Below are 228,073 nucleotides of genomic sequence, written 5' to 3'. Positions count from 1 at the left end.
ATGAGATTCGAAATTGAGCTCAGGTGCATCCTATGGTAAATTCAATTGATTAGACATGATTTGAAAAAGCACACACCAGTCTATACAAAGTCCCACAGTTGACAATGCATGTCAGAGCAAAAATCAAGCCATGAGGTTGCAGGAATTGACCGTAAAGCTCAGAGACAGGATGGTGTCGATGCACAGATCTGGGGAAGGGTACCAAAAAATGTCTGCAGCATTCAAGGTCCCCAAGAACACAGTGGCCTCCATCATTCTTAAATGGAAGAAGTTTGGAACGACCAAGAGTCTTCCTAGAGCTGGATGACTGGCCAAACTGAGAAATCAGGGGTGAAGGGCCTTGGTCAGGGAGGTGACCAAGATCTCGATGATCACTCTGACAGAGCTCTAGAGTTCCTCTGTGGAGATGGGAGAACCTTACAGAAGGACAACCACCTCTGCATCACTCCACCAATCAGGCCTTTATGGTAGAGTGGCCAGACAGAAGCCACTCCTCAGTAAAAAGCACATGACAGCCCGCTTGGAATTTGCCAAAAGGCACCAAAAGGACTCTCAGACCATGAGAAACAAGATTCTCTGGTCTGATGAAACCAAGATTGAACTCTTTGACCTGAGTGCCAAGGCTCACGTCTGAAGGAAACCTGACACCATTCTTACGGTGAAGCATGGTGGTGGCAGCATCATGCTGTGGGGATGTTTTTCAGCGGCAGGGACTGGGAGACTTGTAAGATCGAGGCAAAGATGAACGGAGCAAAGTACAGAAAGATCCTTGATGAAAACCTTCTCCAGACTGGGGCGAAGGTTCTCTTTCCAACAGGACAACGACCCTAAGCACATAGCCAAGAAAACGCAGGAGTGGCTTCTGGACAAGTCTCTGAATGTCCTTGAGTGGCCCAGCCAGAGCCCGGACTTGAACCAGATCGAACATCTCTGGAGAGACCTGAAAATAGATGTGTAGCAACGCTCCCCATCCAACCTGACAGAGCTTGAGAGGATATGCAGAGAAGAATGGGAGAAACTACTCAAATACAGTTGTGCCAAGCTTGTAGTGTCATACCCAAGAAGACTCGATGCTGTAATCTTTGCCAAAGGCGCTTCAACAAAGTACTGTGTAAAGGGTCTGAATACTTATGTAAATGTAATATTTAAAATATATATATTTGATAAATTAGCAAAAAATTCTAAAAACCTGTTTTTGCTTTGTGATTATGGGGTGTTGTGTGTAGATTGATGAGACATGTTTTTTAATACATTTTAGAATAAGGCTGTAACATAACAAAATGTGGAAAAAGTCAAGGGGTCTGAATACTTTCTGAACGCACTGTATATATACACTACTGTTCAAAAGTTTGCAGTCACATAGAAATGTCCTTGTTTTAGCTCCTTTTTTTTGTCCATTAAAATAACATCAAATTTATCAGAAATACAGTGTCGACATTGTTAATGTTGTAAATGACTATTGTAGCTAGAAACGGCAGATTTTTTGTGGAATATCTACATAGGTGTACAGAGGCCCATTATCAGCAACCATCACTCCTGTGTTCCAATGGCACATTGTGTTAGCTAATCCAAGTTTATAATTTTAAAAGGCTAATTGATCATTAGAAAACCCTTTTGCAATTATGTTAGTACAGCTGAAATCTCTTGTGTTGATTAAAGAAGCAATAAAACTGACCTTCTTTAGACTAGTTGAGTATCTGGAGAATCTGGAGCATCAGGATTTGTGGGTTCGATTACAGGCTCAAAATAACCAGAAACAAATAACTTTCTTCTGAAACTCATCAGTCTATTCTTGTTCTGAGAAATGAAGGCTATTCCATGCGAGAAATTGCCAGAAGACTGAAGATCACTTACAACGCTGTGTACTACTCCCTTCACAGAAGAGCGCAAACTGGCTCTAACCAGAATAGAAAGAGGAGTGGGAGGCCCTGGTGCACAACTGCGCAAGAGGACAAGTAAATTAGAGTGTCTAGTTTGAGAAACAGACACCTCACAAGTCCTCAACTCGCAGCTTCATTAAATAGTACCCGCAAAACACCGGAGTCGCCTCTTCACTGTTGACGTTGAGACTGGTGTTTTGCAGGTGCTAGCACTCGGCTGTCCCATTCTGTGAGCTTGTGTGGCCTACCACTTCACGGCTGAGCCGTTGTCATTCCTAGAAGTTTCCACTTAACAATAACAGCACTTACAGTTGTGCGGGGCAGAAATGTTATGAACTGACTTGTTGGAAAGGTGGCATCTTATGACAGTGCCACATTGAAAGTCACTGAGCTCTTCAGTAAGACCATTCTACTGCCAATGTTTGTCTATGGAGATTGCATGGCTGTGTGCTCAATTTTATACACCTGTCAGCATGAAATAGCCGAATCCACTAATTTGAAGTGGTGTCTACATACTTTTGTATATATAGTGTATCATATTAAAATATGTAATGTCCACAAATATTGAAGGAAATTTTAAATTTGCAGTGTACAAACTTAAAGGGCCCTTTATCTACCTCCCCAGAGTCAGATGAACTCGTTTTTATGTCTCTGTGTCCATTATAAAGGAAGTTAGATGTAGTTTCGCGAGCCAATGCTAACTAGCGTTAGCTTAATGACTGAAAGTCTATGGGTATCTGCTAGCATAATGAAGACTTACTTTCATGGGTGGGCAAAAATAACTATCTGAAAGCCATGCCTTCAATAGGCCATGCCTTTAGATTACCCAAACATGGGTTAATTTAACCCTCAGTTGGGTTTTTATTTACTTTCATGCTGGGTTAACACAGCAGATGGGTCTTTTTTAATTTAATACAGTACATAGGTTATTTTCAGGAGGCGAAGCCTATCGGGGCGTGGCTTTCAGATAGGTATTTTTGGTCACCCGTGAGAGTAAATGTCAATCCTGTTCATCATGTTGTGTTTCTACACCAGAAATTAAAATGTTGCTACCAAAGTGTCAGTGCGCATTTAACATATTTACCGGAATGATATTTACTCTCACGGGTGGTCAAAAATAATATCTGAAAGCTACACCTCTACTAAGCCACGCCTCCAGTCTTCTGATCCGAACTGGTGGATCATAGCTCAATAACCCAACTAAAAATAACCTTAAGTGTGTTCTGTCCATTATTTACCCAGCGCAGTGTTATTTTTAAACCAGCATTTCTTTGTGTGGTGACCTGAATAAATGAGGGAAGTTTATCAGTTCACAAAACAGCACTCCATCACACCTGATAAACTGCATGGTTCTGGGCAGCGTCTAGCATTCTATGGATGAGAGAGGTTACCTAAGTCCAAGTTGGATTGCAATCGTAGGTCTTCTTGGTTTATCCACTAAAGCCAATCCCAATGGCACCCTATTCCCTATATAGGGCATTACTTTTGACCATGACCCATACAGTACAGGAGTTGGATCACATTTCCAATATTATTCAGAATTTTTTTCAGTGTAAAGTAACAAAAAGGGGGAAACTTAGACCTCTCTACCACTCAAGCTTGGTTCCAAAAAAAGACGAGATGGAACATTCAAGTCACCATGGTAGTAAGCCATATAGAGACATATAAAGACATTATTACCCTAGTAAAATATATCAACAGCTGTCATTAGGTCATTAAATGTATTGGTATAGGCTACTGACTGCAGTATCCAACATCAGACAGACAGACACAGACAGACAGAATAGATGCATGCAGTTGCTGTCCAATGGCTTTTTTCTCTGTGTGGATGTGAGAGGTTATGTGGTTTGACCTTCTGTGGTTTGGCCTGCTGCTCTCTCCCTGTGTCCCTCCTTTAGTCTGATCCTCCCTCTCTCTCTCTGCTGCTGTATCCTCCCACATGTCTGATTTCAAATAATATTTGAACCTAGGTGTGCTGGGTCCACACTGCAATCTGGGCACAACTGCTACTGTAGCCCTCCTTAGCATGGCTGGAGAGTCTTCAGCACCACAATATACACAGCAGGCAAACCACTATTTGTTTATGTTTTTACGGAGGTCAAGAACCAACAGTATACTGCTAAAAATATGGGGTGCTTTGTAATTCTATAGGACCAGTTATTTTAGCAGTTAACAAAGAAGTGGGATATGAGAAAGGAGGTTTCCAACCTCAACTGTCTTTTCTGGTTTAATTAAGTTTAAATGAAATAAATACAATTAAATGTTACTATTTCTGTCGACTAAGAATTTATCCAATACTGAAGGATGTCATAATAGGAAGTTCAAGAGAGCCTGCATGCTTTTCCTCAGGCCAAAGCAAAACAACTTTGGGATTGTTTGGGAGCTCTCTCCAATGTTCCCAGTTTCCCGCACCATAAAACACCACTTAATTTACTCTCCCTCCTTGTGAACATCTCCCTATTGAAATTCCTGAGAGGAATGGATTATGAAGTTCATTCAGTTCAGGCACATTAATGGTGAGCACTTCCTTTCAGAAACATATAGGAATGTAGATTCTGTTCAAAGACATGAATCTTTGATGCTCAAAGTCACTGATGCATAACACAGCAGATAGAGCTAGAGAGCAGACTACTGTATTCCCTAGTGCTTGGCTCAGGTCCTTAGAGAAGGTAGCCGGGGTAGCTGTACAGTAGGCGTGTTATAAATGAGTGAGTGAGAGCATTTCGAAACATATATGCCACTGAGAGCAGAAAGATTGATGGCCAAATGCTAAGCAGCGTCAATGTAATGATTTGATAACCACTTGTATTTAATTTAAATTTGTACATATATTTAACTAGGCAAGTCAGTTAAGAACAAATTCTTATTTTCAATGACGGCCTAGGAACAGTGGGTGAGAGATTTTTCCCTTGTCGGCTCGGGGAATCGATCTTGCAACCTTTTGGTTACTAGTCCAACGCTCTAATCACTTGGCCACCTGCCAACCTAATGAGGCATACATTAAAATATAATATAATCAAATAATATAATAATTGTCCTCTGAGAAGAAAAAATTCACAGGCACACATACATTTTACACAAGTGTCCAAAACATCCTCTTAACGACGGCAGTTACAACGGCACCAAAAACGACCAACAACCTGACATCAATGAGACATGTTAACACCGATGATGTCATTATGAATGGAGGGGCACCTGTTTTAGCTTATAACCCCACTGACTGGTGTCTGAAATATTGCCTGCCTGAGAGACAGACAGTACTATGCCACAGATACTTGACCGGGACTGATCAGTATAGCTGGATGCACTATAACACACTTGGAGTGGCCCCAAGTAAAACATCATGGCACGGTTGGGACATATCGGACATTAAAGAAAGACCTAGCACTAAACCAGGTAGATTACTGTAGATACCGCTTTTATTACAGCCTAAGCCTACTCATGCGATTGGTTGATAATATAGCTTTTATCATAGCCTAAGCCCAGTCTTGTGTTTGAAATACACCCCTACTATGAATAGATAGGTGGTGTTTAGTGCTGTTGCAACACGTTATAAGAAGCCAAAAAGGGAAAATGGATTTAACTTGGCGATGGCAGCTGAGTGCAAGTTGTTTATGTTGGTACAGTAGCCATGATTTTCTGCAATTGTTTCTTTATAGCACCATGGCCCATCCCAAATGGCATCATATTCCCAATGTATTGCACTACTTTTGACCAGGGTTCTGGTCAAAATAGGTTGCCATTTGGGACGTAGCCCATGATAGATTCTGCCTCTAATTCCCCTCACAGTTGGGGGGATTCTTCCAACCAGGTCAAGGTCCAAGAGAGAGAAATTGGATCAATGACATTAAACCTGCTACTGTTTATTCAGTGGTCTAGCCATGTACGTAGCAGCCTACAATTTGAGGAGAGGAGCACATTGATGCTATGAGATTCAAACACATACACATGCACACGCACACACAAAGGTTAACTGATTCTTCCAACCAGGTCAAGGTCCAAGAGAGAGAAATTGGATCAATGACATTAAACCTACTACTGTTTATTCAGTGGTGGAGCCATGTACGTAGTTGAGGACAGGAGCATACTGATGCTATGAAATAAAACATACACACACACACACAGTCAGACACAGACACAATAATATTATTTTTGGAGTAAGTGAAGTCAATATTATTAAAGCTATAACTGTATAAACGTGCATATTTTCAATTTAGACTACACTACATCATCAGAAGAAAACGTTTTTATGTTAATTTTTGCAGCAGACACAGAGATGTAGACTAGTAGGGGCGAGGCTTGGTTTGGTTCCTGGCTGACAGGGATTCAAACAACAGCTCTCTGATTCCCCATAGCGATTAATCCGAGCACTGCAGTTGTCAGTAGCTACAGTACGTTTTCCCGGGTCCATGTTGAAGTTTGTCAACCCAGACTTTCTCGCATACTCGCTTCGTCAGGTCATTCCAGGGCACGCGTTGCATCCGTTTGACCCCGCTCGTCCCGCTCGCAGGTAGAAGAAAACCGACTACACCCGCGCGAACTCAGTTGGAGAGGAATGCACCAGTGGAGTGTTGGAAAATAACATTTCTGTTTGCCGACCTGCGTATGAGGTATGTTGCCCCATTTTTATGTTCATTTTTGAAACATCGATATTTCGGTGCAGGGGGAAAAAATGCTGTCGAAAAACGTCCGTTTGTAGACAGACATTCAATAAGTCGCTAGACTGTTCATTCGTCTCTCAATAAGAAACTCACTTTGCCTGACTATTGTAGACTTACTCAAATTGTTTTTTATAAACTCTCTTGAGTTGGTGTTTGTTGTTCAGGCTAATGGCGGTCCGATATAAAGGTTTGATAATGTGGCCGGATGTGAAATCATTTTGGGGCAGAATCGGAAGATGAATGTGTGCTTTTCGAACATCCGCTGTGTAGGCTACAGTTTGCATCAGAATTAGGCTACAACTGCTGCATGTCATTAGCCAGTCAACGAGTATTTATATATGGAGTACTGTTTGTTGCTCGTCTGTCTTCAGACACACAGACTAGGGTTTTGTTTAATTCACAAGCGCTGCCCGGAACATCTGGATAGTCTGCCCCAAATTTGAATACAATTTTGTCACGCAGGCTATTGTCTAAGTAGGCAAAATAAATGTATCGTGCGCTGTGCAGGTGGCCTAGCCTACTGAAAGCGTATCAGTCATATTTTGAAGTAGCCAATGTAACTTTAAGATTATTTTGGACTATAATTCTATAAACCTAAATAGGCTATAAAGTGCTGTAATGAGTTTTTATTTCATTGAGGAAAGCGAATTATGAATACACCTCTATAACACTGTGGGTAGTTACAATGTAACAACATTTCGATCGAATGGTTACAGTGTAACGACACGTCGATCTGATAAACATGTACCGCAACCACTTATCATAGTGCCTTTGAATTAAATTGTCCGTCCAGCGTTGCCGTAGATATAATTTCAGGACATGCAATGTATCTGAATTATCCGCTATCATGTATTCTCCCGTTCTAACTGGGGGTATTTCAGGTCAAACGACAGCTTTTGAAACGTTGCGGTGTGAAAATTGAAGTCAATTTGCGAACTGGTGAAGAAATCAGCAGCTGACCTGACGGTATGAGTAGACTTGCAACACCTACATCGAATAGAAATGCATTAGGATACTTTGTGACACGAGTTCGACCTAATGTAAATTAACCTGGCTGTAGCCATATTGAAAGCACCAAAGCACACCTGCAGTGGATGCCTGATAGCCACTGGATTACGTACATTTAATGTCCAATCGTTTCTGATCTGTCACGGTTCTGTATTCAGGCTATTGAAACTTCGAGTTTGTTAGTTTGACACGGCGTTATAGCAGCCTTTCGATTGTCCTCAGTTGGCCTGTACTATCAGTGGGCTTGCAGGATAACTTCTGATAATATTTTAGCATTATTATTCTATGAATCCTATTAACAACGATAGTTCCAAATGGCACCCTATGCCCTATTTAGTGCACTACTTAGACCAGTGTCCTCTATTTAGTGCACTACTTCTGAACAGACTATTCTCTATTTATGGCACCCTATTCCATATATGTTGCACTACTTTTGGTCAGAGCCCTATTGTTTGTTACATAATTACCTGTTGATTAACCAAATATACAGTACCAGTCAAAAGTTTGGACAAACCTACTCATTCAAGGGTTGTTCTTTATTTTTACTATTTTCTACATTGTAGGATAATAGTGAAGACGTAAAAACTATGAAATAACACATATGGAATCATGTAGTAACCAATAAAGTGTCAAACAAAACAAAATGTATTTTATATTTGAGATTCTTCAAAGTAGCCAACCTTTGCCTTGATAACAGCTTTGCACACTCTTGGCATTCTCTCAACCAGCTTCATGAGGAATGCTTTTCCAACAGTCTTGAAGGAGTTCCGACATATGCTGAGCACTTGTTGGCTGCTTTTCCTTCACTCTGCGATCCAACTCATCCCAAACCATCTCAATTGGGGTGAGGTTGGGTGATTGTGGAAGCCAAGTCATCTGATGCAGCACTCCATCACTCTCCTTCTTGGTAAAATAGCCCTTACACAGCCTGGAGGTGTGTTGGGTCATTGTCCTGTTGAAAAACAAACGATAGTCCCACTAAGTGCATTTGAATTCTAAATAAATCACAGATAGTGTCACCAGCAAAGCACCAGCACACCTCCTCCTCCATGCTTCACGGTGGGAACCACACATACAGAGATCATCCGTTCACCTACTCTCCATGTCACAAAGACACAGCGATTGGAACCAAAAATCTCTTAATGTCCATTGCTCGTGTTTCTTGCTCGTTTTCTCATGTTCTTATTGGTGTCCTTTAGTAGTGGTTTATTTGCACCAATTCAATGAAGGCCGGATTCACACAGTCTCCTCTGAACAGTTGATGTTGAGATCTGTCTTGAACTCTGTAAAGTATTTATTTGGGCTGCATTTTCTGAGGCTGGTAACTCTAATGAACTTATCCTCTGCAGCAGAGGTTACTCTGGGTCTTTCTTTCCTGTGGCGGTCCTCATGAGAGCCAGTTTTATCATAGCGCTTGATGATTTTGCGACTGCACTTGAAGAAACTTTCAACATTGACGGATTGACTGACCTTAATGTCTTAAAGTAATAATGGACTGTCGTTTTTCTTTGCGTATTTGAGCTGTTCTTGCCATAATATGGTCTTGGTTTTTTTACCAAATAGGACTATTTTCTGTATACCACCCCTACATTGTCACAACACAACTAATTGGCTCAAACGCATTAAGAAGGAAAGAAATTCCACAAATTAACTTTCAACAAGGCACACCTGTTAATTTAAATGCATTCCAGGTGACTAACTTATGAAGCTGGTTGAGAGAATTCCAAGAGTGCGCAAAGCTGTCATCAAGGCAAAGGGTGGCTACTTTGAAGAATCTAAAATATATTTTGATTTGTTTCCTTATGTGTTATTTCATAGTTTTGATGTCTTCACTATTAGTCTACAATGTAGAAAATAGTAAAAATAAAGAAAAACCCTTGAATGAGTAGGTGTGTCCAAACTTTTGACTGGTACTGTGTGTATCAGTGTAGGCTACTGTAGCCGAAATGTCAAGTGACATTCTGTCTGCTCAGCAAATGGCATCATATTCCCTATTGTGAACTGCTATTTTTGACCGGGCTCATTCCCGGCACACATGGAGCTACTGGATTTGACATAGAGCGAGTCATAACACAACTCATATACCTTTCAACATCATGCAAACAAAACCAGCATCATGCCATGCAGGGTACGTATCAGGTCAAGAATATAGTCCGAATGCCACCACATAACTATGCATTTATAGCATGCTCTTAAACCTTTAAGCAACAAACGCAACCCATCAAACATACTTTGTGGGGATAATAACACAATCTCTCCATTAGCATTTTGTTGTGAACATGTAGTGCAATGCTATGTAGCCAATATTTACCACAGTTTTACCAACGGTTCCCAAATGCCCCCAGGAGACCCAGTTAATATCTCTTCAGATGCTGGTTTTAAAGCCGACTGAGCTTTGATATGTCATGTTCTTTAACAGTTACCGACTTATTTTCCATGTTTGTGGAATGAATGAGCCGGTGGTTTCCTCATTGTGTGCAAGAGTGGAATCAAACAAAAATGAAGAATAATAGCAAAGTTAACATTTCTTGAAACAAAGCACATTGTCTGTTACCTTGTATCATGGTCTTGTGCGTCATGGTCCGGTCCTGTGTTTTAGTGCTTTTTTCTAAATGAGATGTACATTATTATTCTTTTTTTTACAGATTCTTTAGGGTTAACACACCAATTAACGTTCTAAAAATACTATTATGAGGAGTGTGCAGGGTTTTTTCCTCACTACCATTAGGTAGAGTAACATTCTTAACATCTCTTGGGTCTTCTGATATCTATAATTTGGACCCTTTCCCCATGACCCTCCCTAACCCCTATGCTCTTGTGAATGATGACTGGCATTATGAAGGCCTTATGCAGCCTATATCCCCTTCAACTAAAGGTTGACCTAACTGGTACTGTTACCTCTAGTCTTAAGATGTGCATCATGCTCTCCCTCTAAGATTATGGAGAAGGAAGATCCAATTAACAGAAATTCTGTGTTCTGTGCTTCTTAAATTTCAAATTCCTTTGAAAATGCTTCCTGAATCGGCTCTGATACAGTGGTTTCATTCATAATGTCTATATGGTTCAGATGGCGGGTAAATTCCAGAGTTAGAATCTCATTATGTGATGATGGGTCTTTTGGAGTAGTTGGTCTTCTGTTTCAGACCCTTTATTCATCTTGGTAGGGAATGTCTTTTGTACTTCTCTAGTAGTACAGGTTTTGACCTAAGCTTGAGTCTAAACTTGAACACAAACTAGACATTGAATCTGAATGCAGGGCTTGACATTAACTTTTTTAGCCACTTGGCCTCTGGACAAGTAGGACAGATTTTTTTACCCCTAAAGTTCAAGTCACTTGCCCCCCCCAGTGAAGTGGTCTGTTACATCATGGGCCAAAAAGGTGACTGAAAATTGTGTTGTATGATACAAGGAACGACTTCACAAAATAACATTCATTATTATCACTGGTATTGACAATGGAAAGCTGCTGGTCTCTGATCCCATGTATTATACAGTATCTCCTGCCGTTGTGGCCTTGAGCAAGGCACTTAACCCCCCACAAAGTAAAATACTGCACTGTGGTTCGTCAACCCTCCATCTGGAGAGCTACTGGGTGTTCTGATTTTTTACAACGTGGTGTGTTCCAGCAGGGCTGGAGAAAAAGCCTGCACACCCAGTAGCTCTCCTGGAATCTCCTGGAGGATGGTTGGCCACACTGCAACATTACAATTACAACCAAATACTTTTTATGTCTTTATAAAATAATTCCCTCATTCAATGAACCAGGGATCAAATGGCTAAGGTGTGCGAGGTAGATAACTAAGATGTTTATTTATTTGTAAGGTTAAAATATTCAGTGTTCAGGGGAGATGTTGACAGCATACAGTAGGAGTTAATTGTCAATTAGGCTATTCTAGGAATATTTTTGTAACAGAATTACATGGGCAGTCTTGAATAGAGATGAAGCCTAGCCAATTTTGAGCGCTTGAGAGACAGTTTTACAACCGGAGCATTGGTGCAGCATTGGTTAATTTCATCAACAGTGCACTCATATCAACTGCGTGTCGTCCATTTGTGGTTATACATGAGTGCTGGTGGAAAGTTAGGACAGGACAATGACATTAATACATGCTAATAGCTAAATAGTTAACTAGCGAGATAACCAGCCAAACATGTTTTGAATTGGCTCTCCAGTTAGTCTGTTGTATATCATTATTTTACCTGTTGCACAAATGTCTCTCTCTCTCTCCTCTGGCAATGGCCCACTGGCACACGCAGGTGCCTTTTGAGAGGCAGACATAGACTTCCATAGAAAGTAGGAAGAGGACTACTAATGTCACCACAAACCGAGTGTTTCTCAATGGTCCTCTGCTTCTACGGCTGACCTAAGGACAGAACCTGGTTCAATGATCTCTGTTCACATCCTCTTAGGCCTTGTGGTCAGGTCGTGCACTACTATTGACCAGGACTCAAAAGTAGTTAACTATATAGGGAATAAGGCCCCATTTGAGATGCAGACTCTGCCACACTCTTTTCCTTTGACTTAATGTGATAACTAACTTCGTAACCGTTATTGGATTTATACGGAGACTTGCATGGTATGCTACCAAGAGGTGTTTTTTTAAATGTCTGCCCTTTCGAACCCTGCATGCGTTGTGTCAGGAGCATTTTGACTGTAACACACCGCTTAGCCTAATCCTGTTTTATTGAAGGGAAAACCGAGATGGAACAAATTGGGTGCTACATGGTTGGTTGTTATTCCCGCTTTGACTACAAAATTCTGGTAACTTTGTCCAAATTCTCAAGCTTTCCAGAAACCCTGTTAGGAAGATTCCGTGAGTCCAGTAATTTCTTACTGTTCAATGCAAGAGCTTAAAAGAACAATATTAGAGCCTACCGAGTGGCGCAGCGGTCTAAGGCACTGCATTGCAGTGCTTGAGGCGTCACAACAGACTCGGGTTTGATCCCAGGACCGGGAGACCTATGAGATGGTGCACAATTGGTCCAGCGTCGTCCGGGTTACGGGAGGGTTTGGCTGGCCAGGATGTCCTTGTCCCATTGGACTCTAGCAACTCCTTGTGGTGGGCCGGGCGCCTGCACGCTGACTTAGGTCGCCAGTTGTACAGTGTTTCCTCCGACACATTGGTGCGGCTGGCTTCTGGGTTAAGCGAGCAGTGTGTCAAGAAGCAGTGCGGCTTGGCAGGGTCGTGTTTCGGAGGACGCATGGCTCTCGACCTTTGCCTCTCTCGTGTCCTTACAGGAGTTGCAGCGATGGGACAAGACTGTAACTATCAAGTGGATATCAGGAAAGTTTGGGGAAAAGTACAAAAAAAAAAAGATATATAAAAAAAAATATACAAAATAAAACAATATTAGTATTGAATCATGGTTGTGATGATTGATTGTGTAGATTTTAATGCATTAATGTTGCGGAAATTGCTTGATTTGATTGAGTATGTGTGGGGGTGATTGTTTTATTTGAAAGGTTGAGTAGACACTGTCAGCATGTAGATACAGCACTGTGTATAGGAAAGTTGTCAGTGTTGATCTTTCACTGTGCTAAATAGCTCAAGCTGAGTCCCAAATGGCACCCTATTCCCTATATAGTGCACTACTTTTGACAAGTCCTATGGGACACTGTGGTACCTTAAGTCACACACGTGGTACGCCGAAAGGGAGAAGGTTTACCAGACAAAATACCAGTTTTCTTATATCTTCCTGTCACACCCTGGCCTTAGTTATCTTTGTTTTCATTATTATTTTAGTTAGGTCAGGGTGTGACATGGTGAAGTATGTGTTTTTGTATTGTCTAGGGTGTTGTTTGGTTTAGGGGGTTAAGTAGAGTAGATGGTTTAGTGTTCAGTGTAGGTGTCTAGGAAAGTATATGGTTGCCTGAATTGGTTCTCAATTAGAGACAGCTGGTTATTGTTGTCTCTGATTGGGAGCCATATTTAAGGCAGCCATAGGCTTTAGCTGGTTGTGGGTAATTGTCTATGTGTAGTGTTTGTGTCAGCACTATTTGTCTGTATAGCTTCACGGTCGTCAGTTTGTTATTTTGTTAGTTTGTGTATAGTTGTTAGTTTCTTGTTTTTTCTCTCTTCTAAAATAAAAGAAGATGTATTTTGCAAACGCTGCGCCTTGGTCCACTTTCTCACAAGAAGACGATCGTGACACTTCCAGAGGTTTTTAAAAAGCACATATTTTAAAAGCTATGATTCATTTTAATGGCACAGCCAAGTTCAAACAATCAACTCCTGCACAGTTGAATAACTAAACTATTAGCACCCTTGTATTCCCATCCCATTAAAGCATACTGTGTCTGTGTCCCAAATGGCAGCCTATTACCTATGTAGTGCAATATATAGTATCTCTGTACAGTATGTCCTCAACTAATGATTGATAATGATTGTTATGTGTCTGTCTGTCCATGCATTCTCCATCCTGATCTATTCCATGTTAGACCAGTCACTCTTCATGAAAGTCTTAGTCACCAGTTTCTTTCTCTGACTTGTAGTCTTACCCTACACACACAAACATTTCATGGGCTATTACACGTCAGACAAGACTCAAATGTTTCACTCTGAGTCCCGAGGCCTGGGGCCTGAATTTTGCTTTCTCCATGTCAATAATCAGTGGATGGATATCATGCCTAGGGAAACACAGCGTTCCCAAATACACCCTGCTCCATGCCACCTCAGAGTTGTTGTAAGGGCTCAATGTCTTCCCTATAGATCTGCTCAGACCTGGGTTCAAATACTATTTGTTTTCTTTCAAATACTTAACGATCTTGCCTGGTGCTATAGAACCTATGGAATAGTCTGAAAAGTGCAGACCCACACAAACCCCCCATGGGCCCTGGTCAAAAAATGTAAAGTTATAAAAGACCTGTAGGGCTCTGGTCAAAAATAGTGCACTATATTGGGAATAGGATACCATTTGTGACGTATCCGTTACAGTACCATATCTGACTCACTCTCTTTGTTTTGGTCCTCGTCTGTGGCTTTGAGGCAAATAAAGAGAGGGATCGAAGTAGACAGAGAGGTGATCCTTAGCTGATTGACTGCCAGGGTGCTTTCATTTTAGCTCGCTAGCTCAGCGCCCTTGGTGTATGGGCAGAGTTTTCCAGAGGTGTGGACTCCAGTCACAAATTTGGTGACTAGAGACTCACTTGACTTCCTGGAAAAGAAACCAATGAAATGGTCTTAAATGTGCGAGCTAGGACTTGAAATTTTCTGGCCAGGTTTTGTAACTTTTTGTCACTCATTTTGTGACACAGGCTCCGTGGATATCACAGTATCATATTTGCAAAACAACAGATTGGCTAGTGAAACGCACACTTGGCCCTCTAAATGGACCAGGGAACTGTCAATCAACACAGGTCGGGTGAGCTAGCGCAGTGAGAAGGTTTTGGGGGATTGCAAATGTGAAACTGAATCGGGAAAATATTTTTTTTGCATACATATGTTAGTAGGCTACATATAGCCTACCGTTTGTATTTTATATTTATACCTTTGCTTATTCGATCTGATCACCACCATAGGCCTATGGCATTGTACCAAATTCTTGTGTCAATCTGTCTTTCAGAACCAAAAAGTTGCTCTTCTGATTTTTGACCAATGACCAGTCATCAGCATTGGCGCGCACATATCCAGATTAGTGACCAGAAAGCGCTTGTCTTATTTTGTCCGGTTTTGCCTGGCAAAGCCTATGGAATATGCCTATATCACGTTTTAGGGAAGACCCAGATGCAGACAGTGTCAAAGTAACAAAAGTGTATTACTATAACAGGGACAGGCAAAACAACAGGTCATGGGGGCATGCAGAGGTCAGTAATCCAGATCAGAGTCAAAGGCTACAGAACGGCAGGCAGGCTCAGGGTCAGGGCAGGCAGAATGGTCAAAACTGGGAAAACTAGAAAAAAGGAACTATAGAAAAAGACAGGAGCAAGGGGGAAAACGTTGGTAGGCTTGACGGACAAAACAAACTGGTAACAGACAAACAGAGAACACAGGTATAAATACACTGGGGTTAATGGGGAAGATGGGCGACACCTGGAGCGGAGCGGGGTGGAGACAAGCACAAAGACAGGTGAAACGGATCAGGGTGTGACAACCTACCTACATTAATATTATCCATATAAAGTAACGTTCAGCAATGTGTTACGGACTCATCTTTGTCACAACAATAGGCTACCTGGTGATTTCATTGATCATTTTCATATTTCAGATAGGCCTAGTTTGGGAAGGTAGGCCTTATGATCCTGCTTGGTCTGGTCTCCAAAGAAGTGACAATGTGACATGATATCCCTATTTGATATTGACTGCTAACATGAATGACTTTCAGCTCAAAATGCAGGTGTAAAATGCAGTTTATTTCTGTACCTTGCGTTCTGAAAATGCTGTAATGACAGGCTACATTTGCGCAGCAGTTGTGTGCACGTGCATGTGCGTGCGCAGGTGTCGCAAGCTTTGAACCACTCCTTTTTGAAAGTCGTGGGTGAAAAAGGTTGAAAACCACTGAGCTAGCGAACAGATTGCTGTACACCAATAGGATCGGGTGAAGCGCAAATGTCAAATTGTAGGGAGAGAGCAGTGGTGAAAAAAGTACTCAATCGTCATACTTGAGTAAAAGTAAAGATACCTTAATAGAAAATGACTCAAGTGAAAGTCACCCAGTAAAATACTACTTGTATAACGTCTAAAAGTATTTGGTTTTAAATATACTTAAGTATCAAAAGTAAAAGTATAAATCATTTTAAAAATCCTTATATTAAGCAAGCCAGACGGCACAATTTTTTATTTAATGTTTATTGGTGGATAGCCAGGGGTACACTCCAACACTCAGACATCATTTCCAAACCAAGCATTTGTGTTTAAATAGTCTGCTAGATCGGAGGCAGTAGGGTTGACCCGGGATGTTCTCTTGGTAAGTGTGTGAATTGGACAATTTTCCTGTCAAAATGTAACGAGTACTTTTGGGTGTCAGGGAAAATGTATGGAGTAAAAAGTACATTATTGTCTTTAGGAATGTAGTGAAGTAAAAGTAAAAGTTGGCAAAAATATAAATAGTAAAGTAAAGTACAGATACCCCAAAAAACTGCTTAAGTAGTACTGTAAAGTATTTTTACTTAAATACTATACACCACTGGGAAAGAGGATTGCCATAAATGAATATGTAACTCCAAAAATTGTTTGGTGATCAAGAATATGAACCGTTTACTTTGTAAGCTCACCAGCAATAGGGCATTAAGCAGCAATTACTAGCATAGGCCTAATGGTCTTTTGGTATGTAAAAATTGCTTGAAATTGATAATTTACTTGTGAAGCTTGCATTTGGAATTTAATGTTCAAATGAATTATTACATAATCAAAATGTGTGGTCGACAAAATAATAAAAAGGGCTGTCTGGTAGCCTCAATAAATAGACAAATATTTGTAGTTCAACAAGTCATTACCTGTCTAGATTTGATTTTTTACTTGACTTGAAAAAACGTTTGACTCGACTCGACTTGCTGTTAGAATGCACGACATGGACTTGACTCGAGACTCAACCCGTTCTACTTGGGAATCGACTTGAGACTTGGACCTTGAGACTTGCTTGTGACTCGAATAATAGGGCCAATGAGAGCTAAAATGAACTAACCACCTTCTACATCTCTCTCTCTCCTTCCATCACTGACCGGCTGGCTGGCTGCAAGCTGTGCCGTGTTCTAACTGTTTTGACTGTGTTCAGGCCAGCACGATAATGCCAACTTGGAATGGTATTGCACTTTAGCGAAATTTAACATAGATTTAACATAGATTCAAACAAACAGAGATAAGTTACCTGTGCTCTGCGTTTGACTTTTTAACCCCCTTCTTTTCTCCCCAATTTCGTCCATCGCTGCAACTCCCCTACGAACTCAGGAGAGGCGAGGGTCGAGAGCCATGCGTCTTCCAAAACACAACCCTGTCAAGTCGCACTGTTTCTTGACACAGTGCACCAATGTGTTGGAGGAAACACCGTCCAGCTGGCGACCGAAGTCAGCTTGCAGGCGCCCGGCCCCTCACAAGGAGTCGCTAGAGCGCGATGGGACAAGGAAATCCCAGCCGGCCAAACCCTCCCCTGGGCCAATTCTGCACCACCTCATGGGTCTCCTGGTCACGACCGGTTATGACACAGCCTGGGATCGAACCCGGGGCTGTAGTGACACCTCAAGACTGCTGCACCGCTCGGGAGGCCCTGCGTTTGACTTTTAAAGGTGATTTCTGCTCCAGCTGACATTGGCATCGTTTTCAGGAAACAGGAAATTGCCTTTAAAAGTCAATCGCTGTGTGCAGGTCGTTAAATCTGTGCTGGTTTGAATCCTGGCCTAAACTTTAACCTACCGTATGATGATCCTGCAATCAGAGCAGAGGTACTTGTTGGGCTATGGGTCCTGTTTAAAAGTAGTGCACTATATAGGGAATAGGGTGTCATTTGGGACGTTGCCACTAAATACAAACCACTCCTGGCTGCAAATCCTTTGTATGTGTTCCTGTGAGGTGAAGGAAGGGAATTGGACAGGTCAGGTAGATACAGGTTGTTTACTCCTGCTGATTCAGCACATCTCCACAGAGGCTGGTTGTTTTTTCCTAAACGTTCCTATAGGGGTGTTTATGAATGTTGCAGAAAATAGACATTGTGCAGATGGCAAACAGACAGGCAGGCAGGCAGGCAGGCAGGCAGGCCGCTACAGGTAGCATCAGGTTAGTATGTTAGGAAGGATGAGCCCCCAGAATGCTCCACAAGGAGTTGTACCTGATCTGTCTCCTCTCTGGGAGATGTCTCCTGATGTGCCACAGACCTGGGTTCAAATACTATTTGAAATATTTTATATGCTTTCAACGTTTGCACTAGTCTGGCTGTAGTGGCAGGTCTGCACTCTATTCTATCAGATCCATTGCACCAGGCAAGCTCAATCAAGCCTAGATAAAGTATTTAAAATGATTTAGAATAATATTTGAACCCATGTGGCTAGAGGCCCTGGGAGGGTTTGGATAGCATACAGCAGGGAAGGCAAGCCACACTTTGGCAGAGACAAGATGTTTTAAAGAATTAATGTTTGTCTGTTTTGACTGAACGGCATAGTTTAATGGCTGTCAGTTTCTGCACGGACAGAGCTGCCAACCGGTGACTGATGACGCAGCAAACAGCAAACCCATGCCTGGTGCTGTATAGAATAGAACACACACACACAGAGCAGAACACAGCTGTATGAGGAGAGGACTGTATGAGACTGTATGAGAATGACGACTTGTGAAATTATATGAAATTGTCTTGTGTTCCTGTGATGTGGTGTGTGTGTGGTGGTGGTGATGGGGGGAGGGGGGGGGGGGGGGGGTGTACAAGCCGTTACTTCTCGATCCAGGACATAATGGGCAGCTTGGCAGCAGTGTCTCTGGCCTCTTGACTACCAACATCAGCACCAAGTTTACGTCCCAAATGGCACCCTATTCCCAAATGGGCCCATAGGGCTACGTCAAAAGTAGTGCACTAAGTAGAGAATAGGGTGCTATTTGGGACACAACCCGAGCATCTGCAATGCATTAGCACAAGCTCAGATAGTCAGCCCAGCATGTGTTCAGGAACATCTTAATGATTCTTACGATTTATCAAGATCACAGAAAAATGCTAAAGAGAGAGATTTGCCCATACATTGACACAAATCAAGCATTTTTTTCCATCTTCTTTCTGCAAATCTGGTACATGGGGTGGGAGAGGTAGGATCTTAATTTGATGACCCTGTTGCAGGAAATGTAAAACTTGTAGTGTGAGGTTTAAAAAACCTTCTGATGTTTGTAATTTCCACTTTCAAATGTCTGAATTAAATTTTCCCTTACGAAAAATGTATCGGCCCCAACAAAAATTGTAATTAATTATAATCCACATAATGATTCACATTTCCTGTTGCTGCAAAAATATATATAATGCTGTAGCAAACTGGCTCAAATTAAGATCCTACATCTGTATTGAGGCGAGGCCTTGTTAAATGAACTGGTAAGACCTGTTTCGCACTTGAGAAAGTATTCACACCCCTGGACTTTTTCCACATTTTGTTGAGTTATAGCCTGAATTTAATTTAATTAATTAAATTGAGATGTTGTATCAATGGCCTATACTGTACACACAATACCCCATAATGTCAAAGTGGTATTGTGTTTTTACACATTTTACAAATTCATTAAAAATGAAAGCTGAAATGTCTTGAGTCAATAGGTATTCAACCCCTTTGTTATGGCAAGCCTAAATAAGTTAAGGGGTAAACATTTGCTTAACAAGTCATAAATACAGTTGAAGTCGGAAGTTTACATACACTTAGATTGGAGTCATTAAAACTCGTATTTCAACCACTGCACACATTTCTTGTTAACAAACTATAGTTTTGGCAAGTCGGTTAGGACATCTACTTTGTGCATGACACAAGTAACTTTTCCAACAATTGTTTACAGAGAGATTATTTCACTTATAATTCACTGTATCACAATTCCAGTGGGTCAGAAGTTTACATACATAAGTTGACTGTGCCTTTAAACAGCTTGGAAAATTCCAGAAAATGATGTCATGGCTTTAGAAGCTTCTGATAGGCTAATTGACATCATTTGAGTCAATTGCAGGTGTACCTGTGGATGTATTTCAAGGCCTACCTTCAAACTCAGTGCCTCTTTGCTTGACATCATGGGAAAATCAAAAGCAATCAGCCAAGACCTCAAAAAAACAATTGTAGACCCCCACAAGTCTGGTTCATCCTTGGGAGCAATTTCCAAACACCTGAAGGTACCACGTTCGTCTGTACAAACAATAGTACGCAAGTATAAACACCATGGGACCATGCACCCGTCATACTCAGGAAGGAGACACGTTCTGTCTCCTAGAGATGAACGGACTTTGGTGCGAAAAGTGCAAATAAATCCCAGAACAACAGCCAAGGACCTTGTGACGATGTTGGAGGAAACAGGTACAAAAGTATCTATATCCACAGTAAAACGAGTCCTATATTGGCATAACCTGAAAGGCCGCTCAGTAAGGAAGAAGCCACTGCTCCAAAACCACCATAAAAAAGCCAGACTACGGTTTGCAACTGCACATGGGGACAAAGATCGTACTTTTTGGAGAAATGTCCTCTGGTCTGATGAAACAAAAATAGAACTGTTTGGCCATAATGACCATCGTTATGTTTGGAGGAAGAAGGGGGAGGCTTGCAAGCCGAAGAACACCATCCCAACCGTGAAACATGGGGGTGGCAGCATCATGCTGTGGGGGTGCTTTGCTGCAGTAGGGACTGGTGCACTTCACAAAATAGATGGCATCATGAGGGAGGAAAATTATGTGGATATATTGAAGCAACATCTCAAGACATCAGTCAGGAAGTTCAATCTTGGTCGCAAATGGGTCTCCCAAATGGACAATGACCCCAATTATACATCCAAAGTTGTGGCAAAATGGCCTAAGGACAACAAAGTCAAGGTATTGGAGTGGTCATCACAAAGCCCTGACCTCAATCCAATAGAAGATTTGTGGGCAGAACTGAAAAAGCGTGTGCGAGCAAGGAGGCCTACAAACCTGACTCAGTTACACCAGCTCTGTCAGGAGGAATGGGCCAAAATTCACCCAACTTGTTGTTTGAAGCTTGTGGAAGGCTACCCGAAATGTTTGACCCAAGTTAAACAATTTAATGGCAATGCTACCAAATACTAATTGAGTGTATGTAAACTTCTGACCCTCTGGGAATGTGATGAAAGAAGTACAAGCTTAAATAAATCTTTCTCTCTACTACTATTCTGACATTTCACATTCTTAAAATAAAGTGGTGATCCTAACTGACCTAAGACAGGGAATTGTTACTAGATTAAATGTCAGGAATTGTGAAAAACTGAGTTTAAATGTAGTTGGCTAAGGTGTATGTAAACTTCCGACTTCAACTGTAAGTTGCATGGACTCACTTTGTGTGCAATAATAGTCTTTAAAATCATTTTTGAATGACTACCTCATCTCTGTACCGATCACATATAATTATCTGGAACGTCCTTCAGTCGAGCATTGAATTTCAAATACAGATTCAACCACAAAGACCAGGGAGGTTTTCTAATGCTTTCCCAAGAAGCTTCTGTAGATGGGTCAAATCTACCAATTTGGTAGATGGGTCAAATAAAAAAAGGCAGACATTGAATATCCCTTTGAGCATGGTGAAGTTATTAATTACACTTTGGGTGGTGCATCAATACACCCAGTCACTACAAAGATACCAGCGTCCTTCCTAATGAAGTAGCTGGAGAGGAAGGAAACTGCTCAGGGATTTCACTATGAGGCCAATGGTGACTTTAAAACAGTTACAGAGTTTAATGGCTGTGATAGGAAAAAACTGAGGATGTAGTTACTCCACAATACTAACCTAAATGACAGAGTGAATTGAAGGAAGCCGGTACATAATAAAAATATTCCAAATCATACATCCTGTTTGCAATAAGCCACTAATGTAAAACTGCAACAAATTTGGCAATAAATGACCTTTATGTCCTGAATGCAAAGCATTATGTTTGGGGCATATCCAGTTTAATTCTCCTTTCCAACGGACACTGGGAGACAAATTCACCTTTCAGCAGGACATTAACCTAAAACAGGCCAAATATACACTGGAGTTGCTTACCAATACAACATTGAACTCCATGGAGTGTATCACTCTCTTGAGGGTTAAGATAACTCCCAGTAAAGTCAATTTAACCCATTTTTTTTGTGTGATTTCAACTATTCTTGATTTACTGTGCACCCGTTTGCTATTATACAGCTCTAGAATTTTAGCTGTTCAGCAGTTTCTGTGGGTGTCCAAAAACACTTGGCTGAATCCCAAATGGCATCCTATTCCATATATAGTGTACTACTTTGTCCATAGGGAATAGTGTCCCATTTGGGATGCAGCTATGGACTCCATACTACATTACATTACATTTAAGTCATTTAGCAGAGCGACTTACAAATTGGTGCATTCACCTTATGATATCCAGTGGAACAACCACTTTACAATAGTGCATCTAAATCTTTTAAGGGGGGGGGGGGGTTAGAAGGATTACTTTATCCTATCCTAGGTATTCCTTAAAGAGGTGGGGTTTCAGGTGTCTCCGGAAGGTGGTGATTGACTCCGCTGACCTGGCGTCGTGAGGGAGTTTGTTCCACCATTGGGGTGCCAGAGCAGCGAACAGTTTTGACTGGGCTGAGCGGGAACTGTACTTCCTCAGAGGTAGGGAGGCGAGCAGGCCAGAGGTGGATGAACGCAGTGCCCTTGTTTGGGTGTAGGGCCTGATCAGAGCCTGAAGGTACGGAGGTGCCGTTCCCCTCACAGCTCCGTAGGCAAGCACCATGGTCTTGTAGCGGATGCGAGCTTCAACTGGAAGCCAGTGGAGAGAGCGGAGGAGCGGGGTGACGTGAGAGAACTTGGGAAGGTTGAACACCAGACGGGCTGCGGCGTTCTGGATGAGTTGTAGGGGTTTAATGGCACAGGCAGGGAGCCCAGCCAACAGCGAGTTGCAGTAATCCAGACGGGAGATGACAAGTGCCTGGATTAGGACCTGCGCCGCTTCCTGTGTGAGGCAGGGTCGTACTCTGCGAATGTTGTAGAGCATGAACCTACAGGAACGGGCCACCGCCTTGATGTTAGTTGAGAACGACAGGGTGTTGTCCAGGATCACGCCAAGGTTCTTAGCGCTCTGGGAGGAGGACACAATGGAGTTGTCAACCGTGATGGCGAGATCATGGAACGGGCAGTCCTTCCCCGGGAGGAAGAGCAGCTCCGTCTTGCCGAGGTTCAGCTTGAGGTGGTGATCCGTCATCCACACTGATATGTCTGCCAGACATGCAGAGATGCGATTCGCCACCTGGTTATCAGAAGGGGGAAAGGAGAAGATTAATTGTGTGTCGTCTGCATAGCAATGATAGGAGAGACCATGTGAGGATATGACAGAGCCAAGTGACTTGGTGTATAGCGAGAATAGGAGAGGGCCTAGAACAGAGCCCTGGGGGACACCAGTGGTGAGAGCACGTGGTGCGGAGACAGATTCTCGCCACGCCACCTGGTAGGAGCGACCTGTCAGGTAGGACGCAATCCAAGCGTGGGCCGCGCCGGAGATGCCCAACTCGGAGAGGGTGGAGAGGAGGATCTGATGGTTCACAGTATCAAAGGCAGCCGATAGGTCTAGAAGGATGAGAGCAGAGGAGAGAGAGTTAGCTTTAGCAGTGCGGAGCGCCTCCGTGACACAGAGAAGAGCAGTCTCAGTTGAATGACTAGTCTTGAAACCTGACTGATTTGGATCAAGAAGGTCATTCTGAGAGAGATAGCAGGAGAGCTGGCCAAGGACGGCACGTTCAAGAGTACAAAATGGAACTCTGAGCTTAATTCCATCTGCTCATTGGCTGGATGAACTGCAGGGTGAAGTAAACTGATTGGCTGACCGGGTTCTACTCGCTCTACTCGTTCTACTCGCAGCTGTCAGAAGCAACTGTTTTGCAACCAGAGAGTGTAGAGACAGTAAAGATCCTTGCAACAACAGTGGTCAATGCTGTCTGGAAAGCTCTCTTTCTGCAATGCTTGGCTACCTATTCTGCAAATTGAAGACCTGGGTTTGAATACTATTTTAACTAATTTAAAATTCTTAAGCTGTACTTGATGGAGTTTGCCTGGTACAAAGTAACACAAGTAGCACAATTAAGGGTGGCAGGTAGCCTGGTGGTTAAGAGCGTAGGGCCAGTAACCGAAAGGTCACTGGTTTGAATCCCTGAGCCGGCAAGGTGGAAAAATCTGCTGTATTGCCCTTGAGCAAGGCAGTTAACCCCAACAACAACTCCTCCCAGGGCACCGAGGATGTTGATTAAGGCAGTCCCCTACACCTCTCTGATTCAGAGGGGTTGGGTTAAATGCAAAAGACACATTTCAGTTGAATGCATTCAGTTGTGCAAATGACTAGGTATCCCTCCTTTCCCTTTCCCCAGTAGAATAGTCCAAAAATGGTAAGCACTGCCAATCTTGCAACCGAAAAAACAAACAAACGCTCAGTGTATTTGAAATATCTCAAATAAGGATTGAACCCAGGTCTGCTATGCACTTTGCACATACTGTACTCTGAGATGAATGCATTAAAATGTCCTGAGGGACACATACTGTACTCTGAGATTAATGTATTCAAATGTCCTGAGGGACACATACTGTACTCTGAGATTAATGTATTCAAATGTCCTGAGGGACACATACTGTACTCTGAGATTAATGCATTAAAATGTCCTGAGGGACACATACTGTACTCTGAAAATGAATGCATTAAAATGTCCTGAGGGCCACATACTGTACTCTGAGATGAATGCATTAAAATGTCCTGAGGGGGCCTCCCGGGTGGCGCAGTGGTCTAGGGCACTGCATCGCAGTGCTAACTGCGCCACCAGAGTCTCTGGGTTCGCGCCCAGGCTCTGTCGCAGCCGGCCGCGACCGGGAGGTCCGTGGGGCGACGCACAATTGGCATAGCGTCGTCCGGGTTAGGGAGGGTTTGGCCGGTAGGGATATCCTTGTCTCATCGCGCTCCAGCGACTCCTGTGGCGGGCCGGGCGCAGTGCGCGCTAACCAAGGGGGCCAGGTACACGGTGTTTCCTCCGACACATTGGTGCGGCTGGCTTCCGGGTTGGAGGCGCGCTGTGTTAAGAAGCAGTGCGGCTTGGTTGGGTTGTGCTTCGGAGGACGCATGGCTTTCGACCTTCGTCTCTCCCGAGCCCGTACGGGAGTTGTAGCGATGAGACAAGATAGTAATTACTAGCGATTGGATACCACGAAAATTGGGGAGAAAATGGGATAAAATTCAAAAAAAAAAAAAAAAAAAAAAAAAAAAATGTCCTGAGGGACATATATTTCAAGAGGAGTTCTGAAGTGAGAACCAAATGTCCCGCCCACTGTCTGAATCCTCCCACTCACGACTTTGGCTTCCCTTTCCTCCCCATTAGAGAAAGTGAGAAATCTATAGCCAAAACATCAACCACAGCTTGTTGTTAAACTATGTGATATCCAGTACCAGTCAAAAGTTTGGACACACCAACTCATTCAAGGGGTTTTCTTTATTTGTACTATTTTCTACATTGTAGAAAATTAGTGAAGACATCAAAACTATGAAATAACACATATGGAATCATGTAGTAACCAATAAAGTGTTAAACAAATCAAAATGTATTTTTTATTTTGCCTTGATGACAGCTTGGCATTCTCTAAACCAGTTTCACGAGGAATGCTTTTCCAACAGTTCTGAGCACTTGTTGGGTGCTTTTGCTTCAACTCATCCCAAAACATCTCAATTGGGTTGAGGCTGGGTGATTGTGGAGGTTAGTTAATCTGATGCAGCACTCCATCAATCTCCTTCTTGGTCAAATAGCCCTTACACAGCCTGGAGGTGTGTTTTGGGTCATTGTCCTGTTGAAAAACAAATGATAGTCCCACTAAGCGCAAACCAGATGGGATGGCGTATCGCTGCAGAATGCTGTGGTAGCCATGCTGGTTAAGTGTGCCTTGAATTCTAAATAAATCACTGACAGTGTCACCAGCAAAGCACCGCCACACCATCACACCTCCTCCTCCATGCTTCACGGTTAGAACCACACATGGTGAGATCATCCGTTCACTTACTCTGCATCTCACAAAGACACAGTGGTTGGAACCATAAATCTAAAATTTGGACTCATCAGACCAAAAGACAGATTTCCACCGGTCTAATGTCCATTGCTCGTGTTTCTTGGCCCAAGCAAGTCTCTTCTTATTGGTGTCCTTTTGTAGTGGTTTCTTTGCAGCAATTCGACCATGAAGGTCTGATTTACAGTCTCCTCTGAACAGTTGATGTTGAGATGTGTATTTTACTCTTGAAGCATTTATTTGGGCTGCAATTTCTGAGGCTGATAACTCTAATGAACTTATCCTCTGCAGCAGAGGTAACTCTGGGTCTTCCTTTCCTGTGGCGGTCATCATGAGGGCCAGTTTCATCATATGATGGTTTTTTTCGACTGCACTTGAAGAAACTTTAAAAGTTCTTGAAATGTTCCGCATTGACTAACCTTCATGTATTAAAGTAATGATGGATACTAACCGTAACTTGTCACAACACAACTGATTGGCACAAACGCATTAATAAGAAGGAAAGAAATTCCACAAATTAACTTTTAACAAGGCACACCTGTTAAGGTGTGAGGTGTAAGGTGACGACCTCATGAAGCTGGTTGAGAGAATGCCAAGCTGTCGTCTAGGCAAAGGGTGGCTACTTTGAAGAATCTCAAATATAAAATATACTTTGATTTGTTTAACACTTTTTTTGGTTACTACATGATTCCATATGTGTTATTTCATAGTTTTGATATCTTCACTATTATTCTACAATGTAGAAAATAGTAAAAACAAAGAAAAGCCCTTCAATGAGCAGGTGTGTCCAAACTTTGCTACTGTATGTTTTAAGGGAGATGGCGGTAAGGTAGCCTAGTGGTTAAGAGCATTGGGCCAGGAAAAGGAAGGTCGCTTGTTTGAATCCCAGAGCTGACTAGGTGAAAAATCTGGGCGTCAATGTAAGTAACGTAATTAAAAAATCCCCATCAATGTGTGTATGTACTGCATGGGTAGTCTTAGACGTACATGGAGATGTTTTAGAGTCCTGTGTTGAGAGAGAGAGAGATAGAGAGAGAGAGTGACAGAAAGAGAGAGAGAGGGAGAGTGTGAGTGATTGTGTGTGTTCAGCGCTAGCTGGTTGTTTGACATTCACTGATTGCGTCCATTATAGTCAGCAGTGATACTACTTCCACACACCCACACACAAACTCCCGTCCTGTACACTTGGCCAGCTTCCTGGTGGAGAAGAAAAGGGCGCCGTTCTGTTGTCTCTGTATCTCTCTCTGGCTCTCCCTCCCTCCTTTCTATCTGCTCAGGACATAAACACTTCATCGGAGTGGCAACAACCAACACATTGTGGAGACTGATAGTGTGCTTGAGAAAGAGTGAGCATCAAAGAAAGAGAGGGAGAGTAATAGAGAGAGGGAGATACATGGATAGAGAGAAAGAGAAGCAAAAAAAGCACTTCATCGTGAGAGAGCTACTTGTAATTGGCCGCTGCTCAACCCCCCACAGCCAGAAGCCGTTATGCCAAAGTACCTAGCCACTTCTTCACCACAATGACTACAGAGGACGTCACAGCTAGGCCAACACTTAGAATACAGACACTTATGATGCTTCATTTGAACGGGCCACTAGTCTAGAACTGATACACTTGGTTTGCATCCCAAATGGAAGCCTATTCCTTAAGTGCACTATGTAGAGAAAAGGGTGCCATTTGGGACTTGAAATGGTATCAGGCTTGGGCATCATGCATGCCAATTCAAGATTTATCCACTGGAAATATAAGCTGCTTGAAGATGTTGTTTCCTTTATGCATAATTCCCTCAAATAAATGACATTTGGCCATCAGTGTGCCCTCAAACAAATATAAGGTGCATGAGGCCTCTGGTACAAGGATATCATAATCTAGGATAAATCATGTGGGATTGATACTCCTTATTTACATATTTCACATTTCATAGTTAACATTTCTCAGCAGATGACAAATGAAAGAAAACAGTCAAGTGGAGATAGATTTAGAAGAGATGAATTTGTTTTGGAACAAACTAATTGACCTCAGTTGGGCCTTTCAGAGCAGTTGGCAAAGTGTTAGCATGCAGTGTTCTATGAAAAACTACGAAGCCTGTACGCTGGCAGAAAGATTGTCAAGCCTGTTATACCATTATGTCTTGTTATCAGTGTTCCTATTGACTAATACACTCGTACCTTTACTATTGATGGTTATTGGGCATACAGTGCATTCAGAAAGTATCCAGACCCTTTAACTTTTTCCACATTTTGTTACGTTACAGCCTTATTCTATAATTTATTAAATCGTTTTTTTCTCTCATCAATCTACACACCATACCCCATAATGACAAAGCAAAAACAACAACTGAAATGTCACATTTACATAAGTATTCAGTCTCTTTACTCAGTACTTTGTTGAAGTACCTTTGGAAGAGATTACAGCCTTGAGTCTTCTTGGATATTAAGCTACAAGCGTGGCACACCTGTATTTGGGGAGTTTCTCCCACTCTTCTCTGCAGATCCTCTCAAGCTCTGTCAGGTTGGATGGGGAGCGTCGCTTTCGCTTTACAGCTATTTCAAATCTCTCCAGAGATGGTCGATCGGGTTCAAGTCTGGGCTCTGGCTGGGCCACTCAAGGACATTCAGAGACTTGTCCCGAAGCCACTCCTGCGTTTTCTTGGCTGTGTGCTTAGGGTCGTTGTCCTGTTGGAAGGTGAACCTTCGCCCCAGTCTGAGGTCCTGAGCGCAGGTTTTCATCAAGGATCTTTCTGTACTTTGTTCTGTTCATCTTTCCCCCGATCCTGACTAGTCTCCCAATCCCTGCTGCTGAAAAACATCCCCACAGCATGATGCTGCCACCACCATGCTTCACCGTAGGGATGGTGTCAGGTTTCCTCCAGACATGACACTTGGCATTCAGGCCAAATAGTTCCATCTTGGTTTCATCAGAAGAGAGAATCTTGTTTCTCATGGTCTGAAAGTCCTTTAGGTGCCTTTTGGCAAACTCCAAGCGGGCTGTCATGTGCCTTTTACTGAGGAGTGGCTTCCATCTGGCCACTCTACCATAAAGGCCTGATTGTTTGAGGGCTGCAGAGATGGTTGTCCTTCTGGAAGGTTCTCCCATCTCCACAGAGGAACTCTGGTGCTCTGTCAGAGTGACCATCAGGTTGTTCCCGGCCACCTGTGAGTGACCATCGGGTTCTTGGTCACTTCGCTCACCAAGGCCCTTCTCCCCCGATTGCTTAGTTTGGCCGTGCGGCCAGCTCTATGAAGAGTCTTGGTGGTACCAAACTTCTTCCATTTAAGAATGATGGAGGACCTTCAATGCTTCAGACATCTTTTTGTACCCTTCCCCAGATCTGTGCCTCAACACAATCCTGTCTCTGAGCTCTACAGACAATTCATTCGACCTCATGGCTTGGTTTCTGCTCTGACATGCACTGTCAACTGTGGGACCTGATATAGACAGGTGTGTGCCTTTCCAAATCATGTCCAATCAATAGAATTTACCACAGGTGGACTCCAGTCAAGTTGTAGAAACATCTCAAGGATGATCAATGGAAACAGGATGCACCTGAGCTCAGTTTACGAGTCTTATAGCGAAGGGTCTGAATACTTACATTAAAAAATAAGGTATTTCTGTTTTTGTTTTTTTATAAATTTGCAAACATTTCTAAAAACCTATTTTTGCTTTGTCATTATAGGGTATTGTGTGTAGATTGATGAGGATTTTTATTTATTTAATACATTTTGGAATAAGGGAGTAACGTTACAAAATGTGCCAAAAGTCAAGGTGTCTGAAAACTTTCCGAAGGTGTTGTATATTGCACAATACTTTTGAACAGAGCCCCAGGGCCCATAAGTTATATCTTTGGCTATACAGTACACATAGATCCAGGTCCAGGAAGCTCAGGGACAGCAGAACCTAGCCTGGACATGTGAGAATAAATATTGCAGTTGGCAATAGTAATGAGAAGTTTGACTGTTTTTACTGACTCTGATCTGTTCAACTTATTCAGTCAAAATAACAAATCTTTTGACTAATTTCGTTCATTTAATTCAGAGCACGCAGGACCCCCTACCGGCGAACGATGAACTAAAAACGCGAAAGAATCATGTTTCTGCAAGCCTCTCGTTCACCATAGGGGGCTTATTGGAGGTGTCATTTGTGACTGAGACTTGTGCTTCAAGTGTGCTTCAAACAATGTACATTTGGGATTGCTAGGCATACAAATAAGATTATTTCTTGATACCTTTGAAACAAGGTCTATTTGTGGCAACAACTGGACTAGATTGTGAACAATTCTTGGTGGAATGCAATTGCTTGACTGCAGCGAGGGAGATTAGCACAATATCGTTTGCGAACTGCAGCAGCCCTCACAAAACGATTCGTTCTAGAGTTCGAGCTTGTTGAGCAGATGCTGGCTGTAGGCTATATGTTTTTAGTTGATCTATTTTCCTGCGTGCACGCGATAGACAGTTGGTGGTCGGAGCACATCTCTGGAGCCTCCTTAGCCGGAGGAGCATGTATTAATCCTGCTGTATTTATTGCGGCCAGCAGGTCAAATAAACGACTAAAATTAATGAGTCACTCGGCTCGAATGAACAATGACTCTCGAATCAGTAAAAATACTTGTTCTAAGTGATCTGCACATCACTAGTTGACAAGACAGCACAAAGAGATCTGGAACCAGGCTACGGAAACCCCTGTATACCTAACTGATTACTTGGGTCTCCAATGCAGAGAGAAAGGCTCTGTTTGTCTATGTCCTCAGAGAGAAGTTGTCAGACAGGTAGAATGAAAGACAGAAAGATTAGGCCATAATCAAGGTAATTAGATTTGAAGGGGGCATTTAACCAATCAAATGATGTGCCCTGATCTGAAGGAAGAAAATAAGTGACAGAGGAGAAGAAAACATGTTGTTGAGGCTGAGGGTCTGAATCACTGGAGGGTAACTGTTGATGTCCTCCAGTCTGCTATCTGTTATCCTAATGTGAACTCTCTGGATTCCCGGCTGCGTCTCAAATCGCACCATATTCCCTATATTCCCTTTTGACCAGGGCCCCAGGTGTACAATGTAGGGAATAGGGTGCTATTTCTTAAATCGCCCCCATTCCTTAAATCCGGACCTCCGCTTCAAGCAGAGGATTGAGAATAACATATTGGCCTTCATTATATGCATGTGATACTCTGTAGTGCCCTCCAATGTCCTGTCAACATTTCGTAGTGGCTGACGGATTGGTTTGGCATCCGATGTCCTGTCAACATTTCGTCGTGGCTGACGGATTGGTTTGGCATCCGATGTCCTGTCAACATTTCGTAGTGGCTGATGGATTGGTTTGGCATCCAATGTCCTTTCAACATTTCGTAGTGGCTGACGGATAGGTTTGTCATCCAATGTCTTGTCAACATTTCGTAGTGGCTGACGGATTGGTTTGGCATCCAATGTCCTGTCAACATTTCGTCGTGGCTGACGGATTGGTTTGGCATCCGATGTCCTATCAACATTTCGCAGTGGCTGACGGATTGGTTTGGCATCCAATGTCCTGTCAACATTTCGTAGTGGCTGACGGATTGGTTTGGCATCCAATGTCCTATCAACATTTCGTCGTGGCTGACGGATTGGTTTGGCATCCGATGTCCTGTCAACATTTCGTAGTGGCTGACGGATTGGTTTGGCATCCGATGTCCTGTCAACATTTCGTAGTGGCTGACGGATTGGTTTGGCATCCAATGTCCTGTCAACATTTCGTAGTGGCTGACGGATTGGTTTGGCATCCGATGTCCTGTCAACATTTCGTCGTGGCTGACGGATTGGTTTGGCATCCAATGTCCTGTCAACATTTCGTAGTGGCTGACGGATTGGTTTGGCATCCGATGTCCTGTCAACATTTTGTCGTGGCTGACGGATTGGTTTGGTATCCGATGTCCTGTCAACATTTCGTCGTGGCTGACGGATTGGTTTGGCATCCGATGTCCTGTCAACATTTCTTCGTGGCTGACGGATTGGTTTGGCATCCATGCACAGTTATTCCAGAGGAACAAAGCTGGTGCTGAGGCAGATGTTGGCTTGTTTGAAGTAAGTAAAAAAAAAAATGAAACCCCTGTGGATATTTAAAAAGGCTGGGTCTGCAGTTTGCACAAAAATTGTTTGTCATATTTTGATTGCTGTTGCCATGCCGTTTATGTTTACTGTTGTTCTCCCTGCACAGTTTTCACTCAGATTGGGAGTTCCCATTCTCTTGTAGTCTGTTCTGTTCTTTCACTTTCTAGTTAGAAACAGTGTCTGTTATGTGTCCTCTGGCTCTTTCCTCCTCTGTTGACAGACTCATGGGCTTTTTATGATTTAAGGCCAGCAAAATAAATTGAGATTAAAAGTGTTCTTTTGTTTCAGGCAGAGATTTGAAAAAAGAGAGAGAAATAATGAGGGATAGAGAGAGGAGAAGGAGAAGGGAAGATAGCTGGGTTGCGGCCATGTTTTAAAAATAGAGGCCCATTCTCATACTTCTTCCAACAAATACATGTCAATATATCAACTGACACTCATTCCATCCAACCTCACAGAGCTTTGCCCCCCCCCCATGTCTCTCTCTTGCTCTCTCTCTCTCCATCTCTCTTTCTCCCCCTCTCTCGCTATCTTTCTTTCTCCTTCTCGCTGGGTGTGTTTTTGATTATCAGAAGGGACCTCTCTCTTTTCACAGAATGAGTGTGTGGTCATGACATTGAGTCCCTTTGGTCTCTTTCACTTCATTCTGACCATGGCTCTCTCTGTCTTTCAAACACCACTATAGTACATTAATAGCTGACTGGTATGGTTAGCTTTTACCAAATGTTCTAAGTGGCTCTTTACACAAAAGGGTTTTAAAATACACTGAGTGTACAAAACATTATGAACACCTGCTCTTTCGATGGTAGACTGAACAGGTGAATACAGATGAAAGCTATGATCCCTTGTTAATGTTAAATCCACTTCAATGAGTGTAGATGAAGTGGAGGAGCCGGGTTAAATAAGGATTTCTAAGCCTTGAGACATTTGCGACATGGATTGTGTATGTGTGCCATTCAGAGGGTGAATGGGCATGATGGGTATGGTAGTAGGTGTCAGGCGCACCGGTTTGAGTGTGTCAAGAACTGCAGTGCTGCTGGGGTTTTCACACTGGGAATCAAGAATGGTCCACCACCCAAAGGACATCCAGCCAACTTCACACAACTGTGGGAAGCATTTTAGTCAACATGGGCCAGCATCCCTGTGGAACGCTTTCGACATCTTGTAGAGTCCATGTCCTGACAAATGGAGGCTGCTCTGATGGCAAAAGGGGTGGGGGGGGGGGGTGCAAGTCAATATTAGGAAGGTGTTCTTAATGTTTTGTACACTGTGTACATTAACTTAGAACATGTGTAGGCTAACATGCTGACCAAACCGGCTCCGCGCGTGCGTCTGCGTGTTCCATGTGCATGTGTTGATTTTGTCTGTCCCCACCAGACGCGTTCATGACACGCAGGTTAAAATACCATAACCAACTGTGAACCAACTGTATTCATTTGGGGACAGGTCTTGCAGCGCAGGACTCACAGGACTTGCAGCGCCTGGCTACGCAGACGCTCGTTGACGCGAGCAAACAGTTTGGATGAAATGATTGAATAACATGTAGTGTACATTTTGCAACGCCCTTTGGTCCCTGGTCAAAGTAAAGCTCCGGAGTGGCGCAGCTGTCTAAGGCACTGGTTCGAATCCAGGCTGCATCACATCCGGCCGTGATTGGGAGTGGTGCACAATTGTACTGTATGTACTGTAGGCAATAGGTTGCCATTTGGTCCCTGGTCAATGTAATGCAGTATGTAGACAATATGTTGCCATTTGGTCCCTGGTCAATGTAATGCAGTATGTAGACAATATGTTGCCATTTGGTCCCTGGTCAATGTAATGCAGTATGTAGACAATATGTTGCCATTTGGTCCCTGGTCAAAGTAATGCAGTATGTACTGTAGGCAATATGTTGCCATTTGGTCCCTGGTCAAAGTAATGCAGTATGTACTGTAGGCAATATGTTGCCATTTGGTCCCTGGTCAATGTAATGCAGTATGTACTGTAGGCAATATGTTGCCATTTGGTCCCTGGTCAAAGTAATGCAGTATGTACTGTAGGCAATAGGTTGCCATTTGGTCCCTGGTCAATGTAATGCACTATGTACTGTAGGCAATATGTTGCCATTTGGTCCCTGGTCAATGTAATGCACTATGTACTGTAGGCAATATGTTGCCATTTGGTCCCTGGTCAAAGTAATGCACTATGTACTGTAGACAATATGTTGCCATTTGGTCCCTGGTCAAAGTAATGCAGTATGTACTGTAGACAATAGGTTGCCCTTTGGGACTCAACCTTTGTCTTTGTGTACCCAGCTATTCTATCAGAGTTCAAAGTCCTTAGAAATAAATAATTGAGCTTGACGTTGCAAGTTATGACAGAACTCTGTCCCCCTGGCTTAGCCCCATTCTGAATTAGCGCCATGCTGTTAGCTACTTATTAAAACAGCTATGTAACATGTACAGTAGTAGATAGCAGATTGGCCTTGTAGTTGCATTGTTCCTAATATTATTTTTCTCTTTTTATGTGAATGGACCCCTCTTTTCCTCTCCTTTCCTCTCCTCTCCCTCTACTAACAGGTAAGTCCTTTCCCATAGTGAGCCATCTGAGTGTGTGGATATGACTGGGTCTGTGTCTACTTTCTTAGCTGAAGTGTGTGTTTGCATGTGTGTGTATGTGCATACGTTTATGCGCTTTGTGTGTGTGTGTGTGTCCAGACTAGTGGTCGACCAATTATGATTTTTCAACGCCGATACCGATTATTGGTGGACCAAAAAAATGCCTATACCGATTAATCGAACGATTTTTATATATATATTTGTAATAATGACAATTACAACAATACTGAATGAACACTTTTATTTTAACTTAATATAATACATAAATAAAATCAATTTAGTCTCAAATAAATAATGAAACATGTTCAATTTGGTTTAAATAATGCAAAAACACAGTGTTGGAGAAGAAAGTAAAAGTGCAATATGTGCCATGTAAGTAAGCTAACGTTTAAGTTCCTTGCTTAGAACATAAGAACATATGAAAGCTGGTGGTTCCTTTTAACATGAGTCTTCAATATTCCCAGTTAAGAAGTTTTAGGTTGTAGTTATTATAGGACTATTTCTCTCTATACCATTTGTATTTCATTTACCTTTGACTATTGGATGTTCTTATAGGCACTATAGTATTGCCAGCCTAATCTCGGGAGCTGATAGGCTTGAAGTCATAAACATCGCTGTGCTTCAAGCATTGCGAAGAGCTGCTGGCAAACGCAGGAAAGTGCTGTTTGAATGAATGTTTACGAGCCTGCTGCTGCCTACCACCACTCAGTCAGACTGCTCTATCAAATATCAAATCATAGACTTAATTATAATATAATAAACACACAGAAATACGAGCCTTAGCTCATTAATATGGTCAAATCCGGAAATGATCATTTCGAAAACAAAACGTGATCAGTGAAATACGGAACCGTTCCGTATTTTATCGAACGGGGGGCATCCCTAAGTGTCACGTTCCTGACCTGTTTTCTGTTGTTTTGTATGTGTTTAATTGGTCAGGGCGTGAGTTGGGGTGGGTAGTCTATGTTATGTGTTTTCTATGTTGGGTTAATGGTTTGCCTGGTATGGTTCTCAATTAGAGGCAGGTGTGTGTCGTTTCCTCTGATTGAGAGCCATATTAAGGTAGGTTGTTCTCACTGTTTGTTTGTGGGTGATTGTTCCTGTGTCTGTGTATACCACATGGGACTGTTTCGTTTGTTCGTTCATTTTAGGTAGTCTGTTCCTGTTCGTGCGTTCTTCGTCTATATGTAAGTTCGTTTGTTTCAGGTCTGTTGCCTTCGTTTATTGTTTTGTAGTTTGTTCTAGTGTTTTGTCAGTGTTTCGTCTGTTAAATAAATTCAGTATGTATTCATCACCCGCTGCGCCTTGGTCCGTTCAATCACCACAAGACGAACGTTACAGAATCACCCACCAAACCCGGATCAAGCAGCGGGTTAACGGGCAACAGCGACAGCAGTAGTGGTTCAAGGAGGAATGGACATGGGAGGAGATTCTGGACGGAGAAGGACCCTGGGCAGAGCCAGAGGAGTGTCGCCGCCCAAAAGCGGAGCTGGAGGCATCTAAAGCGGAGAGGCGGCATTATGAGGCGCTAGCAAGGCAGAGCGGCTGGAAGCCCGAGAGGCTCACCCAAAAATTTCTTGGGGGGGGGGGGGCTAAAGGGTAGTGTGGCGAGGGCAGGTAGGAAACCTGCGCCCACTTCCCATGCTTACCGTGGAGAGCGAGAGTACGGGCAGACACCGTGTTACGCAGTAGAGCGCATGGTGTCTCCTGTACGTGTTCATAGCCCGGTGCGGGTTATTCCACCTCCCCGTACTAGCCGGGCTAGATTGAGCATTGAGCCAAGTGCCATGAAGCCGGCTCTACATATCTGGCCTCCAGTATGTCTCCTCGGGCCGGTGTACATGGCACCAGCCTTACGCATGGTGTCCCCGGTTCGCCAACACAGCCCAGTGCGGGTTATTCCACCTCCCCGCACTGGACGGGCTACGGGGAGCATTCAACCAGGTAAGGTTGGGCAGGCTCAGTGCTCAAGGGAACCAGTACGCCTGCACGGTCCGGTATATCCGGCGCCACCTTCCCGCCCCAGCCCAGTACCTCCAGTTCCAGCACCACGCACCAGGCTTCCAGTGCGTCTCCAGAGCCCTGTTCCTCCTCCACGCACTCTCCCTGTGGTGCGTGTCTCCAGCCCAGTGCCTCCAGTTCCGGCACCACGCACCAAGCCTCCTGTGCGTCCTCAGAGCCCTGTACGCACTGTTCCTGCTCCCCGCACTAGCCTTGAGGTGCGTGTCTCCAGTCCGGTACCACCAGTTCCGGCACCACGCACCAGGCCTACTGTGCGCCTCAGCGGGTCAGAGTCGTCCGTCTGCCCAACGCCGCCTGCACTGCTCGTCTGTCCAGTGCCGTCTGAACTGCCTGCACTGCTCGTCTGCTCAACGCCGCCTGCACTGCTCGTCTGTCCAGCGCCGTCTGAGCTGCCTGCCTGCCCAGCGCCGTCTGAACTGCCTGCGCTGCTCGTCTGCTCAACGCCGCCTGCACTGCTCGTCTGCCCAGCGCCGTCTGAGCCATCCGTCTGCCCAGCGCCGTCTGAGCCATCCGTCTGCCCAGCGCCGTCTGAGCCATCCGTCTGCCCAGCGCCATCTGAGCCATCCGTCTGCCCAGCGCCGTCTGAGCCATCCGTCTGCCTAGCGCCATCTGAGCCATCCGTCTGCCTAGCGCCATCTGAGTCATCCGTCTGCCACGAGCCATTAGAGCCGCCCGTCTGTCCCGAGCCATTAGAGCCGTCCGTCAGTCAGGAGCCGCTAGAGCCGTCCGTCAGTCAGGAGCTGCCAGAGCCGCCAGCCAGTCAGGAGCTGCCAGAGCCGCCAGCCAGTCAGGAGCTGCCAGAGACGCCAGCCAGTCAGGAGCTGCCAGAGACGCCAGCCAGTCAGGAGCTGCCAGAGACGCCAGCCAGTCAGGAGCTGCCAGAGACGCCAGCCAGTCAGGAGCTGCCAGAGACGCCAGCCAGTCAGGAGCTGCCAGAGACGCCAGCCAGTCAGGAGCTGCCAGAGACGCCAGCCAGTCAGGAGCTGCCAGAGACGCCAGCCAGTCAGGAGCTGCCAGAGCCGCCAGCCAGTCAGGAGCTGCCAGAGCCGCCAGCCAGTCAGGAGCTGCCAGAGCCGCCAGCCAGTCAGGAGCTGCCAGAGCCGCCAGCCAGTCAGGAGCTGCCAGAGCCGCCAGCCAGTCAGGAGCTGCCAGAGCTGCCCTCCAGTCATGAGCTGCCCTCCAGTCATGAGCTGCCCTCCAGTCATGAGCTGCCCTCCAGTCATGAGCTGCCCTACAGTCATGAGCTGCCCTACAGTCATGAGCTGCCCTCCAGTCATGAGCTGCCATTCAGTCCGGAGCGGTCATTCAGTCCGGAGCTGCCACCCAGTCCGGAGCTGCCACTCAGTCCGGAGCTGCCACTCAGTCCGGAGCGGCCACTCAGTCCGGAGCTGCCATTCAGTCCGGAGCTGCCATTCAGTCCGGAGCTGCCATTCAGTCCGGAGCTGCCATTCAGTCCGGAGCTGCCATTCAGTCCGGAGCTGCCATTCAGTCCGGAGCTGCCATTCGTCCTGAGTTGTCCCTCTGTCCTGAGCTACCTCTTTGTCCTGAGCTACCTCTTTGTCCTGCGCTACCTCTTTGTCCTGAGCTACCTCTCTGTCCTGAGTTGTCTCCTCTATTTTAGAGGGGCGTTGGTGAAGGTTCCTGGACCATGGTCGGGGGCGAGGGTCGCCACTCAAAGGACGCTAAGGAGGGGGACAAAGACAGTAGTGGAGTGGTGTCCTCGTCCACCGCCGGAGCCGCCACCGCGGACAGATGCCCACCCAGACCCTCCCCTTGAGTTTTAGGGGTGCGCCCGGAGTTCGCACCTTGAGGGGGGGGTTCTGTCACGTTCCTGACCTGTTTTCTGTTGTTTTGTATGTGTTTAATTGGTCAGGGCGTGAGTTGGGGTGGGTAGTCTATGTTATGTGTTTTCTATGTTGGGTTAATGGTTTGCCTGGTATGGTTCTCAATTAGAGGCAGGTGTGTGTCGTTTCCTCTGATTGAGAGCCATATTAAGGTAGGTTGTTCTCACTGTTTGTTTGTGGGTGATTGTTCCTGTGTCTGTGTATACCACATGGGACTGTTTCGTTTGTTCGTTCATTTTAGGTAGTCTGTTCCTGTTCGTGCGTTCTTCGTCTATATGTAAGTTCGTTTGTTTCAGGTCTGTTGCCTTCGTTTATTGTTTTGTAGTTTGTTCTAGTGTTTTGTCAGTGTTTCGTCTGTTAAATAAATTCAGTATGTATTCATCACCCGCTGCGCCTTGGTCCGTTCAATCACCACAAGACGAACGTTACACTAAGTCTAAATATTGCTGTTACATTGCACAACCTTCAATGTTATGTCATAATTATGAACAATTCTGGCAAATTAATTACGGTCTTTGTTAGGAAGAAATGGTCTTCACGCAGTTCGCAACGAACTAAATAACTAAATATGCGGTTTAAAAAAATATACTTGTGTATTGATTTTAAGAACGGCATTGATGTTTATGGTTAAGTACATTGGTGCAACGACAGTGCTTTTTTCGCGAATGCGCTTGTTAAATCATCACCCGTTTGTCGAAGTAGGCTGGGATTTGATGATAAATTAACAGGCACTGCATCGATTATATGCAACGCAGGACAAGCTAGTTAAACTAGTAATATCATCAACCATGTGTAGTTAACTAGCAATTATGTTAAGATTCGTTGTTTTTTATAAGATAAGTTTAATGCTAGCTAGCAACTTACCTTGGCACCTTGCTGCACTCGCGTAACAGGTGGTGAGCCTGCCACGCAGTCGCCTCGTGGAGTGCAATGTAATCGGCCATAATCGGCGTCCAAAAATGCCGATTGTTATGTAAACTTGAAATCGGCCCTAATTAATCGTCCATTCCGATTAATCGGTCGACCTCTAGTCCAGACCTTACATGTATTGTTGTGTATTGATGTGAATACAGGGCTCATCGGGTGAAAGAGACTTATCCCACTGGGCACACACTTGTTGAATCAACGCAATTTCAAAGAAATTATGTTGAACCAATGTTGAATAGATGCTGAATTGACATGTGTGCCCAGTGGGCTTGGTCTCAGCGTGACTCCCAGTCGAAATAAAGGAAATAAATAAATAAACACTTACTACTTGTATAATACGGAGTGGACTGAAGCAGCCTCTGCAGTGAGGAGAGTCTGAAGTGACCCGCCTGGGATGCAGTGGGCTGCTCTGCTGCACACCTGGGCTCAAATAGTGTTTGTTTTCTTTCTAATGCTTTGAGCGTTTCATTGAGCTTGCCTTGAGTTCCAGATGGACACACCTGGGTGTGCACTTTTGGGATATATTCCGTTGGTTCCGTTGCGCCAGGCAAGCTCAATTAAGTGTGATTAAGTATCTGTAAGAAAAAGAATCCTAGATCTGACTCTGGCCTGCTGCAGTGCGTTTAAGTGCTTCAGGGAGCATGGGAGACACACACACACACACACACACACACACACACACACACACACACACACACACACACACACACACACACACACACACACACACACACACACACACACACACACACACACACACACACACACAGAGAGAGACACACACACACAGAGAGAGACACACAGACACACACACACACACACACACACACACACACACACACACACACACACACACACACACACACACACACACACACACACACAGAGAGAGAGAGACACACACAATCCACAAAATCACACACTTACATAGCCAGGTCAAGCTGGGAGAGGAGGGTTAGGGCGGCGTTACGAAACCAATAACTAGCCTACTAATATTTTTGCACTTGCTAAGTGTAGGGGTCCTAGGCTTAGTTACGTGATCTGTAACCTGAATGAATGTGTGCATTTATGTGTGAAATCCTCTTAAATCCTTTGGGTCGGCCAGCCCAAACGGATTATTAGGTTCAGATAGTGACGGAAACCATATATACAAAAATAAAATGCAAACAGGCATGCCTAACCTAAAGATTAAAAATCAAAACGAAAGGCCTCATGGACACCAAACCAACCAGCAGCCTCACGATTCTCCAAGCTCCCACTCTGCTTGATCACCCACTTAATTGGCAGCACCTAATGTGCTTATCAACCAGGCTCAGCATCTGGACACGGTTGGAGTGTGGAAGTGGTAGTGTGCTGCCTAAACTACCTAACCTATTCCCTAACAGAGTTTTGCACCAAAACAACCCGTCATAGCTAGTCTTGGCTGAAGTGTGTGTGTTTCCTCGGAGGAAAATATAAAAATGTCTGTATTTATGTTGCAATTTCAATGATTGGTTCTGATGAAGGCCATTGATGGCCGAAACATTAACCTTTTAACTTAAATAAATAAAACAGAGTTTTTAAAAGGATACTTTGGGATTTTGCCAATGATGGTGAGCTAGCGCTGCACCTTTTCCTTTTCAATGATGATCACGTCATTTTCATTTTCAAATGGCAACCTATTGCCTTCTTTTTTTGGTTGCACCTCGACTCACGTTGGTTGAGCGCCCTCCACTTATTACCATTTTAATTGTTCTCATAATATGCGGGTAACGGCCCTTGTACAGTAGGGGCGGCACCGCACAGTGAAACATCGCTTCCCATTAATTTTCAATGGAAGGAAAGCGGTGAGAAGCGGAGTCTGTGGGGGACTGTTGGGCGGCGCGAACTTTGAGTGGGAGGCGGTGGAAAAAGTTCAGCATTTCCCAACTTTATGCAAATCACCAGCAGCGAACCCTGTGCGATGACCAATCATATCGAGTGGTTTCCATGATGAATTTGATGCTGTGCAACCCAACGCTGGAGACTTTCTTCAGCAAAGATGGCTGACAAAAATACTAGGATGGAAGCAAATGTAAGTAATTATAACGAATCATGCAATTTACAAAAATTGCTATTTAGCAAGCAAGCTGACTAGCTAACATTAGCCAGCTAGCTAGCTAGCTTTATGGCCGTTTTGACATGAGTATGAAATTTGTATGAAATTGTTGTTTTAGGGACTCCTTAGAAAACCAGCAAACCAGGCTTGTGAAACAGTGGATGTAAAGAATCTAGCTAAAGCATTTACTGCAAATTGAATGTACAATTTTGTTAGCTTCCCTTCCTGATATTTGCCATGCAATGCAGCTGAAGTAACGTAGCTAACTAACTCTTTTCTTGTTTATTGTGTAGTGGAGGAAAAAAATCCTTGTATGCCTATAGATGTGTAGCTAGCTAGGTAGCCAATCTGTGTATGTCACGCCCTGACCTTAGAGAGCCTTTTTATGTCTCTATTTTGGTTTGGTCAGGGTGTAATTTGGGTGGGCATTCTATGTTCTTTATTTCTAGGTTTTGTATTTCTTTGTTTCTGGCCGAGTGTGGCTCCCAATCAGAGGCAGCTGTCTATCGTTGTCTCTGATTGGGGATCATACTTAGGCAGCCCTTTTCCCTCCTTCTGTGTGGGATCTTGTTCTTTGTTTATGTGCAGGTAGTTTGCACATCGAAGGTGTTCGGTCGTTGTATTCTTTATTGTTTTGTCCTTTCAAAGTTTCACTTCGTTATTAAATTATGTGGAACTCAAAGAACGCTGCGCCTTGGTCTCTTCCGACGACGACACCCGTTACAGAAGATCCCACCACAAAAATACCAAGCAGTGTTTCTTGGAGGAGTGAACATGGGAGGAGATAATGGAAGGCAAGGGACCCTGGGCACAGGCGGGAGAATATCGCCGTCCTAAGGAGGAGCTGGAAGCAGCTAAGGCGGAACGGCGACGCTACGAGGAGTTGGCTCAACGAGGCGTGTACGAGAGGCAGCCCCAGAATAATTTTTTTGGGAGGGCACACGGGGAGATTGGTGGAGTCAGGTTATAGACCTGAGCCAAATCCCCGTGCTTACCGTGGGGAGAGAGTGACCGGGCAGGCACCGTGTTATGCGGTAAAGCGCACGGTGTCTCCAGGGCGCACTCATAGCCCGGTGCGCTATATTCCAGCTCCCCGCATCGGCCGGGCTAGAGAGGGCATCCAGCCAGGACGGATGGTGCCGGCTCAGCGCTCCTGGCCTCCAGTGCGTCTCTTCGGCTTATCCAGGTTATCGTCTCCAGGTTATCGTCTCCAGGTTATCCCGCGCCAGCTCTAAGCACGGTGTCTCCGGTTCGCCAGCACAGCCCAGTGCGGCCTGTTCCAGCTCCCCGCACTTGCCGGGCTACAGGGGGTATCCAGCCAGGACGAGTTGTGCTAGCTCTGCGCTCCAGACCTCCGGTGCGCCTCCACGGTCCAGTGTATCCTGTGCCGGCTCTGCGCAAGGTGTCTCCAATGCACCTGCACAGCCCAGTGCGTTCCTGTGTCAGCACCTCGAACGTGCCGGGCTGAAGTGGGTATCCAGCCAGGACGGGTTGTGCCTGCTCCACGAACCAAGCCTCCAGTGATGATCCATGGCACGAAGCCTCCAGTGATGATCCATGGCACGAAGCCTCCAGTGATGATCCATGGCACGAAGCCATCAGTGATGATCCATGGCACGAAGCCTCTAGTGATGATCCATGGCACGAAGCCTCCAGTGATGAGTCATGGCACGAAGCCTCCAACGACGGCCTCCAGTCCGGAGCCTCCTACGATGGTCCCCAGTCCGGGGCCCGCAACGAGGGTCCCCAGTCCGGGGCCCGCGGCGAGGGTCCCCAGTCCGGGGCCTGCGGAGAGGGTCCCCAGTCCGGGGTCGGCGACGAGGGTCCCCGCACCAGAGGCGCCACCAAAGTGGGGTGAGCCAGAGGTGGAGCGGGGTTTCTGTCCCGCACCAGAGCCGCCACCGCGGATAGATGCCCACCCAGACCCTCCCCTATAGGTTCAGGTTTTGCGGGGGGGGGGCTACTGTCACGCCCTGACCTTGGAGAGCCTTTTTATGTCTCTATTTTGGTTTGGTCAGGGTGTGATTTGGGTGGGCATTCTATGTTCTTTATTTCTAGGTTTTGTATTTCTTTGTTTCTGGCCGAGTGTGGTTCCCAATCAGAGGCAGCTGTCTATCGTTGTCTCTGATTGGGGATCATACTTAGGCAGCCCTTTTCCCTCCTCCTGTGTGGGATCTTGTTCTTTGTTTGTGTGCAGGTAGTTTGCACATCGAAGCTGTTCGGTCGTTGTATTCTTTATTGTTTTGTCCTTTCAAAGTTTCACTTCGTTATTAAATTATGTGGAACTCAAAGAACGCTGCGCCTTGGTCTCTTCCGACGACGACACCCGTTACAGTGTATGGACCCTAAAAAGTTTGGTATTAGTTCAGAACTGGTTTTAATTGCTTCCATCAGTTAATCATTGGAGGCAGGGATTTCTCCTATAGAGCTACATGTTTATGGAATAGTTTGTTAATCCATGTGAGAGACGCAGACTCGGTCTCAACCTTTAAGTCTTTACTGAAGACTCATCTCTTCAGTAGGTCCTATGATTGAGTGTAGTCTGGCCCAGGGGTGTGAAGGTGAACGGAAAGGCACTGGAGCGATGAATCGCCCTTCCTGTCTCTGCCTGGCCGGTTGCCCTCTCTGACCCTATTATGGGGGCTGAGTCACTGGCTTACTTGTGCGACTTGTGCGTCACTTGAGTGGGTTGAGTCACTGACGTGATCTTCCTGTCCGGGTCGACGCATCCTCTGGCTTGTACAGTGGAGGTAATCTTCGTGGGCTATACTCAGCCTTGTCTCAGGGTAGTAAGTTGGTGGTCTGCGGATATCCCTCTAGCGGTGTGGGGGCTGTGCTTTGGCAAAGTGGGTGGGGTTATATCCTGCCTGGTTGGCCCTGTCCGGGGGTATTGTCGGATGGGGCCACAATGTCTCCAAACCCCTCCTGTCTCAATCTCCAGTATCTCTGCTGCAATAGTTTATGTGTCGGGGGGCTAGGGTCAGTCTGTTATATCTGGTGTTATTCTCCTGTCTTATCCGGTGTCCTGTGTGAATTTAAGTATGCTCCCTCTAATTCTCTCTCTCTCCCGCTCCCTCCCCTCCCGGAGGACCTGAGCCCTAGGACCATGCCTCAGGACTACCTGGCCTGATGACTCCTGGCTGTCCCCAGTCCACCTGGTCATGCTGCTGCTCCAGTTTCAACTGTTCTGCCTGCGGCTATGGAACCCTGACATGTTCACCGGACGTGCTACCTTGTCCCAGACCTGCTGCTTTCTACCCTCTCTCTCTCTACCGCACCTGCTGTCTCGAACTCTGAATGCTCGGCTATGAAAAGCCAACTGACATTAACATTAACCTGTTGCACCCCCTACAACCACTGTGATTATTATTATTTGACCCTGCTGGTCATCTATGAACGTTTGAACATCTTGGCCATGTACTGTTATAATCTCCACCCGGCTCAGCCAGAAGCGCACTGGCCACCCGTCAGAGCTTGGTTCCTATCTAGGTTTCTTCCTAGGTTCCTACCTTTCTAGGGAGTTTTTCCGAGCCACCATGCTTCTACATCTGCATTGCTTGGTGTTTGGGGTTTTAGGCTGGGTTTCTGTATAACACTTTGTGACATCTGCTGATGTAAAAAGGGCTTCATAAATACATTTGATTGATAGAAACATGAATCCTGAAGAAATTGCAGAAAATGACTGTTACACACATGACTGTTACATGTCAATATTATTGTGTCAATATTAGCTACCAAGCTATGAACCTCTCAGCTATCATAGCCGGTTGTATTGACTTCAAGACACTCTGAAAGGCATCAATGAAGCCTATGGATTGAGTAGAATATAATACAAATGAATTGTGCCAAGGATGCAAGTCGTATATACATGTAGTTATTTCCAAGCATGAGTTCCCCATATTGTAGCCTGTACATTGAAAATATTCACTGATCATGTACTCTACCTTGGCAAATACAGGTGCGGTTCAGGTGTGAATGTGTGTGAGACATTCTTTTTCAGTCATATCCAATATCAGGAGTATCAATGGTGCTGTGTCTGCTTGTATATATTACAATTACATACTTCAACAGTGTTTACCAATCCTGGGACATCAATGGTTACACATTGTAACTCTGCAGTAGAGTAGAACACATGATTTAACTAGTTAAAGGCTGATTTGTAATGAATATATACAGGACCAGAATTTAAAAAACAGAACACTGTTAATGAATTACAGTGCTATTACAGAGTGTCTCTAGTAGGGATGCACGATATATCGGTGAACATATCGGAATCGGCCGATATTAGCTAAAAATGCCAACATCGGTATCGGCCCGATGTCTAGTTTAACGCTGATGTTAAAAAACGATGTCAAAGCTACCGTGCATACCTATAAAACGTAGGTACATGACGTAATGACACCACGTAAAATGTTGCGCTACACGTACAACACAGCATTCCTGACCTAGCCCACAATGTCTGCTGTGTGGATCGAGCAGTCAACAAGTCGAGCATTCATTTGAAAGAGTAAGAAAATTTCAGCGAGACAACTCAAAGGCGAAATCCATTAAAGCCAAGATAATGGAATTCATTGCCCTTGACAATCAACCATTCTCTGTCGTGGGTGATGTTGGCTTTCGCCGACTGGTTGAGCACCGGTACACACTACCAAGTGTATTTTTCAGATGTTGCCCAACCGGAGTTCACAGCTTCACGATATACATACCATGGAACGTCGTTTGGGTCTTTGTGTGTCAAGGAAGATACAGTAGCACTGTCAAAGCTGTACAAAAATTATTTTCGTTTTGCTATATTTTTGGGGAAGAATATTGTTTGCATCCATCAGCTAGCTAGCTTTTTGTATGACCAGCACTGTAGGTGCGCGAAACAACTTTACCAGCATCATAGCATACGTATCGATGAATCGTTGTGACATGAAATACGAGTGATAGTGTAATCAATGTGTAATAACTACATAAAAAATGTATGAACGTGTTAAATTATTATGTGACGTGCAGTCATATTCAGGTCCTGATTGGTCAACAAGTTTATTTGACACGTCAAATAGTGTTATTTGACACGTCAAATAGTATATGTTATTTGACACGTCAAATAGTATATATTTTTTGACACACAAAGACCCAAACGGTGTTCCATAGAAATCCTGGTTGAGAATGAAACGATTGAACAAATGAACAACAAAACAGCACAGCAAGTAAGTGAAAGAAATAGGTTTTGATTATATTTTACTAGTAATGGGGACATACATAAATGCCAACAAAATAACTTTTTGGTCAGTGTGGTGTGGGTGTAACCTTTTTTTAACTAGGCAAGTCAGTTAATAACAAATTCTTATTTACAGTGACGGCCCGGACGACGCTGGGCCAATTGTGCGCTGCCCTATGGGACTCCCAATCACGGCCGGATGTGATACAGCCTGGATTCGAACCAGGGACTGTTGTTACACCTCTTACAATGAGATGCAGTGCCTTAGACCGCTGCGTCCATGTGTGTGTGTTAACTATTTAACTGTACTAGAATGCTTTTAAAGGCTTCTAAAATGTTAAATATCGGTTATCGGTATCGGTATCGTTTTTTTTGGCAAGTAAAACATTGGATATCATATCGGCCAAAAATGTCATATCGGTGCATCACTAGTCTCTAGCGGTGTCTTCCAACCAGCCTTGTGCCCCCAGTTGGCCCAATGTTTTTCTTAGAGCGTGTGAGTGATGATGGGACTGGGGTGTAATAACAGATCTGTGAGTCGGGAAGCAGGTGCAGGTGAAATGTGTAATAAAACAACAAAACCAAGAACGAGATAAATCCATGTAGCTAAACGCCGGTAAACAATGATAATCCCAACTGGTGAGAAAACATCAGAGAGTGACATATAAAGGGGAGGAAATGATGAAGGTAATGAAGTCCAGGTGTGAATCATAATGATTAACAGGTGCGTGTAATGATGAGTGCCAGGTGTGTGTAATGATGAATCCTAGGACCGGTGGTTAGTATTCTGGCGACGTCCTACGCCGGAGGGGAGGAGCAGGAGAAGATGTGACATGGGGGTTGGCATCCTCTCACATCAAAACATACCTGCAGACGAGAGACAGACAGAGAGAGAGATGGCATGATTAACCTGTTTGGGCTGCAAGCCCGACACCGCCCACAATATGACAACATCCAGCTCTATTGCAGGGCGCGAAATTCAAAATCTATTTTTTTAAAATATTTAACTTTCACACATTAACAAGTCCAATACAGCATTTGAAAGATAAACATCTTGCCAATCCAGCCAACATGTCCGATTTTTTAAATGTTTTACAGAGAAAACACCACATATATTTATGTTAGCTCACCACCAAATAAAAAAGAGGACAGACATTTTTCACAGCCCAAGTAGGATTCAAGTAGCATGCACAAGCCAACCTAACTAACCTAGAACCAACCTAAATAACCTAGAAAAAACTACCTCAGATGACAGTCCTATAACATGTTACACAATAAATCTATGTTTTGTTCAAAAAATGTGCATATTTTAGCTATAAATCAGTTTTACATTACTGCTACCATCATAGCTACAGTCTGAAATCGCACGGGAGTAGCCAGAGAAAATACAGACACCAACGTCAACTACTAATTACACCTCATAAAACATTTCAGAAAAATATATGGTGGATAGCTAATGAAAGACAAAGATCGTGTGAATAGAGCCAATATTTCCGATTTTTGAAGTGTTTTACAGCGAAAACACAATATATCGTTATATTAGCTTACTACATTAGCTAGCATACGGCAGCATTGATTCTAGTCAAACGTTAGCATAGCACAGTTCGACAGATATATGAAAAAGCATCCCAAATTGGGTCCTTATCTTTGTTGATATTCCATCAGAATGTTGTAAAGGGGTCCATTGTCCAGTACAGTCTTTGTTTGGGTTCCAGAACGAACTATTTCCCTCTTGTATTAGCAAGCACACTGGCCGTGCGGCGCTAATCTCTCTTTCTTCAAACAATTCTTGCGTCACATCACGTCTAAAGTCCAGAATAAATTTCAATAATATAATTAAAGTATATTGAAAAAACATACTTTAGGATGATTTTGTGACATGTATCAAATAATATCGTAGCCAGAGCTCATATTCACCTTTAACGAGCGTTTTCCATGAGCCGAGTCCATATTCTACTTCGCGCCCAGAAAAAAAAATAAAGTGCGCAAGTCTCACTCCAAGAGGTTGTGTTCAGCCCCTGGAAGAGATATTCAACTGCTTTCTTCTCTCACTTCCGCATTACACCCAGATGAAGGCGTATGACGTGTTTCTACGGTCCTAAGTGACATGACCTTTTATAGACACGCTCTTAAAGAGAGACATCGCATTTTGGAAATCTCAATTCCGGATAGGAAATGGGCTGTAAAAATAGTTCTGTTCCACTTAGAGAAATAATTCAAACGTTTTTAGAAACTAGAGACTGTTTTCTATCCAATAGTAGTAAATATATGCATATTGTAAAAGCAAAAATTGATTAAGAGGCCGTTTGAAAATGTGCGCATATTTTCCAGTTTTTCCAATATTCACCCTGCAGCCATAAGAAGTTAAGCTTTGTCTTTTTAATTATAACATTATCTATGTCAGTCATCATAATCATCAGGAGGAGAAATGCAAAAACTGTCCTTGTATCATTAACTCTGGGACTACTACATGTATCTGTATTTCAATGTAAAGCATTTCTTTAATAATACTTCCTGTTGACCCAACCAAGTGACCTCTGATCATGCTGTGCCCTCTGTCACGCAGTTCAGAAGCGGGAGGGGTTCACTGACACAGCTGATATAACCTAGAGGATTTAGGGAGAAGGGGAGAGAGGGATGAAGTTTAGGAGATGGACTGTTATTGAGAAAATAAGATGGTTAAAGAGACAGTGTTCAACAGGAATCTGTGTGTGTGGCCTCAACTGGTGTCCTCACTGAGTGGCTGCAGAGTACTTTATACTGAAAAGCATGCACATACAAACAAGGACAAACAATATAGCATAGTTACATAAATAATGGAGTGTCTTACTATTCTACATGGTTGGTCCTCTTACCTATTCTTTGACGGTGGAAGGAGCCACAGTTATACACCTGAGCCTGCTTACTGCACAACGCAACCCATCAATCAGAGTGATACAAGAGTCTGTTGCTGTGAGTTGTAGGGTTTCTAATTGTTGTACATTTTTTCAATATGGGTGACTCTTAAAATAACCTGTTTTGTTTATGTTCTGACATCACCCTTACCTGAACAGCACCCTCACCTGAAAAGTAGATATCAAAGGGAGAAAAACTGGGAATTTAATAACTGCAGTTGACATAGCTACAGTAAGTACAGTGCATTCAGAAAGTATTCAGACCCCTTGACTTTTTCCAAATTTTGTTACGTTACAGCCTTATTCTAAAATGGATTACATTTTTGTCCCCCTCATCAATCTACACACAATGCCCCATAATAACAAAGCAAAAACATGGATTTGCACATTTTTAAAACAATGTATTTACGTAGTTAAAGGTGCATGTCAGTGCAAAATCTAGGCCATGAAGTCGAAGGAATTGTCCGTAGAGTTCCGAGACAGGATTGTGTCGAGGCACAGATCTGGGGAAGGGTGCCAAAAAATGTCTATAGAATTGAAGGTCCCCAAGAAGTGGCCTCCATCATCCTTAAATAAAAGAAGTTTGGAACCACCAAGACTCTTCCTAGAGCTGGCTGCCCGGCCAAACTGAGCAATCTGGGGAGAAGGGCCTTGGAGTGGCGCAGCGGTCTAAGGCACTGCATCTCAGTGCTAGAGGTGTCACTACAGACCCTGGTTCGATTCTAGGCTGCATCACAACTGGCCGTGATTGGGAGTCCCATAGGGAGGCACACAATTGGTCCAGCATCGTCCGGGTTAGGGTTTGGCTGGGGTAGGCCGTCATTGTAAATAAGAATTTGTTCTTAACTGACTTGTGTCACGTGTGCTCCCTCTCCGGCCTCTAGGTCACCAGCCTGCTCATTATGGCGCACACCTGTCACCATTGTTACGTGCACCTGCGTGTCATCAGACTCACCTGGACTCCATCACTTCCCTGATTACCTTCCCTATATATGTCACTCCCTTTGGTTCCTTCCCCAGGCGTTATTGTTTCTGTTCTTATGTCATGTCTGTGCGTAGTCGTTTCTGTTCCTGTGTCATGTCTGTGCGTAGTCCGTGTTTCTTATTTTGTATTATGTTGTGTTTATTTATTAAAACACTCACTCCCTGAACTTTCTTTCCGAAACTCTCAGCGCACATCGTTACAACTTGCCTAGTTAAATAAAGGTTACATTTTTAAAAATGACAGTTCGCTTGGAGTTTGTCAAAAGGCACCTAAAGGACTAAGATTCTCTCTTCTGATGAAACCAAGATTGAACTCTTTGGCCTGAATACCAAACGTCACTTCTGGAGGAAACCTGACAACATCCCTACGGTGAAGCATGGCGGTGGCAGCGTCATGCTGTGGGGATGTTTTTCAGCAGCAGAGACTTGGAGACTAGTCACAATCGAGGGAAAGATGAACGGAACAAAGTACAGGGAGATCCTTGATGAAAACCTGCGCTCAGGACCTCAAGCTGGGGCGAAAGTTCACCTTCCAACAGGAGAACGACCCTAAGCACACAGCTAAGACAACACAGGATTGGCTTCGGGACAAGTCTCTGAATGTCCTTGAGTGGCCCAGTCAGAGCCCGGACTTGAACCAGATCAACCATCTCTGGAGAGACCTGAAAATAGCTGTGCAGCGACGCTCCCCATCCAATCTGACAGAGCTTGAGAGGATCTGTAGAAAAGAATGGGAGAAAATACAGATGTGCCAAGGTTGTAGCGTCATACCCAAGAAGTCTCGAGGCTGTAATCGCTGCCTTAGGTGCTTCAACAAAGTACTGAGAAAAGGGTCTGAATACTTATGTAAATGTAATATTGTATTTTATTTTGAATACATTTGCAAAAAAATCGAAAAAACTGTTTTTGCTTTGTCATTATGGGGTATTGTGTGTAGATTGATGAGGGGAAAGAAAACAAATTTAACCTCTCTAGGATAGGTGGGACGGTAGCGTCCCACTTGGCCAAAATCCAGAAAAAATGTAGCGCGCCAAATTCAAATATATTACTATAAAAATCTATCTTTCATGAAACCACACATGAAAGACACCAAATTGAACAAAGCTACACATGTTGTGAATCCATGTCTGATTTCAAAAAGGATTTACGGGGAAAGCACACCAAACAATTATGTTAGCTCAGTACATAGCCACAGAAAAACACAGCCATTTTCCCAGCAAAAGATAGTACTAACAAAAACCAGAAATAGAGATAAAATTAATCACTAACCTTTGAACATCTTCATCAGATGACACTCATATGACATCATGTTACACAATACATTTATGTTTTGTTCGATAATGTGCATATTTATATCCACAAATCTCGGTTTACATTGGCGCCATGTTCAGAAATGCCTCCAAAATATCCGGAGTAATTACAGAGAGCCACGTCAAATAACAGAAATACTCATCATAAACTTTGATGAAAGATACATGTTTTACATATAATTAAAGATACACTTGTTCCTAATGCAACCGCTGTGTCAGATTTAAAAAAAACTTTACGTAAAAAGCACACCATGCAATAATCTGAGACGGCGCTCAGATAGTAACAACATTTCTCCGCCATGTTGGAGTCAACAGAAATACGAAATTACATCATAAATATTTATGATGTAATTTCTTTGATTATCTTCATCAGAATGCAGTGCCAGGAATCCTAGTTCCACAATAAATCGTTGTTTTGTTCGATAATGTCCATTACTTATGTCCAATTAGCTAATTTTACTAGCATGTGTAGTGCACGTGTCCAAACTCTCGCGCAGATGCAGGCAAACGTCAGACGAAAACTTCAAAAAGTTATATTCCAGGTTGAATAAACTGGTCAAAGTAAGTAGAGAATCAATCTTCAGGATGTTGTTATCATTTATATCCAATAAGGTTCCAACCGGAGAATTCTTTTCAGTCTCTATAAGTAATGGAATGCAAGACGATATAATGAGGAAAGCGCACGACCAAGAATTGGCAATCTGCCAGACCACTGACTCATTCCCCTCCCATCCGGTCCCACAACACAGCATAAGCTTCATTCCACGTTCTACTGACTGTTGACATCTAGTGGAAGGCGTATGAAGTGCAAACAGATCCATATATTACAGGGAATTGAATAGGCGATGACTTTAACAACGACCACTCTCAGATTTTTCACTTCCTGTTTGGATTTTTTCTCAGGTTTTTGCCTGCCATATGAGTTTTGTTATACTCACAGACATCATTCAAACAGTTTTAGAAACTTCAGAGTGTTTTCTATCCAATAGTAATAATAATATGCATATATTTGCATGTAGGACAGAGTAGGAGGCAGTTCCCTATGGGCACAAAATTCATCCAAAAGTGAAAATGCTGCCCCCTATACCAAAGAAGTTAATCAATTTTAGAATAGGCTGTAACAACAAAATGTGGAAAATGTCAAGAGGTCTGAATACTTTCCGAATGCACTGTAAATGTAAGAATACTCTTATTGCAATGTGGGTGTCTCTTAAAAGAGCCTTTGGTTGTGCATAGTGTAGTCTATGGCATAAGGTGTTGCTAGGGAACAGCACCCTTTTCGAAGAAATGGTAGGTGTAGGTCTCCCGCACCCGGATTGCCTCCCATGCTGCATTGTTGGCCCCATCCGTGCAACATCCTACAGAGCAGCAGACCTCTCCTCTGGCTCACGGCGGCGAGCTGTAGGTCCCCTCATATTAGACAGCACTGCATATTATGTTGCTATAATCTCTGTCCTCAGTTTTTCTTTCTAGGGACAGGAACTACACAACAGTACCTACCCTATCCAGAATAGCCTACTCTCTCCGTTCTTTGACTGTTGGAGTTGCTATCCTTTCACCCTCTTCCATGGCTGTTACCTATAGCAACCTACAAATGTATTTGGTGTTTGTGTTTTTAATTTACAATTATAAATACATCCAAATAGCTAGCTAGTATAATTTAAGGTAGCTGTTGATATTTAATTTACTTAGCTAGCTAGCTAAACTATGTACAGTTGGCTAGATAGCCAGCTAGCTATGTTAACAGCTCATTTGAGAAAGCCTGCACTGTAGCTACATTATTTATTTTTTTACATTTTCTAAATGTATTTACCTAATTGAATAGGTTTTTCCAGCCATGTGGACGATTGGAAACTGTGCAACAAATTTTGTTTGTCACCAGAGTGATTTGGAGCGTATTACTATTTACCTGTGAATAACTTAATGAAACGGAGAATGGATGAAACTATTTACCCATTTAATAACCAGACCTTCATACAAACTTGCTATGCTGAATTATTGACGCACAACTGAACTGCTGCGATATGTTGCTAGCACGCCCACAAGTGAGCCACTCTGAGCGGCCAAAGCGGCTCGCGGCAATTTACCGCATGCTAGTGTACTAGGGCCATAAATGTAAAGGTGGATTAGCACTACATATTGAGCATGCACATGTGGGAATATGCATTTTCTTCTGAAAGTCCTGCTTACTTCTCATTCTTACAGTAGACTGGGGGAAACCTGGGAGTGATCTGTCAAAGAGAAGTGGGATTCCTGTGAATCAGTGACAGGATAGAACATAGCTTTAAGTGGCAGACAGTCAGACTTTGGGGACAGGGGCACACACATACACACATACACACACATACACACTGTGCCCTGGCCATGGTGACTACAGCGCTCTAACATAACAAGTATGGGGCGTTCCTCTCTTCTGTTCTCTCCTTCCTCTCCTTTCCTCTCTCCCCCTCCATTATATTCTCCTCTCTCACTCCTCTCCCCTCTCAGTGACTACCCCTCTCCTCTCTCTCCCCTCCCAATCACTACCCCTCTCCTCTCCCCTTTCTATTTTCTCTCCTCTGCCAGGGACCAGGGTGTACAGTACATTGCAGGCCTAGCTCCCAGGCCCAGCTAGCTCCATCCACAGTTTATTTAATCGAGGGGTTTAGGTTTCATCCCCTTGACACGTCCCACCACATCTCTCTCAAATCTCAGTCGCCCGATCCAACCCCGCTCCAACCGCACACCAGTAATAATGTAATCAAATACCACTTTGCACTTGTTGACCGTGTTCGTTGGGGAGAGGATTAGTTCCCAGCTAAACTCCTTAGGAAAATAAACACGTATCAATAAATAAGTCTCTTTAAACAGAGTTCGGGCCGCATGGCCCCCGGCAGTCCCTGGAAGTATTTGCCCTGCCTTGCCGAACCAGGCACACAGTCTTAGTGTTTCTTTACAGACTGAGTGTTGATACAGGGTTTAGATGGATTTCCTCAGATTTGGTTTGGGCCATGGTGTTCTGTACTGTCGTCCAGCAAAATAATGTAAGATTACATTAGGAGAAAATCATAAGTCTGACCACCATTTTCTCTCACTGATATGTCGCAATGAAAAACGCAGGGTGCACTCGCTCGCTTTTACAATTAGTTGTGAAATGGATGCACCATCTGCTATCTTCCTACAAATGCACTCTTAGAAAGGTGCAAAAACAATACATCCAGGATCACTGAAAAAGATGCATCTACTCTAGATCGGAACTATCTACAGAAAGGGCATGCAAAAATGGATCCATCCAATTTGGTGAATTTAGGCCACGCCACACAGAGCAGAGACCGATGCAAAGTGAACCCAACAGTCCTGAACAGACAGACAGGGGTTATGTTTTAATCTGGCAGTTGAGTTCCCTGACAGACAGGGGTTATGTTTTAATTTGGCCCAGTTGAGTTCCCAGACAGACAGACATAGGTTATGTTTTAATCTGGCCCAGTTGAGTTCCCAGACAGACAGAGATTATGTTTTAATCTGGCCCAGTTGAGTTCCCAGACAGACAGACAGACAGACAGGGGTTATGTTTTAATCTGACCCAGTAGAGTTCCCTGACAGACAGACAGACAGACAGACAGGGGTTATGTTTTAATCTGGCCCAGTTGAGTTCCCTGACAGACAGACAGGGGTTATGTTTTAATCTGGCCCAGTTGAGTTCCCTGACAGACAGACAGGGGTTATGTTTTAATCTGGCCCAGTTGAGTTCCCTGACAGACAGACAGACAGGGGTTATGTTTTAATCTGGCCCAGTTGAGTTCCCAGACAGACAGACAGGGGTTATGTTTTAATCTGGCCCAGTTGAGTTCCCAGACAGACAGACAGACAGAGGTTATGTTTTAATCTGGCCCAGTTGAGTTCCCAGACAGACAGAGGTTATGTTTTAATCTGGCCCAGTTGAGTTCCCAGACAGACAGACAGACAGGGGTTATGTTTTAATCTGACCCAGTAGAGTTCCCAGACAGACAGACCAAGGTTATGTTTTAATATGGCCCAGTTGAGTTTCCAGACAGACAGACAGACAGGGGTTATGTTTTAATCTGGCCCAGTTGAGTTCCCTGACAGACAGACAGGGGTTATGTTTTAATCTGACCCAGTTGAGTTCCCAGACTGACAGACAGAGGTTATGTTTTAATCTGGCCCAGTTGAGTTCCCAGACAGACAGAGGTTATGTTTTAATCTGGCCCAGTTGAGTTCCCAGACAGACAGACAGGGGTTATGTTTTAATCTGGCCCAGTTGAGTCCAGGACACACAGTGCTGTTATGCCACAGACTGTTTTGCCCACGGAAGTCCTGTCAAACCCACTCTCTCTCCTAGGTTCCCCGCGGTGTGTGTGTGTGTACTGTGGTCGGATTCAGCCAAAGCAGGGCAGCCCACGCAGAGCACTGAGGCCAGCTGAAGCCTCATGCACAGCTGGAGAACTAGAGAGATGTTATTGTGTGTGTGTGTGTGTGTGTGTGTGTGTGTGTGTGTGTGTGTGTGTGTGTGTGTGTGTGTGTGTGTGTGTGTGTGTGTGTGTGTGTGTGTGTGTGTGTGTGTGTGTGTGTGTGTGTGTGTGTGTGTGTGTGTGTGTGTGTGTGTGTGTGTGTACGTACAGTACAGTACAGACTCAGAGAGAACTGTTAGTTTCTCCATCCTTGACAACAACAGGAAACCAAACAAACATCAGGACTAGTAGTATACCTGCTCAAGGAAAACCACTGGTACTTCTAGTCTAGAGGCAGAGTTAGCATGGCTACTGCTATTTATGCTACACCATTAGCAGAAATTGGTTCTGCTATTGATAATAGGCCCAATCACATACAGTTGAAGACAGTTGAATGCATATGAGGTTGGTGGCACTTTAATTGGGGCATTCAAAAGGAGATTTAAGTGAGTCTTTATCATTGTTAACTCTATTACTGACTGGGTTTATAGTCATTCCTTGGCTGTTCTGCACACACAGTGGAAGTCGGAAGTTTACATACACTTAGGTTGGAGTCATTAAAACTTGTTTTTCAACCACTCCACACATTTCTTGTTAACTTCTTACGGCTGAGATCGGCTGAGATCCCGTTAACGGGATCGACTTGACAACAGCCAGTGAAAGTGCAGGGCGCCAAATTCAAACAACAGAAATCTCATAATTAAAATTCCTCAAACATACAAGTATTTTACACCATTTTAAAGATAAACTTGTTGTTAATCCCATCACAGTGTCCTATTTCAAAAAGGCTTTACGACGAAAGCACACTATCTGATTATATTAGGTCAGTACATAGTCACAGAAAAACACAGCCATTTTTCCAGCCAAAGAGAGGAGTCACAAAAAGCAGAAATAGAGATAAAATTCATCACTAACCTCTGATGATCTTCATCAGATGACACTCATAGGACTTCATGTTAGACAGTACATGTATGTTTTGTTCGATAAAGTTCATATTTATATCCAAAAATCTTAGTTTACATTGGCGCGTTATGTTCAGTTATGTTTTGCCTCCAAAACATCCGGTGATTTTGCAGAGAGCCACATCAATTTACAGAAATACTCATAATAAACATTGATAAAAGATACAAGTATTATACATGGAACTTTAGATAAACTTCTCCTTAATGCAACCGTTGTGTCAGATTTCAAAAAAACTTTATGGAAAAAGCACACCATGCTATAATCTTAGTACAGCGCTCAGAGACCAAAACAAGCCATACAGATATTCGCCATGTTGTGGAGTCAACAGAAGTCAGAAATAGCATTATAAATATTCACTTACCTTTGATGATCTTCATCAGAATGCACTCCCAGGAATCCCAGTTCCACAATAAATGTTTGTTTTGTTCGATAACGTCCATAATTTATGTCCAAATACCTCCGTTGTGTTCGCGCGTTTAGTTCCAAAATCCAAATTGATGACGCACAGGTCAGACGAAAAGTCCCAAAATTCCATTACAGTTCGTAGAAACATGTCAAACGATGTATAGAATCAATCTTTAGGATGTTTCTAACATAAATCTTCAATAATGTTTCAACCGGAGAAAGCCTTTGTCTGTAGAAATGCGATGGAACGCTGCTAACTCTCACGGGGGCGCGCCTGAGTGAGCTCGTGGCACTCTGCCAGAGCCCTGACTCAATCAGCTTTTATTCCCTCATCCTTCACAGTAGAAGCATCAAACAAGGTTCTAAAGACGTTTGACATAGTGGAAGCCTAAGGAAGTGCAATATGACCCCATAGACACTGTATTTTGGATAGGCAAACCTACAAACCTCAGATTTCCCACTTCCTGGTTGGATTTTTTCTCAGGTGTTTGCCTGCCATATGAGTTCTGTTATACTCACAGACATCATTCAAACAGTTTTAGAAACTTCAGAGTGTTTTCTATCCAATACTAATAATAATATGCATATATTAGCTTCTGGGACTGAGTAGCAGGCAGTTTACTCTGGGCACCTTATTCATCCAAGCTACTCAATACTGCCCCCAGCCATAAGAAGTTAACAAACTATAGTTTTGGCAAGATGGTTAGGACATCTACTTTGTGCATGACACATTTAATTTTTCCAACAATTGTTTACAGACAGATTATTTCACTTATAATTCACTGTATCACAATTCCAGTGGGTCAGAATTTTACATACATAAGCTGACTGTGCCTTTAAACAGCTTGGAAAATTCCAGAAAATTATGTCATGGCTTTAAAAGCTTCTGATAGGCTAATTGACATCATTTGAGTCAATTGGAGATGTACCTGTGGACGTATTTTAAGGCCAGCCTTCAAACTCAGTGTATCTTTGCTTGACATCATTGGAAAATCAAAAGAAATCCGCCAAGACCTCAGAAAAAAATGGTTGACCTCCACAAGTCTGGTTCATCCTTGGGAGCAATTTCCAAACGCCTGAAGGTACCACTTCCATCTGTACAAACAATAGTAGGCAAGTATAAACACCATGGGACCACGCAGCCGCTCAGTTCTGTCTCCTAGAGATGAATGTACTTTGGTGCGAAAAGTGCAAATCAATCCCAGAAGAACAGCTAAGGACCTTGTGACGTATTGGAGGAAACCGGTACAAAAGTATCTATATCCACAGTAAAACCAGTCCTATATCGACATAACCTGAAACGCCGCTCAGCAAGGAAGAAGCCACCGCTCCAAAACCGCCATAAAAAAGCCAGACTACAGTTTGCAACTGCACATGGGGACAAAGATCGTACTTTTTGGAGAAATGTCCTCTGTTCTGATAGAACTGTTTGGCCATAATGACCATTGTTATGTTTGGAGGAAAAGGGGGAGGCTTGCAAGCCGAAGAACACCATCCCAACCGTAAAGCACGGGGGTGGCAGCATCATTTTGTGGGGGTGCTTTTTTGCAGGAGGGACTGGTGCACTTCACAAAATAGATGGTATCATGAGGAAGGACAATTATGTGGATATATTGTTGCACCATCTCAAGACATCAGCCAGGAAGTTCAATCTTGGTCGCAAATGGGTCGTCCAAATGGACAATGACCCCATGCATACTTCCAAAGTTGTGGCAAAATGGCTTAAGGACAACAAAGTCAAGGTATTGGAGTGGCTATCACAAAGCCCTGACCTCAATCCCATAGAACATTTGTGGGCAGAACTGAAAAAGCGTGTGCGAGCAAGGAGGCCTACAAACCTGACTCAGTTACACCAGCTGTGTCAGGAGGAATGGGCCAAAATTCACTCAACTTATTGTGGGAAGCTTGTGGAAGGCTACCCGAAATGTTTGACACAAGTTAAACAATTTAAAGGCAATGCTACCAAATACTAATTGAGTGTATTTAAACTTCTGACCCTCTGGGATTGTGATGAAAGAAATAAAAGCTGAAATGAATCATTCTCTCTACTATTATTCTGACATTTCACATTCTTAAAATAAAGTGGTGATCCTAACTGACCTAAGACAGGGAATTTTTACTTGGATTAAATATCAGGAATTGTGAAAAACTGAGTTTAAATGTATTTGGCTAAGGTGTATGTAAACTTTCGACTTCAACTGTATGTAGTTCTCTCTTGACCAGGACCCATTAAGCTCTGGTAAAAATACTGCACTAATTGGGTACCATTTGGGACGCAGTCCAAGCCTCCACGGCCCTCGCTACCAGGCTAACAGCCTCGCTACCAGGCTAACAGCTTCGCTAACTGGCTAACAGCCTCGCTAACAGGCTAACAGCCTTGGATATACACACAGCCATTGTGAAATGTCCATGCCAAATTTCCTCTCTACGGTCTGAACTGTGAACTGGTGAACTCAAGGAGTGAACTAGCAGAGTGAGCCCAGAAGCAAATACCCCGGTGTCTTGACTGGTCCAACTGAATGGCCCGCGAGCCAATCAACAGCCTAAGAAACTACCGGTTCGAGCCAATCAAGAGCCTGAAAACCCCTGTGTGAAAACAACATGAGCCTGAATGGCTTTTTGTTATTTTTCCGGATTGGATTGAAGTAGCTGATGCCTTGAAACATTAGCACAGACTTTGTTGTTACTTAATAGAATAATGAGCTTAAGCACCGGAGGGGCCAAAACCCAGTCCATTTCTTACCCACACATAAACAAAACAGGCTATACAAAAATGTAAGTTCCAAAGAAGCTCTCTAGGCCTTAATGTTATGCTCTCCTGTTACATCCCCATGCCCCACATCTTTCTGCTTCAACTCATCTGACTTACTACTCAGGAAAGCAGGCCAGCATTTGATTTACAGTTGGAAATAAGTCATACAGCCAAGAAATTCTCCCACAAATAGACATGTAGATAGAGACAGTACCAAATACTTTTACACACAATCTAAGTAGGTTATCCTCCAAAGAACATCTCACAGAGAAGTAATACAGACATTTTTATTTAACTAGGAAAGTCAGTTAAGAACAAATTCTTATTTACAATGACATCCTAGGAACACAGCTCCGTTGGTGACCGTCGTTCAGGGACAGAACGACAAAGTTTTACCTTGTCAGCTCAGGAATTTGATCTAGCAACCTTTGCGGTTACTGGCCCAACGCTCTAACCACTAGGCTACCTGCCGCCCCCAATACAAATACAAATAGAAATGCATTCCTCCATTTGCCAGAACAGAGAGAGAGGATGTTATGCAAATTGGTTTGATATGTTTTGACTGACTAATAACATCAAAATTACAATGGTACATTTTCTGATTACGTTTTCTGATGACATTTTCTGATGACATTTTCCAGCAGCTAGACAGAGGAGAATGAGAGAGGGAGAAACACAGAAAGAGAAAGTGAGAGAGACAGAGAGAGAAAGTGAGAGAGACAGAGAGAGAAAGTGAGAGAGCGAGAGACAGAAAGAGAAAATGAGAGAGTGAGACAGAAAGAGAGAGTGAGAGAGGCAGAAAGAGAGAGTGAGAGAGTGAGACAGAAAGAGAGAATGAGAGAGTGAGAGACAGAAAGATGGAGTGAGAGAGAGAGAGAGAAACGAATAGTAGTGCAGGGTTGGAGAAAAGAGAGGCAATGATGGAAAAAGGCACAATTGCACAATTGGCCCAGTGTCGTCCAGGTTCTGCTGGGTTAGGCTCTCATTGTAAATAAGAATTTGTTCTGTACTGAATTGCCTAGTTAAATAAAAGTGACTTTTTAAAATAAATGTCCAGAGGGCCCTCTGAAAAAGGGGTGATGAAACCTCCTGTGCGTGTTGGCAGCAGGACAGACGGGAGAGGAGGGCACGCACACACACACACACACACACACAGGGCCCATGTGGCAGGCTGGGAGAGACGGACAGCCAGCGGTTACATAACTGAACCAACAGGCCACACCACCATAGCGCCTGCTGGGGGAGGGGATGCTGCCACACTTTGTGTTGCTCTGCACTGTACTGCCTGCCTGCTGAAGGCGGGGCTGCCACCACCACATTCCTTGAAGGTGAAGGCACATGACCTGGCAGAGAGAGAGAAGTGGGAGAGAGAGGACATGCCATCGGAGCTATGACAACCATGAGCCATGATTAGAAACGTTTCCCCTAACCCCCTACCAATCCTCCCGCACAGACACACACACACACACACACACACATACACATCAACTTGATAGAAGGCGAATAACTAGTAATGACAGAAAGATTTGCACAGTAATAAATGCCTAATTGAAGAGGATCTGTAAAGGACTAGCTGGCATGCGGCCTTGACTTACTGTCTACCCCGCCCTACCATGAGATGCAGTTCATGTCAGTACACGCTCTGACATTGTAGTTATGATAGCCCTCCCTGCCATCATCTCCAAAATACTATTCACAAAGCAGCAGGAACTTTACCAGGAGAAGACAGCTGATTGAGAGGAGGGGGGAAGAAGAGGGAAGGAAGAGGAGAAAGGGAGGGAAGAATCTTGTTGGGCCTACAGGCCTGCACTGACTACTGTCTGTTCCCTGGCAGAGGGGACACCTCAGAACTTATGTAAGACGTAGGCCTACCCCAGACGTATTGATATTCCAGGCGTTATAATAATGCCTTATGGGTAGGGCCAGGAGTTTTTCTGACCACATGACCTAAACAGGATCAACTTTAGGGTCTAGGGCTCTATGCCATAGTAATAGCCTACAATTAGGCCTTACTTATAAGCAAGCTGGGCCCAGAGTTGTTCCTGGTCAGAATAACTCCTAGATCTAGGCATACTGTGAGAGATGATGTTGCTTTGAGGCTGCTGCGGATAGTGGGTATCAGAAATGATTTTAACCACTTACAGGATATCAGAGATTAGAAGCATTGTTTGTAATTTGCAGATAAGATTGAGGTATAAAAACAACAATGTCAACTTCTCTCTTGATCACAGCCCAGGTGTTTCTCCTTAATATTTCAGCTATATACTTTGAAGGGTTTGATTAAGCTTATTTATAGTGCCTGCCAGATGGACAGGGTGTGCACTTTTAGGACTGTTCCATTGGTGCCAGGCAAGCTCGATGCTGTGCTAGATAAAATATTTTGAAAGTACATATTCTATTTGAACGCCAGGTCTGCCACACCACAGAGTAGTGATAACTTCACGGCCTGTTTCCCTTTCAGAGGTATTATTGGGTTTAGTTTGTCAGAGGTCCACACTCTGGGGTGGGTCGGCTACAGCGCTAGCTTCACACTGTTAGTCTATGGTTGGTTTTGGTATTGTTAAACAAAGTTGTCAGGAACACACGCTGATTTAGACTTGTTTAGCTCACAGAGCTTGCAACATTGTTTCTTCTTTTGTCTCTCTGTTGTCTGCCGATGCCAAGGGTTGTCTCAAAAACAAAAGCAGTGAGAGGAAAAAGGGCTAGAATTTGGATACGGTACATGGAAAAAAACATATTGGCGCCACCCAAAAAACATGTGATGTGCTGCTTGGCAGTTGTGCTGCCTTCAAGCACAGAACGAGAGAAAAAGGGAGAGGAGAAGATACAGGGAAGAATAGAGAAAGGGAGGGAAGGAAGTAGTGAGCGAATGAGAGGGAGATAAATTGGTGTGTGTTTGTGCGTGTGCGTGTGCGTGTGCGTGCGTGCGTGCGTGCGTGCGTGAGAGAGAGAGAGAGAGAGAGAGAGACAGTCTGGGCTGTCTTTCTCTTTAAGTTAAATCATGGGGAGAAACCGAGGGAGACAGGGAGAAGGATAGAGAGTGAAAGAGAGACCAAGACAGAAGAAAGAGAGAGAGGAAGCTTTCCAAAAACAAGTTAGAGCTCAGCCCAGCGCAATGCTGCTTTTAACATGAATATTTTCTATTTTGGTTTTCAGTTTGTCCCAAATGGCTCCCTATTCTCTACATGCCCTGGTCAAAAGTAGTGCACTATAAAGGGAAAAGGATGCCATTTGGGAAGCAGTCATAGTATTTTGTGGGCCTCATTTTCTCCCTCTTATTTTCCCTTTTTTATTTCAGTCCGTTTGTCCAAAATAATGCCTGTAAAAATTCTGCTGGATGCTGTTTTTTATTTGAACCCGACAACATCTCAAGCTGAAAGAGAGAGAGAGAGAGAGAGAGAGAGAGAGAGAACTGTTGTGTCGTTCGAGACCTCAAAGTGTGTGTGTGTTGTGTATGGATGTGTGTGTTTTCAAAGAACTGAACTCAAAGTACTCCAACAAACAAAACAAACAACAAACAAAACACATTTGACACAATAACTCAACCAAACTCCAACTGTCAAATAGCTAGAGCATGAGGTTTTGTGGGAGAAAAAGAACCATGACGTGATGGGTGTTGGATTGACTTGTCAAACCTTCACGTTTGGTCTATGGGAGATTTGCCTCGCAAAGAAGGGTACCTATTGGTAGATGGTTACAAATAACAACACCTATATCTCTATTGGGATATATGTGTTGTGGGTTTGGTCTTGCACCAGTTAAACCTGTAGTTAGTGAGCTGGTTCATAAGGATTGTATACTTTTATATCCCTCTATTTACCCACGTACAACAATTGTGAAGATTTATAGTATCCAGAATAGGTCTGACTAAGGTTTCGCATAAGCTAGGTCTTTTAAATGCCATATGTTCATAAATGCTATAGGTTCATAGACACTATATACTGTATATATTTTTTATATAGTATATTTTATAGTATCCAGAATAGGTTGTCTGTATGACTAGGGCTTAGTATAATCCCACTAGAAAGGTCTTGTAAAAGCCATATAGTGTCAGACCCAGAGCTAAGCATCAGGGTCATGTCCATGTTCATACAGCAGAATGCTGTTGTTGACAGATGTGGTCCAATAGCTGACCTCAGCTGTACAGTTAGCCTTTCCATTGCAGGGTTTTTTCTGGATCAAATAGGGGCTTAGGTGGTGGGTGTGGCCAATGGTGCAGTCACGAACCAAACATTTTACAGGCCCTCCTGTTGGCTGCAGTTTAAAGCTAATTTCCTGCAATTCTTCACATTTTGTAATCAGGCTGAGACACAAATGTGTAGTTTCAAAAGAAATTTCCTACAATTCTTCACATCTTGCCATCGGGCTGAGAGAAAATGTGCAGTTTTAAAGCTAATTTCCTGAAGTTCTACATATTTGATGGGTGTGGGGGACACTAAAATTCTAAACTCATCATGAGGGCCACAGTGGCTCGCAGATCTGCGTACCCACATCCATACCCACACAGCCAGAGCTGGCCCTAGCCTTTTGGGGGCCCTAAGTGAAATTGTGTTGCCCCCCCCACCCCATGTTGCCATGGGGCAGAGAGAAGATTTTGCAATTTTATGACACATTTCTTGTCATTCTACACATTTTGCCATAGGGTGGAGAGAAATGTTTGCTGTTTTTAATATGAGATCTGAGTGAGAGTGACTAACACAATCAAGGGGGGCCCCACGGTCGTTAAGTTTAGATAACTTACCAATCAATTTTTTGATAAAGGCTAATTGATAAAGGCTAATTGATAAAGGCTAATTGATAACGGCTAATTGATAAAGGCTAATTGATAAAGGCTAATTGAGTGACTGACAGTGACTAAAAACAAAAAAACTGCTAAATACATTTGAACCAAATGTCGAAATTACAACTTGTGTATTCTATTATTCTAGCTCTCAACAGGAAGTTGAGCCTCCGACTGAAATACACAAAACATTTATAATTTGGGGATTGTTAGTTCTCAAAGTTCTAAAAACAAATATATATGTATAGGTCCATTATCTTTTCTACATGCTTTATATCTGGTTTTAGTCGTTCAAGTTTACACTGAAAAGGTCAAAAAGAAAAGGCTTTAAAGGAAGCTAAGCATGGTTCCTATTCAAAATCAAATCAAATGTTATTTGTCACATGCGCCGAATACAACAGGTACCTTACAGTGAAATGCTTACTTACAAGCCCTTAACCAACAATGCAGTTTTAAGAAAATACCCCCCCAAAAAAGTAAGAGATAAGGATAACAAATAATTAAAGAGCAGCAGTAAAATAACAATAGCGAGGCTATATACAGAGTCAATGTGGAGGCTATATACAGAGTCAATGTGGAGGCTATATACAGAGTCAATGTGGAGGCTATATACAGAGTCAATGTGCGGGGGCACCGGTGTCGAGGTAATTGAGGTAATATGTACATGTAGGTAGAGTTATTAAAGTGACTATGCATAGATAATAACAGAGATTAGCAGTGGTGTGGGGGAGGGGGTGCAATGCAAATAGTCTGGGTAGCCATTTGAATAGATGTTCAGGAGTCTTATGGCTTGGGCGTAGAAGCTGTTTAGAAGCCTCTTGGACCTAGACTTTGCGCTCCGGTACCGCTTGCCGTGAGAACAGTCTACGACTAGGTTGCCTGGAGTCTTTGAGACCTTCCTCTGACACCGCCTGGTATAGAGGTCCTGGAAGGCAGGAAGCTTGGCTCCAGTAATGTACTGGGCCGTACAGACTACCCTCTGTAGTGCCTTGCGGTCGGAGGCCGAGCAGTTGCCATACCAGGTAGTGATGCAACCTGTCAGGATGCTCTCGATGGTGCAGCTGTAGAACCTTTTGAGGATCTGAGGACGCATGCCAAATCTTTTCAGTCTCCTGAGGGGAAATAGGTTTTGTCGTGCCCTCTTCACGACTGTCTTGGTGTGCTTGGACCATGTTAGTTTGTTGGTGATGTGGGCGCTAAGGAACTTAGCGCTCCACTACAGCCCCATCGATGGGAATGGGGGCTTGCTCTGTCCCAGTGCATATTCTGTATGTTGCCTCAGGCCAGGGTCTATCCTTTGTGAACGTTTATTATTTATATAGAACAGAATAGGCCTGTGTGACGAAGATTTAGTATAAGCCCTGATTGTTTTTTTGTAAAGGCTATAGGTTCATAGGGTCAGACCCATTTGTTAAACATGCTTCCCATCTACAGTTCTTATGTTTTTTGTCTCTATATTGCCTCAGGTCATGTGCTCGCTCGTACAGGATGCTGTGGTTGGCAGATGTGGTCCTGACCTTTAAAATGGCCGTACATATTTTAGATCACACGTGATATAGTACGACCGTTTGTTGTCAAACACTGGAGTCTACTGCACCGTACAGAAACCCTGGGTTCAAATAGTCTTTGTTTTCTTGCAAATCCGTAATCTGCTCTTGATTGAGCCTCCCCAACCATATGGACCCTCTTTAGTTAGTAACAGAGTGCATCTCGATCTCTTGTAGCGTTGCTGAGTAAAGTAGGTCCTGGTCAAAAGTAGCACACTAAATCGGATAGGGTGCCATTTGAGAAGCACTGTCTGCCTTAGAACAAGGTCAAGTTCTATAGGCCCTTTGCTTTGTTGCTCTCTGTCTGTTTTGTTTTGTTGTAGGCCGCTGGGTCTTCTGACTCCACAGTCTCTCTGTGTGTTTGTTTACTGATGAAGCACGCTTTTATCCGTTTATAACTGGCTATTCAGCTCTCTCTCCACCCCTTTCTCTCCCCCTATATCTCTCCACTCAACATCTCTCTCTCTCTCTTTGGTTATGCTGTGGCCTCTAGAGTCCTACGTCATTCCATCCTTCTCCCATCTGTTTGTCCACATTAGACAGTGATCTAGCGGTTGTTTCCCCAAAGCAACTCAGTCCCACCGTGTGTTATGGGATCCCCAGGAATGTTCTATAGATTGGAGTTTGATACAACCCTTGATCAGAAGCCTTTATAACTGAAGAAGAGCTTTCTGTCAATATTAGAATCATGAGAATGTATTTCTTCTAGGGACTGCACCATTTATTTTATTTGCATGTTGAAGTTAATATGGAGCCGTAAGGTCAACAAGCCGGTTAGGAACCTGTTTAGCTCAGTGAAAACAATCATGTGATCTCTTTTATAACGCATTCATCTCTGACTGTGTCCCAAATGGCCAACACTATTACATATATCGTGCATGACTTATGACTAGACCATCTGCACTATAGTGAAAAGGGTGCCATTTGGGACACACTCACAACCTTTATAATGTAATGAACACAATGGGAGACAGAGAGCTGGTTTCAAGCGCAGGGCGCAGCAGGTGTTTATTGTAGAGGACCACAGGAGGAGGCAGGTAGCTGGGTCCAGGGGCAAGCAGAAGGTCATACACAGGGGTCCAAAAAGGTAACAGTACAGGCAGGGAAACGGCTAGTAACGTTGTCTGGGAGATAAGGCAATAGGTTGATTACAGGAAATCCGATAGGCTAAAGTACAGGCAGGGAATAGGCGTCGTTAGTAATGCAGGCCAAAACTATCATACACAGGACGATTAATTACGGTCAAACCCAACGCTTCGAATAGAAGTGTGTCACAAAACAAACAATACCTCACAATGATGGGGTGCAAAGAACTGAACTAAATAGTGTGTGATAATGACATACAGGTGTGTGAACAGGTGATCAGAATTCAGGTGATTGGGATCTGGAGAGTGAGCTGCGTTCAGGGGATCTATGTGTTTGAGAGTGTGAGCTGGAAAGTGAGCTGCGTTCAGGGGATCTACGTGTTTGAGAGTGTGAGTTGGAAGCAGACATTACATATAATGCATTCAGCCCTCCCTCTGATTCATTCAGCCATCCCTCTGATTCATTCAGCCATCCCTCTTATTCATTCGGCCATCCCTCTGATTCATTCGGCCCTCCCTCTGATTCATTCGACTCTCCCTCTGATTCATTCAGCCCTCCCTCTGATTCATTCAGCCCTCACTCTGATTCATTCAGCCCTCACTCTGATTCATTCAGCCCTCACTCTGATTCATTCAGCCATCCCTTTGATTCATTCAGCCATCCCTTTGATTCATTCAGCCCTCCCTCTGATTCATTCAGCCCTCCCTCTGATTCATTCAGCCCTCCCTCTGATTCATTCAGCCATCCCTTTGATTCATTCAGCCCCTCTGATTCATTCAGCCGTCCCTCTGATTCATTCAGCCCCTCTGATTCATTCAGCCGTCCCTCTGATTCATTCAGCCCCTCCTCTGATTCATTCAGCCCCTCCTCTGATTCATTCAGCCGTCCCTCTGATTCATTCAGCCATCCCTTTGATTCATTCAGCCCCTCCTCTGATTCATTCAGGCGTCCCTCTGATTCATTCAGCCCCTCCTCTGATTCATTCAGCCGTCCCTCTGATTCATTCAGCCCCTCCTCTGATTCATTCAGCCGTCCCTCTGATTCATTCAGCCCCTCCTCTGATTCATTCAGCCCCTCCTCTGATTCATTCAGCCCCTCCTCTGATTCATTCAGCCGTCCCTCTGATTCATTCAGCCCTAGTGTGTTCCCAGGTCATCTCTTTGTGGGTTAAGGCCCGCACTGCCTGAATGATTTTAGCTGTCTTGTGCCACGATTTTGCCATCCCAGAAGTCATAGGCAAATTCTAAGGTCTGAGAATGCACACAATAATACGATTATTTTGAATAGTCAGATTAATATAATAGTTTGATTTTAAACATTTACAAGCTTTGCAAGAAGAACAATATCCCTAAAAATATTGTTTAGCCTATGTGACATCTAAAATCAGGCTACCTGATGGGTTTTTGATAAATGCACAAAATCGCCAATCAAAATAAACATGATTGCCTATTTGATTCTAAGTTCGGACATATAAAGTTAGGATGTACTGTCAAATTCTCTAAAACGATGTTGGAGATGGCTTATGGTAGAGAAATTAACATTACATTATCTGGGAACAGCTCTGGTGGACTTTCCTGCAGTCGGCATACCAATTGCACGCTCCCTCAAAACTTGAGACATCTGTGGCACTGTGTTGTGTGATAAAACTGCACATTTTAGTGTCCTTTTATTGTCCCCAGCACAAGGTGCCTCTGTGTAATGATCATGCTGTTTAACCATTTTTTGATATGCCACAGCTGTCAGGTGGATGGATTATCTTGGCAAAGGATAAAATGCTCACCAACAGAGATACAAATTTGTGCACAACATTTTTGTGCATGTGGAAAATTTCTGGGATCTTTTATTTCAGCTCATGAAACATGGGGCCAACACTTTACATGTTGCACATATTTTTGTTCAGTGTACATTGGAACCAGTCATTAAGTCTAACTGAAATGCCACTCTGACTCCTGAGGAATGTGGTATTTCCCAATAACACATAACTTACACAACACCGCCTAATCAGTTGTACACTCTTATAAAAAAAAAAGGTTCTATCTAGAACCAAAAAGGGTTTTCCTATGGGGACAGCCTCAGAACTCTTTTGGAACCCTTTTTTCTAAGAGTGTGGTGATTCAGTGGGTGTTTTATTAAGGTAGAAATGAGAACACTGAGATTAGGAGCTTGTATAAATACATGATCCAGTACCACTACTAGAGGTCGACCGATTATGATTTTTCAACGCCGATACCGATTATTGGAGGACCAAAAAAAGCCGATACCGATTAATCGTGTTCAACATGTTCAATTTGGTTTAAATAATGCAAAAACAAAATGTTGGAGAAGAAAGTAAAAGTGCAATATGTGCCATGTAAGAAAGCTAATGTTTAAGTTCCTTGCTCAGAACATGAGAACATATGAAAGCTGGTGGTTCCTTTTAACATGAGTCTTCAATATTCCCAGGTAAGAAGTTTTAGGTTGTAGTTATTATAGGAATTATAGGACTATTTCTCGCTATACCATTTGTATTTCATATACCTTTGACTATTGGGTGTTCTTATAGGCACTTTAGTATTGCCAGTGTAACAGTATAGCTTCCGTCCCTCTCCTCGCTCCTTCCTACCTGGGCTCGAACGAGGAACACATCGACAACAGCCACCCTCGAAGCAGCGTTACCCATGCAGAGCAAGGGGAACAACTACTCCAAGTCTCCGAGGGAGTGACGTTTGAAACGCTATTAGCGCGCACCCCGCTAACTAGCTAGCCATTTTACATCAGTTACACCAGCCTAATCTCAGGAGTTGATAGGCTTGAAGTCATAAACAGCAGAGCTGCTGGCAAAACGCACAAAAGTGCTGTTTGAATGAATGCCTACCATCGCTCAGTCAGACTGCTCTATCAAATCATAGACTTAATTATAACATAATAACACACAGAAATACGAGCCTTAGGTCATTAATATGGTCGAATCCGGAAACTATAATTTCGAAAACAAAACATTTATTCTTTCAGTGAAATACGGAACCGTTCCGTATTTTATCTAACGGGTGGCATCCATAAGTCTAAATATTCCTGTTACATTGCACAACCTTCAATGTTATGTCATAATTACGTAAAATTCTGGCAAATTAGTTCGCAACGAGCCAGGCGGCCCAAACTGTTGCATATACCCTGACTCTGCGTGCAATGAACGCAAGAGAAGTGACACAATTTCACCTGGTTAATATTGCCTGCTAACCTGGATTTCTTTTAGCTAAATATGCAGGTTTAAAAATATACACTTCTGTGTATTGATTTTAAGAAAGGCATTGATGTTTATGGTTAGGTACATTCGTGCAACTATTGTGCTTTTTTCGCAAATGCGCTTTTGTTAAATCATCCCCTGTTTGGCGAAGTTGGCTGTCTTTGTTAGGAAGAAATAGTCTTCACACAGTTCGCATCGAGCCAGGCGGCCCAAACTGCTGAATATACCCTGACTCTGTTGCAAGAGAAGTGACACAAAGACATTCATGTTAGCAGGCAATATTAACTAAATATGCAGGTTTAAAAATATATACTTGTGTATTGATTTTAAGAAAGGCATTGATGTTTATGATTAGGTACCTTTTTCGCGAATGCGCACCGCATCGATTATATGCAACGCAGGACACGCTAGATAAACTAGTAATATCATCAACCATGTGTAGTTAACTAGTGATTATGATTGATTGATTGATTGTTTGTTTTTTATAAGATAAGTTTAATGCTAGCTAGCAACTTACCTTGGCTTCTTACTGCATTCGCGTATTAGGCAGGCTCCTCGTGGAGTGCAATGAGAGGCAGGTGGTTAGAGCGTTGGACTAGTTAACCGTAGGGTTGCAAGATTGAATCCCCGAGCTGACAAGGTAAAAATCTGTCGTTCTGCCCCTGAACAAGGCAGTTAACCCACCGTTCCTAGGCCGTCATTGAAAATAAGAATGTGTTCTTAACTGACTAGCCTAATTAATTAAAGGTGTAAAAAAAAAAAAATATGATAATAATAATTTTTAAAAATAGGCCAAATCGGTGTCCAAAAATACCGATTCAAGATTGTTATGAAAACTTGAAATCGGCCCTAATTAATTGGCCATTCCGATTAATCGGTCGACCTCTAACCACTACTGTATGCTTGTAATCGTTAAAGACTGGGGAGTTTTTCAGGATAAACAAAGAAAACGAAATTGAGCTAGGCACAGGCAAATTCCTAGAGGAAAACGTAAATCAGTCTGCTTACCATCAGACACTGGGAGATGAATTCATCTTTCATTAGGACAATAACCTAAAACACAAGGGAAATCAACACTGGATTTGCTTACCAAGAAGACAGTGAATGTTCCTGAGTGGCCGAGTTACAGTTTTGACTTAAATCGGCGTAAAAATCTATGGCAAGATTTGCAAATGGCTCTCCAGCAAAGATCAACAGCCAACTTGACAGAGCTTGAAGAATACAAATAATAATAATGTGCAAATGTTGCGCAATCCAGGTGTGGAAACTTCTCAGAGACTTACCCAGAAAGACTCACAGCTCTTAGAGACTTACCCAGAAAGACTCACAGCTCTCAGAGACTTACCCAGAAAGACTCACAGCTCTTAGAGACTTACCCAGAAAGACTCACAGCTCTTAGAGACTTACCCAGAAAGACTCACAGCTCTTAGAGACTTACCCAGAAAGACTCACAGCTCTTAGAGACTTACCCAGAAAGACTCACAGCTCTTAGAGACTTACCCAGAAAGATGATAAGATAAAACTTGATGCGATTGCTAAAATTGGAATAATACGCATTGTCACAAACTTGCGTCAGACACATGAATGGGATGGCATACAAGACTCGCTGACACAGGCATTTTTCATTTCTCTAGTCTATGATTCTACTGTACACCCCCCTCCTCCTCCCCTCCCCTCCCTTCATTCTCCATTGTTTCTATCTTTTTTTTTTTTTTTGCCAAACAGCTTACCGCAGTATCCTTAAAGTCCCTGCGTTTGTCCTGAGTTGTCCTCGCCTTTACCCAGCATGCACTTCGGTGATTTGGGTGCTCTGTCAGAGCGGGCGCACGGTTTTGATGAGATGAGGGGAAGGAGGGAGGAGGTAGGAAGGCAGGAGGGATAGAGGGAGGACAGTGGAAGGCAGACATTGTGATGCTGTCTGTATATGTGCTGCTCTCACACCAAACTACCACACTCCCACCGCCCTCCTCTCCTCCCCCATTCTCTCCTCCCCCCTCCTTCCACCTCCTCTCCCCTCCTCCCTCCTCTCCCCTCCTCCCTCCTCTCCCCTCCTCCTTCCTCCTTTCCCCTCCTCTCCCCTCCTCCCTCCTCTCCCCTCTCCTCCCTCCCTCCTCCTCCCTCCTCTCATTTCCCCTCTCCTCCCTCTTTCCTCTCTCCCTCCTCCTCCCTCCTCTCCCCTCTCCTCCCTCTCCCCTCTCCTCCCTCTCTCCTCCCTCCCTCCTCTCCCCTCCTCCTCCTCCTCCCTACCTCCTCTCCTCTCCCCTGTTCACCCAAACTACATATTTTCTCTATCATTCTGTCTCTGTAATTGTGTGCATGTGGATGAAAACAGAGTGTTACAAAGCAGAGTGGAGAACTGTGTCTGGGAGCACGCTGCACACAGTCCTCATCTGACCTGCACTCAGACTGGCACAGTAGCGAAAGGGAGGGATGAGGGAGAGAGGGACTGGGAGTGAGATGAAGAAATAGTGGGAGAGAGAATGAGAGGGCAGGGCTTGGGGAGCCAAAGGGGTTCATGCATTTTAAACGATTCTGCGCTGTTTATTTTGTCTAGTGTCACAATGTTGTGTATTCTCCATATGACTGGTTCTCCCTCTATCTCTGTATCTTTCTATCTTTCTCTCTCTGGAAGTCAGATCAGGAGCTTAGTGCTACACACTATGATGATTTCAAATCCTGTACCAATTTGTAGCACCCATATACTGTAGATCTATACTTCTGGTGAAGAAGAGGTTTTTTTCTGCTAGTGACTGACTATCCCTTCCTTGACATAGTCTTCCTGCTACATTACTGGCAGCCATTTTGGGGCACATCAAACAGAATTAGCCACATAATCACCACAGTAATGGGACACAGGAGTAATGAGGCAGGAGCCCGGGCGAGGGGGGCCGGAGGATAATCTGTAAATAACAAAAACAAATCACATCTGGGGTTTGAACTGGGGACTTCCTAAATCAAGATTGCTGTGTGTACTGGAATGTATCTGGTTCCCAGAAACACACTGTCCTTCTAGGAAACCTGTCTGTCTGCCGTCTGTAGCAGCCTCCACGTGACCTGTCTGTCTGCCCCTCTGTAGCAGCCTCCACGTGACCTGTCTGTCTGCCCGCTGTAGCAGCCTCCACTTGACCTGTCTGTCTGCCCTCTGTAGCAGCCTCCACATGGTCATGATGACCTGTCTGTCTGCCCTCTGTAGCAGCCTCCACATGGTCATGATGACCGGTCTGTCTGCCCTCTGTAGCAGCCTCCACATGGTCATGATGACCGGTCTGTCTGCCCTCTGTAGCAGCCTCCACATGACCGGTCTGTCTGCCCTCTGTAGCAGCCTCCACATGACCTGTCTGTCTGCCCTCTATAGCAGCCTCCACATGACCGGTCTGTCTGCCCTCTGTAGCAGCCTCCACATGGTCATAATGACCTGTCTGTCTGTCTGTCTGTCTGTTGTAGCAGCCTCCACATTGTCATGATGACCTGTCTGTCAGCCTCCACATGGTCATGATGACCTATCTGTCTGTCTGTCTGCCCTTTGTAGCAGCCTCCACATGGTCATGATGACCTGACTGTTTGTCGGTTGTAACAGCCTCCACATTGTCATGATGACCTGTCTGTCAGCCTCCACATGGTCATGATGACCTGTCTGTCAGCCTCCATGTGGTCATGATGACCTGTCTGTCTGCCTGTTGTAGCAGCCTCCACATTGTCATGATGACCTGTCTGTCTGTCTGCCCTCTGTAGCAGCCTCCACATTGTCATGATGCCCTGTCTGTCTGTCTGTCTGCCCTCTGTAGCAGCCTCCACATTGTCATAATGACCTGACTGTCTCTGTTGTAGCAGCCTCCACATTGTCATGATGACCTGTCTGTCAGCCTCCACATGGCCATGATGACCTGTCTGTCAGCCTCCATGTGGTCATGATGACCTGTCTGTCTGCCTGTTGTAGCAGCCTCCACATTGTCATGATGACCTGTCTGTCTGTCTGTTGTAGTAGCCTCCACATTGTCATGATGACCTGTCTGTCAGCCTCCATGTGGTCATGATGACCTGTCTGTCTGCTTGTTGTAGCAGCCTCCACATTGTCATGATGACCTGTCTGTCTGTCTGCCCTCTGTAGCAGCCTCCACATTGTCATGATGACCTGTCTGTCTGTCTGCCCTCTGTAGCAGCCTCCACATTGTCATGATGACCTGACTGTCTCTGTTGTAGCAGCCTCCACATTGTCATGATGACCTGTCTGTCAGCCTCCACATGGTCATGATGACCTGTCTGTCAGCCTCCATGTGGTCATGATGACCTGTCTGTCTGCCTGTTGTAGCAGCCTCCACATTGTCATGATGACCTGTCTGTCTGTCTGTTGTAGCAGCCTCCACATTGTCATGATGACCTGTCTGTCTGCTGTTGTAGCAGCCTCCACATGGTCATGATGACCTGTCTGTCTGTCTGTTGTAGCAGCCTCCACATTGTCATGATGACCTGTCTGTCTGTCTGTCTGTCTGTCTGTTGTAGCAGCCTCCACATGGTCATGATGAACTGTCTGTCTACCTGTTGTAGCAGCCTCCACATTGTCATGATGACCTGTCTGTCTGTCTGTTGTAGCAGCCTCCACATGGTCATGCTGACCTGTCTGTCTGTCTGTTGTAGCAGCCTCCACATGGTCATGATGATTGAATTGTCATGTAAGGTATTTTTAGGTCAGTTGCATCATTGAGGCATATTTTTAGGATACTCCGTCTGTAATCTTTCTAGGAGTTCTGCTTTCAGTCAGTCATTGTATAGTAGACTGCATGACAAGCTGGGCTTCAATCTTCAGAGGAAATAACACCTTTATTAGATGGCCTTCGAACCAGAGATTATATGCAGAGAAATGTCAAGTAGAAAACTCTTTTAGATTTTGAGTAATAAGGGGTTGAATGCTAACTGAAAATACATCAAATCAAATGTTATTGGTTGTGTACACAGATTAGCAGATGTTATTGGTTGTGTACACAGATTAGCAGATGTTATTGGTTGTGTATACAGATTAGCAGATGTTATTGTTTTTGTACACAGATTAGCAGATGTTATTGGTTGTGTACACAGATTAGCAGATGTTATTGGTTGTGTACACAGATTAGCAGATGTTATTGGTTGTGTACACAGATTAGCAGATGTTATTGGTTGTGTACACAGATTAGCAGATGTTATTGGTTGTGTACACAGATTAGCAGATGTTACTGGTTGTGTACACAGATTAGCAGATGTTATTGCCGGTGTAGCAAAATGCTTGTGTTTCTAGCACCAACAGACCCAGTAATAATACCTAACAATAAGACCTACAGTTGAAGTCGGAAGTTTACATCCACCTTAGCCAAATACATTTAAACTCAGTTTTTCACAATTCCTGACATTTAATCACCACTTAATTTTAAGAATGTGAAATATCAGAATAATAGTAGAGAGAATGATTTATTTCATCTTTTATTTCTTTCATCACATTCCCAGTGGGTCAGAAGTTTACATACACTCAATTAGTATTTGGTAGCATTGCCTTTAAATTGTTTAACTTGGGTCAAACGTTTCGGGTGGCCTTCCACAAGCTTCCCACAATAAGTTGGGTGAATTTTGGCCCATTCCTCCTGACAGAGCTGGTGTAACTGAGTCAGGTTTGTAGGCCTCCTTGCTCGCACACGCTTTTTCAGTTCTGCCCACGAATTTTCTATAGGATTGAGGTCAGGGCTTTGTGATGGCCACTCCAATGCCATTTTGCCACAACTTTGGAAGTATGCTTGTGATCATTGTCCATTTGGAAGACCCATTTGCGACCAAGCTTAAACTTCCTGACTGATGTCTTGAGATGTTGCTTCAATATATCCACGTAGTTTTCCCTTCTTATGATGCCATCTATTTTGTGAAGTGTGCCAGTCTCTCCTGCAGCAAAGCACCCCCACAACATGATGCTGCCACCCTCGTGCTTCACGGTTGGGATGGTGTTCTTCGGCTTGCAAGCCTCCCCCTTTTTCCTCCAAACATAACGATGGTCATTATGACCAAACAGTTCTATTTTTGTTTCATCAGACCAGAGGACATTTCTCCAAATAGTACGACATTTGTCCCCATGTCCAATTGTAAACCATAGTCTGGCTTTTTTATGGCGGTTTTGGAGCAGTGACATCTTCCTTGCTGAGTGGCCTTTCAGGTTATGTCGATATAGGACTCGTTTTACTGTGGATACAAATACTTTTGTACCTGTTTCCTCCAGCATCTTCACAAGGTCCTTTGCTGTTGTTCTGGGATTGATTTGCTCTTTTTGCACCAAAGTATGTTCATCTCTAGGAGACAGAACGCATCTCCTTCCTGAGCGGTATGACGGGTGCGTGGTCCCATGGTGTTTATACTTGTGTACTATTGTTTGTATAGATGAACATGGTACCTTCAGGCCTTTGGAAATTGCTCCCAAGTATGAACCAGACTTGTCTTGGCTGATTTCTTTTGATTTCCACATGATGTCAAGCAAAGAGGCACTGAGTTTGAAGGTAGGCCTTGAAATACATCCACAGGTACACCTCTAATTGACTCAAATGATGTCAATTAGCCTATCAGAAGCTTCTAAAGCCATGACATCATTTTCTGGAATTTTCTAAGCTGTTTAAAGGCACAGTCAATTTAGTGTATGTTAACTTGTGACCCACTGGAATTGTGATACAGTGAATTATAAGTTAAATAATCTGTCTGTAAACAATTGTTGGAAGGATTACTTGTGTCATGCACAAAGTAGATGTCCTAACCGACTTGCCAAAACTATAGTTTGTTAACAAGAAATTTGTGGAGTGGTTGAAAAACGAGTTTTAATGACTCCAACCTAAGTGTATGTAAACTTCCGACTTCAACTGTACATGTCGGTCTTTGAAGGAAACATTCAATATTTGTTGTGCAGATTTCGGTGCATATTCATAGTCTTAAACTACATTAGTATATTCAGTTCGTATGGAATAACTTAGATGTGAATTGACATTTAATAGCTAAATGAATCATTTCAATCTCTCATGTCATGTCAAGATTATTTGTAGCATGACAGAATCATTGTAGACTCAAATGGATATAATATTCCATATTTGTTGCTTGATGAAGAACTTTAAAGCCTGGAGTGTTTTTAAGTGCTGTGCATCAGATGTAGGAAAATAAGAGATGAATGCCAAGCTCTCCTCTGAATCATTGAGTAACCCTTTCAAATATAACTCAATCACCATGGAAACACAGGGAAATGATAGAGTTGATCAGAGTGCATTGGGCAGATCGCTGTCACTCACCCCCCTCTCTCTCTCTCTTTCTCTACAACAGTGTCCCTCTTTAACCTGCCAATCTGCCTCTCTCCCTATACACTCTCTGACTTCTTCTTTCTCTCATTCACTCTCTTTCTCCTTTCTCTCTCTCTTTCTCTACAAGTGTCTCTGTTTAACCCACCAATCTGCCTCTCCCTATACACTCTCTCTTTCTGTCTCTCTCGCTCTCTCTTTTTCTGTCTCTCTCTCTCTCTTTCTCTCTCTCTCTCTCTCTCACACACACATCAACAATGATGAAATGATCTGTTTCAGACTGTTAAACTATAATATGTATGTAAACCGTACTTCATTAAATATTAGCATTAGCCTATTTACTATTATGAGCTTCCCCAAAAGGAAATGGCAGTTCAATGAAAATCTTTATTGAAAGGCGTTGTGCACTTACTTGTACTGAGAGAGAGAGAGAGAGAGAGACAGAGACAGAGACAGAGACAGAGACAGAGACAGAGACAGAGAGAGAGAGAGAGAGAGAGAGAGAGAGAGAGAGAGAGAGAGAGAGAGAGAGAGAGAGAGAGAGAGAGAGAGAGAGAGAGAGAGAGAGAGAGAGAGAGAGTTATACAAGTGATCACTGTCACTAGAAGAGGAATGGCTAACCCAGTCCTTCTGGCACTGAACTAATGGAGTCAAAAAAACAAATAAACAAGTAGCCTAGTTTCCTTTCGTCGTGTTCGTTCCTGTGCACTTCATTGGCCTGCTTCCTACAGTACCCAACTGTGTTGTTGTTTGTCTGGTTCCTTTGAGCCGCCAAATTAACTAGGAAGCCTTATTGTATTGTGTTTTCCTTTTGGCACAACTTCAAACACAACCTGGATCTTTACCAGCCGACCGACACTGAGCATGTCCGTTTTATAGCAGCATGGAGCGTTTCATTTAAACGCTTTCTACGAATATCAATTTCTCAGTAACGGCCTCGCCCACTTTAAGAAGCAGATTGGATCAGACTAGGGCTGGGCGATATATATTGTACCAGTGAAAAGTTTGGACACATCTACTCATTCCAGGGGTTTTCCTTATTTTTACTATTTTCTACATTGTAGAATAATAGTGAAGACATCAAAACTATGAAATAACACATATGGAATCATGTAGTAAACAAAAAAGTGTTTAACAAATCAATATATTTTATATTTGAGATTCTTCAAAGTAGCCATCCTTTGCCTTGATGACAGCTTTGCACACTCTTGGCATTCTCTCAACCTGCTTCATGAGGTAGTCAACCTGGAATGCATTTCAATTAACAGGTGTGCCTTGTTAAATAGTGGAATTTATTTCCTTCTTAATGCATTTGAGACAATCAGTTGTGTTGTGACAAGGTAGGGGTAGTATACAGAAGATAGCCCTATTTGGTAAAAGACCATGACCATATTATGGCAAGAACAGATCAAATACGCAAAGAGAAACGTCAGTCCATCATTACTTTAAGACATGAAGGTCAGTCAATCCGGAACATTTCAAGAACTTTGATAGTTTCTTCAAGTGCAGTCACAAAAATCATCAAGCGCTATGATGAAACTGGCTCTCATGAGGACCGCCACAGGAAAGGAAGATCCAGAGTTACCTCTGCTGCAGAGGATAAGTTAATTAGTGTTACCAGGCTCAGAAATTGCAGCCCAAATAAATGCCTCACAGTGTTCAAGTAACAGACAGATCTCAACATCAACTGTTCAGAGGATACTCTGTGAATCAGGCCTTCATGGTCGAATTGCTGCAAAGAAACCACTACTAAAGGACACCAATAAGAAGAAGAGACTTGCTTGAGCCAAGAAACATGAGCAATGGACATTAGACCGGTGGAAATCTGTCCTTTGGTCTGATGAGTCATAAGGAAAAACAGCCAACAAGTGCTGAGCATATCTGGGAAGTCCATCAAGACTGTTGGAAAAGCATTCCAGGTGAAGCTGGTTGAGAGAATGCCAAAAGTGTGCAAAGCTGTCATCAAGCTACTTTGAATCTAAAATCTAAAATATATTTGGATTTGTTTAACACTTGATTTCAACATCTGAACAAAGTGGACAGGCTAGCATGCTGTTCAAACAGTTGGAGACGGACAGAAGGGTGTGTTCATAACTATTCAACTCTTCTGCCTTGTTAGCTAGCGAATAGATCCAAATTTTCTAAACTTGAAATATAAATATTCCTATAAAGATTAGCTTGCTACACGTTACTAAGTGGGCTTTTGCTTGAGAGATTGTTTATGAGACCTGTGTTAACTTTCTATAATGCCTGCTACAAAAAGTTAGTCGTTATTAGTGAATGTGCATTATGCATGGTTCTGGTAAAAAAAAAAATATACAAAAAGGGCCTTTATCATAGATAGACTTGAATGCCAGATCAGTGATTATTGCAAAAGCAGGTTAAACTATTTTTCTAAAATAATTCAGTTATTAGTACGTCTTATGGTTGTGGAAGGCTTATATCTAGCCTAGGTATAATATTACAACCTCTGAATTCATTAGATAACAATGGCACCGGAGAAGAAGGCTGGCGTGTTTTTAACTTATTTTGTGCATAATGTTACCGCTACTGTCTCTTATGACCGAAAATAACTTCTGGACATCAGGACTGCGATTACTCACCACTGACTTGCAGAATCCTTTTTTCCCTTTAACGAGTCTGACGAGCCCGACGCAAATGATATACTCCCCAGATCCCCGTGATTTGCGTGAAGAGGAGGCAGAGAAAAAGGGGCCAGAGGGCGAGCTGCCTTCAGAAAATTCATAGTCGATTGAATAAACCCCCATTTCATTCCATTCTGCCATCAAACATGCAATCTTTGGAGAATAAAATCGATGACCTACGAGGAAGATTAAACTACCAACGAGACATTCAAAACTGTAACATCTTATGCTTCACGGAGTCGTGGCTGAACGATGACAGTATCAACATACAGCTGGCTGGTTATACGCTGTGCCGGCAGGATAGAACAGCGGCGTCTGGTAAGACAAGGGGTAGCGGACTATGTATTTTTGTAAATAACAGCTGGTGCACGATATCTAAGGAAGCCTCGAGCTATTGCTCGCCTGAGGTAGAGTATCTCATGATAAGCTATAGACCACACTATCTACCTAGAGAGTTTTCATCTGTATTTTTTGTTGCTGTTTACATACCACCACAGACTGAGGCTGGCACTAAGACAGCATTGAATGAGCTGTATTCCACCATAAGCAAACAATAAAACGCTCACCCAGAGGTGGCGCTCCTGGTGGCCGTGGACTTTAATGCAGGGAAACTTAAATCTGTCTTACCAAATTTCTATCAGCATGTTAAATGTGCAACCAGAGGGGGGAAAAACTCTGGACCACCTTTACGCCACACACAGAGATGCATACAAAGCTCTCTCTTGCCCTCCATTTGGAAAATCTGACCATAATTCTAACCTCCTGCTTACAAGCAAAAATTAAAGCAGGAATCACCTGTGACTAGTTCAATAAAAAAGTGGTCAGATGAAGTAGATGCTAAACTACAGGACTGTTTTGCTAGCACAGACTGGAATATGTTCCACGATTCCTCCGATGGCATTGAGGAGTACACCACATCAGTCATTGACTTCATCAATAAGTGCATCGATGACGTCGTCCCCACAGTGACCGTACGTACATACCCCAACCAGAAGCCATGGATTACAGTCAACATCCGCACTGAGCTAAAGGTTAGAGCTGCCACTTTCAAGGAACGGGACTCTAACCCGGAAGCTTATAAGAAATCCGCTATGCCCTCCGGGGAACCATCAAACAGGCAAAGCGTCAATACAGGACTAAGATCGAATCGTCGGATGTGGCAGGGCTTGCAAACCATTGCAGACTACAAAGGGAAGCACAGCTGAGAACTGCCCAGTGACACGAGCCTACCAGACGAGCTAAACTACTTCTATGCTTGCTTCGAGGCAAATGACACTGAAACATGCATGAGAGCACCAGCTGTTCCGGAAGAGTGTGTGATCACGCTCTCCGCAGCCGATGTGAGGAAGACCTTTAAACAGGTCAACATTCACAAGGCCGCAGGGCCAGATAGATTACCAGGACGTGTACTGCGAGCATGCGCTCACCAACTGGCAAGTGTCTTCACTGACATTTTCAACCTCTCCCTGTCCAAGTCTGTAATACCAACATGTTTTAAGCAGACCACCATAGTGCCTGTGCCCAAGAACACTTAGGTAACCTGCCTAAATGACTACCGTCCCATAGCACTAACATCTGTAGCCCTGAAGTGCTTTGAAAGGCTGGTCATGACTCACATCAACACCATTATCCCAGAAACCCTAGACCCCCTGCAATGTGCATACCGCCCCAACAGATCCACAGATGATGCAATCTCTATTGCATTCCACACTGCCCTTTCCCACCTGGACAAAAGGAACACCTATGTGAGAATGCTATTCATTGACTACAGCTCAGTATTCAACACCATAGTGCCCTCAAAGCTCACCAATAAGCTAAGGACCCTGGAACTAAACACCTACCTCTGCAACTGGATCCTGGACTTTGTGACGGGGCGCCTCAGGCGGTAAGGGTAGGTAACAACACATCCGCAACGCTGATCCTCAACACAGGGGCCCCTCAGGGGTGCGTGCTCAGTCCCTCCTGTACTCCCTCTTCACTCATGACTGCACGGCCAGGCACGACTCCAACACCATTATTAAGTTTGCCGATGACACAACAGTGGTAGGCCTGATCACCGACAACGACGACATTGTTGGTTAGGGGCTCGTAAGTAAGCATTCCACTGTAAGGTCTACACCTGTTGTATTCGGCGCATGTAACTAATAACATTTGGTTTGATTTGATGATTACTGACTGTTTGAAATGCAGTGTATTTGACATTTAATTGTACAACAAAGAGAAAACATTATGAAAATCTATATATATATTGTGAATCTTCCAGAAGTTAGAAAAAATTGAGATATGATTTTTAGGCCATATCGCCCAGCCCTAGATCAGACATGACGCGCAGAGAAATACTGAGTCATAAGAGAGAGAGAAAGAGAGGGGAAGGTGAGGGAAGGAGGGATAGCGGGAGAGAGTGTGAGAGAGGAAGAGGCAGAGAGGCCCTAGTGAAAAGGAAAGAAGAAGGGAAGAGGTTGTTGTGGGATCTGATCTAGAGGACTTCACGAGTCCAAAATGTTGGACCCGTTCCGAAATGAACCATCTGGAACCAATATGCATAAATAATAACTTTCAAACATAGAGACCCGTTCTAAACGGACCAGAAGACAACTAGACCCATTCCATATAGGCCTGGTCGGATCCAGACACGGTCCGATCCGAGTGAGGGAAGCAGCAGAAAACTACATTTTTAAGCTACTTTATTAACCGGACAATCTAGCAGGGATTGTGCTGTGTGTTTAGGCTACTGTGAGTGACATTGGGAACAGGGAGGAGGGAGGGAGAGATGAGAGACAGCAACCAACCATGCTGACTCGCGCTATAGTAGACTAATAGCTGACATAGCTAGGTTATTTATCATCCAATATGATTACAAAGTACCTGTCTTGACTGCATCAAACCGGGAGAAGCTAGCTAGCTAGGCTAACTGAGGCTGCATGCGCTTTCGCGTCCTACACAGTTACAAACAACAACAACTCCATTCAGAATATTAAGTACAGCTGTTGGTTGCTGTAGCCTATCCTCCTTTAACTTGTAATTCCATCATTTTAATTCCATCTTCCATTGATTAGATATCTACTAACTTTTGCCACACACAGAGGCTCTATGACTGTAGCCAATTGCCGCTTTGATGACTTATGATTGGTCATGAACAAGCTACACGCTCTACTCTCGTGAAAAGCAAGAGTAGCAGCATAAATTATACAATTTCTCTCTCTCTCTACTGCAGCAGTCACATTGGATCTGTACGGGTCCTCCCGGACAAGTCAGTTAAAATTACACATACCTGAGGTCCTGTGAAAATATATCAGATCCGACCCCGACCGTGACATTATTTAGAACCCGCCTGGGTCCGAAATCGGGTTTCAGGGTATTCAGGTACAGGTGGTTCCATGAAGACCTTTAGTCTGCTCCCCTCCTCCTTTTCTTTCTGCAGAAGTATATATGATTATGTTCAACACCAGAGGTTAATGATGTCGTAAAGCATGTCTGAGAGCTACTACTCCACACATCCAGCGTGTCACTGCACATATGTCTTCATATAGTCTTTTTAAAGCCTCGTAGTTGCAGTGCCTTCATACGTGTTACTGTTACCCAGTGCTTGAAGTGGAATGAAAAAAGGTGCCAGTACTCAAACAGTAGAACGTTTAAAGTGTCAGTACTTGCAGCGGCCCAATTCATTAGACTGTGTGTATTTGTGTGTGTGATAGTGTAGTGTTCAATGAAAACGGCCAATGCTTTCCTCCCTTAAATGGAGATCTTTCCAAAGCCTTTACATCCTCGCTGTCCCTAATGTATTGTTTTTGAAAAATTTTCTAAATCTATTTGCTTGGTAGTACATTTATTTGTTTATGCATGTGCTTGTTGAGGATTAGGCCTATCCATGAACATTGTTTTGGATTATAGCACCACACACGTCTACCTCTTTGTACGTATTTGAATGTAAACACTGTTATGATTGATTAAGAGACATGTAGTCTTGATGAGCCCAGGCACCAGTGTGTATAATAGAATCTGATATTTCTCCTCTGGTTTTCTTGTTCTTCCAGGGCTCTGTCTGGCGGGGCTCGGCAGCTCCTCAACCCGGCCTGGAGACTCCTCGGCTCCCTCCCTCCCTCTCTCTATCCCTCTCTCCCTACCTCCCTCTGGTAAGAATGGCCTTTTGTTGCACAATGCTCAGACAGCTAGCCAGCGTCCAACACCTCAAACACACACACACACACACACACACACACACACACACACACACACACACACACACACACACACACACACACACACACACACACACACACACACACACACACACAGAGTGCCTCACAGCATGCCAGGGTCTCCTCAGCTCTGCCAATACAGAGAGGAAAGAGGAGACCACAGCAGTCAGCTTCACTTCAGCGCCTTTCCCCGGCCTCAGCTAAACAGCACACACACATGGTCAGAAATGGAATTAATGACTTAGCCCTTTTTATGGACGCAGTACATTTGATTCTAAGTTGTCTGAAGGTGAGCCAGTCAGTAGAGCTAACAGTGTGTCTGGCTTCAGACCAAGGTCTGTTATTTTGCTAAATGAACTCGGCATGTTCAGGTGTGAACCATGGGTTGGCTCTTTCATTCTTCATCTCTTCATAGGAGCATGTTTATCAGATACGTTGATAAACATACTATAAAATGGTTCAAGAGCAAGTTAGAATGGTGAAGGTCATGTCAGAACCCTTGCACGTGGAAGTGTTTCTTAGTGATAAGGTGTGGTTTAGTTTTAGGCAACTTTGTGTTTCTGACAGACTATGGAACAGTGATCACTGAGGTCCATAGCAAATACACCACTAGTTGAGTATTTATGAGGGTTATTTCTAAGTATGAGATCAATCAGAGTTGATTACATTGAAACGAGTGGGCTCAGAAATCAGTTGGACTAATTTCAGATCAATACCTGCTGATTTAAGACGATCAGACAAAGGAGTAAGCCAATCAAGATTCAGATCCCCCAATTACAGAATAAATGGAACCGAGTCAAAAGTGGTTTCCATGTGTTTGATACCGATCCATTTATTCCATTCCAGCCATCACAATGAGCCTGTCCTCCTATAGCTCCTCCCACCAGCCTCCTCTGGTGTGCGTGTGCCTAAATTAGTATCTGGTCTATGCTTTCTAAGAACCACATGGAGCCTGTTCAGGAACGGGGAAACATTACAGAACGCTCAGATAGAAATGTCTTCAACAAACATGAATGTAGAATAGGGAACAGGGACCATGCCAGCTCTAGTCATTACATTTCTACGTACATTTCTATCTGCAATGTACGTTTTGAAGTTTGAACTATTCATCTCACTGAGTAGAATACACCCCCTGGTGTGCTGGGTTAACACACACACACACACACACACACACACACACACACACACACACACACACACACACACACACACACACACACACACACACACTGGCTGGGTGGGTGGCTGGGTCAGGCAGTTCTCCTCAGTCTCTGAAAGATGAGACCTGCCCAGCCAACTTCCTTATTCAGACCTGGGCTGCTACCTAGAGAACATTAGACCTGGACTACTACCTAGAGAACATTAGACCTGGACTACTACCTAGAGAACATTAGACTTGGACTACTACCTAGTGAACATTAGACCTGGACTACTACCTAGAGAACATTAGACCTGGACTACTACCTAGAGAACATTAGACCTGGACTACTACCTAGAGAACATTAGACCTGGACTACTACCTAGAGAACATTAGACCTGGACTACTACCTAGAGAACATTAGACCTGGACTACTACCTAGAGAACATCAGACCTGGACTACTACATAGAGAACATCAGACCTGGACTACTACATAGAGAACATTAGACCTGGACTACTACCTAGAGAACATCAGACCTGGACTACTACATAGAGAACATTAGACCTGGACTACTACATAGAGAACATTAGACCTGGACTACTACATAGAGAACATTAGACCTGGACTACTACATAGAGAACATTAGACCTGGACTACTACATAGAGAACATTAGACCTGGACTACTACCTAGAGAACATTAGACCTGGACTACTACCTAGAGAACATTAGACCTGGACTACTACCTAGAGAACATTAGACCTGGACTACTACCCAGAGAACATTAGACCTGGACTACTACCTAGAGAACATTAGACTTGGACTACTACCTAGTGAACATTAGACCTGGACTACTACCTAGAGAACATTAGACCTGGACTACTACCTAGAGAACATTAGACCTGGACTACTACCTAGAGAACATTAGACCTGGACTACTACCTAGAGAACATCAGACCTGGACTACTACATAGAGAACATCAGACCTGGACTACTACATAGAGAACATCAGACCTGGACTACTACATAGAGAACATTAGACCTGGACTACTACATAGAGAACATCAGACCTGGACTACTACCTAGAGAACATTAGACCTGGACTACTACCTAGAGAACATCAGACCTGGACTACTACATAGAGAACATTAGACCTGGACTACTACCTAGAGAACATTAGACTTGGACTACTACCTAGTGAACATTAGACCTGGACTACTCACCAAATAGCACCCTGTTACCTGTAGTGCACTACTTTTGACCAGGGCCCATAGGGCCGTTACAGACACAGGTCTAGTCTAGGGAGTCTAGAAAAGGCGTCTCCAACTTCAAGAACCTGATTATTTTCAGAGATATTTAGGTATACCTGAGAGGAGTTGGTCATATTATTAAACATGAATGATCTCAAGATTTACCACTTTATTACCATTTAATTCACTTAGTATTTATCTCTAGGGAAATCTATCTCTAGGGAAATCTATCTCTATGATCTATCTCTAGGGAAATCTATCTCTATGATCTATCTCTAGGGAAATCTATCTCTGTGATCTTTCTCTAGGGAAACCTATCTCTATGATCTATCTCTAGGGAAATCTATATCTGTGATCTATCTCTAGGGAAATCTATCTCTAGGGAAATCTATCTCTGTGATCTATCTCTAGGGAAATCTATCTCTGTGATCTATCTCTAGGGAAATCTATATCTGTGATCTATCTCTAGGGAAATCTATCTCTGTGATCTATCTCTAGGGAAATCTATCTCTGGGGAAATCTATCTCTGTGATCTATCTCTAGGGAAATCTATCTCTGTGATCTATCTCTAGGGAAATCTATCTCTATGATTTATCTCTAGGGAAATCTATCTCTGTGGTCTATCTCTAGGGAAATCTATCTCTGTGATCTATCTCTAGGGAAATATATCTTTGTGATCTATCTCTAGGGAAATCTATCTCTGTGATCTATCTCTAGGGAAATCTATCTCTGGGGAAATCTATCTCTGTGATCTATCTCTAGGGAAATCTATCTCTGTGATCTATCTCTAGGGAAATCTATCTCTATGATTTATCTCTAGGGAAATCTCTCTGTGGTCTATCTCTAGGGAAATCTATCTCTGTGATCTATCTCTAGGGAAATATATCTTTGTGATCTATCTCTAGGGAAATCTATCTCTGTGATCTATCTCTAGGGAAATCTATCTCTGTGATCGGCAGTCTGCTGTAATTCTGTTAACCACAACTGGAACCTTCAAGTTGTGCTCTTTTGGAACACACAGCAGGGTTTCTCTCTGTACACTGCATGAGGCGATTGTAGTGTTTTGGTGACAGGCACACACACACACACACACACACACACACACACACACACACACACACACACACACACACACACATACAGTGTTTTCCCCTATTGGTTTAGCTTCATCTTAATGTAATATGATAAGGCTACCAAACAAAAAGTCCAATTATTTTGAATGAAAACAACATCTGGTGGCCTTTGTGTGTGTGTTTGTGTGCCTTTATTTTAGTATGTCAACGTTGCCGTGATGATGATCGAGGCCATATTAAATAACACTATTAAACCCGAGCTTGGAAAATGAACTATCAGAACAAAACAAGACTTCTGCTCGTTGTGAAATGTTTTGTGTGACTAAGCTCCAAGTCTGCTATCAAAAGGCCATCTTAGATAGGGGTACAACAGGCTGTTATGAAGGCACTGAGAATATGGTATGTTTATTTCATTCATTTCATGATGCATAATGACATTTTGCACTATTGACTAAATAATGACTCCGAAGGCCACAAACCTTAGATAACTATAGACCTAGCTACTTTGGTGCCATTTTTTGTAGTCAACTCTTTCTTTCTCTTGCTGGTGCTTTGAAATAGAATAAGTCTTGACTCACTAAATTTACTGCAGCTAACATCCACCTAGGGCACAATTTCTTCTGATTCAGCTAACTGTTCCCACCTCAGTCCCAGAACGATTTCATATTGGAAAAAGCTTTTACATACATAAAAATGCACAAAGTATTAATTTGTACAGATTACTTGGTTTTCCAAAGATTACATTTTTTATCCATTTGTGGGCAGTTATTCAGCACTGGTTTTGTAAGTTGTTCTGGCTAAGAGTGTCTGCCAAATAACAAAAATGTAATGCATTTTAAATGGACCATGTCTCTCACACTCACACTCACACGCAATTCAATTTAAGGGCTTTATTGTCATGGGAAACATATGTTAACATTGCTAAAGTAAGTGAAGTAGATAATATACAAAAGTGAAATAAACAATGAAAATGAACAGTAAACATTACACTCACAGATGTTCCTGTCACGTTCCTGACCTTATTTTCCTTTGTTTAGCTTTGTTTAGTTGGTCAGGACGTGAGCTGGGTGGGCAGTCTATGTTATGTGTTTCTATGTTTAGGTTCATTGGTAATTAGCCTTATATGGTTCTCAATCAGGGACAGGTGTTTGACGTTTCCTCTGATTGAGAACCATATAAAGGTAGGCTGTTCACACTGTTTGTTTGTGGGTGATTGTCTTCCGTGTTTGTGTATGTACCACACGGGACTGTTTCGTTTGTTTAGTCTGTTCCTGTTTGTGCGTTCTTCGTGTTATGTAAGTTCTCATGTCCAGGTCGGTCTACGTCGTTTTTGTTATTTTGTAATTTATTCAAGTGTGCTTCGTGTTCGTCTTGTTTGAATAAATTCATTATGTACTCCACAAAAGCTGCGTTTTGGTCCGATCCCTGCTCCTCCTCAGACGAGGAGGAGAACAATCGTTACAGTTCCTAAAGAACAAAGACATTACAAATGTCATTATGTCTATATACAGTGTTGTAACGGTGTACAAATGGTTAAAGAACAAAAGGGAAAATAAATAAGCATACATATGGGTTGTATTTACAATGGTGTTTGTTCTTCACTGGATGACCTTTTCTTGTGGCAACAGGTCACAAATCTTGCTGCTGTGGTGGCACACTGTGGTATTTCACCCAGTAGATATGGGAGTTAATCAAAATCGGGTTCGTTTTCAAATTCTTTGTGGATCTGTGTAATCTGAGGGAAATATGTGTCTCTAATATGGTCATACATTGGGCAGGAGGTTAGTAAGGTTAGCAGCTCAGTTTCCGCCTCATTTTGTGGACAGTGTGCACATAGCCTGTCTTCTCTTGAGAGCCAGGTCTGCCTTCGGCTGCCTTTCGCAATAGCAAGGCTATGCTCACTGAGTCTGTACATAGTCAAAGCTTTCCTTAAGATTGGGTCAGTCACAGTGGTCAGGTATTCTGCCACTGTGTACTCTCGGTTTAGGGCCAAATAGCATTCTAGTTTGCTCAGTTTTTTTGTTAATTCTTTCCAATCTGTCAAGTAATTATCTTTTTTTTTTCTCATGATTTGGTTGGGTCTAATTGTGTTGCTGTCCTGGGGCTCTGTGGGGTGTGTTTGGGTTTGTGAACAGAGCCCCAGGACCAGCTTGCTTAGGGGACTCTCTCTCTCTCAGCACTGTGCTTTGGTTGCTGAGATACGGGCAATGTTTATTTTTAGATATATTGGTAGCCTATCCAGAACATTTCAAAACCTTCAGTCAATCTCCAGAGATTTTATCCTGCTGCACACATTTCTAAATTAATAAATAAGTCAAATGGAAAACAGCACTGATCAGCAGTTTTTTATGGTATGATAACTAGATGTGTTTTATTTCTACTAAATGTCTTGTTAGGTCACAGTATTTAATAAACTTTAAAGTACTTTTTTAGGAGAGAGTGGTCTGCAGGCAGGCTGCGTGCAGTAGCTCAAGATGATTTGATTGACAGTTCTGGTCGCTTAGTGATGGATGTTAGTCCAGCTTCAGAAGCCTTATTCCTTTACAGACAAATAAAATGCCTGTTCATATCTCCTGAGAAGGTTTCCTGTTGGCATTTAAAAATCCGTAATGTAGCCTATCCTAACAGAGAGACAAACAAACATGCCGTAGCTGAGGCACTTTCACAGAGCCACATTCTGTTATGTCTGAAAAGGGTTAAAGGCTACCGGTAGCCTACAGTATTTTCATATTATGAGGCAAAAATGTAGGCTACCCCGTGCTCGCAAGACTGTCCCGAAGATACTGTACCTCTATCCCTGCAACACCCGTGCCATGAATAGGCTAGGATATTCTACATGCAACAGACCAAAGAATGAACACACATTTGCATCATTATCTAAGAGACAGAGCAGGCAGGCCAGCGCGAAGGAGAGGCCAGCGAGAGGGAGTAGAGAGGAGGGGTGGCAGGCCAGCGCGAGGGAGTAGAGAGGGGTGGAAGGCTAGCGCGAGGGAGTAGAGAGGAGGGGTGGAAGGCTAGCGCGAGGGAGAGGCCAGCGAGAGGGAGAGAGAGGAGGGGTGGAAGGCCAGCGCGAGGGAGAGGCCAGCGAGAGGGAGGGAGAGAGAGGAGGGGTGGAAGGCCAGCGCGAGGGAGAGAGAGGAGGGGTGGAAGGCCAGCGTCAGGGAAAGAGAGGAGGGGTGGAAGGCCAGCGCGAGGGAGAGCCCAGCGAGAGGGAGAGAGAGGAGGGCTGGAAGGCCAGCATGAGGGAGAGGCCAGCGAGAGGGAGAGAGAGGAGGGGTGGAAGGCCAGCGCGAGGGAGAGAGAGGAGGGGTGGAAGGCCAGCGTCAGGGACAGAGAGGAGGGGTGGAAGGCCAGCGTCAGGGACAGAGAGGAGGGGTGGAAGGCCAGCGCGAGGGAGAGGCCAGCGAGAGGGAGAGAGAGGAGGGGTGGAAGGCCAGCGCGAGGGAGAGAGAGGAGGGGTGGAAGGCCAGCGCGAGGGACAGAGAGGAGGGGTGGAAGGCCAGCGCGAGGGAGAGAGAGGAGGGGTGGCAGGCCAGCGCGAGGGACAGAGAGGAGGGGTGGCAGGCCAGTGTGAGGGACAGAGAGGATGGGTGGAAGGCCCGTAATCATCTGCGCAATCCACAAGGGCACGAAAGCCAAAACACACAGCACAGGTACTCACACGCACCAATGGACATTGTAACAATAATGGACAGCCCAATGGAAACTAAAGGGCACACTTATACAAGTACTAATCAGTGGGAATAAGGGACAGGTTTGCGCAATGAAAGTTCCGGAGGGATCCGTGACATGGGGATTAGCGGTTAGCTTGTTCTATGACCACGTTGGGTTTTCTTTTTCATACCAGACTTCAGAGTATTGCTTGTTTATGTTTTTTATTCTTCAACTTTTGGGTTATTTATTTGCTATTTTTGTGCAAATGTTTAATCGATCAGTTGTTATTGTAATCTGGCATCTATCCTTTTCCCACCTGACTTTATATGGCTAGGCCTAATATCATAAGAGGGGCAGCTGGTTGCTCGCTCACTTCTGTTACCTGGAATGTTACATCTTTAAATCACCCAGTGAAACGTAAAAGGGATATTTCTCATGTAAATCACCTTTCTTCAGGAGACACATCTCCGCACTTTCGACAACTCTCGTTTAAAAGGAGGGTGGAACGGTCAATCATAATTCCAACTAGAGGAGCAGCCATTTTAATTAGTAAAAACACAGCTAGGGAGTATTCTTTTTTCTCACCAGTTAATAATACCTTCTCACGTATAGACAACTTATTCATGTATAGACTACTTATTCCAAGACAATAGATTTCTGCCACTTGTCACGGAGTGTGATTACCAAGCTATAGTCATTTCGGATCATTCTCCTCTTACTATGAAACTACTTACACTACAAATACACAGTGGTGTAAAGTACTTAAGTAAAAATGCTTTGTAGTCCTACTTAAGTAGTTTTTTTTGTGTATCTGTACTTTACGATTTTTTTTATGGCAATTTGTACTTTTACTTCACTGCATTCCTAAATAAAATAATGTACGTTTTACTCCATACATTTTCCTTGACACCCAAAAGTACTCGTTACATTTTGACAGGAAAATGGTACAATTCACATACTTATCAAGAGAACATCCCTGGTCATCCCTACGGCCTCTAATCTGGCGGACTCACTACATTCGTGGCCAAAAGTTTTGAGAATGACACAAAAAAAATATTTCCACAAAGTTTGCTGCTTCAGTGTCTTTAGATATTTTTGTCAGATGTTACTATGGAATACTGAAGTATAGTTACAAGTATTTCATAAGTGTCAAAGGCTTTTATTGACAATTACATGAAGTTGATGCAAAGAGTCAATATTTGCAGTGTTGACCCTTCTTTTTCAAGACCTCTGCAATCTGCCCTGGCATGCTGTCAATTAACTTCTGGGCCACATCCTGACTGATGGCAGCCCATTCTTGCATAATCAATGCTTGGAGTTTGTCAGAATTTGTGGGTTTTTGTTTGTCCACCCGCCTCTTGAGGATTGACCACAAGTTCTCAATGGGATTAAGGTCTGGGGAGTTTCCTGGCCATGGACCCAAACTTTTGCCTTATGGCAAGGTGCTCCATCATGCTGGAAAAGGCATTGTTCGTCACCAAACTGTTCCTGGATGGTTGGGAGAAGTTCTCAGAGGATGTGTTGGTACCATTCTTTATTCATGGCTGTGTTCTTAGGAAAAATTGTGAGTGAGCCCACTCCCTTGGCTGAGAAGCAACCCCATACATGAATGGTCTCAGGATGCTTTACTGTTGGCATGACACAGGACTGATGGTAGTACTCACCTTGTCTTCTCCGGACAAGCTTTTTTACAGATGCCCCAAACAATCGGAAAGGGGGTTCATCAGAGAAAATGACTTTACCCCAGTCCTCAGCAGTCCAATCCCTGTACCTTTTTCAGAATATTAGTCTGTCCCTGAGGTTTTTCCTGGAGAGAAGTGGCTTCTTTGCTGCCCTTCTTGACACCGGGCCATCCTCCAAAAGTCTTTGCCTCACTGTGCATGCAGATGCACTCACACCTGCCTGCTGCCATTCCTGAGCAAGCTCTGTACTGGTGGTGCCCCGATCCCGCAGCTGAATCAACTTTAGGAGACGGTCCTGGCGCTTGCTGGACATTCTTGGGCGCCCTGAAGCCTTCTTCACAACAATTGAACCGCTCTTCTTGAAGTTCTTGATGATCCGATAAATGGTTGATTTAGGTGCAATCTTACTGGCAGCAATATCCTTGCCCGTGAAGCCCTTTTTGTGCAAAGCAATGATGACGGCACGTGTTTCCTTGCAGGTAACCATGGTTGACAGAGGAAGAACAATGATTCCAAGCACCACCCTACTTTTGAAGCTTCCAGTCTGTTATTCGAACTCAATCAGCATGACAGAGTGATCTCCAGCCTTGTCCTCGTCAACACTCACACCTGTGTTAACGAGAGAATCACTGACATGATGTGTTGTGCTGAAATACAGTGTAAATGTTTTTTGGGAATTCAGTTCATTTGCATGGCAAAGAGGGACTTTGCAATTAATTGCAATTCATCTGATCACTCTTCATAACATTCTGGAGTATATGCAAATTGCCATCATACAAACTGAGACAGCAGACATTCTCAAAACATTTGGCCATGACTGTAGAGAACTAAACACAAATGATTAGTTTGTAAATTATGTCTGAGTGTTGGAGTGTGCCCCTGGCTATCCGTAAAAGTAAATTAAAAAAACATTCCCACAATTGTGTCATCTGGTTTCCTTCATATAAGGAAGTTAAAAAGATGTATACTTTTACTTTTGATACTGAAGTACATGTTTAGCAATTCCATTTACTTTTGAACATTTAAAACCAAATACATTTAAAACCAAATAGTTTTAGACTTTTACTCAAGCACACCAAGACAGTCTCCCCCTCAGGAGACTGAAAAGATTTGGCATGCGTCCTCAGATCCTCAAAAGGTTCTACAGCTGCACCATTGAGAGCATCCTGACAGGTTGCATCACTGCCTGGTATGGCAACTGCTCGGCCACAGACCGCAAGGCACTACAGAGGGTAGTGCGTACAGCCCAGTACATCACTGGGGCCAAGCTTCCTGCCATCCAGGACCTCTATACCAGGCAGTGTCAGAGGAAGGCCCTAAAAATTGTCAAAGACTCCAGGCACCCTAGTCATAGACTGTTCTCTCTGCTACCGCACGGCAAGCGGTACTGGAGCGCCAAATCTAGGTCCAAGAGGCTTCTAAACGGCTTCTACCCCCAAGCCATAAGACTCCTGAACATCTAATCAAATGGCTACCCAGACTATTTGCCTCCCCCTTCTATGCAGCTGCTACTCTCTATTATTATCTATGCATGGTAGGGTTGCAAAGGGTCGGAAACTTTCCGGTAAATTTCAGGAATTTTTCAGAAAATTTTCCATGGGAAATTAAGCCCTGGAATTTGGGGAATATGGCTTAAATTAATCACAAAAGTTAGCTTATAACAGTGAACCTTTTTTGTGGGATACACACTACTACACTGTCTGAGCCAAGGACTACATGCTTTCTGGTAAGTGTTGATTACAATACTGTGTGGGGTGAATAGATTTTATATGACATACATGATTTTTTGTTAACTAGTAAATAGTAGCCTACAGCAAAGTGTGTTTAAATCATTTCTATCTTGTTAACAATTTCTGCTAGTTAGTTTTTGCTACCATGTGGGTTTTAGCTTGCTTGAGCCTGCTAACTGAGGAATGTTATTTCAGCTGTTTCCATACATGTTTAATTTTAACTTCTTATGGCTGCAGGGGCAGTATTGAGTAGCTTGGATGAAAGGTGCCCAGAGGTGCCCATAGTAAACTGCCTGCTCCTCAGTCCCAGTTGCTAATATATGCATATTATTATTAGTTGTAGTGGATAGAAAACACTCTGAAGTTTCTAAAACTGTTTGATTGATGTCTGTGAGTATAACAGAACTCATATGGCAGGCAAAAACCTGAGAAAAAATCCCAGCAGGAAGTGGGAATTCTGAGGTTGGTCGATTTTCAACCAAGCCCCTATTGAATACACAGTGGGATATGGATGAGTTTGCACTTCCTACGGCTTCCACTAGATGTCAACAGTCTGTAGAACCTTGTCTGATGCCTCTACTGTGAAGTGGGGCCGAAGGAGACAGGAATTAGTCAGGTCTATCATGACCTGACCATGCGCGTTCACATGAGAGGGAGCTCTGTTCCATCGCACATCTGAAGTCAATGTAATTCTCCGGTTGGTCTATCATGACCTGACCATGCTCTGACCATGCACGTTCACACGAGAGGGAGCTCTGTTCCATCGCACATCTGAAGTCAATGTAATTCTCGGGTTGGAACGTTGCATTAAGGAGATGTTTATCTAAAGTTCCATGTATAATACTTGTATCTTTTATCAATGTTTATTATGAGTATTTCTGTAAATTGATGTGGCTCTCTGCAAAATCACCGGATGTTTTGGAGGCAAAACATTACTGAACATAACGCGCCAATGTAAACTAAGATTTTTGGATATAAATATGAACTTTATCGAACAAAACATACATGTATTGTGTAACATGAAGTCCTATGAGTGTCATCTGATGAAGATCATCAAAGGTTAGTGATTCATTTTATCTCTATTTCTGCTTTTTGTGACTCCTCTCTTTGACTGGAAAAATGGCTGTGTTTTTCTGTGACTAGGTACTGACCTAACATAATCAGATGGTGTGCTTTCGTCGTAAAGCCTTTTTGAAATCGGACACTGTGGTGGGATTAAAAACAAGTTTGTCTTTACAATGGTGTAAAATACTTGTATGTTTGAGAAATTTTAATTATGAGATTTCTGTTGTTTGAATTTGGCGCCCTGCACTTTCACTGGCTGTTGTCAAGTCGATCCCATTAACGGGATTTCAGCCGTAAGAAGTACAAACTATAGTTTTGGCAAGTCGGTTAGGACATCTACTTTGTGCATGACACAAGTAATCTTTCCAACAATTGTTTACAGACAGATTATTTCATTTATAATTCACTGTATCACAATTCCAGTGGGTCAGAAGTTTACATACACTAAGTTGACTGTGCCTTTAAACAATTTAAAGGAAATGCTACCAAATACTAATTGAGTGTAAACTTCTGACCCACTGGGAATGTGATGAAAGAAATAAAAGCTGAAATAAATCATTCTCTCTACTATTATTCTGACATTTCACATTCTTAAAATAACGTGGTGATCCTAAATGACCTAAGACAGGGAATTTTTACTAGGATTAAATGTCAGGAATTGTGAAACTGAGTTTAAATGTATTTGGCTAAGGTGTATGTAATCTTCCGACTTCAACTGTAGCTCCGCTATTGTTATTTACTGCTGCATTTTAATTATTTTTTATTCTTATCTCTTACTTTTTTAAGGTATTTTCTTTAAACTGCGTTGTTGGTTAAGGGCTTGTAAGTAAGCATTTCACTGTAAGATCTACACCTGTTGTATTCGGTACATGTGACAAATAAAATTTGATTTGATTTGAAGTAGTATTTTAATGGGTGACTTTTACTTTTACTTGAGTCATTTTCTATTAATGTATCTTTAGTTTTACTCAAGTATAACAATTGAGTACTTTTTCCACCACTGCAAATACACAGCCTAATTATCGCCCTTGGCGGCTTAACTCACTACTGCTATCAGAAGAAACCTTTGTTGCTTTTATATAATCTCAAATTGAGCTATTTCTCCAGCTTAATCAAACCCCTGGAATGTCTCCTACAGCAGTATGGGAATCCTTGAAGGCTTATCTAAGGGGCCAAATCGTTTCGTACAGCGCAAGATTAAGGAAATGCAATGAGATAACTGACGAGCTGGATAACAAATGTATTGATCATTTAGTGGTCAATTCATGCTTTCATAACTTTTACTCATGTCACGACTTCTACTGAATTCTCCTTGTTCGGGCGGTGCTCGGCGGTCGATGTCGCCGGTCTTCTAGCCATCACCGATCCATTTTTCATTTTCCATTTGTCTTGTCTTGTTTTCCCACACACCTGGTTCTCATTTCCCTCATTATGTGTTGTGTATTTAACCCTATGTTTCCCCCATGTTTTTGTGTGGTATTGTTTATTCTGTTTATTGTTATGCGCACGTTAGTCTGTTGCGCTGGGTTATGTTAACCTGAATTGTTATTTTTTGTTTAATTTGCCGTGTGCTTTTGGTTCGCCTAAATAAAAGGCTCCGTTGGCTACCCAATATCTTCTCTCCTGCACCTGATTCTCTTACAGCCATTTACGCATACCTGACAACTCACAATTATACACTTCAGAATCTGCTGGTAATGCTACCTTACTCGACACCTTCTTTGAGAACTTAGATATTCCTACAGTTGAACCCGAGATAGCGTCTGAATTAGAATAACACTTCTTTGTAGAAGAGATTGTGTTGGCAATTAAATCTATACAGTGTAGTAAAACCCTTGGACCCGACAGATTTCCGAGCAATTTCTTTAAAAAATTCTCAGATCAACTCTCTCCTCTCTTTCTTTCCGTATTTGAGGAATCATTCTCCTCAAACTCTTTACCCTCAACAATGAGACAAGCATGTATTTAAATTATTCTGAAAATGGGGGGGAAAAATCTTGAATGTGGTTCATATATGCCAATTTCTTTGAAAACTCTGTTTATTAAGTTTTACACACACAGACAAGACAAAGCAATATAAATAATATACTCAACTAGAAAAAATACAAATAATACATATAAAAAAAATAACTTTAAAGATACCATACTTTAGACAAGTTAAACACACCAGGCAGAAGGCTACAAAAGGTTAAAGGGCAATCTATAGTATAGGGACAGAGCAAACACCTCACCATTGTTCCTGTAAACAGTCAAGGGATGGGGTGGAGAAATGCAACCACTCACAGACAGTCAAGGCCACAGACCGACCATCCACTGGACCAAAAATAAAAAGTTACAATGCTTTAAAATAAAAAATGAATAATAATAATTTTATGTAGGCGTGAACAGAATTAAAAAATAAAAATAACTGGGAAAAACAAGCTCACACCTTAGTCTCTGCCCGGGCAGGATGAACAAGGCATCCACAGGTCACAATCAATAAGCACATCAACCTTAATGCCCCCCACCCCCACCCCAGAAAAAAACACAGAGAAATGCTCATCCAACCCCTAAGTCACAGGGGGGTCAAATACAGACTTATTTTGGTTTTAATAGGAATGCCATCAGAGGATGGACTGTTTAAAGTAAGACCGGAATGGAGCCCAAGCCTCATTAAACAGTTTGGGGTTCCCACGTGAATTGAATTTAATTTTTTCTAGTTTCAGAGAGCACAACACATCTCTCACCCAATATTTATAAGATGGGGGAGCTGCCATCTTCCAGTTCTGTAGTATTAGCCGTCTAGCTAAAAGAGTTGTATAAGCAACAGTGTCCGACTGGATTCTTGACAGGGGGGTACCTATGGGCAGTACTCCAAAAAGGGCTGTAAGGGGAGAGGGATCTATAACAGTGTTATATATATCAGAGAAACATTTAAATATTAATTCCCAGAAACCTGACAGTTTATGACAGCCCCAGAACATATGCAACAGTGTGGCTGGTTCAATTTTACATCTGACACAGGTAGGATCAAAATCAGAGAATATTCTTCCAAGTCTGGCCCCAGACCAGTGGATACGGTGAACCACCTTGAATTGAATGAGGCTGTGTCTAGTGCTAAAAGAGGACGAATGCACCCTGCGCAGCACAGATTCCCAGGTGTCTTCCCCAAGTTCCTCCCCCAAATCCTTTTCCCATCGAGTCTTTAAGGGCACCAAAGAAGGGTTCTGTAAGTCATGAATGATTGCATATACATCTGAAATTGCGCCCCTAGGAAGCTTGTTCAGCTCCAGGATGCTCTCTATAGCTGTATTCGCAGGCCTATGGGGAAATTCAGGTGTGTTAGCTCTGACAAAGTTCCTAGTCTGGAGATAGCGGAAAAAGTGGGATTGGGGGAGGTTGAACCTTTCCTGTAGCTGAGCAAAAGAGGCAAATGTATCATCAAAGAATAATTGGGCTAGTGAGGAGAGGCCTAGTGAGTGCCAGATGCCAAAAGCCCCATCATTCAAAGATGGAGGAAATAAAATGTTCTGATTGATTGGGCCTGATAGAGAAAAGCCTCGGAGGCCAAAGGCTAAACGGAACTGATTCCAAATTTTAAGAGACTGCTTTACAATTGGGTTGACACACCTTTTGCCTAGGGACACTGGGAGAGACGAGCACAACACAGAAGAAAGTGCAGCAGGTTTACACGATTCAGACTCCATCTGGACCCAGATTGGTCTAGGGCCAGTAGGATCAGTCTGCAGCCAGTACAGAAGGGCTCTGAAATTTGCAGCCCAATAGTATGTCTGAAAATTTGGTAGAGCTAAACCCCCCAATGACTTAGGCTTCTGTAAATGTTTTCTACCAATCCGTGGTACCTTGCCATCCCAAATAAAATGCATGAATGTTTGATCCAGTGAAATAAAAAAAGATTTTGGAATAAAAATGGGTAAACATTGAAATAAATATAGAAATTTGGGCAACACACTCATTTTAATGACATTAATCCTTCCGATAAGAGAAAGAGGTAGCGCATTCCAAAAAGTAAAAGATTGTTTCAAACTGTCTGCTAGAGCAACCAAGTTTTCCTGAAACAGATTTGAATATTTCCTTGTCACTTTAACTCCCAAGTAGGTGAATTGATCCCGGACAATCCTAAACTGAGAACTTGTAAAAGAGCACTTTAAAGCAGCCTTGTTTACAGGAAAAAGCTCACTCTTGCCTAGATTCAGCTTGTACCCTGAGATTGATCCAAACCTTTTAAGAACAGATAAGGCGCGTGGCAATGAGGTATCAGGGTTAGAGATAAACAAAAGGAGGTCATCCGCATATAGCGAGACTTTCTGCTCTGAGCCCGTCCTGCTTATTCCTTGAATGGCATCATTAGAGCGTAGTGCAATGGCGAGAGGTTCGATTGCCAAAGCAAACAACAAGGGGGAGAGTGGACAGCCCTGTCTGGATCCGCGGTGCAAGGGAAAATAGTCAGAGGACAAGTTGTTAGTCCGTACCGAAGCCATGGGGGAAAAATAAAGAATCTTTATCCACGCAATGAATTTGGGGCCAAAGCCAAATCTATAAAGGGTAGCTGTTAGGTAATCCCACTCAACGCGGTCAAACGCTTTTTCTGCATCAAGTGAGACCACCACCTCTGGGTCCTCCGACGCTGGGGAGTACAGTATATTCATAAGGCGCCTAATATTGAAAAACAAATGCCTATTTCTCACAAAGCCAGTCTGGTCAGAGTGTATTACTTGATGCAGCGAGCCTTCCATACGGATGGCTAAAAGCTTGGCTAGGATTTTGTAATCACAGTTTAAAAGCGAGATTGGGCGATAGGATCCACATTCCAGGGGGTCTTTGTTTTTCTTTAATAGTAATGAAATTGAAGCCTGATAAAGACTAGGCGGTAGCTTTGAGGTATTAAGGCACTCTGCAAATAGTCGAGACAAGAATGGGCAAAGCAGACCAGAAAACGTCCTGTAAAATTCGGTTGGAAAACCATCCGGACCCGGTGATTTACCACTTTTCATTGCGGACACTGCTGTTGCAATCTCCTCAGGTGTAAATTCTTCTTCTAGACAGTCATGGGTGTCTGTATCAATTGAAGGCATATTCAGGCCATTAAAGAAGGAATCAATCAGCAAAGGGTCTTGAGGGGATTCAGAGGTGTATAGCGCAGAGTAAAATTGTTTGAATTGATCATTGATCTCTTTATGTATAACTGTGGTGGCACCAGACGGGGTCCTTATTTGTGGGATTAAACGTGAGGCCTCAGATTTACGGATCTGATGTGCAAGGAGTTTACTGGCCTTGTCGCCTTGTTCATACACTCTGTACCGAGCTCGCAAGAGTAACTGTTCAGCTTGCCTGGTAGAAAGCTCATCAAATTCAGATTGGAGTAGTTGGCGCTCTTTATGCAGATCAGAGGAAGGAACCGTAGCATACTTCTCATCCAATGTGGCTATGGATTCGCTCAGGTCCCGAAGTCGCTGAGAGCGAACTCTGTTTTGGTTGGCTGTATAAGAAATAATTTGGCCACGTAGGTATGCTTTGAGAGACTCCCATATGGTAGAGCAGGACATACCTGGTGTTGAATTAGTTTCTAGGAATAAGGTGATTTCAGAAGAAATGAAATTGACAAACTCCTTATCTGAGAGTAAAATGGGGTTAAGACGCCATTGATAACACATAGGAGGTCGCTGGGGAAACTCTAGTTCAAGCACTAATGGTGAATGGTCAGAAATAACAATACTCTTGTAAGTACACTGCCGAAGGTTAGGCAGAAGTTTTTTGTCCAAAAAGAAGTAATCAATCCGGGAGTATGTTTGATGAACATGAGAATAAAAGGAATACTGTCTATCTGTAGGATGTAGGAAACGCCAGGCCTCAAACATGGCATATTTCTGAAGAAAGGCTTGAATAAGTAGGGCACATTTAGATGGGCCTGTAGTTGTTCGTGAGGACTTGTCAAGAACTGGGGACATTTTGCAGTTGAAATCCCCCCCTAAAATCAACAAATGAGAATCTAAATTGGGTATAGCAGACAAAAAGGAAGAAATGAAACTTGTGTCATCCCAATTGGGAGCATAAACACTAGCCAAAACAAGAGGGGTAGAAAACAGTTTACCGGTTACTATGACGTATCGTCCCTTAGGATCAGCGATAACCTCAGAAGCTACAAAGGGAGTGGCTTTATCAACCAAAATGGCAGCCCCTCTTGATTTACTATGAAAGTTAGAGTGGAACACTTGACCAACCCAGTCCCTACGCATCCTAAAGTGCTCACCAGTCCTCAAGTGAGTCTCTTGTAGAAATGCAACATTTGCATTCAAACCCTTTAAGTGTGTCAACACCCTCTTACGCTTCACTGGGTTATTAACCCCTTTGATGTTCCACGAAATGTACTTGATCGCATTGTTTCGGCCCCTCTGGGCATTCCCGTTATACAACCCTGTCATTAGAGCATAGAATGGAAAAGCAATGAGCGCCCAAAAACCCCAGAATAACTTGTCTCAGAGTAATAATGTACGGTGGTAGATGTTTGGAAAAAGTACAGAAAAAAAAACAAAAAAGACAGAATGACAACATTAGAACTGAACAATTCAACCCCTCCCCCCATCCCAGACAATACCTCCCCAAACGAGGTACAAGCCTAAATAGAACATGTTCTCTTCGCACAGTATGTCTGTGAGAGTGCGGTCTTAAACCTAAACCCACAGTCCCGCTCTTTAAAGTCGCGTTTTGTTAGTGGATCAAACAGCAAAAAGAGATAATCATTTTTTAAATAAAAAAAAATAAAAGTGAATCCCTTGTGCAGACGAAATTACAAAAGCACCACTTGCAGATGTATATAATTATATTCCCAGTCTTATAACAGGCATTTGAGAGAGAAAATAAATAAAATAAATAAAATGTATAAAGGCTCTCAGCCGAAAACCTAATTTGAAGTAAGGAAATCGTAGTAAGACAGCTTACAACCAAGACCAAAAAACTACGTGTGCGCAACGTTGAACGCTTGCTGGGCATAAATGACGCTCAGAACTTTTAAAATTTAAGTGAAGACCCCAAAAAACGTGTCGCCTCGGGAAGCATTTTACTGGGTCAATGCAAACGGATGCAGTAAGCAAATAACCAAGAATATTTTGAGTCACTGAGACACTATGTAAACAAACTGAATAGGTGAGCAAGACAGCCTAGAAAACACAGGAGTATAGTAAAACCTCAATACAATGAAATTAAAATGACTGAATGCTTGTAAGGCAAGCACACTAGATGATCAAAACATTAGATCACATCAAATAAGCCTGAATGGGTTCGCCAACTCCCCAACTATACAAAATTAGCATGTTGTAGCTAAACATAATTGTACCACAGGTGGGTTACTTACTATCCACAGTTCGCAAGAAACAGTTGCTGAACTATGAGCAAGTTCAAGACTTCTTGATGTGACGTTGAATGTGAGAGAGAGCCTCATCCGGAGATTCAAATGTGTAGTCTTTACCATCATGAGATAGCCATAAACGGGCCGGGAATCGCAGTCCGTACTTCACACCTGGATGGTCCCGAAGTAGTCGTTTGGCCTGTCCGAAAGCTGCGCGCTGCCTGGAAACAGTGGGGGAGTAGTCCTGGTAGATGGAGAAGCTCTGTCCTTGAAAGCTCAGAGTGGTATTGCGTATATGCCAATTTCTTTACTGAATTGTGATAGCCTGCCGTTTTGAGTCAGTCCTTCCCTCCATTATCTCTACGATTCACACTGGTTTCATTAAAAGAAATCGTCATTCTTTTTTCAACATCAGACGTCTTTATAATACACTTTACAATCCCTCTTCATCTGACACTCCAGAGATATTGTTACACTTGATGCTGAGAAGGCGTTTTATCGGGTGGAGTGGGATTATCTATTTTACTCTCAAACAATTTGGAGTCGGTCCCAATTTTATGTCCTGGATCAAAGTCCTTTACTCCTCCCCTATGGCTGCAGTGCGCACAAATAATAACCTTTCATCCTATTTCCAACTTCAACGTGGCACAAGAAAGGGTTGTCCTCTATCTGCTCAGCTGTTTGCCATCGCAATTGAGCCTTTAGCCATAGCAATATGTAATAACACCACTATCAAAGGTATTCGAAGAGGGGGCTTAGAGCATAAAGTCTCACTCTATGCGGATGACATGCTATTATATATGTCTGACCCTTTAACTGGTCTTCCAGGTTCTACTAAAGACATTTGGTAAAATATCCGGGTATAAGGTTCATCTACAAAAAAAGAGAATTGATGCCTATTAATCCTTCTGCCATACATACTTCTTTTAGTCATTTGACTACACAGAAATATAAATATTTGGGAATTTGGGTCACACAATTTCAAAGATCTCTATAATGCCAACAGGATCTTGAACGCTGGGATTTACTTTCTCTTTCTTTGGGCATTAGAATTAACACTGTTAAAATGAATGTATTACCTAAGTTTGTATACTTATTTCAATGTATTCTTATCTTTCTGACAATCTTTTTATCTTCATACTCTAGTCACATCCCATCACGCACACCTAGCTCCCTTCTCGGTTCTATTTTTATAGTGAACCCTTATTTCAAAGGTGTTATAAGCTTGATCTATACGTTATTAAACTCACACAATCTGGATTCCCTGAATTCTCTTAAAATAATCAATGGGAAGAGGATTTAGGCGAACAACTTTCAGACGAAACTTGGCAGAGTATGCTTCAGAGAATACATTGTTCATATATATGGCTAAGACATGGTCAAAGGCATTGTTCAAAGGCAAAATTATCCAAGATTAAACCAGAAATAGATTCCACTTCTGACTGATGTAAGCATTCTCCTGCTACTTTATTACACATGTTTTGGACATGCCCAAAATTGACAGATTTCTGGATATCATTTTTTGAGACTTTTTCTAAGTTACTGGAGAGACCTATAAAACCTTCTGCCTTCATTGCATTACTGGGAGTGGCACCACAGGAGGCCCCTCTAAACAGTTCTATAGAGTGGCACCACAGGAGGCCCCTCTAAACAGTTCTATGGAGTGGCACCACAGGAGGCCCCTCTAAACAGTTCTATGGGCAACAGGCTGGCATGTACTACTCTTCTAGCTAGACGTCTTCTACTATTTAAGTGGAAGGATCGGTTTCCTCATACTTTTAACCATTGGATAAAGAAAGTTATGCAACATCTCAAGCTAGAGAAAATACGCTACTCCGTTAGGGGATCTGCAATTACATTTTATAATATCTGGAAACCTTTCCTATCCTTTGTAGAAGACATGGATTTCACAACTCCATAAACCAACCCAAATGAGAATTTGTATCATTATTTCTATAAAAATGTTTTAGGAGGTAGATCAGCTTTAATATTGCAGGTAGATTGTAGCGTCCATCTGGGTAATTGTCTGCATCACTTCCAATCCCCCAAATATATATATATGTACACTACCGTTCAAAAGTTTGGGGTCACTTAGAAATGTCCTTGTTTTTGAAAGAAAAGCACATTTTTTGTCCATTAAAATAACATCAAATTGATCAGAAATACAGTGTAGATATTGTTAATGTTGTAAATGACTATTGTAGCTGGAAACGGCAGATTTTTAATGGAATATCTACATAGGCATACAGAGGCCCATTATCAGCAACCATCACTCCTGTGTTCCAATGGTACGTTGTGTTAGCTAATCCAAGTTTATAATTTTAAATGGCTAATTGATCATTAGAAAACCCTTTTGCAATTATGTTAGCACAGCTGAAAACTGTTGATTTAAAGAAGAAATACAACTGGCCATCTTTAGACTAGTTGAGTATCTGGAGCATCAGCATTTGTGGACTCGATTATAGGCTCAAAATGGCTAGGTGAGTCTGTGACAGTCCCCGAAACCCCCCCTCCCCCGACGTGCTGCACCAGCAGAGGGGCGACACCGGCCTCGGGGAACGACCACAGGGACACGGTGCGGGTCGGTCAGGGCCCGATGGTGAAAATCCCTGGTCAGCGAAGCGTCCCGAATGTCCCCCGCAGGAACCCAGCACCGCTCCGTTGGGCCGTACCCCTCCCAGTCGATGAGGTACTGGAGACGACCCGCCCGACGCCTCGATTCCAGGACTTCACGGGACCGAGTACGCCGGACCTCCCTCGATGTCCAGAGGAGGACGCGGGGCGTCACTGGGTCCAACCTCAGCGAGAGGACCAGGCACCACTGGCCTGAGGAGAGACATGAAAAGTTGGGTTGACCCGTAACAACAAGTGCACAAAAATCAGCATAGCACCAAAAACCGAATAAAACAGAGCACAGGACCAACGGACATAGGACAATGATCGACAAGGACAATGGGGAACAGAGGGCACATATATACACATACTAATCAGGGGGAATGGGAACCAGGTGTGCGTAATGAGACAAGACAGTACGGGGTTGGTGGTGAGGATCCAGTTCAGTGACACCTAGAAGGCCGGTCACGTAGACCTCTGGAGCTGGGGAACGGAATGAGCAGCAGTACCGGAGGGAGTCCGTGACACTTACAGACAGAGAGGTCCATCTCACATTTTTATACAGACTATAATGATGAGTCCTAAAATTGTCCCTTGTGATAAAACGTATTGCGGAATGGTAGACTGCATCCAACGGTTTTAAAACAGAGGTTTCCGCATGCATGTAAACAATATCACCAAAAACCAATACAGGTGAGGAGTGTTGTTTGAACAATCTTTCTCCTATTTTAATACTAAGGCATGATTTATTTCGATATAAAAAAGCAATCTTGGATCTTAGCTTCTATATGCGTTACGAAGGATAACTTGTCATCAATCCAGACACCCAGGTACTTATATTGAGAAACAAGCTCAATTTGGACTCCATTTATTGCCAAATATGCAGGTCCTCAGGGTCAACATTTCGTGACCTAGAGAACAGCATGAGCTTGGTTTTACTTGTATTTAACACTAATTTAAGATCTGTAAGTGATTTCAGAATTGCATCAAAGTCATGCTGAAGTTCACGAATGGTCTGCTGCACTGAGGTGGCACAGGAATACAAAACTGGCATCTGCACAGAGATGAATGCTACAACTATTAAAAGTGTTTCCTATGTCATTAATATACCGAGTGAACAATGAAAGCATGTCTGGTTTTGTGGGTTGGGGCTCTTTTAGAGCATGGGGGGGTTGGGGTGGGTTTGATTTGGTAGGGGATCTGTGTGTATTCTGTTGGAGCATGGGGGGGTTGGGATGGGTTTGAGTTGGTAGGGGATCTGTGTGTATTCTGTTGGAGCATGGGGGGGTTGGGGTGGGTTTGATTTGATTTGGTAGGGGATCTGTGTGTATTCTGTTAGAGCATGGGGGGGTTGGGATGGGTTTGAGTTGGTAGGGGATCTGTGTGTATTCTGTTGGAGCATGGGGGGGTTGGGATGGGTTTGATTTGATTTGGTAGGGGATCTGTGTGTATTCTGTTAGAGCATGGGGGGGTTGGGGTGGGTTTGAGTTGGTAGGGGATCTGTGTGTATTCTGTTAGAGCATGGGGGGGTTGGGATGGATTTAAGTTGGTAGGGGATCTGTGTGTGTTCTGTTAGAGCCTGCGGGGGTTGGGATGGGTTTGAGTTGGTAGGGGATCTGTGTGTATTCTGTTAGAGCCTGCGGGGGTTGGGATGGGTTTGAGTTGGTAGGGGATCTGTGTGTATTCTGTTAGAGCATGGGGGGGTTGGGATGGGTTTGAGTTGGTAGGGGATCTGTGTGTGTTCTGTTAGAGCGTTGGGTGGTTGGAGTAGGTTTGAGTTGGTAGGGGATCTGTGTGTATTCTGTTGGAGCATGGGGGGGTTGGGGTGGGTTTGATTTGATTTGGTAGGGGATCTGTGTGTATTCTGTTGGAGCATGGGGGGGTTGGGGTGGGTTTGAGTTGGTAGGGGATCTGTGTGTATTCTGTTAGAGCATGGGGGGGTTGGAGTGGGTTTGAGTTGGTAGGGGATCTGTGTGTATTCTGTTAGAGCATGGGGGGGTTGGAGTGGGTTTGAGTTGGTAGGGGATCTGTGTGTATTCTGTTGGAGCATGGGGGGGTTGGAGTGGGTTTGAGTTGGTAGGGGATCTGTGTGTATTCTGTTAAAGCGTTGGGTGGTTGGAGTGGGTTTGAGTTGGTAGGGGATCTGTGTGTATTCTGTTGGAGCATGGGGGGGTTGGAGTGGGTTTGAGTTGGTAGGGGATCTGTGTGTGTTCTGACCTCTACCCGTTCTGTCTGTTATCTGTAGAAACATAAAAAATGCCCCCCCCCCCCCCAAAAAAAAAGAAGATTAACATGACCTCTCCTAGTCTCCTCATCTCCTTTCCTTCAGCTGTACTGATGTGAAAGAGCTGGAATAAAGAAAGCAAATACTGGGTATTTCACCTATCCTATGTTTTCAGACCAGTGTAGATGAAGGGAAGGAGATGAGAAGATGAAGCCACAGTAGACTATTGAGACACACTCTGTCCTAATTTGCATAAAACAGGCAGGCATGCAAGGTGTCAGGGCATGTGAACACACACACACACACTCACACACTCACACGGCTGCCAGCCAACACTCTGTCTTCCACATCATCAAGGCTCACTCCACATTCTTTGTTTTCTTCCTCTGTTTGGCCCTTTGGGTTTTTCAAGAAAATCTGGCATTCAAATTATTCTGTGTATCTGCAAGCTAAAGACGTGATTACATGTGGTATGAGCTGCCTCCACACACAGCCCAAAACCATGACACAAACAAGTGTGTGTGTGTGTGTGTATGCATGTGTGTGTGTGTGCATGTGTGTGTGTGTGCATGTGTGTGTGTGTGTGTGCTGGTGCATGCACGTGTCTGTGAGTCTGCTCTCTGCAGTGCTAACCCATGAGGCCCATTTCTATTTGATTCATTAATCCTCTCCTTTGTTCTCCACTCCTTTCTCCACTGCTCTCTCCACTCCTCTCTCCACTCCTTTCTCCACTCTTCTCTCCACAGCTTTCTCCACTCCTCTCTCCACTGCGCTCTCCACTCCTCTCCACTGCTCAATCCACTGCTCAATCCACTGCTCTCTCCACTGCTCTCTCCACTCCTCTCTCCTCTCTCCACTGCTCTCTCCACTGCTCTCTCCACTCCTCTCGCCACTGCTCTCCACTCTTCTCCACTCTTCTCCACTCCTCTCTCCACTGCTCTCTCCACTACTCAATCCACTGCTCTCTCCACTCCTCTCTCCACTGCTCTCTCCACTCCTCTCTCCACTGCTCTCTCTCGCTCTCTTTGTTTGAGGATTATGTAACCAAATGCCAGATTGGTAATCTCTGTGTCTCTTCTCTGCTCCTCTCTGTGGTGGGTCAGTGTTTTAGATGGAGCTGGACAACATCACAGTGTGTAGATCACATCTTTGTCCTGATTTCTTTCCTTTCTCCCTGCTGCGATGTTAAGTCAGGACCAAGTGCATTTACCACTCACATTTATCAGATAGCCCCGTATTCATAAAGCATCTCAGAGTAGGACTGCTGATGATCTACGATCAGTGCCCCTCTGTCACATGTAATCTTATTCATTATAATCAAAACTGATCCTAGACCATATCCCTATATCCTTCCCAGGCTAATGTGATAAGAATATTTTAGTTCTGGTAACTGCATGAACATACTACAGCACTGCTTTCCTCTGTGTTATGTAATGCAATTACTATTACTAAACTGTATATTGTATTCCACCATATTAGGTGGCCCAGTCATCCCAGCCAATGGGTATGTCACAAATGGTACCATATTCCGTATATACTATAGTAGGCCCTGGTCAAAAGTAGTGCACTCTAAAGAAAATAAATAGGCTGTTATTTGGGATGCAGAAACTGAAATCTGAAATATTACTGGTTAATCTTGCAGCTTGAGCATGAGCTGCTTTGGTTGTGTCTCAACCAGAGGAACCTTCTATCATTGAAAGAAAGGCCCATTGAAAAAGTCTATTGCCAAATAGACATCACGCTGATGGGTTTTCTCTTGTACTTGTATGAAAGCATCCATTGACTGAGACATGAAAGGCACTTATCATGTCTTTTAACCATCACATCACATGATTAAATGATTAAAAGACTTGACTCAGTCATTGATTTAACAGTCAGCTTCTTTCAAACCAAACAAATAGGCAGCTCGTTTGAGAGACATTTATTGAAATAGAGTGAGCAAGGGATGATAAAAACCACATGGCTTGGACAGATAGGTGACAGGGGAGAGAGAGGAGAGTGGGGGGTAAGGGGGTAGAGACCGTGCTCTCTATCTCTTTCTCTCTCGCGCGCTCCAGCTAATTCAGGCCTGCGGTGTGTGTTCAGAGCCATTAGTTTCACTGTGGTAATTCAGGACTCTATGTGCCCAAATGATACTTAGACATTCACCAAAGCACTCAACCAAGTGATTTTCCTTAAAAAAAGGCCATCTGTGGACCAACTCTCTCTCTCTCTCTCTCTCTCTCTCTCTCTCTCTCTCTCTCTCTCAAAGACACAAAGACACACACACACACACACACACACACACACACACACACACACACACACACACACACACACACACACACACACACACGCCCACCCACAGCTCCCTCTCAGAGCCCTACTGTATGTCTATCTAACCCAGATCTGTAATTTATCGCTGCTACTTTGAATGTTCATCAGACTGCTGTGTCAGCCACTCACACACGCACACACACGCACTCGCACGCACTCGCACACACATACCCACACCACAACAGACAACTTTCCATAAGCCCCACTACAGCCAACAGGCACTCCCCAGCTACCTTTGATGAGGCTACAATTATTGATGCCAAGTTGATGCCAAGTTGCATGTAGATAGATAAAACGTTATCGTTAAAACGATGTGTTAGTACACTGAGTAGAAGTGGATGGATCATGCACTTCACCTCCAGCCAGCTGTTCTCCATAGGAAGGGGGTATGGGAGGAGGGATTGTGTATAGTGGACATACACACAAAGATGGCACCTCTACAATTTAGATACACACGCAAAATAGATTATTGCAGTAGATAGATGTTTACCAGTTGCATATGGCACCTCATTCTCTGTGTGGAACGAGAGCATTATTTATGTTGGGTTAAGGCTGTCAACTCACCTCTTCATGACATGAATACATTAGGCCATATGCCAATAAAAGATGCATTAGGCAAAATACATGGCCTTAATAGACCTGATGTTTAGCAACAGTCTCAACTCATCAGCATAGAGTAGGAGGACACACACACACACAAACACACACTATGGTAAAACCATGCAAAAAAGTGTGGAGGCTGTAATCTTGGACGGTTCACTTCCTGATATCTCAAGTTTCACTTCCTGATATCTCAATTATAGTCTCTTGCACGCTAGACACACACACATCAACAACTCTATACAGACACACACGCTCGCACGCACACACACACACACACATACATACACACACATATACACACACACATATACACACGCACACACACACACACACATACATACACACACATATATACACACACATATACACACGCACACACACACACACACATACATACATACATACATACATACATACACATACACACACACATTGACATGGACATACAGTGTATTTGGAAAGTATTCAGATACCTTGACTTTTTCCACATTTTGTTACATTACAGCCTTGTTCTAAAATGTATGTATTATTTTATTTTCCTCATCAATCTACACACAATACCTCATAATGACAAAGCAAAAAAACGTTTTTGCTAATCTATTAAAAATAAAAAATTGAAAAAGTTAAATTTACATAAGTATTCAGACCATTTACCCAGTACTTTGTTGAAGCACCTTTAGCAGCGATTACAGCCTCGAGTCTTCTTTGGTATGACACTACAAGCTTGGCACACCTGTATTTGGGGAGTTTCTCCCATTCTACTCTGAAGATCCTCTCAAGCTCTGTCAGATTGGATGGGGAGCGTCGCTGCACAGCTATTTTCAGGTCTCTCCAGAGATTCAAGTCCGGGCTCTGGCTGGGCCATTCAAGGACATTCAGAGACTTGTCCCGAAGCCACTCCTGCGTTGTCTTGGCTGTGTACTTAGGGTCGTTGTCCTGTTGGAAGGTGAACCTTCACCCCCGTTTGAGGTCCTGAGTGCTCTTGAGCAGGTTTTCATCAAGGATCTTGCTGTACTTTGCTCTGTTCATCTTTCCCTCGATCCTGACTAGTCTCCCAGTCCCTGCTGCTGAAAAACATCCCCAGAGAATTTCGTTTCTCATGTTCTTGGAGTCCTTTAGGTGCTTTTTGGCAAACTCCAAGCAGGCTGTCATGTGCCTTTTACTGAGAAGTGGCTTCTGTCTGGCCACTCTACCATAAAGGCCTGATTGATGGAGTGCTGCAGAGATGGTTGTCCTTCTGGAAGGTTCTCCCATCTCCACAGAGGAACTCTGGTGAGCTCTATGAGAGTGATCATCGGGTTCTTGGTCACCTCCCTGACCAAGGCCCTTCTCCCCGATTGCTCAGTTTGGCCAGACTGACAGCTTGGTGGTTCCAAACTTCTTCCATTTAAGAATGATGGAGGCCAGTGTGTTCTTGGGGACCTTCAATGCTGCAGACATTTTTTGGTACCCTTCCCCAGATCTGTGCCTCGACACAATCCTGTCTCGGAGCTCTACGGACAATTCCTTCGACCTCATGGCTTGATTTTTGCTCTGACATGCACTGTCAACTGTGGGACCTGATATAGACAGGTGTGTGCCTTTCCAAACATATCAAATCAGGTCTGAAAACGTATGTAAATAAGGTATTTCTGTCATTATGGGGTATTGTGTGCAGATTGATGAGGGGGAAAAAATCTTGTAATCCATTTTAGAATAAGACTGTAATGTAACAAAATGTGGCAGAAGGAAAGGGGTCTAAATACTTTCCGAATGCACTGACACATACATATTGACACAATCACACCAGCCAGGTCGCTCTAGAGACACTGTGAAATTCGACAGGACTTAGGACATTGGGAGATCACTCGCCAGTAAGCTTGCGGTTTGCTGCGGCGTTGTGGACAGGGATGGTGGAGAGACGTAAGCTGTGAGCTCCTGCTCTGAGGGTCGCGTGTTCAATCCCAGCACTAAGGCGAGAGAGACAGAGACAGAGACAGAGAGGCTGGGCTAGACAGATGTTTGAAATATAGTGAATCAATAGAGCACCAGTATGTTATATATATATATATGTGTGTGTGTGTGTGTGTGTGTGCGTGCGTGCGTGTGTGCGTGCGTGCGTGCGTGCGTGCGTGCGTGCGTGCGTGCGTGCGTCAGAGGGTTGCTATTCCATCTATTACCACTAGGTGCTGCTGTGGGCATCAGAGTCATGTCTAGGGGACATTTGGCATAGGAGACCTGTTCCTTCTTCAGCAAATCTAACAATCTAACAAAATCCTTTGTATGTGTCTTCCAGGCTCCAATGGTGTAAGCCGACGCATCACCGTGGGGGATTCTGACACGCTGCACACAGGTGAGAATAGCTGCCAACAGAGTCACATATCTATACATGGTTCTGAGGTCCCTCTGTATTGTCAACAGTGTCATATTGAGCTCATAGAAACTGACTGGGAATACAGAGAGCTAGAGAGGTATGAGTTCTCTATGAGTTTTCCATGTAGCAGGTAGCTTAGTGGTTAGAGTATTGGGCCAGTATCTGAAAAGTTTCTATATCGAATCCCCGAGCTGACAAGGTTCTGCCCCTGAGCAAGGCAGTTAACCCACTGTTCCTAGGCCGTCATTGTAAATTAAACATTTTTAAATCCTCCAGCTCTATCTCCCTCCAGCCCAGTAACCTCCAGCTCTATCTCCCTTCAGCCCAGTAACCTCCAGCTCTATCTCCCTTCAGCCCAGTAACCTCCAGCTCTATCTCCCTCCAGCCCAGTAAGCTCCAGCTCTATCTCCCTCCAGCCCAGTAAGCTCCAGCTCTATCTCCCTCTAGCCCAGTAACCTCCAGCTCTATCTCCCTTCAGCCCAGTAACCTCCAGCTCTATCTCCCTTCAGCCCAGTAACCTCCAGCTCTATCTCCCTTCAGCCCAGTAACCTCCAGCTCTATCTCCCTCCAGCCCAGTAAGCTCCAGCTCTATCTCCCTCTAGCCCAGTAACCTCCAGCTCTATCTCCCTTCAGCCCAGTAAGCTCCAGCTCTATCTCCCTCCAGCCCAGTAAGCTCCAGCTCTATCTCCCTCTAGCCCAGTAACCTCCAGCTCTATCTCCATTCAGCCCAGTAACCTCCAGCTCTATCTCCCTTCAGCCCAGTAACCTCCAGCTCTATCTCCCTCCAGCCCAGTAAGCTCCAGCTCTATCTCCCTCTAGCCCAGTAACCTCCAGCTCTATCTCCCTTCAGCCCAGTAACCTCCAGCTCTATCTCCCTTCAGCCCAGTAACCTCCAGCTCTATCTCCCTCCAGCCCAGTAACCTCCAGCTCTATCTCCCTCCAGCCCAGTAAGCTCCAGCTCTATCTCCCTCTAGCCCAGTAACCTCCAGCTCTATCTCCCTTCAGCCCAGTAACCTCCAGCTCTATCTCCCTCCAGCCCAGTAACCTCCAGCTCTATCTCCCTTCAGCCCAGTAACCTCCAGCTCTATCTCCCTTCAGCCCAGTAACCTCCAGCTCTATCTCCCTTCAGCCCAGTAACCTCCAGCTCTATCTCCCTTCAGCCCAGTAACCTCCAGCTCTATCTCCCTTCAGCCCAGTAACCTCCAGCTCTATCTCCCTTCAGCCCAGTAACCTCCAGCTCTATCTCCCTTTAGCCCAGTAACCTCTAGCTCTATCTCCCTCCAGCCCAGTAACCTCCAGCTCTATCTCCCTCCAGCCCAGTAACCTCCAGCTCTATCTCCCTTCAGCCCAGTAACCTCCAGCTCTATCTCCCTCCAGCCCAGTAAGCTCCAGCTCTATCTCCCTTCAGCCCAGTAACCTCCAGCTCTATCTCCCTTTAGCCCAGTAACCTCCAGCTCTATCTCCCTCCAGCCCAGTAACCTCCAGCTCTATCTCCCTTCAGCCCAGTAACCTCCAGCTCTATCTCCCTTCAGCCCAGTAACCTCCAGCTCTATCTCCCTTCAGCCCAGTAACCTCCAGCTCTATCTCCCTTCAGCCCAGTAACCTCCAGCTCTATCTCCCTCCAGCCCAGTAACCTCCAGCTCTATCTCCCTTCAGCCCAGTAACCTCCAGCTCTATCTCCCTTCAGACCAGTAACCTCCAGCTCTATCTCCCTTCAGCCCAGTAACCTCCAGCTCTATCTCCCTCCAGCCCAGTAACCTCCAGCTCTATCTCCCTTCAGCCCAGTAACCTCCAGCTCTATCTCCCTTCAGCCCAGTAACCTCCAGCTCTATCTCCCTTTAGCCCAGTAACCTCCAGCTCTATCTCCCTCCAGCCCAGTAACCTCCAGCTCTATCTCCCTCCAGCCCAGTAACCTCCAGCTCTATCTCCCTCCAGCCCAGTAACCTCCAGCTCTATCTCCCTTCAGCCCAGTAACCTCCAGCTCTATCTCCCTCCAGCCCAGTAACCTCCAGCTCTATCTCCCTTCAGCCCAGTAACCTCCAGCTCTATCTCCCTCCAGCCCAGTAACCTCCAGCTCTATCTCCCTTCAGCCCAGTAACCTCCAGCTCTATCTCCCTTCAGCCCAGTAACCTCCAGCTCTATCTCCCTTTAGCCCAGTAACCTCCAGCTCTATCTCCCTCCAGCCCAGTAACCTCCAGCTCTATCTCCCTCCAGCCCAGTAACCTCCAGCTCTATCTCCCTCCAGCCCAGTAACCTCCAGCTCTATCTCCCTCCAGCCCAGTAACCTCCAGCTCTATCTCCCTCCAGCCCAGTATCAGAAGGCAGGGGAGGGTATGAGAATGGTGTCTAGGCCCTGAAGCCCAGCAGCATGTCAGGTAACACTTTTAAAATACATTGAAGTATTCATATGCCTATTTCATCTCTACAGGAACAGCCTTTTTGATGGGCGCATGTCACAGCACAGAACAGAATGCTGCACTTGCCTGGGTCAAAATCCCTGGGGGATTTTTTATTTACCTCATTCAATTGAAGACGGGTTTTAAAAAAAGAATCCTCATCAGGGCTTTTGACCCAGACGAGTGTGGCCATCTGTGTTGTGCTGTGACCTCACAAAAAGAGACTGCATCTGTATCTGTTTCTAAGTACTTTATGCTTCTTGTTTCTAGAGCAAGGAGACAAATGCACCACCCCCCGCTGGAAACATGAGGCCATGCAAAATGGTACAGTTCTATTCCTCCCACTCAACTATTATATCTGTCTATCTACAGTATCTACATGGTACTGTTCTATTCCTCCCTCTCAACTATTATATCTGTCTATCTACAGTATCTACATGGTACAGTTCTATTCCTCCCTCTCAACTATTATATCTGTCTATCTACAGTATCTACATGGTACAGTTCTATTCCTCCCTCTCAACTATTATATCTGTCTATCTACAGTATCTACATGGTACTGTTCTATTCCTCCCTCTCAACTATTATATCTTTCTATCTACAGTATCTACATGGTACAGTTCTATTCCTCCCTCTCAACTATTATATCTGTCTATCTACAGTATCTACATGGTACAGTTCTATTCCTCCCTCTCAACTATTATATCTGTCTATCTACAGTATCTACATGGTACAGTTCTATTCCTCCCTCTCAACTATTATATCTGTCTATCTACAGTATCTACATGGTACAGTTCTATTCCTCCCTCTCAACTATTATATCTGTCTATCTACAGTATCTACATGGTACAGTTCTATTCCTCTCTCTCAACTATTATATCTGTCTATCTACAGTATCTACATGGTACAGTTCTATTCCTCCCTCTCAACTATTATATCTGTCTATCTACAGTATCTACATGGTACAGTTCTATTCCTCATCCTCATTCTTCTTTATTTTAAGCTGTCTGTCTGGTTTGTGGGGTTACACTAAAGTAGTGTTTCTAGTTGGCTAGGCGAACCAAACGAGTGTGCTCACATACTCCCTTAAAAGACCTTCGCTGGAAAAACAAGAAAAAGCAGCACTAGTACCGTTTGTCCGTTTTGAGATTATGTTTCTTAGAATTCATCTGAAATAGCTTGAGAAATCTGTCATAAATGTTCACGTTCTTGCCAAGGAGATCTTAGTTGTGCAATTTTATATCTAACTAAGAGGTTTGGTGCAGTTTGCATGAAAATGAGTCATCTCTCATTGAATGACAACAAAGACTTTATTGAAAAATCCCTACAGTTGACCAGTTACGGACGAAGGGGCGTAGACTTAGGCTGGCCTCTGGAAAAAAGTTGTGTGCCCGAACAGCCAACAAAACCCTTACTGAAGTCCAAAATAAATAAACCTCCACAAAATGTCATCATAATATATGCACAAACTCTTCCAAACTGCTCCGGATGGGAAGCATGCAAACGCCTTAAGTGGGGACAAAGTCTTACATTGGGGTAGTCGAGCAACAGAGTGAAGAAACACTGCACTCAGAATATCGTTTGTCATTGGAGAATTACATGTACCATTGACAGGTATCTGACCCTATTGAACTCAATATTATCTAATGGGCCAACAAATGTATATTTCATACAATTAAGGTAGAAGGAACAGGCAGAACTTCAGTGACATTCTAAACCTCTTTGTAGCAAATCACATATGAATTAGAGATCCAATTATGAAATAATTTTCCCATGTCAGATACACCCTGATCTTCCCTTTCATTCTCGGAAAGCTGTGTGTGTGTGTCCACTGGCCTTACTGACAGAGATCTGAACTAAATAGTCATGTCTGAGGGAGATAGCGTCATGTCATACCAGCTGGGTACTCTTTGTGTCTGTGTTTTATTCACATGTAGATGTCCAGGCTGAATATGGAAACAGGTTTGTTTGGGTCCTCTCTGTCACTGTTTAACGAGGAGAAGCTCCTCCGCATCCCTGCGCTTGCAAAGTATCACATATGCATTTTTTGTGCCAATGTTTCAGCCTCAAGGCCTTAGTCAGAGCCTTACATGTGCCATACAGGTTACATGTGTGTTAGTGTTACCTGGCAGAGGATCAGTGTGCTTGATGAGGTCAAAGACATTCACGTGTCACAAATTTTGCTACTGGTAACATACAGTGGCTTGCGAAAGTATTCATCCCCCTTGGCATTTTTCCTATTTTGTTGCCTTACAACCTGGAATTAAAATAGATTTTTGGGGGGTTTGTATCATTTGATTTACACAACATGCCTATCACTTTGAAGATGCAAAATATTTTTTCTTGTGAAACAAACAAACAAACAAACAAAAAAAACTGAAAACTTGGGCGTACATAGATATTCACCCCCCCAAAGTTAACTTTTTTAAATTGTAAAAACATGTTTTACCTTTATTTAACTAGGCAAGTCAGTTAAGAACAAATTGTTATTTTCAATGACTGCCTAGGAACAGTGGGTTAACTGCCTTGTTCAGGGGCAGAACGACAGATCTGTACCTTGTCAGCTTGGGGATTCGAACTTGCAAACTTTCAGTTACTAGCCCAATGCTCTAACCCACATTTTGCAGCAATTACAGCTGCAAGTCTCTTGGGGTATGTCTCTATAAGCTTGGCAAATCTAGCAACTGGGATTTTTGCCCATTCTTCAAGGCAAAACTGCTCCAGCTCCTTCAAGTTGGATGAGTTCTGCTGGTGTACAGCAATCTTTAAGTCATACCACAGATTCTGAATTGGATTGAGGTCTGGGCTTTGACTAGGCCATTCCAAGACATTTAAATGTTTCCACTTAAACCACTCGAGTGTTGCTTTAGCAGTATGCGTAGGGTCATTGTCCTGCTGGAAGGTGAACCTCCGTCCCAGTCTCAAATCTGTGAAAGACTGAAACAGGTTTCCCTCAATAATTTCCCTGTATTCAGCACCATCCGCCATTCCTTCAATTCTAACCAGTTTCCCAGTCCCTGCTGATGAAAAACATCCCCACAGCATGTTCCTGCCACAACGATGCCTCACTGTGGGAATGGTGTTCTCAGGGTGATGGGAGGTGTTGGATTTGCGCCAGACATAGCTTTTTCCTTGATGGCCAAAAAGCTCAATTTTAGTCTCATCTGACCAGAGTACCTTCTTCCATATGTTTGGGGAGTCTGCCACATGCCTTTTGGCAAACACCAAACAGGTTTGCTTATTTTTTTCTTTAAGCAATGGCTTTTTTCTGGCCACTCTTCCGTAAAGCTCAGCTCTGTGGAGTGTACGGCTTAAAGTGGTCCTATGGACAGATACTCCAATCTCCGCTGTGGAGCTTTTCAGCTCCTTCAGGGTTATCTTTGGTCTCTTTGTTGCCTCTGATTAATGCCCTCCTTGCCTGGTCCGTGAATTTTGGTGGGTGGCCCTCTCTTGGCAGGTTTGTTGTGGTGCCATATTCTTTCAATTTGTTTTACAATGGATTTAATGGTGCTCCGTGGGATGTTCAAAGTTTAACGCTGAGCTTTAGTCAATGAATAGCATTCTCACATAGGTGTTCCTTTTGTCCAGGTGGGAAAGGGCAGTGTGGAGCGCAATAGAGATTGCACCATCTGTGGATCTGTTGGGACGGTATGCAAATTGGAGTGGGTCTAGGGTTTCTGGGATAATGGTGTTGATGTGAGCCATGACCAGCCTTTCAAAGCACTTCATGGCTACAGACGTGAGTGCTACAGGTTGATAGTCATTTAGGCAGGTTACCTTAGTGTTCTTCGGCATAGGTACAATGGTGGTCTGCTTAAAACATGTTGGTATTACAGACTCAGCCAGGGAGAGGTTGAAAATGTTAGTGAAGACACTTGCCAATTGGTCAACGCATGCTTGCAGTACAAGTCCTAGTAATCCGTCTGGCCCTGCGGCCTTGTGACTGTTGTCCTGTTTAAAGGTCTTACTCACATCGGCTGCGGAGAGCGTGGTCACACAGTCGTCCGGAACAGCTGATGCTCTCATGCATGTTTCAGTGTTACTTGCCTCGAAGTGAGCATTGAAGTAATTTAGCTCGTCTGGTAGGCTTGTGTCACTGGGCAGCTCTCGGCTGTGCTCCCTTTTATAGTCTGGTGCTTCCTGCTTTAATTTTTGCTTATAAGCAGGAATCAGGAGGATAGAATTATGGTCAGATTTTCCAAATGGAGGGTGAGGGAGAGCTTTGTATGCGTCTCTGTGTGTGGAGTAAAGGAGGTCTAGAGTTTTTTTCCCTCAGGTTGCACATTTAACATGCTGGTGGAAATTTGGTAAAAACGGATTTAAGTTTCCCTGCATTAAAGTCCACGGCCACCAGGAGCGCCACCTCTGAATGAGCGTTTTCCTGTTTGCTTATGGTGATATACAGCTCATTGAGTGTGGTCTTAGTGCCAGCATCGGTCTGTGGTGGTATGTAGACAGCTACTAAAAATACAGATGAAAACTCTAGGTAGATAGTGTGGTCTACAGCTTATCGTGAGATTCTCTACCTCAGGCAAGCAAAACCTCGGTACTTCCTTAGATATTGTGCACCAGCTGTTGTTTACAAATATACATAGACCCTCACCCCTTGTCTTACCAGAGGCTGCTGTTCTCTCCTGCCGATACAGTGTAAAACCAGCTGTATGATGTTCATGTCGTCGTTCAGCCCCGACTCTGTGAAACAGAAGATATTACAGTTTTAAATGTCCCGATTTAATGTAATCGATTTTGTTTTCCAATGATTGCATGTTTGCCAATAGAACGGATGGCAGTGGGGTTTTACTCGCTCACCTAGGAATTCTCAGAAGGCAGCCCGACCTCCGCCCCCTTTTTCTCCATCTTCTCTTCACGCAAATGACGGGGATTTGGGCCTGTTCCCAGGAATATACTTCACGTCAGACTCGTTAAAGGAAAAAGCTTCTAACAGTTCGTGGGGAGTAATCGCTGTTCTGATGTCCAAAAGTTATTTTCTGTCATAAGAGACGGTAGCAGCAACATTATGGACAAAATAAGTAAAAAAATAAGTTACAAACAACGCAAAAAGACGAACAAAATAGCACAGTTGGTTAGGAGCACGTAAAACGTCAGCCATCCTCTCCAGCGCCATTCTAAGGCAAAAAGGGTTCTACATATTTCCCAGCATGCTTTATTGCAGGGAGCTTTTTAGAATTGTTTGTTTTACTGTAATATCTGTGTTTTTGCATGTACATTCCTTGGTTGATTCATGTTAAGATACATGACATACAGTTTTCTAAATTAATCCATTCTGTTCGTAATTGCATTTACTGCAAGTTTAGATGATTGAGGTAGTCTCAGTTTCTCATCTTCCCTACCCTGGCATTCATTCTGAATGCAGATTGCAGGTGATTAACAATTCCACTTGTTGGATATCCTAACTCTGGCTGGATTCCAATAGGAATTACACATCACTTTGCAAGCCAGCATAATGTGACTTGCAGGCCTGATGTGGCCTGTAAACCAGTAGATTCATAGCACCACTGTGTTAGGTTATAATTAGACCTTCAAATGAGTGGATTCGGCTATTTCAGCCACACCCGTTGCTGACAGGTGTATAAAATCGAGCACACAGCCATGCAGTCGAGCACACAGCCATGCAAACAAAGAATGGCCCGTACTGAAGAGCTCAGTGACTTTCAGCTTGGCACCGTCATAGGATGTCGCCTTTCCAACAAGTCAGTTCGTCACATTTCTGCAGATGCCAGGAGAACGCTACCTGCCCGAATGTGAAGTGCCAACTGTAAAGTTTGGTGGAGGAGGAATAATGGCCTGGGGCTGTTTTTCATGGTTCGGGATAGGCCCCTTAGTTCCAGTGAAGGGAAATCTTAATGCTACGGCATACAATGACATTCTAGATGATTCTCTGCTTCTAACTTTGTGGCAGTTTGGGGAAGGCCTTTTTCTGTTTCAGCATGACAATGCCCCCGTGCACAAAGTGAGGTCCATACAGAAATGGTTTGTCGAGATGGGTGTGGAAGAACTTGACTGGCCTGCACAGAACCATGACCTCAACCCTATTGAACAACTTTGGGATGAATTGGAATGCCAGCTGCGAGCCAGGCCTAATCGCCCAACATCAGTGCCAGATATCACTAATGCTCTTGTGGCTGAATGGAAGCGTCCCCGCAACAATGTTCCAACATCTAGTGGAAAGCCTTCCCAGAAGAGTGGAGGCTGTTATAGCAGCAAAGGGAGCTGTTCAACTACAGGAGTCCACATATAGTGTATGTAATGTATTGGCTGGTGGAACCGTTCATAGACACACATACACACACTCCCCTCCTTTAGTGCTCCATTTTTAGGTTCTGTTTTGAATAATTCAGTTCTCTGTCTCACATCCAGATGGATGCGGGACACAACATGCCAACTGTGGCTCTGTCTGTCTGTCTCTCTGTTCTGTAGCTCTAACTGAAGCCTTCTAAATGTCTGTCTGTCCCTCCTTCTCTCTTTCCATCTTTCTCTCCTCTCTGTCGCCCTCTTTCTCTCCTCTGTCTTTCTCTTTCTCTCTCTCTCTCTCTCTCTCTCTCTCTCTCTCTCTCTCTCTCTCTCTCTCTCTCTCTCTCTCTCTCTCTCTCTCTCTCTCTCTCACATACATACACACACACACACACACACACACACACACACACACACACACACACACACACACACACACACACACACACACACACACACACACACACACACACACACACACACACTAGGCCTGCTTGTTTTTATGCAAATGTCATGCCCGGCAGTAGTATCAGCCTCATTCAGGCCATCAGTGCATCTAAGGACAGGACAGTAGTTTGTGCGTGTATGTTTGTGTGTCATGCCCTTCTCACTATGCCAGGCTGGTTCTGAGCAGACAGCTACTCCACACCAGCCTGTAGCCGTTTCATTTTCATCATCTGTATGAAGTGTGTATAGGTGTTGGAGTTTCTGAGGTTTTGGTCAGATGATCTTCCCAACAGCATGCAAAACAGCACTTTGGGTGGAAGCCTATCCAGCACTGTGTCTAAGCTGGCTAGCTAGAGCTTCCAATGATTGGTTATCACAAAGACAACGTCACTGATCATTTCCATAAAGATTTGTTTTACAATTCTTAACTCTCCAACAGATGTCTCTTCATGTCTCCTTCTTCCTTATAACTGATTGACTTCTGGTAGTTTAGGTGCTCAAAGTAGTCAACAACGTGAATCTTTTTGTATTGATCTGGTGAGCTGTTTAAGGGAGATTTGTGTGTGTGTGTGTGTGTGTCCATTCAGGCATCAGAGTGACTGTGATGTGTATGATCTGATGAGTCCGGTCACCGGAGGGTTAGTTAGTAGCCCTCTGAGGAACGGTTCATTTGGAGGAAGGTTTGTTACGCATGACACCAAAGCGTTGGCATATTCTTCCGCTTTTGTCCTCTCGTTAACAGTGACCTTACTGTTCTCCTCTGACACGTGTGGTCACAGAATGATATGTTACTTATAATATATGTATAGTTATAGTATCAACCCTTCATGGTTGTTCAAGGGCTTATCATTTAGACTTTTCCCCTAACGTCTTTGTCCTTATATGCCAGATCTTTCCCCCAGATAATTCTGTCAAGGCATCACTTAGTCATTCACTGCGTCCCAAATGACAGTGAAGGACCAGATCTGGTCAAGTGAGATCTGGTCAAATGAGTGCATTGGGTGTCAATAGAGGCACGTAATTGCGTCATTGAGTCATTGCTTCATACAGTACGTCTTGATTGGTGATTAACAGTAATGAACAGGAGAAGGGGGAATGGGGGGGGGGGGGGGGGGGGGGTGAGGAAGAGACTGGATTCAGATTAATTTATCTCCAAATTTAAAGTTTTTCCCAGCTGGTCGTGATGACTCACGTTGTCTCATTCAACTGCGTCAGCTCATTCTGCTGTTGTTTTGTTGTCCATTTGGTGTACAGATGTCAGATTATCATTAGCACGTATTAACACACATTAACGGACAGTGTAAATATAACCTATTTGTTTCCTTACCCTGTAAGCAGTCTATGGATGAGAAAAGACTTCAATCCATGCTTTGGTTTTGGTTACCCGGCCACTGTCACCAACCTCTAACTTTGGCATTTTAGTCCAAATATCTATACAAGACATTGAACCAGATAATAGCATATTTAACATTTCTTAGTGACTTTATTGAGCTACTCAATCAGTTTCCGACATGTTGAGTGATTTGGGCCTGACTAGTTAGCAGTATTGACTACGAGCATCTGCTTGTCATTAACTATGACACTCATGACCCCATGGCCTGAGATTCACCCAAACAACATAAGTCCTGTTCTGAGAAGGCTTCTCCTGTGAGCACGTTGATAATGTGCGGACATTTACAACTGAAAACGTATCTAGTAGTAGTAGATGTAGTAGTAGTAGTAGATCTAGTAGTAGTAGATGTAGTAGATGTAGAAGTAGTAGATGCAGTAGTAGTAGATGTAGTAGTAGTAGATATAGTAGTAGTAGATGTAGTAGTAATATATGTAGTAGTAGTTGATCTAGTAGTAGTAGATGCAGATATAGTAATAGTAGATGTAGTAGTAATATATGTAGTAGTAGTTGATCTAGTAGTAGTAGATGTAGTAGTAGTAGTAGATGTAGTAGAAGTAATATATGTAGTAGTAGTTGATCTAGTAGTAGTAGATGTAGTAGTGGTAGATGTAGTAGTAATATATGTAGTAGTAGTAGATGTACATGTAGTAGTAGTAGATGTAGATATAGTAGTAGTAGATGTAGTAGTAATATATGTAGTAGTAGTTGATCTAGTAGTAGTAGATGTAGTAGTAATATATGTAGTAGTAGTAGATGTAGATGTAGTAGTAATATATGTAGTAGTAGTAGATTTAGTAGTAGTAGGTGTAGTAGTAGATGTAGTTGTAGTAGTAGATGTATTAGTAGTAGATTTAGTAGTGGTAGATGTAGTAGTGGTAGATGTAGTAGTAATAGTAGATGTAGTAGTAGTAGATCTAGTAGTAGATCTAGTAGTAGTAGATCTAGTAGTGGTAGATGTAGTAATAGTAGTTGTAGATTTAGTAGTAGTAGATTTAGTAGTAGTAGATCTAGTAGTAGTAGACGTAGTAGTAATAGTTGTAGATTTAGTAGTAGTAGATCTAGTAGTAGTAGATTTAGTAGTAGTAGATCTAGTAGTAGTAGATGTAGCAGTGGTAGATGTAATAGATCTAGTAGTAGTAGATCTAGTAGTGGTAGATGTAGTTGTAGATTTAGTAGTAGTAGATCTAGTATTAGTAGATGTAGTAGTGGTAGATGTAGTAATAGTAGATGTAGATCTAGTAGTGGTAGATGTTGTAGATTTAGTAGTAGTAGATCTAGTAGTAGTAGATCTAGTAGTAGTAGATGTAGTAGTGGTAGATGTAGTTGTAGATTTAGTAGTAGTAGATCTAGTAGTAGTAGATGTAGTAGTGGTAGATGTAGTAATAGTAGATGTAGATCTAGTAGTGGTAGATGTAGTTGTAGATTTAGTAGTAGTAGATCTAGTAGATGTAGATCTAGTAGTGGTAGATGTAGTTGTAGATTTAGTAGTAGTAGATCTAGTAGTAGTAGATCTAGTAGATGTAGATCTAGTAGTGGTAGATGTAGTTGTAGATTTAGTAGTAGTAGATCTAGTAGTAGTAGATCTAGTAGTAGTAGATGTAGTAGTGGTAGATGTAGTTGTAGATTTAGTAGTAGTAGATCTAGTAGTAGTAGATGTAGTAGTGGTAGATGTAGTTGTAGATTTAGTAGTAGTAGATCTAGTAGTAGTAGATGTAGTAGTGGTAGATGTAGTAATAGTAGATGTAGATCTAGTAGTGGTAGATGTAGTTGTAGATTTAGTAGTAGTAGATCTAGTAGATGTAGATCTAGTAGTGGTAGATGTAGTTGTAGATTTAGTAGTAGTAGATCTAGTAGTAGTAGATGTAGTAGTGGTAGATGTAGTAATAGTAGATGTAGATCTAGTAGTGGTAGATGTTGTAGATTTAGTAATAGTAGATCTAGTAGTAGTAGATCTAGTAGTGGTAGATGAAGTAGTAGTAGATGTAGTAGTAATAGATCTAGTAGTAGTAGATCTAGTAGTGGTAGATGTAGTAATAGTAGATCTAGTAGTGGTAGATGTAGTAGTGGTAGATGTGGTAGTAATAGATCTAGTAGTAGGAGGAGGTATGAACATGATCAGGCAGCACTGTGCACTGTTGTGGCACAAATTACTTTATAGATAACCAACTTTTGAAAAACGATGGAACTTCAAAATATCACACTAGCTAGCACTATTGATGGAAGTGTATAAATATATGTTTAGTTTAGTACCAGAAAATATAAAAGTGTCATTAGTGGTACAAAACAACAAGCAGAAACTCCCAGGAAAATAATATTGTTATTGGATGTTAACACCCTTGACACATGTGAGCTAGTATAGTGATAAACCTAATAGACTTTTGACTCACTCACTTTGGGGTGAACGCTGGTGTGTTAATTGAGAATCATTGGGCCTCTCCAATAGTTTGCCTGGGCTCACCCCAGCCTTGTGAGGGGAGGTTGTCCAGGGGCCTGGTGTTAGCCTGGTGTACTTCTCAGGTAACACGGTGTTGGACGGGGACATCTGGCTCAGGATAACATGTCAAACCAGGCCCTATCCTTGCAAGACTGAAGCCTGCCATCTGAAAATTGTTCTTGACCAGCTTTGAACCCTCTGAGACCTCAAGTGATCGATCAGGGAGGGAATATATTAGGGACAAGCCTGCTTCGGCTTCCAGTATCGACAGGTGCTGAGGAACGAGGTTGAAGACTCTCCCGGGAATGTTGTTGCTGAGAACCTGGATGGACTGGACTGGACAACCAAGGTTGGGCCGTGGGGCATTACCACCAAGAGGATATACTGTATATACTCATACCCATAGATCCACTGACCTTTCTGTGAGACCTCGGAAATAGCATATGAGCCGAAATGCTTATTTTGGAACAACGGCCACCTCACCTCCGTGGACCAGTTAACGGTTCAAGCCTGGCAATGCCTGTGTCTGAAGGAGCAACCAGTCTTGCTCCTCAAATGCTCCCATGCTTTGGGTGAGTTTTGAGTAGATATCAGCATTTATGTTTCGAGTGAGATATATATATATATTGTTTTATTTAATATTTTAGATTCAGGAGAGATTTCAATTTAGTGAAAGAGCGATTTTTAAGGTTGAAATTATGCCTTTTTACAATACCTTATTGGATTGTTGAATGACCGTGGCTGTTTGGGTATTTGGAGTTTTAGCAGTAAGCAGCTCGATCTCTTTGAAGGGTTTGTAGAGTAGATCATGTCAGAGGAGTGGATACAAAAAACCTCTGCTCTCTGAAACGTTAATACTCAGTAACAGTTACTACTGGGTGCAACCCAGTAGACCAAAGGAACTAATGAATTAACCTTTTATTTGATCAGTCAATCCTGAAGGATCTGTCTAGAGTCATTACTATTGAAACATTATGGGGAGTCAACATAGTTTCCACATAAAAAAATTCATCTTTATCAACATAATAACGTTGCATTAATGTTGTTAGTTGGTTGAATTTGTGAAAAGTGATTAATGTACACAGCTTTGGTCTAATTTCCCCCCGATTTCAACCACGAATCAATAATTGGGTTTAAAAGTTTTGGTTTAATTTGAATTCATGTTTGATGACATCTCAGGCAAACACAACAGAATATAGACCTGACTTTTTTTGTATTTCTGTAAGAGTTATATCATTAATGATTATGTTATATACATGGTCATTTTGGTCCAGAAAGTATGCAATCCCAAAGGAAACAAGTTGATCAGTGTGAAGTGTGTTTATGGTCTGTTTCAATTCAGTGTAAAACTATAATTCACTTCTATATTCTATGCTCACTTAACTTTTTTTGTATATAATGTATGTAAACTTTGTGTAAATTCCTCTGTCTGTTTCTGTCTCCATATGTTGTCTACTGCTAGCAGTACCATATCACCGAGTAAAGTTCAGTGTAAATTTTCTTAGTGAATAAATGTGTTTCTGATTCTGATAATATTTGGGTTGTAGGTCAGGTTAAAAACAAGTTCTAGCTCTACACCGATCGACTCCTCAGATTAAACAATAGTAACACTATATACAAATAACAATACAAAAAGACAGATGGAAAAAGAGGGAAACAAAACACCCCAAACTAAGAATAATACACTTATCTAGAACAGATTGCAGAGTATTGACAGGATTTATAGTGTCTGATAGACACTTGACATTTCTGTCTCGAGTCCTCTAAGAAACACGAATGAGATTAAGGGCCACAGAGGACTTCACCTCATCAAAAAGTTAAACTGGTATCAAGGGCCTCTTTAGGAGCAGATTTGCCTCAAAGGGCCTTACTTTTAGCAGCTGTTATGTGTTGATCGTGTTACAGTCTTAGCCACAGTCGTCTGAGCCCAACTCCGTTGGTGTGTCACTGGTCACAAAAGGATGGCTGGTCACGTGGATACATCTTTTTAGAGGGTTCTTTTTAAGGATCCCAAATGGCACCCTATTCCCTTTACAGTTCACTGTTTAACCAAAAATTCTATGGACTCTGGTCAAAAGTAGTGCACTAAAAAGGGAATAGGGTGCCATTTGGGACACATACACTGTGGTTAGGTGATTATAGTGCGTCTTTGTCTTGTAAACACACGTCTGTTCAGCATCTTCATTGATTAATTAATTGATTGTTCAGAATCGCCTTATATGCACATTTAACTCCGGATCCATTAGTCTAGTAATGAAAATAGAGAAGAAGGGGGAAAAAAAATGTGTGCATTTATGGCATGATTAATCTACATTTACAGTGCACTCAGAATGTTTTCAGACCCTTCCCTTTTTCCACATTTGGTTACGTTACAGCCTTATTCTAAGATCGGTTAAATGACATATTTTCCTCATCAATCTACACACAATACCTCATAATGACAATGTGAAAACAGGTTTTTAGAAATAAAAAACTGAAATACCTTATTTACATAAGTATTCAGGTCCTTTGCTATGAGACTCGAAATTGAGCTCAGGTGTGTCCTGTTTCCATTGATCATCGCTGAGATGTTTCTACAACTTTATTAGAGTCCACCTGTGGTAAATTCAATTGATTGGACATGATTTGGAAAGGCACACACCTGTCTATATAAGGTCCCACAGTTAACAGTGGATGTCAGAGCAAAAACCGAGCCATGAGGTCGAAGGAATTATCCGTGGAGCTCCGAGACAGGATTGTGTCGAGGCACAGATCTGGGGAAGGCTGCCTAAAAATGTCTGCAGCATTGAAGGTCCCCAAGAACACAGTGGCCTTCATCATTCTTAAATGGAAGAAGTTTGGAACCACCAAGACTCTTCCTAGAGCTGGCCGCCTAGCCAAACTGAGCAATCGGGGGAGAAGGGTCAGGGATGTGACCAAGAACCTGATGGTTACTCTGACAGAGCTCCAGAGTTCCTCTGTGTAGATGGGAGAACCTTCCAGAAGGACAACCATCTCTGCAGCACTCCACCAATCAGGCCTTAATGGTAGAGTGGCCAGACGGAAGCCACTCCTCAGTAAAAGGCACATGACAGCCCGCTTGGAGTTTGCTAAAAGGCACTTAAAGGACTCTCAGACCATGAGAAACAAGATGCTCTGGTCTGATGAAACCAAGATTGAACTCTTTGGCCTAAATGCCAAACGTCACATCTGGCACCATCCCCACGGTGAAGCATGGCGGTGGCCGCATTATGCTGTGGGAATGTTTTTCAGTGGCAGGGACTGGGAGATTAGTCAGGATCAAGGGAAAGATGAACGGAGCAAAGTACAGAAAGATCCTTGATGAAAACCTGTGCTCAGGACCTCAGACTGGGGCGAAGTTTCACATTCCAACAGGACAACGACCCTAAGCACACAGCCAAGACAACGCATGAGTGGCTTCAGGACAAGTCTCTGAATGTTCTTGAATGGCCCAGCCAGAGCCCAGACTTGAACCCGATTGAACATCTCTGGAGAGACCTGAAAATAGTTGTGCAGCGACGCTCCCCATCCAACCTGACAGAGCTTGAGAGGATCCACAGAGAGGAATGGTGTGCCAAGCTTGTAGCGTCATACCCAAAATACTTTAATACTGAGTGAAGGGTCTGAATGCTTATGTAAATGTGATATTTCAGTTTTTAATTTTTATAAATTAGCAAAAATGTTTAAAAAAATGTTTTTCTTTGTCATTATGGGATATTGTGTGTGTGATTGATGACGGGAAAAAACGATTTAATCCATTTTAGAATAAGGTTGTAACGTAACAAAATGTGGAAAAAGGGGTCTGAATATTTTCCGAGTGCACCGTATTTAAGCTTCAGCACGTTTGTTTTAAGAACACATATATTTCAGTATTAATACGTTTAAACTGACTGAAAAGTGGGTAAAATAATACAATTATACATTTACAATTATTTGTGGTTATTAGATTTGAATTAATTAGATGCAATAATTTATTAATCTTAATAAGTATGTATCATTGGCACATAGCCAGGTAAAATATTTGACTTGTTACCTTGCATTTTGCCCTGCTCTGTTTAGTCTATAATTAATGTTTAGTTACAGTTTTTTTGAATTGCTAACATGCATTGGTCAAAACTGAAGTCACATTGTCAAAACTCTTCACACAGTCAGCGAAACAGAAGTGTATGTGGACCAAACTGTGAATCATTTTTCATTGCTTTCACACAAAATGCATCAATGACCACATTCTCCGAAATCCAATAACTATTTTCTCATTCATACTCCACCACCTGCTAAACTATATATTTGCAGCACGTTTTCAAATGCTAACAGACTGTTTCCCAAACTGTTAAAAACACATTCAAAACAGAATGATGGCAAATGTTGTGCATTTCTGCAGTAACCAGATTAAAACATTTAGAAAATCTCAGCAGAATATTTAATCATTCCAAACACAGCTGATTGCAATTTCAGCTGAAAGTACCCAAGTGTCCTGTTTTTAGTCTCGTTACCAAACAGACAAAAGAGGACAGCTTTGGAATGATTTAGTTTAGAAACATGGATCAAGGAAGACAGGTTGGTGGGGAAAGAAGAGTGGCAGGGAGAGGGAGAATGCACGGAGGACAAAGGAGAGGAAGACCAAGAGCTGGGGTCTCTCTTGGAGAGAGGCCGGGTTAAGGGTGCAACCAAATCTGCAGCATTCAACAATTGCATCAATAGTACAAATTTTCTGGCAAAACAACAGGTGAGATGTGCATCCTTCAATGATAATTGAACTTCATAATACAGTACAATACAGTATACATTTTTACATGTACTGACATTTTGAAATATATTGATTGTTTTGTGTTTTTCAGTAGGATCCAAAGGTTGCCTCCCACAGGAGGGAGAGGCAGAATATTATCAGATGCACAGGAAATTGCCATTGTTGACATGGTAATTGGCAACAATGCAATAAAACTGCTGGAAATTCGGGACAGAGTGCTGGCAGACAATATCACTTTTGGGAATGTGAATATGGTCAGCACAACAACAATTGCCAGAGTCCCAGAGAAACATAAAATAAGGGTGAGGAAGTTGTACCCTGTACCCTTTGAGAGAAACGGTGAACGTGTGAAAGAAGTCCGGTATCAATATGTCCAGGTAAGATGTCTGTTCAATAACCAAACAGGGTACATACACAGCTATGCATAATGTAAAGTACTGTAAAACTGTGGATTTACTGTATTTTAGAGAGTAATGGAGATGGAAGCCAGGCAAGCTACACATACATTCATCTTTGTTGATAAATCTTTGTTGATGAAGCTGGATTCAACCTGGCAAAAACACGCCGCAGGGTAAGAAATGTGATTGGATAGAGAGCAACTGTGGATGTCCCAGGCCAGAGAGGAGCTAACATCACAATGTGTGCAGTAATGTCCAATGATGGTTTGCTGTTACACAAACCACACATTGGCCTTTACAATACAGAGAGGCTCATTTATGTTCTGGATGACCTGCATAATCGACTTGTGCCAGTGGAGGAGAGAGGGGCAAGAAACTCCCCTACCTTCGTTGTTGTGTGGGATAATGTGGCATTCCACCACTCTGCTGCAGTCAGACTGGTTTGCTGCACATCCCAGGATGTCAGTACTATTCCTGCCTCCATATTCCCCCTTCCTAAACCCCATAGAGGAGTTTTTCTCTGTGTGGAGGTGGAAGGTTTATGACCACTATCCACATGACCAGATGTCCTTACTGGAGGCCATGAATGCGGGGTGTGGAGACACTTCTCCTGAAGAATGCCAGGGTTGGATTAGACATTCCAGAAGATACTTTACAAGATGCATCGCCAGAGAAGACATAAGAAGTGATGTTGATGAGAACTTGTGGCCAAATGCAGGAGAGAGGGAGAACTAGGACCCTCACAGTACTGTACAGTATGAGTGTTATACTATACATGTTGATGAGAACTAGGACCCTCACAGTACTGTACAGTATGAGTGTTATACTATACATGTTGATGAGAACTAGGACCCTCACAGTACTGTACAGTATGAGTGTTATACTATACATGTTGATGAGAACTAGGACCCTCACAGTACTGTACAGTATGAGTGTTATACTATACATGTTGATGAGAACTAGGACCCTCACAGTACTGTACAGTATGAGTGTTATACTATACATGTTGATGAGAACTAGAACCCTCACAGTACTGTACAGTATGAGTGTTATACTATACATGTTGATGAGAACTAGGACCCTCACAGTACTGTACAGTATGAGTGTTATACTATACATGTTGATGAGAACTAGGACCCTCACAGTACTGTACAGTATGAGTGATTATACTATACATGTTGATGAGAACTAGGACCCTCACAGTACTGTACAGTATGAGTGATATACTATACATGTTGATGAGAACTAGGACCCTCACAGTACTGTACAGTATGAGTGTTATACTATACATGTTGATGAGAACTAGGACCCTCACAGTACTGTACAGTATGAGTGTTATACTATACATGTTGATGAGAACTAGAACCCTCACAGTACTGTACAGTATGAGTGTTATACTATACATGTTGATGAGAACTAGAACCCTCACAGTACTGTACAGTATGAGTGATTATATTATACATGTTGATGAGAACTAGAACCCCTAAAGTATTGTACAGTATGAGTGTTATACTATACATGTTGATGAGAACTAGAACCCTCACAGTACTGTACAGTATGAGTGTTATACTATACATGTTGATGAGAACTAGGACCCTCACAGTACTGTACAGTATGAGTGTTATACTATACATGTTGATGAGAACTAGGACCCTCACAGTACTGTACAGTATGAGTGTTATACTATACATGTTGATGAGAACTAGGACCCTCACAGTACTGTACAGTATGAGTGTTATACTATACATGTTGATGAGAACTAGGACCCTCACAGTACTGTACAGTATGAGTGTTATACTATACATGTTGATGAGAACTAGGACCCTCACAGTACTGTACAGTATGAATGTTATACTATACATGTTGATGATGGTTTTTTAATATTATTATTGCAGCCCTGGAATTTCAGGAATTAGTTTTTTGTTTCAACTTTTTATTTTTTAATTACTATATGCAAAGATATAGAGAAAGTAAAGGCTATTGAAGCAAATTGCTGCATTTCTGATTCATTGTTGTTACATATACTTCAGTACAGTCAATAAAGTGAAATGGTGTTATTCTTATTCTGTAATGAAATACTGATTTATGTGAAAATCATTCAAACTTCAAAGAGAAAAGTTCATAATTCATGTAATGCTCCCTGTTGTTAGTGTTTTAGGTCCGTGTGTTATGAGTGACAACGTACGCTTTCTGAGTGAGAACTGTTGCCAGTGTTCTGGTCGAACGAGTTTATTTTGAGACATGTATGAAGTGTTTTGGTGGTTTGGGTGAGTTTTGGAGGTGAGATTAACTGTTTGGCCAAGATGCATGTTGGTAATGCAGACTGTGTGAAGAGTTTTGAAAAAATGGCTTCGGTATTGACCGATGCTTGTTAGCAATTGAAAAAACTGTAAGAGCTATCAATAAGAGCATGGTCATTGATTGATAAATTATTAGAATATCTGCTAAATGTACACCTAAATAAATATTGAAATAATTGCTTATTTAACTCAGGAACCACAACTGTGGAAGCACCTGCTTTCCTTGTATCCCTCATTTACTCAGCTGTTTCCGTTATTTTGTCAGTTATATGTACGCTCGTGTGTGATGCCACTGCAGTTAAGTATTCCTATATCAAACATCAGTTAATTGATTGGTTGGTTAATTGGGTGCGTTAAAGACAAGTACACAATCCTCGGTGGAATAAACATTTACACACAAAACATCAGAAACGAAATAAATTAAATGTGTAGCGGCCATCTTTGAATTCTAAAAGTATGAGACAATATTTGATTAATATAATGGTACATTATTTATTCATATAAACAATGAACGTTTTGGGGAAACTACTGTATGGCTAATTAAGAAATACATTTCTTTAAGATTTAAAACTTGATTGATTTCTAAAAAAAAAAATGTGTGTGTAAATGGAGACAAGGTGAACAGCAGAATACTTAGCATCTCTCTGTAGTCCCACTGTATATGCTATTGGTATTATGTAGGCCAGGATGCTTGGTGGTCATTGATCAACTAATGGTTAGTAATGTGGAACAATACTATAGCTATTTGGTGTTGTTTTTTTGACTGACTTGTTTGGACTGAATTGATATTAAATGTATTTCTTCTTTCAATTTGAAATCCATAAAATATAGCTCTTATTATTCTCTTGTAGACCTCTAGCAATTGTGTCCACTAGACCTAATGTTAACCAAAAACTTTTTCAGTTGTTAAACTGAATAATATCAAATGATCAAACACTACTTGAAACTCTGATATAGTTATTTGGACATTGTTATTATTACTTTATTATTTATTTTTTGAACTTTATTAAGTAACATGTAGTGTGTTTCAAAGATCTCATCAAAAAGTTTAGCCAATCATATCTTAGCAAGAAAATAACCTTAAGTGTGATCAAGCATATGTTTGTACTTAGTTAGTCCATCTACTTTGATTGTCCAATTAGAAAATATCGGTACCGCCTTCCCCTCTGCCATAAGGCTTATCCTGTGAACCATAATCAATATGGCTGAATGTCTGAAGATTAACATACGATAAGGTGGTTTGGCACATGGCGCCTCCCATTGAAATTCAACCTGTTGATCAAACTATAACAGAGTATCAGAGAATAAAAAGTTTTGTTTCTTTCTTATATTCTGACTCAAAGAAGAAAGTCATATGCAATCAACACCAGAAGAATATAGTGTTCCATTTATTTCATCATTTGATCATTATATATGATCTTGAACCATTGCACTTAGCTCCTCTAATGTTATCACTGTAATACACTTGTGAAAGGGTATTGCTAGATTATAATCAGTAATTCACGGGGTATGCAGGGGTTTCTAATGAGTTCTAGAAGTTTCTGATGTTTCACTGACCTAGTAAGCAAGTTGTTTTTAGCTGGGTTGTGTTGTCCATCATGGATTGCAGTGTGGTGGTCTTCATTTTATGACAATGTTGGTATAACTTAACCCTTGTAAATTAACTATTCTATTCTAGTCTGAAGTGAAGTCTAAGTTTTACTTTATTACCAGTGAAAAGTTTGGGATTACGTGGGTTTCATGTTGATTGATGTGAATTGAAGACAGGTGTTCTGAGTTTGTGTGTGACATAAATCACTGAAATAGGCCTAAGAAGGCTAAACCCGATTATTCTGAGATTCTCTAATGTGCATGATATTGTTTATCATCCAGATCTAAGTGTCAAATGGAATTGACTCACCAGGTGTTGACGAACCAAACCAAACTAAACTTCTCCCGAGACTGTCCGCTACTACTTATTCATACTCTTATGCCAGAAAAGTATTTTGGATTACTTTTCTTTTGTTATTTTGTACTGTCTTTGTTTGTTGTTAACTTCTGCCAGCGGCATGGCACCATATGTCTATGACTAGGTGATGGTGGTTGGTGAGGCACATCAATCAAGGCTTTAATCTGCGAGAACATCACCATCTTGTTGCTGTCTGTCTGTTCCACTTCTGGGATTTACAGAGTCAGATTAGAAATCTCACGTCGTCATAAAGCTCCTGCCCCATTCGGCTGGTAGGGCGCTGTGCGGGTGGGGTGGGGCCGGGCGAGTACGTGCTAGGGGTTGTACTGTAGGGGTGGGCCCAAGGACTCGGTATATAAGACTCATTCTACTAACATAGCCCCTACCTGCTCCGTACACCAGTTTATTATCATATCCGTATCAATCGTTTAATTATTTATCTAGAGTAATTTAACATAACGCTGAATTAATTAGGCTTAGCTCTGAGTTGATACGTAACATCGTCTCCAGGCTTCTTTTCTTTTTTTTGGCCTTCATCAGCCTTTTGTATGAGCCTACCTGCCTTCGGTGCAGTCGTTGGCCATCATGAACTACTGCATGCCTGACATGTATGAGATGCCTCATGGCGTGGGCGGTGGCTACCCGATGCAGGGCGGTGGGGAGTACTGCATGTATGGAGGTGATGGTCCCGGGGGGTACGGGCACTGTGAGCCCCAGCCCATGCACCAGATCCACCCTCCCTGCATGGAGCAGGCTTGGCCCCCCAGCCAGCCCTACGCCTGCTCCTACCCAGGACCCAACCCCGTGTTCAAAAGTGAATACTGCACCATGGAAGTGCCTCTCAGCCACTACAACCACCAGCCCGACTACTATTCTGAGGGGAAGCCTGACTTCTCCCACATGCAGTGGATGCAAGAGGTCAACAAGAAAGGTAGGGAGTTGGGAGCAGGGAGCAGTACTTCTGGCAGTAGAACCTGGAAGTACTAGGGATTATTTTGATGGCATGACAAGCTGAAAGGTAGGGACTAACCTGGTGGCGTGATGGGGTGACATCCTGACAGCTTGTGTTGGAATGCATTTGTAGAGACGTGCGACAGGTGCACAAATATTTCCTGTTGATGAAGGACAAAATCTGACCTGATATTGTTGGTATTTGATGTATGCTAGTCTAGTTTGGCTTGAACAGTGATTTATCTCATTGCAAACTGTTTCAGTGTTGAACCTTGCTCGTATGTGTATATATAATATCGTAGTGACTTTTGATACACTATAATCATAGTGATTCTGATACTATATGGTTATTAACACCTAAACACTGAGTACTGTGAGTTTATCGTTTGATAAGTCAACCCATTAGGAACAGTTTGTAGTTATGTACATTGAACTATGTATTCACTTTCAAACTAAGCCCTCTTGAAGTTTAAAGGCAAATTCAGACCACCAACATATTACAAGTCCATGGACTTTGAAAAGACTTGTTGGTAAACTTCTCAATTGTCAGTGTCTCTGCATTTGATTGTCCTGAACAGTGTTCTTAGCGTCTATCATAATGGTTTGCTATTAAATTCACGGGTGGGAATTAATTGTGTTGACAACCTGAGCTCCTTTGATCAGGCTTTAGTTTGGACTACAGTAAATCCAAGTTGACCTAAGGTGTCATACCGTGCCAGAACTGACCCGGAGCCAGAGAACCTGGTGCATTTTGTGCTTTGTGTGTGTGTGTATTGATTGCTGGTGCAGGGAGCAAGCCTACAGACAGGGTAACAGAAGGCTGGAGCTTGCTGGTTGATGGCTTGGCCCTGACTCCCCTCGACTCGTATTGATCATTTATTGACCTCTGCCCCCACCCTCCTCCTCCTCCTACCCCCCTCCCCTCCCGCAGTCTGACAGCCCCCATGCATGCCACCCTGCTCGTGTGTCCGGGCTGGATCACCTCTCTCAGTGGGCTAAGCCCCCTGCCTTGCCCTCACTGACCCTACCTTTTTAACTCTTGTTACCTCTGCTTCTTAACTTCTTAGTGCTACACACTTTAGGCCCTTTTGGAGAACTTTGTGTTGAAATGAATGATGTTAAACACATCTGGTGGAAATCACCTCTTTGTTTCTAAGTTGCAGTGTCTACAAAGATCATGTTCAGTGGTCTGCTTGTGGTCAGACAGTAGTAAATGAGTACTTTATTGTCCCATAGGGAAATCTGGTAACGATACAGGCATTCCTGGCATACATAATTGGTTGTTTCTGAATGCTGTTTGTATCCAACATAAGTATAGTTGTGTCCCTGTTAACATATCGTCACTGGCATATATGGGGCGGCAGGTAGCCTAGTGGTTAGAGCATTGGGCCAGTAACCGAAAGGTTGCTGGATCGAATCCCTGAGCTGACAAGGTAAAAATCTGTCGTTCAGTTAACCCACTGTTCCCCGCACCCTGAAGACGTGAATATCGATTATGGCACTTCTCTGATTCAGAGGGGTTGGGTTAAATGTGGAAGACACATTTCAGTTGAAGGCATTCAGTTGTACAACTTTCCCTATATGATGTCTTTATGTTTGATCTCTTTCTGTCTTGTTAGGGTACATCCCCAGTTACCTGGACAAGGATGAGTTATGTGTAGTATGTGGGGATAAAGCTACAGGATATCACTATCGCTGTATCACCTGTGAAGGATGCAAGGTAATACCAACACTGGACATATGTATTAATAGCATATGTAATAATACCAACACTTAACTCCCTGACATGGTTTCAGCAGTATCCATCAATTGAAAAATTCTATGAAATATACTTTTTTAGATCATTGTGTTCCGGAAATTCCCTTTCAAACATTTCGTTTATCATTTTTCCCAAAGGGTTTCTTCCGGCGGACGATCCAGAAGAACCTGAACCCGACGTACGCTTGTAAGTACGAGGCAAAGTGCGTCATCGATAAGGTGACCAGGAACCAGTGCCAGGAATGTCGCTTCAAGAAGTGCATCGCTGTCGGCATGGCAACAGACTGTAAGTAGTATTCTGCTTAGTTTAGTTCCCCAGAATACCTTTTAGAGAGGATGTTTCTTCTTCTAGAGTGAGATGTATAATACAATTATAATAATGTAGCGTTCATATTTAATTGAGAGGACATTCACTACCACCACTATGGCAGCTGGGGAAAAAACGGATTTAACAAATGAACTAACTAGCATTAGTTCTGATTGCTCTAAAAATGTGTCTCAATAAATATGCTGCAATCTACCTGAGAGATCTGTTAACTGAACTTGATCATCACGGCTCGTCACGGAGAGCTGCTTAACCTACCTGTTTGAGTACAGAGATAGGGAGAACTAATGTCATGACTCCTCATAACAGGAATAGACTGTCTCATTCATTACTCTTTACAAACACTCTAAAAAGCTCATTCATTCTTCATTCTTGTTTTTTTGTCTAATTTCTATCATGCTTTCTCTGTTTTTACTTCTGTTATCAAATTTGTATTATTATTTATTTATTGACAGATCATGTTTTTAATTATGGATATTATCAGTGTAATATCGGAGGCAGAGTGCATATGTTTTAAATTGTATATTGTATGTATTGTAAATTGTATGGGGCCATACTTGCGACCAAGAGAACATTTAATTTCTTAAAATAGCAGTGGCCGTTCTTAAAATAGCAGTGGCCGTTCTTAAAATAGGTCAAGTCGGCCACCAGAGGAATTCATGTAAACCTCCAAATTCAAGTTTTACATGTATCCCTCTGGTGGCTGAGTTGACCTATTTTAAGAACTGCCATTGGTTTGTGGAGAAAGAGTTTAAGATCTTTGATAGGCTGATGAGGATTTTGATACAGGAAATAATCACTACCACCTGGTGAGCTTAGCATAGGACTAACATGTGCCAGGTTGTCTGATGGGAGCAGCTACAATGTAGCGTTCTATCGCGTGACACTATGTCAACGATTTGAATTGTCTGATGCTTAAACTTAACCTTGAACTTAAACTTGTTGTAGACTTACTCTCTTGCTTCTTTTTGCGCTTGATCCCCTCCCTCTCAATCCCCTCTCCGTTCGTGACTCCTTGCTTCCCTCTTTGACCCTCTCTCGCCTTACCACTTCACCCTTCCCCCCAATCCCTAACACCTCCTCCTCCTCCACCCCCTCCCATCCTCTACACCTCCACCACTCCCTCCCAGTGGTGCTGGACGACAGCAAGCGGCTCGCCAAGCGGAAGTTGATCGAGGAGAACCGTGAGCGGCGGCGGAAGGATGAGCTCCAGAAGACGGTGTGGGACCGGCCTGAGCCGTCCCAGGAGGAGTGGGACCTGATCCGCATGGTCACCGAGGCCCACATGTCAACTAACGCCCAGGGCAACCACTGGAAACAGAAACGCAAGTTCTTGGTGAGACGTCTCCTCCGTGGCTGACAGCGTCTAACCAACCATGTCTGTTCTGTGAAACATTCCCAGTTCCCACAATTCCTCTCTTGTCCCCTTCCCTACCTCCTATCCCATCCCCAACCCACCACTGTTCCCAACGTTAATATGTCCATGTTTTTTGTATCTCCTTGTAGAATGGGGAGAATTAGCTGGACGCTGGAGAAAGTGTGTTCCTCAACGCAGCAGACATTAACTTAAAACGGAACAATCCATTCCTGTTGTTTTCTTCTTTCTCTCCCCTTTAAAGCAGTGTTCTTTAATAATCTAAACAAATACTAAAAACGAATAACTGTTTCTTTCTATCTCTCTCGCTTTCTCTCTCTTTCTCTCTTTTCCTCTCTCTCGCTGTGTGTTGAGCAGTACTTACCTTATAATTTCACTCCTCACATTTTAACCAATTTATTTTATTTTCCATAAAGTCTAATCGTCCTCTGCAGATTGAAGTCTGTCTCAGTTTCTTTGACTCTATCCTGGAGTTTCCATGTAGAGATTACACAAGGCCTGGACTAGACTGTTGAGTAGGCCACATATACAGTATAGAAGTATTGAATTGTAATTTATTTTATGTATTTATTTTGGATTAGTAATAGTTCAAGATTTAGCTAAACACCACATTTTCATCTGTAGTCCCTGTGCAGGCTGTATTATTATATGGTATTATATTAGTATTATAGTATTACATTATACTATATTATCGTAATGTACAGTACCAGTCAAAAGTTTGGACACACCTACTCATTCAAGGATTTTTCTTTATTTTGACTATTTTCTACAAACTATGAAAAACTATGAAATAACACATATGGAATCATGTAGTAACCAAAAAAGTGTTAAACAAATCAAAATATATTTTGGATTTTATATTCTTCAAAGTAGCCACCCTTTGCGTTGATGACAACTTTGCACACTCTTGGCATTCTCTCAACCAGCTTCACCTGGAATGCTTTTCCAACAGTCCTGAAGGAGTTCCCACATATGCTGAGCACTTGTTGGCTGTTTTTCCTTCACTCTGCGGTCCAACTCATCCCAAACCATCTCAAGTGGGTTGAGGTCAGATAATTGTGGAGGCCAGGTCATCTGATGCAGCACTCCATCACTCTACCTGGCCAAATAGCCCTTACACAGCCTGGAGGTGTGTTTTGGGTCATTGACCTGTTGAAAAACAAATGATAGTCCCACTAAGCGCAAACAGATGGGATGACGTATCACTGCAGAATGCTGTGGTAGCCATGCTGGTTAAGTGTGCCTTGAATTCTAAGTAAATCACTTGACAGTGTCACCAGCAAAGCACTACCACACCATCACACCTCCTCCTCCATGCTTCACGGTGGGAACCACACATGCAGAGATCATCCGTTCACCTACTCTGCGTCTCACAAAGACACTGCGGTTAGAATCCAAAATCTCAAATTTTAACTCATCAGACCAAAGGACAGATTAACACCGGTCTAATGTCCATTGTTCGTGTTTCTTTGCCCAAGCAAGTCTCTTCTTCTTATTGGTGTCCTTTAGTAGTGGTTTCTTTGCAGCAATTCAACCATGAAGGCCTGATTCACGCAGTCTCCTCTGAATAGTTGATGTTGAGATGTGTCTGTTACTTGAACTCTATGAAGAATTTATTTGGGCTGCAATCTGAGGTGCAGTTATTATAATAAACTTATCCTCTGCAGCAGAGGTAACTCTGGGTCTTCCTTTCCTGTGGCGGTCCTCATGAGAGCCAGTTTCATCATAGTGCTTGATGGGTTTTGCCAAGAGTGTGCAAAGTTGAAATCAAGGCACGGGATGGCTACTTTGAAGAATCTCAAATATAAAATATATTTTGATTTGTTTATCACTTTTTTGGTTGCTACATGAATACATATGTGTTATTTCATAGTTTTGATGTCTTCACTATAATTCTAGAAAATAGTAAAAATAAAGAAAACCCCTTGAATGAGTAGGTGTGTCCTAACTTTTGAAGGGTACTGTATATGAGCTTTGATAAACTCATTTGTGAGCCTTGACATACAACAGTATAATTTGTACCCCCCCCCCCAAAAAAAAAAGTTTACAAAAATGTTTTACCTGAATACCTATAATTAAATAAATGCTTCAGCCTGAGCCTAAATCTTGTCATGGAAACTCCACTTTGCATTTTGTGTACTACTCACCTGTTTTCTCTCTCTGCACTTACTTTTCTGTCATCTACCTGTCCTCAGTTTAAACGTGTTTTTTTTTTAGTTGGCTTGACACGGGTTCCTAATTGAAACGTTCTTCACAATCTCTGTTGATTGTCCAACAGGTCGAGGAAGCAATGCTACTTAATGAAATAACATGTAATTTATTCTATACTTCTGACCAGAGTGCAGTGGGGGTGAAGGAAACCAAGGTAAGAACTAATAGACAAAATATAATACTGAGTTTAAATACTATCAAAACACTTCTCAAATCGCACCTGCTATAGCTAGCTATTATATTATAGGTGAGTGTTAAAATACAGTGGTTCATTCAAATTGGGGTTAGACATATCTACTATTCACACACTGTTTGTATTGCATATTTTAAATAGTTTTGTGAATTCCTTACTAGGCACTAAATTATTCACTACCAAAACAGTGAAAAAGTTGCAAAGAAATAATTAATTAATAAGGGATAACCATGCACCATATTGATCATTTTTATTAACCTTCTGTTACCTATTAATTTGAGAAATGTAATACAAAATGTGCAAAATAGTAAAAACAAGATTTTTAAACCGATTTTCAAAACCTTTAAATGTAATTTAGAGACATATTTCACCATCATTGTCAGGCTCTGACCCATGGACAAGTTTCCCTGTATTCACAGACCAAGCTTCTCGCACATGTGGCAGCGTTTACACAGGCAGCCCAATTCTGCAATCTTTTTCACTAATTGGTCTTTTGACCAATCAGATCAGCTCTGAAAAAGAGCTGATGTGAAAGATCTGATGTGTTTGGTCAAAAGACCAATTAGTGGCAAAAAATATCTGAATTGGGCTGCCTGTGTCGTACACACTTTGGCTGATTTGGACATGTAACTGTGTAACTTTTGTGGCAGGAGGGATTAGGCTGAGGACCTGGTCCACTGTATACCATATTGTAGCAACCTTAACTCAACACTTAAACCTCTTGGCGTAACGGTTAACGTATTGGCTTGACAGTCGTTGGACCTCGGTTCGAGTCCAGGTTGGGGCTACCCCCCGAATTCGCTACAATAGTATGTCCTTGATTTAAAGTGAGAAGAAGTGGTTTCGTCCAATTAATTTGACTTCCAGGAAGAAACAATTATCTATGTCTTTAATGTAGATTATCTTATCAGATGTTTTTTTCAATAGATGTAAAGAAATACAGTGGATTACCAATAAAGAGTCAGTTACCAAAACAATCATGTCAATACCAAAATCAACCAAATTGTTTCGGTTGTGGACGTTTCAGTTTTTAGTTATTATAGCTAGCTAGCTACTGTATATTTTGGACATATATTTTTGTCCCAAATACATACAATTTTTTTGTATATTATATGTTCGGTATTGACACATCATGTGGCTATGATGGAGAGGGATGCAATCCCATTTCCTGATTATAGTTGTAAGGATGTGGCTTAAGTCACATTCATTCTACAGTCTTTTAATGTGTGTTTCGGTAGTGACATACAAAGTGGGGAAATAATTTTTTTGAGAAATATTTTTTACAATAAAGTAGCAGTATCTTTCAATTGAATAATAAAACAAATCAATGTTCAATTGAAATAATAGTGTGAAAAAGATTTTAAAAAGAATGAATCACTTTGTTTTCAAACATACATTTTAGGAGCCAGGGTGGGGACAGACACCCCCCAATAGAAATGAGTATATCAACAAAGATGTTGTACTATATTAATTTAACAATATGTGTGTTTATTGCCTAGCATGAATTAGAATAGATCATGATGTTAATAAATGTCCTAAGTTTGGAGACTTATCCGTTTTTTTAAATAGTTTTTTTGACTGGGAACAGCAATTCGAACCACTTCTGTTGAATGACCCATATAAACTACATTGCCCGAAGTATGTGGACACCCTTCAAATTAGTGGATTAGGCTATTTCAGCTAGACCCGTTGCTGACAGGTGTATAAAATAGAGCACACAGCAATGCAATCTCCATAGACAAACATTGGCACTTGAATGGCCGTACTGAAGAGCTCAGTGACTTTCAACGTGGCATCGTCATAGGATGCCACCTTTCCAACAAGTCAGTTCGTCAAATTTCTACCCTGCTAGAGCTGACCCGGTCAACTGTAAGTGCTGTTATTGTGAAATAGAAACGTCTAGGAGCAACAATGGCTCAGCCACGAAGTGGTGGCCATACAAGCTCACAGAACAGGACCGCCGAGTGCTGAAGAGGTCACTCACTACGAGTTCCAAACCGCCTCTGGAAGCAACGTCAGCACAAGAACTGTTCTTTGGGAGCTAGGCCTAATCACCCAACATCAGTGCCAGACCTCACTAATGCTCTTGTGGCTGAATGGAAGCAAGTCGCTGTAGCAATGTTCCAACATCTAGTGGAAAGCCTTCCCAGAAGAGTGGAGGCTGTTATAGCAGCAAAGGAAGGACCAACTCCATATTAATGTCCATGATTTTGGAATGAGATGTTCAACGAGCAGGTTTCCACATACCTTTTGCCGTGTAGTCTAGCTTTAAGTGCATAAAGTATGTAGCTAGTTCTCTGCTAGCTGTGACAGTTGAAAGGCATACAGGGGAGAAGGACTCTTAAAGGGATATTATTATTATTAATAATGAGTGTTTTATTATTTCATCAATATTTATATTGATTTAAAACCAAAGCAACAGAAGCTGGGGGGTGCTGTACACAGGGCTTTGTCCTCTGCTACTCAACTCAATCTGGGCTCTTTGCTCTTTGCGCTCGCTCTACTCTCTCTATCACTCTAAGTCACTTCTGGTCAGAAGGAAAGTAGTTCAATATGTTATAAAAATAATAATACCGTATCAGTGGATAACCCTAGTCAAAGACACTGCCAACTGAGGATGAGAAAATGAATGGCTTGCACACCCCTCCTGTTTAAGTTTCCCTCAAACTTTCCTCCTTTTCCCTTCTGTACAACGATCACAGTGGAAACGCTGTCCACTTTGTTTTCCTGTCGTGCTGTTTTACTCGTTGACCTGTCATGCCTAGAGGAGAAAGAGGAGACCATGTTGTGTTGTCTGATCTTTCTAGCTGCATCTGAATTGAACCCTCCTCCCTAGATAGTACACTACTTTTGACCAGTGCCCTATGGTCGAAGGTACTGCACTATATAGGGTGCACCCTATTTCAGTTGCACCCTGTGTCTTAAAGTCTTTTAGTAGTCTGTCCCTGTTGGACATACTTACATGCACTGAGCCGTGTCCTCCCTCCACCTCTTGTCGTTTCAGCCTGAGGACATTGGTCAAGCACCGGTCATAAATGCACCTGAAGGGAGCAAAGTGGACATTGAAGCCTTCAGTCAGTTTACAAAAATTATCACCCCCGCCATTACCCGAGTGGTGGACTTTGCCAAAAAGCTGCCTATGTTCTGTGAGGTACGTAAGCAAAGCTATTTCCTTTATTGAAACTAAAATGTAAAATGTAAATATTATCAACATTTATTGGGGATGTGTGTTTTATATTTTTGTTCTCTTTTCATATGATTGCTTTCCTGCTTATCATAGAGAATGTCAATAAATATATTGGTTTTAAAACACTATAACTTAAACGGAAACAAACTCAAGTTTAAAACTCAACATAAGCAATTTTATTCAAATAGAAACTGAAATGAGAGAACATTTTAAATGTAAAATTAATTCAATATTTAGTTTATAGTCAAATAGAAATTGTGTAAATTATGTTTTGGCTTAGTGCTATATTTCTACTTGTCTTTCATATTAAAAAATAATGAAATACCTTAAAAACTCACTAATACTAAAACTGAAATAGAAATGGTCTCAACATGTAAACCTAACAAAATCAACATTATTAATAATATTTTAAACTAAACTGAAATTCAAATTCATTTAAAAAATAGCAAAGAAAAAAAGCATTTAGTATGGGATGTACAGAGTTCAGTTTGTAATAAATGCTAACACTACTAATATATGTCAACATAAATGTTCTAATATCATTTCTGGACTTTTGACCTCTCCTGCACATGCTCATTTTAATTCTTACAATCACATCAGTCGTTCATCTTTCGTGTGCAAATAAATCAATAAAAAATCAATAACAATGTTTGGTCTTTGTGTTTGTCTCTCTCCTCCCAGCTGCCTTGTGAAGACCAGATTATCCTATTGAAAGGCTGCTGCATGGAGATCATGTCTTTACGGGCAGCCGTTCGCTACGACCCCGAGAGCGAGACGCTGACACTTAACGGGGAGATGGCCGTGACCCGCGGCCAGCTGAAGAACGGAGGCCTGGGTGTGGTGTCGGACGCCATCTTTGATTTGGGCGTGTCGCTGTCGTCGTTCCACCTGGACGACTCTGAGGTCGCTCTGCTACAGGCCGTCATCCTCCTGTCCTCCGGTGAGAGAAAGAGACATGCTTGCCGGCCCACACACACACCTGTTGCGTTACCACACTACCAGACATCCGGCCCCTTGTTTTCGCTAGACGCAGGCTTATGGGTTTTGTCACCTTCCAAAAGCATTTTAAAGGGCAAGGGGGTCATAGCCATTGAAACTGAGGGGCCACAGTCCAGCAGTAGTTTTACCCACTTGTAAGCTGACAATATAGAAGATATTGCTTTTTTTACGGATAGTTATTTCAAAGATATCCTTTAAAAGGTGCCCCTTTAAAAAACTGGGTGAATTTGAACGTATTTATTAAAGAGTGTTCCAAAACTTTCAAACGAGTGTTCTTTAATATTCTATATCGTGTTGTTGTTCATTTTAATTTGGCATGACCTGCCATTTCAATGTTGAACTAGTTGGCATGATGACAAGTACATTAAAAGTAGATTAGGTAGGAAGTAGAATACATTGTGGGTGAGACAGAAAGAGAGCGGCAGGCCCCTGAGTTCAAACAGATAGAGAATTGGTCGAACAACACGCCATATTAACCCCTGTCCCATGTGTATGTAATTCTAGAAAGAGAAGGGGGGTACATTAACGGTGTCGTGTCTAATGAAATGTGAAGACTGTTCTTTTATCAAATCAATTCTCTATATGTAATTATTGTTACGTGATTAAACTAATCATGTAAACTTTAATTAACGAGGAAGTCGGGGCACCACAGAAAATGTTCAGATTACAAAGTTATAATTTTCCGAATATAACTCTTCAGATATTTTAATATCTGATCAGTTAGTCTTTAATTAATGAATTATTACCTCATCAGTTCTCATTCCAAACGTCGTAAAATTATTGGCTATCTGCACGAACCTAGCCTTTACTATGAATCACCCATAAACCAATTGCCTCAATTATTTATTTACTAACTAATTAAATCAATTACAGAATATACAATACATAATAACATTATACAGTAAATACCCCCCCTAGTGGACTAAACAAAAACAGTTTGGTTATAACACAATAGATTCAGAGAGAAGAGAAGGGGGGTTTGGAAGGAAGACTAAGAAACATGGGTCTCTATCGGACCTGGGAAACTATTCTCACATAAATACATATGCCGCTAACGATCGCTCATTCGGAAAAGCAATGCATTGTATTTACGTGAAGCTGGCTTCGCTAGTTGAGCTGATGATGTGAGGCTCTGGTTTGCACAGTTGAGGTTGCCATTGTCCTTTGTAGATTCTTCCGGGTCGTCGTGTGAGAGAGGTTCCTCTCAATCTGGAGATGCTTCCTCCTCGGTCAGTGTTCTCGTACTAGATTTGCGATGTTCAGCTGCAGTCTGATATATGCTAGTTTAGTATGCACTTCTTCTTTAGGTGATCAATAATTCAGAGTTCATACCCTTTCACGTGTGGAGCAAGCTCTCACGTTTCCTGGTCTGTAGAGTTGAAATTAGAATTAGCCCTTTTAAACGTGAATTTGGAACTGAGTTGACTTTTTGTCACGGAGGCTTTTATTCAAAAGTGGAAAAGGGGGTTGGTTCATAATTTCCAACCAATGTCTATTCATTTGGGCGTGGCTATTGACTTAGTTAAACTTTACAATGAAGGCCAATTCTCTCATTTTAAAGGTTAACATCATATTACATAATTTCGCAAATACTTTAATCTTTACTCATTCATTTTATACAAGAATTAGATGCAAGCCTCATAACTGAGGAACCTGTATAAACAGAGTTTGAGTAATGTGGCTGTATTGTCTTTCATGAGGTCACAAACATGAAACAAAATGGACCGGGTCGTAGCTGGCTTCTCCACCGTCCGTTTACACATTCTCCAAAATAGGAATATTGTTCAATTCTCAAATTCTGGGATGTAGTAGAATTTGGTGGGAGAGTTCCTTTGTTCTACTGTGACCTTCTCTCTCCCATACGGCATGGTCAGGGAGACAAGTCTCTAAAAGGAAATTACGACTGGCCGTAAAACTGCCCCCCCCCCCCCTCCCATAACAAGAGAGGGGGGGGGGGTTGTTCACATCTCTGCTAGCCAATTCACTGAAAGGGCTAGCGTCATGACAACGGTATATCATGAAACTTACATTACACATCTATAAACACACATGTAGCTTTAGCGATAGGATGTGCTTATAGATGTGTATTCTTTATGATATACACTTAAATTGTACACTAAATATATATGTATGATATATACAATGAGTGTACAAAACATTAGGAACACCTGCGCTTTCCATGAGATACTGTAGACTTTAGACTGAAAAGGTGAACCCAGTTGAAAGCTATGATCCCTTATTGATGTCACTTGTTAAATCCACTTCAATCAGTGTAGATGAAGGGCAGGAGACAGGATAAAGAAGGATTTTTAAGCCTTGAGACGATTGAGACATGGATTGTGTATGTGTGCCATTCAGAGGATGAATGGGCAAGACAAAATATTTACAGCGCATTCGGAAAGTATTCAGACCCTTGACTTTTTGCACATTTTGTTACGTTACAGCCTTATTCTAAAATGTATGGGGGAAAAAAATTCTCATCAATCTACACACAATGCCCCATAATGACAATGTGAAAAACGTTTTTTAGATTTTCTTTGCAAATGTATATATATATATTAAAAAAAGGGAAATAAGTTATTTACATAAGTATTCAGACCCTTTGCTATGAGACTCGAAATTGAGCTCAGGTGCATCCTGTTTCTATTGATCATCCTTGAGATGTCGCTACAACTTGATTGGAGTCCACTTGTGGTAAATTCAATTGAATGGACATGATTTGGAAAGGCACACACCTGTCTATATAAGGTCACACAGTTGACAGTGCATGTCAGAGCAAAAACCAAGCCATGAGGTCGAAGGAATTGTCCGTAGAGCTTCGAGACAGAATTGTGTCAAGGCACAGATATGGGGAAGGGTAACAAAAAAATTCAGCCGAATTGAAGGTCCCCAAGAACACAGTGGAACCACCAAGACAATTCATAGAGCTGGCCGCCCAGCCAAACTGAGCAATCGGGGGAGAAGGGCCTTGGTTAGGGAGGTGACCAAAAACCCGATGGTCAATCTGACAGAGTTCCAGAGTTCCTCTGTGGAGATGGGAGGACCTTCCAGAAGGACAAATATCTCTGCAGCACTCCACCAATCAGGCTTTTATGGTAGAGTGGCCAGATGGAAGCCACTGCTCAGTAAAAGGCACATGACAGCCCGCTTGGAGTTTGCCAAAAGGTAACTTAGGGACTCTCAGACTATGAGAAACAAGATTCTCTGGTCTGATGAAACCAAGATTGAACTCTTTGGCCTGAATGCCAAGCGACAAATCTGGAGGAAACCTTGCGTCATCCCTACAGTGAATCATGGTGGTGGCAGCATCATGGTGTGGGGATGTTTTTCAGTGGCAGGGACTGGGAGACTAGTCGGGATTGAGGGAAAGATGAACGGAGCAAAGTACAGAGAGATCCTTGATGAAAACCTGCTCCAGAGCTTTCAGGACCTCAGACTGGGGCGAAGGTTCTCCTTCCAACTGGACAACAACACTAACCACAACACTAGCCAAGACAATGCAGGAGTGGTTTCGTGACAAGAGGCCCAACCACAGCCCAGACCTGAACCCGATCTAACATCTCTGGAGAGACCTGAAAATAGCTGTGCAGCGACGCTCCCCATCCCACCTGACAGAGCTTGAGAGGATCTGCAGAGAAGAATGGGAGAAACTCCCCAAATACAGGTGTGCCAAGCTTGTAGCGTCATACCCAAGAAGACTCGAGGCTATAATCGCTGCCAAAGGTGCTTCAACTAAGTACTGAGTAAAGGGTCTGAATACTTATGTAAATATCATATTTCAGCTTTTTATTTTTAATACATTTTCAAAAATGTCTAAAAAACTGTTTTTGCTTTTTCATTATGGGGTGTTGTGTGTAGAATGTTGATGAGGAACATTTTAATGTAATCCATTTTAGAATAAGGCTGTAACGTAACAAAATGTGGAAAAAGTCAAATCTTTTCTGAATGCACTGTAAGTGCCTTTGAACAGGGTATGGTAATACCAGGCACACTGGGTTGAGTTTGTCAAGAACTGCAACGCTGCTGTTTTTTTTTTAGCTCAACCGTTTCCCGTGTGTATCAAGAATGGTTCACCACCCAAAGGACATCCAACCAACTTGACACAGCTGTGGGAAGCATTGGAGTCAACATGGGCCAGCATCTTTTGGATCGCTTGTCTCACCTTGTACAGTAGAGTCCATGCCCCGACGAATTGAGGCTGTTCTGGGGGCAAAACGGGGTGCAACTCAATATTAGAAAGGCCTAATGTTTTGTACACTCAGTGAATATATTTATTAATATACAGTGAATTGTTAGCAAAGAGCCTGTAGTTCCTGTGGCTTTACCACCACATAAACCCAACTCCCAGCCCCCCCCCCCCCCGTGAGACCTGCAGCAAAACAGTCAGTAAGCAATGAAACAGTCGGTAAAGTCAGTAAGTCAGTGTGTGCCGGCCTGTTTTCATGTGTGATTAACCACAGTCAGTCACACGTCAATACTGCTGTTAACTTCCACCAGAGGTCTGTTTAAACCCATTAGGCCAATCTTTCACGTAGCGATTATAAGGGATTACAGAGCCCACCCTAGGAAAGGAAACCATTTAATGATGAGACTACAATGACTGTCCGGGTGTTTGACGTTCAAAATCAATAACTTTGTGCAGGGTCCACACATCTCCCTCCATCTCTAAGACGATGCCACTCTGTTCTGTGAAGCCATCGATCTCCTATTATATCCACATGCACAGATCGTCTGCATTGACTTTTATAGTTGTGAAATCAATGGCAAACGTCAGCCAATCTGGTATTTGTTCGAATAATTCTGTAGCATACTTACTCAAAACTCAATGCTTGTATTAATCGGATGTTCTGTAAATCTATCACACATGCAACCCCTGGAGTGACTCAGTAGTGCTAAAGAAACAAGCTAGTGACCGATTACAGGATATCCAATTAATACAAGTATTGAGTTATAGTCTCTATCTCCAGTGAGATCGTGTTTGTAGATTTGGGTTGAATTAGTATAGAATTGTTCTATCTACATGACAGTAGTAATATACAGTACAGAATGAAACTCATCCATATTCATCCTTTTTTCCTTTCTGTCTATCCCTCCCTCCCCAGACCGTCCAGGGCTGACCAGCGTGGAGCGTATTGAGCGCTGTCAGGAGGAGTTCCTTCTGGCCTTTGAACATTACATCAACTACCGCAAACACAAGGTGGCGCAATTCTGGCCCAAGCTGCTGATGAAGGTGACGGACCTGCGGATGATCGGGGCGTGCCACGCCTCCCGCTTCCTGCATATGAAGGTGGAGTGCCCCAACGAACTCTTCCCCCCACTCTTCCTGGAGGTCTTTGAGGATTGACGGACAGACGGGCCCACACACCCTGCTGAGGTGTGTGTCGGAGTGTGTGTGTGCGTGGGCGCCTGGCGGGGGCTACGACAGTGGGCCTCAGAGTGGCTCTAGGCGTCTTGCGACACGTTGTTGGAACTCTCATTAGCACTACTGAGTCACTTCATTCCATACCTTAGGTGTAGCCTAGCTTCTCAGCCTAGTTCTTATGGATGGAACCATCCCTTATGATGCGGGTACATGTGAATAGCATTTTCTTTTGGTTTTTATTTTGTAAATGTTTCACTTCTCAGTTACTTCTCTATAAGTTTTTTGTGCTAATTGTACAGTCTAATTGCTGTCGTCGACAGTGCTCGTTCAGTCAGTCATACGAGCACTGTCGACGACAGCAATTAGACTGTACATGCAACGTGTAGTGTTTAATTTTAGTCCATTTTAATACCGAATGCTGACTCCACCAACACTGAGAAGGTCAGTGACAGACAGCAGAAGCCAGCTAACCAGCATTATTCCCTTTCTTTTCGCATTCTCTTCCTACGATACTTCCCCAGTCAAGGGATGTGGAGTAGCTTTCATACAGGTGTCCTTCTGGTGCTGGTGTTCTGTGAGAGCTACAGTTGAAGTCGGAAGTTTACATACACTTAGGTTGGAGTCATTAAAACTTGTTTTTCAACCACTCCACACATTTCTTGTTAACAAACTATAGTTTTGGCAAGTCGGTTAGGACATCTACTTTGTGCATGACACAAGTAATTTTTCCAGCAATTGTTTACAGACAGATTATTTCACTTATAATTTACTGTATCACAATTCCAGTGGGTCAGAAGTTTACATACACTAAATTGACTGTGCCTTTAAACAGCTTGGAAAATTCTAGAAAATTATGTCATGGCTTTATAAACTTCTGATAGGCTAATTGACATCATTTGAGTCAATTGGAGGTGTACCTGTGGATGTATTTCAAGGCCTACCTTCAAACTCAGTGCCTCTTTGCTTGACATCATGGGAAAATCAAAAGAAATCAGTCAAGCCCTCAGGAAAAAAATGGTAGACCTTCACAAGTCTGGTTCATCCTTGGGAGCAATTTCCAAAAGCCTGAAAGTACCACGTTCATCTGTACAAACAATAGTACGCAAGTATAAACACCATGGGACCACGCAGCCATCATTCCACTCAGGAAGGAGATGCGTTCTGTCTCCTAGAGATGAACATGCTTTGGTGCGAAAAGTGCAAATCAATTCCAGAAGAACAGCAAAGGACCTTGTGAAGATGCTGGAGGAAACAGGTACAAAAGTATCTATATCCACAGTAAACGAGTCCTATATTGACATAACCTGAAAGGCCGCTCAGCAAGGAAGAAGCCACTGCTCCAAAACCGCCATTAAAAAAACAGACTATGGTTTGCAACTGCACATGGGGACAAAGATCATACTTTTTGAAGAAATGTCCTCTGGTCTGATAAAACAAAAATTTAACTTTTTGGCTATAATGACCATTGTTATGTTTGGAGGAAAAAGGGGGAGGCTTGCAAGCTGAAGAACACCATCCCAACCGTGAAGCACGAGAGTGGCAGCATCATGTTGTGGGGGTGCTTTGCTGCAGGAGGGACTGGTGCACTTCACAAAATAGATGGCATCATGAGGGAGGAAAATTATGTGGATATATTGAAGCAACATCTCAAGACATCAGTCAGGAAGTTCAAGCTTGGTCGCAAATGTGTCTTCCAAATGGACAATGACCCCAAGCATACATCCAAAGTTGTGGCAAAATGGCTTAAGGACAACAAAGTCAAGGTATTGGAGTGGCCATCACAAAGCCCTGACCTCAATCCTATAGAAAATTTGTGGGCAGAACTGAAAAAGTGTGTGCGAGCAAGGAGGCCTACAAACCTGACTCAGTTACACCAGCTCTGTCAGGAGGAATGGGCCAAAATTCACCCAACTTATTGTGGGAAGCTTGTGGAAGGCTACCCGAAACGTTTGACCCAAGTTAAAAAATATAAAGGCAATGCTACCAAATACTAATTGAGAGTATGTAAACTTCTGACCCACTGGGAATGCGATGAAAGAAATAAAAGCTGAAATAAATCATTCTCTCTACTATTATTCTGACATTTCACATTCTTAAAATTAAGTGGTGATCCTAACTTGACCTAAGACAGGGAATTGTTACTAGGATTAAATGTCAGGAATTGTGAAAAGCTTAGTTTAAATGTATTTGGCTAAGGTGTATGTATATTTCCAACTTCAATTGTATATCTATACCTGCTCAGTGCTGCCATTCTGCAACATTCAAATTCACTCTGACTGTACTCACATCCTTCACGCCATGGAAAAATAAATAGTAGAACAGGCATTCCCATTCAAGTAAATGTTCTGTAATGGGATGGGTGGACCTGCAGCTATTCTTATTCTAATTATATTTCTATGATTCCCACCACAAGCTCCCACATGAGTAGACCCAGTCACATTTCTAAACAATGGCAAGGCACAACACTATACAACTCGTCCACAGAGAAACGGCTAGCTAAAAGACGTCTTGTTTCTCCTCTTCTGTGTTAAACCTAAACGATCAGGACAGATATAAAAGCACACTTTGACATGAAGTCAGCAAAAAGACTGAAGCCGTTCTATAACTATCTCTTTTTTGAATGATGCTACTCATGCAGTGCCAAATAAATTGCTAATTCATTCAACCGTATTGGATCGTGTCCCATGAACCAGGATACATGTTCTATCCTGACCTGATTGGCTATCAGTGACTTCTTTTAGAGCATTCTTCTAGAACATGCTTCCGGCTCTCATTCAAGCTGTAGAGTGTAGCCACGCATCATGAAACAGAACGTTATTGAAATAGTGTAGTTCCTGAGCTGCAGACGGACAGATCAGATGGACAGACCAGACAGACACTGTGAGCTGTGATGCAGGCAGAACCTCCTCCTGATGTCTCACAAGATCCCATGGGAACTATTGACTTATTGATGTTCATGTGTTATATTATATTCTCAACATGTGAGTTACTGTATGTGATAATGGTGATGATGCTCCCTCCTATAAGGACTGGTGGGTTCTATGAAACTTGCTTATTGGCTGATTCATGCCTGTATGAATGACATGTGGGCGGAGTCTGGGGGTCAAACCCTTCCTATGTTGACCACAGAGGAGAGAATCGCTGCCACTCGGGGTGTAACGGTACACGTATTCGTATCGAATCGGTACAGGGACCACGGTTCGGTCCGCATTGTGAACCCAAATAAATATATTAAAACAATGAAACACTAGGCCTATAGGCAATGCCATGAACTGCATTGTATGCCTCTTGAGTAAATATGAGCTGAAAAAACATTTCAGGTTTTTCCATTAAAACAACTAGAGCCTATGTGCACCCTGTAATCAACATTTAAATCTTAAATCTCAAACAGGTAGTATCCACTTTATATAAGCAAGCTAAAGCCGAAGTTGTCAATGAATTGGCAAGTGCATCCTGTACTGCGCTTACTACAGATGGATGGACCTCCAGTGCTACAGAGAGGCTATTACCCCGGAGTTAAAAATGAGAAGTACCCTGTTACAGACATGCTCCCTTTATGAGAGTCACACAAGTGTGCATCTTTTTCTCTTTGTAAGAAAACACTAAATACAATGTCTGAGCCATGTTTGCATATTGATGTCATATGCATATTGCACTTTATTTTAGTGTTGTTGTTGATGAGTAATCGCGTGTTTTCATTTAAGAAAATACAAAGTGTTTGTTATTCCTGATAGTGCTCTTATCAGGCGTTATATGACTCATGATCATATATGGATTCAGGAATACCAACACTTTGTATTTTCTTAAATAAACAAAAATTTACTACAAAAACTGTTGGCATTTCATTTTCCCGCTGTACCAAAACTGAACCGAATCGTGATCCCAAAACCACAATACCAACTGAACCATGGGTTTGGTGAACCATTACACCCCTAGCTGCCACGTGAATTTAATAAAAACAATAACAATACATCAAAGATACAGAGAAAAAGGTACAGAGAAAGAGCTGACAGATTGAAAAACTCTTCAACTATTGCTCATTTTTCCTCTTTATTTTGGTTGTATAATATTGTGGTTTGTTTGCAACTGCAAAAAAAAAATCGGCTTTGTGTAAAAATACATGCATTACTATTCAAGCTTCAAACTACTCCTCAAAGCAGCTTGTGTTTTCTCTGTAAATGTGATGCCTTTCATAAAGCAATAGACTTTGCAGTGTTTGAATGACTAGGACCTCACAACTCACACAAACTGCACAGTTAACAATGCACAGACAATCAGAGAGAAACAGATGGGAAATTGTGAACAGGAAGTGGCGCAGGGTCCAATTACTTCCTGGTTCACAAGTTGAACCGGGACACGGGCTAAGTCAGTGGCCCTAGAATGAGTCGTGACAATCAGCATATTTGATGCTATCCGTTTGAAAAAGGCAATGGCTGCACAGAATGGCTAATCTTGATCGCAGAATGAGTAGTTATTTGGGATGCAAAGTGATTTGTAGTCATCTGTAGTCAATCTCAAACATGCACTCTGCCGAATGTCACCTTATTCCATAAGATACTTCTTAAAGCGCCAGTGTGGTATTATCTCTCGTAAGAGTGGTCACTCTTAACTCAGTTACAAACCAATAACAACAAATGTTGCACCAATAGAAAAGAAGCTATTTTACAGTACTATAGAGGATAAAAGGATGTATATTTTCAGACTGCATAATTTTTTACAGATATTGTATGCATATTATGAAAATTTTACTGTTTTACGTAAATAACGGGGGAAAACAATCTTTCCCTCAATTTAATTTGCAAACCACAACGACATACTATTTTACATTTGTTTAGATATAACTATGTGAACATCATGAACTATAAGATTCATAGACAGATTGCAGTGTTAGTTTCACCTTGACAAAATATCAGTTGGTTAATGTATGGAACTCTATCAGTGGTGGCTGGTGGCATGTTAAATGGGGAAGACAGGCTCATAGTAATGGCTGGAACAGAATCAATGGAATGGTCTCAAACACATCAAACATCTGGTTTCAATGTTTTTGATACCATTCCATTTACTCCATTCCATTCATTATTATGAACTGTCCTCCCCTCACCAGCCTCCTCTGAACTCTATATATACTGTCAGGGGAAAAAACTATACATACTGCAAAGTTGGGCTGGACAATTTGAATAAAGACGTTATTAATGCAAGACCAGCTCTATTTCTGACAGCATCACCAACATCAGCCAAGCAAATCCACACACTGTTAAAATAATAACGCAGAATGATTTACTTGTGTTTTCATGTCTTCTTGTTTAAGCAGACAAATACCAACAATTTGTTGTTCATGATGTAGTAAACATTTATCAATGATATCCGGAATATTGGACGACAAGTCTTTGGGGAAAGTGAAATTTTAGTGTGTGATGTAAGTGTAATTGAATGAGAATGAGTCTGAATATGACATGTTTTGGACAGAGTGCTTTGACTTGGGTGCCCTGAAAGAAAAGACAAGTTGCACAAAAAAAATAGAGATAATAATTATGAATTTGGATTCTCATGATTATGACGATGTTTGCACTTAATGTGAATTGGATGTTGAGAATAAAGATGGTTTTGAGAAAATGTCGTGAAATGTTTTTATGTTTGTAAAATGTCACACGTTCCCAAAGGACAACCTCAAAATGTTGTCACTCATGAAGGAAACTAACAAAAATCACTAAATCACTAAGACAACCAAAACAAAAAGGGGTTCTGAAAGACGGCAAGCAACTAAAAATGGGTTTCGAAAAGAAACCCATCATGAGTGCCCACTAAATTTACCTCAGGGAAGACAAACTAACAGGGGAAAATACACCAATTTAGGATATAGAGTAAAACGAATATGGAGCAAAACAAACACAGGATAACACAAAACTCCAGCTTCTTCCTGGCTAACTAAAGTAGAAGGTGAGGTGTAGCTTTCCCAACATCTCTCCAGCTGGTGCACTGGGCATACCTGCTGGGCCAGCACAGGTGAAACACATCCTGACTAACGGGATGACTTGCCAGCGCAGGTGTAACATATACTGACCAACGAGGTGACTCCAATCAGTGTGCGCCTCAGCTAACATGCTAACCAACCTCGAAATAGACAGAGAAACCGAAACCCATAACACATACACAAAATCCTTGTATTACGTTTTCGAAAGTCAGATCTATCATATACTGATCATGATATTGTAGTGAAGATAATGTTTAATGATAATTCAGTTTATGAGTCAATGTGATAATTGTGCAAACGCCCCACCATCCATGAAAGGGTCATGGACTCTAAAAGCCTCTCTCTAGAATTAAACTGAAGTGCTACAGGTGTGGGATCTTAATTTGATCCGTTTCTCACAGCAGGAATTATAATTAATGGACATTTTTGTAGGGATTGATATATTTTTGGTTCGGGAAAATCAAGTCTGACATTTTAAAGTGGAAATAACAAACTTTAGAAGCCTTTTTTAAACCTTGAATACACTAAAAGTTTGCATTTCCTGTTCTGCAGGACATTTCCTGCAACAACAGGGGATCAAATTAAGATCTTACACCTGTACACATTGCCAAGGCCCCAGGGTTCTTGTTTTTCAGCCTTTTTTTTGCCATTTTCAAAACCATCATTAATTCAGTGCTTTTCCTTGGTCAGTATGAACCCTAAGGTTGATTCAGACCAAGCCCAGATTTGATAGGGGTCATAACTTTCATCATCTCAGCCATTTCAAAAAGGTCAGAGGTCATTCAATGTTTCACATGGGAAAGTGTAGATAATCCTAAAAATACAATTAATACATGCAAACGACATAAATATGTGTGAGTGCATGTATACTCTTTACATTTGTATGTAATATGATTTGTTTGCCCTCTGACATTTATTTTGACTCTATTTAATCACTCTGCCTGGATATTTCTGGTCATAGCAGTAATCCTCAGACAAACCAGAGAGGGGGAGAAAGAGAGAGAGGGGGAAAAGAGAGAGAGAAAGGGGGGGGGAGAGAAAGCTGCTGCTGTGTTGTCAAATGTCAGGGTTCAGTTAGTGGAATCACGGTGAACATTGGGATATGTCAGGGTTCAGTTAGTGGAATCACGGTGAACATTGGGATATGTCAGGGTTCAGTTAGTGGAATCACGGTGAACATTGGGATATGTCAGGGTTCAGTTAGTGGAATCACGGTGAACATTGGGATATGTCAGGGTTCAGTTAGTGGAATCACGGTGAACATTGGGATATGTCAGGGTTCAGTTAGTGGAATCACGGTGAACATTGGGATATGTCAGGGTTCAGTTAGTGGAATCACGGTGAACATTGGGATATGTCAGGGTTCAGTTAGTGGAATCACGGTGAACATTGGGATATGTCAGGGTTCAGTTAGTGGAATCACGGTGAACATTGGGATATGTCAGGGTTCAGTTAGTGGAATCACGGTGAACATTGGGATATGTCAGGGTTCAGTTAGTGGAATCACGGTGAACATTGGGATATGTCAGGGTTCAGTTAGTGGAATCACGGTGAACATTGGGATATGTCAGGGTTCAGTTAGTGGAATCACGGTGAACATTGGGATATGTCAGGGTTCAGTTAGTGGAATCACGGTGAACATTGGGATAAAGCTCTGTAGCACCACACCATTCCTCCTTTTAAATTCACACCAAAAATACCACCTTTTTATAAAAAAGATGACAGGACTTGAGCAACATCAATTAGAAAGTCATTATGTTGAAGTAATATTAAATAAAGCAACATTTTGATCAGTGGTTCATATTCTATAAAGGGACAGACACAGGCAGCTACAGGATCAAAGATTCACCTTGTATCTGATGTGTCCATAAAAACACTCTTATGTCAACGGTTGGTTAAAAGATTAAAAGAGCAACACTTCTCTCTGCTGGTTGAAGGTGGTACCAGGCTCAGGGATGATGGCGTCATTTTAGCATAATTAGTAAGCACGTTTCCATCCAGTAAAGTCATACCATATTTTTTTTTAAATGATGGAAATAGGAAGGTTCGGTGTATTTGTATTTGTTCATGGTGGGATCTTTTTGTGTCTCTAAAATTAATTATGCGGAAAATGGTTGTGGAAACGCCTTTACGTGAAAATATAGTAAGTAATAAGTAATATAATACCGAAGAGTCACGAGATGATATGGTGTGTGGTCCTCCCACTACGACTCGGGAAAAAAAAAATATATATATATATAAAAAACGAGGACACGGGAAGCCATGCAGTTTATTTCAGGCTACAGATTAAATAAATTATGATGAACTTCAAAGGGTGGTGAAAGTACAAGGTGATGGGCTTGATGCTGCTTTCCATATCGAGGGTCTTATTCTAATGACATGATGATCGATGCTTCACTGCTGTTTGACAAATACAAATATTCTTGTTCTTATCCATAACATTCTCATCATGTAGATTAGACCACCTGCACAGCATACCTGCACTTTAACTGCAAACTGTTGGCTAGAGCGAAGGCACATTTGCTAGATAACGCAATAGTTTTTGTGACAATCAGTAGAGTTGAAAATGCTATGGAAACACACTGGCCTTTAGATTTGAATTTGGTACATGAAAGTTTACGCGAAAAAGTTCACTTTGTGTTCACTACGTCATCACGCACGTATTTTTATTTGCAACAAGTTAATTTGGTAGAAACATACCACTGGTGGGGAAATGCGCATATTTATGTGGATTCTAGAATATTCATATGAAAATCTGTCGCCAATTGGATGGAATCCTAGCTACAGTCAGTTATTAATTACATTAAATTTAGGAATTAGATTTTGTACTTGAATTGTTAAAAATGTAAGATTAAAAGCTAACTCTGCAAGTAAATTATGTGTAAGAATTGCTATTAATAGATAAATACAATACAAAGTGATTCCTTTTAATAACAATAACCAGGTTTCCGTCCAACCTTTCTATGTGAGTAAAGTGGGCTACATGTCCAATAAAACATGTCAAGACAGGCCCGAGGGACAGAGCAAATTTGTCAGTAAACTTTCCCAAATGACAACGAAACAAAATATGGTAGACACGGTGTGATCTTTTTGTGTCAGTAAAATTCATTATGCGAGAAATGGCGGTGGAAACGCTATTAATGTGCAAATATTGATATAATAACTATCACGCGATGACGTATCGTCTTCCCACTACGATTTGGGGAAAGCAAGCAGTTTATTAGGTTACAGATTAAATAAATGATGAACTTCAAAGGGTGGTGAAGGTGAAAGGTGATCTTGATGCTCCTTTCCAATAAATATCGAGGGTCTGATTCTGGTGATATGATGATCAATCAACGCTTGACTGCCATTTGACAAATAAAAATACTCGATAATAATCTCATGTAGATTTTACCAGCACTGTCTGCGAGTTGTTGGCTAAAACGTATGTGGCAATACCAGAGTGGGCACATTTGCTATATAACGTAACTTTTTTTGTGACAAAACCATCAGCAGAGTTGAAAATGCGATGGAAACCCATTTGACTTGTATTTTTTATCCTGGGACATGGGAATTTAACCGTAAAAGTGATTTTTATGTGCACTACCTCATCATGCACAGCCTTTAATCTGCAACAAATCAATTTGATAGAAACATCTCTGATTGGAAAATGGGCATATTGTTTTATGCAGATTTTAGAATATAAGCATGAAAATCTGTTGCAAATTGGATGGAAACCTAGCTAATGGGATGCAAAGTTTTACATTATTGAGCACTTGAATACTTTTGGGAAAATGCTTGCTTAACATTGGCATCATGTAGAACTGTTATTCATAAGCAAGAGGTTTTGTATGTGCCTACAGGTTTGTGCCATCAGAAAGTCTTCAGACCCCTTGACTTTTTCTACATTTTGTTAAGTTACAGCCTTATTCTCTAAATGGATTAAATACATGTTTTTTCTCAGCAATCTACACACAATACCCTATAACGACAAGCAAAAATTGGTTTTTATAAATTTTTGCAAATGTATAAAATAAAAAAACAGAAATACCTTATTTATACATAAGTATTCAGAATCTTTGCTATGAGACTCAAAGTTGAGCTCAGGTGCATCCTGTTTCCATTGATCATCCTTGAGATGTTTCTACAACTTGATTGGAGTCCACCTGTGGTAAATTCAATTGATTGGACATGATTTGGAAATGCACACACCTGTCTATATAAGGTCCCACAGTTGACCGTGCATGTCAGAGCAATAACCAAGCCATGAGGTTGAAGGAATTGTCCGTAGAGCGCCGAGACATGATTGCGTCGAGGCACAGATCTGGGGAAGGGTACCAAAATATCTCTGCAGGGCCCCAAGAACAAAGTAGCCTCCATCATTCTTAAATGGAAGAAGTTTGGAACCACCAAGACTCTTCCTAGAGCTGGCCGCCCAGCCAAACTGAGCAATCAGGGGAGAAGGGCTTTGGTCAGGGAGGTGACCAAGAACCCGATGGTCACTCTGACAGAGCTCCAGAGTTCCTCTGTGGAGATTTGAGAACCTTCCAGAAGGACAATCAGGCTATTATGGTAGAGTGGCCAGACAGAAGCCACTCCTCAGTAAAAGGCACATGACAGCCCGCTAGAGTTTGCCAAAAGGCAACTACAGATTCTCAGACCATGAGAAACAAGATTCTCTGATCTGATGAAACCAAGATTGAACTCTTTGGCCTGAATGCCAAGCGTCACGTCTGGAGGGAACCTGCCACCATTCCTACGTTGAAGCATGATGGTGGAAGCATCATGCTTTGGGGATGTTTTTCAGTGGCAGGGACTGAGAGACTAGTCAGGATCAAGGCAAAGATGAATGGAGCAAAGTACAGAGAGATCCTTGATGAAAACCTGCTCCAGAGCACTCAGGACCTCAGACTGGGGCAAAAGTTTACCTTCCAACTGGACAACAACACTAACCACAACACTAGCCAAGACAATGCAGGAGTGGTTTCGGGAAAAGTCTCTGAATGTCCTTGAATGGCCCAGCCAGAGCCCAGACTTGAACGCGATCGAGCATCTCTGGAGAGACCTGAAATTAGCTGTGCAACAACGCTCCCCATCCAACCTGACAAGAGCTTGAGAGGATCTGCAGAGAAGAATGGGAGAAACTCCCCAAATACAGGTGTGCCAAGCTTGTAGCGTCATACCCAAGAAGACTGTAATCCCTGCCAAAGGTGTTTCAACAAAGTACTGAGTAAAGGGTCTGAATACTGTTATATTTCAGGTTTTTATATTTGATAAATTAGCAACGTTTTCTAAAAAACAGTTTTTGCTTTGTCATTATGAGGTAGTGTGTGTAGATTGATGAGGAAAATAAAAAATGTAATACATTTTAGAACAAGGCTGTAACGTAACAAAATGTGGAAATTGTCAAGGGATATGAATACTTTCCAAATGCACTGTACCAGTGTTGTTACACAACCTATTGTGCACGAATGGGAAGTAGGATTTTACATCTGTTTTGCATAATAGTTTGAAGTATGAGGCCATGAAGGTGCCGAGGACCATACTAGGATGTAACTACTGAACAAAAATATAAACAGCACAAGCATCAATTTCAAAAATGTTACTGAGTTCAGTTCATATAAGGAAATCAGTTTATTGAAATACATAAATTAGGCTGGGATTACAGATATGCATATGTTGGGTCACAGATACCTTTAAAAAAAAAGTAGGGGCGTGGACCAGAAAACCTGTCAGTATCTGGTGTGCGTGACCAACATTTGCCTCTTGCAGCGCAACACATCTCCTTCGCATAGAGTTGATCAGGCTGTTGATTGTGGCCTTGTGTCCCACTCCTTTGCGAATTTGCTGGTTATTGGCGGGAACTGGAATACGCTGTCATACACGTTTATCCATAGCATCCCAAACATGCCCAATGGGTGAAATGTCTGGTGAGTATGCAGGCCATGGAAGAACTGGGACATTTTCAGCTTCCAGGAATTATGTACAGATCCTTGCGACATGGGTCCGGCCGTGCATTATTATGCTGAAACATGAGGTGATGGTGGTGGCTGAATGGCACGACAAAGGGCCTCAGGATCTCGTCACGGTATCTCTGTGCATTCATATTGACGTTGATAAAATGCAATTGTGTTCATTGTCCGTAGCTTATGCCTGCCCATACCATAACCCCACTGCCACCATGGGGAACTCTGTTCACGTTGACTTCAGCAAACCGCTCGCCCACAAAACGTTTTGTGTTGTTTTGTCCCCAGCACAAGGTGCACCTGTGTAATGATCATGCTGTTTAATATGCTACACCTGTCCGGTGGATGGATTATCTTGGCATAGGAGAAATGCTCACTAACAGGGATGTAAACATATCTGTGCACAAACTGAGAGAAATAAGCTTTATGTGCATATGAAACATTTCTGGGATATTTTATTTCAACTAATGAAACATGGGACCAACACTTTACATGTTGCGTTTATATTTTTGTTCAGTATAGACATAGGTATGTAACCACCTAAATCTATGGTTGTAATACCTACTTGGAATATCACCATTTAGGTTACAGTATCTCAATGTTTCCGCTAATGCCTTTCTCTCGCTGCTGATTGTGGCCACATCCCAAACTATTTTTAAATGAAATACTGATTGAGTATGTGTGTGTCCTGAAAACAAGTTCTGGGAATTAAGCTCTTCAAGTGGAAGTCAATGGAACCGGATCTGTGAAGGACTCAACCTTGTCAAGCAGAGTTCCAAATAGCAGTGCGATTTAACCTGAGTAATTGTTGCCTGTGTTATTGGTTCTCAATGGCCTAATCATGCTTGGACAGTGGAAAAGCCTGCTAAAAAGAAATGACAACACTGTATACAGATAGATTTCTATATATGAATAATATATGTATACTGCAATGCTTTCAGAGAGAAAAGAGACTGACAGACCACAGGGTAGGTCAGCGATGCACACGATTGAAAGAACAGAAGCACGGAGGATGATGGAGGATGAAGAGCAGGTGAGCTGGAAGGAGAGAAACGAAGGGTTTGAAATCATCGATCAATCAACGGCATAATGGACATTAACATATGGAATGCCTGCAGCTCAATTGATTACAGCCCTTAGTCTCTTGGTGTTATTTCTAAAAGGAAATTACAATCTCTTATGTAATATTACAATCATACTGTATTTGAATACAATCTACCTATTTACAGCACATCATAACTAAATCTGTAGTCTATGTACAGGTTTGAAAAGTATGGTAGAGGACAAAAGCATCAGTCTGTCTCTTCAAGTTAAGTGGTCCTCTGTTGAAACATTTGAGACAGTAGTATAAGAGTTGCTGGTGGCGGAGTCCAACGGAATGACAAAAAAACATTTATACATTTCTCTCCCTTCCCACAAACACCGGCCCCACAGAAAAATGACAATTGTGCATAGCCTACATGCATTTTAGAATAATGTTATTTTTTGTATAGATTATTTATTTCCAAATGGGCTTATTAGACACGATATCAGTGTGCACATTTTTTTTTTTCATGAAACAAATTAAACACAGTTAACAAATAAATGCATAATTAGCACTCAAAGTAGTTTTTATTTGTAAAATCAAATTGCGCAGTTTTATTGGATATTTTTTTTACCCAAACTGTCACCTAAAAATTTGCATCCCCCCCCAAAAAAATAACAATAACAATTTTATCCTTTTGACATGGAAAGAAACAACTAAAATGTCTTCAAGCGGAAATGTGTTCAGGAGTCGATAGGTTTTATTGGTTACCAACGTTAACCTTTGTCAGTTCGAATAACCTCAATGTATTTGATTTCCTGTCCATTTGCACTCATATCATACAAATGACGTCTATTACCATACACTATAATAATTAAGTGACTGGACCGTGTTTGTCAATGATGGACTTCAGTTCATAACCTAACAAGAACATTATGATTTACAACATAAACCTCCTATATGCATGTAACACACACACTGCACCATCAGCTGAAACCATAAGCTTGAAATAAGAGATTCCTCTATACAAATAAACATTCAATCAAAGCCCTTCCTCAGGTGACTAGATAGGGCCACACCGAGACAGAGGTAACTTAGCAGCGTTTACCCTGATTACATAGGTCCATCTATGCTTTTACAACATCCCCCTTAATGTCATTCAACACCTATAGTTTAGAGAGGAGACATATGTCCTCTGTAGTCATTCGTTCATTGTCAGTTTACTTTCAACTAGATGGTTTGGAGTTTAATTAACGAGCCCTAACCCACTTTAGAATCACCCTGTCTTTTCGGGCAATAAGCACAACATCCTTCTAGATTAGTCTGCCTACAATTATATATATGTTTATTTTAAATACACCCAAGGTGTAGAACAAGGCTCTCTAACCCTGTTCTTGGAAAGCTACCCTCCTGTAGGTTTTCACTCCAACCCCAGTTGTACCTAACCTGATTCAGCTTATCAACCAGCTAATTGTTAGAATCAATTGTGCTAGATTAGGGTTGGGTTAGAGCAAAAACCTACAGGATGGTAGTGCTCCAGGAACAGGGTTGGAGCAAAAACCTACAGGATGGTAGCGCTCCAGGAACAGGGTTGGAGCAAAAACCTACAGGATGGTAGCGCTCCAGGAACAGGGTTGGAGCAAAAACCTACAGGATGGTAGTGCTCCAGGAACAGGGTTGGAGCAAAAACCTACAGGATGGTAGCACTCCAGGAACAGGGTTGGAGCAAAAACCTACAGGATGGTAGCGCTCCAGGAACAGGGTTGGAGCAAAAACCTACAGGATGGTAGCGCTCCAGGAACAGGGTTGGAGCAAAAACCTACAGGATGGTAGCGCTCCAGGAACAGGGTTGGAGCAAAAACCTACAAGGTGGTGGCTCTCCAGGAACAGGGTTGGAGCAAAAACCTACAGGATCGTAGCTCTCCAAGAACAGGGTTAGAGCAAAAACCTACAGGGTGGTAGCTCTCCAGGAACAGGGTTGGAGCAAAAACCTACAGGATCGTAGCTCTCCAGAAACAGGGTTGGAGCAAAAACCTACAGAGCGGTAGCTCTCCAGGAACAGGGTTGGAGCAAAAACCTACAGGGTAGTAGCTCTCCAGGAACAGGGTTGGAGAGCCATGGTGTAAGACCTAAACGGAAAGTCTAAATAATCAATCACATATCATATTGCACCAACGATGCAAAAATACACGTCTACACAATATTTATAAAAAGGTTATTCTCTAAGGGTTGTACAGTTGCAAACTTCCTACACAACACAGACACACAGAAACAAGACAAAGAAACATAATATCTTCTGCTTGTGTCTGAACGTGTGCATTCATGGTTATTACAACAGAAGCCTTTCAGCCTTACAGTACGATAACTTTGAAGTCTTAAGTATTTCCCCTCCCCTTTGATCTTGACACATTTGCTGACTACTTCAACTTGTTTGTGAAGGGAAAAGATCACGTGAAGTGAGGGGCGTGATGAGGGTTCTCTTGGAGGTCAGGGTTCATAGTTCATTAGTGTAGATGTCCGAGGTGTGTCAGGGTGGGTGGAGAAATGGGCTTTGTGGTCCACAGCCACAGGCCTCAGACCCAATGTCCATGGTCATATTCATTAGGGCACACCATAGCAAAAGGTTTTGCAACGGGGGAAAAAAACAAGCATTTATTATTGGGAAAGTTCATGTGGTACCTCCCCATTTCAGTAAATGTTCCATTTGGTGCCTAATGAATACACCCCAGGTTCAGAACTTGGTTCTGGTCTAGTGATGGACCTTGAAGGCCAGCAGCTGCTCAGAGTGCATGTTATTAAGGGAGCGCAGTTCGGGCAGTCTGAGGAGCAGCTTGGTGAATATGGCCGACTCGTTGGTGTGGTTCTTAGTGATGAGGCCCTTCAGGTGCCGGATCAGAGTCTCCTGAAGCGCCTCCACAGAGTTCACGTTCTCAATCCCTGAGCGATCTAGAACACAAAAAACACAGTAGAACTTTGTTAGACTTGGTTCCTATACTTTTCTTTGATTACCATTCACCCATGTATGGCTCTATGACAGGAAGCTGGATAGAATATGTTAGTAAGGAAGGAAACATTCACTATAATACAAAGCATGCTTTCAAACAACAAACATACTTTAGATAGTTACACTACTCTCTTGGTAAGGAGCCATACAGTACCATAACAACTCACAGTATTAAGTCTGTTTCTATAGGCTCTATTGTCTATAGTCTAGAAGAAAGTATATTTAAAAGCAGCAGGAAATATGAATGAAAAGGTCACGTCATGATCCTACCGGCAGAGATGAGGACAACAGTGGTGAACAGGCTCATCTCCTCCTCGCTAAGGCCGAGCCGCATCAGATTTTCGCTGAAGTCCATCATGGAGGTCAGGAAGTCGCCGGCGCCCATGGCTCGTAACGTCTCCACGCTGTACTTGGTACCACCCAGGAATGTCACGGTGCGGTCTTTCACGTCAAACAGCGACGCAAAACGGATCACTAGCACCTGATGAAGTGACAGCAGATACTAAGTACGTTTGGCTGGATCAACTGCATTTCCATGAGAGCCATATCAGTTTGTTTTTAATACTGTTTTCATTCACATACATGTGAGAAAGGGGATAAGGGGTAGAGGAGAGAAGGAGAAAAGAAGAGCCTAGGGAAGGAAGATGGAGTAAAACAATCCAATAAGAGGTTTTAATATACTGTAAGTGAGTGTTCTGGTCTTCACCTCAAAGGTACCAGCCTTGAGCAGGCTGACCTGGTCGTGTTGAGAGAGGTCGCTGAAGCCTGGGATCTGCTTGGCAAACTCCACCACCTCCCTGACGGCCGGGGTGAAACTGTGGCTGAACTCCTCCCAGATCCCATGGCCTGACTTATGGGGATTCACATGGGGAGATGTGTTCATGGGACACAGCTGAGGATGGAGAGGGGAGAAGGACTTGGGTTAGAAGGAGGCACATGCAACATATCATTCATATACTTATTAAATGGTGGATAAGGCAAGTCTACATTGTGTTATGTTAACACAATCTCAAGGTGTGAGATCAAGTATGGTGTTCCACAGGGATCGAATCTTGGACTTCTATTATTTGTAGTTTATGATCTGAGAAGTGCTGTACAAATGTAGTCGATCAATATATTACAGAATAGATTAGCATAGATATTATATTAACTATAATATATCATATAGTCATTGTCCATCTGTCTATCTTGGACTCACCAGATGCATCCTGTTGCCCCCGCTCCACAGTGGTCCTGTGAATCCTCCATGGGAGTTGGAGGTGGCCTGGCTAGTGCTGTTGTTGCCTCCATGGTGGGTGTAGGCTGGGAAATAGCCACTAGGGGAGCTGTTGGGCAGTCTGTCTCTGCTGTAGGGACATTGATTCTGGGTGGGGGTGGGAGTACCTCTGCTGTAGGGGCAATGGCTGGGGGTGGTGGTGTCGTTCTCCTGGCAATGGTGCCTGTCAGGGCCCTGAGGCCCAGTGTTGGTGGGCCTCTCCTGAGCCTGGTCGTGGGCCTGAGTGGCTGTGAATGGGGACAGGTCATTCTGCTGGTTCCGGTTCCTCTCCTCTATCCTCTTTCCAGTGTCACTGACATGTTGCTCCTCCCCCGGGGAGGTCTGCTGGGCATCGGACTGGGGGGAGGGGCTACCTTGCTTCTGATTGTACATGAAGGTCTCCTGGTGGGCCCGGGTCACCGAGCCAATCCCATCCTCTGACCCGCGGTCTGAACCACTTGATGGAGACGCCGATATAGGGCTTGGGCTTGTATCCATGGCGACCGCAGACTCTGGGTGATGTTTGGGCTCCTCTGATTGGTTGGATCCGGGGGAAGCGGTGGGAGAGGTGGAGGAAGAGGCGGAGCCTAAACCAGAGTCAACATCTTGGGGGCGGGGCTCCCCAGGGCAGGCTGGCACCTGAGGCTGATTGGCCAGGGGGAGGGGGGTGTTGCCGTGGAGCTGGCTGTGTAGCTGGCTGTTGTTGTTCATCATGTTGTTCACGGCACTCTGCATCTCTAGCAGCATGCGCTGCTTCTCACGCTTTGGGATGCGGCCGAAACGCACAGCTATTAGAGGAAAGAGGTAGGAGACAAGGTTTAACACGGGTGGACACTACACGACTTTCAAAATCCTAACACTTAACAATGTTGCACAGACGGTGGTCACACACTACAAGACTCTTCACTTTGTCGTGAGGATTCTCAATACCACGCCGTCTCGCCAAAACAATGATGTGATTAGATTTAATGTAGCTATGAGCTATGGCTCAAAGCAGCATCAAACGTTCAGTCATTCACGGTTGCCATATAGAGTTGAAATATCTAGGAAACATTTTGAATTGAATATCATTGATTGTGAACTTCAGAGCTGTGACAATTTGACACTTTGGCTTTGGTTAAAGGCAAGTATAAACACATACTAGTAGTAGTCATCGCTCCTGCTACAGAGTCTACACATTCTGGGTGACGCCAAACAACGTCATCATCTCACTGGCTTCTTCTCTGGCGAACTCTCATTGGCTATTGCTGATCACCGTTCTCAAAACGTGTCATTTCAAATCTCACACTACAAGAGCATTGCAGATTTTGTCTGGGACTGCTCAAAGACGAGATCGGTAGCCTTCAGATTGCGTCTTTGACCCGCTCACATTAAACGAGCGTCGGTGACGCAACGATATGGGGATTTTTGGCTCCGATCTCAAAAAGTTGTCTTGGACAGCTAAATCGTGTAGTGTTCACCAGGCTTTAATTACCTCCAACACCTCCTATTAAAATGGTCTTTGCTGATAGGTATGCTAGTCTACAGATAATGATCAAATACTGTAAATCCTTGTTAAAAATCTAACAAACCGATACTTTTCTTCATCTACTTTTTTCTCAACTACATATTTATGTAACCCATGACAACCCACGAGAACGGTAATAAACCATGTATTATTGTGACAGGAGAGGGGATGTAGTTATAGAAGGTAATAGGAACTTACAGTCCTTGGACATGCCGACCAGCAGACACTTCTTGAAGCGACACTGCTGGCAGCGGTTCCTGTTGATCCTCATGATGGCACAGCTCTCGTTCTTCAGGCACTTCTTATACTGGATGTTCTGCTGGATGCTCCGACGAAAGAAACCCTATACACACACAGACAGACACACTAGTGAGTCAGAGTTTGTCGGGAGACTTGCTAGTTCACAGAGCTTTGACAGCAGAACTAGGTCATTAAGAGAGGAGAGAGGCTGTGGTTAAAAATAAGGAAAAAGCATTCTGAGTTCGATGATTTGACACTGTTAGGCTACCGTCCCATTATGTCATTGCCCTTGCTCTCTCACCTTAACTATGGCATTGAGGCACAACATTGATTAGGTGTGTGTGTGTCAGTCTGTGTCAGTCTGTGTGTTCTCACCTTGCAGCCCTCACAGGCATGGACCCCATAGTGGAATCCAGATGCAATATCTCCACACACCTTACACAGCAGCACCAGGCCGTTGATTTCTGCAAAAACACAGAGGCAAAACATCTCATCTGCACTCATTGACGCAATGCCTCTTTAAATTAAATTCAACAGATTGTATTCATACCCAAAGCCAAGGGACCATTATTGCAATAGTAACTGAATAGACATTCAAGTTATTGCACAGCAGAGAAACCACTCACTAGTAATGCTGCATTTTGCACTGGTCTTTGATGTAGTATGGGCCAGTGGGAGACCTAACATGGTTAGGGGCGTGTCCACCACGTTGCCCTGGCGACAGCTGTGGGAGGAGTTGTGTGTCAGGGAGGAGGAGTTGTAGCAGTCATTTGAGTCACTATGACATGACTCAGGGCTGGAGGAGCTGATGTAGGCTATTACACCCCCTAGTGGAGAGACAGACGTGATGATTAGGCTGATAATTTCATATAATTAAATATAACACATATTATACTGTTATCTCTATGGATAGGGCTGGCTGCTGGGGTAGCAGAGGTTCAAGTTACACAAAGAACAATGATTTTACATGACCTTATAAATAGAGAGTGTTTGAAAGGAATTTGAATTCATGTTGTTTCAGAAGGGAAGGATCTGGAAATCGTAGTCCAAAAAATATTCATATTTTGGGTGTGGTGTGTTGAGACTGAGCACTGCAGCAGACAGCCGAGTCTCGTGAGTGAGATCAGACAGAGCAGCATGCGTTGTGACAACTTTTTACCAGTTGTAGGTAGGCCATTTAGATTGTCGTTATGGAGACATCCATTTCCAACCCTTTTTCTAGAAAACATATTTCCAACCTTTTTTCCAGAAAACATACTGACGCTCATCACGAAATAACGGTGACAAAGCACAGGAAAATGACTTTAGGCACTTAGAGCCCATTAGAAAAATGTGCTGGGACATTGGTTGAAACTGCATTCTAATGTAGACTTGACTTATTGAAAAGCATATCAAGCTAAAGGTTTTACACATGCTCAGTTCTTGGGTCTCCAGCGCTGGGCGAGTGGAAATTTCAAGTGAACTCCCTTGCGTGCTTCTGTTATAGGGAAAGGTCCACAATGAAACTGACATTAAAATGTGGAGAATGATACAGTTGCATCTGCTGGCCATCAATTAGCCTATTCATTTCTATGCCTATGTTGGCTACTGTAGCCTACCATTTTAAACAAATATGTTGAAATGACGATATCACTGTAGCCAATGTAGCCAATGCAAAGTGAACATTTGTTTCACTTGTGTAGTTTACCTGGAGGTGGCAAACGGATTTAATAAATAGCCTATAACTTCAGTTTATTATTGTTGTTGTAGCCTTGGGTTATTAAACACTGTCTGCCAAGCATAGGCCTATTCAGTTAATTTACAGTACCAGTCAAAAGTTTGGACCCCTACTCATTCAAGGGTTTTTCTCTATTTTTACTATTTTCTACATTATAGAAAAATAGTGAAGACATCAAAACCATGAAATAACACATATGGAATCATGGAGCAACCAAGAAAAGTGCTAAACAAATCAAAATATATTTTAGATTTTTCAAAGTAGCCACCCTTTGCCTTGATGACAGCGTTGCACACTCTTGGCATTCTCTCAACCAGCTTCATGAGGTAGTCACCTGGAATGCATTTCAATTAACAGGTGTGTTGTGACAAGGTAGGAGTGGTGTACAGAAGTTTCTTCAAGTGCAGTCGCAAAAAACATCAAGCACTATGATGAAACTGGCTCTCATGAGGACCGCCACAGGAAAGGAAGACACAGTTACCTCTGCTGCAGAGGATAAGTTCGTTAGAGTTACCAGCCTCAGAAATTGCATCCCAAATAAATGCTTCACAGAGTTCAAGTGACAGACATCTCCACATCAACTGTTCAGAGGAGACTGTGTATATCAGGCCTCAATGATTGAGTTGCTGCAAAGAAACCACTACTAAAAGGACACCAATAAGAAGAAGAGACTTGCTTGGACCAAGAAACACGAGCAATGGACATTAGACTGGTGGAATTCTGTCCTTTGGTCTGATGAGTCCAAATTTGAGATTTTTGGTGAGAGTAGCTAAACAGATGATCTCCGCAGTTGTGATTCCCACTGTGAAGCATGGAGGAGGAGGTGTGATGGTGCTTTACTAGTGACACTGTCTGGGATTTATTTAAATTTCAAGGCACACTTAACCAGCATGGCTACCAGAGTATTCTGCAGCGAAACACCATCCCATCTGATTTGCGTTTAGTGGGACTATCATTTGTCTTTCAACAGGACAATGACCTAAAACACACCTCCAGGCTGTGTGAGGGCTATTTGACCAAGAAGGGCTATATTACCAAGAAGGAGAGTGATGGAGTGCTGCATCAGATGACCTGGCCACCACAATCACCTGGCCTCCACAATCACCTGGCCTCAACCCAATTGAGATGGTTTGGGATGAGTTGGACCGCAGAGTGAAGGAAAAGCAGGTAACAAGTGCTCAGCATATGTGGGAACTCCTTCAGGACTGTTGGAAAAGCATTCCAGGTGAAGCTGGTTCAGAGAATGCCAAGGGTGTGCAAAGCTGTCATCAAGGCAAAGGGTGGCTACTTTGAAGAATCTCAAATATAAATATTTTTTTAAAGTGTAATAAGGCTGAATTATCTTTTCTCTTGCGACATTCTTGCCTAGTTATAGAAACTACAAAAATAATAAAAAACAAATATTCAAATTATTTTAGTCACATTAGCTCACAATAATTATAATTTTGATGGAAAACCAAATGTTGCTTTTTATTATTATACCAGGTAAGTTGACAGAGAACACATGCTCATTTACAACAACGACCTTGGGAACAGTTACAGGGGAGAGGAGGATGAATGAGCCAAGATGGGGATGAATGAGCCATGAATGAGCCATGATGGGGATGATTAGGTGGCCATGATGGTATGAAGGCCAGATTGGCAATTTAGCCAGGTCACCGGGGTTAACACCCCTACTCTTACGATAAGTGCCATGGGATCTTTAGTGACCACAGAGAGTCAGTACTAGAGGTCGACCGATTATGATTTTTCAATGCCGATACCGATACCGATTATTGGAGGACAAAAAAAGCCGATACCGATTAATCGGCCGATTTATAAAAAATAAAAAAAATTCTATATATACAGTATATATCATGCACACACACACACACACATTTTTGTAATAATGACAATTGCAACAATACTGAATGAACAATGAACACTTTTATTTTAACTTAATATAATACATAAATACACACACAGCTCTGAAGTGACAATTATACTGAAGAGTCTGCTTAGGAGACAAATACTCTCAACTGTTTGAATAAAAATAGAGTTTAAGTTACCTGTGATGAATGTTGAAAACAAAAACTTTAATTTCTATATGCAGGAAATCCTATTTTAATAATGGGCATGGTAAGAATTGACAACCAAAGTGCAAGTCATAATTCCCATGACACTTTCTAGCAAAATCTGAAAAGCGGTTCCTTCATTTATTCCATAGGATATTTTTAGATTCACTTAAAATAAGGTCTGTGTTTCGTGTAGGCTTACATCACCGTGCCAATTTTATAACTGTGTAGATATCCATAGGACAAGGTAACTCTGATCAATATTGGCTAAATATAAGTGAAGATAAAAAAATGTGTAGAGTGGATTTATGAAAATGTTGACAAACGTTACCTTATCCTAGTGAGATTTCCACGGGTATCAAAACGTCGAGGCGGTTTAAGCCTGCACGAAACACAGACCTTATTTGAAGTAGATCAAGACATTCTCTATGGAAGACATGAACGGTAAAATAACGAAGGAACCCCTTTCAAATTCAGCCGCAAGTTATTACAGGAATTATAACGCGTCGACTATTTCTCTCTAAACCATATACCTTTGACTAATCCGGAAACTATCACCTCGAAAACAAAACGTTTATTCCGTTCCGTATTTTATCTAACGGGTGGCATCCATGAGTCTAAATATTCCTGTTACATTGCACAACCTTCAATGTTGTCATAATTACGTAAAATTCTGGCAAATTAGTTCGCAAAGAGCCAGGCGGCCCAAACTGTTGCATATACCCTGACTCTGCGTGGAATGAACGCAAGAGAAATTACACAATTTCACCTGGTTAATATTGCCTGCTAACCTGGATTTCTTTTAGCTAAATATGCAGGTTTAAAAATATATACTTGTGTATTGATTTTAAGAAAGGCATTGATGTTTATGGTTAAGTACACATTGGAGCAATAACAGTCATTGATTGATTGTTTTTTATAAGATAAGTTTAATGCTAGCTAGCAACTTACCTTAGCTTACTGCATTCGCTAACAGGCAGGCTCCTCGTGGAGTGCAATGTAATCAGGTGTTAGTTAGAGCATTGGACTAGTTAACTGTAAGGTTGCAAGATTAGATCCCCCGAGCTGACAAGGTTAAAAATCTGTCGTTCTGCCCCGCTAGGCCGTCATTGTAAATAAGAATGTGTTCTTAACTGACTTGCCTAGTTAAATAAAGATTAAATAAAGGTGTAAAAAAAAATATATATATATATATTTTAAAAAAAATATATAAAAAAAATAAAAAAAAAAAAAAAAATCGGCGCCCAAAAATACCGATTTCCGATTGTTATGAAAACTTGAAATCATCCCCGATTAATCGGCCATTCCGATTAATCGGTCGACCTCTAGTCAATACACCCGTTTAACATCCCAACCCGAAAGATGGCACCCTACACAAGGCAATGTCCCCAATCACTGCCCTGGGGCTATGGGATATTTGTTTTAGACTAGGAAACGGTGCCTCCTACTGGCCTCCAACACCACTTCCAGCAGCATCTGGTCTCCCATGCACAGACCAACCAGGACCAACCCTGCTTAGCTTCAGAAGCAAGCCAGTAGTGGGATGCAGGGTGGTATGCTGCTGGCCTTCTTAGGTTGTTAGTAAGTTAAATCGAGAAATCCTTCTTAATTTGCTCAATAAAGTTATGGGAAAAGGGTTTATTGGCTAAATGTGGCAGCTCTCTTGCAGCGAAAAACATTTTTGAGCTAGTTTTTAGGCCTCGTGGGCAGGTTTTGAGTTGTCTTGGGCAAGAAATTTCAGCTAGACCTGGCAACCCTGTGCAGAGTGGCTCTCAGCCAGGAAGAGAGGCCGACCACCCGCCCAGGAACCGCTCTGTTTTATCACCCCCCTTTTGTCAGATCAGGCTGACCTCGTTTCTCTTCCTACATTCTGGTTAGATAACACCCTTGTTACATAATGCCAGTTTCAGCAGGGTGTGTGGAGAATAGCCTGGCTACACTTCAACTCACACACATATGGCTCAAGAGGGAAGCTCATCGTCATTCAATCAAGAAGCAGGGTCAGGGCCAACATTGCCAGATTGCTTCATGAAGCAAGCGATTAATGCCTGCCAAATGTTGTGTGGCCTTATGGTACTAAATAAAATGTAATTTGTCACATGCGCCGAATACAACAGGTGTTGTAGACCTTACAGTGAAATGCTTACTTACAAACCCTTAACCAACAATGCAGTTTTAAGAATATACCTAAAAATGTAAGAGATAAGAATAACAAATAATTAAAGAGCAGCAGTAAATAACAATAGTGGGGCTATATACAGGGGGTACCGGTACAGAGTCAATGTCAAGGTAATTGATGTGTTCATGAGTTGGTCGTCTGTAAATTCCTTGTTGATCGAACTGCATTACAGAAGTTTCAGCAAATTCTAAAATAATCTCAATAGCTACAGCTGCCCTCTTTTCAACATTCATAAAGCACAAGAAATCCCATAGCAAACCCATTCCAAATAAGGGTGACTTACATAATGAATAGATGATTAGGTTGTGAAACTCTTGGCCAATCAATTATAATTTTACTAGACTGACGAAGCTCATTTTTGGAACCCGCCCCTACCTGGAACGGACATGTTTTCTCAAGAAACCCAGTGGTAGAAAATTGTGTCAGTTTACATTGCTGCAAACCTATAACTGCATGCAGTTTCACGTGTATCCACATCAACTCGCAGTGCATTATCTTTGGCAGAATTATGCAATATTTACGTCACAGCACTTCTCCACCAACCAGAGGACGCAAGGGAGCATTTAAAGAAGGAGGTATACACGCCACAGGGCTCCTCAGCCAATCAGAGAGATCGTATACAGAGTCGCACATGGCTAACGACCCGTGCATGTGAGAAAAGGGACCTGCAACACTGTTCCAGCATACCAATACTAAAATAACAACACCTTCAATGGCACTCCTAACCCACTTTAACCCAGTTTTAATTAAGGCTCATTACAGTAAGAAAAATATAACATGTATGAGCAGTTCACTGTAATACAATTTGCTTATGTTTTAATTCAAAACATCACAAAACTCTTTAAAACCAGGATTCTGACAAGTAGCCTGTTAAAGTTGTAATATTAATCTAGGTTGTGGTCTAATAAAATACACTATCAAGATTCAAAGTCAAACGGTTAAACTGTAGACACTAAAATAGGCTAGAGGCCTACACATACATCTTTATAAACGTATTGAGAAGAATATGATCATTTTACCTGCTTTTGTAGATTCCATGTGCTCTGACTTCTGAAATCCCCTTATTTGGACCTTTAGTCTGATGACGTGTTTCTTATCTTGTTTTCACCAACTTTTTACGTCACTGGTTGAAGTTTTTGATCAATGAATTGAAGCGTTCAGAAAATAGTCGGCAAATGCACGTAGTCCTACTAGTTTCATAGATGACAGCTATCGCTCAACAGCAACTGTTGCTAATCAGATTGATTTCCCGTCGTGATAGTTGATGATCACCAACGTTCCAAACAATTGACGTAAACTAAACTGTATCCGTTTGGTTGAAAACACGCCCCAAATCAAACAATAGATAGTAGCCAATTGTTTCGCTTCAGAATGAATCGAACGTTCGGAATTCCGTATATTATTCTTTTTCGTAGAGCGCTCAAAAAAACTGTCCGTCTGATGTCTCTTTTCTGAAGACTAAAGATAGGCCTAAGCATATTAACAGCTATAGCATAAAAATGTGTATTTTCTCGAAGGAAACGATAGCTCTGGTAGCAAAGAGTAGAACGTTATTATTCGCTGGACGACAGTTCCGAGTTGAGCTCTCGACTCGAACTGCTATTCTTCTTCTTTGGTGGGGTTTATCGGCGGTTGGCATCCAACGTTTTGGTGCATTACCGCCATCTACTGTACTGGAGTGTGGGCCAGAGACGGGGAGAAACTCAAATCAAATTGTATTGGTCACATACACATGGTTAGCAAATGTTAATGCGAGTGTAGCGAAATGCTTGTGCTTCTAGTTCCGACGATGCAGTAATATCTAACAAGTAATATAACAAATTCACAAAACTACCGTATACACACAAATGTAAAGGGGTGAATAAGAATATGTACATATAAATGTATGGATGAGCGATGGCCGTGCGGCACAGGCAAAATGCAGTAGATGGTATAGAACGGTATATACATATGAGATGAATAATGTGGGATATGTAAACATTATTAAAGTGGTGTATTTAAAGTGACACCTTTATTAAGTCAATTTATTAAGGTGGCCAGAGATTGAGTCTGTATAATGGCAGCAGCCTCTCTATGTTAGTGATGGCAGTTTAACAGTCTGATGGCCTTGAGATAGAAGTTGTTTTTTAGTCTCTCGGTCCCAGCTTTGATGCACCTGTACTGACCTCGCCTTCTGGATGATAGCGGAGTGAACAGGCAGTGGCTCGGGTGGTTGTTGTCCTTGATGATCTTTTTGGCCTTCCTGTGACATCGGATGCTGTAGGTGTCCTGGAGGGCAGGTAGTTTGCCCCCGCGTTGTGCAGAGCGCACTACCCTCTGGAGAGCCTTGCGGTTGAGGGTGGTGCAGTGATACAGCCCGACAGGATGCTCTCAATTGTGCATCTGTAAAAGTTTGTGAGTTTTTTAGGTGACAAGCCAAATTTCTTCACCCTCCTGAGGTTGAAGACGTGCTGTTGGGCCCTCTTCACCACGCTGTCTGGGTGGACCATTTCAGTTTGTCCGTGATGTGTACGCCGAGGAACTTAAAACTTTCCACCTTCCCCACTACTGTACTGTCGATGTGGATGGGGGGTGCTCCCTCTGCTGTTTTCTAAAGTCCACGATCATCTCCTTTGTTTTGTTGACGTTGAGTGAGAGGTTATTTCCCTGACACCACACTCCGAGGGCCCTCACCTCCTCCCTGTAGGCCGTCTCGTCGTGGTTGGTAATCAAGCCTACCACTGTAGTGTCATCTGCAAACTTGATGATTGAGTTGGAGGCGTGCATGGCCACGCAGTCATGGGTGAAAAGGGAGTACAGGAGAAGGCTGAGAACGCACCCTTGTGGGGCCCCAGTGTTGAGGATCAGCGGGGTGGAGATGTTGTTTCCTACCTTCACCACTTGGGGGCGGCCCGTCAGAAAGTACAGGACCCAGTTGCATAGGGCAGGGTGTAGACCCAGGGTCTCGAGCTTAATGACGAGTTTGGAGGGTACTATGGTGTTAAATGCTGAGCTGAAGTCAATGAACAGCATTCTTACATAGGTATTCCTCTTGTCCAGATGGGATAGGGCAGGGTGCAGTGTGCAGTGTGATGGCGATTGCACCGTCAGTGGACCTATTGGGGTGGTAAGCAAATTGGAGTGGGTCTAGGGTATCAAGTAGGGCGGAGGTGATATGATCCTTGACTAGTCTCTCAAAGCACTTCATGATGACAGAAGTGAGTGCAACTTCTAGTCATTTAGTTCAGTTACCTTAGCTGTCTTGCGAACAGGAACAATGGTGGCCATCTTGAAGCATGTGGGGACAACAGACTGGGATAGGGATTGATTGAATATGTCCGTAAACACACCAGCCAGCTGGTCTGCGCATGCCCTGAGGACACGGCTAGGGATGCCGTCTGGGCCGGCAGCCTTGCAAGGGTTAACATGTTTAAATGTTTTACTCACGTTGGCCAGGGAGAAGGAGAGCCCACAGGCTTTGGTAGCGGGCCGTGTCAGTGGCACTGTATTGTCCTCAAAGCGAGCAAATAAATTGTCTGGGAGAAAGACGCCGATGTCTGTGACGGGTCTGGTTTTCTTTTTGTAATCCGTGATTGACTGTAGATCCTGCCATATATGTCTCGTGTTTGAGCCATTGAATTGCGACTCTACCTTGTCTCTATACTGACGCTTTGCTTGTTTGTTTGCCTTGCGGAGGGAATAGCTGCACTGTTTGTAATTGGTCATGTTTCCAATCGCCTTGCCATGATTTTAAAGTGGTGGTTTGCGCTTTCAGTTTTGCGCAAATGCTGCCATCAATCCACGGTTTCTGGTTAGGGAGGGTTTTAATAGTCACAGTGGGTACGACATCTCCGATGCACTTGCTAATAAACTCGCACACTGAGTCAGCGTACACATCAATGTTGTTGTCTGAGGCGATCTGGAACATATCCCAGTCCACGTGATCGAAGCAATCTTGAAGCGTGGAATCCGATTGGTCAGGCTAGCGTTGGATAGACCTGAGCACGGGCGTTTCCTGTTTTAGATTCTGTCTATAGGTCGGGAGCAACAAAATGGAGTCATGGTCAGATTTGACAAAGGCAGGGCAGGGGAGGGCTTTGTATGCATCGCGGAAGTTAGAGTAGCAATGATCCAGAATGCTACCAGCTCTTGTCGCACATTCGATATGCTGATAGAATTTAGGAAGCCTTGTTCTCAGATTAGCTTTGTTAAAATCCCCAGATACAATAAATGCAGCCCCAGGATGTATGGTTTCCAGTTTATACAGAGTCCAGTGAAGTACGGCTGTGACCATAATCGAAGAGAATTCTCTTGGAAGATAATGCGGTCGGCATTTGATTGTAAGGAATTCTAGGTCAGGTGAACAAAAGGACTTGAGTTCCTGTATGTTGTTATGATTACACCATGAGTTGTCAATCATAAGGCATACACCCCCACCCTTCTACTTACCAGAGATGTTTGTTTCTGTTTCGGCGCGATGCATGAAGAAACCGGGTTGCTGTACCGACTCTGACAACATATCCTGAGTGAGCCATGTTTCCTTGAAACAGAGAATGTTACAATCTCTGGCACTAAATCCTACCTGCCAGCACTGTTGCTCTTAATTGTATCTTTTTTAAATATTTGAGACTATATCTAATGCCATTCTACTCAATACAGTCTTTAAACTAATTTGCTGTACCTCTTTCTCCCTCATACTAGATCTCAGCCTCTCTCTGCCCACCTTGTAGCAGTACATGCTCCACGGTCTCCGTTTCCTGGCAATAATCACACTTTCCTGTTGGATGCTTTCCTATCACATTTAAGGTCTTATTCAACTAGCCTACACTCTCACTATGGCCTAAATTTAAACATTTAGGCCAGATAGGCAATGTTAGGAGAAAGGGGATCCTCGTGTCCAAGAGGTGAGGCAGAGGCCTCAGGGGGGAGGCAACGTGAGGACAGACACTTTCAGAATGACACACACACGTAACCCTTAATCTTGTAAAAATAGCCTCCTCTCTTCTGTCCCTTCCTGCCGTCCTTCCCTACCCGACTTTCCTCTGTACTTTAAATAAATGCCTGCCCTTAGCATTCCACTGCTCCTGCCATTTCTGCACCATCACTGTCCATATCAGGCTTTTTGCCTCTGCCTTGTTCATTGAAACTACAACATCAACATCCCCACTACTAAGTGCTTGTTTAGCCAGAACACCAACTGCCTCGTTCCCCTCCACCCCCACATGGACTGGGACTCAAGTGAATCTTATCTGTGTACCCATCTGTCTAATCCTGCCATGTGTTTGTAGCACCTCATAAAGCAGGTATTGTCTGCTACGTGAGCTAAAGGACTGGAGACTCATTAACACTGAATAACTACGCTGTCTGGCTTCACTTCGCCCACCCACTGTAAGGCCAACAGTACGGCCATCAGCTCCACCGTATATACAGCCAGATGATCTGTAATATGTTTCCTGACTTCCACCCCACATTCCTGCACTACAAATGCTGACCCAGTACATCCTGTCCTTGGATCTTTTGAACCTTCTGTGCAAGTGGCCACAAAATCCTGACACACAGTAACCAGTCGTCTCTTCAACAAATCAGATGGATCATCACCCTCCCTATCTTTCCGTAGTCTCTCCAACACTTCTAGATCAACTACTGGTGGCGGGAGAAATGGGGAGGAGGGGCTCTTGGGATCTCACATTGAGTGAATTCATATAGAAAAGTAGTTCCTATTGACACATATAGATGCAAAGAGTGCATGCATGCATTTAAAAATACTACCATCTTGTCTCAATGCCACTGTGAGCAATGTAGTACATCCTTGACAAGTTCTCAGACACAAAAGCGGTGTGAGGATTTATTGCTGATGGGTTCCAACGTTTCAGAAATGGATTGGGAAAATGGAACATGAATAAAAATGAGTCTTTTGCCTATAGTATAGCAGCAAAAACAACATTTATCCAACAAATTGAATGCACTGAAGCATAAAATCTGAAATAATTAGAAGATTTTTCCCAGACATTGAGCTTTCAGGATTTCAGGAATGTAATACAGCAGCAGTTTAAAATGCATAAAAAGCATTCTCACATTGGCAGCAAAGGCTTCTTTACACAGTACAAAACATATTTTTGAAATGTTAACATTTTTTTTCGTTATTAATAATAATTCAACTATTTCATGTGTGTAATAGAGCACGCAAGCTTGTAGCCCTCAAACCCGGAAATCAGTTACCTCTGGTTTGTTCAGCCATACCTATAGGGAAAATGAATGGGGAAAGAATGCTCTCTATGGAGAACAGCACACAGGCACACTTGCTAACTACTGCTACAAGTTATAACACACCTACCTAGGTAAGGCTTGCTATAGTATCATGGTGACCTGTGTTTCACCTCCACTTGAGCTAAACTGGGTGAGGCAGAGGTGGGGCAGAGGCCACAGAGAGGGGAGGCAATGTGAGGACAGACACATTCAGAATGACACACACACATAACAGCTTGTTTTTTTTACTCAGGAACGAGGGCAAAATGTAGATATTTGGGTGTAGGTCTGCATGTGTGTTTGAAACAGTGTTTTCATATAGCTAACCAAGTACACTAGTGTTTTCATATAGCTAACCAAGTACACTAGTGTTTTCATATAGCTAACCAAGTACACTAGTGTTTTCATATAGCTAACCAAGTACACTAGTGTTTTCATATAGCTAACCAAGTACACTAGTGTTTTCATATAGCTAACCAAGTACACTAGTGTTTTCATATAGCTAACCAAGGAGAAAAATAATGAAGTAGTTGTCCTGTGTGACATCAATGAAATAGAGTAGTTATGTGACCTTACTCCAGCATCTTGTTCCTGAATCCATGCACCTTGGTTGAACGGAGATGAACCACATCATTTATCCAGCAGTACCGTCTGTCTCAGAACGGGTCAAACTGACTGACATGAGCTGTTTCACCGTATCTCCCACACACTTCCTTGTCATAGTTGTCGACAAGAATAATGTGGCTACCTAGCTTTTCAACGAAGGTCAGTGCAAGAACGAGGAGAGACATTTAAGTAGAATGAAGACATTCAACAACTCTGAGAACAATGGAAGTTCACTTCAAATTCAACAGTAACACACATTGATTTGAATAAGAGAATATGAAGTTCGTTTTGCAGATTTTCTGCATCACTTAGTTGTCTGACAGACATGGTAATCACCACCCCACTGTACCAAGCAGCCTTCATGGGTTTGGCACAGCCATATCCCAAGGGAGACCTGTACTGACCAGCTCCCATTTCCCTGGTTTCTTCTGCTACCACCCCGAAAAAAGTAGAGAACATGCCTCCTCACCCATTCTCCAGTTTCGGTGGAATTTTGGTCACCAGGTCACAGATCATGGGCGACCTGAACACTGCCGTTCTCTTTCCCCATCTAAATGTGTGTAATAACAATGGGCCTGGGAGAAATGTGAGAAAGTTCTATAAATGACCATTGTTCTCTAACTCAACCCCCTTGCTGCTCTAGCTTTTGAGTCCTTTCAGACAGTGTATCGTCTTTGAAGTATTGTCTTTACTTAGAACTGAGTAGTGGTGCAACAGAAGATTAAGGGGGACGGGGGGGCAGTGCTTCACATCATTGTGTTACTTTACTATTTAGCTGTAAATTTGTGCTTTACGTTGAGCAGACTAATATGTCTTATTTAAGGTGTTTTTAGTCTAACTTAAATTTCTTCCAGTTGAGATGTTATAATCAATCTAGCACTTAGCCCATCAGTATACTACACCATACATTGTCAGTTGATGGAAAAATAGATTTGATCAAATGAGAAAATTATACTTTCTATTATCTTGGAAATCAGATTTTTCCTTCTGACATGGGACTCGAACCAGCCATCCTCCAGATCACGTCAAACTCATTCCACAGACGGCCAAGTTTGTGCAGGTTTTCGATCCACCCTTGTACTTGATTGATGAATTAAGGTCACTAATTAGTAAGGCACCCCTCACCTGGTTGTTTAGGTCTTAAGTGAAATAAAAAATAAAAACCTGTACACTCAGCCCCCAGTGGAATGAGTTCGACACTCCTGTTCCAGATGCTGTCCCACTTCAACTTCTCGGTTGTGGCTCTCCAACCCTGTTCCTGGAGAGCTATCGTCCTGAAGGTTCTCTCCAACCCTGTTCCTGGAGAGCTATCGTCCTGAAGGTTCTTCCTGGAGAGCTATAGCCCTGAAGGTTCTCTCCAACCCTGTTCCTGGAGAGCTATAGTCCTGAAGGTTCTCTCCAGCCCTGTTCCTGGAGACCTATAGTCCTGAAGGTTCTCTCCAGCCCTGTTCCTGGAGAGCTATAGTCCTGAAGGTTCTCTCCAACCCTGTTCCTGGAGAGCTATAGCCCTGAAGGTTCTCTCCAACCCTGTTCCTGGAGAGCTATCGTCCTGAAGGTTCTCTCCATCCCTGTTCCTGGAGAGCTATTGTTCTGTAGGTTCACTACAACCCATTGTAAGCAACCCGATTCAGCTTATCAACCAGCTAATTATTAGACGTGCTAGACCAGAGCTGGAGAAAACCTACAGGACAATAGCTCTCCAGGAACGGAGGTTGAGCCCTGCTCTGACAGTATTTCCTAAACTCAGCCCCCCCCCTGCACGTTTTGGTATTTGCCCTAAAACTACATAGCCGATTCAAATGAAATCCAGCTTTGATTATTTTAAATCAGCTGTTCAGTGCTAGGGCAAACAACAAAACGTGCACCTAGGGGGGGACCCAGGACCATTTGGGAAACTCTGCTCTAGGCTGCCTGCTATATCAGACCTAAATAGATCATTTAATGTGACCTTTCCTGGTGATCCTGGACTATAGACACTCAACACCAAGAGTAGTTTCACTGTTTGACTAGTGGTCCTTAGTGCCAACAGTCAAGCCCCCCAGGTTATTTAAACTATTATCCCCAAAAACACATTGTTAAACCATTCCTAGAGCCCCCAAACTCAAAGCCAGTTCCACAGCATTCCCCCCCCCCCCCCCCTAACCAGGGACCGATTTAGAACTGGGACACCAGGTGGGAACAATTTATCAAGTACAACAGAAACCCAGCCAGCAGGCTCCGGACCCACAGGGTAGGAGTTGAATGATCTAGATGTTATGACGAATAACCCCTCCGGTGTAAACCAGTGTGTACTGTAGACAATGGTTCAGATCAGTTACACTCACTGTCATATTGATCAATAGTTCTGACAGGGTGAATTTCTATAAACCACATTTCACAAGTCTGAAGATGCTAGTCTGTCAGCTTCGCGTATCCTAATTACTAACCACTATCTATATCCCTTTATCGCCAAAGACATCAAATGGCAGCTTCAACACCCAAAATGATGAACTCTCACACACCACACCAACATTTTGTCACCATAAAAAGGCATGTGTTTATTTCTTTAAATGTACAGACACCCTCTAGCGGTAGCGGTGCAGCTGCAGGGTATTGCGTCTCTTCCAGGCTGCCCGGCGGGAACCACCCATGGTCATGTGGAACTTGTGGCCCTTGCCCAGGCCACGGCTCTTCTTGCCCGCGGACGTCAGGCCACGCATCTCCCTGTGCTTGTGCACGGGCCTGGTGATCCATTGGGTGTCGGGGTTGCGTCTGATAGCCTTGTGGAAGGTGTCGATCAGGATCACTTCGAAGAACTTGTAGGTGGAGTCCTCTCCTACCCAGTAAGAGGCCAGCACCCTCAGGCCTCCACAGTGACGACCAGCACGCTCCTGTTGGGGAGACCGAAGACCAAGCAGGTCAGACAAGTCACATTCAGAAACTTGAATGAATGTAAATGACTGATTTGCAATGTTCTGAGGCCTGGCCTAGTGACAGCACTGCCAACCCCATACTGCGCATGGCTCCCTGCGGCAGGGGTATTACCCAGTTACGCCACCTTCAAATCTGTCGAGCAATTCTAGCATATAGATACACACACAATAAAAAAAGGTATGGGAAAGATCTAAAATGATAAATTCCCACTGCCTGACACATACACATGGAGCTACACAACATATGGATTTGTCTCAACATTGAAGTAATCATCAAGTCCAATGTGAAGAGACTACCATTCACTTAGTTTAATACAATACAGTTTTAAATACAACCAAGATACTTTTGGAAAGGACGCATTATTTTCTGTAATGTGGTTTCAGACAAATTGGCTTATTTCAGACTGGTTTCACCATAGTCGATAAGATGGGGAAAAAAGTTGAGCATCATTAACCACATTGAGAGGATGCATTATTGATGAAAAGGGTTCCATTTGGAATGTGAGATTTGTTTCAGAGGGAAATAGAGCCAATATGAAATGACTTGTACCTATCCAACGCATTCATATCGGCACAAGGGTCTAGAAGCAGAGGCAAGGGTAGATTTGGAATTGAGCGTAGATTTGCCAAGCCAGGTCAGATCTGTGACATCCTTGTGCAGTTCTTTGTAACTTCTCCCTGAAGCGTACTCACTCACTATCTCTCATGGACTTAAAATAAATACTGACTGATGTAAGATTATCTTTGTATAAAAAAAAACACTAGCCCAAGCTTACACCAATACCATGCTTACCAAGTACTTAACAAAGTGAGCAAATGCAACATTTGGGGAGAAAGGATAAGAATCAGACCACAACCTGGGAGATACACCTGTTCAGAAACTCTTACCTCAGCAGTGGACTGGAGGCTGCGGGCAAACTTGATCTGGTTGACACCATGGTGGACGGGCTTGCCGTAGGTGGCACCCTTGGGCACGGGGCGCTTGCGGCCTCCACGGCGAACACGGACACGGTAGATGACATAGCCTGTCATAAGACAGCGACATGTCAAGGAATAATAGACAACAAATGACACAACCACTTGGTCTACCTTTCATGTGAAGCAACACTTCTAAACAGATAAGTGACTTGAATGTTTTTGCGAAACCAAACAGGCAATGGGAATACCATCTGTCTAATCACGACAACAGAGCTACAAATAACATATTCAACTTATCAAACCAACGGATCAGACATGAGGGCTCCTGAGTGGTACAGCGGTCTAAGGCACCGCATGTCATTACTGACCCTGGTTCGATTCCAGGCTCTCTCACAACTGGCTGTGATTGGGAGTCCCATAGGGCGGCACACAATTGGCCCAGAGTCATCCGTGTTTGGCTCTCACTGTAAATAAGAATTTGTTCTTAACTTGCCTAGTCTGTAGTGGGTTTGTTGTGATGCCTCTAGCACTGAGATGCTGTGCCTTAGACCACTGCGCCACTCGGGAGCATGTAGGTAGGGGTAAAGTGACTATGCATAGATAACAGGGAGACGTGATCTTCCTGTCTGGGCTGGCGCCCCCCCCTTTGGTTGTGCCGTGGCGGAGATCTTTGTAGGCTATACTCGGCCTTGTCTCAGGATGGTAAGTTGGTGGTTGAAGATATCCCTCTAGTGGTGTGGGGGCTGTGCTTTGGCAAAGTGGGTGGGGTTGCATCCTTCCTGTTTGGCCCTGTCCGTGGGCATCATCGGATGGGGCCACAGTGTCTCGTGACCCCTCCTGTCTCAGCCTCCAGTATTTATGCTGCAATAGTTTATGTGTCGGGGGCTAGGGTCAGTTTGTTATATCTGGAGTACTTCTCCTGTCTTATCCGGTGTCCTGTGTGAATTTAAGTATGCTCTCTCGGAGGACCTGAGCTCTAGGACCATGCCTCAGGACTACATGGCATGATGACTCCTTGCTGTCCCTAGTCCACCTGGCCGTGCTGCTGCTCCAGTTTCAACTGTTCTGCCTGCGGCTATGGAACCCTGACATGTTCACCGGACGTGCTACCTGTCCCAGACCTGCTGTTTAAACTCTCTAGAGAGACTGCAGGAGCGGTAGAGATACTCTTAATGATCGGCTATGAAAAGCCAACTGACATTTACTCCTGAGGTGCTGACTTGCTGCACCCTCGACAACTACTGTGATTATTATTATACCATGCTGGTAATTTATGAACATTTTGGCCATGTTCTGTTATAATCTCCACCCGGCACTGCCAGAAGAGGACTGGCCACCCCTCATAGCCTGGTTCCTCTCTAGGAAGTTTTTCCTAGCCACCGTGCTTCTACACCTGCATTGCTTGCTGTTTGGGGTTTTAGGCTGGGTTTCTCTACAGCACTTTGAGAAATCAGCTGATGTAAAAAGGGCTATATAAATAAATTTGATAATAAACCCTGGAGTAGCAGCACTGTTAAGGGGGGGGGTCAACGTAAATTGTCCCTGTCACCCACCTTGTTTGCACTTGTACCCCAGTCTGCGCGCCTTGTCTGGTCTGGTGGGTCTAGGCGCACGGTGGAGACCGGAGAGCTGACGGTACTGCCAGCATCGGACGCGCAGGAGAAAGCGCATCACGTCGGACTGCTTCTTGCGCCATAGCTCCTGTATATATTTGTACGCTCCCATGTTGGATTAACTGTGACAAAAGGCAAATAGAAATATGTAATGGTCACCATTAAATACTTGGATTTAACCGTTACTCTAGTTGGAGGGAAAGTAAGGCACCGATAATTTGCTAATCTTCATTCAAAGCAATGATATGGCCAAATTGGCTATCTAGCCAACACGTTTACTTTGTTTACTACGTAATGTAACCTTTAAATAATCAAGTCAAGAATTACATCTTCGGGTTACATTTAATTCAGCGTGTATTATATTGGCGTCTACATGCACGTGCTTTTGGGGCTAATTTCTGTTTCTATCTAGACCACCTGGAAATCCGTTTTCGGGCAGTAGGAGGCTCGCGGTAGGCCCCCATGCAAAGAGTCCTACACACTGGATAGGTAACTAGTTAACCGGCTAGCACTCCATAGTAGACAACCTCTAAAGCTAAAATATTAACTAGTAAAACTTGTAACGCAACAAATGCACATAGTTTTATAAACACAGAACATCAATGTCTAGCAACTTTCTAACCTCGCTCTTAGGCAATGTATAGGAGACCAATAGAAGACCCATGCATTACCTCGGATACGCAATGCAATATTCATATTTTCACAAATTAAAAAGCAGAAATGGAGGTAGTGTGTTATTAGCTAAGCATTCCGTTAACTAACCCCAGAACTATACAACCTGATGGCCATGTTTTAATACAGATTTTTAATGGATTGTACATACTGAAAAATAATAAAATGCTAGCTTACATGATGGCGTACCTGCCGGAAAGAAAGAAAAACGTACCCAGTGTGCTTTATCAAAACGTCAGTGACACAGTTCCGGTCAGATACGCCTGGGTATTGTAGTTTATTACAATAATGTTAATAGTTTTCATATACATTTCACCTAACTTCATTTAATAACCTGGGATTTTGATGGTCTTGACATTTTAGAACACAACCAGATTGAAATAAAAGTATTTACTACTTACTTTTGTACATTGAGATTTGGTCCACTACACTTGTCGATTTTACCATTCTTATTGGTAGCTGGTAATATACATTTATATTTGACATTTATTAATGCATATTAATAAATGTATGTGTTATTTATACAGTGCATTTTTCTCAAAATTCACCGCTCCCCTCGCCTCTGCACATGCGCAGAAAATCATTGGAACTTCCTTGTCAAAAGAGAATGGATGTTGTGATTTTAGCTAGCTAAATAACTTCAAAGTTGGTTAGCTACCCAGTTTACTCCAATAATAATTGTAATCTCTCCGTTTGGCCAACTCTTACACCAAGGTACTTGTTTTATCGTATCAAGCTAGCTACGTACATTTTGGATGCGATGTTGACGACGATGCTTCAGCTACAGTAGTTCATTTTTCTACTTATTTGACATTTATTTTTGTGCTATTACAGGTTTTCGCGTATTCGAAATGGGGAAAGGCTGCAAAGTTGTGGTGTGTGGTTTGGCATCTGTAGGAAAAACAGCCATCCTTGAACAGCTGTTATATGGCAATCACGCAGTTGGTACGTTGATGACTGAATTGGTTGTATTTGAGAAATTAACACTGTATAAAATGTGCTTGTAGTGTTAAAAGGGAATTTGCAATGTAGCCTGGAATGACCAGTTATTGGGAGCAAAACAGCGTTCTGCACTTTCACTATACAACTTTTGCAGTTGAAATCTGTAACTAAGTTTGTGTGTGGCGTGAATTTAAGACCATGGTCTGGGGTAAACCAGAGAACTGCTAAAGACCGTCCGGCATGGTGTGGCCTTACGCTCCACAGGGAGCCAAAGGAAACAAATGAATATATATACTGTATTTCACAGAGTTGAGTGAGCACTGCCTACCTGCCAGACTGTTGAACACAACCATTGAATTCCATTGTCTCCTGTCTGTTGAAGGTTCAGAGTCCACTGAGACCCAGGAGGATGTGTATGTGGCGTCGGTGGAGACAGACCGCGGTGTGAAGGAACAGTTACGTCTCTATGACACCAGAGGGCTCCACGACGGCCTGGACCTTCCCAAGCACTACTACTCTGTGGCGGACGGCTTTGTGCTGGTCTACAGCGTGGACAGCCTGGAGTCCTTCAAGAAGGTGGATGTCCTCAAGAAGGAGATAGACAAATCCAGAGACAAGAAAGAGGTACTGGGATTGTGATTGATTGAAACTCTCCTTAAGCTTTGCTAAGTGTGTGTGGTTTTGTTCAAGTGAGCCAGGTTTCTTTGATTGATTAGCTGTCTATGGCCAAAACAATCAAATGTATTTATAATGCCCTATTTACATCAGCAGTTGTCACAGTGCTTATATTCTAACCTGGCCTAGACCCCAAAGAGCAAGCAGAAGCACAGTGGCCATAAAATACAAAATAAAAACGATCAACCAAGACACAAATCAGAACCTTATGCTATTGTTGTTTAGTTGGAGTGTCCCCTCTTCCTGCAGGTGATGGTGATCGTGCTAGGGAACAAGACGGACCTGCGTGAGCTTCGTCAGGTGGAGCAGGAGGCAGCGCAGCAGTGGGCGCGGGGGGAGAAGGTTAAGCTATGGGAGGTCAGCGTCACTGAGAGGAACTCTCTCATCGAACCCTTCACCATGCTCACCAGCCGCCTCACACAGCCTCAGAGCAAGTCTGCCTTCCCTCTTCCAGGACGCAAGAGCAAGGGCACAACGTCCAATGACATCTGAACTGAACTCAACCTTGAGCGTACCTAAGATCCAAGTACTTCGGGGAGGGGGAGATGTCAGAGTAGGATCGATGAGTTAGCCAGCCAAATTACATTAATATTCTGACTTCATATCAAGATAGATATCCATGAAATATGGGCAAAGACATAGTAACTGACTCGACAACCAACAACCCATTAAATTCCCTTAAAATAAAGCTTTTTTTTTTTTTTTATACATTTGAAGTCAGAAGTTTACATAGACCTTAGCCAAATACATTTAAACCTAGTAAAGATTCCCTGTCTTAGGTCAGTTAGGATCACCACTTCATTTTAAGAATGTGAAATGTCAGAAAAATAGTAGAGTGATTTATTTCAGCATCACATTCCCAGTGGGTCAGAAGTTTACATACTCAATTAGTATTTGGTAGCATTGCCTTTAAATAGTTTAACTTGGGTCAAACGTTTTGGGTAGCCTTCCACAAGCTTCCCACAATAAGTTGGGTGAATTTTGGCCCATTCCTCCTGACAGAGCTGGTGTAACAGTCAGTTTGTAGGTCTCCTTGCTCATACTCTTTTTCAGTTCTGCCCACAAATTCTCTATGGGATTGAGGTCAGGGCTTTGTGATGGCCACTCCAATGCCATTTTGCCACAACTTTGGAAGTATGCTTGGGGTCATTGTCCATTTGGAAGATCCATTTGCGACCAAGCTTGAACTTCTTGACTGATGTCTTGAGATGTTGCTTCAATATATCCACATAATTTTCCTACCTCATGATGCCATCTATTTTGTGAAGTGCACCAGTCCCTCCTGCAGCAAAGCACCCCCACAACACGATGCTGCCACCCCCGTGCTTCACGGTTGGGAAGGTGTTCTTCGGCTTGCAAGCGTTCCCCTTTTTCCTCCAAACATAACGATGGTCATTATGGCCAAACTGTATTTTTGTTTCATTAGACCAGAGGACATTTCTCCAAAAAGTACAATCTTTGTCCCCATGTGCAGTTGCAAACCGTAGTCTGGCTTTTTTTAATGGGGGTTTTGGAACAGTGGCTTCTTCCTTGCTGAGCAGCCTTTCAGGTTATGTCGATATAGGACTCGTTTTACTGTGGATATAGATACTTTTGTACCCGTTTCCTCCAGCATCTTCACAAGGTCCTTTGCTGTTGTTCTGGGATTGATTTGCACCAAAGTACGTTCATCTCTAGGAGACAGAACGCGTCTCCTTCCTGAGCGGTATGACAGCTGCGTGGTCCCATGGTGTTTATACTTGCTTACTATTGTTTGTACAGATGAACGTGGTACCTTCAGGCGTTTGGAAATTGCTCCCAAGGATGAACCAGACTTGTGGAGGTCTGCAATTTTTTTTCTGAGGTCTTGGCTGATTTCTTTTGATTTTCCCATGATGTCAAGAAAAGAGGCATTGGGTTTGAAGGTATGCCTTGAAATACATCCACAGGTACACCTCCAATTGACTCAAATGATGTCAAATTAGCCTATCAGAAGCTTCTAAAGCCATGACATAATTTTCTGGAATTTTCCAAGCTGTTTAAAGGCACAGCCAACTTAGTGTATGTAAACTTCTGACCCACTGGAATTGTGATACAGTGAAATATTCTGTCTAAACAACTGTTGGAAAAATGACTTGTCATGCACAAAGTAGATGTTCTAACCAACTTCCCAAAACTATAGTTTGTTAACATGAAATTTGTGGAGTGGTTGAAAAACAAGTTTTAATGACTCCAACCTAAGTGTATGTAAACTTCTGACGTCAACTGTATACTTGCAAATCAAGAGATGTATCTTAATGTTTTTCGAAGTATGCTGGCTAAATTAGTGAACCTGCTTTGTGATATCATACACCCCTATGGTTTCCGTGTGCTCCATCCTATGGGAGGGTTATAGTAGCTGCTTTACAGCAAGGTCTAGGCCCATATAATGTGCCTTGGGAGTGAGGCATATTACTACCTAGTGTGTATGGCTTACCAGTTTACTACCTAGTGTATGGCCCAGTGGCAAAACAAAACAAAAAAGGTACTACATTGATCAGGTCTGTTGCTCGTGTCTGTGATGATCAAATGTCTGTTTCATCAGTTGCACCCTAAATGGTTGGTTGTGTATTTGTTAAATACAAAACCTGTGTACTTTATTCTTTGTACATGTTTGAGAATTCTTTTATTAACTTAATTTATTTGTCACTTTACTAAACTTAAATTCCTTGTGGGTAGGAATGGGATAAAATGTAGGACACAATTGTATGAAATGTCTTTGAATTGTTGTGAAGAGAATGTGGCTTCTGTAGTGCATCCAAATAATATATCCTTTCTCCTGAGGTGTACACTCGTTCACTACTACAAATCTAAAAGCATTGGATTGGTGGAGGCATGGGGCAGGAGTTTCCACTATATTTCTCATACCAGTCATTTCCTTTAAATTCAGGGAATTGAAGTGAACCCATGTACACTTTGGGAAGAAGGAGAGAACTGGAACATCTCCTGTGTCCTTCATGTCTTGTGTGTGAGAGACCTGGCCAAATAACATTTGTGCTGCTACTTATATTTTTGTTGTCCATTGTTCTGACATATATGCATGTATTTCAATTTAACAATAAAATGGAGGGACTGTATTATTATTTTTTTTTTTTAAATCAGCAAGACATGAAGCACAACTTTCCCACCTAGACATTGTGCTGTATAGGCTACAATAGAAATGATTCAGATATAGACATGCAAGAGAGCTTACACCAATGGTAACTAACATCTGAAAAATTCACACAAATGAGATTGGGAATTCTACCAGGAAACCATGCTGTGTGTGACAGGTTTATATAAGCAGACCAAACATGTAGAATTAATTTCCTTTCGAAGCACAATTAGCTAAAAATGTAATAATTTTAAAGAACTTCAAGTTAACACATTGAAAAGCATCAATGGTAATATACAGGTCAGAGAACTTAAATACCATAAACAAAATATCAGGAGATGAAGACTTAAATTCCAAGATAAATATCCTCCCCTATTCTCTACCCTTCCTTTCCCCCCCACTCCTGTCCCTGAGTCATCCCAGAAGGAGCTCTAACACCCCCTATCCTCTCCCTCTCATGTTGCCCAGGGTCGTAGTTGTTAGGGTATGCTATGTCAAACAAATGAACTTTTCTTATTGGACAAGTCCATGTAGTGCCTAATGAATACGACCCAATCCTGTGTATCTATGTGGCGTATCTCTTGGTCCACTGTTTGGCTATCCTGTCGTGCTCTGGTCTGTTGGTTGTGTATTGGGTGGCGATGCTTCCTACCAGAGGGTCAGCTGTGAGGGGTGGAGAACACGCAGACTTATAGGTAGGGCTTCAACGATAGCTTTGATCTGCCAGTACAAATGCACACACGGAATTCCACATATGACAATGTTTACACTTCAAAGCAGCCACTAATCAATGAATTTCAATGGAACCCGCATTATAGTAGTATATGGCGTCTTAGGTCTTACCAGGGTTGCAGTCAGTGAGCAGGGAGCAGATGGACAGCAGCACCTTGGAGATGGTGAGGGCGGGGCTCCAGTTGTCCTTCAGGATGTCCAGACAGATCACACCCTGACTGTTGATGTTACAGTGGTAGATCCTGGTACGGAACGTCACCTAGGAAACAAAGTAGATCTATATCAATACACCCAGATTGTTTATGTTCCAGTGGTAGATCCTGAAAGCAACACGGAGATAATCTACTCAACAATGCAAACCGATGTTCAGTCTAATCATGGAAGCCAAATTTCCATTTAAGCCTATTTGAGTCTGGTTTGGTTAAATTGACCATTAACTGTTTGAAATTTGCAGAGAACTAGAGACCCTGAATTTCAATAAAATCAAAGTGCCATAGCTCCCTCCAGTGGTCAATATGGCAATAACAAGTTCCCTTCTCGAGTGAGAAAGTGGTATCCTACATACCTGTGTAATCTTGAGGAATGTTCTAATCATTGTTTGAGTCAGCTTGTTTTGACTAGAGTGTTTACCTTGGGTGGTTTGAAGGGGTAGTCTGGTGTAAAGGCGATATCTAGGAAGAAGACCCCTCCCTCGTACACAGAGCCTGGTGGTCCCAGGATGGTGGATCTCCACTCATAGATGTTGTCTCCTTTTGGACCCGCACTGCAAACACAGGTACATTACATTGTTTCATGCAGTGGTGGTCGGTGTCTTTTTTCATGAGTATGGCCTTATTACAGCATATTGATGACTGTCATTCATATTCCATTCACCCAGTTCAATGTAACAGTGATAGGTCTAGGCTACTACATGACACTAATTTTCCCTGTACCCATCATGAGGTTGCTTCAACCTAGCTTATGAATGAACGTTTATAACGTAGGTGCACACAGGTTGAGAGAAAGATTTGAGGTGACAGACAGTGACACATTCAATACTGCCTTGCACACTCTTGCTTGCATCTAGCTGATGGGGTGTAATCATTAGTCCAACAGTTGCAAACAAGAGTTTCTATTGGACAAATTCAGGTATGTTAATCCCCGTTTTCTTCCGTTTAAGAAACATTAACAGAATCGGCGGAATGAATACACCCCTGATCACCCTTAAATCACAGTTCACTTTCATAGCAGCCACAATCTATTCCTTCTCGAATTATGTGCTCTCCTCACCTTCACTTGTGGACTTCAATGCACAACATCAGCTGTATGTGACGAGGAGAAAAACCTTTCCAAGCCAAACTATATCATAACCGCTACACACAGCCTACTTCGTTGTCACCATATTTTGTTTATTTATTTATTTAACGAGGAAAGTCAGTTAAGAACAAATTCTTATTTACTATGACGCCTACACCGGCCAAACCCGGACAACGCTGGGCCATTAGGGCGGCACACAATCCCACAGTCACATAGGGCGGCACACAATCACGGCCGGTTGTGATACACCCTGGATTAATTAAAGTAACGTCATAGTCAACAGCTAACCAACGCGTTAGTAAACCCACTACAATCATGCTGTAATGTTACAGTGTACAGTCAGTAAGCAGTTTAGCACTTTCACCAGCGGGCCCTGGTAGCAAAAAAAAAAGTAAAACCAAAAGCTTACCATGACTTGGAAGATTTCCAGTGTTGTGTTGGATAATCATAGCCAGCTAGATAACCTCTGTTTGAGCAGGGTGTTCGAGTAAGCCAAACTAGCTGGCTGCACTTGCTAAGTGAAACTAAAAGACAAAATCTTTCCCACTTGCTTCTCTTTCATTTTGGAAGAAATAACATTTGTTCAAAACAGCTCAATTATTGTCTCTCCCCTTGAGTCAACTACTCACCACATTTTATGCACTGCAGTGCTATCTAGCTGTAGCTTATGCTTTTAGTACTACATTTTTCTCTGATCCTTTGATTGGGTGGACAACATGTCAGTTCATGCTGCAAGAGCTCATAGGTTGGAGGACATCCTCCGGAAGTTGTCATAATTACTGTTTAAGTCTATGGAAGAGGGTGAGAACCATGATCTTCCTAGGTTTTGTATTGAAGTCAATGTACCCAGAGGAGGACGGATGTCAGCTTTCTTCCAGCAACACCATGGTGCTACCCTACAGAGTGCTGTTGAGGCTACTGTAGACCTTCATTGCATAATAGTGTTTTAATCAATTATTTGGTGTCGTGATTATATTTAGTACAGTTTTATCTAAAAAGGATAACTTAAAATGTTTTAACATTATTTTTATTAAAAATTCACTGAGGAGGATGGTTCTCCTCAGCTGTCTTCTTTATGTGTACTGACTGTCATCACATCATCTCTAACACATTAGCAGCTGCTAAACACAGTGTAATGTACACTAGGCTGTTATTACAGAAAAGATAGCATAATGACACCACTTCAACAGAGCGGCTGAAAGACTGAAGAAACACTACCCATTCCTGATAATGGCAATCGCAGAGATACAGTATATAACGTATAATACTATCTATTCTATTTATGTGGGCAATTGGCCCGTGAGTGAACATTCCTTTCAGTAATGTAAAGGGAATATTGCATGAATATAGAATGAATATTAGGAATATTATCTATCCGAGGAGGTCTTTCCATTTCCAGTACGTAGCATCCCAGGAGTAATGGAAACGCATCAAGGTTTTCTTCATTCATGAAACACTATGGATGTTATGTTTAATGTGGGGAAGACAACATGGCATTCATTTGATTGTTTACGGTGGGTTTACTTCCTCCCTTTGCTCGTTTCCCAGAGGTGTTCCCTCCCTGGCTGGATATAAACCACATCTCGAATGTCTGTTCTGTTCCCACAAAGCCTTCAGGAGACGTATAGAGCAAAACCACCCGGGGACATGAATCAGAATGAAGATGTGTTAAGAGGGGGAACCCATCTGCCAGAAACTGAGGTATTTATTACCTGGATAAGAAACACATTTCACTTTCATAAAAGTTTCTACAGTGTGCCCTACCTTTGTTGAACTGAAATTGGTACTTAATGCAGTTTAAACCAAGTAAATGTTATTCTCCAAATCCCGTACAAATATATCTGATGATTTATGCATGGATGGTGCCTTCATTGATCCTGTCCACGCTTATAAATATCTGGGCATCCCGGATTGACGAAAAGCTCTCTTTCAAAAAGCATGTTGATAAGTTAAGAAATTTAGGATGAAAATGGGCTTCTTTTATAAAAATAGGTCATGCCTTTCATTAAATAGGAGAAAACTAATAATTCCGTTGACATTCATTCTGGTTATAGACTATGGGGATATTGTCTATATGACTATGAATGCAGCTGCCACTGTTTTGAAGCCATTGGACGCAGTTTATCATAGCACATTACACTTTATTACGGGTGATAGGTTCAGTACACATCACTGCATTCTGTATCAGAAAGGCTGGCCCTGAAATTGTCGTAGATGCGTTGGACTCTTTGTTTATAAAGACCTCCTGCGTAAACTTCTGCCGTACCTTACTTCATTGTTAACTTATAGTATGACATCCCAGACCGGGTCTCTCTGTGGAGCCCTTCGATCTCAACGGAGTTGGGCACATCTACTTTTAGTTATTTTGCACCTTGTGTGGAAAGATCTCCAATGCACTTTAAAATTGGAGGAATTGGAGCCTTTAGGGCAGGGTTATTCAACCGGGGGTCCGCGGAGGTACTGCAGGGAGTCAAATCAAATGTTGTCACATGCGCCGAATACAACAAATGCTTACTTACTTAAAAGCCCTTAACTATTTCTTGAACTAAAGTAAATACTAAAATAAACGGTTACAAAATAACAAGGCTATATACAGGGGGTACCAGTACCGAGTCAATGTGCCAAAATACAGGTTAGTCAAGGTCATTTGTACATGTAGGTAGGGGTAAAGTGACTATGCATAGATAAACCGCGAGTAGCAGCAGTGTAAAAACAAAGAGGGGGGGGTCAATGTAAATAGTCAGGGTGTTGTTCAGCAGTGTTATGGCTTGGCAATAGAAGCTGTTAAGGAGCCTTTTGGACCTAGACTCTGGTACCGCTTGACGTGCGGTAGCAAAGGCTGGAGTCTGACAATTTTTTGTGCCTTCCTCTGACACACCTAGTATATAGGTCCTGGAAAGCAGGAAGCTTGACCCAGTGATGTACTGGGCACCAAGGAACTTGAAACTCTTGACCAGCTCCACTACAACCCCGTCGATGTGAATGGGGGCATGTTCGGCCCTCCTTTTCCTGTAGTCCACGATCAGCTTCTTTGTCTTGCTCACATTGAGGGAGAGGTTGTTGTCCTGGCAGTGACCTCCTCCCTATAGGCTGTCTCATTGTTGTCGGTGATCAGGACTACCACGGTTGTGTCGTCAGCAAACTTAATGGTGATGTTGGAGTCGTGCTTGGTCACGCAGTCGTGGGTGAACAGGGAGTACAGGAGGGGACTAGGCACTCACCCCTGAGGGGCCCCTGTGTTGAGGATCAGCGTGGCAGATGTGTTGTTACCTACCCTTAGCACCTGGGTGCGGCCCGTTAGGAAGTCCAGGATCCAATTGCAGAGGGAGGTGTTTAGTCCCAGGGTCCTTAGCTTAGTGATGAGCTTTGAGGGTACTATGGTGTTGAACGTTGAGCTGTAGTCAATGAACAGCATTCTCACATAGGTGTTCCTTTTGTTCACCGTGCATGTATAAAATTTTATTGGTCACATACACATTTAGCAGATGTTATTGCGGGTGTAGCGAAATGCTTGCATACATATACAGTTGTTGCCAAAAGTTGAGCATGACACAAATATTAATTTTCACAAAGTCTGCTGCCTCAGTTTGTATGACGGCAATTTGCATATACTCCAGAATGTTAGGAAGAGTGATCAGATGAATTGCAATTAATTGCAAAGTCCCTCTTTGCCATGCAAATGAACTGAATCCCCAAAAAACATTTCCACTGCATTTCAGCCCTGCCACAAAAGGACCAGCTGACATGTCAGTGATTCTCTCGTTAACACAGGTGTGAGTGTTGACGAGGACAAGGCTGGAGATCACTCTGTCATGCTGATTTAGTTCGAATAACAGACTGGAAGCTTCAAAAGGAGGGTGGTGCTTGCAATCATTGTTCTTCTTCTGTCAACCATGGTTACCTGCAAGGAAGCATGTGCCGTCATCATTGCTTTGCACAAAAAGGGCTTCACATGCAAGGATATTGCTGCCAGTAAGATTGCACCTAAATCAACCATTTATCGGATCATCAAGAACTTCAAGTAGAGCAGTTCAATTGCTGTGAAGAAGGCTTCAGGGCGCCCAAGAAAGTCCAGCAAGTGCCAGGACCGTCTCCTAAAGTTGATTCAGCTGCGGGATCGGGGCACCACCAGTACAGAGCTTGCTCAGGAATGGCAGCAGCCAGGTGTGAGTGCATCTGCACATACAGTGAGGCGCAGACTTTAAGGATGGCCTGGTGTCAAGAAGGGCAGCAAAGAAGCCACTTCTCTCTAGGAAAAACATCAGGGACAGACTGATATTCTGCAAAAGGTACAGGGATTGGACTGCTGAGGACTGGGGTAAAGTCATTTTCTCTGATGAATCCCCTTTCCGATTGTTTGGGGCATGCGGAAAAAAGCTTGTCTGGAGATGACAAGGTGAGCTCTTCCATCAGTCCTGTATCATGCCAACAGTAAAGCATCCTGAGACCATTCATGTGTGGGGTTGCTTCTCAGCCAAGGGAGTTGGCTCACTCACAATTTTGCCTAAGAACACAGCCATGAATAAAGAATGGTACCAACACATCCTCCGAGAGAAACTTCTCCCAACCATCCAGGAACAGTTTGGTGACGAACTGCCTTTTCCAGCATGATGGAGCACCTTGCCATAAGGCAAAAGTGATAACTAAGTGGCTCGGGGAACAAAACATCAATATTTTGGGTCCATGGCCAGGAAACTCCCCAGACCTTAATACCATTGAGAACTTGTGGTCAATCCTCAAGAGGCGGGTGGACAAACAAAAACCCACAAATTCTGACAAACTCCAAGCATTGATTATGCAAGAATGGGCTGCCATCAGTCAGGATGTGGCCCAGAAGTTAATTGACAGCATGCAAGGGCGGATTGCAGAGGTCTTGAAAAAGAAGGGTCAACACTGCAAATATTGACTCTTTGCATCAACTTCAGGTAATTGTCAATAAAAACCTTTGACACTTATGAAATGCTTGTAATTATACTTCAGTATTCCATAGTAACATCTGACAAATATCTAAAGACACTGAAGCAGCAGACTGACAAATATTAATTTTCACATTCTCAAAACTTTTGGCCACGACTGTATGTATGTATGTATGTATGTATGTATACACACACTTACTTGAAGTCGGAAGTTTACATAGACAAATACATTTAAACTCAGTTTCACAATTCCTGACATTTAATCAGAGTAAAAATTCCCTGTCTTAGGTCAGTTAGGATCCCCACTTCATTTTAAGAATGTGAAATGTCAAAAATAATAGTAGAGAGAATGATTTATTTCAGCTTTTATTTCTTTCATCACATTCCCAGTGGGTCAGAAGTTTACATACACTCAATTAGTATTTGGTAGCATTGCCTTTAAATAGTTTAACTTGGGTCAAACGTTGTGGGTAGCCTTCCACAAGCTTCCCACAATAAGTTGGGTGAATTTTGGCCCATTCCTCCTGACAGAGCTGGTGTAACAGTCAGTTTGTAGGTCTCCTTGCTCACACTCCACAAATGTTCTATAGGATTGAGGTCAGGGCTTTGTGATGGCCACTCCAATACCTTGACTTTGTTGTCCTTAAGCCATTTTGCCACAACTTTGGATGTATGCTTGGGGTCATTGTCCATTTGGAAGACCCATTTGAGACCAAGCTTGAACTTCCTGACTGATGTCTTGAGATGTTGCTTCAATATATCCACATCATTTTCCGTCCCCATGATGCCATCTATTTTGTGAAGTGCACCAGTCCCTGCTGCAGCAAAGCACCCCCACAACATAATGCTGCCACCCCATGCTTCACGGTTGGGATGGTGTTCTTCGGCTTGCAAGCCTCCCCCTTTTTCCTCCAAACATAACGATGGTCATTATGGCCAAACATTTCTATTTTTGTTTCATCAGACCAGAGGACATTTATCCAAAAAGTACGATCTCTGTCCCCATGTGCAGTTGCAAACCGTAGTCTGGCTTTTTTTAATGGGGGTTTTGGAGCAGTGGCTTCTTCCTTGCTGCGCAGCATTTCAGGTTATGTTGATATTGGACTCATTTTACTGTGGATATAGAAACTTTTGTACCCGTTTCCTCCAGCATCTTTGCAAGGTCCGTTGCTGTTGTTCTGGGATTGATTTGCACCAAAGTACGTTCATCTCTAGGAGACAGAACGCGTCTCCTTCCTGAGCGGTATGACAGCTGCGTGGTCCCATGGTGTTTATACTTGCTTACTATTGTTTGTACAGATGAACGTGGTACCTTCAGGCGTTTGGAAATTGCTCCCAAGGATGAACCAGACTTGTGGAGGTCTGCAATTTTTTTTATGAGGTCTTGGCTGATTTCTTTTGATTTTCCCATGATGTCAAGAAAAGAGGCATTGGGTTTGAAGGTATGCCTTGAAATACATCCACAGGTACACCTCCAATTGACTCAAATGATGTCAAATTAGCCTATCAGAAGCTTCTAAAGCCATGACAGCATTTTCTGGAATTTTCCAAGCTGTTTAAAAGGCACAGCCAGCTTAGTGTATGTAAACTTCTGACCCACTGGAATTGTGATACAGTGAATTATAAGTGAAATAATCTGTCTGTAAACAATTGTTGGAAAATGACTTGTCATGCACAAAGTAGATGTCCTAACCAACTTGCCAAAACTATAGTTTGTTAACAAGAAATTTGTGGAGTGGTTGAAAAACAAGTTTTAATGACTCCAAACTAAGTGTATGTAAACTTCCGACTTCAACTATACACACACAAAAAATTGAGTTCTTTATTTCAATGTTTTTATGAATATAGCTAGCAACAGAATAAACACATTTTGAATGACATACCTACAGTGGAAAAGAGGAGTGTTATTTTTAATTATGTCAACTTTATTTCTCAACTCCTAATATTGTCTGACAGAGGCTTTGAAAAAGCATCCGCTTACCAGTCGGCTGGTAATCTTTCTTTTTTGGCTCTATTTAATCCGTATCGTGGAAGTTCAGCATTACTGTGGGGCAATGTTCTGGCGTCAGTGAAGACTACATTCATGCATATGTCGGCTCAATCGGAAAATTACCTTCACATTTCTATCGTGCAATCTATAACGCTTCAGCAAAACAGATTGAATAGAGCCCTTAATTTTTGCCAACACATCGCTAACCTTTGTTTAAACAGCTGCTATTAACAAAAATGTGTTTGGAGTTATCTTTATCTAATAGGCTGAGTTTACACTTCCTCAACAACAAAGCTATCTACCAAATATATTATTTTTAGAATGTTGATACTTCTCCTTGCCATTCAGCTGATAAGACATTATATTTTTTTGCTAACATGGCGGTTCCTGGGTAGCCGGTTTGCCTGGGCGCGGGTCCCTGTGCAAGAAAACGTTGAAGACCCCTGCTCTATGGCATTTCAGACTGCTATTAGGGGACCTTTTTACTCTATCATGTGTCTGTTTATGATTGTGTTTTGCTTTTCATGTATTGGTTTTGTATGATAATGTGTATATGGATGTGCAGTTTATGTGTATATTGATGTGTATTGTTGTGCTAAACAGGGCTCATCTGGAAAAATAAACCTTGGTCTCAGTATTGACTCCCTGTCAAAATAAACCAATCACTGAAAATAAAAGAGGCAACAGTTTCCCAACAAACCATGAACACAGCAAGGAAAACAGCCTCCATTATTCCAATAATGGGTCCAACTCCAATGATCATGACTATCGAACAAACACAGCTCCTTTCAGATATAACAGCTCAGAGATACAGTAGGTAGCAGCACTACTTTGGGTTTATAAGAGCTAGCTAACAACGCAGCGTGGGCTAGACACTTCCACCCCAGGGAAAGGCCTTTTTATAGATATGAAAAGCTTTAGAGACTTTGGCAGCAGTCACACACACACCATCACAGTCACACAACAGCTACAACACTAACACTGTAATGTGTAAAAGAGTTGAAGTCCCCGCCCACTCGCAGAAATCGAATTAGCATATATTTTTTAATCCCCATACAAATCTGTCACTTTAAGCTAGAGATATGTTTTTGAATTGGATGTGTTTCAATCCACCGATGTCGCACTTCTGCGGTGAAAAGTGACAGAGCTTGAGCGGTGTTTGTCAGACCATGAGATGTCTCGAAAATCGGTCTTCTCACAAAATCGTCTGCAGCGTCCGAAAAGTTTGGCCTACAAAAAAATTATGTATGGAAGTATATATGGAGACTGTTCAGTGCCAAAAATAAAGGGTTAAATACTTGTAATTTTTTTTTTTTAAATAGATAAATAGTGATTCCTGATCTTTCTTTCTTGGGCTCCAGAGTGGTGCAGAGTTCTAAGGCACTGCATCTCAGTGCAAGAGGCGTCACTACAGTACCTGGTTTGAATCCAGGCTGTATCACATCCGGCTGTGATTGGGAGTCCCATAGGGCGGCGCACAATTGGCACAGCGTCGTCTGGGTTTGGCCGGCATTGTAAATAAGAATTGACTTGCCTAGTTTAATATAAAAAAAGTCCCATCTCTCTCATATATAAAGACAGTCACTTCAGAACAAACTTAATTTCGATTGTTTTGGCACTATCCACATAGTGAATATGTTATTCAAAGTGTTTGTATAGGCTAATAGCAGTAAGGGGTCTTAACATTCTAAATCAAATAGTTAAAATGGCCCTTGATATGACCTTCTTAAAACAATTCCATAAAACTTAGTAGAGCCCCCTCCCCCCGGCTTAGAATGTTATGGGTTAAGAGAAGGAGAAAAAAATCCTTGGCTCTCAATCTAAAAAATTTACTCAGAGTAGACTAGAGGGAGTAAACAAAGAATCACCTGCACCTCAGATGGATTACAATAACTACTGGCACACTTCCTGAAGTGAAAATATCTTTAGAGGCACACAGACACACAAAACACTCATTAGCCAGCAGTTAATGCTGGGGCTACACATTGAGCGGTGCAAGCTAAAGTGAGGGGGGAGAGAAATAGGCATGAACAACAATTGGAATCCACTATTTTCCGATCTCAGAAGGTAAGCAGGGTCAGACTTGGTTAGTACTTGGAAGACTGCCTGGGACAATCAGGTTTTGCAAGCTTAGGGCGGCAGGTAGCCTAGCAGTTGGGCCACTAACCGAAAAGTCACTGGCTCGAATACCCGAGCCAACAAGGTGAGAAGCTGTATAGGCCTTGAGCAAGGCACTTAACCCTAATTTGCTCCAGGGGTGCCATACTACTGTGGCAGACCCTGTAAAACAACATTTCATGCACTTTTTATATACACAGTGCATTCGGAAAGTATTCAGACCCATTGACTCCACATTTTGTTACATTACAGCCCTATTCGAAAATGTCTTAAATCATTTTGTTCTTGGGGACCTTCAATTCTGCTGAATTGTTTTGGTAGCCAACCGCAGATTTGTGCCGTGACAGAATCCTGTCTCAGAGCTCTACGAACAATTCCTTTGACCTCATGGCTTGGACCTTATATAGACAGGTGTGTGCCTTTCCAAATCATGTCCAATCAATTGAATTTAAACAGAGGTGGACTACAATCAAGTTGTAGAAACATCTCAATGATGATCAATGGAAACAGGATGCACCTGAGCTCAAATTCAAGTCTCATAGCAAAGGGTCTGAATACTTATGTAAATCATTATATTATTTTTTATACATTTGTAAACATGTCTAAAAACCTGTTTTCCCTTTGTCATTATGGGGTATTGTGTGTAGATTGCTGAGGAATTGTTTTATTTAATACATTTTTGGAATATGGCTGTGACGTAAATAAATGTGGAAAAATGGAAGGGGTCTGAATACTTTGAATGCACTGTACACACACACAGTACAAGCCTTCAACATTCAATTACTGTCATGAGCCTTAACGCTGAGAATGTCAGGAATCCAACAAGACGCTACCGCAAGGCCAGACACCCAGGGGCTACATCCTGAAGGGAGGGAGGGAGTACGAGTGTGTTTGTCAAAGTAAGGAAAATGAGTGCTAGGGAAAAAAAAGTGCAAGGGAGCAATAGCCAAAGAGCAATCTAAGGAAAACAAATGGAAGTGAGCGAGAGAGAGATGGGGAAGTGAGAGAGTGTGTGATGTTTGCACTATGATGACAAGACCGTTTAAAAATAAAACGAGGCTGGGGTGTGTGTGGCATTCCAAGTCAAGTATAATTAGATTTTGATGACTGGCATCTGAGGAACTGACTATGTAGTGTCCATAAGAAAACATGACATGCTTGCTATGGCAAAAAAACATCCAGTTCAGGGAAACTGACAGGTTCATTAAAACCCCTAATTACCGCATGCAAAGAGTGTACATTGCATTTAAAGATAGTGTGAAAAGGGCATTTGTGGCCTTGGACCCATCTGCATTGTAGGTTTACTGGGTCGACTGATCTTTTTACATTATCATTTGCTTCATGGCTCCAGCAACTATGGTGATGCATAACCAGGCCAGCGCAGTACGGCTTGGCCAGTCTCAATTGTGCGAAAAAGAGAAATGTGTCCATCCATCAGAAACACCCCACAGACAGATTCGTCAATGAGTAATCCAGCACACATCTGCAAGGCATCGGTCTAGCCTCCTAATTATTCATACCCAAATGAACAGACTGTTCAATGAAGCATACTAAATAGAGATGTACGAAAATGAATTCCCCTTTTCAGCTACTTAGCAAAGGGAGCATAGAGAACACAACTAGTGTGTGTTTACATACACAGTGAGAGGATTATATAGAAGTGCAACACTGCAGGCTCCCTCAGTGGCAGGGGACAAAGACTCATCATTGACAGTTCTGACAACTGGGTTTGAATCCAGGTCTCCTACACCAAGCCATAAGACTGTACTAGCCTGCTGAGCTAAAGCCTAGGCATTAGTTCGGGGAGCTAATGCAAGTCTTCAGGTCTCAGGCAAGACGACTTGTCACACAAGCTTGGTTCACTGAATTACTTCCGTTCTTTGACACAACCACAAGGTCTGGTCAGTCCACCAGTCCGGTCTCTGGTTAGAACATAGCTCATAGAGTCAGCCCCCCCCAAAGCACATACCTCCCGCCTTCCCAAGCACCTGGGCCACACGTGGTGATGTGGTTCTAAACCCCCATAATCCCTCTGGATTAACCAGGACTCCTTCCTCTTCCCCAATACCACAGCAGCACCATAGCAGGCACACTAGACTAGAGCAGCCCACAAAAAAACACCTATGGATTGAATGACTAAATAGTATTCCTTTGTTCATGGTCCTTTTCAGCTGCAGAGTGTAAAGCTTGTCTGTTTTGGAACTGGTGTGTGTGTCTGTCAGTTGTGGTCTGGAGAGCTGCTCCAACATGCAATCAGCTCGCTTCTCAAGGTCTAGACAGGATCATCATGAGCCACAGTTCCATAAAGTGAGTGTAGACTGACTGCATCACAGCAGCAGAGAGTAAATTCTGACCTCATTGAACAAGATATACACTACCTTCAGAAAGTACTCACACCCCTTGACTTTTTCCACTTTGTTGTTACTGCCGGAATTTAAAATGTATTCAATTGAGATTAGTGACAACCTACACATAATACCAAAATAGAAGTGTTCATAGAATGTGTTTTTTATTAATAATTTTTTTTTAAGCTGAAATGTCTTGAGTCAATAATTATTCAACTCCTAGGTTATGGCAAGCATAAATAAGTTCAGGAGTAAAAATGTGCTTAACAAATCATATAATAATAATAAGCATGGACTCATTACGTGTTCAGTAATAATAGTGGTTAACATGATTTGAATAACTACCCCATCGCTGTACCCCACACAAACAATTATCTGTAGAGTCCCTCAATTGAGTAGTGAATTTCAAGCACAGATTTAACCACAAAGACCAGGGAGGTTTTTAAATGCCTCGCAAAGGGCAGCTATTGGTAGGTGTAAAAATAAAAAAAGCAGACATTGAATATCTCTTTGAGCATGGTGAAGTTATTAAATTACACTTTGGATGGTGTATCAATGCACCCAGTCACAACAAATATACAGGTGTCCTTCTTAACTCAGTTGCTGAGGAGGAAGGAAACTGGCCAGGGATTTCACCATGAGGCCAATGGTGATTTTAAAACAGTTAAAGAGTTTAATGGCTGTGATATGAGAAAACTGTGACTGGATCAAAAACATTTTACTTACTCCACAATACTAACCTAAATGACAGAGGTGAAAAGAAGGAAGCCTGTATAGAGTAAAAATACTCCAAAACATGCATCATGTTTGCATTAAGGCACTAAAGTAATACTGCAAAAAGTGTAGAAAACATACTTTTTGTCCTGAATACAAAGCATTATGTTTGGGGCAAATCCAACACATCACTGAGTACCACTTTTCAAGCATGGTGGTGGCTGCATGATGTTACGGGTATGCTTGTCATTGGCAAGGACTAGAGTTTTTTTTAGGATAAAAAGAAGCGGAATACAGCAATAAGCACAGGCAACATCCTAGAGGAAGAAATTGGTTCAGTCTGCTTTCCAACAGACAATGGGAGACACATTCACCTTTCAGCAGGACAATAACCTAAAACACAAAAACACAAGGCCAAATATACACTGGAATTGCTTACCAAGACGGCAGTGAATGTTCCCGAGTGGCCTAGTTACAGTTTTGACTTAAAATAGTCTTGAAAATCTATGCGAAGACTTGATCAACAACCAATTTGACAGAGCTTGAAGAATGTGCAATATTGTACAATCCAGGTATGCAAAGCTCTTAGAGACTTAGCTAAAAAGACCCAGCTGTAATCGCAGCCAAAGGTATCGACTCAGAGGTATAAATACTTACAGTACCAGTCAAAAGTTGACACACTTACTCATTCCAGGGGTTCTAAATTTTTACTATTTTCTACATTGTAGAATAATAGTGAAGACATCAAAACTATGAAATAACACATATGGAATCATGTAGTAACCAAAAAAAGTGTTAAACAAATCGAAAATATATTATATTTTGAGATTCTTCAAAGAAGCCATCCTTTGTCTTGATGACAGCTTTGCACACTCTTGGCATTATCTCAACCAGATTCATGAGGTAGTCACCTAGAATGCAATTCAATTAACAGGTGTGCCTTGTTAAAAGTTAATTTGTGGAATTTCTTTCCTTCTTAATGTGTTTGAGCCAATCAGTTGTGTTGTGACAAGGTAGTATACAGAAGATAGCCCTATTTGGTAAAAGACCAAGTCCATATTATGGCAAGAACAGCTCAAATAAGCAAAGCGAAACAGCAGGCAATCATTACTTTAAGAACATGAAGGTTAGTCAATCAGGAAAATGTCAAGAACTTTGAACGTTTCTTCAAGTGCAGTTGCAAAAACCATCAAGCGCTATGATGAAACTGGCTCTCATGAGGACCACCACAGGTAAGGAAGACCTAGAGTTACATTTGCTGTAGAGGATAAGTTCATTAGTGTTAACTGCACCTCAGATTGCAGGCCAAATAAATTATTCACAGAGTTCAAGTAACAGACACAGCTCAACATCAACTGTTCAGAGGAGACTGCGTGATTCAGGCCTTCATGGTTGAATTGCTGCAAAGAAACCACTACTAAAGGACACCAATAAGAAGAAGAGACTTGCTTGGGCCAAGAAACACAAGCAATGGACATTAGACCAGTGGAAATCTGTCCTTTGGCTTGATGAGTCATAATTTGAGACTTTTGGTTCCAACTACCCTGTCTTTGTGAGACGCAAAGTAGGTGAACGGACGATCTCCACGTGTGTGATTCCCACAGTGAAGCATGGAGGAGGAGGTGTGGTGGTGCTTTGCTGGTGACACTGTCAGTGATTTATTTAGAATTCAAGGCACACTTAACCAGCATGGTTACCACAGCATTCTGCAGTGATACGGCATCCCATCTGGTTTGCGCTTAGTGGGACTATCATTTGTTTTTCAACAGGACAATGACCCAAAACACACCTCCAGGCTGTGTAAGGGCTATTTGACCAAGAAGAAGAATGATGGAGTCACCCGACGTCAACCCAATTGAGATAGTTTGGGATAAGTTGTACCGCAGAGTGAAGGAAGAGCAGCCAACAAGTGCTCAGCATGTGGGAACTCCTTCAAGACTGTTGGAAAACCATTCCTCATGAAGCTAGTTAAGAGAATGCCAAGAGTGTGCAAAGCTATCAAGGCAAAGGGTGGGTACTTTGAAGAACCTCATCTATTTTGATTTGTTTAACACTTTTTTGGTTACTACATGATTCCATTTATGTTATTTCATAGTTGTGATGTCTTCACTATTATTCTACGATGTAGAAAATAGTAAAAACAAAGAAAAACCCTTGAATAGGTGTCAACTTTTGACTGGTACTGTATGTAAATAAGATATTTTCAATAAATTTGCAAAAAAATCTAAAAACATGTTTTTACTGTCATTATGGGGTATTGTGTGTAGATGGGTGAAAAATGTATATTTAATACATTTTGAATTCACGCTGTAACAAAATGTGGAATAAGTCAAGGGGTATGAATACTTTAAGGTACTGTACATACAGATATGAACTCTCTCTGTGGCCTTCAAGGTTCATTAGCACATGACAAGGAACTGCTTTAATATCTCCTGTCTCCTTAGATTGAGTGTGTTTGTTGTATTGCTACAGGCCGAACTAAGCACATCTCTTCTTTACCACTTAACTGGCCTTCCAGGACGCATGTCAGAACTGTGTGTATCATGTCGCACACACACACACACACACACACACACAAGCCTACCTGCAGTTCGGTGGCGGATCCAAAGTAATGTCAGCCAACTCCTTCTGAATTCTGAAATAAAGCACAAAAATGTAAATGATATCATTACTCACATGGTCTTGATTCTTACAGCAGATAACTAATATGAAACAAGCATAGCCACATGAAGTGTTTTGGGTGGGGGCTATGAGAACAAGATACATTGTCATGGCAGACAACCAAAATGTCCAGTAGGCTAATTTTACCAAAGGATTGAGACAGATAGTAAAACAGGTTGAGGACAAACATACATAAACTACATTGTGCATTTTTTAAAGCTTTCCTCTTACCACAATTTAACAAAACACTTCAAGTGAATATGCAAATAAGTTAGCCTATGATTCAATGGATGACCATTTAAAAAACGTTTGACAACCGTGCACTGAAGATGGTTGAGAACATTTTAAAACGGTCGAAAAATATTTATATACGCAACCGAATTCAGAAAATTGTCCACTGCAAATCAAACACATAGTGATTTGATAGTGACACGCGCCAGTCAATGATAGGACGACACATTATATCAAGAGTGGCTGCGCGTGAGCTACTATATTACAAAATATCAACTCAATGAAACAGGATTTATTTGACAGCAACAATCAGCCTAGTCCTTACCTTTTCGCGCTCGTGGAGAGGAGTTTGGAGGTCTTGCTCATGATGGCTTTGCTTTCTGCTCGTTTCTTAGGCGCGTTTATTTTTAACTGCTGATAAATTGAGGAAGAAGAACTAATGCTGGCACGCGAATCCTCATCCGACATAACGACATGTACAGACAAAAATAAAAAGCAACATTCAGGCTACAGAAAAACAAACACACCTAAGATCTATACCCCCCAGTTCAGCAGCACTGCCAATATTCGATTTATGCTATCAATAACCAGCGGCAACAATCTTTAGCGTAACTGTTGTTAGGCTCCAAGCAACGATGGGTTCATAGGTTTACATACTCAATTCAATATGAACTTATCCTGCTTATAGTAAAATAATTATCCCCAGTCTTTCATAAGGCTCTAAGAGATTAACCTACTGACCTTATGCTAATGTTTGCACTGAAGCGTTATTTTAGCTGGGTTGTGCTACAACAAAAGGAGCACACGGCTCTTATTCATTACAGCCAAATACGAACGATGAGGGTTGCCGATTGCCTTATTCCCTCAATTGATTAAATAGCCCAGTGTAGCCTAAAATGGATTGGGCAATGTCGCATTCGTTTGGGGAACTTTTCTCATTCCCACTGAGTGAGTATTCATTGACTTGATGAAACTTTCACTTTGAAATCAGATGCCCATAAGAGATTTTGCCGGATATTTATGCCAAACTAGTTGAATCTGTAGACCGAACCAATGTGTTTTACAATTCGACGTAATATTGGCATCTTTATCCCTCGACAGTCTCAGTCCAGTCTTTAGGACAGACCATTTCCTTCAATTTCCCCCGACGGATAGATCCCATCCATCGACGAGATCCAAATGTCGATCCCTCAGACGCGCCAAACAATACAATACGGATACATATTTCACGATATTTTAAAAGCATTCATTGTTAGATAGGCCCACCTTTTCTTTGTGTCTGTGAATGCCTGGACGCGTGCCTCTTGCAGAGCGGAAGTGTGGGTACAGCAGCAGACGTAGCTACAGTTATCCAGGGCAATGGATTCCCTCTCCGTTGGGTACACCCGATGACAACGTCAAATTGAGAGCTAGCTGAGCACTGCTCTAAAATTCGGGAAAAGAGAAAGTCAACAGACAGGTGTGCGCAGATTCTAACAGACTATTGTGGACATAAGCCTATACACTGAACAAAAATATAAACGCAACATGCAACAATGAAAAATATTTTGAGTTACAGTTCATATAAGGAAAACAGTCAATTGAAATAAATATATTAGTCTCTAATCTATTGATTTCACATGACTGAGAATACATGCATCTGTTGGTCACAGATACCTTAAAAAAGGTAGGGGTGTGGATCAGAAAAGCAGTCAGTATCTGATGTGACCACCATTTGCCTCATGCAGCACAACGTCTCCTTCACATAGAGTTGATCGGGCTGTTAATTGTAGTCTGTGGAATGTTGTCCCACTCCTCTTCAATGGCTGTGCGAAGTTGCTGGATGTTGGCGGGAACTGGAACACACCGTCTGTCATACACGTAGATCCAGAGCATCTCAAACATGCTCAATGGGGGACATGTCTGGTGAGTATGCAGGCCATGGAAGAACTGGGACATGTTCAGCTTCCAGGAATTGTGTACAGATCCTTGCGACATGGGGCTGTGCATTATCATGCTGAAACATGAGGTGATGGCGGCGGAAGAAGGGCACGACAATGGGCCTCAGGATCTCGTCACGGAATCTCTGTGCATTCAAATTGCCATCGATAAAATGCAATTGTGTTTTTGTCCGTACCATAACCCCACCGCAATCATGAGGCACTGTTGACATCAGCATCAACAACGTTGACATCAGCAAACCGCTCACGACACCATACACGCTGTCTGCCATATACCAGGTACAGTTGAAACTGTGATTCACCCGTGAAACACACATTTTCCCAGCGTGCCAGTGGTCATCGAAGGTGAGCGTTTGCCCTCTGAAGTCGGTTACGACGAGTACGCAGATGAGCTTCCCTGAGACGGTTTCTGACAGTTTGTGAAGAAATTCTTTGTTTGTGCACACCAATAGTTTCATCAGCTGTCTGGGTGGCTGGTCTCAGACGATCCAGCAGGTGAAGAAGCCGGATGTGGAGGTCCTGGGCTGTCTGCGGTTGAGAGGCCGGTTGGATGTACTGCCAAATTCTCTAAAATGACATTGGAGGAAGCTTATGGTAGAGAAAATAACATTAAATTATCTTGCAACAGCTCTGGTGGACATTCCTGCAGTCAGCATGCCAATTGCACACTCCCTCAAAACATCTGTGGCATTGTGTTGTGACAAAACTGCACGTTTTAGAGTGGCCTTTTATTGTCCCCAAGGTATACCTGCGTAATGATCATGCTCTTTAATCAGATTCTTGATTTGCCACTCCCGTCAGGAGGATGGATTATCTTTGCAAAGGAGAAATGCTCACTAACAGGGATGTAAACAAATTTGTTCACAGAATTTGAAAGGAAAGCTTTTAGCGCTTCTGGAAAATGTTTTGGATCTTTTATTTCAGCTCATGAAACATGGGACCTACACTTTACATACGTGTTTATATATATCTAAAATGCAGTGGAGGCTAGTGGGAGGAGCTATAGGACCGGCTCATTGTAATGGCTGGAATGGAACAGAGTCAAACGTGATTTCCATATCTTTGATGCTTTTGATACCGTTCCATTTATTCCATTCCAGCCATTACAATGAGCCTGTCATCCTATAGCTCCTCCGACCAGCCTCCTCTATAATGTAATGTGCTCATCAATACATAATTAAAAAATGAAGTTACCAGACACTCCCAATAATCAGCAGAGGGTGACAGAGAGAGATGATATGTTCTTATCTCTTCTTTATGATGGTCATATTAGGTTACATTAAGTTTCCTACATGCCAAAGCATTCCTTCCAAATTGTCTCCCATCCTCTTATTGCAGGTAGCAATGGGCCATGTGGGCTAATGGATAACTGAGCGAAGACGCTAACTTGCAGGTACATGTAGGCTACTGTTTTGTACAGTCAGAACTCACCTGGTGTAGTGGCTTCACCACATGGGATGGCTTCTTCAATGTGATGATGGCAGACCACAGGAGGTTGTCCTTTCTAGGGAGTTTTTCCTAGCCCCTGTGCTTCTACACCTGCATTGCTTGCTGTTTGGGGTTTTAGGCTGGGTTTCTGTACAGCACTTTGACATCAGCTGATGTAAGCTTTATAAATACATTTGATTGATTGATGGTCCATACAAAGTCCACTTAACTACATTTTGAATGTATACACATTACCAATATTGGTCTTAAAGGGTTCATTTGAGTGCAGTAGGCTACAGGGCAAACAGTCAACCTCTCCAGTCAGATGGTCTGATTGAGCCTAACCTTTAAACCATTGACCAGCACCACCAACATGTGGGATTTACTGTACTCAAAGGAGGAACAACACACCATACCGGCAGCCAGTCCCTCGGAAAAGGTTGAGATATTAGATATGGATTATATTATAAATTGGGTGGTTCGAGCCCTGAATGCTGATTGGCTGACAGCCATGGTATATCAGACCGTATATCATGGGCTCTAATTACATTGGTAACCAGGCACTCTCATTTGTTGACTTCTGTAACCGTAAAAGCCTTGGTTTCATGCATGTTAACATTAGAAGCCTCCTCCCTAAGTTTGTTTTATTCACTGCCTTAGCACACTCTGCCAACCCAGATGTTCTAGCCATGTCTGAATCCTGGCTTAGGAAGACCACCAAAAACCCTGAAATGTCCATCCCTAACTATAACATTTTCTGACAAGATAGAACTGCCAAAGGGGGCGGAGTTGCTATCTACTGCAGAGATAGCCTGCAGAGTTCTGTCTTACTATCCATTTCTGTGCCCAAACAATTTGAGCTTCTACTTTTAAAAATCCACCTTTCCAGAAACAAGTCTCTCACCGTTGCCGCTTGCTATAGAACACATTCTGCCCCCAGCTGTGCCCTGGACACCATATGTGAATTGATTGCCCCCCATCTATCTTCAGAGCTCGTGCTGTTAGGTGACCTAAACTGGGACATGCTTAACACCCCGGCCATCCTACAATCTAAGATTGATGCCCTCAATCTCACACAAATTATCAATGAACCTACCAGGTACAACCCCAAATCCGTAAACACGAGTACCCTCATAAATGTCATCCTAACCAACCTGCCCTCCAAATACACATCTGCTGTCTTCAACCAGGATCTCAGAGATCACCCCTCATCACTGTCAAACGCTCCCTTAAACACTTCAGCGAGCAGGCCTTTCTAATCGACCTGGCGCGGGTGTCCTGGAACGATATTGATCTCATTCCGTCAGTAGAGGATGCCTGGTTATTCTTTAAAAGTGCTTTCCTCACCATCTTAAATAACCATGCCCCATTCAAAAAATGTAGAACCAGGAACAGATATAGCCCTTGGTTCACTCCAGACCTGACTGCTCTTGACCAGCACAAAAACATCCTGTGGCATACTGCATTAGCATCGAATAGCCATCGCGATATGCAACTTTTAAAGGAAGTTAAGAACCAATACACACAGGCAGTTTGAAAAAGCTAGCCTTTACTTTCCAAACAGAAATTTGCATCCTGTAGCACAAACTCCAAAAAAGTTCTGGGACACTGTAAAGTCTATGGAGAATAAGAGCACCTCCTCCCAGCTGCCCACTGCACTGAGGCTAGGAAACACTGTCACCACCGATAAATCCGCGATAATTGAGAATTTCAATAAGCATTTTTCTACGGCTGGCCATGCTTTCCACCTGGCTACCCCTACCCCGGTACACAGCCCTGCAACCCCCACAGCAACTTGCCCAAGCATCCCCCATTTCTCCTTCACCCAAATCCAGATAGCTGATGTTCTGAAAGAGCTGCAAAATCTGGACCCCTACAAATCAGCCGGGCTAGATAATCTGGACCCTCTCTTTCTAAAATGATCCGCCGAAATTGTTGCAACCCCTATTACTAGCCTGTTCAACCTCTTTCCTATTGTCTGAGATCCCCAAAGACTGGAAAGCTGCCGCGGTCATCCCCCTCTTCAAAGGGGGAGACACTCTAGACCCAAACTGCTACATACCTATATCTATCCTACCCTGCCTTTCTAAGGTCTTCGAAAGCCAAGTTAACAAACAGATCACTAACCATTTCGAATCCCACCGTACCTTCTCCGCTATGCAATCTGGTTTCCGAGCTGGTCATGGGTGCACCTCAGCCATGCTCAAGGTCCTAAACGATATCATAACCGCCATCAATAAGAGACATTACTGTGCAGCTGTATTCATCGACCTGGCTAAGGCTTTTGACTGTCAATCACCACATTCTTATCGGCAGACTCAACAGCCTTGGTTTCTCAAATGACTGCCTCGCCTGGTTCACCAACTACTTCTCAGACAGAGTTCAGTGTGTCAAATCAGAGGGCCTGTTGTCCGGACCTCTGGCAGTCTCTATGGGGGTGCCCCAGGGTTCAATCCTCGGGGTTCAATCCGACTCTTTTCTCTGTATACATCAATGATGTCGTTCTTGCTGCTGGTGACTCTCTGATCCACCTCTACGCAGACAACACCATTCTGTATTCTTCTGTCCCTTCTTTGGACACTTAACTAACCTCCAGACGAGCTTCAATGCCATACAACTCTCCTTCCGTGGCCTCCAACTGCTCTTAAATGCAAGTAAAGCTAAATGCATGCTCTTCAACCGATCGCTGCCGACACCTGCCCGCCCGTCCAGCATCACTACTCTGGACGGTTCTGACTTAGAATATGTGGACAACTACAAATACCTAGGTGTCTGGTTAGACTGTAAACTCTCCTTCCAGACTCACATTATGCATCTCCAATCCAAAATTAAATCTAGAATCGGCTTCCTATTTCGTAACAAAGCATCCTTCACTCATGCTGCCAAACATACCCTCGTAAAACTGACTATCCTACCGATCCTTGACTTCGGTGATGTCATTTACAAAATAGCCTCCAACACTCTACTCAGCCAATTGGATGCAGTCTATCACAGTGCCATCCGTTTTGTCACCAAAGCCCCATATACTACCCACCACTGCGACCTGTGTGCTCTCGTTGGCTGGCCCTCGCTTCATATTCGTCACCAAACCCACTGGCTCTAGGTCATCTACAAGTCTTTGCTAGGTAAAGCCCCGCCTTTTCTCAGCTCACTGGTCACCATAGCAGCACCCACCCGTAGCACGCGCTCCAGCAGGTATATTTCACTGGTCACCCCCTATGCCAATTCCTCCTTCAGCCGCCTTTCCTTCCAGTTCTCTGCTGCCAATGACTGGAATGAACTGCAAAAATCACTGAAGCTGGAGACTTCTATCTCCCTCACTAGCTTTAAGCACCAGCTGTCAGAGCAGCTCACAGATCACTGCGCCTGTACTTAGCCCATCTGTAAATAGCCCATCCAACTACTTCATCCTCATACTGTTATTTATTTGATTTATTTTGCTCCTTTGCACCCCAGTATCTCCACTTGCACGCTCATCTTCTGCACATCTATCACTTCAGTGTTTAATTGCTATATTGTAATTATTTCGCCACTATGGCCTATTTATTGCCTTACCTCCCTTAACCTACCTCATTTGCACACACTGTATATAGACTTTTTTCTATTGTATCATTGACTGTATGTTTGTTTATTCCATGTGTAACTCTGTGTTATTGTTTGTGTCGCACTGCTTTGCTTTATCTTGGCCAGGTCGCAGTTGTAAATGAGAACTTGTTCTCAACTAGCCTACCTGGTTAAATAAAGGTGAAAAAAACCTGTTTATAATAGCAATAAGGCACCTCGGGGGTTTGTGATATATGGCCAATATACCACGGCTATACTCGTGTTGCGTCATGCATAAGAATAGCCCTTAGCCGTGGTATATTGGCCATATACCACACCTCCTCGGGCCTTATTGCTTAATTGACCTCTTCATTTTCAATAGTTTAGTCATTTTGTAGACTAGAGACTCGTTAAGTCTTTACCTACAGTTCCCCCCTGCCCTGGTCTCTTAGGACAAGCTGGGGGTGGAGAAGGTTGAGGAATAGAACAAGGGAGGTTATGAGGCTCTGATGCACCAGAAACAATCATCTTTTTTCTTCTCACTGTGAAGTAGAGATGGAGAGATGGAACCCCCCCCCTCCATTCCCTGCCTGGCAACAACAATTACATCCCTCCGCTGGTGTCTCTCGACTTTGCCACTTTTCTTTGCCTGATAGGAATTAGGGTCCAACCTACACCAAATAATTTACGGCTGCACAATACAGAATTGTAAGGCCTGACTCCACTCCTGTCAACTCTGGCTTTGAAAAGGCAATGATTCTACTAATTCATCCTGGATCAGTTCTCTACTCACCACTAATGCTGCAACAGTCTCTCTAGAGAGGGCTGAGCAATCCATGTGCCAGAGTGAAGATGTGGTGCTGGTTTATGTTGGAATAGGCCTACAATGACTGAGGCCATTGTCGTAATTAGCAATAAGAAGCAGCATTGCTGCCTAATTAATAATGAATGAACTCTTAACTAATGAATCATTTTCACAAAACAAGACTCCACAAAGCTCAAAACCAAACATTTAATTTGGAATGTTCCTTTCATGAAAACCTGAAACACATTAGGAGTGAAGGCATGCATCCAGATGTTGAGGCTCAACATACTGTCTATGTTCTGTTCCATTGCAGGGGGTGTCCTACATTTTTGGACTGGAATATTAGGAACTAAACTGGTAGTTCTAATGGTCGGAACGCAGAACTGTACAATTACAGAATGGAATCTCAGAACTGTCCCTGTGAATAGACAGCGGACAAGATGAGAGAGTTCTTTACGTGAACATACAGTAGCTTTAACTTTCATCACTGATCATAAAAAGGAAAAGTTCTTGAAAGTGGAGCTTTAAAATGTGACATGAGAAAATAATAAACCGTCTAAAATGGGTGTATAATATTATATTTTATGAAATGTTTTACAAAACATACACATACAAAACGACAACATACACAAACATTCACACCATCACCCCTGCCCAGACTCACCTGCTCGCACCCCTCTCTCCCCCACATGGCCTCAAACTGCACAAATTTTTTTCTCTCCATCCCCCACGCACTTTCAACATTTAGATAAAGCGTTTGACCTTTCCATTGTGTTAACGATGGAGGATTGGTTGATTTACAGTTTTTACACGTACATTTTTTCTAAATGATTGACGAGAAAAGTATCGTCCAACCTATCGGGTATACATTTACATTTTAGTCATTTAGCAGACGCTCTTATCCAGAGTGTTCATCTTAAGATAGCTAGGTGGGACAACAACACATCACAGGCATAATAAGTACACTTTTCCTCAAAGTAGCTATCAGCAGAGTCAGAGCTAGAAGGAACGGGGAGGTCGTGTTGGTTCAGGTTTTATTTTTTTATACTTTGTTTTTATTGTAGGAACACAAAGAAAGTACAAATAAAGTAAAATAAAAGAACAAAAATGATCTGGCAGTTACAGTGCACTTCATACCTTCATCATATCATCATATTAGTTACATTAGCATCTTTGAATTAGACCTTTTCCAAGTATGAAATCCATTTCTCCCAGTATTCCTGACCTCTCTCCTGTTGAGTTCTTAAAGCAAAGGTCATACGCTCCATGTGGTGTATTTCTTCTACAATGTCTATCCATTGTGTCACTGTGGGAGGGTCTTTTTGTAGCCATTTCCTAGTGATAGCCTTTTTACTGGCTGCCAGTAGGACCTTCAAGAGGTACTTTTCTCTATTGTGTAAATTATCTGGTATTTCACCCAAGTACAAAGAAATGAATGTTTGTTCTATGTCAAATCCCATTATTTTTCCAATGTTAGATCTTATTTCTCCCCAGTAAGTTTTGATTGCGGGGCAGGACCAAAAGATATGAGAGTGGTCCGCCCTCAATAGACCGCATTCTCTCCAACAAGGGTGTGGTGAGCCAGTCTGTTTTGATTTCAGTTTAGGTGTTATGAAGAAACGTATAACATTCTTCCAACAGAATTCTCTCCATGACCTTGAGTTGGTGGAGCTTTGTTGAGTCTCTAATATGTTCAACCATGTTTCATCAGTTATTTCAATGTTAAGTTCCTCCTCCCATTTCTTTTTAATATAGTTTGTAGAATGTTTCTTTGAGGATTGAATACCCAAGTAGAGATTTGAAATCGTTTTTTTGTTACCCCAAGTTGTATGCGTTAGTGAATACTTGGATTAATTTTGGAGGTGCTCGAGGGTCAGTCACTTTTATCTCCCTTAAGAAATAGTGTCAGACTTGTAGGTATCTGTAAAAATCTTGTTTATCCAAGCCATGTTTTTTACTTAAGTCCTGGAAGTTATCTAGGTTCCCATTCCTTATAATTGTACTGAATGATGTGATGCCTTTCTGCGTCCATTGTTTAAATCTGCTGTCCTGAGTTGCAGGGATGAAGCTGGGGTCGTATGCGGGCCAACTCAGCAGTTTGATCTCTCTGTCAAAATTATTTTGCTTAACTACCCTAAACCATGTCTTCAGAGAGAAATTAATCCACTGATTTTGTCTATTGTATATTTCTTTTACCATGTCCTTATTTCCCAAAACTGACTGTATGGGGATCTCTGTCAAAGTAGTCTCGATGTCTTTCCATTTGGATTCGTATTCTGAATTGCACCAACAAACCAGGGGTCTCAATTGGGCTGACACATAATAATCTTTTAGGTTTGGTAAGGCCATACCCCCACAGTTTTTTGGTAATTGTAATGTTGTATATCTAGTTCTTGGTCTCTTACTGTTCCAGATAAACCTTGATATCCGTTTATCCCATTCCCTAAACTGTTTAGGTGGGATTTCTATGGGCAGTGATTGGAACAAATACAATAACCTCGGCAGGATGTTCATTTTGATTGTTTCAATTCTACTACTAAGATCTAAGGGAAGTGAGTTCCACCTGTCTAGGTCATCATATATTTTCTTGTTGATGTGATCGTAATTCATGCAATAAAGTTTGGGTGTATCTTTTGGTAGGTATACTCCAAGATATTTAATGGATGAAGAGGTCCAGGTGAAGTTATACCTATTCTTCAGCTCTTCCTGTGGGGTATAATTATATACTAGGGCTTGGGTCTTGTGTACGTTAAGCACATACCCTAAATATGTTCCAAATGTTTGTAGAACATCCATCAATCTAGGTACGCTTGAGCCTGGGTCTAAGGAATAACAGAACGTCATCCGCATACATGCATATCTTATGTTCACTGTCTCTTATTGTTATTCCCTCTAAGGTTGGGTCCTGTCTTATTGCCTGTGCTAATGGTTCGAGGTACAAGGAGAAGAGCGTGGGTGAAAGATTACAGCCTTGTCTTGCCCCTCGCTCTAATTTTATCGTTCGTGTCAAATGTCCATTTATCTTTATTCTAGCGGTCGGACATGAATACAGTGTTTTGATGCACTGTATCACTTCTTTGTTGAAACCAAATCTTTCCATAACTTGGAATAGGTAATCCCATCCCACTGAATCAAATGCTTTTTCTGCATCTAGACTGATTAATATTGCACTTGTCTTATTCTGAGTAATGTGGTCCATGACATGTAGTGTTCTCCTTATATTGTCCTGTGTCTGCCTATTTTGTATGAAACCAGTTTGATCTCCGTCAATCAATTCTGGGATTATGTTCTCCATTCTTTTGGCTATTATTGATGCATATAGTTTATAATCTGTGTTAAGAATTGTGATAGGTCTATATGAACTGCATTCTTTCTTATCTTTACCCTCTTTTGGGATTACAGATATGATGGCCTCTCTCCATGACGGTGGGAGACCACCCTCCCTCAAGGCCTGTTTTAACTGGACTCTAAGTAGAGGTGTTAGTTGTTCTCTGAAGGTCTTGAACCATTCTGAAGGGAAGCCATCAGTACCTGGAGACTTGTTGACTTTTTGTTGAGATATTGCTTTATTAATTTCTTCGGTGGATATTTCTAAAGTTAGTCTATCATTTTGCTCTGTCCCAATTGAGGGGAGATCAAGTGAGTTCAAAAAGTGCTCTATTGTCTGTGCATCTGCCTTCTCTGGTTGCTTGTACAGATTTGTGTAATATGATTCAAATGCATTCTGTATTTCATCTAATTTGCATGTGATCTTTTTTGTTTTGGGGTCTTTTATTTTAAAAATGGTATTCTGTGCTTGTTGTTTCCTGAGTCTCCATGCTAGTAATTTGGTTGCCTTTGAGCCTGCTTCATAATATCGTTGTTTCAGGAACCTAAGCTTTTTCTCTACTTCTTCTCTATAAATCTGGTCAATTTCCTGTTTTACCTTTTGAATCTCTCGTAATATAAGAGGGTCTTTGTATTGACTATGAGATCGTTCTAAGTTTCTTAGGGTTTCCTGTAATTTCAGCAGTTTCTGTGCTTTAATCTTTTTCTTGAGAGACGATGTGGCTATGATTTTTCCTCTAATAACCGCCTTAGCTGCATCCCACAGTATAGCAGGAGATACTTCCCCATTATCATTATTCTCCAGATAGATGTTCAATTCTGTCTTTATTGATTCCTTGAATGCTGGATCATTCAGCATGCTTGTATTAAGTCTCCATGTAGTATTTCTTGGTTTGCCATCAAGGTGTAGAGTGAGGTAAACTCCATTATGATCTGATAAGTCGCTCTGCCCGATCCTACAATCCTTAAGCCTGTGTCTATCTGCACTGTACATAAAAAAGTAGTCTAACCTGGAGTATTCAGTGTGGCGGGCTGAGTAAAAAGTATATTCCTTATCGGTCTTGTGGGTGTCACGCCATACATCGAGCAGTCCTAGATCCTGCAGTATCCTATTGATCTTTTTGGCAACTAGGCTCATTTTCCTATTTTGATTTGTGCTGTCCAATTTTGAGTTTAGAATTGTGTTAAAATCCCCTCCACAGATAAGAGTGCCAGTGGTTTCTGTGGCAATTAAATCAAACACCTTCCTATAGAAGACCATGTCACTCCCTGGGGGTGCGTATACATTAAATAATGTAACTTCCTTGTTATCCAGTTTACATTTAACAAGTATAAATCTACCCTCCGTGTCTTTTATTTCTGACATAAACTCAAAATTAACTGAATTTGGGATCAAGATTGCAACTCCCCTTCTACCCATTTTGTAAGAAGAAAAAAAAGTGTTCCTATCCCATTTTCTTGAGTTTCTCGTGTTCAGGTGTGGATAAGTGAGTTTCCTGCCAGAATAGTATGTCAACTCTCTCCCGTTTCATCTTTGCTATTACCTTACTTCTCTTGATGGCACTCCCCAGTCCGTTTACATTGAGACTTATGACCTTAAATTCCCGATGATGCATCGATATAAAAAAAAACTGTGCACCATATCTGCCTGCTTATCATGAACCTAAAAATGAACGAAAATTCAAGAACGATAATAAAGTAAACCAAAGTGGGAAAGTACTTTGGTATTTGGACTCCCATGTCAGAGGACTGTCTCTTGCCTCTGGGGTTTGAGGGGATGAGCCTGTCAGCAGGATGGGCCCCTCGCTCAGATATGAAAATGCGTGACGTAGTCACAAACAAGACCTGGTGGAAGCGAAAATAATAAGGGCGCCTATTTCGTCGCTTATACACATCGGTTAATTACAAGTGAAAACTATATCGGTCATGCGTGCATATCATGAATCCTCCCCTTGATATGCCCTTCTGTCGCCCCGTTGTCAATGCGTCATTAATCCTTAGCTAATATATATGTTATTAACGTGACGCTACTTAATGTGTTCATAAAGAACACATGCTTTTGGGTACTCACCCTTGTTCAGCATTGGGGGAAAATAGGGGAGATATTTTATCTATTGCAATGTCAACCGTAACAACCCAAAGTCTTAACAGCTGCGGTAACTATTAATTCTGTTAAATCCGATTCAGTGTCTTTCATCTTCCCGTTGGAAATGCCTGAGTCTCTCTCGGATGTGAACGTACTCTCGCCGAGATGGTTTCCCTCTTTCTCCATGACCTTGCTTGTTGACAGCGATCCATGGGAGAGCCTGCTCGAGTCTTTCCGCTGGTGATGTCGCCTTTCTCCTGGCGGTATACTCCACTGGGAAGCCCCTTGACTTCAGGTCCTCAGCCGCCTCGTCTGCATGCTCGTATGCAACCGGGCCATTTTTCAGAAATACCCGCATTTTTGCCGGGTATGGTGTTTGGAAGCGAATACCCTCCTCTTTAAGTGCTTTCTTAATGGGGGTGTATTCTTTCCTTATTTTCAGTATCTCTCCCGCGTAGTCATGATCAAAGAACACTCGTTGGCCTTGGAAGTTAACAGGTTTTTTCCAGGTAGCATGTAAAACTTTCTCTTTGACTGAGAATTTTAGGAACCGTATTACCATGGATCTTGGTGGGGCGCCGCTGGGGGGTTTTGAGGCCAGAGCTCGGTGTGCTCTCTCGATTCCCAGGTCAGTGTCGTCAAGTATGTCCTTGAATAGACCCTCCACGAAGTTGGGCATAGAGTCTTTTTCTGCGCCCTCTACTACGTTATAAAGTCTAATGTTGTTTCGACGTGAGAAACCTTCGAGTTCTGTCACTTTTGCCTGTAGTGCATGTTGGCATTTCAGTGACTGTTCAAGTATTTCCTTGACTGTGAAGTTCCATGTGTCCGTTTCCCCAATGCGCTGTTCTGCGTCCCCTATTCTTGTAGATATGCTGTGAAGTTCTAATTTGTTTTCTTCCAGTTTCTGGTTAATGTCCTTCTTGAACTCATTTAGTTCTTTTCTTACATCTTCTCGAAGTTCCTCTCGTAAGCCTGTGAGCGCCTCGCGCAATTCCTCCTTCATCACCTCACGAAATGAGGGTTCTTTTGCTGCTGCTATCTTATTTGCGCTAGCATTAGCCATTTCGGGTTCTTCGACGATTATATCTTCTGCTGTCTTGTTACAGGCTGTTGTTGTAGCTCCACGACCTTTTCCTGTTTTCCCCTTTTCCATTTTGTGTAAGTTATTATAATGCTCGGAGTAAATACTTGAATTTGGGGGGGAAATTCCCAACCGATGTGCAGTACAAAAAACTAGGCAGCCATTTCCTAAGTTGCGTCACCGGAAGCCATTTTTTTTTTGTTTTTTGAGTGGGTTTATTTAAAGATACTCTTTGGAGAGATAGGATTTCAAGTGCTTTCAGAAGATGGGCTGGGACTCTGCTGTCCTAGCTTCAAGGGGAGCTGGTTCCACCATTGTGGTGCCAAGGTTGAAAACCAGGCTTGCTGTAGTGTCGCCCTCCCAGAGTGCAAAGAACCTTGGTGTGACCCTGGACAACACCCTGTCGTTCTCTGCAAACATCAAAGCAGTGACTCGCTCCTGCAGGTTTATGCTCTACAACATCCATAGAGTACAAACCTACCTCACACAGGAAGATGCGCAGGTCCTAATCCAGGCACTTGTCATCTCTTGTCTGGATGACTACAATTCGCTGTTGTCTGGGCTCCCAGCCTGTGCCATCAAACCCTTGCTACTTATCCAGAATTATCCAGGGTCACACCAAGGTTCTTTGCACTCTGGGAGGGCGACACTGGAGGGCGACACTGTGGAGTTGTCAACCGTGATGGAGAGGTCTTTGAGTGGGCAGGCCTTTCCTGGGAGGATGAGCAGCTGTCTTGTCGAGCTTGAGCTTGAGGTGGTGGGCCGACATCCAAGCTGAGATATCTGCCAGGCACGCAGAGATGTGTGTCGCCACCTGGGTGTCAGATTGGGGGAAGGAGAAATGTAGTTGATAGGAGAGACCATGTGAGGATATGACGGAGCCGAGTGGCTTGGTGTATAGAGAGAAGAGGGCCAAGAACCGAGCCCTGGGGGACACCAGTAGTGAAAGTACATGGTGCAAACACAGATCCTCTCCACGTCACCTGGTAGGAGCGACCTGCCAGGTAGGATGCAATCCAAGAGAATGCAAAGCCTGAGACACCCGGCCCTGAGAAGGTGGAGAGGAGGATCTGATAGTTTACGGTGTT

General features: G+C 42.7%; 5 protein-coding genes and 1 non-coding gene across 14 annotated transcripts; 2 read left to right on the top strand and 4 right to left on the bottom strand.

Moving 5' to 3' along the window:
* The first annotated feature begins 6,247 nt into the window (after nt 1-6,247).
* LOC120022860 (thyroid hormone receptor beta) lies at nt 6,248-153,873 on the top strand. 6 transcript variants are annotated; one of them, XM_038966904.1, is made up of 12 exons: nt 6,248-6,490; nt 85,309-85,407; nt 114,442-114,498; nt 116,827-116,894; nt 117,186-117,239; nt 139,405-139,505; nt 139,682-139,829; nt 140,999-141,204; nt 143,582-143,608; nt 146,652-146,798; nt 147,516-147,774; nt 152,936-153,873. In XM_038966904.1, exons 4-12 carry the CDS (start codon nt 116,888-116,890, stop codon nt 153,175-153,177), a joined length of 1,191 nt encoding a protein of 396 aa, XP_038822832.1. In that variant the 5' UTR covers nt 6,248-6,490; nt 85,309-85,407; nt 114,442-114,498; nt 116,827-116,887; the 3' UTR covers nt 153,178-153,873. The 6 variants fall into 6 exon arrangements, with proteins under 6 accessions (XP_038822832.1, XP_038822827.1, XP_038822828.1 ...); XM_038966899.1 differs by having other exon boundaries at nt 143,522-143,608; XM_038966900.1 differs by having other exon boundaries at nt 116,796-116,894; nt 143,522-143,608.
* A 14,287-nt stretch (nt 153,874-168,160) lies between these two features.
* On the bottom strand, nt 168,161-179,693 carry LOC120022859 (nuclear receptor subfamily 1 group D member 2-like). Its single transcript, XM_038966898.1, has 8 exons — nt 179,114-179,693; nt 172,771-172,971; nt 172,520-172,608; nt 172,103-172,247; nt 170,341-171,185; nt 169,849-170,034; nt 169,413-169,623; nt 168,161-169,084 (listed from the first exon to the last, which is right to left on the bottom strand). The coding sequence occupies exons 1-8, from the start codon at nt 179,130-179,132 to the stop codon at nt 168,888-168,890; spliced, it is 1,893 nt and encodes a 630-aa protein (XP_038822826.1). The 5' UTR covers nt 179,133-179,693; the 3' UTR covers nt 168,161-168,887.
* A 7,739-nt stretch (nt 179,694-187,432) lies between these two features.
* LOC120022540 (60S ribosomal protein L15) lies at nt 187,433-191,278 on the bottom strand. Of its 2 annotated transcripts, none has more exons than XM_038966489.1 (4): nt 191,218-191,278; nt 190,309-190,490; nt 188,726-188,862; nt 187,433-187,795 (listed from the first exon to the last, which is right to left on the bottom strand). In XM_038966489.1, the coding sequence occupies exons 2-4, from the start codon at nt 190,478-190,480 to the stop codon at nt 187,490-187,492; spliced, it is 615 nt and encodes a 204-aa protein (XP_038822417.1). In that variant the 5' UTR covers nt 190,481-190,490; nt 191,218-191,278; the 3' UTR covers nt 187,433-187,489. The 2 variants fall into 2 exon arrangements, with proteins under 2 accessions (XP_038822417.1, XP_038822418.1); XM_038966490.1 differs by having other exon boundaries at nt 191,040-191,219.
* LOC120022884 lies at nt 188,209-188,298 on the bottom strand. Its single transcript, XR_005472658.1, has one exon. It is a non-coding gene; the product is annotated as a small nucleolar SNORD12/SNORD106 (small nucleolar RNA).
* Nucleotides 191,279-191,628: 350 nt separating the features above from the next.
* LOC120022541 (NF-kappa-B inhibitor-interacting Ras-like protein 1) lies at nt 191,629-193,428 on the top strand. Its single transcript, XM_038966491.1, has 4 exons — nt 191,629-191,754; nt 191,875-191,985; nt 192,365-192,606; nt 192,907-193,428. Exons 2-4 carry the CDS (start codon nt 191,892-191,894, stop codon nt 193,147-193,149), a joined length of 579 nt encoding a protein of 192 aa, XP_038822419.1. The 5' UTR covers nt 191,629-191,754; nt 191,875-191,891; the 3' UTR covers nt 193,150-193,428.
* A 2,488-nt stretch (nt 193,429-195,916) lies between these two features.
* LOC120022644 (ubiquitin-conjugating enzyme E2 E1) lies at nt 195,917-214,141 on the bottom strand. Of its 3 annotated transcripts, XM_038966623.1 has the most exons (6): nt 214,039-214,141; nt 213,098-213,186; nt 212,465-212,515; nt 197,132-197,264; nt 196,613-196,760; nt 195,917-196,432 (listed from the first exon to the last, which is right to left on the bottom strand). In XM_038966623.1, the coding sequence occupies exons 2-6, from the start codon at nt 213,136-213,138 to the stop codon at nt 196,335-196,337; spliced, it is 471 nt and encodes a 156-aa protein (XP_038822551.1). In that variant the 5' UTR covers nt 213,139-213,186; nt 214,039-214,141; the 3' UTR covers nt 195,917-196,334. The 3 variants fall into 3 exon arrangements, with proteins under 3 accessions (XP_038822551.1, XP_038822549.1, XP_038822550.1); XM_038966621.1 differs by lacking the exon at nt 214,039-214,141 and having other exon boundaries at nt 213,098-214,009; XM_038966622.1 differs by lacking the exon at nt 214,039-214,141 and having other exon boundaries at nt 196,372-196,489; nt 213,098-214,014.
* Between the last annotated feature and the right edge of the window lie 13,932 nt (nt 214,142-228,073).

This window comes from Salvelinus namaycush, chromosome 27, assembly GCF_016432855.1.
Source record: "Salvelinus namaycush isolate Seneca chromosome 27, SaNama_1.0, whole genome shotgun sequence".
NCBI lineage: Eukaryota > Metazoa > Chordata > Actinopteri > Salmoniformes > Salmonidae > Salvelinus > Salvelinus namaycush.
This window is presented reverse-complemented; position numbering and strand designations above follow the sequence as displayed.

What these genes read in the sequence shown, in the direction of transcription:
- LOC120022541 (XM_038966491.1), top strand. Translation starts at nt 191,892, where the DNA reads ATGGGGAAAGGCTGCAAAGTTGTGGTGTGTGGTTTGGCATCTGTAGGA. An exon ending in ATATGGCAATCACGCAGTTG is followed by an intron (nt 191,986 to 192,364) that starts GTACGTTGATGA and finishes TGTCTGTTGAAG; the next exon opens with GTTCAGAGTCCACTGAGACC. An exon ending in AATCCAGAGACAAGAAAGAG is followed by an intron (nt 192,607 to 192,906) that starts GTACTGGGATTG and finishes CTCTTCCTGCAG; the next exon opens with GTGATGGTGATCGTGCTAGG.
- LOC120022540 (XM_038966489.1), bottom strand. Translation starts at nt 190,480, where the DNA reads ATGGGAGCGTACAAATATATACAGGAGCTATGGCGCAAGAAGCAGTCC. An exon ending in GGGGTACAAGTGCAAACAAG is followed by an intron (nt 188,863 to 190,308) that starts GTGGGTGACAGG and finishes GTCTTATGACAG; the next exon opens with GCTATGTCATCTACCGTGTC. An exon ending in GCCTCCAGTCCACTGCTGAG is followed by an intron (nt 187,796 to 188,725) that starts GTAAGAGTTTCT and finishes TCTCCCCAACAG; the next exon opens with GAGCGTGCTGGTCGTCACTG.
- LOC120022859 (XM_038966898.1), bottom strand. An exon ending in ATGCCTGTGAGGGCTGCAAG is followed by an intron (nt 172,248 to 172,519) that starts GTGAGAACACAC and finishes GTGTGTGTATAG; the next exon opens with GGTTTCTTTCGTCGGAGCAT. An exon ending in TGTTGTCCTCATCTCTGCCG is followed by an intron (nt 169,085 to 169,412) that starts GTAGGATCATGA and finishes TTTGTGTTCTAG; the next exon opens with ATCGCTCAGGGATTGAGAAC.
- LOC120022644 (XM_038966621.1), bottom strand. Translation starts at nt 213,240, where the DNA reads ATGTCGGATGAGGATTCGCGTGCCAGCATTAGTTCTTCTTCCTCAATT. An exon ending in ACCCCTTCAAACCACCCAAG is followed by an intron (nt 196,761 to 197,131) that starts GTAAACACTCTA and finishes TTTGTTTCCTAG; the next exon opens with GTGACGTTCCGTACCAGGAT. An exon ending in GCTCACTGACTGCAACCCTG is followed by an intron (nt 196,433 to 196,612) that starts GTAAGACCTAAG and finishes CACCCCTCACAG; the next exon opens with CTGACCCTCTGGTAGGAAGC.
- LOC120022860 (XM_038966899.1), top strand. An exon ending in TGGGGGTGAAGGAAACCAAG is followed by an intron (nt 143,609 to 146,651) that starts GTAAGAACTAAT and finishes TTGTCGTTTCAG; the next exon opens with CCTGAGGACATTGGTCAAGC. An exon ending in CGTCATCCTCCTGTCCTCCG is followed by an intron (nt 147,775 to 152,935) that starts GTGAGAGAAAGA and finishes CTCCCTCCCCAG; the next exon opens with ACCGTCCAGGGCTGACCAGC.